The sequence below is a fragment of the Xenopus tropicalis genome, chromosome 6, assembly GCF_000004195.4.
Source record: "Xenopus tropicalis strain Nigerian chromosome 6, UCB_Xtro_10.0, whole genome shotgun sequence".
NCBI classification, from domain to species: domain Eukaryota; kingdom Metazoa; phylum Chordata; class Amphibia; order Anura; family Pipidae; genus Xenopus; species Xenopus tropicalis.
The window spans coordinates 142,034,966-142,323,323 of record NC_030682.2 but is presented as its reverse complement, the minus strand read 5'-3'; the positions used below and the strand labels follow the sequence as shown (position 1 = coordinate 142,323,323).

The 288,358-nt window shown below is 45.4% G+C and overlaps 2 protein-coding genes and 1 long non-coding RNA gene across 10 annotated transcripts; 1 reads left to right on the top strand and 2 right to left on the bottom strand.

Moving 5' to 3' along the window:
• The first annotated feature begins 81,939 nt into the window (after positions 1 to 81,939).
• asap1 (ArfGAP with SH3 domain, ankyrin repeat and PH domain 1) lies at positions 81,940 to 247,382 on the top strand. Of its 8 annotated transcripts, XM_031903142.1 has the most exons (31): positions 81,940 to 82,223; positions 105,145 to 105,231; positions 137,636 to 137,762; positions 185,559 to 185,631; positions 200,707 to 200,852; positions 202,577 to 202,651; positions 202,735 to 202,784; positions 203,218 to 203,347; positions 206,256 to 206,341; positions 210,673 to 210,748; positions 214,923 to 215,009; positions 219,838 to 219,846; positions 220,178 to 220,278; positions 221,626 to 221,695; positions 224,268 to 224,355; positions 225,384 to 225,432; positions 227,872 to 228,035; positions 229,733 to 229,866; positions 230,775 to 230,866; positions 231,984 to 232,170; positions 234,689 to 234,774; positions 235,344 to 235,459; positions 235,742 to 235,809; positions 236,594 to 236,701; positions 236,893 to 237,121; positions 238,579 to 238,749; positions 242,985 to 243,054; positions 243,223 to 243,281; positions 243,571 to 244,073; positions 244,223 to 244,345; positions 245,029 to 247,382. In XM_031903142.1, the coding sequence occupies exons 2-31, from the start codon at positions 105,173 to 105,175 to the stop codon at positions 245,101 to 245,103; spliced, it is 3,411 nt and encodes a 1,136-aa protein (XP_031759002.1). In that variant the 5' UTR covers positions 81,940 to 82,223; positions 105,145 to 105,172; the 3' UTR covers positions 245,104 to 247,382.
• On the bottom strand, positions 180,172 to 190,082 carry LOC116411703. Its single transcript, XR_004223300.1, has 2 exons — positions 189,928 to 190,082; positions 180,172 to 181,024 (listed from the first exon to the last, which is right to left on the bottom strand). It is a non-coding gene; the product is annotated as an uncharacterized LOC116411703 (long non-coding RNA).
• A 2,540-nt stretch (positions 247,383 to 249,922) lies between the features above and the next one.
• Positions 249,923 to 255,430, bottom strand: 42Sp50 (Elongation factor 1-alpha). The gene is made up of 7 exons (NM_001011438.1): positions 255,277 to 255,430; positions 252,735 to 252,914; positions 252,111 to 252,407; positions 251,853 to 252,003; positions 251,355 to 251,611; positions 250,417 to 250,651; positions 249,923 to 250,169 (listed from the first exon to the last, which is right to left on the bottom strand). Exons 1-7 carry the CDS (start codon positions 255,427 to 255,429, stop codon positions 250,051 to 250,053), a joined length of 1,392 nt encoding a protein of 463 aa, NP_001011438.1. The 5' UTR covers position 255,430; the 3' UTR covers positions 249,923 to 250,050.
• Between the last annotated feature and the right edge of the window lie 32,928 nt (positions 255,431 to 288,358).

The window sequence follows — 288,358 nt, the reverse complement described above, 5'->3', positions numbered from 1 at the left end:
AGAAAAACAAAGGCCAATAGTCGAAATATGGTTTGAAAACCATAATTGGGTCTGTTATGGTCTGGGGATCAGGTTCAGCAGTGATTTCATATACTGTAGGTATTGATGGGCATCAACGGACACCATGAATATCTTTATGGCCTTATGATCATGTTCGGCAGCGATTTCATATAGGTGCATATAGGCATCATTGGTTACAACTGATATCTGTTACACTCCGGCAATATCTGTTATAGTCTAATGATCCCATATAGGTGCTGATGGGTGTCATCATGGTCAGCATGAATATCTGTTATGGTCTAATGATCAGGTTTGGCAATGATCCCATATAGGTTCTCATGGGTGATAAGTCACCATGAATATGTTATTGTCTGGGAATCAGGTATGGCAATGATTCCATATAGGTGCCCATAGGTGTCATTGGTCACCAGGGATATTTGTTATTGTCTAATGATTCCATATAGGTGCTGATGGGTGTCAATGGCATCATGGGTATCTGTTATGGGCTAATTATGGGGTTCAGCAATGATCCCATATAGGTGCTGATGGCTGTGAATGGATAGTTGTTAGTGGTCTAATGATTAGGTCCAAAAATTACACCAAATAGGTGCTGATGGGCATCAATGGTCACCATGGATATTTATTATTATTTAATGATCTGGTTTGGCAATGACTCTAAATATGTTGTAGGTGCTGAAGGGCATCAATGACTGCCATGGATATCTGTTATGGCTTGGGAATCATAAACTTTGGTCAGCAATGAACAAACACCTTGATCGGATCAACCTCAGCCATAATATATCCAAGGCTCTGTGCCGTACTGTTAGCTTAGAGCTGGCAACAAGTGAGGACTAATTATGTTTGTTTTGCCCACAGTGCCCCAACACCCATGTGTGGTCCAGAATGAGTTGTTTAGTTTGTCTTTAGTAGCAATAATAATAAATAAATTTAACTAATTTTACCATCAGGTTTTTTAATTGATCTAGAATTTGGCAAGAACCATAGAATTGCTCCTGGCAAAGCAGAAAGATTGGGGCCCACAATCAATAACCGATACAGGAGGGGAAGAGAGCCCTGCCCAAAAGAGCTTACAATCTACAAGGAGAAAGGGTTGAGACACAAGGTGTGGGAATGGGCATGACCAGAGTTGTGAGAGGGGGGGCACAGGGTATTGCTAAACTAGATTAGGGTAAGCTTCTCTAAATAAATGTGTTTTTAGAGATCCCTTGAAGGCAGAGAGATTGGGAGAAAGTCTGACAGTTTGTGGGAGCGAATTCCAGAGAAGGGGGGCAGCCCTTGCAAAGTCTTGAATGCGAGCGTTTGAGGAGGGAATGAGAGAGGAGTTGAGGAGCAGGTCAGTAGGGGGGTAACAAGCGGATTGGATGGTACCTAGAGATGAGTTCAGAGATGTAGGGTGGGGCAGTTATGGGCTGCTTTGTATGTGAGGGTCATTAGTTTGAATTTTATCCTGGATGGTAGGGGGAGCCAGTGCAGGATTGGCAGAGTGGCACGGCAGGGGGATTGGCAGAGTGGCACGGCAGGGGGACTGGCAGAGTGGCACGGCAGGGGGACTGGCAGAGTGGCATGGCAGGGGGATTGGCACGGCAGGGGAGGAGCAGTTGGAGAGGTGTATGAGCCTGGCAGCAGTATTCATTATGGACTGGAGAGGGGACAGTCTTTGGAGTGGAAGGCCAATTAATAGGGAGTTACAGTAGTCCAGGCGAGATATTATAAGAGAGTGAATAAGAATTTTGGCAGCATCTTGGGTGATAAATGATCGTATTTTGGAGATATTTCTTAGGTGAAAGTGACATGATTTGATAAGTGATTGGATATGAGGGGTGAAGGACAGGGCAGAATCAAGGATAACCCCAAGGCACCGGGCCTGGGAAGATGGGGTGATGGTAGAATTGTTAACTGTTATAGATACCTCGGGAACAATGTGGGTGTTGGATGGGGGAAAGAGAACCAATTGAGTTTTAGAGAGGTTTAGTTTAAGGTAACGTTGGGACATCCAAGTGGAGATAGCGGACAGGCAGGAAGAGACGCGAGTTAGAAGCTCTGGGTTGAGATCAGGAGAGGAAAGATAGATCTGAGTATCGTCAGCATAGAGGTGGTACTGAAAACATATACTAAACATTTGCCTTCCATTCCCTACAAACTAATACTTCCTACTTCATTCCTACAAACCCAACCTACACCAAGATCTTCCATTTTCAGCTTCTGCCGCCAGGGGCCTTGGGATACCACTCGGTTACTCACATTTCAAGACCTTTGCTTCAGTATCAGTCTTTTAGGGAAATCGGATATTATGAATCTAATAACACAATGATGAAATGCTCTGGGAATCTGATCAAATTACCAAACTTATTGTTATGGCATCATATTTATTATTGCCACCTGTTCATATTCAGCAGCAATGTCATTTTATACCGAGATCAACTGTGTGTTTATTCGCCGGGGGGGATTAGAGATGTCTTCCCTACCGTGATTGATTGGGCTGCGTTGTTTCCTTGCCTGGCAATGTCATTGCCGCGGGCTGCGCACAGTAACTGCCGACATTCTCCCATACAAATCACTGCTCTCCCGGAATCATTAAGCATCTGCCTGTCCATGAATGAGCGGACACAAAATGTGTCATTAAAATGAATTTATATACTGTATACATATTATATACTGTATATTATATATAGAAATGTTGTGCTACTTGCTGCAGACCTAGAAAATGTATTGAAAATAATCCCGAAATTGGTGCCAAGAGTAAAACAAAGATGCAAGTCCTTATTGGTGGTTGCAAAACAATTTTAATGTTTAAGGGAGAAGGAAAGGCTAAATCACTGGGGGGGGGGGGCAAATGTTAGGCAACACCCCCCAGTGATTGTAATCGCTTACCTTATGCCCCGGGTTGGTGCTCCTGTTAGGAGAAAACTGCGCCGGCCGAGGGCATATGCGACCGAGCATATATATATATCCTCTTCCTTCCTTCACCTTTCTTCAGAAGTCCGGGGGCCGACACATGCCCAGTTGAGCACAAAAGCTGACTTTTTTTATTAAAGTGGACTTTTCACTCTACTACGTGCAGATCGGTGAAGGAACGGTTGCCCACATACACCCTGGCCAGTGCAGTTTTCTCCAAACAGGGGTTACAGGTAAGCAATTCAAGTCACCAGGGGGTGCCTAACATTTTGGTACCCCCCAGTGATGTAGCCTTTCCTTCTACTTTAAAGTATTGAGATCTAAAATACAAATGACCCCCCTATTCCAGGCCGCAAGCTTTCTGCATAATAGCTCTCATACCATAGACTGTGTTGCAATTAAAGTGGCTCTTCTGTTTACACGGTCTATATTCCAATTTGGATCCTGCCTGAAGGTCAGAATTAATATGAATTAAGAACACTCATGGGGGGACATGCAACTAAAGCACAGCAGGCTCTTTCTGAGTGCCATCAAGGCCCAGATATTTCCTTGCCTGCCCAGGACCAGAACACATATTTATATGGAGCACTTCCATCTCATGGTTGTCAAGGCATTCTTTTGGAAGTGAACATTTGAACCCATAGCAACCAATCAGCAGGCAGCATTTATTGGTCCCCTGTTTGTTTAAAAGAAAACATCTCTTTGGTTGCTATAGGTTACTGCCCCTTAAAACCTAGTGTCTTTTATTACATAAGTATTTTATGGCAGCCAATAAGTTGGCACGAGCCTTAGAAGTTGGATGCATGTAATACTCTAAATCAGGGCCCCCCAACCTTTCTTACTCGTGAGCCACAGTCAAATGTAAAAAGCCTTGGGGAGCAACACGAGCACCATAAAAGTTCATGGAGGTGCCAAATAAGGGCTGTGATTGGCTATTAGGGGCCTCTATGCACCCTATCAGCTTACAGGGGGCTTTATTTGGTAGGAAATTTTGTTTTTATTCAACCAAAACTTGCCCCCAAGTCAGGAATTCAAAAATAACTCCCTGGTTTGGGGGCACTGAGAGCAACACCCAAGGGGTTGGGGAGCAACGTGTTGCCCCTGAGCCACTGGTTGGGGATCCCTGGTATAAATGTTATTACATGTCTAGGAGTAACAGAGAACGAGTTTATGGACAAAAATATTCTACACTTGGGTGTATTCTACAATTAGGTCCAGGCCTGGACTGGGATTCAAATCAGGTCCTGGCATTTCAGCTACAAAGAGGCCCAAACAGCCCACTTCCAGCCTAATAACTATGGCACCTTACAGCAGCCCCTCTGGCATTTGCCAGAACCCACAGATTGACAGGTGAGTAGCAATAGAGATGGCAGATCCAGTGGCTGCTGGATAGACATAAGCAAAGGCCCAGCGAATGTATTGACTTGTACAGCTTCAATACATGCGTCCATTAATATCATTTTCCCCTGATTTTGGGGATGGGCAGAGTTGTCTAGAGCAGTGATCCCCAACCAGTGGCTCAGGGGCAACATGTTGCTCCCCAACCCCTTGGATGTTGCTCTCAGTGCCCCCAAACCAGGGAGTTATTTTTGAATTCCTGACTTGGGGGCAAGTTTTGGTTGAATAAAAACCAGATTTCCTACCAAATAAAGCCCCTGTAAGCTGATAGGGTGCATAGAGGCCCCTAATAGCCAATCACAGCCCTTATTTGGCTCCTCCATGAACGTTTATGGTGCTTGTGTTGCTCCCCAAGTCTTTTTATATTTGACTGTGGCTCACAAATAAGAAAGATTGGGGATCCCTGGTCAAGAGGAAGAAACAATGAGAGGGTAATTGCTTTGGGTCCCAGATACTGTGGGTAACTACAAAGCAAATACTATAGGTAGGAACAGTGAGAAATATCATGTATTGCAGGAATAATGCCAACAGTCCAACCCTTTCCCTTGAGCTGCTGTTGGAAATGTAACCCAACCACAATCTCCAGTTCCATTTTACATTTGTGCCCCTGTGTTTGTGTGCTACGGGTTAATATGTAAATGTATGTACGTGTGTTGGATCAATGGAGGTATTTAAAGATAACAAGCCCCGGGGATCATATTGTGTAGGTGGGTGTGTGTGGGATGGTGTCTTTGCATTAATCAAAGCAAGCGAGCGGCACACAAACACTTCAATCACATGCTACTAAGGAAGCCCAGGAAGAAAGTCAGAGGAATAAAGCAAGCAATTGGGAAATATCCAAGCAGATAGATGCCCTTGGGCCAGCTTGGTATCAGCGGGGGGCTTCTAAATACAATGCGGCCCCTGTATATATTACTGGGTGCAAATCTGCCAGCCCTGTTATTTCTGCTCATTATATTACCAGGTAAACTCAGCGGCAGCTTAATCCTACAGCAGCTATTGCTTTCCTTCTGCCCTTATAATAACAATGGCAACACAGTCTGAAATGAAACCAGCTCGCTAACACACTAAAATATTAATACATTGCTCATAGGGAAGGCTTAGCTTGCTCTTACAGAGAAACGAAAAGACTGAGCACAGGGAATTACTGAGGTATTCTACATACACGGAACTCATGGAAGAGCTTTACATGTTGTATTGGCCTATGTGGGGGAAGGTGTGTTTGCTATAGTTCCAGGGGTACCCAGGGCACAAATAAGCACTCACCCCAAATCCCCCCTAACTGGCCTTCAGGCTGGGCCCCCTTAGCCCATAACAAGGTTACAGATATATAGAAACATTGGGGTAACAGTCACCCCACTATAGTTCCAGGGGTACCCAGGGCACAAATAAGCACTCACCCAAAATCCCCCCCTAACCGGCCTTCAGGCTGGGCCCCCTTAGCCCATAACAAGGTTACAGATATATAGAAACATTGGGGTAACAGTCACCCCACTATAGTTCCAGGGGTACCCAGGGCACAAATAAGCACTCACCCCAAATCCCCCCCTAACTGGCCTTCAGGCTGGGCCCCCTTAGCCCATAACAAGGTTACAGATATATAGAAACATTGGGGTAACAGTCACCCCGCTATAGTTCCAGGGGTACCCAGGGCACAAATAAGCACTCACCCCAAATCCCCCCCTAACTGGCCCATATGCCCATTGAGTTGGTGCCACCTTAGTCGTTACAGTCCAACAGACTGTAAAGCTACAAGCTATGTAGTTTTAAAACCACCGCAGCCCTGTATTGGGCATTTATAATAAACCCCATTAATTTAAATCAAGTATTTGGAAACAAATATGACGGCACATAAACAACTACATTAAATGTATAAATACCTGTACAATTATTCTGCAACCAATTAATGTGGAATAAGCGCGCTCTCTTCTCCGGCTGCCCCCTGCTCTTCTGTATCATTGAACTAATTACTTAAAAACATTCCGAAATGTTTTGGTGCACAACTGCATAATTATCCTCCAGAACTGATGCAAAAGAGATAATTGACTATAAAGACGACTCATCTAGGCACTTCATAGCACGGAGGAAAGTAATTGGTTCTATAATAACTACCTAGGGGAAAAGAATACCTCTTCTCGCAACTTACCTAATGAAGTAGTGAATATCATTAACAAACATTAACTGGGAGATATTCTACAGAAGCATCAGAAGCGCCGGTGGCTTCTCCCCCAGTCTGTCTGAGTGCTAATGTGGCATGTTCTTTGCTTTGGAACTAGAGATTCTCCTAAGGCTCAATGGGCCCAAACCTATTTGAAGAGGAGGTTTCAATTTGAAATTCCATTTGCTGACAAGATTACGGGCAAGTGAGAGTTAATTTCTCAACATTTTTGAGATGTTTTGAAAGGGGCATAGATTTACAGAGCGCTGGTAAGGCCCCATCTAGAATACGCCTTGCAGTTTGGGTCTCCAGTGCTCAAATGGGATCTTATTGAGAGAGAGGGTCCAGAGAAGGGCAACTAAGCTGGAAAAGGGTATGGAAAGTCTCAGTTATCAGAGACTAGTCAAGATAGGTCTATAACTATCTAGGAACTTTTTGTCCCTTTGCAGCAAATTGTTGAGGCTTCATATGGGTTTTTGCAGGAATAAATGGCAGTTAGGCAGGTTTCATATAGACATAAAAGGTTGAACTTGATGGATGTGTGACTTTTTTGCAACCCAATTACTATATTACTATTATACATGGGCAGTTAAGTACAATTATTGCAACAGGACTGGCACACTAGTGAAAAACATTCCAATGTAAAGTCCATTATTCTCAGCACTTTTCTCCTATCTCACCCCATCTCATCATGTTGTGTTGGTGGTTCCGGCTAAAGGTGGTATTAAAAAGGCCTCTGGTTCAGTAGCTGTAGCTATTCTAGCTATTTCTCTCCAGTCTTGTGGCTTGTAATCTATAGTCCCTGAATGTAGATGACCTCTACTCGCTGTTCCTTCATCTCTCATGTAGGGTCATAGATAAACTTACAGCACTCCAAGATTGGCTTGTTAAGTGCTCTTCTTTTGACTGCCAGGCTCTCCCATATAAAGGATATTAGGGGGCATTTACAATTACCCTGGGCAGAAGTGCAAGAACACTAAAAACACAAAAATTCTCCTCATTGATACTCATGCAGAGGTCTCTGTGTCTGGGGTTTGGCTTTGACGTGCACCTTGTGCCTTCGTCAGGAGAGCAAACCATTCAAATAGTCAGTACAGACCAGCCTTGTCCTTATTTGCCACAGGGCAAGTACAACGCCCCATCAGGGTCTGTGCCTATCATCACTCCATCACTTGCCTCCCCCCTTTTGCCCCTCATTTCCAAATCAGGTTTTGATAAGTAGGCAATGACATACTGCTGCTTCCCATTGCTTGCCAGTTTAGATTATTCCAAGCCAAGCACCATCCAAGGTATGTAATTCAGTTGATATGGATGGGGATGTGTCTGACACCTCCTGGGGCACGGCCCCTAAGTCCAGAGAATTGTCTACAGCTTTTTAAATTTCATGTTCTTGTTGTCTAACTGTAAATTATAACAAACTAGTAATACGAGTTATATAAGATGAACATATGCATGACACAGACAGTTAGGACAATGGCCCACTTCACATTTGCCTCACCATGTTGCACCCAGGAAGGAGCTCATTCAAGTTACTGCAGGTCAATAAACCAACATTTGAAAAACCACTGGTGCCTATTTCTTTCTACATACGGTTTATATGTCTATACAGTCCGGTAGCATCAAACCTTTCCTACACTTCCAAGACCTTGCATGAGAGGGGGTCACAAAGTCTTCTACTGGCCATCAGCTGTGGTATAATGAAGAAGGTCATCCAAACAGGGATCAAGTCCAAGCTGTTAGGAGAACCATAAGAGTTGGTTTATTATGGCACGTGGGTATAGGAATAAAGCATGCTTCTTTGGGATTTGGAAGGCATTTATTTAAATATCTGCCCATCTGGTTAGATGACAGTTTCCATATGCTGTATGACTAGGGGGTATCGGATTATGGCATACAGAACATTTCATGGGGACACAATGACCGAACATGTCCATCTCTACGTTGTTACAAAATTGCCCTCATGTCAGTTATTCAGAGTCGTTGTACAGTTCATGAGAGGTGAACGGATCTTCTGCGCTGTGTCAGAATGTGAAATGACAGAGTACAGTTTGTCAACTTCTAATCGATTCGTTGCCGAGGTCCCACAGTGCCGCTGATTAGCTGAAGTGTGTTTTTTATTATGAGTTCTGCATCGGCATATTCCAGGCAAGAATCAATCTAGTCTTTTTTATATTCTAAATGGTTTTCTGCATTTTCAGCACAGGAGATACATCACATACTGTATGCTCAGAAGTCGCGGGTTTGGTACTGTGAATTGAACTGATAAAAGGAATCAGGCAAGAAAAAAGGAAAGTGTTTTCTCCTTTATAGAGTCCCAGATGATTTTATGTCAGTTGTCCATTACCTTTATTTCTAGAAAGAACACTTTTCCTTGCAATTATTTGGTAGGAATAATAGCCTCTGGGAAGGGACTGGGGCTGTGGGATAGCAGGTATAGTAGGGAGAGATGGTGCCTATAGTAGCAGTGGGGGGATAATAGCCTCTGGGAAGGGACTGGGGCTGTGGGATAGCAGGTATAGTAGGGAGAGATGGTGCCTATAGTAGCAGTGGGGGGATAATAGCCTCTGGGAAGGGACTGGGGCTGTGGGATAGCAGGTATAGTAGGGAGAGATGGTGCCTATAGTAGCAGTGGGGGATAATAGCCTCTGGGAAGGGACTGGGGCTGTGGGATAGCAGGTATAGTAGGGAGAGATGGTGCCTATAGTAGCAGTGGGGGGATAATAGCCTCTGGGAAGGGACTGGGGCTGTGGGATAGCAGGTATAGTAGGGAGAGATGGTGCCTATAGTAACAGTGGGGGGATAATAGCCACTGGGAAGGGACTGGGGCTGTGGGATAGCAGGTATAGTAGGGAGAGATGGTGCCTATAGTAGCAGTGGGGGGATAATAGCCTCTGGGAAGGGACTGGGGCTGTGGGATAGCAGGTATAGTAGGGAGAGATGGTGCCGATAGTAGCAGTGGGGTGATAATAGCCTCTGGGAAGGGACTGTGGCTGTGGGATAGCAGGTATAGTAGGGAGAGATGGTGCCTATAGTAGCAGTGGGATAATAGCCTCTGGGAAGGGACTGGGGCTGTGGGATAGCAGGTATAGTAGGGCGATATGGTGCCTATAGTAGCAGTGGGGGGATAATAGCCTCTGGGAAGGGACTGGGGCTGTGGGATAGCAGGTATAGTAGGGAGAGATGGTGCCTATAGTAGCAGTGGGGGGATAATAGCCTCTGGGAAGGGACTGGGGCTGTGGGATAGCAGGTATAGTAGGGAGAGATGGTGCCTATAGTAGCAGTGGGGGGATAATAGCCTCTGGAAAGGGACTGGGGCTGTGGGATAGCAGGTATAGTAGGGAGAGATGGTGCCTATAGTAGCAGTGGGGGGATAATAGCCTCTGGGAAGGGACTGGGGCTGTGGGATAGCAGGTATAGTAGGGAGAGATGGTGCCTATAGTAGCAGTGGGGGGATAATAGCCTCTGGGAAGGGACTGGGGCTGTGGGATAGCAGGTATAGTAGAGAGAGATGGTGCCTATAGTAGCAGTGGGGGGATAATAGCCTCTGGGAAGGGACTGGGGCTGTGGGATAGCAGGTATAGTAGGGAGAGATGGTGCCTATAGTAGCAGTGGGGGGATAATAGCCTCTGGGAAGGGACTGGGGCTGTGGGATAGCAGGTATAGTAGGGAGAGATGGTGCCTATAGTAGCAGTGGGGGGATAATAGCCTCTGGGAAGGGACTGGGGCTGTGGGATAGCAGGTATAGTAGGGAGAGATGGTGCCTATAGTAGCAGTGGGGGATAATAGCCTCTGGGAAGGGACTGGGGCTGTGGGATAGCAGGTATAGTAGGGAGAGATGGTGTCTATAGTAGCAGTGGGGGGGGATAATAGCCTCTGGGAAGGGACTGGGGCTGTGGGATAGCAGGTATAGTAGGGAGAGATGGTGCCTATAGTAGCAGTGGGGGGATAATAGCCTCTGGGAAGGGACTGGGGCTGTGGGATAGCAGGTATAGTAGGGAGAGATGGTGCCTATAGTAGCAGTGGGGGGATAATAGCCTCTGGGAAGGGACTGGGGCTGTGGGATAGCAGGTATAGTAGGGAGAGATGGTGCCTATAGTAGCAGTGGGGGATAATAGCCTCTGGGAAGGGACTGGGGCTGTGGGATAGCAGGTATAGTAGGGAGAGATGGTGTCTATAGTAGCAGTGGGGGGGGATAATAGCCTCTGGGAAGGGACTGGGGCTGTGGGATAGCAGGTATAGTAGGGAGAGATGGTGCCTATAGTAGCAGTGGGGGGATAATAGCCTCTGGGAAGGGACTGGGGCTGTGGGATAGCAGGTATAGTAGGGAGAGATGGTGCCTATAGTAGCAGTGGGGGGATAATAGCCTCTGGGAAGGGACTGGGGCTGTGGGATAGCAGGTATAGTAGCACTGGGAGAATACCTCCGGATAGGGACAGACCACAAACAAATAATCTGTTATTTCAGTCTAAATGTCCAAGACAAGAGCCAAACTCAATCCATCTATGGCCTCTGAGCCATGGAAAAGGTAGCCCCAGTGCAGTAACCCACAATAACCAATTGCTGATGGGGTTTCTGCACTGGAGCAAAGGGGTATGACATTGCCAAGATCTTTCCGTTGGCATGAAACTGTCAGCAAATGTAATAGCTGCTCCTATGAAGACAGTTCCATGACTCCAGTCAATATCCAGGTAATTTATACCCCCCCAAGAGACACTGTGGTTGTGTCACAACACCGAGACACCGCATTTCAGATGCTTAACATACAGAATTACCCATATCCCTTTTTATTTACACACAAGAAACCTGCCCAGTTTTGGCTTTATGTTTTAGCAACACAAAGGGCATCATATTGCTCACGCGGCTCCATGATTGTATTTCAATGAGACACAGAGGGCAGACTACACCCAATAGGAACACAGCATGGAGAGTTCCCTTCCAATAGGAAGGCAAATTATTCATACAATGCACAGATCATATTTTACAACCATTATTTTTAGACATGTCCAATTACATCTGACTTGTAGGATGGGATATGGCAATGGGAGGACCTCCAACCAAATCTCAAGTAGTTCCAGTGCGGCCCTAATGCTGTTACCAGTTAGTACGATGTTTGTATATGCCAATCCTACAGCCTCGGGCACTTCTGGTCCTCCTTGTAACCTGGACTAATCCCTTTCACTCCATTTCCCTCTATTCCTTGGTATTTAACTTCAGATTAAACTCCATTGGAGGTTACAGAGTTAGAAGAACATTGATGTACAAGTTACTCGGCTTCATCCAAGAATATCCAGGACACTAAATACTTTGATGAGCATAGATAAATAACGATGATGATGATTTTTACCCCAAATCTTTCACCCCAAGTCTTACCCTGACTCACCTTCAAGCTTGGCTTTCAGATGTATTTAGGAAACCAAGTAGACCTTCCCTCCAAATCAGAACCCAAGTGCCCTTTACGCTGAGCCCCCCACAATTTGGGAACTGCTCTTATCTATTGTCTATTGAGCCCACATGTGTGTAACTGGCAAGGACCTTTGCACTGTGTAACCTTAAGAAAACAACATAAAGGATCAAGTGGGAACAGACTTTTGGACCCTCACCAAGTAAACTCAATGACCCAGCAATTGCCAGGAGGAGAAGTTGGCAGGATTAGGGTTCACCTACAACTGAAACTAAACCACCTGCAGGAGTTGGCAATGGAAAGCAGAGACATAGAGGAAAGAAGTCGTTATCATTGGTTACAAGCTTACACCTACACAGACTCTTGAGGCTCAGCCAGGAGGCAGTAGCCAGCAAATACAGATTCTAGGTTCTAGACCAGGCAGGTCCAAACACCAGTCTGAATTTTTCGCTACTCCATGCTTAGTAACATAGTAAGTTAGGTTGAAAAAAGACATACGTCCATCACGTTCAACCATATTGCCTATATATAACCTGCCTAACTGCTAGTTGATCCAGAGGAAGGCAAAAAAAAGCCATCTGAAGCCTCTCTAATTTGCCGCACAGGGGTAGATATGAACCCTGAGAGGACCCTGTCTTTAGCTTTTTCACCTACATTTCTGAAATAATTGGTGAGAACTTTTCCCAGCACGAAGGCCATTAAGGCCAATGTTATAGCAAATGCAATTGTAGGGAACTGGTAAATTATACCTTTTCTAACTCTGTGGTCCCCTAGTATTTGGACAGCTATGAAGGGTCCTTAATTTAATGGGAAGTAAGTCCCTTGTTCCTGGGTCATGACATGAACGTTTGTGCAGTTCCACAGTTTGGCCATAAGGTGGCACTGTGGTATAAAAGGCTGAGCAGCCATGAGGCTGGAGGCCATTTTCTGAAGTCTCTGCCGGAGCAAGCAGGCAGAGAGACTATGAAATCTGGGAATAGGTAAGTCCAGCTACAATAGGCAGCTCTTGTTATAGGTCACACTAGGTGTAACAGACCGGCAGGGCTATTTAGTGAGCAGCATTTTGGCTCCGACAAGGAATTGTAGAGGGATTATAATCCCAGGTATAATACTGCCCAGAGTAGGGTTAACAGTGTTCAAACATAGGGTTAGATAGTGATCACTCAGGTTCCACTGAAAGCTGGGAGTTAACCCATTGTGCCCTGCAGCTAAAGAGTTACTGTGACCATTCTGTGAGATGCTACTACCTACCTATTCTGTGCTGTAATTACTCCCAATTGACTGTGTAAATAATCAGTTCATGGTTTCAAGGTTAAGAACCACTGGCGCCCATTTATTGAGAAATACAACACATATCAGCCTGGCCTCCATATCAAGTGAGGGCTCACCCCTGAAGGATACAGTCTCACCCTGGGTAAAATAAGGTGTGGTTAGAAGGGGTAATTTACCATAAGCTTACACAATTAAGACATCAAACTGTTGAAGCAGAAAATTCAGTCAATGCCAATGTGACCACCAAACCTATAAAATCATCAGCAGAGCATTATACACCCCTGGGAATCTCTCACCTGGATATACAGAGCTATCCTGCTCCTAAAAATATCTCCACCATGATGAACATGAAGGTGGCCGTTGGCAGCAACTCAAGCTATTAGGAGGTTCTGAGGTCCCCCGATACCTATTTGTGTTATTAAGTTTTCCATATTTGTTTTTCCTGGAGAAGGGATGCCCACAAGGTGGTTTCATTATCTTGTGCAAATACGTACGGGGTCATTGCAATAACTTCCCGGCAGATCTTTTCATCAACGGAGCTTTGCAAAGGACACGGGGGCATCAGCTGGGATTACAGGAAAGACGCCTTTGCCTTCAGCTCCATAGGAAAGAGTGGCTGGTATCAATGGACTCAGCAGGGGTAAAACCCTGTATGAAAGCAAATAATAAAAATGTCTTGAGTTTTTACAGCAAAAATAGGTCCAAAGATAGGGGGCCCAACGTCTCGGACACAAACAGATCCAAGTTTAGGAACTAGTTACCCAAACAGGTTACAGTAAAACGTTACAGTATCAGTCAGCATTTATCCATCCTCGTTGCCGCAAGGTTTTAATTACCAGAATGCAATTGTGCAGCTAATTATGGCACAGGGACTCGTTGGCTCAGGGGCTGAGCTTGCTTAGTTATATAAAAATGATGTTTTTGCACAAATGAATGCATGTTCAGTTTTTAATTGTTCGTTAATGGAATAATATGTGCAATGGGGGGGTTCCGCTGTGTGAACATTTTTTCCTTTGTGGCCATTTGAGGGAAAATCAAAGCCAAGAAGTGCTGTAATTTATATACTGAACTGACTGTACCAGCCTGGAGGCTCGGCAGCCCTGTAACAGTAATGATCTAGGCCTTCAAAGTTGGCCTCAGTAGCTCCCCATATTGTATCTTCCCAGGCCATCTTGTGTGTGTCAGTGGCACTGCACATGCTCAGCGGGCTCTGGGCATTTTTAAAGTCAAACTCAGGGGGTCATCAGAAGTTATCAACATTAGCTGAAGGCAAGGTTATAGGGCTCATTTAGGTTCACAAGCTCAGTGGGCAACTTTTCCCTAAAGTTAGTTGCACATAAAACCACTTTCATTTGCATCAAAATCCACTCCTTGCACTTTGTATAACTGCCCTTGGAACCGCTCAGTCCTTTCTGCCTTCTGTTCCAAATCAGATGCTACAGACCTGATTATAAACTCTGAAGCAGAATACACTGGTTTTTGAGCTGCCATGTAATGGGAATCTTAATGACTTATCAGCTTTTATATATTGTATTTATATGGCATTTTTTGCATATTGATAACTAGTATTTATGTCTAAACACAATCCTTTTACTATTATAACTTGCACCAATAGGCACTGTGCCAAGGCTGCTCTGATCAATTGCACCTAATGATGCATGGGAACTGCGGAGCTAACCTCACTAAGAACTGCATCACTAACCTCGCCAAGATCTACAGAGCTAACCTCACCAAGAACTGCAGAGCCAACCTCACCAAGAGCTACAGAGCTAACCTCACCAAGAACCGAGGAGCTGACCTCACCAAGAACTGCAGAGCCAACCTCACCAAGAACCGAGGAGCTGACCTCACCAAGAACTGCAGAGCCAACCTCACCAAGATCTACAGAGCTAACCTCACCAAGAACTGCAGAGCCAACCTCACCAAGATCTACAGAGCTAACCTCACCAAGATCTACAGAGCTAACCTCACCAAGAACTGCAGAGCTAACCTCACCAAGATCTACAGAGCTAACCTCACCAAGATCTACAGAGCTAACCTCACCAAGAACTGCAGAGCTAACCTCACCAAGAACTGCAGAGCTAACCTCACCAAGATCTACAGAGCTAACCTCACCAAGAACCGAGGAGCTGACCTCACCAAGAACTGCATCGCTAACCTCGCCAAGAACCATGGAGCTAACCTTGCCAAGAACTAAAGAGCTAACCTCACCAAGAACCATGGAGCTAACCTTGCCAAGAACCATAGAGCTAACCTCGCCAAGAACCATGGAGCTAACCTTGTCAAGAACCACAGAGCTAACCTCACCAAGAACCACAGAGCTAACCTCACCAAGAACCACAGAGCTAACCTCATGAAAAACCACAGAGCTAGCCTCACCAAGATCCGTAGAGCTAACCTCGCCAAGAACTATGGAGCTAATCTCGCCAAGAACTAGGGAGCTAATCTCGCCAAGAACTAGGGAGCTAATCTCGCCAACAATCTCAAAGCTAACCAAGAACTGTTGGACATGGGAACAGCAGACTCCTGCCTATAGATGTATAATAAGTTTCCAAGGCTATTGTGATACTAATATCTACAGTTAGTATTAGTGGTTGTATTTATAGTTTATGCATGTGAGTGTATAGATTGGTAGTTGTGGGTTAGGTGTGCTGGGTTTACTTGGAAGGGTTGAACTTGATGGACACTGGTCTTTTTTCAACCCTATGTAACTAACTAACTATGTAACTGGGCATTCCCTTGGTTTATCTGTGATCTCAGAGCATTTGTTTTTTTACCCCAGGTCAGTGCATTTGTTCCCATGGAGGAGAACAAGGCCAGAAAAAAACGAAACATATTGCCCCCCCCCCTTCCCCAGTAACAGCGGGAGTTCCTTGTGAATCTTTAGCAACTAGAAAAAGAGTTACAGTTTCAACCTGGAGAGTTACAGGGCCTAAAGTTGTTCAAAAAACACACAAATCAAGGAATGTTAATGTTATTTCAAGGGAGAGCTGTCCCTTTAATAATTCACTTCAGTCCCTGCCCCAGTGGAGCTTACAATCTAATTTCCCTACCATGGACACAAACACACCCCCAACTTTGCCAGTTAACAAGTGCATCCCCTGTGCCTCTTCCCTGCCCATTTCTGGTCGGGCCCCTTCCTTTTCTATCACTACTATGCTCTATTCTGACTACCTGCCACAGCTGGGCATCCCCCCTCCCCTTTATTTAGACCCCCTATAGAGAGTTCCGGAGTCAGGATTCTTCATTTTAATAACCCACAGCAAGATGAGTTTCACGTTACATTGTCTGAATAATCTGTCAGCAGGAAAAGGTCCCTTTGCTATTCTACACCGAGATACCGCAGGCCTCCAGAACAGATGTGGGCTATTTATACTCACTTATTCTAATTAAATGTAGGCGTTTGGGATTTAGAAAGCTAAAATATTTCTCTGATCAAGTGAATAATACGATGCACCTGAGAAGGAACGTGGCTGGCAGGAATGAGACTAACGCTGGGCTGGTTTAAGGGTAGAGCTAAGAGTATTTGCATTGGGTGCCCACAATCATAGGGTCCTCTTGCTGGAGAGATGTACACGCTACTACCAAAAGGATCCACACACCCCCTTTTTAAAATTAAGGGTCCTTAGCTGGAACATTCCAACATTGTCAGCACCAGAACTATTAACTGGGAGCGTGGTTATTTGACCATCACCGTTGGCAGTGCCAGGCGCCAGCTGGAATGGTGTACAGGTTATCGCCATTGGAGCAGTGGAAGCCTGTTCTCTGGAGTAAAAAATGGCATTTCAGGCAGTCTGATGGTCTGATGGCTGCCGCTATAATGCTACCTGCCTCAATGTGTAATGCCAACTGTAACATTTGGTATGGGGGAATAATGGTTTGGGGCTGTACTTCAAGGTTGGGGCCACTGGTTCCATTGAAAGCATTGCAGTTGACAATGACATTCTGGACATTTCTACTTAATAAAGTCCCTTCTTTTGATTTAGCACTTTTATGCCCCCATGCATAAAGCCAAGTCTGAGGTCTGAACAGATATGTGTTTGGACTTGATTGGACTGCACAGAGCCCTGATATTAACCCAACTGAAACCCTATTGGATGAATTGGACTGCCCACAGCAAACCAGTCCTGATTGTTCAACATCAGTGCCCAACCTCACTAATGTTCTTGTTGCACAATGGAAATAAGTCCCACCAACAATGGTCCAACATCTAGTGGAGTGCTCTCCAGAAGAGTAGATTTTCTTGTAGCAGAAAAGGAAGGACCAGCTGCCTTGGTTTAGATGTTGGGCAGGCAGGTGTTTGAATATTTTTGGCAATGAATTATAGACAAAGAAAGGTTTGTATTTCAGTACATGCATTAGCAGCTCCAGCTTTTGTTGATCTGTTTAATGGGAACTTTCATCTTCTAGGGGGATCCAGTAAGTGCAGATGAGACAAAGTGAGGGGGGAGTGCATGTTCTAAAGCTCAGTATCACCAGTAAAGATAGTGGGTGACTCAAAGATTATTGTCAGTTGGCAACGAATGTCCCAAGGAAATGACTGTAAAGCAGTAAGCTGCACCCTAGGCTTTGATGAGACCTAGACATGTAGTAATAGTGAGGTGGAACAGTGATATGTACAAATAACTGTAGGTATCTGACAAGAGACTATCTCAAAGGATAACCCAAAAGTGTCCTTGTTGGTGGTAGCTATTCCAAACTAAAGATGATTTTAATGGCTTCTTAATGGGCAGCCATGACACCAATGTCTTGCCAATGTACCAATGTTCTTCATGAACATATTTAAGAGGAGGCTGCACTTTCACAAAGTCATGCATTAAACAAGAGACCTTAGAGAGTACACGGATAAATGGACAAACAGAACATTCCTTTCCAACAGTCCACAAATAACTCTCCATTACTTGATCTTCACAATCTTCTCACCGGGGATTCAGCTCAAAACCCCCGAAGTGCTAAACAGAAAGCATTCGTCAGTGGCAGTGCTATAACTTCACAATATCTAGGCTATGCCCTACTGAGACAGCCATTAATAGAAGCTCTCTGGGCTGCTTCAAAATCAATTCCAGGTAGAATAGAATCCAAACGTACTTTCTGTTTTCTTATAATTCATCTAGTAACCTTTGCCAGTGTCTATAGCAGCCGCGTGCATTCTCGCTATTAATATAAACCCCTGGGGGGGGGGGGTAACAATGGATTAAGGTACAGACTCTTGTGTTAAAATTGTATATTTGATGCATAGGAAGAGCAAGAGATGGAGAACGAGGGAACAGATCATTGGTTTATTTATCCCACAACATAACATTATATTTATATTATAATGATGCGTTGATGTTGGTCAACTTGAGACTCTTGATTAAGTTCAACATCCAAAAATAATTATAGTCACCAAGTAAAAGAGAACTAAGAACGTATTTTTTTCTTCTCTTGACTATGCCTCCCAACCCAACTACACAACCCAAGGATGTAATATGATGAATCCAAAAGGAAAGCTTTAGGTTCATAAGCTTGAAAAGAGCCAAGATGAGTGTAGAAAGGGAATGTTCTTTAGTCTACATCTATGTCCTCTGTGATTGCAGATGATGAATACATTTTGGGGTGAATGTGTGTCTTTCCCACCAACGCTTTCTCCATGAAAATGTCCATCAGTTGATTAGCCAAAAGGGCTAACATTGACCAAACACTTCTGATACATAGATGTCAATTGTAAGTGTAACCATTGATTATCAGATATCATGGTATGCATTTGTTACTATGTCTTTAGCTGTGCTCTTTGAACCCCAAGATTGATACTAGTCTTTGTCTCCTGGGAAGGAGGGCAAATAGGGGAAATTGTTATTATATAGGTATTTGTTAGTCCCCTGCCTCTTTGATGCTGCCCCTGTCGTAGCCAATTCCTACCTGAATCAGAGTCAGTGTCTCGCACTCCATTGTTCCTTTATATAATAACCTGAAGTACGAAAGTTTATTGCCCAAGGAAAGTGGGGAGTAGATAAGAAAACAGTCAGAAACAAGAGCACCAACAAGGCCCACAGCAGGGGTCAAATGAAGTTTCTATGAAAACACAAGAGCAATCTACCCATGGCTATATGATATAAACTCACATGAATACAATAGGGAAATTATTTCATAGGATAATATTCCGGTATCCAATCAACTTTCCCTATCTCCTAGGCTACATGGTAGTAAAGCAATAATTTAGAGATAAGGGACACTTGGAATGTCTAATAATCTGTAATGCAGACAGCTACAATCCTATGACTGTTAGGGTGAAGACACACAGGGCTACTTAGTAGCAGCTACTTGTCACGGCTACTAAATGGCAGAAAATCCCCTGCCATAGACAATACTAAGAATTGCCTCTGCTAAAACACATGCAGAGACAATTATCAGTAAATGATCAGCATTGTCTATTTTAGTAGCCACGACAAGTAGCTCCATGTGTCTTTACCATTAAGGTGGCCATACACCAGCACATTTAAGGGCTCTGACACACGGGGAGATTAGTCGCCCGCGGCAAAACTCCCTGTTCGCGGGCGACTAATCTCCCCGAGTTGCCTACCCCTGCCATCCCACCGGCGAACATGTAAGTCGCCGGCGGGATGGCAGACGCGGCGGGGCGATTTCAGGAAATCCCTGAAAAAGACTCGCAAGTCTTTTTCGGCGATTTGCGCAAAATCGCGCCACCGTCTGCCATCCCGCCGGCGACTTACATGTTCGCCGGTGGGATGGCAGGGGTAGGCAACTCGGGGAGATTAGTCGCCCGCGAACAGGGAGTTTTGCCGCGGGCGACTAATCTCCCCGTGTGCCAGAGCCCTAAGCTGTAGATTCGGGTCCTTCATGCCGATTCAACAGCTTATCTGCTGTGTTTGGGACCCTCAGCCAGATATCAATTGGGCAGGCTTGGTTTTCCCATCAGATTGAGGAGTGCAGTTGCTCATCGATACAGTCCTGAGCAGCGATAACTTCTTATATACCCTTCATTGATATCACCCACCCAAGGTGGACATAGTTCAGTGAGGTTGGCAAAAGAGTGAATAAATAAAAGAGGAAAAAAGTCACAGTAGCTTCACAAAAGTTGCGGTCGCTTAAATTTTTTCACCATTTGGTAAATTTTTAAGCAGTTTTGAGAATTTTTTGCCGATGAGAAATTTGCTCATCACTAGTTATCTGCCTGTGTATGGCATCCCCTACAGATATCTGGCCAAAACCATCCAGATGTCGATCGGGCAGGCTGGATTTTCCCATCAGATAGAGGACTCCATTGGTTCATTCGCGCGGTAATCGCTCCGACAGCTCCTATTCCTGTTACTGTAGGGCAAAACCCACGAATTAACCAGATATCACCTACCTTAAGCTGGCCATATGTGCAACCTTGTTTGTACGATATATGGTGCATGTATGGTGAATCGACGAGACGGTTGATTTCGGTTGCCTTATTGATCAGACAGGCGCCATTGAAGGTGCCTGAACAAAAGCTGTGTTTAGGGCTGAATCGTCAGACAGGGGTAGAATTCCTATTGTTTCTACCTCCATATCTGACAATTCAGCCCTGAACGTCAATGAAGGGCACAAACAATCTTTCCTGCGACCAATGATTCCAGGAAAGATCATAATTGTACCGTGTATGGCCAACTTTAGGAAGAAGAAGGATATCAAAAACCTCTACTACAGTAGAAAACTAGAAAATGTGGCAATAGCTTTATAACAATAACATGCATCAGTGTTTCAGCACTTATCTAAGCCATTTAATATAATATATTGAGTTTTAAAGGGTAATTTCTTAACAGGGAAGGACCTTGGAGTGTTTGCTGTAGTCCTGGCCTGCATCCTAGCCTAAAGGTGGCCATACACTTTAAGATCTGCTCCCTTGGAGAGGTCGCCAAGCGAGTGGATCTTCTCCTGATATCCCCACCTATGGGTGGGCGATAGGAGAATTTAGGCTAATTCGGTTATTAGGGAATTATACCAACGGTAATGGGTGCAGTCGGTTCAGGGACCACATCCGACTACATTTTTTAAACTGCCCGATCGATATCTGGGCGATTTCAGGCCAGATATCGGTCGAACAGGCCTGTTGTTTGTGCCCCTACACGGGCCGATTAGCTGCCGAGTTGGTTTAAGGGGCCGATATCAGCAGCTACAATCGGCCCGTGTAAGGGGACCTTAAGGCTTGGCCATACATGGGCTGGCAGAAGCTGCCAACAGTCTGCCGGTTGGGCATCTTTGATATAAAATGTTAGTCTTGCCCTTTTGCCCTTGTATTTCCATCTTGCCCCACTATCCACTCACTTAAACTGCTCATATTTAGAGCCCTGCTAAGCCCAGAACCTCAGACAATGTCCCCTATTTGTGCCCCCCCCCAGCAATATCAGCAATTTCCAATTTAGTTGTGGGAGAATGGCAGATTGCTACTGTGATAGCAAATTATAGCCGGAGAGGGAGGGCGAGAGGGAACCACTAATATCTGCTGAAAGGAGCGAGGGGGGACAGAAGCAAAGATGGCCTACAGTGCCAGGAGCCGGATTGAATGGAAATCAGTGAGTGTGTGCATAACCATAAATAACCCGAAGGCTTGTGTGGATGATGAGAGGCGGCGGTGTTTTCTTTCTGAGTAATCAGACAATTGGAAGCCACGGAGCGCAGTTACCTGACTGTGAGCAGAAGGAACAATGAGCTCCACGCTGGGAAATGACAATGGCTTGGCCTTCAGGAGAAACACAGCGCAGAAAGTCTCCGGCAAGAAGCAAAAAGGCACTTGCTCAATTGCTCTCGCCCCTTATTATGTTCAGGGCTGTGAAGTGGCTCCGACGCTGCCTTTTGTAAATGGGCATGTGAAGAACTTAGCGAGGTGCCGGATCCGCAGCAGAATATCCCAGGCCAGAAGCACAAAATGTCATGCTCCATTGGGAGACGGCCATTGTGCGGCAAGAACCCCCTTCATTGGGACCTTTGAGACGGAGCAGTCAATAGACGTCACACAATGTGCCATGCCAAGCCGCCATAATGAACTCTGTGTGTGCATTGGCCTTTCAATTCACCGGACTGTTGGGATTTTTCTACTTGGATAGAAGTTGCTTCTATATATATATATATATACCTGGAATACTATTCTGAGCAGCACAGGACACTCCGGAAGTGTTCAGGTCACACAGGGCTTCTCAGATGGTCCGGAGTTGTGACTTCTTACATGTAGTCGGCTACAGAAAGGCCCTGTGTCTTCCAAGTACCGGATTGTTCAACAATGGTGATGTTGTTTAAAGATAAGTCTTCGGGGCTCTTAAATGGAAACATCCTTTAGGGGCCACGTCCGGCTGTGGGCCTCCATTTGTATGAAATGTATGAACCTTTCAAGGTGGAACTGCAAGAGTTGGGTTGGCCAGCTTGGGCCCACACTGGCTCATCATGCCCAGTACGGTGCTCAGTAGGGAGACTACACAACCCACCACTTGCTACTCCTCCTCATTACCCTCTTACCCAACTTCTACTAAGATGTATTGTTATACTTTTGCTTCCTTCTCTCTTGCCTCAGGCTCCCAGAACCATTCACCAAGTTCCATAAGTGAAGGTCAAAGGTTCTGATGTGATTATCTGGTCTCATCTACAACCTAAATGCCTTTAAATTGGATTCTGACCAATCTGGGGAGCATCTTTGGGTGGAGTGGGTTGGGGTGCATTCCTCTGTAGGGAGGGTCAGGGAGTATCCATGGGAGGGAAAGTTGGGGTGCATTCCTCTGTAGGGAGGGTCTGGGAGTATCCATGGGAGGGAGAGTTGGGGTGCATTCCTCTGTAGGGAGGGTCTGGGAGTATCCATGGTGGGGAGACTTGGGGTGCATTCCTCTGTAGGGAGGGTCTGGGAGTATCCATGGTGGGGAGAGTTGGGGTGCATTTCTTTGTAGGGAGGGTCTGGGAGTATCCATGGTGGGGAGAGTTGGGCTGCATTCCTCTGTAGGGAGGGTCTGGGAGTATCCATGGGAGGGAGAGTTGGGGTGCATTCCTCTGTAGGGAGGGTCTGGGAGTATCAATGGTGGGGAGAGTTGGGGTGCATTTCTCTGTAGGGAGGGTCTGGGAGTATCCATGGTGGGGAGAGTTGGGGTGCATTCCTCTGTAGGGAGGGTCTGGGAGTATCCATGGGAGGGAGAGTTGGGGTGCATTCCTCTGTAGGGAGGGTCTGGGAGTATCAATGGTGGGGAGAGTTGGGGTGCATTTCTCTGTAGGGAGGGTCTGGGAGTATCCATGGGAGGGAGAGTTGGGGTGCACTCCTCTGTAGGGAGGGTCTGGGAGTATCCATGGGAGGGAGAGTTGGGGTGCATTTCTCTGTAGGGAGGGTCTGGGAGTATCCATGGGAGGGAGAGTTGGGGTGCACTCCTCTGTAGGGAGGGTCTGGGAGTATCCATGGGAGGGAGAGTTGGGGTGCATTCCTCTGTAGGGAGGGTCTGGGAGTATCCATGGGAGGGAGAGTTGGGGTGCATTTCTCGGTGGGGAGGGTCTGGGAGTATCCATGGGAGGGAGAGTTGGGGTGCATTCCTCTGTAGGGAGGGTCTGGGAGTATCCATGGGAGGGAGAGTTGGGGTGCATTTCTCGGTGGGGAGGGTCTGGGAGTATCCATGGGAGGGAGAGTTGGGGGGCATTTCTTGGTGGGGAGGGTCTGGGAGTATCCATGGGAGGTAGAGTTGGGGTGCATTTCTCGGTGGGGAGGGTCTGGGAGTATCCATGGGAGGGAGAGTTGGGGTGCATTCCTCTGTAGGGAGGGTCTGGGAGTATCCATGGGAGGTAGAGTTGGGGTGCATTTCACGGTGGGGAGGGTCTGGGAGTATCCATGGGAGGGAGAGTTGGGGTGCATTCCTCTGTAGGGAGGGTCTGGGAGTATCCATGGGAGGGAGAGTTGGGGTGCATTTTTCGGTGGGGAGGGTCTGGGAGTATCCATGGGAGGTAGAGTTGGGGTGCATTTCTCGGTGGGGAGGGTCTGGGAGTATCCATGGGAGGGAGAGTTGGGGTGCATTTCTTGGTGGGGAGGGTCTGGGAGTATCCATGGGAGGGAGAGTTGGGGTGCATTTCTTGGTGGGGAGGGTCTGGGAGTATCCATGGGAGGGAGAGTTGGGGTGCATTTCTCGGTGGGAGGGTCTGGGAGTATCCATGGGAGGGAGAGTTGGGGTGCATTCCTCTGTAGGGAGGGTCTGGGAGTATCCATGGGAGGGAGAGTTGGGGTGCATTTCTCGGTGGGGAGGGTCTGGGAGTATCCATGGGAGGTAGAGTTGGGGTTCATTTCTCGGTGGGGAGGGTCTGGGAGTATCCATGGAGGGAGAGTTGGGGGGCATTTCTCAGTGGGGAGGGTCTGGGAGTATCCCATGGGAGGGAGAGTTGGGGGGCATTTCTCAGTGGGGAGGGTCTGGGAGTATCCGTGGGAGGGAGAGTTGGGGTGCATTTCTCAGTGGGGAGGGTCTGGGAGTATCCATGGGAGGTAGAGTTGGGGTGCATTCCTCTGTAGGGAGGGTCTGGGAGTATCCATGGGAGGGAGAGTTGGGGTGCATTCCTCTGTAGGGAGGGTCTGGGAGTATCCATGGGAGGGAGAGTTGGGGTGCATTTCTTGGTGGGGAGGGTCTGGGAGTATCCATGGGAGGGAGAGTTGGGGTGCATTTCTCGGTGGGGAGGGTCTGGGAGTATCCATGGGAGGGAGAGTTAGGGGGCATTTCTTGGTGGGGAGGCTCTGGGAGTATCCATGGGAGGGAGAGTTGGGGTGCATTTCTCGGTGGGGAGGGTCTGGGAGTATCCATGGGAGGGAGAGTTGGGGGGCATTTCTCGGTGGGGAGGGTCTGGGAGTATCCCTGGGAGGGAGAGTTGGGGTGCATTTCTCGGTGGGGAGGGTCTGGGAGTATCCATGGGAGGGAGAGTTGGGGGGCATTTCTCGGTGGGGAGGGTCTGGGAGTATCCATGGGAGGGAGAGTTGGGGGGCATTTCTTGGTGGGGAGGGTCTGGGAGTATCCATGGAGGGAGAGTTGGGGGGCATTTCTTGGTGGGAGGGTCTGGGAGTATCCATGGGAGGGAGAGTTGGGGGGCATTTCTCGGTGGGGAGGGTCTGGGAGTATCCATGGGAGGGAGAGTTGGGGGGCATTTCTCGGTGGGGAGGGTCTGGGAGTATCCATGGGAGGGAGAGTTGGGGGGCATTTCTCGGTGGGGAGGGTCTGGGAGTATCCATGGGAGGGAGAGTTGGTGGCATTTCTCGGTGGGGAGGGTCTGGGAGTATCCATGGGAGGGAGAGTTGGGGGGCATTTCTTGGTGGGGAGGGTCTGGGAGTATCCATGGGAGGGAGAGTTGGGGGGCATTTCTCGGTGGGGAGGGTCTGGGAGTATCCATGGGAGGGAGAGTTGGGGGGCATTTCTCGGTGGGGAGGGTCTGGGAGTATCCATGGGAGGGAGAGTTGGGGGGCATTTCTCGGTGGGGAGGGTCTGGGAGTATCCATGGGAGGGAGAGTTGGGGGGCATTTCTTGGTGGGGAGGGTCTGGGAGTATCCATGGGAGGGAGAGTTGGGGGGCATTTCTCGGTGGGGAGGGTCTGGGAGTATCCATGGTGGGGAGAGTTGGGGTGCATTCCTCTGTAGGGGGGGTCTGGGAGTATCTATGGGAGGGAGAGTTGGGGTGCATTCCTCTGTAGGGGGGGTCTGGGAGTATCCATGGTGGGGAGAGTTGGGGTGCATTTCTTGGTGGGGAGGGTCTGGGAGTATCTATGGGAGGGTGAGTTGGGGTGCATTCCTCTGTAGGGGGGGTCTGGGAGTATCCATGGGAGGGAGAGTTGGGGTGCATTTCTCGGTGGGGAGGGTCTGGGAGTATCCATGGGAGGGAGAGTTGGGGTGCATTCCTCTGTAGGGATGGTCTGGGAGTATCCATGGGAGGGAGAGTTGGGGTGCATTTCTCGGTGGGGAGGGTCTGGGAGTATCCATGGGAGGGAGAGTTGGGGTGCATTTCTCGGTGGGGAGGGTCTGGGAGTATCCATGGGAGGGAGAGTTGGGGTGCATTTCTCGGTGGGGGAGGGTCTGGGAGTATCCATGGGAGGGAGAGTTGGGGTGCATTCCTCGGTGGGGAGGGTCTGGGAGTATCCATGGGAGGGAGAGTTGGGGTGCATTTCTCGGTGGGGAGGGTCTGGGAGTATCCATGGGAGGGAGAGTTGGGGTGCATTTCTCGTGGGGAGGGTCTGGGAGTATCCGTGGGAAGGAGAGTTGGGGTGCATTTCTCTGTAGGGAGGGTCTGGGAATATCCATGGGAGGGAGAGTTGGGGTGCATTCCTCTGTAGGGAGGGTCTGGGAGTATCCATGGGAGGGAGAGTTGGGGTGCATTTCTCGGTGGGGAGGGTCTGGGAGTATCCATGGGAGGGAGAGTTGGGGTGCATTCCTCTGTAGGGAGGGTCTGGGAGTATCCATGGGAGGGAGAGTCGGGGGTGCATTCCTCTGTAGGAAGGGTCTGGGACTATCCATGGGAGGGAGAGTTGGGGGGCATTTCTCGGTGGGGAGGGTCTGGGAGTATCCATGGGAGGTAGAGTTGGGGTGCATTTCTTGGTGGGGAGGGTCTGGGAGTATCCATGGGAGGTAGAGTTGGGGTGCATTTCTCGGTGGGGAGGGTCTGGGAGTATCCATGGGAGGGAGAGTTGGGGTGCATTCCTCTGTAGGGAGGGTCTGGGAGTATCCATGGGAGGTAGAGTTGGGGTGCATTTCTCGGTGGGGAGGGTCTGGGAGTATCCATGGGAGGGAGAGTTGGGGTGCATTCCTCTGTAGGGAGGGTCTGGGATTATCCATGGGAGGGAGAGTTGGGGTGCATTTCTCGGTGGGGAGGGTCTGGGAGTATCCATGAGAGGGAGAGTTGGGGTGTATTTCTCGGTGGGGAGGGTCTGGGAGTATCCATGGGAGGGAGAGTTGGGGTGTATTTCTCGGTGGGGAGGGTCTGGGAGTATCCGTGGGAGGGAGAGTTGGGGTGCATTCCTCTGTAGGGAGGGTCTGGGAGTATCCATGGGAGGGAGAGTTGGGGTGCATTCCTCTGTAGGGAGGGTCTGGGAGTATCCATGGGAGGGAGAGTTGGGGTGCATTCCTCTGTAGGGAGGGTCTGGGACTATCCATGGGAGGGAGAGTTGGGGTGCATTTCTCGGTGGGGAGGGTCTGGGAGTATCCATGGGAGGTAGAGTTGGGGTGCATTTCTTGGTGGGGAGGGTCTGGGAGTATCCATGGGAGGTAGAGTTGGGGTGCATTTCTCGGTGGGGAGGGTCTGGGAGTATCCATGGGAGGGAGAGTTGGGGTGCATTCCTCTGTAGGGAGGGTCTGGGAGTATCCATGGGAGGTAGAGTGGGGTGCATTTCTCGGTGGGGAGGGTCTGGGAGTATCCATGGGAGGGAGAGTTGGGGTGCATTCCTCTGTAGGGAGGGTCTGGGAGTATCCATGGGAGGGAGAGTTGGGGTGCATTTCTCGGTGGGGAGGGTCTGGGAGTATCCATGGGAGGTAGAGTTGGGGTGCATTTCTCGGTGGGGAGGGTCTGGGAGTATCCATGGGAGGGAGAGTTGGGGTGCACTCTTCTGTAGGGAGGGTCTGGGAGTATCCATGGAAGGGAGAGTTGGGGTGCATTCCTCTGTAGGGAGGGTCTGGGAGTATCCATGGGAGGTAGAGTAGGGGTGCATTCCTCTGTAGGTAGGGTCTGGGAGTATCCATGGGAGGGAGAGTTGGGGTGCATTTCTTGGTGGAGAGGGTCTGGGAGTATCCATGGGAGGGAGAGTTGGGGTGCATTTCTTGGTGGAGAGGGTCTGGGAGTATCCATGGTGGGGAGAGTTGGGGTGCATTTCTCAGTGGAGAGGGTCTGGGAGTATCCATGGGAGGGAGAGTTGGGGTGCATTTCTTGGTGGAGAGGGTCTGGGAGTATCCATGGTGGGGAGAGTTGGGGTGCATTTCTCTGTAGGGAGGGTCTGGGAATATCCATGGGAGGGAGAGTTGGGGTGCATTCCTCTGTAGGGAGGGTCTGGGAGTATCCATGGGAGGGAGAGTTGGGGTGCATTTCTCGGTGGGGAGGGTCTGGGAGTATCCATGGGAGGGAGAGTTGGGGTGCATTCCTCTGTAGGGAGGGTCTGGGAGTATCCATGGGAGGGAGAGTTGGGGTGCATTCCTCTGTAGGGAGGGTCTGGGACTATCCATGGGAGAGAGAGTTGGGGGGCATTTCTCGGTGGGGAGGGTCTGGGAGTATCCATGAGAGGGAGAGTTGGGGTGTATTTCTCGGTGGGGAGGGTCTGGGAGTATCCATGGGAGGGAGAGTTGGGGTGTATTTCTCGGTGGGGAGGGTCTGGGAGTATCCGTGGGAGGGAGAGTTGGGGTGCATTCCTCTGTAGGGAGGGTCTGGGAGTATCCATGGGAGGGAGAGTTGGGGGGCATTCCTCTGTAGGGAGGGTCTGGGAGTATCCATGGGAGGGAGAGTTGGGGTGCATTTCTCGGTGGGGAGGGTCTGGGAGTATCCATGGGAGGGAGAGTTGGGGTGCATTCCTCTGTAGGGAGGGTCTGGGAGTATCCATGGGAGGGAGAGTTGGGGTGCATTCCTCTGTAGGGAGGGTCTGGGACTATCCATGGGAGGGAGAGTTGGGGTGCATTTCTCGGTGGGGAGGGTCTGGGAGTATCCATGGGAGGTAGAGTTGGGGTGCATTTCTCGGTGGGGAGGGTCTGGGAGTATCCATGGGAGGGAGAGTTGGGGTGCATTCCTCTGTAGGGAGGGTCTGGGAGTATCCATGGGAGGTAGAGTTGGGGTGCATTTCTCGGTGGGGAGGGTCTGGGAGTATCCATGGGAGGGAGAGTTGGGGTGCATTCCTCTGTAGGGAGGGTCTGGGAGTATCCATGGGAGGGAGAGTTGGGGTGCATTTCTCAGTGGGGAGGGTCTGGGAGTATCCATGGGAGGGAGAGTTGGGGTGCACTCCTCTGTAGGGAGGGTCTGGGAGTATCCATGGAAGGGAGAGTTGGGGTGCATTCCTCTGTAGGGAGGGTCTGGGAGTATCCATGGGAGGTAGAGTAGGGGTGCATTCCTCTGTAGGTAGGGTCTGGGAGTATCCATGGGAGGGAGAGTTGGGGTGCATTTCTTGGTGGAGAGGGTCTGGGAGTATCCATGGGAGGGAGAGTTGGGGTGCATTTCTCGGTGGAGAGGGTCTGGGAGTATCCATGGTGGGGAGAGTTGGGGTGCATTTCTCAGTGGAGAGGGTCTGGGAGTATCCATGGGAGGGAGAGTTGGGGTGCATTTCTTGGTGGGGAGGGTCTGGGAGTATCCATGGTGGGGAGAGTTGGGGTGCATTTCTTGGTGGGGAGGGTCTGGGAGTATCTATGGGAGGGAGAGTTGGGGTGCATTCCTCTGTAGGGGGGGTCTGGGAGTATCCATGGTGGGGAGAGTTGGGGTGCATTTCTTGGTGGGGAGGGTCTGGGAGTATCTATGGGAGGGTGAGTTGGGGTGCATTCCTCTGTAGGGGGGGTCTGGGAGTATCCATGGTGGGGAGAGTTGGGGTGCATTTCTTGGTGGGGAGGGTCTGGGAGTATCTATGGGAGGGTGAGTTGGGGTGCATTCCTCTGTAGGGAGGGTCTGGGAGTATCCATGGGAGGGAGAGTTGGGGTGCATTTCTCGGTGGGGAGGGTCTGGGAGTATCCATGGGAGGGAGAGTTGGGGTGCATTCCTCTGTAGGGAGGGTCTGGGAGTATCCATGGGAGGGAGAGTTGGGGTGCATTCCTCTGTAGGGAGGGTCTGGGACTATCCATGGGAGAGAGAGTTGGGGGGCATTTCTCGGTGGGGAGGGTCTGGGAGTATCCATGAGAGGGAGAGTTGGGGTGTATTTCTCGGTGGGGAGGGTCTGGGAGTATCCATGGGAGGGAGAGTTGGGGTGTATTTCTCGGTGGGGAGGGTCTGGGAGTATCCGTGGGAGGGAGAGTTGGGGTGCATTCCTCTGTAGGGAGGGTCTGGGAGTATCCATGGGAGGGAGAGTTGGGGGGCATTCCTCTGTAGGGAGGGTCTGGGAGTATCCATGGGAGGGAGAGTTGGGGTGCATTTCTCGGTGGGGAGGGTCTGGGAGTATCCATGGGAGGGAGAGTTGGGGTGCATTCCTCTGTAGGGAGGGTCTGGGAGTATCCATGGGAGGGAGAGTTGGGGTGCATTCCTCTGTAGGGAGGGTCTGGGACTATCCATGGGAGGGAGAGTTGGGGTGCATTTCTCGGTGGGGAGGGTCTGGGAGTATCCATGGGAGGTAGAGTTGGGGTGCATTTCTCGGTGGGGAGGGTCTGGGAGTATCCATGGGAGGGAGAGTTGGGGTGCATTCCTCTGTAGGGAGGGTCTGGGAGTATCCATGGGAGGTAGAGTTGGGGTGCATTTCTCGGTGGGGAGGGTCTGGGAGTATCCATGGGAGGGAGAGTTGGGGTGCATTCCTCTGTAGGGAGGGTCTGGGAGTATCCATGGGAGGGAGAGTTGGGGTGCATTTCTCAGTGGGGAGGGTCTGGGAGTATCCATGGGAGGGAGAGTTGGGGTGCACTCCTCTGTAGGGAGGGTCTGGGAGTATCCATGGAAGGGAGAGTTGGGGTGCATTCCTCTGTAGGGAGGGTCTGGGAGTATCCATGGGAGGTAGAGTAGGGGTGCATTCCTCTGTAGGTAGGGTCTGGGAGTATCCATGGGAGGGAGAGTTGGGGTGCATTTCTTGGTGGAGAGGGTCTGGGAGTATCCATGGGAGGGAGAGTTGGGGTGCATTTCTTGGTGGAGAGGGTCTGGGAGTATCCATGGTGGGGAGAGTTGGGGTGCATTTCTCAGTGGAGAGGGTCTGGGAGTATCCATGGGAGGGAGAGTTGGGGTGCATTTCTTGGTGGGGAGGGTCTGGGAGTATCCATGGTGGGGAGAGTTGGGGTGCATTTCTTGGTGGGGAGGGTCTGGGAGTATCTATGGGAGGGAGAGTTGGGGTGCATTCCTCTGTAGGGGGGGTCTGGGAGTATCCATGGTGGGGAGAGTTGGGGTGCATTTCTTGGTGGGGAGGGTCTGGGAGTATCTATGGGAGGGTGAGTTGGGGTGCATTCCTCTGTAGGGGGGGTCTGGGAGTATCCATGGTGGGGAGAGTTGGGGTGCATTTCTTGGTGGGGAGGGTCTGGGAGTATCTATGGGAGGGTGAGTTGGGGTGCATTCCTCTGTAGGGGGGGTCTGGGAGTATCCATGGGAGGGAGAGTTGGGGTGCATTTCTTGGTGGGGAGGGTCTGGGAGTATCCATGGGAGGGAGAGTTGGGGTGCATTCCTCTGTAGGGATGGTCTGGGAGTATCCATGGGAGGGAGAGTTGGGGTGCATTTCTCGGTGGGGAGGGTCTGGGAGTATCCATGGGAGGGAGAGTTGGGGGGCATTTCTCGGTGGGGAGGGTCTGGGAGTATCCATGGGAGGGAGAGTTGGGGTGCATTTCTCGGTGGGGAGGGTCTGGGAGTATCCATGGGAGGTAGAGTTGGGGTGCATTCCTCGGTGGGGAGGGTCTGGGAGTATCCATGGGAGGGAGAGTTGGGGTGCATTTCTCGGTGGGGAGGGTCTGGGAGTATCAATGGGAGGGAGAGTTGGGGTGCATTTCTCGGTGGGAGGGTCTGGGAGTATCCGTGGGAGGGAGAGTTGGGGTGCATTTCTCTGTAGGGAGGGTCTGGGAATATCCATGGGAGGGAGAGTTGGGGTGCATTCCTCTGTAGGGAGGGTCTGGGAGTATCCATGGGAGGGAGAGTTGGGGTGCATTTCTCTGTAGGGAGGGTCTGGGAATATCCATGGGAGGGAGAGTTGGGGTGCATTCCTCTGTAGGGAGGGTCTGGGAGTATCCATGGGAGGGAGAGTTGGGGTGCATTCCTCTGTAGGGAGGGTCTGGGAGTATCCATGGGAGGGAGAGTTGGGGTGCAATTCCTCTGTAGGGAGGGTCTTGGACTATCCATGGGAGAGAGAGTTGGGGGGCATTTCTCGGTGGGGAGGGTCTGGGAGTATCCATGAGAGGGAGAGTTGGGGTGTATTTCTCGGTGGGGAGGGTCTGGGAGTATCCATGGGAGGGAGAGTTGGGGTGTATTTCTCGGTGGGGAGGGTCTGGGAGTATCCGTGGGAGGGAGAGTTGGGGTGCATTCCTCTGTAGGGAGGGTCTGGGAGTATCCATGGGAGGGAGAGTTGGGGTGCATTCCTCTGTAGGGAGGGTCTGGGAGTATCCATGGGAGGGAGAGTTGGGGTGCATTTCTCGGTGGGGAGGGTCTGGGAGTATCCATGGGAGGGAGAGTTGGGGTGCATTCCTCTGTAGGGAGGGTCTGGGAGTATCCATTGGAGGGAGAGTTGGGGTGCATTTCTCGGTGGGGAGGGTCTGGGAGTATCCATGGGAGGTAGAGTTGGGGTGCATTTCTTGGTGGGGAGGGTCTGGGAGTATCCATGGGAGGTAGAGTTGGGGTGCATTTCTCGGTGGGGAGGGTCTGGGAGTATCCATGGGAGGGAGAGTTGGGGTGCATTCCTCTGTAGGGAGGGTCCTGGGAGTATCCATGGGAGGTAGAGTTGGGGTGCATTTCTCGGTGGGGAGGGTCTGGGAGTATCCATGGGAGGGAGAGTTGGGGGTGCATTCCTCTGTAGGGAGGGTCTGGGAGTATCCATGGGAGGGAGAGTTGGGGTGCATTTCTCAGTGGAGAGGGTCTGGGAGTATCCATGGGAGGTAGAGTTGGGGTGCATTTCTTGGTGGGGAGGGTCTGGGAGTATCCCATGGGAGGGAGAGTTGGGGGTGCATTTCTTGGTGGAGAGGGTCTGGGAGTATCCATGGTGGGGAGAGTTGGGGTGCATTTCTTGGTGGGGAGGGTCTGGGAGTATCCATGGTGGGGAGAGTTGGGGTGCATTTCTTGGTGGGGAGGGTCTGGGAGTATCTATGGGAGGGAGAGTTGGGGTGCATTCCTCTGTAGGGGGGGTCTGGGAGTATCCATGGTGGGGAGAGTTGGGGTGCATTTCTTGGTGGGGAGGGTCTGGGATTATCTATGGGAGGGAGAGTTGGGGTGCATTCCTCTGTAGGGGGGGTCTCGGAGTATCCATGGGAGGGAGAGTTGGGGTGCATTCCTCTGTAAGGAGGGTCTGGGAGTATCCATGGGAGGGAGAGTTGGGGTGCATTCCTCTGTAGGGAGGGTCTGGGAGTATCCATGGGAGGGAGAGTTGGGGTGCATTCCTCTGTAGGGAGGGTCTGGGAGTATCCATGGGAGGGAGAGTTGGGGTGCATTCCTCTGTAGGGATGGTCTGGGAGTATCCATGGGAGGGAGAGTTGGGGTGCATTTCTCGGTGGGGAGGGTCTGGGAGTATCCATGGGAGGGAGAGTTGGGGTGCATTCCTCTGTAGGGATGGTCTGGGAGTATCCATGGTGGGGAGAGTTGGGGTGCATTTCTCTGTAGGGATGGTCTGGGAGTATCCATGGGAGGGAAAGTTGGGGTGCATTCCTCTGTAGGGAGGGTCTGGGAGTATCCATGGGAGGGAGAGTTGGGGTGCATTCCTCTGTAGGGAGGGTCTGGGAGTATCCATGGGAGGTAGAGTTGGGGTGCATTCCTCTGTAGGTAGGGTCTGGGAGTATCCATGGGAGGGAGAGTTGGGGTGCATTTCTTGGTGGAGAGGGTCTGGGAGTATCCATGGGAGGGAGAGTTGGGGTGCATTTCTTGGTGGAGAGGGTCTGGGAGTATCCATGGTGGGGAGAGTTGGGGTGCATTTCTCGGTGGAGAGGGTCTGGGAGTATCCATGGGAGGGAGAGTTGGGGTGCATTTCTTGGTGGGGAGGGTCTGGGAGTATCCATGGTGGGGAGAGTTGGGGTGCATTCCTCTGTAAGGAGGGTCTGGGAGTATCCATGGGAGGGAGAGTTGGGGTGCATTCCTCTGTAGGGAGGGTCTGGGAGTATCCATGGGAGGGAGAGTTGGGGTGCATTCCTCTGTAGGGAGGGTCTGGGAGTATCCATGGGAGGGAGAGTTGGGGTGCATTCCTCTGTAGGGATGGTCTGGGAGTATCCATGGGAGGGAGAGTTGGGGTGCATTTCTCGGTGGGGAGGGTCTGGGAGTATCCATGGGAGGGAGAGTTGGGGTGCATTCCTCTGTAGGGATGGTCTGGGAGTATCCATGGTGGGGAGAGTTGGGGTGCATTTCTCTGTAGGGATGGTCTGGGAGTATCCATGGGAGGGAAAGTTGGGGTGCATTCCTCTGTAGGGAGGGTCTGGGAGTATCCATGGGAGGGAGAGTTGGGGTGCATTCCTCTGTAGGGAGGGTCTGGGAGTATCTATGGGAGGTAGAGTTGGGGTGCATTCCTCTGTAGGTAGGGTCTGGGAGTATCCATGGGAGGGAGAGTTGGGGTGCATTTCTTGGTGGAGAGGGTCTGGGAGTATCCATGGGAGGGAGAGTTGGGGTGCATTTCTTGGTGGAGAGGGTCTGGGAGTATCCATGGTGGGGAGAGTTGGGGTGCATTTCTCGGTGGAGAGGGTCTGGGAGTATCCATGGGAGGGAGAGTTGGGGTGCATTTCTTGGTGGGGAGGGTCTGGGAGTATCCATGGTGGGGAGAGTTGGGGTGCATTTCTTGGTGGGGAGGGTCTGGGAGTATCTATGGGAGGGAGAGTTGGGGTGCATTCCTCTGTAGGGGGGGTCTGGGAGTATCCATGGTGGGGAGAGTTGGGGTGCATTTCTTGGTGGGGAGGGTCTGGGAGTATCTATGGGAGGGAGAGTTGGGGTGCATTCCTCTGTAGGGGGGGTCTGGGAGTATCCATGGGAGGGAGAGTTGGGGTGCATTTCTCGGTGGGGAGGGTCTGGGAGTATCCATGGGAGGGAGAGTTGGGGTGCATTTCTCGGTGGGGAGGGTCTGGGAGTATCCATGGGAGGGAGAGTTGGGGTGCATTTCTCGGTGGGGAGGGTCTGGGAGTATCCATGGGAGGTAGAGTTGGGGTGCATTCCTCGGTGGGGAGGGTCTGAGAGTATCCATGGGAGGGAGAGTTGGGGTGCATTTCTCGGTGGGGAGGGTCTGGGAGTATCCATGGGAGGGAGAGTTGGGGTGCATTCCTCTGTAGGGAGGGTCTGGGAATATCCATGGGAGGGAGAGTTGGGGTGCATTCCTCTGTAGGGAGGGTCTGGGAGTATCCATGGGAGGGAGAGTTGGGGTGCATTTCTCGGTGGGGAGGGTCTGGGAGTATCCATGGGAGGGAGAGTTGGGGTGCATTCCTCTGTAGGGAGGGTCTGGGAGTATCCATGGGAGGGAGAGTTGGGGTGCATTCCTCTGTAGGGAGGGTCTGGGACTATCCATGGGAGGGAGAGTTGGGGGGCATTTCTCGGTGGGGAGGGTCTGGGAGTATCCATGAGAGGGAGAGTTGGGGTGTATTTCTCGGTGGGGAGGGTCTGGGATTATCCATGGGAGGGAGAGTTGGGGTGTATTTCTCGGTGGGGAGGGTCTGGGAGTATCCGTGGGAGGGAGAGTTGGGGTGCATTCCTCTGTAGGGAGGGTCTGGGAGTATCCATGGGAGGGAGAGTTGGGGTGCATTCCTCTGTAGGGAGGGTCTGGGAGTATCCATGGGAGGGAGAGTTGGGGTGCATTTCTCGGTGGGGAGGGTCTGGGAGTATCCATGGGAGGGAGAGTTGGGGTGCATTCCTCTGTAGGGAGGGTCTGGGAGTATCCATGGGAGGGAGAGTTGGGGTGCATTTCTCGGTGGGGAGGGTCTGGGAGTATCCATGGGAGGGAGAGTTGGGGGGCATTTCTTGGTGGGGAGGGTCTGGGAGTATCCATGGGAGGTAGAGTTGGGGTGCATTTCTCGGTGGGGAGGGTCTGGGAGTATCCATGGGAGGGAGAGTTGGGGTGCATTCCTCTGTAGGGAGGGTCTGGGAGTATCCATGGGAGGTAGAGTTGGGGTGCATTTCACGGTGGGGAGGGTCTGGGAGTATCCATGGGAGGGAGAGTTGGGGTGCATTCCTCTGTAGGGAGGGTCTGGGAGTATCCATGGGAGGGAGAGTTGGGGTGCATTTCTCGGTGGGGAGGGTCTGGGAGTATCCATGGGAGGTAGAGTTGGGGTGCATTTCTCGGTGGGGAGGTCTGGGAGTATCCATGGGAGGGAGAGTTGGGGTGCATTTCTTGGTGGGGAGGGTCTGGGAGTATCCATGGGAGGGAGAGTTGGGGTGCATTTCTTGGTGGGGAGGGTCTGGGAGTATCCATGGGAGGGAGAGTTGGGGTGCATTTCTCGGTGGGGAGGGTCTGGGAGTATCCATGGGAGGGAGAGTTGGGGTGCATTCCTCTGTAGGGAGGGTCTGGGAGTATCCATGGGAGGGAGAGTTGGGGTGCATTTCTCGGTGGGGAGGGTCTGGGAGTATCCATGGGAGGTAGAGTTGGGGTGCATTTCTCGGTGGGGAGGGTCTGGGAGTATCCATGGGAGGGAGAGTTGGGGGGCATTTCTCAGTGGGGAGGGTCTGGGAGTATCCATGGGAGGGAGAGTTGGGGGGCATTTCTCAGTGGGGAGGGTCTGGGAGTATCCGTGGGAGGGAGAGTTGGGGTGCATTTCTCAGTGGGGAGGGTCTGGGAGTATCCATGGGAGGTAGAGTTGGGGTGCATTCCTCTGTAGGGAGGGTCTGGGAGTATCCATGGGAGGGAGAGTTGGGGTGCATTCCTCTGTAGGGAGGGTCTGGGAGTATCCATGGGAGGGAGAGTTGGGGTGCATTTCTTGGTGGGGAGGGTCTGGGAGTATCCATGGGAGGGAGAGTTGGGGTGCATTTCTCGGTGGGGAGGGTCTGGGAGTATCCATGGGAGGGAGAGTTAGGGGGCATTTCTTGGTGGGGAGGCTCTGGGAGTATCCATGGGAGGGAGAGTTGGGGTGCATTTCTCGGTGGGGAGGGTCTGGGAGTATCCATGGGAGGGAGAGTTGGGGGGCATTTCTCGGTGGGGAGGGTCTGGGAGTATCCCTGGGAGGGAGAGTTGGGGTGCATTTCTCGGTGGGGAGGGTCTGGGAGTATCCATGGGAGGGAGAGTTGGGGGGCATTTCTCGGTGGGGAGGGTCTGGGAGTATCCATGGGAGGGAGAGTTGGGGGGCATTTCTTGGTGGGGAGGGTCTGGGAGTATCCATGGGAGGGAGAGTTGGGGGGCATTTCTTGGTGGGGAGGGTCTGGGAGTATCCATGGGAGGGAGAGTTGGGGGGCATTTCTCGGTGGGGAGGGTCTGGGAGTATCCATGGGAGGGAGAGTTGGGGGGCATTTCTCGGTGGGGAGGGTCTGGGAGTATCCATGGGAGGGAGAGTTGGGGGGCATTTCTCGGTGGGGAGGGTCTGGGAGTATCCATGGGAGGGAGAGTTGGGGGGCATTTCTCGGTGGGGAGGGTCTGGGAGTATCCATGGGAGGGAGAGTTGGGGGGCATTTCTTGGTGGGAGGGTCTGGGAGTATCCATGGGAGGGAGAGTTGGGGGGCATTTCTCGGTGGGGAGGGTCTGGGAGTATCCATGGGAGGGAGAGTTGGGGGGCATTTCTCGGTGGGGAGGGTCTGGGAGTATCCATGGGAGGGAGAGTTGGGGGGCATTTCTCGGTGGGGAGGGTCTGGGAGTATCCATGGGAGGGAGAGTTGGGGGGCATTTCTTGGTGGGGAGGGTCTGGGAGTATCCATGGGAGGGAGAGTTGGGGGGCATTTCTCGGTGGGGAGGGTCTGGGAGTATCCATGGTGGGGAGAGTTGGGGTGCATTCCTCTGTAGGGGGGGTCTGGGAGTATCTATGGGAGGGAGAGTTGGGGTGCATTCCTCTGTAGGGGGGGTCTGGGAGTATCCATGGTGGGGAGAGTTGGGGTGCATTTCTTGGTGGGGAGGGTCTGGGAGTATCTATGGGAGGGTGAGTTGGGGTGCATTCCTCTGTAGGGGGGGTCTGGGAGTATCCATGGGAGGGAGAGTTGGGGTGCATTTCTCGGTGGGGAGGGTCTGGGAGTATCCATGGGAGGGAGAGTTGGGGTGCATTCCTCTGTAGGGATGGTCTGGGAGTATCCATGGGAGGGAGAGTTGGGGTGCATTTCTCGGTGGGGAGGGTCTGGGAGTATCCATGGGAGGGAGAGTTGGGGTGCATTTCTCGGTGGGGAGGGTCTGGGAGTATCCATGGGAGGGAGAGTTGGGGTGCATTTCTCGGTGGGGAGGGTCTGGGAGTATCCATGGGAGGGAGAGTTGGGGTGCATTCCTCGGTGGGGAGGGTCTGGGAGTATCCATGGGAGGGAGAGTTGGGGTGCATTTCTCGGTGGGGAGGGTCTGGGAGTATCCATGGGAGGGAGAGTTGGGGTGCATTTCTCGGTGGGGAGGGTCTGGGAGTATCCGTGGGAAGGAGAGTTGGGGTGCATTTCTCTGTAGGGAGGGTCTGGGAATATCCATGGGAGGGAGAGTTGGGGTGCATTCCTCTGTAGGGGGGTCTGGGAGTATCCATGGGAGGGAGAGTTGGGGTGCATTTCTCGGTGGGGAGGGTCTGGGAGTATCCATGGGAGGGAGAGTTGGGGTGCATTCCTCTGTAGGGAGGGTCTGGGAGTATCCATGGGAGGGAGAGTCGGGGTGCATTCCTCTGTAGGAAGGGTCTTGGACTATCCATGGGAGGGAGAGTTGGGGGGCATTTCTCGGTGGGGAGGGTCTGGGAGTATCCATGGGAGGTAGAGTTGGGGTGCATTTCTTGGTGGGGAGGGTCTGGGAGTATCCATGGGAGGTAGAGTTGGGGTGCATTTCTCGGTGGGGAGGGTCTGGGAGTATCCATGGGAGGGAGAGTTGGGGTGCATTCCTCTGTAGGGAGGGTCTGGGAGTATCCATGGGAGGTAGAGTTGGGGTGCATTTCTCGGTGGGGAGGGTCTGGGAGTATCCATGGGAGGGAGAGTTGGGGTGCATTCCTCTGTAGGGAGGGTCTGGGAGTATCCATGGGAGGGAGAGTTGGGGTGCATTTCTCGGTGGGGAGGGTCTGGGAGTATCCATGAGAGGGAGAGTTGGGGTGTATTTCTCGGTGGGGAGGGTCTGGGAGTATCCATGGGAGGGAGAGTTGGGGTGTATTTCTCGGTGGGGAGGGTCTGGGAGTATCCGTGGGAGGGAGAGTTGGGGTGCATTCCTCTGTAGGGAGGGTCTGGGAGTATCCATGGGAGGGAGAGTTGGGGTGCATTCCTCTGTAGGGAGGGTCTGGGAGTATCCATGGGAGGGAGAGTTGGGGTGCATTCCTCTGTAGGGAGGGTCTGGGACTATCCATGGGAGGGAGAGTTGGGGTGCATTTCTCGGTGGGGAGGGTCTGGGAGTATCCATGGGAGGTAGAGTTGGGGTGCATTTCTTGGTGGGGAGGGTCTGGGAGTATCCATGGGAGGTAGAGTTGGGGTGCATTTCTCGGTGGGGAGGGTCTGGGAGTATCCATGGGAGGGAGAGTTGGGGTGCATTCCTCTGTAGGGAGGGTCTGGGAGTATCCATGGGAGGTAGAGTTGGGGTGCATTTCTCGGTGGGGAGGGTCTGGGAGTATCCATGGGAGGGAGAGTTGGGGTGCATTCCTCTGTAGGGAGGGTCTGGGAGTATCCATGGGAGGGAGAGTTGGGGTGCATTTCTCGGTGGGGAGGGTCTGGGATTATCCATGGGAGGTAGAGTTGGGGTGCATTTCTCGGTGGGGAGGGTCTGGGAGTATCCATGGGAGGGAGAGTTGGGGTGCACTCCTCTGTAGGGAGGGTCTGGGAGTATCCATGGAAGGGAGAGTTGGGGTGCATTCCTCTGTAGGGAGGGTCTGGGAGTATCCATGGGAGGTAGAGTAGGGGTGCATTCCTCTGTAGGTAGGGTCTGGGAGTATCCATGGGAGGGAGAGTTGGGGTGCATTTCTTGGTGGAGAGGGTCTGGGAGTATCCATGGGAGGGAGAGTTGGGGTGCATTTCTTGGTGGAGAGGGTCTGGGAGTATCCATGGTGGGGAGAGTTGGGGTGCATTTCTCAGTGGAGAGGGTCTGGGAGTATCCATGGGAGGTAGAGTTGGGGTGCATTTCTTGGTGGAGAGGGTCTGGGAGTATCCATGGTGGGGAGAGTTGGGGTGCATTTCTCTGTAGGGAGGGTCCGGGAATATCCATGGGAGGGAGAGTTGGGGTGCATTCCTCTGTAGGGAGGGTCTGGGAGTATCCATGGGAGGGAGAGTTGGGGTGCATTTCTCGGTGGGGAGGGTCTGGGAGTATCCATGGGAGGGAGAGTTGGGGTGCATTCCTCTGTAGGGAGGGTCTGGGAGTATCCATGGGAGGGAGAGTTGGGGTGCATTCCTCTGTAGGGAGGGTCTGGGACTATCCATGGGAGAGAGAGTTGGGGGGCATTTCTCGGTGGGGAGGGTCTGGGAGTATCCATGAGAGGGAGAGTTGGGGTGTATTTCTCGGTGGGGAGGGTCTGGGAGTATCCATGGGAGGGAGAGTTGGGGTGTATTTCTCGGTGGGGAGGGTCTGGGAGTATCCGTGGGAGGGAGAGTTGGGGTGCATTCCTCTGTAGGGAGGGTCTGGGAGTATCCATGGGAGGGAGAGTTGGGGGGCATTCCTCTGTAGGGAGGGTCTGGGAGTATCCATGGGAGGGAGAGTTGGGGTGCATTTCTCGGTGGGGAGGGTCTGGGAGTATCCATGGGAGGGAGAGTTGGGGTGCATTCCTCTGTAGGGAGGGTCTGGGAGTATCCATGGGAGGGAGAGTTGGGGTGCATTCCTCTGTAGGGAGGGTCTGGGACTATCCATGGGAGGGAGAGTTGGGGTGCATTTCTCGGTGGGGAGGGTCTGGGAGTATCCATGGGAGGTAGAGTTGGGGTGCATTTCTCGGTGGGGAGGGTCTGGGAGTATCCATGGGAGGGAGAGTTGGGGTGCATTCCTCTGTAGGGAGGGTCTGGGAGTATCCATGGGAGGTAGAGTTGGGGTGCATTTCTCGGTGGGGAGGGTCTGGGAGTATCCATGGGAGGGAGAGTTGGGGTGCATTCCTCTGTAGGGAGGGTCTGGGAGTATCCATGGGAGGGAGAGTTGGGGTGCATTTCTCAGTGGGGAGGGTCTGGGAGTATCCATGGGAGGGAGAGTTGGGGTGCACTCCTCTGTAGGGAGGGTCTGGGAGTATCCATGGAAGGGAGAGTTGGGGTGCATTCCTCTGTAGGGAGGGTCTGGGAGTATCCATGGGAGGTAGAGTAGGGGTGCATTCCTCTGTAGGTAGGGTCTGGGAGTATCCATGGGAGGGAGAGTTGGGGTGCATTTCTTGGTGGAGAGGGTCTGGGAGTATCCATGGGAGGGAGAGTTGGGGTGCATTTCTTTGTGGATAGGGTCTGGGAGTATCCATGGTGGGGAGAGTTGGGGTGCATTTCTCAGTGGAGAGGGTCTGGGAGTATCCATGGGAGGGAGAGTTGGGGTGCATTTCTTGGTGGGGAGGGTCTGGGAGTATCCATGGTGGGGAGAGTTGGGGTGCATTTCTTGGTGGGGAGGGTCTGGGAGTATCTATGGGAGGGAGAGTTGGGGTGCATTCCTCTGTAGGGGGGGTCTGGGAGTATCCATGGTGGGGAGAGTTGGGGTGCATTTCTTGGTGGGGAGGGTCTGGGAGTATCTATGGGAGGGTGAGTTGGGGTGCATTCCTCTGTAGGGGGGGTCTGGGGGTATCCATGGGAGGGAGAGTTGGGGTGCATTTCTTGGTGGGGAGGGTCTGGGAGTATCCATGAGAGGGAGAGTTGGGGTGCATTCCTCTGTAGGGATGGTCTGGGAGTATCCATGGGAGGGAGAGTTGGGGTGCATTTCTCGGTGGGGAGGGTCTTGGAGTATCCATGGGAGGGAGAGTTGGGGGGCATTTCTCGGTGGGGAGGGTCTGGGAGTATCCATGGGAGGGAGAGTTGGGGTGCATTTCTCGGTGGGGAGGGTCTGGGAGTATCCATGGGAGGTAGAGTTGGGGTGCATTCCTCGGTGGGGAGGGTCTGGGAGTATCCATGGGAGGGAGAGTTGGGGTGCATTTCTCGGTGGGGAGGGTCTGGGAGTATCCATGGGAGGGAGAGTTGGGGTGCATTTCTCGGTGGGGAGGGTCTGGGAGTATCCGTGGGAGGGAGAGTTGGGGTGCATTTCTCTGTAGGGAGGGTCTGGGAATATCCATGGGAGGGAGAGTTGGGGTGCATTCCTCTGTAGGGAGGGTCTGGGAGTATCCATGGGAGGGAGAGTTGGGGTGCATTTCTCTGTAGGGAGGGTCTGGGAATATCCATGGGAGGGAGAGTTGGGGTGCATTCCTCTGTAGGGAGGGTCTGGGAGTATCCATGGGAGGGAGAGTTGGGGTGCATTCCTCTGTAGGGAGGGTCTGGGAGTATCCATGGGAGGGAGAGTTGGGGTGCATTCCTCTGTAGGGAGGGTCTTGGACTATCCATGGGAGAGAGAGTTGGGGGGCATTTCTCGGTGGGGAGGGTCTGGGAGTATCCATGAGAGGGAGAGTTGGGGTGTATTTCTCGGTGGGGAGGGTCTGGGAGTATCCATGGGAGGGAGAGTTGGGGTGTATTTCTCGGTGGGGAGGGTCTGGGAGTATCCGTGGGAGGGAGAGTTGTGGTGCATTCCTCTGTAGGGAGGGTCTGGGAGTATCCATGGGAGGGAGAGTTGGGGTGCATTCCTCTGTAGGGAGGGTCTGGGAGTATCCATGGGAGGGAGAGTTGGGGTGCATTTCTCGGTGGGGAGGGTCTGGGAGTATCCATGGGAGGGAAAGTTGGGGTGCATTCCTCTGTAGGGAGGGTCTGGGAGTATCCATTGGAGGGAGAGTTGGGGTGCATTTCTCGGTGGGGAGGGTCTGGGAGTATCCATGGGAGGTAGAGTTGGGGTGCATTTCTTGGTGGGGAGGGTCTGGGAGTATCCATGGGAGGTAGAGTTGGGGTGCATTTCTCGGTGGGGAGGGTCTGGGAGTATCCATGGGAGGGAGAGTTGGGGTGCATTCCTCTGTAGGGAGGGTCTGGGAGTATCCATGGGAGGTAGAGTTGGGGTGCATTTCTCGGTGGGGAGGGTCTGGGAGTATCCATGGGAGGGAGAGTTGGGGTGCATTCCTCTGTAGGGAGGGTCTGGGAGTATCCATGGGAGGGAGAGTTGGGGTGCATTTCTCAGTGGAGAGGGTCTGGGAGTATCCATGGGAGGTAGAGTTGGGGTGCATTTCTCGGTGGGGAGGGTCTGGGAGTATCCATGGGAGGGAGAGTTGGGGTGCATTTCTTGGTGGGGAGGGTCTGGGAGTATCCATGGGAGGGAGAGTTGGGGTGCATTTCTCGGTGGGGAGGGTCTGGGAGTATCCATGGGAGGGAGAGTTGGGGTGCATTTCTTGGTGGAGAGGGTCTGGGAGTATCCATGGTGGGGAGAGTTGGGGTGCATTTCTTGGTGGGGAGGGTCTGGGAGTATCCATGGTGGGGAGAGTTGGGGTGCATTTCTTGGTGGGGAGGGTCTGGGAGTATCTATGGGAGGGAGTGTTGGGGTGCATTCCTCTGTAGGGGGGGTCTGGGAGTATCCATGGTGGGGAGAGTTGGGGTGCATTTCTTGGTGGGGAGGGTCTGGGAGTATCTATGGGAGGGAGAGTTGGGGTGCATTCCTCTGTAGGGGGGGTCTCGGAGTATCCATGGGAGGGAGAGTTGGGGTGCATTCCTCTGTAAGGAGGGTCTGGGAGTATCCATGGGAGGGAGAGTTGGGGTGCATTCCTCTGTAGGGAGGGTCTGGGAGTATCCATGGGAGGGAGAGTTGGGGTGCATTCCTCTGTAGGGAGGGTCTGGGAGTATCCATGGGAGGGAGAGTTGGGGTGCATTCCTCTGTAGGGATGGTCTGGGAGTATCCATGGGAGGGAGAGTTGGGGTGCATTTCTCGGTGGGGAGGGTCTGGGAGTATCCATGGGAGGGAGAGTTGGGGTGCATTCCTCTGTAGGGATGGTCTGGGAGTATCCATGGTGGGGAGAGTTGGGGTGCATTTCTCTGTAGGGATGGTCTGGGAGTATCCATGGGAGGGAAAGTTGGGGTGCATTCCTCTGTAGGGAGGGTCTGGGAGTATCCATGGGAGGGAGAGTTGGGGTGCATTCCTCTGTAGGGAGGGTCTGGGAGTATCCATGGGAGGTAGAGTTGGGGTGCATTCCTCTGTAGGTAGGGTCTGGGAGTATCCATGGGAGGGAGAGTTGGGGTGCATTTCTTGGTGGAGAGGGTCTGGGAGTATCCATGGGAGGGAGAGTTGGGGTGCATTTCTTGGTGGAGAGGGTCTGGGAGTATCCATGGTGGGGAGAGTTGGGGTGCATTTCTCGGTGGAGAGGGTCTGGGAGTATCCATGGGAGGGAGAGTTGGGGTGCATTTCTTGGTGGGGAGGGTCTGGGAGTATCCATGGTGGGGAGAGTTGGGGTGCATTCCTCTGTAAGGAGGGTCTGGGAGTATCCATGGGAGGGAGAGTTGGGGTGCATTCCTCTGTAGGGAGGGTCTGGGAGTATCCATGGGAGGGAGAGTTGGGGTGCATTCCTCTGTAGGGAGGGTCTGGGAGTATCCATGGGAGGGAGAGTTGGGGTGCATTCCTCTGTAGGGAGGGTCTGGGAGTATCCATGGGAGGGAGAGTTGGGGTGCATTTCTCGGTGGGGAGGGTCTGGGAGTATCCATGGGAGGGAGAGTTGGGGTGCATTTCTTGGTGGAGAGGGTCTGGGAGTATCCATGGTGGGGAGAGTTGGGGTGCATTTCTTGGTGGAGAGGGTCTGGGAGTATCCATGGTGGGGAGAGTTGGGGTGCATTTCTCGGTGGAGAGGGTCTGGGAGTATCCATGGGAGGGAGAGTTGGGGTGCATTTCTTGGTGGGGAGGGTCTGGGAGTATCCATGGTGGGGAGAGTTGGGGGGCATTTCTTGGTGGGGAGGGTCTGGGAGTATCTATGGGAGGGAGAGTTGGGGTGCATTCCTCTGTAGGGGGGGTCTGGGAGTATCCATGGTGGGGAGAGTTGGGGTGCATTTCTTGGTGGGGAGGGTCTGGGAGTATCTATGGGAGGGAGAGTTGGGGTGCATTCCTCTGTAGGGGGGGTCTGGGAGTATCCATGGGAGGGAGAGTTGGGGTGCATTTCTCGGTGGGGAGGGTCTGGGAGTATCCATGGGAGGGAGAGTTGGGGTGCATTTCTCGGTGGGGAGGGTCTGGGAGTATCCATGGGAGGGAGAGTTGGGGTGCATTTCTCGGTGGGGAGGGTCTGGGAGTATCCATGGGAGGGAGAGTTGGGGTGCATTCCTCGGTGGGGAGGGTCTGGGAGTATCCATGGGAGGGAGAGTTGGGGTGCATTTCTCGGTGGGGAGGGTCTGGGAGTATCCATGGGAGGGAGAGTTGGGGTGCATTCCTCTGTAGGGAGGGTCTGGGAATATCCATGGGAGGGAGAGTTGGGGTGCATTCCTCTGTAGGGAGGGTCTGGGAGTATCCATGGGAGGGAGAGTTGGGGTGCATTTCTCGGTGGGGAGGGTCTGGGAGTATCCATGGGAGGGAGAGTTGGGGTGCATTCCTCTGTAGGGAGGGTCTGGGAGTATCCATGGGAGGGAGAGTTGGGGTGCATTCCTCTGTAGGGAGGGTCTGGGACTATCCATGGGAGGGAGAGTTGGGGGGCATTTCTCGGTGGGGAGGGTCTGGGAGTATCCATGAGAGGGAGAGTTGGGGTGTATTTCTCGGTGGGGAGGGTCTGGGAGTATCCATGGGAGGGAGAGTTGGGGTGTATTTCTCGGTGGGGAGGGTCTGGGAGTATCCGTGGGAGGGAGAGTTGGGGTGCATTCCTCTGTAGGGAGGGTCTGGGAGTATCCATGGGAGGGAGAGTTGGGGTGCATTCCTCTGTAGGGAGGGTCTGGGAGTATCCATGGGAGGGAGAGTTGGGGTGCATTTCTCGGTGGGGAGGGTCTGGGAGTATCCATGGGAGGGAGAGTTGGGGTGCATTCCTCTGTAGGGAGGGTCTGGGAGTATCCATGGGAGGGAGAGTTGGGGTGCATTTCTCGGTGGGGAGGGTCTGGGAGTATCCATGGGAGGGAGAGTTGGGGGGCATTTCTTGGTGGGGAGGGTCTGGGAGTATCCATGGGAGGGAGAGTTGGGGTGCATTTCTTGGTGGGGAGGGTCTGGGAGTATCCATGGGAGGGAGAGTTGGGGTGCATTTCTCGGTGGGGAGGGTCTGGGAGTATCCATGGGAGGGAGAGTTGGGGTGCATTCCTCTGTAGGGAGGGTCTGGGAGTATCCATGGGAGGGAGAGTTGGGGTGCATTTCTCGGTGGGGAGGGTCTGGGAGTATCCATGGGAGGTAGAGTTGGGGTGCATTTCTCGGTGGGGAGGGTCTGGGAGTATCCATGGGAGGGAGAGTTGGGGGGCATTTCTCAGTGGGGAGGGTCTGGGAGTATCCATGGGAGGGAGAGTTGGGGGGCATTTCTCAGTGGGGAGGGTCTGGGAGTATCCGTGGGAGGGAGAGTTGGGGTGCATTTCTCAGTGGGGAGGGTCTGGGAGTATCCATGGGAGGTAGAGTTGGGGTGCATTCCTCTGTAGGGAGGGTCTGGGAGTATCCATGGGAGGGAGAGTTGGGGTGCATTCCTCTGTAGGGAGGGTCTGGGAGTATCCATGGGAGGGAGAGTTGGGGTGCATTTCTTGGTGGGGAGGGTCTGGGAGTATCCATGGGAGGGAGAGTTGGGGTGCATTTCTCGGTGGGGAGGGTCTGGGAGTGTCCATGGGAGGGAGAGTTAGGGGGCATTTCTTGGTGGGGAGGCTCTGGGAGTATCCATGGGAGGGAGAGTTGGGGTGCATTTCTCGGTGGGGAGGGTCTGGGAGTATCCATGGGAGGGAGAGTTGGGGGGCATTTCTCGGTGGGGAGGGTCTGGGAGTATCCATGGGAGGGAGAGTTGGGGTGCATTTCTCGGTGGGGAGGGTCTGGGAGTATCCATGGGAGGGAGAGTTGGGGGGCATTTCTCGGTGGGGAGGGTCTGGGAGTATCCATGGGAGGGAGAGTTGGGGGGCATTTCTTGGTGGGGAGGGTCTGGGAGTATCCATGGGAGGGAGAGTTGGGGGGCATTTCTTGGTGGGGAGGGTCTGGGAGTATCCATGGGAGGGAGAGTTGGGGGGCATTTCTCGGTGGGGAGGGTCTGGGAGTATCCATGGGAGGGAGAGTTGGGGGGCATTTCTCGGTGGGGAGGGTCTGGGAGTATCCATGGGAGGGAGAGTTGGGGGGCATTTCTCGGTGGGGAGGGTCTGGGAGTATCCATGGGAGGGAGAGTTGGGGGGCATTTCTCGGTGGGGAGGGTCTGGGAGTATCCATGGGAGGGAGAGTTGGGGGGCATTTCTTGGTGGGGAGGGTCTGGGAGTATCCATGGGAGGGAGAGTTGGGGGGCATTTCTTGGTGGGGAGGGTCTGGGAGTATCCATGGGAGGGAGAGTTGGGGGGCATTTCTCGGTGGGGAGGGTCTGGGAGTATCCATGGGAGGGAGAGTTGGGGGGCATTTCTCGGTGGGGAGGGTCTGGGAGTATCCATGGGAGGGAGAGTTGGGGGGCATTTCTCGGTGGGGAGGGTCTGTGAGTATCCATGGGAGGGAGAGTTGGGGGGCATTTCTTGGTGGGGAGGGTCTGGGAGTATCCATGGGAGGGAGAGTTGGGGGGCATTTCTCGGTGGGGAGGGTCTGGGAGTATCCATGGGAGGGAGAGTTGGGGGGCATTTCTTGGTGGGGAGGGTCTGGGAGTATCCATGAGAGGGAGAGTTGGGGGGCATTTCTTGGTGGGGAGGGTCTCTGTTGTTTAATAATCCATTTAATTGAATTGAGCAGAATGGGATTGAGCAGAACGTATATTTATAATATATATTTATAACTAGAGGGAGTTTCCCAATGAACTGGCAGACAATTCATGTGCAGTTACGTTCCGCCATATGTTACCCACCAGCCAATAGCAACCCTTGGCACTTACACAGGGCAAATGGGCTTTATTCTACCCCCCGAATAGCTGTGCCGACACCCATGGGCAGATATCACACAGGGGGGCAGCACTTAATACTAAAAGGAGAATATAAATCTGGTAAGTCTTTAATCGACCCATGCTGGGGGGGGGTAATAATAATAATAATGCCCTCATACATACAGCACTACAGGGGCAGGTTAGAGACAGCAGCACTACAGGGGCAGGTTAGAGACAGCAGCACTACAGGGGCAGGTTAGAGACAGCAGCACTACAGGGGCAGGTTAGAGACAGCAGCACTACAGGGGCAGGTTAGAGACAGCAGCACTACAGGGGCAGGTTAGAGACAGCAGCACTACAGGGGCAGGTTAGAGACAGCAGCACTACAGGGGCAGGTTAGAGACAGCAGCACTACAGGGGCAGGTTAGAGACAGCAGCACTACACAGGCAGGTTAGAGACAGCAGCACTACAGGGGCAGGTTAGAGACAGCAGCACTACAGGGGCAGGTTAGAGACAGCATTACACGGGCAGGTTAGAGACAGCAGCACTACAGGGGCAGGTAGAGACAGCAGCACAGGGCAGGTTAGAGACAGCAGCACTACAGGGGCAGGTTAGAGACAGCAGCACTACAGGCGCAGGTTAGAGACAGCAGCACTACAGGGGCAGGTTAGAGACAGCAGCACTACAGGGGCAGGTTAGAGACAGCAGCACTACACGGGCAGGTTAGAGACAGCAGCACTACAGGGGCAGGTTAGAGACAGCAGCACTACAGGGGCAGGTTAGAGACAGCATTACACGGGCAGGTTAGAGACAGCAGCACTACAGGGGCAGGTTAGAGACAGCAGCACTACAGGGGCAGGTTAGAGACAGCAGCACTACAGGGGCAGGTTAGAGACAGCAGCACTACAGGCGCAGGTTAGAGACAGCAGCACTACAGGGGCAGGTTAGAGACAGCAGCACTACAGGGGCAGGTTAGAGACAGCAGCACTACACGGGCAGGTTAGAGACAGCAGCACTACAGGGGCAGGTTAGAGACAGCAGCACTACAGGGGCAGGTTAGAGACAGCATTACACGGGCAGGTTAGAGACAGCAGCACTACAAGGGCAGGTTAGAGACAGCAGCACTACAGGCGCAGGTTAGAGACAGCAGCACTACAGGCGCAGGTTAGAGACAGCAGCACTACAGGGGCAGGTTAGAGACAGCAGCACTACAGGGGCAGGTTAGAGACAGCAGCACTACAGGGGCAGGTTAGAGACAGCAGCACTACAGGGGCAGGTTAGAGACAGCAGCACTACAGGGGCAGGTTAGAGACAGCAGCACTACAGGGGCAGGTTAGAGACAGCAGCACTACAGGGGCAGGTTAGAGACAGCAGCACTACAGGGGCAGGTTAGAGACAGCAGCACTACAGGGGCAGGTTAGAGACAGCACTACAGGGGCAGGTTAGAGACAGCACTACACGGGCAGGTTAGAGACAGCAGCACTACAGGGGCAGGTTAGAGACAGCAGCACTACAGGGGCAGGTTAGAGACAGCAGCACTACAGGGGCAGGTTAGAGACAGCAGCACTACAGGGGCAGGTTAGAGACAGCAGCACTACACAGGCAGGTAAGAGACAGCAGCACTACAGGGGCAGGTTGGAGACAGCAGCACTACACAGGCAGGTAAGAGACAGCAGCACTACAGGGGCAGGTTAGAGACAGCAGCACTACACAGGCAGGTAAGAGACAGCAGCACTACAGGGGCAGGTTAGAGACAGCACTACACGGGCAGGTTAGAGACAGCACTACAGGGGCAGGTTAGAGACAGCACTACAGGGGCAGGTTGGAGACAGCAGCAGGATAAGAAATCTTTAGTGACTGTACGACCTAATTGGATTAAAATAATGTTTCAGGTTGGGAACCTTTCTTCAAGTTATTGGGTCACATAACAGAGGAGTTTAAATACCTTTTCCAACACTGCCCTCTAGTGGCCGCTCAGAAATTCATTCCATAAACCCTTTCTTTATATGAATTCCTTTACATCTCCGCTGCACAAAAGGCAACATTTTGTTAAAATGAAATACAAACCAACCAAGGGCTGGAATCTTTCTGACCTGTGTGGTGAAGGGAGTGTTGCCCAACATGCCCAACATATTCCTCGGCGCTGTACAATAAATAGATATATACATTGAACATAAAGCTTTACATACAAATCAGCTGATAACCAATACAAGAGGTAAAGAGGGCCCTGCCCAACAGAGCTTGCAGTCTAATAGAATATGACGTACAATGCCAAATGTAGCGTTTTTTGTTTTATTGGTGTGAAGGAATTTACGTTTAAACAAATGTTTTTAAGGTTCTCCACCAGAGGGCGCTGTCTGAACAGTTATGAAGAGATACGATTTCTTTTTAAGGCAGGGATCCACAACCTTTTATACCTGTGAGCCACATTCAAGTGGAAAAAGTGTTGGGGAGCAACACAAGCATGAAAAATGTTCCTGGGGGTGCCAATAAGAGCTATAATTGGCTATTTAATAGCCCCTATGTGGACTGGAAGCCTATAGAAGGCTCTGTTTGGCATTATACTTGCTTTTTATGCAACCAAAACTTGCCCCCAAGTCAGGAATTCAAAAATAACTCCCTGGTTTGGGGGCACTGAGAGCAACACCCAAGGGGTTGGGGAGCACTGTTTTAAGGGGATAAAAACCCTCCAGACATTTGTCACGCTGCACCCCCTAACTGAGCAGAAACAGGATCAATATGCAAAGTTTGCACCAATCAGGATGCTGCTGAGCAGAAACTTAATCACACATGCAAGAGAAGTGACCAATGAGAATGTTGCTGACTATGTCAGTTATATTGTAGTTAACTCATATAATAGAGATTATTGTGCCATTTTAGCTTTATGAGATTTCACTGAAACGAAATGTCACAAGGGGGTGGGGTTTAAGTGTAAGAGGGAGTGGTTTATGGTTCGAGCATGTTTGCACCAATGCAGGGGCAGGGAACATGGAGCTTTAAATCAGCTGCGATTCCCATTGGAAGATTCTTCTGGATATTAATTAGATCACTGACCCTGGAGAGCTGGGGAATCATTTTATTGAGCAAAATTAACCCTTGGTGCTATGAAAAAAGTGTAGTGGGACTTGTTGATGCCAATGATTATGCTATCTTGATCATTTTTAGAGTACTACAGGAGATACTACAGGGCCAGGATAGAGACAGCAGCAGTGCAGGAGAATGCTAGAGACAGCACAGGAGATTGCGAGAGACAGCAGCAGTGCAGGAGATTGCTAGAGACAGCACAGGAGATTGCGAGAGACAGCAGCAGTGCAGGAGATTGCTAGAGACAGCACAGGAGATTGCGAGAGACAGCAGCGGTGCAGGAGATTGCTAGAGACAGCACAGGAGATTGCGAGAGACAGCAGCAGTGCAGGAGATTGCTAGAGACAGCACAGGAGATTGCGAGAGACAGCAGCAGTGCAGGAGATTGCTAGAGACAGCACAGGAGATTGCGAGAGACAGCAGCGGTGCAGGAGATTGCGAGAGACAGCACAGGAGATTGTGAGAGACAGCAGCGGTGCAGGAGATTGTGAGAGACAGCACAGGAGATTGTGAGAGACAGCAGCGGTGCAGGAGAATGCGAGAGACAGCGCAGGAGAATGTAAGAGGGTTAATGACACGGCTGCATCTAAGGTCAGCAATAAGCACATTGCTGTGTTTGAATTGTGGGGTTTGAGGGTAAGAGGGGATGGTTTATTGTTAATTTAATGACTTATAGCCGCCACTAGCTGGCAGTGTGGGAAAGAGAATCTCCCATAGTGAAGGGTGGGTAGGAGGCGGCTCCATGGTATCAGATACAGGGGATTGCCCTTGAAGGTTTAGAGTTGGGAAGTTGCCCCAGATCTAATGGGCTGATGCCATATTTATGTTTATAATAAATCCAGAGGCCTGATGGTACCACATAACACATGCCCAGGTAAGAGCCAGTTACAACTCCATCTCCAATGTTCCGGCCAGCCAGTGAGAGGGCAGATTCTGTGGGGCTCACTTTATTGGTAAGTGTTAGGCACAGGGCAGCTTGCTGAGCGGTTTGGGCTGCAGCGAGGAGTGTGACTGGGCACAACGGTTAGACTAGCCATCTTTCTTCATTGCATTGATAGGGTAAGGAAACAGCACCATGAGGGATGGGGTGAAGCCATAAGAGCAGTGGGATGTGATGCAAAAGGGGCTGATCGGTGATGTAAATGGGTGGATTGTGGCCAATTGTAGGGAGACAGAGGAGCAGGAAAGAAGAGACCAACAAAAATGAGAATTTGTGGTGATCTGGGTGAATAATGGCCTGGAGGGAACCCTAAGTCTCTGTTAGCCAAACCCCTAGTGTGTGCCAGCTTGGGCCAGCAGCCAGTAGGCCAGGAGGGCCCTTCTATAAGGAACATGCCAGGAGGGCAAGCGTCACAGAGCCTCTGAGCTGATTGTGTGTTAAATGGGTGGATTAAATTTTTGTCAATTAGAAAGATTCTTAGTTTGACATCCTCCCTGTCTCCAGGTACCTTCACACACTGTCTCCTTGGTGGGGCACAGAACTGCTCTCATTAGCGCCCACTGTCCATCTCACACCCCCACACTGTGTATAATAGGAGCTGCCTGGCCAGTAACAAGAAGCCCTCATCATGGGGTCCCTTCCCTCGGCTTCTATTCCCTTCTGACCCACCTACTGGCTTCTCCTTTACTGAGGACTCCTGCCTTGGGCTCTTCAGCACCATTGGCCCTTTCCATAGGATGGATATTCCCCATAACACCCCTGGACCAATAGGAATACCCTCCCATAGGACAGGTTACATGTTACAGGGTGGGGGAAGGTTAACCCCTTCACATTCCCTACATGTGGATTTCCATAAAGACATGAGAAAGTTCTTCCGAGGCTTCTGATCTCTTCTGATCATCCCCTTAGCGCTGCATTCAGAACATTTGTGCCCCTCCTCACTATCCTGGCACGAAACATAAACAAGAAATAATAATTAAACCAAAATGCCCTTAAATTGTAGATTTTTATAAGGCTTGTGTGTCTGTCAAGCCCCCCTCCCCATCACTTCCTGGTTATTTTACAGCAAATAGGGCTTAGATGTAACTGACCTGGAGGCCTGGGGTCCCCCCACCCACCACAGACAGACCCCCAGACTGGCGATGCTGTAGGGGGAGTAGTAGTAACGTGGGAACATATTACATTCCTTGGAAGTTATAAAGGACTGAAACCCAATACTGAGATCTCACCAGGAGGGGGCGACATTGCCTAATGCAAAATAAAATCTGATGAAATACTGGGAGGATAAATGTGCGGTGATGTCATTGCTAAAAAGCTCAGGTCCATTCATTCCTTTCATTTTATTCATGTTTCCCCCAATAGAGGATTTGCGTCGGGGAGCTGCTAATTAACCACCCTGATTTCTATGTGCAAAGATTATTTTAGGAATTTGGAGGTAATTATGCCCCAGGTATCACTTTGGATACTTTCCCTGGAACATTCCTCTGATGTGTATAATAAGCCCCCTTCATTAAGTAAGATTGTAAGCTCTTGTGCCTGCTTTTTTTACAAGGAATAAAAGGGCAAGGAATCATTCTATGTGAATTTCCAATGAACATTGAATTCCCACTGTCGCTGGCTGTAATATTATTTGTCAATGCAATTGTTATTGAAAGCAGTGTCCGGCTGCCATTTATATTCTTTGCACTGCTGGTTCTGACTCATGAGAATGGGAGAAGCAAATACTGCTGTCAGTAGTAGGAGTAGCCATTTTATAATATATATACAAATGTGGCGACAGGCCAACAGTTGCCATAACCCACTTACAGGAACACGGCGCGTTGGAATGGGTTTCCCCCAATCCCAGGCAGGTATCTCACAGTGGGTGGTGGAGCCCGTTATTCACTTTGGCCCCATGGAAGGGAAAGTATTGCCTTTTTCCCAAGGGTTTCATATCAGTTAATGGTTTCCTAGTGTTTATAAGGGAACATATTGTCAGTCTCTTCTGGACTCCATTGTAGCAGGAGATAAATCTGGAGGTAGGGGTAAGTAGCTGGGGTGCAGCTGGGGTGCGGGGACCCCGTGAATGAGGCTTAGCCAGTAGCAGACTAGCTCCTGTGCAAGTGCACCATGGGGGTGTTAGGGATAGGGAACAAGAGCAGTCGTGGGCTCCACCAAGGATAATAGTGTTGGGTTGTTCTTGCCCCCAGCTGACACCCACAGCTGGAAATGTACCCAGGGTATTACTTATCCCTGAGAAACTTTCACTTGAGCGGATCCCAAAGCACCATGGTGTCCACTCTGCTTATAGGAAACACCTTTTCTGTTCAATAACCAAAGTTACAGTTCTGCAACAACACCTTTCCTCCAGACCCTGCCGGCGAGGGTTCAGCTGAGAGAAAGAGCCAAATGAAATGATACGAAAATGATTTTATATTTGTACTTAATGAAGGAATGTTTAGTGATATTCTTGCTGCAGGGCTTTCCTGTGGTTTTATAAAGGAATTCCAGCCTTGCTTGCAGATTCTTGTTCCTTTCTTGCCCCGTAATGATTCTTAAAGAGACACTGACACCAAAAATGAAACCTTTTTTTACATCCATCATAACATTGTCTCTGCATGAACTTTATAACTTTGCCTGATGCTTTTACATTACCCATCTGATCCCCCATGTTCCTCTATATGGGGGTGGCCATATTTGTGCAGCAGTTGTCCATTACTTTAGACTTTCAGTTCAAGCCCCTTCTTGGAGCTCCAACTATTTTGATGCAACTTTTTGGCCCATCACATGACTTTTTCCTCACTTTCCATTTTTGTCATGGCACATTTTTGTGCCAAAAATATTTTCCAATGACGAAATGTGGAATTTCGAAGGAAATCCATGCCTGGTGAAAAATGTCACTCATCGCTAGCTCCGTCCTTTAGCTTATAGAACATTACAGATATAGGAAACATTGGGGGTCATTCAGCCACAGTTCGCATGTAGGAGAGCGAATACATACTCACCCCAAATCTCTAACTGACCCACAAACAGGGCTTTCAGAAGATCAAATAGACTCCCCATATCTCAGTTGAACTGGTCTTCAGGCTGAGCCCACCCTGCCAATGCTCCATATACCCCCTGGGGGGTGGGGGGCAGCCTCTTAGCTTGGGAACCATTTCCCTAGAATTTCCTGCCATCTTTTGGGACATGACCAGTTAAAAAAACTGGAAATAGCAGGAATCAGTGGTGGGAAAGACCTGATGAAACTAGAGAGTGCCGAATCCGGGATGCAGCTCGGGATTTGGCCTTTTTCAGCAGCCTCCAGATCTGGCCAAATCCAAAAAACGATCTTTGAAAATTGACGTTGAAAATCTCTTTAACCCCTCCATGGCCTAATGTGCACATGTAGCATTCAGAATTGGATCGGTACAGGGATTTGGGGTTCAACCAGATTCCAAAATGGATTCAGTGCTTCCTAGATAAAGTCATAGCCTATATTGTATACAGGCCAATTACACGAATAATAGTGTTAACAGAACATATAGTAAAAAAAAAGCCCTGATATCTGTCTGAATGGAACTTTCCTTCTCCGCTTATTTGCATTTGGATATTTAGGAATGGGATCCTTGTTTGCTATAAGGTTAGTGGACCACCCATTAGATGACAGTTACATTAGATAATAGCTACTCATTCATTCCCCCAGATCAGTGCTTTCCAACTTCTGCAGTGCCGAGGGCCGGAATTTCTCGCGCATACATGGTGGAGGGCCGCTAATGGAAGCCAGTTTTGGCCTAGGGTTCTGGCACACGGGGAGATTAGTCGCCCGCGACAAAACTCCCTGTTCGCGGGCGACTAATCTCCCTGGATTGCCATCCCACCGGCGTTTTAAACCACACCCACTTCAAACCACACCCATTTAATGGTTGCTGCAGGGATATCAACCATCATAAATATGTTAAAGAATTATATTATGTCATATTAAGACACACCCTTAAATCCATATGCCTCCTCCTCCCCTGTGGATAGCACAGCAAACTTAGGGAACATTTAATGGCTATTTCCAACTGCTAACAAACTCCCAGAACAAACCCCTGCCAGGTTCACCTCCCACAGGCAGCATAGGGTAGGCAGAGAATGGCACACACAGACAGCACTCTGCCTGCCCTATGCTGCCTGTGTGTGCCATACTCTGCCTGCCCTACCCTGTCTGTGTGTGCCATACTCTGCCTGTCCTATGCTGCCTGTGTGTGCCATACTCTGCCTGCCCTACCCTGTCTGTGTGTGCCATACTCTGCCTGTCCTATGCTGCCTGTGGGTGCCATACCCTCCCTGCCCTATGCTGCCTATGTGCCATACTCTGCCTACCCTATGCTGCCTATACACAGGCAGAATAGGCCAGGCAATGCATACAATGTCTGAGGTGTGAAGATGTGAACAATGTGGGTGGTTACAGCCTGAGCCTGAGGTGTGAACACTGCAGGGGGTGAACAATGCAGAAACAAAAAGGTGTGAAAAACACAGGGGATTACATGTTTAAACAATACAGGGGGATTACAGCCTGAATCTGAGGTGAGAACCATGCAGGGGGCCAGTTAATCTTAGTACTGATACTATTTAAAGCTTACACAAAGGTAAGCCATCAAAGCAGCCAGACAGGTGGGGGGCCACACAGAGGGGGGTCGAGGGCCGCATGCGGCCCGCGGGCCGCCAGTTGGACAGCCCTGCCCCAGATCATCAACAGCTTATTGGCACATATATGGGGTCTTTCCAGCGGCCTGTCCAACCAAATATCTAGGTCAAAATCAGCCAGGTATCTATAAGGCTGGTTAGAACATCTCATTGGACAAGGACAAGGCTCACTGATTGGGGCTTCTCCTGATGGTTCCCCATAGACCTGCAGTAGGATCCAATCACTGCATGATTTGGCCCTGCTCATGGGTGATCCATCCGGATAAAGAGCCACTTGTTTGTTGACCTCAACAAATGAGTGGATCTTCTCATGCAAGGCCAGCTTGAAGCCTTTGGTGACCTGCTTGAGCAGACCTGAATCAATCTTAGATTCTATGACATTCGCCATCAATTTGTTGTCCAAATAAATAAAAAAATCAGTGATTATTACCATTGTAGGTTAGTTATTCAGTCAACTGCTTGCTCAAACATTAAGGTCTCCCAGTTATAATGGTGAGGAACCCCCCTTGGCACCAGATTAAATATATAGGTGGGCTTCAGGCCTGTTGAATTATTTCATCTAAAGCCAGAGTGCACATATTGGACCGCTAGGGTACAGTAAGGGCCATGGGAGATGACATGGAAGGACATGGCCAGACAGCCTGAGACAATGGCAGTTTAGCCAAGGCCAAACCTAAAATCTGAGCCCATTCTGCTTTATCAGAAACAAAACAAAGGGGTAACAACTCTACATTTACTCCTTAGTGTTTCCCTTACAGCGCTCCCTGCAGTCCTAGAGCCTGACTTTCACTTGATTGATCTGTTTTATTAAAACCAGGCCCCAACAGCTTTCCCCTAAATACCAGATCCATTAAATAGCAGGGAAGTAACAGGGACCCGCCGTAGCCTCATTAGTCAGAGCAGAGCCTAGAACGTCTCGCTACTCCTGAGTGAAATAAAAGTGTAAATTGGAAGAAAGAGCAAATCCAGCATTTTGATTCTCCCACAGTCCTACATGTCCCTCGCTAGCACCGCTGCCTTCTACTCACCTCATTCACTCATTTCTATTGCTTTTATATTTTAATGCACCTCAGAGACAAACAGAGCATTTGCCTACACCAAAAATGTTATTGAGTGAAAATCAATCGGTAGTTATAGAGAGCACTGCAAAAACCTTAAAGGGACCATAGTTATGTGTTATTAAAAATACATCTGTCACAGTGGCACAGATCCTATCTGATCCCCCATTGTAAGCAGCAGTCCTGCCCTGCTTTATGGCTGAGATTCTAGCTATCTGTATAACAGAGCATTCTGTCACAGTGGCACAGATCCTATCTGATCCCCCCCATTGTAAGCAGCAGTCGTGCCCTGCTTTATGGCTGAGATTCTAGCTATCTGTATAACAGAGCATTCTGTCACAGTGGCACAGATCCTATCTGATCCCCCCCATTGTAAGCAGCAGTCCTGCCCTGCTTTATGGCTGAGATTCTAGCTATCTGTATAACAGAGCATTCTGTCACAGTGGCACAGATCCTATCTGATCCCCCCATTGTAAGCAGCAGTCCTGCCCTGCTTTATGGCTGAGATTCTAGCTATCTGTATAACAGAGCATTCTGTCACAGTGGCACAGATCCTATCCCCCCCATTGTAAGCAGCAGTCCTGCCCTGCTTTATGGCTGAGATTCTAGCTATCTGTATAACAGAGCATTCTGTCACAGTGGCACAGATCCTATCTGATCCCCCCATTGTAAGCAGCAGTCCTGCCCTGCTTTATGGCTGAGATTCTAGCTATCTGTATAACAGAGCATTCTGTCACAGTGGCACAGATCCTATCTGATCCCCCCCATTGTAAGCAGCAGTCCTGCCCTGCTTTATGGCTGAGATTCTAGCTATCTGTATAACAGAGCATTCTGTCACAGTGGCACAGATCCTATCTGATCCCCCCATTGTAAGCAGCAGTCCTGCCCTGCTTTATGGCTGAGATTCTAGCTATCTGTATAACAGAGCATTCTGTCACAGTGGCACAGATCCTATCTGATCCCCCCCATTGTAAGCAGCAGTCCTGCCCTGCTTTATGGCTGAGATTCTAGCTATCTGTATAACAGAGCATTCTGTCACAGTGGCACAGATCCTATCTGATCCCCCCCATTGTAAGCAGCAGTCCTGCCCTGCTTTATGGCTGAGATTCTAGCTATCTGTATAACAGAGCATTCTGTCACAGTGGCACAGACCCTATCTGATCCCCATTGTAAGCAGCAGTCCTGCCCTGCTTTATGGCTGAGATTCTAGCTATCTGTATAACAGAGCATTCTGTCACAGTGGCACAGATCCTATCTGATCCCCCCATTGTAAGCAGCAGTCCTGCCCTGCTTTATGGCTGAGATTCTAGCTATCTGTATAACAGAGCATTCTGTCACAGTGACACAGATCCTATCTGATCCCCCCATTGTAAGCAGCAGTCCTGCCCTGCTTTATGGCTGAGATTCTAGCTATCTGTATAACAGAGCATTCTGTCACAGTGGCACAGATCCTATCTGATCCCCCCATTGTAAGCAGCAGTCCTGCCCTGCTTTATGGCTGAGATTGGAACCTGGTTGCCCCCCTGTACCCTGCCAAGGGTGGGACCCAAATAATGTTTTTGGTGTGCCGTTCTGTGAATTTATATATGTATATTCTGAAAGAACTTTCATATTTCATTTAATCACATTATGTATTCAGCATAGGAAAGTGTTAACTGCAATAAGGATGTGCTACAGATTTTCTGTTGCTTTTTAAATAAACCTTTTTTCAAACCTTTTCACATTTGCAGCCTTCCAAACAGAAGTATGTATGTGCATATAGATATATATATATTTGTATATGAGTATTTTTATCTGTGTATGAGGATGTCTCACTGTGTTAGAAAAAAAACTGATGGAAAAAGTTAAAAAAAATCTATAAATATTGTCTGACACCTTCCTGCTCTGGTAGGTTCCTTATTAGCTTTGCATTTCTTATACGTTTGTATACAAACATGGGGAGAAACTACATAGAGGTGATTCCTTGGCTGCAGGTTTGGTATCTGGGCATCTACCCGTCCAACATCTCATTCCCAAACTAAGGGGATTAATAGAAAGTTGCCGCTTTATACCCGTCTGGGAAGGTTCCCACGAGCTGTTGAACCATTGTTGGTGGGATTTGCTTGGGGGGAACATAGAAACTCCTTGCAGATAGGGCCCCGTTCAAAAGAAAATGGAAGACTCCTGCCCTGAGTGCTCCCCACTGAGCTACTGACCATACTGTAGGTCCTGCAAAGCTTGTTGTACTCTGGGGGGGCAATAAAGGCAGCCCTGCACCATGCATTGATTTTTCCCCTTTTCAGAGCAGAGGGCTAAAGGAATACATAAATATTTATAGCAGAGGCTCGAATATTGAATTCAAATAACATAAATGTAGATATAGCCATGCCAGTGGGACCAGCCATTGGGAAAGCATTGCTACAATGATATTTAGAATGCATGCTTGGTTTTATTTAGTAATAATGTATGAACCCAGAATCTCTTGGGCAGAAGGCCCTGCCAGCAAGTGAAATGGGGCCCCAGTTTACTCAAAGCCACACCCCTGATCCATCCTGGCCACTCCCCATTATGACTCAACCCCACTCCACAATACAGCTAAACCCCACCCACTCCCAACAATCTCCCTTTCCATCCCAAGACCCTTTCTTGCTTCTTGGGGCCCCCCTTTGCAACAGGGCCCTTGACTGCAGTGCCCTCTATACCCCCTTTTTATCTATTTATTCTCTGCATGAACAGTGTTGGACAGAACCACCAGGGTACCAGGAAAGAACTACAGACGGTCAAGCTGTCAGTTGGCCTTCCGGCTCACCATTACCCTTGTATGCCTATACTATATCCATTCCAAAGAAGAGTAATGGAGAGAAGGATAAATAAGAATATATACAGAGGAGAGACTTAAGAGAATAAAGAAGGACTGGTTTGGGCTGATTATATTACAGGAACCCCGCCGGCTCTCTACAGTTCTGCAGGGACACAATGGGCTCTTTAATGGACTCTATTTGGTCTCACAGGAACCCTTTGGGCTGGGCACTGTTCTACAGAAATGCTATAGTACTAACAGAACCATGGGGGTGATATGATAGGATAGAATACTCCGGTCCAGGATATTAACTGGGACAGACTGTGGTTTCACAATGGGAAGGTTTTGCTTGCTGCGCAGCCTGTGCTTATAGTTACTCCTATATACTAATTAGCTCTGACATGTGCCACAAATGCACTTACATAAATGCTGATGGGATTTCTCCAGACGATGCCGGGAAAGCGAAACAAAAGCACAAAAAAAAAACCAAGAAGAGAAGCCATTTTCCTGCACAAATATAGGGTATTTATTAATGAGTATGTATGAAAAGAGCCTTCTTGCCGCCATTAGTTTCTGCAACTGATGACACGACAGTTTTAAAGCAATAACTCATATTTAGCAAAATCTCAATTTCATGTAATATATTTGGTGGAAACAGATGGGATTTTATGTTATTTAGCCCCACAATAGGTTTTGGAATTTATGTCTTGATAAAGGGTAGTGTTGGGCTGGGTGCGCCAGGGAACCTAATGTATTGGGCCCACTAACTATGTACTAAATGATATTTGTATTACAGAGCTCTATGGTAGAAATAAGAGAACGGATGGGATTTGCCCCACTGGGAGATTCCTTGCTATCCAGGCAGGAAGGTCTGTCCCTGATAAAGGGCCATGAAGCCACTAGGTAATTGAGTGGTGCAAGAACAAGGTGCCCGGGAAAAGGCTTGGCCACTCTTTTACAAGTAGCCAGGTCCCTATTTCTTTCAGCCTGGCATTCTGTCCTCCGCCCGGTTGCTAGGAACAGTTCTATAGCAATAACACTGGTATTCATGTTCCATTTCTTTCCCCCCATGTGCTGTATATAAATCAGTACCCCGTATAACAGGCTGTGTCAGCCCATTGTGCCCGCAGGTGCCTTCCATACACCAGGTTTATATTTTAAGTAATAGAAGTACAATGAGAGAATAGGCCTAGGTGGATACTGGATGCAAAGAAACACAAAAAGAGACGTTGCGAGTAATATTCTAAGACAGTGCTGTCCAACTGGCGGCCCGCGGGCCGCATGCGGCCCGCGACCCCCCTCTGTGTGGCCCCCCACCTGTCTGGCTGCTTTGATGGCTTACCTTTGAGTAAGCATTAAATGGTATCAGTACTGAGATTAACTGGCCCCCCTGCATGGTTCTCACCTCAGATTCAGGCTGTAATCCCTCTGTATTGTTTAAAAATGTAATCCCCTGTGTTTTTCACACCTTTTAATACCTGCATGGTTCACCCCCTGCAGTGTTCACACCTCAGGCTCAGACTGTAATCACTCCCATTGTTCACTTCTTCACACCTCAGACATAGGTACTGTAGGCAGAGTATGGCACATACAGCCAGCATAGGGCAGGTAGAGTATGGCACACACAGGCAGCATAGGTCAGGGAGGGTATGGCACACACAGTCAGGGTAGGGCAGGCAGAGTATGGCACACACAGGCAGGGTAGGGCAGGCAGAGTATGGCACACACAGGCAGGGTAGGGCAGGCAGAGTATGGCACACACAGGCAGGGTAGGGCAGGCAGAGTATGGTACACAGAGGCAGCATAGAGAAGGCAGATTATGGCACACACAGGGAGGGTAGGACAGGCAGAGTGCTGCCTGTGTGTGCCATACTCTGCTTGCCCTATGCTGCTTGTGGGAGGTGAACCTGGCAGGGGTTTGTTGTGGGAGTTTGTTAGCAGTTGGAAATAGCCATTAAATGGTCCCTAAGGTGTGTAATTATGTACTGGGGGTTGCTCTGCTATCCACAGGGGAGGAGGAGGCATATGGAATTTAAGGGTATATCTTAATATGACATAATTCTTTCACATATGAATGATGGTTGATATCCCCACAGTAAGGACCAAGCATTTGGGATTTTGCTGTGTTCCCACCATTGTGATAAAATAGGTGTGGTTTGAAGTGGGTGTGGTTTCAAAAAGGGGAGTGGTCAAAACTGGCTTCCATTAGCGGCCCTCCACCTTGTATGCTAGAGAAATTCCGGCCCTCGGCACAGTAGAAGTTGGACAGCACTGTTCTAAGACAATATGCAACTGGTCTTCATTATTTGTGGGGTTTTTTTTTTTAATTATTTAACTTTTTGTTCAGTAACTCTCCAGTTTGGTGTTTCAGCAGTTATCTGGTTGCTAGGGTTGAAATTGGTATTTAAACAGGAGAGCGCCTGAATAGAAAAATAAATAATAAAAAGTAACAATGACAATAAAATTGAAGCCTCGCGGAGCAATAGCTTTATGGCTGCTGGGGTCAGCGACCCCCGTTTGAAAGCTGGAAAGAGTCAGAAGACTAAAGCAAAAATTAAAAGACTATAAAAAATAAACAATGAAGACCAATTGAAAAGTTGCCATGTGGTATGAGACACAGTAGGAAGGAGGTCTCTGCCCCATAGAGCTTACAATCTAAGTATATTTATCATGCTGTAAAAAGTGGAGTACAACATTACCGGTGATGTTGCTCATACAGCCAATCAGATGCTTTGCTTTGGTTTTCTGACAGTTGAAATCTAATTGCTGATTGGTTGCCCTGGGCAATATTACCAGTAATGCTTCACTCCACTTTTTACACTGCATGATAAATATACCCCGAGAAGTAAACCTAAAGGTGAACCACACCTTTAATGAATAATAATTTTACAGTTGTTAGGTTAGGACCTCCCTAGTTGACCACTAATGGGCATCCCTGTGTTGGGCCTACCTCCGCCAATGCCTGGCGTATAGTACCTTTCTAATTCACACTCCAATACAGCCAATACAGCCTCAGTCTCAAACCCTGGCAGCTTTGCCATCTATCACGCTTAAAGTATATAAACAGGAGTCTGAGTAACTATTGCCATGAAAAAAGAAAGAAACACTCTAGCAAGGTCCCATCATGCCATGGTGATGACAGTCAGTAATATTTATGATGCCACCTAGACTGGTATTTCTAAACAGAGGATAATGATTTATTTTAAAGGCTCTGCTCTGGGTGCTCCCTGTTCAGCAAATGTTGGCAATCCCTGCTGCTCCCTCTCAGGATAAATAAAACAAGATTTTGCCCAACACAGAACGGCACCACAAGTCTAAACATTTAACTCTTCGCTGCTGGAATATTCAAATGCACCCAGTTTTTACCCCTTCAATCTAGAGCATAGGAAGTTGGGCAGCAGATGTGGTCAAGGTGGTCACGCATGCCCAGATTTGGTCAGTCAGTTGGGTTGATCCTGACCTTACTACTGTGGGGGTTGGTTGGGACAGACCCTGGCAGATTGAGGAGGTATCAACAGATGCGGAAGAACTTTCCTTCACGCATATCCACTCCTTGGTGCCATCAGTATATGTGGCCAAATTCTACAGTACTGTATGTGACTATTTGACCCCAGGACAGTGATTAGATATCCTTTATCTAATTATAATATGTCTTTGGATTTTGCCAATGGTAACTAATGTTACTAATGGTTTGTGTATGGAGTATTTATTAAAGAGGCACCTTGTAATTGAACAGAGGATTTAAGTGATGTACCGTAGAGCTCTGTGTACACGGGCAGCAAATTTACCAGCGGTTTGTGCACCAAGAGTAAAGGTACTGTGTATGGGCAGTAACGACGGGCCTCCCTAACCAAAATCTCGATCCGGTAGTTTTGATTTTTCCGTCAGATCAGGGACCACATCGGCTCCTATACCCGCCTAGGGCCAAACGATCGAATTTGCTCAATATTGCCCACCCGTAGGTGGGAATTTCAGGAAAAGTTCCACTCATAAGGCCACCTTAACTCTCAGTATTATTATTTATTATTAACATTTATTTATAAAGCGCCAACATATCCCGCAGCGCTGTACAATAAGTGGGTTTCATACATTGGACATACAGAGTAACATATAAAGCAATCAATAACCGATACAGGAGGTGAAGAGAACCCTGCCCAAAAGAGCTTACAATCTTCAGTAGTACTAAATTGGAGTTTTAAGTCATGTACAGACTGGGCTTTCTGTACAAGGGTAGCAAATTATGGTTGGAACTTATTATTGGAACTGGAAATAAGATTTTGAAAGAATGTGTGTCTATTTGCCTTATATCCCTTATATTACATCAACATATTCCTACGTTCTTTAGGTATATAAAAATACTATTCATCAGTCCCTGCCCAATTGAAACTGCATAATGACTTAGGGGTTTCTGCAAAAAAACAAGCACAAACTGCCATGTTTACTGCACATTTGTGCCTTGCACTTCTCTACGTTAGTGGATCAAGTTAGGGAGCGCCAAAGGGAGCTCTGTACTTACTGCCTGCCCTAAGCAAAAGGATGCCGGACAATAGTCCGCAGCTGGACCCCAAACCCTTCTGCTCTCGAACTTGCTGCATGAAATCATTAAATATTATAAATGTTAAAACTGGGAATTTGCAAGCAAATTGTTAAAAATGTAGATATCAGAAAAAAAATTAAAGACTTTCATAAACAGATTTATTACACGTCCACCTTAAATTCTTTGTAAAAGGAAATATGTGATGACAGTTTATTTTAAAATGATTTAAGGGTGATTAAACACACAGAGCATTTTGGGGTACAAGGCAGACATGTGAGAGTCCCGCACATCTGCTCAGTCCCTTTGCACACAAGTTGCCACCAGCGATGGAGCTGAGTAACATGGTCTTTCCCTACCGTCGGATACGACAGGGCCAAGGCTTGCCCGATCTCATTGGCTACAATGGCTTTGGGGACTCGGTGCCCTCTGTGGAATTCTGGGAGATGGATCAGCAGACTATGGTATTTTCGGCATTGCTGCTGTGGATCTCAGCCAGACGAGTGGTTAATCTGATCATTTGGTCCCTTGGCCAACCAATAGATCATACTGTGGGCCTATGCAGACCAACTGGGAGAGAACCAAATCAAGGCACCTCTGCAGCCCAATAGGATATCTGTCAGGATTCCCCACAGGCCAAAAATCTCAGACTGGAGGGACCACACACAACCCCCTTATAGGTACTTACAGGCTAAGTCAGCTATCCTGCTGAAGGTACAGATGACCCTTACAGCTTGCCTGGTTTTAGAACATTTTCAGTGCCTCCAAGAACTTGCTATGTATCCTTATGTTAGTCCAACTATATTGTAAAATACACATCAGGGTGGCACCAAAGTCTGGTGGAAAGACAAGAGGTCAAGAGCAGGCAGCAGGAGTCTGATAAAGAGACCATAGAATCCATAGAAGCTCAGGAACACCTCAGAAAACTGCCCAAATAACTTATAAAACAAGGCTAGAGGATAGGAAAGTTCTAACAAATGGGTTGCCTTCTGCTGGTCTTAACAAGGTTGCAGTGAATCTAATGGATGAGGTAGAGAAGCTTATGATGAGTCTAGAGATTCTCCTGAGGATGAGCAAGGTCCAGAGCTCAAGTTCCAAGGCCCAAGGCAAGCTAGGTCTCAGAACACCTGTCATCCTTCCTATATTCTGTGTACAAATCATGTACAGGATTTCAGCGCCAGAGGCTTGTTGGAACACTGACTTTATGGCAGGGCCGGGGGGGACTCTCTCAGGTAGGTGGCAGGGTGCCAAGCCCATAAATCCCAATACACGTGAGTGCTTTACATCCAACATTTATCTACTGCTCAATTGATTTTGCTTCATGAGACACAACATGGATCAGACAACCAGACACTTAGAAGCAATAAGTGAGACTAGTCTTACATATATACTGTATAAATATATGTACTGAACCTACAAGATAAGTGCAGTACAAGCATTCTGTTCTGTGATGGGTCAGGACATTAGACACTATGGAAGAAATAAACTATGTGTCTGAGACTGAGGCCAAACGAGAGAATTAGACTGAAGTGCCCTATGGGTTCCACTGATACTGTGACAGATGGGTAAAATCCAGAGAATGCTGTGGACACGGTGTGCTCAATGGCACTCACTAGTCACTCAGGCAACCTTGTTCCTAAGCTATGAGCTCAGGCACACAAGTTATAGGAACATCTGATAAAGCGAGCCATCGATAAACCTCACCCTTAAGAAGGCCTTGCACCTTCTCCTGATCTATTGCCCAGTCTGCTAAGGCCCGATTTGCTTAAGGAGAGTCATAGAACTGCTTGGGAGCCGATGGACCCTATTCCACCACTTTAAAAGGGAAATATTTCTAAATCTAAATCTAAATATATAAGGAATGTGCTTTAAAAAGTAGTGTTTCAGGCTGATTTATTAAATTTCTGCAAAAACCCCACTAGTCCCACCCATCTGTTCCACTTCTTGCTGCCTACTTTCCCAAGCTGTGCAGGGGGGCGGCGGGACTCAGCACACTGCACTGTAGGATAGGAACCAATCAGCAGCTAGGCTGACCTGATAGGGAACTGAAGCCTGTCTGTGCTTGTGTGAGTGCAGGGCTGTGATTGGCTATCCCCCTCCTACTGTGCTTCTGGCAGGGACACGCCCACCCCTCATTTGAAACACAGACAGGGACCTGAGAGGATCTATAGGCAGCTCCAATAAAGGGGCCATTTTTACAGATAGTATTAATTTTTAGAGCAAAGTGAAACCAGTGCCATATATTATTCATAATTGCCTACAAGTTCAGAGGTTTTTTAGTTTAACCAAAATGATGCTCTGGAGGACTGACCCAAAAGAGCCACAGGTTTAAATTAGCAAATTTTAGAATATTCTGCCTTGAATTCACATATACTCTTCCCCCTGCCTACCATAGACATGCATTAACTGAGGCTCATTGCATATCGTATTCCTCCGAGGATTGCAATTGAATTGTAAACACTTTCGGTCAGACTCACTTTTGCTAATGTTTCCTCTTAAAATGCTGAGGCTGTTATCTGTGCGCTGTATAATGCCTTGGGCTTTTATGTGCGGGGAAAGACGGTGCTCGTGTCGTGGGCCTAGAACTCCGCTATCTCTGCTGACAAGTGCAAAACAGCCTGCAAAGGCAACAGCAAGATCATTTTATGATAGAGAAAATACATTTTGCTTTGGTATCTTCAAATATAAAAAGGAAAATGTAAAAGCCTACAACATAGTACGGCAAGAAATGCTGTGTTTTATATACCGTTCCAGCCCAGCGGGTCAGCAGCCATTGCATGTAATGCACCAGGTTGGAGGCAAAAGTAGCAACTGTTTGGTAAATCATGCAATAGTTGCAATAAACTCAATTTCTATGTTATTTAGATACAATTATGAAATTACATAAACTTAAATGACACTGTTTACATAGCAAAATAATTCCCTCTGCTATTTAACATTTTATTCTTGAACCAACAAATGTATTTGTAGCTGTAATATTGGTGTGTAGGCGCCATCTCAGTGCATTGTGCCTGAGTCTGAGCTTTCAGCCAGCGCTACACATTAGAACTGCTTTCAGCTAACCTATTGTTTCTCCTACTCCCATGTAACTGGAGGAGTCCCAAGCCGGACTTGGATTTCTTACTATTGAGTGCTATTCTGATACCTACTGGGAGCTGCTATCTTGCTCCCTTCCCATTGTTCTGCTGATCGGCTGCTGGGGGTGAGGGGGGGCGGGATATCACTCCAACTTGCAGCGCAGCAGTAAAGTGTGCCTGAGTCTGAGCTTTCAGAAGGAGCCAGCGCTACACATTAGAACTGCTCTCAGCTAATCTATTGTTTCTCCTACTCCCATGTAACTGGAGGAGTCCCAAGCCGGACTTGGATTTCTTACTATTGAGTGCTATTCTGATACCTACTGGGAGCTGCTATCTTGCTCCCTTCCCATTGTTCTGCTGATTGGCTGCTGGGGGTGAGGGGGGGGCGGATATCACTCCAACTTGCAGCGCAGCAGTAAAGTGTGAGTGAAGTTTATCAGAGCACAGGTCACATGGCTGTGGCACCCTGGGAAATGAAGAATATGGCTAGCTCCATGGGAAAAACAGATTACAATGCAGGATTCTGCTGGAGAAGCTCTATTAACTGGCAATTATTTGAGCAATTATTATTTCAGGCCACTCACAGGAATTGACAACATACTCACCAGTAGCAGCAATCACATCACCCAGTGCCCACGTGCCAGTTATGGGCGAGTAAAGGCCCCACCATGTTGGTTAATAATAACATTTTCACACTTTTGGTTTGGTACCTTTTTGCCCAACATACACAATAGACCGGTTTAACACAACAACACATGGATATCTATAATAAGTATTATATGTGCATACCTGTGAAAGTAGGGTTCCAAGATGGTGGATATATAAAATCTGTAAAAATGATTTGGAAACAGGCTGTGCATTGGCATTGTGGCCGGCACCCTATAAGATAATTAGTATAGTCGACCCCCTAATGGCTGCCTTGGGCAACATCCATTTTATTGCTCTTTGTAAATCAGTGGTATTGGATCAGCCATTGATCCTAACATGACAGGTCATTCATATTAAAGAAGCACGTGACCATTTGCATCACATGACCCACCATCAATAAAACATGTATATCATATAGTATCAGATGCTGGAGATTTCTAATATCCATATATGTTTTAAAGAAGGGGGAATATATTCCCTATATACCTTTCGAGTAGCGAGATGTCTGAATAAGACTCATAGAACAAGAGTAGCAGAAAATACACTGCCCCCATACATAAGGGCAAATAAATATTATATAGGACTGTGCCATTAGCAAACATGGGGGAGTACTGTAAGACACAAAGCTCTCTTGAGCTAAAAATAGGTAAAAAAAAAAAACATTCTATCGATTTCTGTTATTCTGGGAAATTGATCATTTTTAATTGATTATTCGCTGTGTACTTGCTTGAGATGTTTCCTAGAGACCTATAAGAAAATCATTATTATCTATCTATGAAATGAGTGGTTAGTGCAGCGCTGGGCTCCTGAGTTTGATTCTGACCAGCGCACTATATGAAATAATCTGGTATGTTCTCTCTGTGGCAGCTTCATATGTGTTTGGGTTGGAAATAACTCCATAAATTCCTACAGTTATATAATGAAACCTCATCTAAACAGAAGGCAACACAGTGGGTGGGAAGAATTAAAAGGTGCCAGTAACAGCAAAAAGGATGAGAATGTTGTATGTGTTTAAATGTTCTGTATTGTGGCTGTAAGAACTATGGGGCTCGTTGGAAATGGTGCAAAGCTGTGGCCTGTTGTACTTAGTAGTCCTTCTTTGTAGATGGACTTTGTTGATATCATTCATATAAATAGGCTACTATGTAGCTATGGGGGCTACGATTCTGGTTGGACACACATTTTCAGCAGAGCAGGGGACATATATTATTCTTATAATGTTCTTGTAGATCTCCAGGGGATAAAACCTTTTCCCCCAAATCTCATACTAACCGGCCTTCTGGCTAAACCCCCGGCTGCAACTGCCCCAGAGCAACTGGACCTAGGAGAGGCATGAAAGGGATACCAATCTAGTAAAACTATTTACAGGTACCGGACCCCTTATCCGGAAACCCATTATCCAGAAAGTTCTGAATTATGAAAAGGTCAACTCCCATAGACTCCATTTTAAGCAAATAATTCACATTTTTAAAAATGATTTCCTTTTTCTCTGTAATAATAAAACAGTACCTGTACTTGATCCCAACTAAGATATAATTACCCCTTATTGGGGCAGAACAGCCCTATTGGGTTTATTTCATGGTTAAATGATTCCCTTTTCTCTGTAATAATAAAACAGTACCTGTACTTGATCCCAACTAAGATATAATTACCCCTTATTGGGGCAGAACAGCCCTATTGGGTTTATTTAATGGTTAAATGATTCCCTTTTCTCTATAATAATAAAACAGTACCTGTACTTGATCCCAACTAAGATATAATTACCCCTTATTGGGGGCAGAACAGCCCTATTGGGTTTATTTAATGGTTAAATGATTCCCTTTTCTCTGTAATAATAAAGCAGTACCTGTACTTGATCCCAACTAAGATATAATTACCCCTTATTGGGGGCAGAACAGCCCTATTGGGTTTATTTAATGGTTAAATGATTCCCTTTTCTCTGTAATAATAAAACAGTACCTGTACTTGATCCCAACTAAGATATAATTACCCCTTATTGGGGGCAGAACAGCCCTATTGGGTTTATTTAATGGTTAAATAATTCCCTTTTCTCTGTAATAATAAAACAGTACCTGTACTTGATCCCAACTAAGATATAGTTAATCCTTAGTGAAGCCAAAACAATCCTATTGGGTTTAATTACTGTTTAAATTATTTTTTTAGCAGATTTAAGGTAGGAGATCTGAATTATGGAAAGACCCCTTATCTTGAAAACCCCAGGTCCCGAGCATTCTGGATAACTGGTCCCGTACCTGTACCTCCACAAAAACAAGACAGTTTAGGACACATTGGGAACAGGGTTCCCCTATAGTAGGCCATAATGTAGCATGGCGTACATGGCCCTCTTCCCCTCCTGTATCGGTTACTGGTTGCTTTATATGTTACTCTGTATGTCCAATGTATGTAACCCACTTATTGTACAGCGCTGCGGGATATGTTGGCGCTTTATAAATAAATGTTAATAATAATAATAATAATAAATGGTGTAGCTCTGAGTTGGCAGCTGATCATGACTGCTGAATATAATCTGGCAGCGATTAGCTTTTCCTGCAGTTTCTTTTTTTTTCTTTTTTACCCAGGAGACATACATCATATGCCAAGCTGGTTAAATAGAAAAACACCCTTTTGGCTCATCTTCAGTGGGCCAAACTGGAGACACATGGGCCCCAATGCGATATGTTTACCAATAGCTTTTTGCTTTTCAGCCAGTGACCAGTAAATGCTACCTGCTGATTGGTTGCTATAGGCAACTAGACCTACAGCAAGCTTTGCACCTTTTTATTACATTTCCGCTGATGAGAAGGAAGACGCGGCGTTGGAAGCTGAATACGCCGCATCCATAATGAGTGGATGAGTGATTTAGTGGCGCGCAGTCGGCTGCCCAAAGCCCGTCCAGTACAGACACATCCTCAGGAACCGTGTCCGGCTAATGACTGATGCTCAGTTAATGAGGCCTGACAGGGGGAGCCAAGAGTCTGCCATTATTTATAGCTGCACAAAATGCCTTTCCCTCTGATGCGAGTTTAATTCTCGCAGTGTCACCGCGGGAGGAGAAGCCACTTGCCGGTTTTACTGCGCACAGGGCCATCAATCATATTAACCCTTGCCTGCCCTCGCCCTCTGTAATCTATCACCGTCGCCAACAGCCTCTAATATATTATATTATTCCTTTATTCCCCCATATGGGGCTGCTCCCAGCGGGGACCCTCTGTCGGTTGCTGGGTTATTTATTAAAGAGACACTGACACCAGAAATTAAATCTTTCTTTACATCCTACATTGGCTTTGCAGGCTGTTTGTAATTTTGCCATAAAAGTATTTGCCCGATGCTTTTACTTTACCTTTCTGATCCCCCATGTTCCTCTATGTTCCATAATTGTGCAGCAGGAGCATCAACGTGACCTATAGGGAACTTTTAATGTACAGGTATGGGACCTGTTATCCAGAATGCTCGCGACCTGGGGTTTTCCAGATAAGGGATCTTTCCATAATTTGGATCTCCATAATTTAAATCTGCTAAACATCATTTAACCATTAAATAAACCCAATAGGGCTGTTCTGCCCCAATAAGGGGTAATTATATCTTAGTTGGGATCAAGTACAGGTACTGTTTTATTATTACAGAGAAAAGGGAATCATTTAACCATTAAATAAACCCAATAGGGCTGTTCTGCCCCAATAAGGGGTAATTATATCTTAGTTGGGATCAAGTACAGGTACTGTTTTATTATTACAGAGAAAAGGGAATCGTTTAACCATTAAATAAACCCAATAGGACTGTTCTGCCCCAATAAGGGGTAATTATATCTTAGTTGGGATCAAGTACAGGTACTGTTATATTATTACAGAGAAAAGGGAATCATTTAACCATGAAATAAACCCAATAGGGCTGTTCTGCCCCAATAAGGGGTAATTATATCTTAGTTGGGATCAAGTACAGGTACTGTTTTATTATTACAGAGAAAAGGGAATCATTTAACCATTAAATAAACCCAATAGGGCTGTTCTGCCCCCAATAAGGGGTAATTATATCTTAGTTGGGATCTTAGTTTTTAGATTGCAAGCTTATTTGTGCAGGGCCTTTTTACCTATTGCGTCATTTATTTGTTGTTTTTGTATAAATGCGTAGGTTTAATGTATATACCTATTTATTATACAGCGCTGCACAATATGTTGTATAATAAATACACAAGAACTATACCAAAATCAGAATAACTGCCAGGCTTCAGTGCATATCTATATATTTCTATAGCCTTATCTGCTGGCCATTAGGGCAGATGCCTTGCCCATTTCCTATCCCAATGACGTCTCTCTCCATAGTTCAGAGTTTATAATGGGCACCTGGCATGGGCACAGAACTTCAACCAAGTCACAAGCGGCCAACGCTTCCAGTAATACAAACCCAGACAATATGAACTGCCAGACAGACGGTGCTTTCAGTAGCATTTACATTTACCCATTACCATAAGGCAGTGAAAACTGTATTAAGGCGGATATGACAGATGCTTTTAACGGTATCTTTGTCATTATAAAAATAAATAGTTTTTCGGCAGATTTCCCTTTCATGATATTGGGTAACCAGCACTAGTAGTACGAATGCAAAAGCCATAATCTCAGGCCTGAACATTCATACGGTTTCTCTGATCAAATACGAAATGACATTCTCTGAGCTCATTAATTAACTCTTAGAATGTGGTTAATTAATTTATTTCCACTTCTTGGGTAAAGGAATTTGTCTTGAAACCCCAACCAGCTCTTACTAATGAGAAGAAACCCCTTACTGTGGGTCAGAATAAACCTGATTTGCTTTCTTCCATCTATCTGTATCTCTGTATCTGCATCTCTCTCTGTATCTATGCCTCCCTATCTATCTGTATCTGTGTCTGTAGCTCTATATCTGTATCTATGGTGTATAAATCTGTATTTATATTTTTTGTATTTCTGAATCTGTATCTGTCTGTATATCTGTATATACGTCTCTGTATCTCTGTATCTGTATCTATGCCTCCCTATCTGTCTGTATCTGTGTCTATATCTATATATCTGCATCTATGGTGTATACATCTGTATTTATATTTTTTGTATTTCTGTATCTGTATCTGTCTGTATCTCTGTATATACATCTCTGTATCTATGTATCTGTATCTATGCCTCCCTATCTATCTATATCTGTGTCTGTATCTATATATCTGTATCTATGGTGTATAAATCTGTATTTATATTTTTTGTATTTCTGAATCTGTATCTGTCTGTATATCTGTATATACGTCTCTGTATCTATGTATCTGTATCTATGGTGTATAAATCTGTATTTATATTTTTTGTATCTCTATATCTGCATCTCTGTAGCAAAAGAGCCATGTTTATTAGGGAGAGAGGGGCTAAATGGAGCCCAAATGCAATGCAAATATAAAATGTATATATCTGTGTCTTTATATTTGTATCTATCTGTATTTTTGTATTTTACTATCTCTGTACCATTATATCTCTATTAGTAATGTCAGGGTCGGACAAGGTGCCCCCACCGGCCACGTGCCCCATCTGCATCTATCAATATGTTTCTTTTTATCTGAATCTATATATCTGCATATTTGTATTTGTATCTTTGTATTTGGATTTCTGTATCTCTATCTCTGTCTGTATCTATGTTTCTGTATCTCTGTATCAATGTATCTCTATCTGCATTTCTGTATCTCTCTATCTCTACCTATGTATCTCCATATCCTTAGCTCTGTCTCTTTCTCTATGTATCTGTATCCGAATTTCTGTAATTGTATCATTGTACCTGTGTATTTATCTGTATATCTGTATTGCTATATATTTTTATCAATACATGTTTTAGATTTTACAACGTTGCAGAATATGTTGACATTTCATACATCCATGTTAGTATTTGTATCTCTGTATTTGCCAGGGGAAAACATCCCTAGAGAATTATTTAATTGATTTTGCACATAAGACTGATATTACATACTGTATGCTGTGTCTTAGGGGAAAGGATGTCCTTATGGAACTAATTGTTGATGCACTCATCACTTCCTGCCTAGCGTGCAACTCCCAGCTGTGATTTCCTGCTAAAGGCTATTTTAAAGATGTGTAATAGGTTTCGTTTTTTTTTTCCTGCAAGTGTCCAATTACGGTATTTTTATCTTGCTTTGAGTATTTGTGTGAGTCTGCTCACAGAGAGATACCATAAAACTATGGCACATAGGGATTTCCCTGTACTAAGCACAATTCAGCAGGAACAGCCCCCTAAGTTTGCTCATAGCCTGTACAGAGAGATACCATAAAACTATGGCACATAGGGATTCCCCTGTACTAAGCACAATTCAGCAGGAACAGCCCCCTAAGTTTGCTCATAGCCTGTACAGAGAGATACCATAAAACTATGGCACATAGGGATTCCTCTGTACTAAGCACAATTCAGCAGGAACAGCCCCCTAAGTTTGCTCATAGCCTGTACAGAGAGATACCATAAAACTATGGCACATAGGGATTCCTCTGTACTAAGCACAATTCAGCAGGAACAGCCCCCTAAGTTTGTTCATAGCCTGTACAGAGAGATACCATAAAACTATGGCAGCATAGGGTTTTCCCTGTACTAAGCACAATTCAGCAGGAACAGCCCCCTAAGTTTGCTCATAGCCTGTACAGAGAGATACCATAAAATTATGGCAGCATAGGGATTCCCCTGTACTAAGCACAATTCAGCAGGAACAGCCCCCTAAGTTTGCTCATAGCCTGTACAGAGAGATACCATAAAACTATGGCAGCATAGGGATTCCCCTGTACTAAGCACAATTCAGCAGGAACAGCCCCCTAAGTTTGCTCATTGCCTGTACAGAGAGATACCATAAAACTATGGCACATAGGGATTCCCCGGTACTAAGCACAATTCAGCAGGAACAGCCCCCTAAGTTTGCTCATAGCCTTTATAGCTATATGCACTATGGACTTTATAGACTTTTTTTAGTGCCAAGCCAAATTTTCTCTTCATTATGACTTTAGTTTATGGGCCTCAATTATGGGCAGCTGGCATTGGCCCAAAACTTAAACCACATGAAAACTGGCCAACTATTCTAGTTATTCTGCATTTCCTTACCCCTTTTTATTTAGATGGACTTTTCTATATTGTAACATTCATGTGGCCATTACAAAGGGAACTCCACTCACAAATTGTGTTTGCATAGAGAAACAAAAATGTAATTCTAACCAATTTCCCAGAATGCACTCAACAAAGGGATACTGGCATGATTTTTATAGCAAATAATTCACTCTAAAATTTAACATTTTATTCTTGAAGCAACAAATGTATTTGTAGCTGTAATATTGGTGTGTAGGCGCCATCTTAGTGCCTTGTGCCTGAGTCTGAGCTTTCAGCCAGCGCTACTCATTAGAACTGCTTTCAGCTAACCTATTGTTTCTCCTACTCCCATGTAACTGGAGGAGTCCCAAGCCGGACTTGGATTTCTTACTATTGAGTGCTATTCTGATACCTACTGGGAGCTGCTATCTTGCTCCCTTCCCATTGTTCTGCTGATCGGCTGCTGGGGGTGAGGGGGGATATCACTCCAACTTGCAGCGCAGCAGTAAAGTGTGACTGAAGTTTATCAGAGCACAGGTCACATACTGGTTTTACAGTTATATTTAGTAATTGCTGTTGTAAGCTCTATCTGTCCCTTTCTGCTCCCTGGTTCCGACTCATGAAACAGTACAGCAGAAGTCATGTCTGCTCCAGGTCACAGATTCTCAGCTGGTATTTGCTATATTGTTTAAGGTTACAGAGAATATATAACCCGGTGGCAACTCTGCGTGTGTAAGTACTGATACCGACTTCCTGTGGTTCCACCGCTTTTCGTAGCAGTCTGACTGGCACTTCCTTTCTACCCAGAGCACTTCCTGCTTCTCGTCTAAAAACAACTTTATTGACAGCGTGTGGGCATTCCAGATATTTTTATCCCCTTAAAATTTCCACTTACAAAGGAAAAGATGTGAATGGTGAGACAGGAAATCCATAACATCAACAAATATGGCAACACAATGAGACACAGATGAACTGACCTCGAATGGAAATGAATATCTATCTCCTTTACATTGCCCTAAACAGGAACGGCCATCAGCCCTCGGCACCATTTCTATTTATGTTCTGTATGAGCTAATGTCTCTGTTACAGGTTGTGTAATGTGTGTTTGTGCTGTAAATCCAAAAATATCTAATCGGCAGGGTCATTTTTGTGGTAGAGGGTCTTGGGCCAAATTCGATTATATATAGGGCCTCATTAATTAAACCAGACAACCTATGGCCTTGAGATGCTAATTGATGCTTGTTAAGAACTTCCAATATCCAGATTATTCTGGAAGTTGTACTTCAGCAACAACTGATGGGCCACACATGCAGCTGATCCGGTGACAAGGCTCCCAAATGTATAGAGGGACCAGAGGTGGGTCCTGACTGAGATTTTTATTTAAATATGTGAAACTAGAGAAACATCAGCAAGCAGTGAGGGATGGAAAGCCCTATTAACACTGGGACTTTGGCTGTGGGATAGCAGGTATAGTAGGGAGAGATGGTGCCTATAGTAGCATTGGGATAATAGCCTCTGGGAAGGGACTGGGGCTGTGGGATAGCAGGTATAGTAGGGAGAGATGGTGCCTATAGTAGCAGTGGGGGGATAATAGCCTCTGGGAAGGGACTGGGGCTGTGGGATAGCAGGTATAGTAGGGAGAGATGGTGCCTATAGTAGCAGTGGGGGGATAATAGCCTCTGGGAAGGGACTGGGGCTGTGGGATAGCAGGTATAGTAGGGAGAGATGGTGCCTATAGTAGCAGTGGGGGGATAATAGCCTCTGGGAAGGGACTGGGACTGTGGGATAGCAGGTATAGTAGGGAGAGATGGTGCCTATAGTAGCAGTGGGATAATAGCCTCTGGGAAGGGACTGGGGCTGTGGGATAGCAGGTATAGTAGGGAGAGATGGTGCCTATAGTAGCAGTGGGGGGATAATAGCCTCTGGGAAGGGACTGGGGCTGTGGGATAGCAGGTATAGTAGGGAGAGATGGTGCCTATAGTAGCAGTGGGATAATAGCCTCTGGGAAGGGACTGGGGCTGTGGGATAGCAGGTATAGTAGGGAGAGATGGTGCCTATAGTAGCAGTGGGGGGATAATAGTCTCTGGGAAGGGACTGGGGCTGTGGGATAGCAGGTATAGTAGGGAGAGATGGTGCCTATAGTAGCAGTGGGAGGATAATAGCCTCTGGGAAGGGACTGGGGCTGTGGGATAGCAGGTATAGTAGGGAGAGATGGTGCCTATAGTAGCAGTGGGGGGATAATAGCCTCTGGGAAGGGACTGGGGCTGTGGTATAGAAGGTATAGTAGGGAGAGATGGTGCCTATAGTAGCAGTGGGGGGATAATAGCCTCTGGGAAGGGACTGGGGCTGTGGGATAGCAGGTATAGTAGGGAGAGATGGTGCCTATAGTAGCAGTGGGATAATAGCCTCTGGAAGGGACTGGGACTGTGGGATAGAAGGTATAGTAGGGAGAGATGGTGCCTATAGTAGCAGTGGGGGGATAATAGCCTCTGGGAAGGGACTGGGGCTGTGGGATACCAGGTATAGTAGGGAGAGATGGTGCCTATAGTAGCAGTGGGGGGATAATAGCCTCTGGGAAGGGACTGGGGCTGTGGGATAGCAGGTATAGTAGGGAGAGATGGTGCCTATAGTAGCAGTGGGAGGATAATAGCCTCTGGGAAGGGACTGGGGCTGTGGGATAGCAGGTATTGTAGGGAGAGATGGTGCCTATAGTAGCAGTGGGAGGATAATAGCCTCTGGGAAGGGACTGGGGCTGTGGGATAGCAGGTATTGTAGGGAGAGATGGTGCCTATAGTAGAAGTGGGGGGATAATAGCCTCTGGGAAGGGACTGGGGCTGTGGGATAGCAGGTATTGTAGGGAGAGATGGTGCCTATAGTAGCAGTGGGGGGATAATAGCCTCTGGGAAGGGACTGGGGCTGTGGGATAGCAGGTATAGTAGGGAGAGATGGTGCCTATAGTAGCAGTGGGATAATAGCCTCTGGGAAGGGACTGGGGCTGTGGGATAGCAGGTATTGTAGGGAGAGATGGTGCCTATAGTAGCAGTGGGGGGATAATAGCCTCTGGGAAGGGACTGGGGCTGTGGGATAGCAGGTATAGTAGGGAGAGATGGTGCCTATAGTAGCAGTGGGATAATAGCCTCTGGGAAGGGACTGGGGCTGTGGGATAGCAGGTATAGTAGGGAGAGATGGTGCCTATAGTAGCAGTGGGGGGATAATAGCCTCTGGGAAGGGACTGGGGCTGTGGGATAGCAGGTATAGTAGGGAGAGATGGTGCCTATAGTAGCAGTGGGGGGATAATAGCCTCTGGGAAGGGACTGGGGCTGTGGGATAGCAGGTATAGTAGGGAGAGATGGTGCCTATAGTAGCAGTGGGGGGGATAATAGCCTCTGGGAAGGGACTGGGGCTGTGGGATAGCAGGTATAGTAGGGAGAGATGGTGCCTATAGTAGCAGTGGGGGGATAATAGCCTCTGGGAAGGGACTGGGGCTGTGGGATAGCAGGTATAGTAGGGAGAGATGGTGCCTATAGTAGCAGTGGGGGATAATAGCCTCTGGGAAGGGACTGGGGCTGTGGGATAGCAGGTATAGTAGGGAGAGATGGTGCCTATAGTAGCAGTGGGATAATAGCCTCTGGGAAGGGACTGGGGCTGTGGGATAGCAGGTATAGTAGGGAGAGATGGTGCCTATAGTAGCAGTGGGGGGATAATAGCCTCTGGGAAGGGACTGGGGCTGTGGGATAGCAGGTATAGTAGGGAGAGATGGTGCCTATAGTAGCAGTGGGGGATAATAGCCTCTGGGAAGGGACTGGGGCTGTGGGATAGCAGGTATAGTAGGGAGAGATGGTGCCTATAGTAGCAGTGGGGGGATAATAGCCTCTGGGAAGGGACTGGGGCTGTGGGATAGCAGGTATAGTAGGGAGAGATGGTGCCTATAGTAGCAGTGGGGGGGATAATAGCCTCTGGGAAGGGACTGGGGCTGTGGGATAGCAGGTATAGTAGGGAGAGATGGTGCCTATAGTAGCAGTGGGGGGATAATAGCCTCTGGGAAGGGACTGGGGCTGTGGGATAGCAGGTATAGTAGGGAGAGATGGTGCCTATAGTAGCAGTGGGGGGATAATAGCCTCTGGGAAGGGACTGGGGCTGTGGGATAGCAGGTATAGTAGGGAGAGATGGTGCCTATAGTAGCAGTGGGGGGATAATAGCCTCTGGGAAGGGACTGGGGCTGTGGGATAGCAGGTATAGTAGGGAGAGATGGTGCCTATAGTAGCAGTGGGGGGGATAATAGCCTCTGGGAAGGGACTGGGGCTGTGGGATAGCAGGTATAGTAGGGAGAGATGGTGCCTATAGTAGCAGTAGGGGGATAATAGCCTCTGGGAAGGGACTGGGGCTGTGGGATAGCAGGTATAGTAGGGAGAGATGGTGCCTATAGTAGCAGTGGGGGGATAATAGCTTCTGGGAATGGACTTGGGCTATAGTAGCAGTTGGATAATAATGCACTGAATTACTATTTCATTTAATGGCCAAACGCCAGAGTAATGACAAATGAGCATTCTCAGCGTTTTTCAGAACTCTCAAATATCCTGATCCATTACCCTCTATTTTTATAACAAGACTAATAATTTGATGGATAAAATGCTTGAGTTTGCTCTCCCTGTTTCACGTTTCAGTGCAAACATTTGTGAATATTTGGCAGGCTAATCACTAAAATATAGAGAAACAAAACACGAGCAATGTAATACTGAGTCACCCCCAAATAACAATGCATTTCTTGTTTTTTTATCAGTTGAGGAGTTTTCCTTTGCGCTGTGCCTTCCAGTAATCCTGCTGCGCGACATACATGCAGCTTCCTGTTGCGCACAACCTGCTTCCTTGGGAGCGCTGCTCTCTGTTACTGAATACCTACACAATTTCAATGCGTAATTAATTATAAAAATGTTACTTTAATATAAGTTTTCTCTCTAAACAGTTAAATAAAATGGAACTATATCATTTCTCAGACATCTCGAATATCATCTATCTATCTGTCTGTCAATTTGTCTGTCTATCTATCATCTATCTATCTGTCTGTCAATTTGTCTGTCTATCTATCATCTATCTATCTGTCTGTCAATTTGTCTATATATCACCTATCTATCTATCTATCTATCACCTATCTATCTATCTATCTATCTATCTATCTATCTATCTATCTGCCATCTATCGATGTAGTTCATCTATCTGTCTCATCTCTGTCTATCTATCCATTTAAATATATAAATAGATATATATTGTAACCATAATATATACCTACTTCATCTGTGTATCTATCTATCTATCTATCTGTCTACCTATTTGTCTGTCTATCTATCACCTATTTATCTATCTGCTATATATCTATCTATCTAACATGTTACGGAACGACCCCTTATCCGGAAAACCCTTCATCCCAAGCATTCTGGATAATGGGTCCTGAACCAGCCTCTCATTCAAACCACTCCCTGGTTACTAAGGTAACTTGGACCCTAGCAACCAGATAGCTTCTGAAATTCCAAGCTGTAAACACTATTAGTAAACCCTCATTGCAAATTGTCTCAGGATATTACTTTCTACATTATACTAAAAGTTAACTCAAAGGTGAATAACCCCTTCACAGCCTCATGTGCCCTGCTGGGGGGCCCTATTATAACACCCTCCTGTAGGTATATTATTGCTAGCCCAATAAAGTTTAGAGCTAAAGCAGTCCCGTGGCAGACCCATTTTTAGCAACCCTCCCTGAACATTTCCCTTGTGATGAATTATGTATATGTAAAGCATCTGAGGCTGAGCCGTGTCCATAGCAAATAGCCTGGGGGGGGGGGGGCAGAAGAGTTGTGGTCCCTCTGTAAATCAATATATTGCTTTAACAAGCAGTGATGTGAATATCTGCCGAGAGATAATGTACATTTGGGCTCCCAGGGCCGGGCCGGGCAGGATGTAACGCTGTGCCCTTAACTCTCCAGATGGTGGAATGCCTGTAGTGTAGTGTTCAGATTTCCTGTTGGAGTCTTTGAATTTCCTGAAATCCCTCTGCTTTCAACCCAAGCGCTTTCCAAAAAAAAAAAAAAAAAGTCATTTTTTTTTTCTCTTATTCCTGCTCACATGCCTGATTCCCCTTCCTGCCCCTCGCTCTTTCCAGTGTTTTACATTAACCAGGAGGCTGCATGGATCTCTCCCAAGCACTTCCCAGGAATGATCTGACTTAGAGCTTTAGATTCTACAAAAGAAACATTTGTTCAGGCACTTTTTTTTCTTTTTGGGTTACACTTTTTCTTTTTGGAATATGTTTCCCCCCTTCTTTGTGTGGAAGTCTGTTTCCTCTCGGATCATGGAATAATGGATTTAATCGTGAGAGGACAAGAGCCTGGAATGGGAATTGGAACTGGATGGTTTCTGGTGAGTGCGGGAAAGAAAGAAAAAGAGAGAAACGCGAATGAATGAAAGCGAATGAGACTGAAAGAGTTTGGTGCGTTCCACAACTGGTATAAATGTTTTATTTGCATCCTTCCGACATAACAAAGGGTTAATTCATTCTGGGAATCATAGTCCGGCAACTCTTAGAGACGTAAGGTTAAAAGGGAAGGGGATAAGGATATCATATAAAATAATGCAGCCAACCTGGGACTAAAATCTGCATTTATTTGTAAGTTTATAAAGTTAGGGCTAAAGTACTTGGGGGTATAAATGTATACAGATATGGGACCTGTTATCCAGAATGCTCTGGACCTGAGGTTTTCCAGATACGGGTTCTTTCTGCAATTTGGATCTCTATCTAACATGAAATAAACCCAATAGGACTGTTCTGCCCCCAATAAGGGGTAATTATATCTTAGTTGGTATCAAGTACAGGTACTGTTTTATTATTACAGAGAAAAGGGAATCATTTAACCATTAAATAAACCCAATAGGGCTGTTCTGCCCCCAATAAGGGGTAATTATATCTTAGTTGGGATCAAGTACAGGTACTGTTTTATTATTACAGAGAAAAGGGAATCATTTAACCATGAAATAAACCCAATAGGGCTGTTCTGCCCCAATAAGGGGTAATTATATCTTAGTTGGGATCAAGTACAGGTACTGTTTTATTATTACAGAGAAAAGGGAATCATTTAACCATGAAATAAACCCAATAGGGCTGTTCTGTCCCAATAAGGGGTAATTATATCTTAGTTGGGATCAAGTACAGGTACTGTTTTATTATTACAGAGAAAAGGGAATCATTTAACCATTAAATAAACCCAATAGGGCTGTTCTGCCCCCAATAAGGGGTAATTATATCTTAGTTGGGATCAAGTACAGGTACTGTTTTATTATTACAGAGAAAAGGGAATCATTTAACCATGAAATAAACCCAATAGGGCTGTTCTGCCCCCAATAAGGGGTAATTATATCTTAGTTGGGATCAAGTACAGGTACTGTTTTATTATTACAGAGAAAAGGGAATCATTTAACCATGAAATAAACCCAATAGGGCTGTTCTGCCCCCAATAAGGGGTAATTATATCTTAGTTGGGATCAAGTACAGGTACTGTTTTATTATTACAGAGAAAAGGGAATCATTTAACCATGAAATAAACCCAATAGGGCTGTTCTGTCCCAATAAGGGGTAATTATATCTTAGTTGGGATCAAGTACAGGTACTGTTTTATTATTACAGAGAAAAGGGAATCATTTAACCATTAAATAAACCCAATAGGGCTGTTCTGCCCCAATAAGGGGTAATTATATCTTAGTTGGGATCAAGTACAGGTACTGTTTTATTATTACAGAGAAAAGGGAATCATTTAACCATTAAATAAACCCAATAGGGCTGTTCTGCCCCCAATAAGGGGTAATTATATCTTAGTTGGGATCAAGTACAGGTACTGTTTTATTATTACAGAGAAAAGGGAATCATTTAACCATTAAATAAACCCAATAGGGCTGTTCTGCCCCCAATAAGGGGTAATTATATCTTAGTTGGGATCAAGTACAGGTACTGTTTTATTATTACAGAGAAAAGGGAATCATTTAACCATTAAATAAACCCAATAGGGCTGTTCTGCCCCCAATAAGGGGTAATTATATCTTACAGGAGAACATTAAACAGGGGATCAAAGGAAACTATTCCCAGAAGAGCTTACAGTCTGTTTTCAGTTTCTGTAGGGGGCAGCTTGGTTTGAAACAACTGCTGTGAATCAGTGGGGGCACGGCCATGCTATGGGGTGATGTGTGGGGTCCTGTTGAATTAATTACAGGCTTGAAGCTACCAGGGCTTTCAGAGAGGCGCTGTATAAACAGAGTTAGTGTTGAGCAGTCTTAGGGGCCCCAGCTTAAGGGATAAGGTAAATCTGATAAACAAACTGACTTTGGCCGGGAGGTGTAGTTCAGCAATAGCTCATTGGCTGCGCTGGTGTATATAATAAAATAAAGTGCAGTCATTTTGCAATGTTACCTGTAATTTGTGCACACACAGGCTTGAATATCAATGCACACAAGCACTAACGCCGTGCACAGAAAGTTCCGACTGCCTACATTCCATTCATTGCCGCCATGCAGCGCACACAGGGTTAAAGAGATACACACTAACATGAGAAGGAACATAGCAGAGAGCATTTCCTAGCTAAAACCACCTAATTCTCTAAGCGGAATAGTAGAGATGAGCAAAATGATCGGATTTCTGCGCAAAATGTAACGGTTCGACAACTGAGATCTAAAATTGTGTATATGAAGCAGGAACAATATTTGTGTTATTTTATTGCATTTTCCAAAACCCAGAGATTTATCACATGTCCTTAGAATAAAATAGACACTTCTTTGTGCAAGTTGTCATTATGTGCTGCTGAGTGATGGGGAGGGGGCTGCCTGGGGGCAAAATGGTAAGTGAGGACAGGGGAAACATAGGGACAGAGTGAGGGTAGGAACAAGGGGCAAAGGCAATGGGCCAGAAATAGGGGTAGGCAGGTGGGCGCAAGGGTGGGCAGCAAGCATGTACCTCTTCTGTCTGTCTACCCCTAGTCCGTGCCTTCGGTCAACCCTGCTCTGCTCTCATTTCCCTACAGAAATAGGGGTTGGTAGCACTAGGTAGGTACCTAATATATAGGGGCAGAGACAGGGGAAAGTGTTGGAAGGGTTACTGCCTGCCCTGCTCTCATTTCCCTACAGAAATAGGGGTTGGTAGCACTAGGTAGGTACCTAATATATAGGGACAGAGACAGGGGAAAGTGTTGGAAGGGTTACTGCCTGCTCTGCTCTCATTTCCCTACAGAAATAGGGGTTGGTAGCACTAGGTAGGTACCTAATATATAGGGGCAGAGACAGGGGAAAGTGTTGGAAGGGTTACTGCCTGCCCTGCTCTCATTTCCCTACAGAAATAGGGGTTGGTAGCACTAGATAGGTACCTAATATATAGGGACAGAGACAGGGGAAAGTGTTGGAAGGGTTACTGCCTGCCCTGCTCTCATTTCCCTACAGAAATAGGGGTTGGTAGCACTAGGTAGGTACCTAATATATAGGGGCAGAGACAGGGGAAAGTGTTGGAAGGGTTACTGCCTGCTCTGCTCTCAGTTCACTACAGAAATAGGGGTTGGTAGCACTAGGTAGGTACCTAATATATAGGGGCAGATACAGGGGAAAGTGTTGGAAGGGTTACTGCCTGCTCTGCTCTCAGTTCACTATAGAAATAGGGGTTGGTAGCACTAGGTAGGTACCTAATATATAGGGGCAGAGACAGGGGAAAGTGTTGGAAGGGTTACTGCCTGCCCTGCTCTCATTTCCCTACAGAAATAGTTATTATTAGTAGGAATGTTGTTTTTTTCATGTTCTGCCATTATTGTATAATATATGTGAGGCCTAGTTATCTATAATACTATAAAATCTCATAATGATCATTTATTTATTCTGCACCAAATCCCATACAGCACCCTGCTACTAGATAGGAGAATTCAATTAGAAATGAATTCCATCATCCAATGTCAGAATGTAACTTGATATGAATATTGTTGTTAGTATAATGTTACAGGTAGATTTCATCTTCTCCTCCTAATATAATATGTTTTCCCTTCCCAAGATGTGAAACAAGATCCGCGATTGGCTCAAACTTTAATAATGTTTTTTTATAATCAGGCTTCCTGACTCAACCATTCAGCCTGCAGATCATATGAAGCCATTATCTAGTCAGATCTATTAACGTTAATTGACCAGAATACTCAGTGCTTCTTCCTCCTGGCACATCAGTTAGATGTCTATGGATAGTATGTATTGTGTTTGGTAGGGAAAATATGCACAATTTGTGCACATTTATAACTTCATAAATCTCCTTTAACAAATAAAAATGACCACTGGGTGAAATAAATATATATATTAGGCACCATCTTTTCCTACTATACCTACTATTCCCAGGGTCGGACCGGGTTTTGAAGGGCCCACCGGCGCTTGCGCCTCAGGGGCCCCTGCACCCCCCAATGGCCCCTGCCGCCTTCACACCCCCACTGCTAATATAGGCACCATCTCTCCCTACTATACCTGCTATCCCACAGCCCCAGTCCCTTCCCAGAGGCTATTATCCCCCCACTGCTACTATAGGCACCATCTCTCCCTACTATACCTGCTATCCCACAGCCCCAGTCCCTTCCCAGAGGCTATTATCCCCCCACTGCTACTATAGGCACCATCTCTCCCTACTATACCTGCTATCCCACAGCCCCAATCCCTTCCCAGAGGCTATTATCCCCCCACTGCTACTATAGGCACCATCTCTCCCTACTATACCTGCTATCCCACAGCCCCAGTCCCTTCCCAGAGGCTATTATCCCCCCACTGTTACTATAGGCACCATCTCTCCCTACTATACCTGCTATCCCACAGCCCCAGTCCCTTCCCAGAGGCTATTATCCCCCCCCCCCCCCCCACTGCTACTATAGACACCATCTCTCCCTACTATACCTGCTATCCCACAGCCCCAGTCCCTTCCCAGAGGCTATTATCCCCCACTGCTACTATAGGCACCATCTCTCCCTACTATACCTGCTATCCCACAGCCCCAGTCCCTTCCCAGAGGCTATTATCCCCCCACTGTTACTATAGGCACCATCTCTCCCTGCTATACCTGCTATCCCACAGCCCCAGTCCCTTCCCAGAGGCTATTATCCCCCACTGCTACTATAGGCACCATCTCTCCCTACTATACCTGCTATCCCACAGCCCCAGTCCCTTCCCAGAGGCTATTATCCCCCCACTGTTACTATAGGCACCATCTCTCCCTACTATACCTGCTATCCCACAGCCCCAGTCCCTTCCCAGAGGCTATTATCCCCCACTGCTACTATAGGCACCATCTCTCCCTACTATACCTGCTATCCCACAGCCCCAGTCCCTTCCCAGAGGCTATTATCCCCCCACTGTTACTATAGGCACCATCTCTCCCTGCTATACCTGCTATCCCACAGCTCCAGTCCCTTCCCAGAGGCTATTATCCCCCCACTGCTACTATAGGCACCATCTCTCCCTACTATACCTGCTATCCCACAGCCCCAGTCCCTTCCCAGAGGCTATTATCCCCCCCCCACTGCTACTATAGGCACAATCTCTCCCTACTATACCTGCTATCCCACAGCCCCAGTCCCTTCCCAGAGGCTATTATCCCCCCCCACTGCTACTATAGGCACAATCTCTCCCTACTATACCTGCTATCCCACAGCCCCAATCCCTTCCCAGAGGCTATTATCCCCCCCCCCCCACTGCTACTATAGGCACCATCTCTCCCTACTATACCTGCTATCCCACAGCCCCAGTCCCTTCCCAGAGGCTATTATCCCCCCACTGCTACTATAGGTACCATCTCTCCCTACTATACCTGCTATCCCACAGCCCCAGTCCCTTCCCAGAGGCTATTATCCCCCCACTGCTACTATAGGCACCATCTCTCCCTGCTATACCTGCTATCCCACAGCTCCAGTCCCTTCCCAGAGGCTATTATCCCCCCACTGCTACTATAGGCACCATCTCTCCCTACTATACCTGCTATCCCACAGCCCCAGTCCCTTCCCAGAGGCTATTATCCCCCCCCCACTGCTACTATAGGCACAATCTCTCCCTACTATACCTGCTATCCCACAGCCCCAGTCCCTTCCCAGAGGCTATTATCCCCCCCCCACTGCTACTATAGGCACAATCTCTCCCTACTATACCTGCTATCCCACAGCCCCAATCCCTTCCCAGAGGCTATTATCCCCCCCCCACTGCTACTATAGGCACCATCTCTCCCTACTATACCTGCTATCCCACAGCCCCAGTCCCTTCCCAGAGGCTATTATCCCCCCACTGCTACTATAGGTACCATCTCTCCCTACTATACCTGCTATCCCACAGCCCCAGTCCCTTCCCAGAGGCTATTATCCCCCCACTGCTACTATAGGCACCATCTCTCCCTACTATACCTGCTATCCCACAGCCCCAGTCCCTTCCCAGAGGCTATTATCCCCCCACTGCTACTATAGGCACAATCTCTCCCTACTATACCTGCTATCCCACAGCCCCAATCCCTTCCCAGAGGCTATTATCCCCCCACTGCTACTATAGGCACCATCTCTCCCTACTATACCTGCTATCCCACAGCCCCAGTCCCTTCCCAGAGGCTATTATCCCCCCACTGTTACTATAGGCACCATCTCTCCCTACTATACCTGCTATCCCACAGCCCCAGTCCCTTCCCAGAGGCTATTATTCCCCCCCCCCCCCCACTGCTACTATAGACACCATCTCTCCCTACTATACCTGCTATCCCACAGCCCCAGTCCCTTCCCAGAGGCTATTATCCCCCACTGCTACTATAGGCACCATCTCTCCCTACTATACCTGCTATCCCACAGCCCCAGTCCCTTCCCAGAGGCTATTATCCCCCCACTGTTACTATAGGCACCATCTCTCCCTGCTATACCTGCTATCCCACAGCCCCAGTCCCTTCCCAGAGGCTATTATCCCCCACTGCTACTATAGGCACCATCTCTCCCTACTATACCTGCTATCCCACAGCCCCAGTCCCTTCCCAGAGGCTATTATCCCCCCACTGTTACTATAGGCACCATCTCTCCCTGCTATACCTGCTATCCCACAGCCCCAGTCCCTTCCCAGAGGCTATTATCCCCCCACTGTTACTATAGGCACCATCTCTCCCTACTATACCTGCTATCCCACAGCCCCAGTCCCTTCCCAGAGGCTATTATCCCCCACTGCTACTATAGGCACCATCTCTCCCTACTATACCTGCTATCCCACAGCCCCAGTCCCTTCCCAGAGGCTATTATCCCCCCACTGTTACTATAGGCACCATCTCTCCCTGCTATACCTGCTATCCCACAGCTCCAGTCCCTTCCCAGAGGCTATTATCCCCCCACTGCTACTATAGGCACCATCTCTCCCTACTATACCTGCTATCCCACAGCCCCAGTCCCTTCCCAGAGGCTATTATCCCCCCACTGTTACTATAGGCACCATCTCTCCCTACTATACCTGCTATCCCACAGCCCCAGTCCCTTCCCAGAGGCTATTATCCCCCCACTGCTACTATAGGCGCCATCTCTCCCTACTATACCTGCTATCCCACAGCCCCAGTCCCTTCCCAGAGGCTATTATCCCCCCACTGCTACTATAGGCACCATCTCTCCCTACTATACCTGCTATCCCACAGCCCCAGTCCCTTCCCAGAGGCTATTATCCCCCCACTGCTACTATAGGCACCATCTCTCCCTACTATACCTGCTATCCCACAGCCACAGTCCCTTCCCAGAGGCTATTATCCCCCCCACTGTTACTATAGGCACCATCTCTCCCTACCATACTTGCTATCCCACAGCCCCAGTCCCTTCCCAGAGGCTATTATCCCCCCACTGCTACTATAGGCACCATCTCTCCCTACTATACCTGCTATCCCACAGCCACAGTCCCTTCCCAGAGGCTATTATCCCCACTGCTACTATAGGCACCATCTCTCCCTACTATACCTGCTATCCCACAGCCCCAGTCCCTTCCCAGAGGCTATTAAACCCACTGCTACTATAGGCACCATCTCTCCCTACTATACCTGCTATCCCACAGCCCCAGTCCCTTCCCAGAGGCTATTATCCCCCCACTGCTACTATAGGCACCATCTCTCCCTACTATACCTGCTATCCCACAGCCCCAGTCCCTTCCCAGAGGCTATTAAACCCACTGCTACTATAGGCACCATCTCTCCCTACTATACCTGCTATCCCACAGCCCCAGTCCCTTCCCAGAGGCTATTATCCCCACTGCTACTATAGGCACCATCTCTCCCTACTATACCTGCTATCCCACAGCCCCAGTCCCTTCCCAGAGGCTATTAAACCCACTGCTACTATAGGCACCATCTCTCCCTACTATACCTGGTATCCCACAGCCCCAGTCCCTTCCCAGAGGCTATTATCCCCCCACTGCTACTATAGGCACCATCTCTCCCTACTATACCTTCTATCCCACAGCCCCAGTCCCTTCCCAGAGGCTATTATCCCCCCACTGCTACTATAGGCACCATCTCTCCCTACTATACCTGCTATCCCACAGCCCCAGTACCTTCCCAGAGGCTATTATCCCCCCACTGGTACTATAGGCACCATCTCTCCCTACTATACCTGCTATCCCACAGCCCCAGTCCCTTCCCAGAGGCTATTATCCCCCCACTGGTACTATAGGCACCATCTCTCCCTACTATACCTGCTATCCCACAGCCCCAGTCCCTTCCCAGAGGCTATTATCCCACTGCTACTATAGGCACCATCTCTCCCTACTATACCTGCTATCCCACAGCCCCAGTCCCTTCCCAGAGGCTATTATCCAACTGCTACTATAGGCACCATCTCTCCCTACTATACCTGCTATCCCACAGCCCCAGTCCCTTCCCAGAGGCTATTATCCCACTGCTACTATAGGCACCATCTCTCCCTACTATACCTGCTATCCCACAGCCCCAGTCCCTTCCCAGAGGCTATTACCCCCCCACTGCTACTATAGGCACCATATCTCCCTACTATACCTGCTATCCCACAGCCCCAGTCCCTTCCCAGAGGCTATTATCCCACTGCTACTATAGGCACCATCTCTCCCTACTATACCTGCTATCCCACAGCCACAGTCCCTTCCCAGAGGCTATTATCCTCCTCATCTCCAACAAATGGCATCATGCAGCATTGTTTGTTAATTTTGACTATTAGAGAGACCCCCCCAGGAGCCCCTTTCCTTGTGCCTCACTGACAGTCTGATGGGAAACAATGAATCAGGGAGAGGATCCTTACAGCAGGCTATTTATATTAAGTCCATACACTTTCTGCCAGCTCAGGAAACACTCCCTTAGAAGAAGACAAGTGTTTAGGAAGTATTTTTTACAATCTTAGACTTAAAACCCCTCCTCAGCTTTTACTCCAAGCATAAACCATTTCCTGTTCTCTCTTTAATTAAGAAAGTATTTAAGACAAAGGGGCAGCCGGAGACTGGGAATCTGGAGAGCAGTGACCAACGTGAGGGGGGCAGCCCAGAGGCAGGGGCCAGCCGGCTCAGAAATGTAGATGGACGCAGGAAGGGCTTGGGACTAAAGATTTCACAACAGGCCCTTTCTTTTCTCCATTTCATGTATAGAATGGTGGTGAGCTGAAAATGTTTGAATTATGAATTATAATCATGAGGTGCATAAATTAGGGCTCCCTTGTTTCCTTGTGATTTGTGCATATTATCAATATTGCGTGAAGGCCAAGCTGCGCCAGATTCATGACTGCCCCTGGTTGGTAAATATGCTGCTAGTTGCATCAATGTGGGGGTACCAGAGCATGTACCCTTAATAACAACTTTTCCTAAAAAACAATGATTTTCATAAGTCCCCATTAAGTTGTGCTCTTAAACATCAGGGATGTCCCACTTGCAGCCCTCTAGTTGTTGTGAAACATATTTCAGCAGGGGTTTGGAAATTCTTGATCTCTAAATAAGATTATTCTACCCATCCACCCCCATGGAGGCCTCAACTTACCTGCATTGTCAGATATGCAATTCATTGCCATTGGAGGCACAAGTGGTCAGATATGCCAGAACTTGGTCCATGTGTGGCTTGGTAGAGAAAACATAGACCAGGGAAATGACTACTTGAGATATTCTGCATTATGTATGTATGTATGTATGTCTTTATTTATAAAGCGCTACTTATGTACGCAGCGCTGTACAGTAGAATACATTTAGTACATCCCATTCAGATGATCAGAAGCCTCATAGGAAAAAAAAAACACTGAGCTCTGTAAAGAAAGTTCCCATAATGCCACACTCCTGCACCAAGACCAAGACCAGCGTATATGCTCAGTTTGTAAGACTTTGAGTCAGCTTCCTGCCGATTGGATCAGATCCACATTCCTAAGAGGGGGGAGGGAGTTGAGGGATTGAGGGAGGGGGGAGCAGGAGAGAGGAGAGAGCTGCGTGTCTCTGGCACAGGAAAACAAAGAGACAAGAAATCCTGTGCTTCTTTTGATAGAGGACTCAGTGCAGCGTTCCTGTGAGTGCTTATGGCTGTATTTACCTTTCTGATAAAGCTTACTTAAGGTCCCCATACACGGGACGATTCTAGCTGCCGATATGGGTTCCTTAGACCGATTCGGCAGCTAATCGGCCCGTGTATAGGGACTACCGATGGGACTGCGTGACCGATATCTGGCCGGAAATTGTCCAGATTTCGATCAGGCAGGTTAGAAAATCTAGTCGGATCGGGGACCGCATCAGGACCGACTTTGCCTATGCCTGTCATTATAATTCGATCGTTTGGCCCCAGGGCAAAACAATCGAATTAGCCTGGATTTTCCCGATATCGCAGACCCGTAGGTGGGGATATCGGGAGAAGATCCGATAGCTTGACGACATCACCAAGCGAGCGGATCGGCCCGTGTATGGGGAGCTTTAGTTTTTACCTTTCCTTCGCCTTTAATACAAACAGGGGGATTAAGATAATAATAATAGATAAATTATAACAACAAATAAATACAAGATACAGTTGCAATAAGTTGAGTCAAAGACACAAGAGGATGGAGGTCCCTGCCCCGTAGAGCTTACAATCTATATATTATGTGATTTATATGTCCCATTTTGTTGAGTAGATGGCTTTAAAAGCTGCAGAAGGTGGGATAACAGTCTAGTAAAACACAGTCTAGTAAAATATAACAAATTGACTCAAGAGCCCCATTCATCACAGATGCTAGAAGGTTATCAGGTATTTTAGGGCATCCAATCTTGGCCCACATCAAGACACCAGGAATGTAACTCAATGCAAATCTAACACACCAGTTATCAGTGTCTCTTACCAAGTTTGCTACTTTCAGTGATCATGTAGCCTATAGGGGCAATAATAAGAGAAAATATTGACAGCTCAAGCACCAAAGTTACTGAAGATACCAAATCATTTATCTGTCTACCCTATGTACTAAATTAATGTGAGGCATTTCCGAAGAAGTCAGGGTTGTATGTACTAGTAAGGGTAAGTTGGAATTTATAGACCTACTTAGAAGTAAACATATAGCATCTCAGATTTATTCTGCCCTGTGTCAACACAACTGCTTGACGTCCTTGAACTCCATAGAGAGCCCTTCTCACTAGGCCAAATTGCCTCCATCACGATGATAGTTTGACCAAAGTCGCTCTTAGGTGTTCAGGTTCCGCTAATAAATAACTAGTTTGTCAGTTACCACATTTGGACTTTTATTATATTGTCAAATTCTAATTTCTGCTTCTAACAATAAGTTGCATGGGGCACATTTTTGATAAAATCTGAAATTCTTTCATCCACGTTAGTTCTCATAGACCCCCACAGGCTACATGCCACTAGTACTGTTAGGTTACTGTTTAACTAGGGAAAAGCCTGCAACCTCTTCTATCTATGGCATCCCAAGCAAGCCCCCCGGGTACAACCAATGGCCACATCAATACAAATGGTGAATTTAAATTTGTTCACCTATAAGATCAAAATGCTGATTTTGTAGTTGATCTTGAAACCCCATTAAGGTCCATCACAACAGTTACTATATTCCTGGAGTTCTACATACATTATACCTTGCATCCAGTACCTCCATCCACAACTGTTGGCTATAGCCAATAGATCATCAGAAATAAAGATGGTGCAGGCCTTATTGGTACAACTGACACACAGCACTCTGTATTTAAATTGGGAACGTGGTGGCACCATAGACAATAGAAACTTCACAGTTACGCCCAGACTTGGGAACTACATTGCACACACCAGACTTGGGAACTACATTGCACACACCAGACTTGGGAACTACATTGTACACACCAGACTTGGGAACTACATTGCACACACCAGACTTGGGAACTACATTGCACACACCAGACTTGGGAACTACATTGCACACACCAGACTTGGGAACTACAACTTCATCAGAAATAAAGATGGTGCAGGCCTTATTGGTACATCTGACACACAGCACTCTGTATTTAAATTGGGAACGTGGTGGCACCATAGACAATAGAAACTTCACAGTTACGCCCAGACTTGGGAACTACATTGCACACACCAGACTTGGGAAATACATTGTACACACCAGACTTGGGAACTACATTGCACACACCAGACTTGGGAACTACATTGCACACACCAGACTTGGGAACTACATTGCACACACCAGACTTGGGAACTACATTGCACACACCAGACTTGGGAACTACATTGCACACACCAGACTTGGGAACTACATTGCACACACCAGACTTGGGAACTACATTGTACACACCAGACTTGGGAACTACATTGCACACACCAGATTTGTGAACTACATTGTAAACACCAGACTTGGAAACTACATTGAACACACCAGACTTGGGAACTACATTGCACACACCAGACTTGGGAACTACATTCTAAACACCAGACTTGGGAACTACATTGCACACACCAGACTTGGGAACTACATTGCACACACCAGACTTGGGAACTACATTGCACACACCAGACTTGGGAACTACATTGCACACACCATACTTGGGAACTACATTGCACACACCAGACTTGGGAACTACATTGAACACACCAGACTTGGGAACTACATTGCATACACCAGACTTGGGAACTGCATTGCACACACCAGACTTGGGAACTACATTGTACACACCAGACTTGGGAACTACATTGTACACACCAGACTTGAGAACTACATTGCACACACCAGACTTGGGAACTACATTGTAAACACCTTCAAAGGAAGGGAACTGATGTTACAGTACCTTGTTCTAGCTGATTAATCCAATCTAGAGGAAAAAAAGAATCATCAATAAAACCCACCTATCACCTATATCAATTAGAAGTTCTGAAACAGCATCCATGCTATAGATCTTTGAATATAAAAGATTTTTCCCAAAGTGGCCCCACATCCACTGCTTATGTAGCCTTCAGGGATGTCGCTCACTGTTGATTGGGACCTTTCCCCAGAGAAGTGGTTTCAGGCATCAATTACAGTCTACTTTTAACCAAGGAGAGACTACGCTTGTTCTCATTATCTTCCTTCATTCCTTTCTAGTCTTATCAGCTTACATACCCGCCACACCATCCTTCCTCTGCGTATTCATTATCTTCTTCCCCCCTCGGATGGAATGAATTCGGAATGGATTCCTCGTTATGCAATGGCCCTACCTGTTTAGTAATAGTATGCATTAGTTATAATACATTTGTCTTGCTTACCAATGAAAAGAAATACAGATTTAAAATATACAGAGTGGTACATATGGAATATATGATAAACATGAGTAGAATCTGCCATATTGTGTGGTCATATTTAGACCAAAATTGTGTATTTCACAGCATTAAGTGTGCCTGAACAATCTCCAAATACTATTACTGTATATACTCGAGTATAAACCTAGTTTTTCAGCACACAAAATATGCTGAAAAAAGTCACCCTCGGCTTATACTCAAGTCGGGTGCCATGGGTCCCTCTAGACTAGCACCCTGTGTCCTTTGTGTGCAAATTAGGCCACCTGCAACCAGACCCTTCAGTGCCCTGACCTAGGCTCCCACTAGCAATACTTATTTCCCCTTACGTGTCCTCCGGGACTGGGTCTGCTGCCAGTTTGCCAATGTGCAATGAGCGTGGGCTAGTACTCATATTGTTTTTGTTGACCCTCTTCTCCGCTTACAGAGCTAGTTTACTGTTTTTCTTTGAAATAAATATTGAAAACCATATACCCTACTGATGCATCACTTAATGTAATTTTATTGGTATTTATTTTGATGAAACTTAGCACTAGCTGCTGCATTTCCCACCCTAGGCTTATACTCGAGTCAATAAGTTTTTAAAGGTGTCTTAGGTAAAATTAGGTACCTCGGCTTATATTCGGATCGGCTTATACTCGAGTATATATACGGTATGTAAAACTGGTGTGATTTTGTCCAGAAATCCAACTCAAGGCCATGTTTATTACGGCAGCCACACCCACAATTACTAAGCCACTCCCTTCTTTTGTAGGCCCTCCTATAGGGGAGAAGGATCTAAACCAGGATCAGAAGTCAGGAATGTATATATTTATTCCTTTTATTAAGGAGACATAGGGTGAAAGTGATAGGCACAATACTAGGCCTTCAATAGGGTCTAAAGAAGCAGCAGAGGGTGTATTGGCAATTTGAAAAATTCCTTGGTTTAACCTATTTTATATTTTTTGTACTTTTTAAATGGTTGAAACAGTCTGTTGTTAACCTAAAGTATGCCGGTTCTGTTCAGGGTGACACAAAGAACGCCCCAAATCTTACACGTATAGGGGTAACAGTTGGTTTCTGCTTGTGTGGGAATTTTAAAACAAATGTGGGTAAGGTTATAGAAGAGTCTGTAACCTGCCAACCCAAGGTAGCAACATCCTTGGAAATGCAATTAAATGTTTAAAAGTAAACCGTACATGGTTAAATCAGCATACCAAAACATATATCATTGTGTTAAGTTCCCCTTTAAAGGTCATGATGCTCATGTCTGCCTAGTACCCTGCAGGCATGGTTTGGCTGTGGAAGCCTTGCATTTATATATATATTTATCTTAGATATATATACTGGGCTGTGGCTTTGACCACAGGAACAGCAACCTTTGAAGGAAAATGTTTCTAGAGAGAGAGAAGCAGAGGCAGCAAATAGAGAGTGGGGTTATTTTCACACTGAGACCATAAGAAAAGCAAGCGAGGGCCACAGGCACGAACCATCTGTGTGATCTCACTGAAACCAGATCCCCTATGAATTATTTAGACAGCCCTACTGGAGAGCAGGAATAACAGAGACAGCTGATTTCTCTTCTTTATATTGGACCAGTCCTTTTCTCTAAAGCCAAGGAGAAGCATCCAGGACATTTAAATATGTATAAGTATAAGTATGCTCACTGTGACAGAATGCCCTGTTATAAAGATAAGGCTAGAATCTTAGCCATAAAGCAGGGCAGGACTGCTGCTTACAATGGGGGGATCAGATAGGATCTGTGCCACTGTGACAGAATGCTCTGTTATACAGATAGCTAGAATCTCAGCCATAAAGCAGGGCAGGACTGCTGCTTACAATGGGGGGATCAGATAGGATCTGTGCCACTGTGACAGAATGCTCTGTTATACAGATAGCTAGAATCTCAGCCATAAAGCAGGGCAGGACTGCTGCTTACAATGGGGGGATCAGATAGGATCTGTGCCACTGTGACAGAATGCTCTGTTATACAGATAGCTAGAATCTCAGCCATAAAGCAGGGCAGGACTGCTGCTTACAATGGGGGGATCAGATAGGATCTGTGCCACTGTGACAGAATGCTCTGTTATACAGATAGCTAGAATCTCAGCCATAAAGCAGGGCAGGACTGCTGCTTACAATGGGGGGATCAGATAGGATCTGTGCCACTGTGACAGAATGCTCTGTTATACAGATAGCTAGAATCTCAGCCATAAAGCAGGGCAGGACTGCTGCTTACAATGGGGGGGATCAGATAGGATCTGTGCCACTGTGACAGAATGCTCTGTTATACAGATAGCTAGAATCTCAGCCATAAAGCAGGGCAGGACTGCTGCTTACAATGGGGGGATCAGATAGGATCTGTGCCACTGTGACAGAATGCTCTGTTATACAGATAGCTAGAATCTCAGCCATAAAGCAGGGCAGGACTGCTGCTTACAATGGGGGGGATCAGATAGGATCTGTGCCACTGTGACAGAATGCTCTGTTATACAGATAGCTAGAATCTCAGCCATAAAGCAGGGCAGGACTGCTGCTTACAATGGGGGGGATCAGATAGGATCAGTGCCACTGTGACAGAATGCTCTGTTATACAGATAGCTAGAATCTCAGCCATAAAGCAGGGCAGGACTGCTGCTTACAATGGGGGGATCAGAATGCTCTGTTTTACAGATAGCTAAAATCTCAGCCATGGTTTAAGTTTTGCATTTGTCCCCAGATACATCAGGCCTGACCCACAAGTCTAAAGCAAGATTAGCATTGCCAATAAGATGCAGAGTAAGAGCACTAAGACAGTAAGTTAGGATCTTGCCGTCCTGCAAATCGTGCACATTTCCCATGGTTGGAGTCATCGCCGCAGTGCTGCTTGCCATATTGATATCTTTATTGATCTCTAGCTTGGCCTTTGTTACCTTGGGTTGTACTGGAAGTGACTATTCTCAAACACTGTACCGTTAGCTTTAATGTAAATAAATTATTTATAACCACGTGATCCAAACAATGAAACGATGGAGACTTGTGGGCTTTTTTCAAATGTGCCCACGTGGACAATCTTTCTCTCTCCTTAAAGACTATTTCCAGTCCTAGGGAACGTTTGGTGGGATTCCAAACCATTTCATTTTTCCAATGTCTTGAAAATCCCAGCTACCAGCCAAATGAAGCTTCCATTGCTCTTAACAAGGAGTCCTTCATGCTCAGCCTTAAAACAATTACTTGGCACTCAACCATACTTCAGTGCACCGCTGACCTCTCCTTTCATTTACATTTCTATCATCTGCAAAGTGCTCGCTAGACTGCAGACCTCTGAGGCAGGAAAGCTGTCTTGGGGGAAGAGCGGTTTTATTGATCTATGTAAACTGTGGAAAAACACATTACAAAAAAGGCATTTAAAACACATTGTGTTTTGTAATTTCCACAAGATTATAATGCTTCCTTCACCTAAAGAAAACCAGCCCAACTATCTCCATTATCTTCCTCTCTTATTGACAATAATGTGGCCATCAAGTATTTTGTAAGAGGGGTTAAATGTTCCAGTTGGATGTTGTTTTTTTCCTTGTTGGTGGGGAAGGTCACTTGGATATGGGTGGAATGAGACAGTTTCCCATCAACGTAGAGTTTGTGAAGGCTCCTGTAGAGCAGATGGGACTTTACTTTAGTATACAAGGAGGAGAAGGGAAGCCCTGTTTGACCTGTTTGGTTCTACTCAATGGAGTGTGCAAATGTAAGCCTGAGACAGGAGGCCTCAGTAAGGAGGAGAGTCAGAACCATTCCATCATCTCAGAGTAAGCTGGAGGGAAGAGGCCCTCCAAATGATTGTATTGTTTGATTGCCTTAGGCCTAGTAATAGGTTGTTCTAGAGTAACTAGTGATCAGTGGTGCCAATGAGTTGGTAATGGACTTAGCACGCTAATGGGTCCATGCCAGAGTTAAGATGAGAATGAGGAGGCTTAGGTATAGAGTGGATCAAGTGATGGCTGGCGAATGTGTACTGGACACCTACTAGAAGGAACTCAGCAAGGAGTAACCACACAAGGAGGTGGAGGTGGGGATTGGCACCTAGTAGTGTTACTTTTTGGGAAGGATCTTACTGGGCAGGGACAGGTTGACAGCCAGCTTCAATACCAGGCAGAAGACATTGATAAGAGAGTCTATATGACTGCATTGGAGGGTCCTGTGTAAAGAGCTCCTCTGAAGAAGCACCCTATGGTGTGAAACGTGTTAGAGCAGAGGAGTTAAGGGGCCATAAAGCCTGAGGGCACCTCTGTTATCCAGAATGTGATGCTTTATATTTAGTCCTACTCGCACCTAATAAACATATGCACAGAACGGCTGCATCTTTGTTTCATTTATTGTTTATACTTTTCAGGACCTGTAGCATTTTTCCAACAGCTACTTAGATGCTGTGTGTTTATTCTGAGTTAGTAAGGCCCTGCAGGGCTACATTTTGGCTTTGGTACAAAAGCCCTGTTCTGCTCTAATTGTTTGTGTGATGTGCAAGGAAGCTGTGGGAAATGTTGGGGTATGAACACAGGAAAGAAGGAAACCCAACCATGAAGCTGTCTGACAGATGTTATAACAAATGTTAGCTTGTACTAACTAGATCACGTCGGGTGACATTCACATCAGATCTGCAAATACGAACAGGAAGTCATGCCATCCCTGTGTAATTTGTTGTAGCACCTAGGGGAATATGAGGAGCATAATCATCCAAGCTCATATAACAAAGAAAGCCGTCTCCTCCTTACAAGCCACTGTAGAGATACAGTTTAGGTAGGCTTTGCGTGGGTTCTTGGGAAATGTAGTTCAGATACAAACCAATGACTTGTCTTGAGTGCTGAGTCGCTGTGATCACAAGGACATGATTGACTTGACCACTGATGCCACCTTCATACTGCAAAAAAGCACATTGTCTTAAATGTAAGCAAAGACCCAACAATTTTTGTGCCAGCTTCTGGCTTTTTCAGTTGTTTCGAAACTGTGAGGCTGCCCTCATTTGTAGAACCCAGAGCAGGGGTTGGGGTCTGAAGGCCAGCTAGGGTGAGGTGAAGGACCTGGGAGCAATGCCAGGCAGCAGCTGCAAGGGCAAACAGGGTTTTGAGCTGTATTAAAAGGGTATAGATTCACGGGAGGAGGGGGTTATTCTTCCACTTTACAGAGCGCTGGTAAGGCCCCATCTAGAAGATGCTGTTCAGTTTTGGTCTCCAGTGCTCAAACGGGACATGATTGAGTTAGAGAGGGTCCAGAGAAGGGTAACTAAGCTGGTTAAGGGGATGGAAAGTCTCAGTTATGGGGAAAGACTGGCCAAGTTGAGTGTTTACATTGGAGAAGAGGCGCTTAAGGGGGGATATGATAACTATGTATAAATATATAAGGGGATCATATAACCTCTCTAATGCTTTATTTACCAGTAGGTCCTTCCAACGGACACGAGGGCACCCACTCCGTTTAGAAGAAGGGAGGTTCCATTTAAATATTCGTAAAGGATTTGTTACTGTGAGAGCTGTGAGGTTGTGGGATTCCCTCCCCGAATCAGTTGTGCTGGCTGATACATTATATAACTTTAAGAAGGGGCTGGGTGGCTTCTTAGCAAGTGAGGGAATACAGGGTTATGGCAGATAGCTCTTAGTACAAGTGAGGGAATACAGGGTTATGGGAGATAGCTCTTAGTACAAGTGAGGGAATACAGGGGTAGGGGAGATAGCTCTCAGTACAAGTGAGGGAATACAGGGGTATGGGAGATAGCTCCCAGTACAAGTGAGGGAATACAGGGGTAGGGGGGATAGCTCTCAGTACAAGTGAGGGAATACAGGGGTAGGGGAGATAGCTCTCAGTACAAGTGAGGGAATACAGGGGTATGGGAGATAGCTCCCAGTACAAGTGAGGGAATACAGGGGTAGGGGGGATAGCTCTCAGTACAAGTGAGGGAATACAGGGGTAGGGGAGATAGCTCTCAGTACAAGTGAGGGAATACAGGGGTATGGGAGATAGCTCCCAGTACAAGTGAGGGAATACAGGGGTAGGGGGGATAGCTCTCAGTACAAGTGAGGGAATACAGGGGTAGGGGAGATAGCTCTCAGTACAAGTGAGGGAATACAGGGTTATGGGAGATAGCTCTCAGTACAAGTGAGGGAATACAGGGGTAGGGGAGATAGCTCTCAGTACAAGTGAGGGAATACAGGGGTAGGGGGGGATAGCTCTCAGTACAAGTGAGGGAATACAGGGGTATGGGGGATAGCTCTCAGTACAAGTGAGGGAATACAGGGGTATGGGAGATAGCTCTTAGTACAAGTGAGGGAATTCAGGGTTATGGGAGATAGCTCTTAGTACAAGTTGCCCCAGGGACTGGTCCGATTGCCATCTTGGAGTCAGTAAGGAATTTTTTCCCCTCTGTGGCAAATTAGAGAGGCTTCAGATGGGGTTTTTTGCCTTCCTCTGGATCATCTAGCAGTTAGGCAGGTTATATATAGGCATTATGGTTGAACGTGATGGACGTACGTCTTTTTTCAACCTAACTAACTTACTATGAGGTTTGGAAAAGTGTTATTTGCTCTAGTACAGTAATCGCCAACCAGTGGCTTGTAAGCAACATGTTGCCCCCCCCCTCCCCCACATCTTTTGATGTTGCTCCCAGTGGCCTCCAAGTAGGTCCCCATTTTTGGAAGCAAAGAGACACAATTTTACTCCAAGAAGAGCCTTGTGCAGGCTAGCAGTCACATGGGACTACCAATAGCCAATCACAGCCCTTATTTTGCATCCTCAAGGAACTTTTTTCACACTTGTGTGGCTCACCAACACTTTTTACACCGAATTAAAAAAGGTTGGGTATCCCCACCCTAGTAGATACTCATGGATTCAGTGGATACTCATGGAAAGAAGGTCTAATTCTAGAGATTTTTTAGAACTATGGTTTAATGGCAAAAATGTTCAAATTGTGGATCATAATAATCACATAATAATCACAACCATAGCCTACTGCTCTCCACCTTGGTTTTAAGATAAAGCAAAAGACTACATGGGTGGTTAGAAAATCTAGGACAACTATGTATGAACCAGTGGGTACTGGTTCATACATTCGAATAGAAACGTTTATTCCATTGCTATGCAACTACTGGGCCAACTTAGAAATAATAAAAACTGCCCCCTGTAACAGAGAATATGTAAAAGCTCATAACCAAAAGCAACACAGGCTTTAAGCATGGGAAACTATAAAATTCCCAAAGTGAGTTTAGTTGCCCTTTTAGGTCGTTGACTTGGGTCCCTGCTGAGTGCATTTGTTTGGACCCACCAATCAAAACAAGGCCATTTTTTGGCTCCAATTAATAAACACATACTCGGCAACTCTGGTCTCATAACCCTTCTCATATAAATATCCGTAAAGGTTACAATCTAGATTGATATCTTTGCTCTGTTTTACTGCTCCATGTTCTCTGGATCGCTCCAAAGAATTTTTTCCATCAGCTTCTGGGCGACAAAACAAGGACATTTAAGCCATCTGCAGGCGCTGTTCAGGATTACAAAACTTTCTTCCCCCCCTTTATAAATATCACTGTTCTGTTTTTGGACTTTATTAGGTTTCTGTAGTGCCGACTGTCTCCCAGATCATTCCCTCTTTATAATACAATTCCCAACAGAACCGTGTTCAGCTGCTAAACCTCTCTGTAAATATCAGGATCAATGTTAGCAGTAGGCATAGCTCACATTCCTTGAGATAGCGTGCCAGTGGCACAAGTCATTTTTGTACTAAATCCTGCAATATATTAAAGAACTGCACTGAATAACCAATCATCTGCCCATCAGAAAAGACTAAGACTTATTTTACATTAAAGTGGTGGTTCACCTTTATGTTCACTTTAAGTATGGAATGTCTAGTTCTAAGCATCTTTTCAATTGCTCTTAATTTTTAATTATTTGCCTTCTCCATCTAAATCTTTGAAGCTTTCAAATGGGGGTCACTGACTCCTGCAGCCAGAAATCTATTGCTCTATAAGGCTATTGTTACTATTTATAACAGGGAAGCACTAGGGATGGGTCCCCGGAGCCCAGTCTGAGCCTGTAGGTATTATAAATGAAACTGGCAGATTATATATTGACTTATTGTACATGAAACTGGCCCTGCATTATCCTGTTAGGTGTTCTGGGATATTATACATGAAATTGAACCTGGGATACTATGAGGGTAATATATTAATTAGCCTATCAGTGTACAAATTTCACTCTTTACCTGTGATTCTAATGAGCCATCACCACTTCAGAATATAGCCCATGTTCTCCTAACGTAGGTACAAGGGGCATTTGGTGGCCACAAAATCCATTACCTATAATAATAAATGGAAATGCAATGCTGTTTCTGCAGCACAATTGTTGGGATGGTATTTAGTCCTATATGGAGTCAGGGCCGGAACTAGGGGTAGGCAGAAGAGGCAGCTGCCTAGGGCGCAAACACTGGGGGGGCGCCAAGCAGGAGCCTCTCCTGCCTACCCCTAGCTCCTTTTTCATTGCCACCGCCGCTTGTCAATACGCGGTGAGGGCAATGAATTTTCGCGTAGCCGCTGCCCCCCCTTCCCCCGGAACTGCGCATGCGCGCTGAAACGCGAGGGGGGGGGAGGTGGCCGACCGGGTTGCCTAGGGCGCCCGGTCGGCTTGGCCCGCCCCTGTATGGAGTTAAACGACTTACTAATAATAAATGTAGAGGTGTCTGGGACAAGACCTGCAATGGTCAGCTGCAGGTTGCACAAATTATTTATCTAATCAATGAGAAGATAGCGTTGAAGTGAAACAAGAACAGAACTGAAATATAAAATTGTCTGGTGAAGAAGAGGGAAATAAAAGGCAGATACCATTCAGCACTGGCTTAAACATAACCTGGGCCCTTAGTAAAAGGAGAAGGGCCCCCTGGGAATACATGAAGATCTGGGCCTCTAAGTGGGGTGAGAGTACATAACTTCAGTTGTATCCAACCTGCTATTCCCTGATATAACAATAAACTACAATGAACCAACACTAGCTAGAACAGAGCAAGGACTGGACAATCTACCAACATTCTACATTACCCAGAATAGGAACCAATATTGTCTCTTAATGTTAAGTTATTGAGATTTCAGTCAACTAAAATCAGTGGCGTAACTTGAGCAGAGATGTTTAATGTAGAACAGGGGCTGGGGAGGGGGGCTACTATACAGCAGACCCAATGGTCCGGACACTCCGGGGTTCTCCTCTGACTGAAAAGCTAATATTTTTAGGGGATGCTTCATTCAAAAGTTATTGCAAATAAAATGGCTAAGGACTGGAACCCCTATTCTGATGGGTCTTGTGTAAATGGACCTTTTGCCCATTCAATAAAGTGGCCCTGGAACCAATATACACTACTAGAACTGTAGTGTGACAAAAAAAAGAATATCCTAGTCTGAATTCTGAAGTAAACATATGGTTTGAAAAGTAATGTCTTAGGAGCCCCCCCTTTAAAAATGATGTAGTAGAACCCATACACCCTAATAATTTCTAAATGTGAATGGACTTAAACAATCTTCACATTTCACAATAGGACTTAAAGTATGAAAGACGTGTAAATTGCAAATTATTTTTTATCATTTTTTCTAGGTCATTTTCTTATGGTGACGACGGCGACATGCGATCTTCGGCCTCTAGACTTTCGAGTTTTTCCTCTAGAGACTCACTATGGAACCGGTAGGTACTTCTCTCTGTCCTTATGTTCGGGTTTCAGAGACTGTTGCATTATATTATACCATTCCCTGATCTTGAACTGCCACCTCCCATACATGACCACCACTTATAGATCCTTTATTTGCAGTGTGGAAGATACATGTGCTATGCGCCTAGAAGTTTGTTTGAAAAACATTATACAAATAACATTGCCCGTCCCATCTGTTCATTCAAGGTTCTGTGATAATGATCACATCAGTAATGGCTTTTAGAAAGCCAGTCTAATGCATAGTCTCAAGAGCGAAGATGGAAATCACTTTGCTAAATGCCCCTGATCTCCTATTGCCTTGGTTTGTCTCAGCTGATGTGCTTTTATCTACTGTACTTCATGGGAATACCTGGCTCAACCTGAAATCAGAAGAGATACACATCCTCTCTGTATATATTCCATGTTTAATTCAGCAGATTCTTCAGACTTTCTGGACCTCATATTGAAGTCTACATGTGTGCTCACACCCAAAGTGGTGACCTATCATTGTCATGGTCCCACTACAGATGGTTTTTCATGAGTACATGTGGGCATGACTGGTTGATCAGTTTGGTTAATCAACAGATTGGGTGTGTTTAACACATTACTTAGAGCAGGGGTCCCCAACCTTTCTTGCTCATGAGCCACAGTCAAATGTTAAAAGGCTTGGAGAGCAACACAAGCATCATACAAGTTCATATAGGTGCCAAATAAGGCAGCAACACCCAAGGGGTTGGTGAGCAACATGTTGCCCCCGAGCCATTGGTTGGGGATCACTAAAGTAGAGTAATTGGTTGTCTGTCATTGGACAGGGACAACGTCCATGAAATATTTATTCTTAAAAAAGCGCCCTTTCAGCTTTGTTTTGAAGATTCTGCTAATCAATACAACCATTTGCAATCCCGATGGCAACCACTGCATAAAGTGCATGCACTAAAACTGGGTCTTTTGTGGTAATGTAAGTCATTAAAGATACTTAACCAGAAGGTCCCAGAAGAAGTAGGTATGATGCTTGTATTGGCCTCAGTAAGTAGGGCTTGTTTAGCATACGATACCCATCCAATCTGCTGTACAAACGCAAGGCACCTACAATACCTGTGGGATTTCTATATGAAGGGAGAGTAGGCCATTCCCTAATTAAGCAGGCCTTCTATTTATTCACTTAGTAATAATTCATTGCCTCATTTCACTGAGTGGCTTTTTGAATCTCTTATAGTTTAAAAGCTCCAGATAGGGTACAAGAACTGTAACTGCTTGCCTTGCAATGCTGATCTCCATAGTAAGACCTCAGAATTATTTGCTTACACCCAAAAACCATGTGGGTCCCAGCTGACAAAAAGCTCTAAACTTTGCCCCCTGTGATTGGTCTTCATGGGTTTAGGGGTAACCAGCTGATTTCAAAGGATTATACCCTTGAATTATTTGCCCCCTTGTGGCTAACTAATGCTTTAATGGACTCTCGGTGCAGGGTTTTGAACTTGGTTCGGCTACAGCTACCAGGCCCGGACTGGCAATCTGTGAATTCCTGTAAGATGCCATAGACAGTCACTATTTATTATGCTGGTGGGGGGCTATTTGGGTCTCTGTGTACTATACCCTGACAGCTAAAGTATATTATATACACTGTATACCCCAGGCAGATATTTTTGTTTCCTGCTTGGCCTTCCTAGTAACGTGCCTTCACAGCCAGTTATGCAAAGAAAAACAGCAATAAGAACTGTAAATAATCTGAAAGAATTTCCCAGAAAGGCATTTATCTCATGCCTGATTCATTGCAAGACCTCACATTACCCTTTACATCATGTTACAGTAGGCCGAGCTCTGCAATAACGAGGGGAAAAAATTAGAATTAAACATCTCATGTGCTGATTGTGGGTAAATATTTTTACCCCGTCAAGGTTTATATCTAATTACATTTATTTTAAATGAAAAACAAATACTCAGTTTAGTGTTTATTTGCGTTATGAGAAGGGGTGCCTCCGTGACAATGTGGGCAGGTTTATAGCTCAGGAATGCACAGAACTGTGTTATTGGTTGGTGCCAGTTCCAAAGCCACACAGTTTTATTTGCCCCAGAATTTTAGCATCATTGCAGGAACCCGCTAAATAGTGAGTGACCTAAATGGATGCAAATTGCCCCTTTCTCTTTTGGAAAATTGCACTCAAGTTGCAGATGATAATTTTCTTACTGCATTTGTGCATGATTGGCGCACCTTCCGTTTGGCGGCGTCAGTAACGCATTAGCATGCAGTTCACTGTATGGAAGTCAGTTGCATGCATAGACACTTCCTGCAATGGGAACCCTGGTGTACTTTCCCGGTTGGGTCGGGCCTCTTTCGGGTACCAGTGGGCCAAGGGCAAAGATCGCATTGGTGCCCCCCTTCCCCCCAACAACCGCTCCAATAAACTCTAATAGGACTAGTGAAATAGACATGATGTCCAGGTTCACCAGCCTCTGCCAACAGTGTTGAAAAAAGATTAACTGTGATCACTAATAACAGCTTTTTATTAAAAACATGTCCATTAGAAACATTGGTTCTGATAGAAAGTAAAAATGATGGTTATGTTGAGCTTTTCCAGCTAATAAAATAAGGAGTCTTCTATTCCTGGGGGATGTTTCAGCCAGAAGTTATAGCAGTTGAAAGTTTGGTGGTGGGCCTTGGCCAATTGCCCCATTTGCCTATTTATTAAAAGGGCCCTGGGTCCATACCCACAATTGCATTCGCTCTATGAGATCCAGCTGAATGCATCCACTGCCACTTGGTGCCACATGCTAGGGGAAATGTATGGGCACGTACCATGGGTCTATAACGCCCGGGTCGCTGGGCAGTAGTTCCTTTCTGTATTGTGCTTTTCTTTGGCTCTTGGTGAGTCACAGTATGAGACTAATCTTTATTTTTCATACTTTCCTTCTATAACATGGCACTTTCCTTGGCTGTCTACATTTCCTTCCTGCCTTCCAATCCCGAGGCAAATTCACAACTTTCCTTAACAACGGATTAGGTTTTCCTACAAATGCTCTGCCTGCCCCAGTCCCCACCTGGAATCCCTTTACTCTTTCCAGGCATTAGGTCTAACAGTCGAGTACACCTACCCCACCTACCCTGTGCAACATTTAGAAAGAGAGTTCACCCCTCAACTTTCTTTCTTACATCTCCCTTTGCTTACCTCCCTAAAGCTGGCAATCCACAAACAATAAAGAGGGGCAATCATTCCTTCCTGACTGCATTTGCCAACTATCTTGCCATGTGTTGGCCCCTTGGATAGACCATAGTGTGACCAGATAGCAGTTTTTCCAGAAAGAATAATTCTGGTGATCCCCCAAAGGTACATGATGCCTTGCCACCAATTTGCCAGACTAGCAAAACAGCATAACTTGGCCATTCAAATAATAGAAAGTCTGACAGATCCAGGCTAATTAGATGTGCCCAAAACTGGCCTCCCCATGGCATCCACTCCTGGCCTGCATGCACTCAGCATTCCCTAAACTATGTCCTGTAGATGATGATATTTAATATAGTGTTTTTGTTTGAAAGAAAAAGATAACAAATGAATGCTATAAAGCCTACCTAACAAACTTTCCAGGCTCCCTTTGTCAGTCTGTGAAATCAGTAGGAGTGCAGTTAGGGGTAATGATCCCCAATTACTTTTACATGGAAACTAAAATATTACCCCAGCAAGAATATGGCAAATGAATGCAGCCTGATATTGGGATCATAGCAGGCTATTGCACTTTGCTAGAATTCTGGGGAAAGAATGGCAGCATTGTGGCTAAGAAAATGGTGTTTGGCACTTGTGGCTCTTGAGACTCACTTTCAAATAAGGCATCTGTAAGGAGCTATATTTGACAGAATTGACTTTTTTAAAGAATTAGAAATAAAAACATGATTTTTCTACATGATGGGGTTAAAAGGTATGGCAATAAATGGCGATAGTATCCCTTTAATAGTCATCCATCAGGTGATCAGCCTAAAGTGATTGGGGTTGGAGAAGCGCCCATCAGTTCTCAAGGTGAGAATTACTGTGGGTCCTCCCAATTCTCATGTCAGGGCCTCCAGGCATTGAGAAAGGTGCTATCTCGTGTACGGATCAGGCTCGCTTTGGGTCTCTCTGGACATTCAGGTCATTCTAGGTGTTTATAAAGGAAGCAGCTGGCCTGCGGGAAGATTAGGTTTCAACTGCTCGCCACTCAACACATGAGCGCACATGATAAACACAGGAACTGATGAGTCAGGGAATTGAACATGTGACATTGCAGTCAATCTGTTTCCATTCGAGGATCATTTAGGCTATCCTGATTGTGCTCAGATGCAGGAGCAACGCCCCATACCCCTATCTGGCGCCGTTCCCTATGGGCGCACTGCGAGGATCCACCCTATACTTCCAAGCTGGATTCCCAGCACATGTAACGCACGGCAGAACCTGGTTTCAATTAGAACTGTAGCCGCTGCATTTATCATATGATGAGTGGCCAAAATAGCTTTAGCAGGAATCAGCGAAGGAGACAAAGAGAGAGAGAAAAAACTTGGAAGGATATACTGGGTTTCATTGAACTCATCTGGCCTTGCTTATTGGTGGGTAAAACATACAAGCCGGACAACATATGTGTGCCATTAGCCAATTTAACCAATTAGGTGACAGTGTTCAGCATCATTTCAAAGGGGAACTAAACCCCCCCACACACACAGGCAAGAGCCCCCATAGATTGCCCTCCATTGGCCACCCCTCACTGCTCCTCCCACAGAGTCTATTAGATAAAAAAGTGAAAGCTGCCCTATAAATGCAGAGTGGCGCAGCGGAGTTCATAGGCGCCATCTTCTGGTTGCTCCGTGTCAGTGAACTTGCTGAACAAATTCAGAATACCTAGGGGCCGATTCATTAAAACACGAGTTCGAATCCCAAATGGGAAAAATTCGGATTGGATACGATCATTTCTGAAGATCACAAATATCACGAAAATGCTTATGAAAAAGTCGTATTAGTCACGATAATATCGTATTGGCGATCTGAAAGTCCCTAAATTTTCGTACCGAACGATTGTAAACAGCGGGAAAACCTTTCCGATTTTTTCGTGCAAGCGTACGAGAAAGTTGAGCGGGCGTCGGAAAAGTTGCGTAAGCCTCAAAAAATTTGCAGAAAATACGCCCCCTAGACTGGTCAGCTTTCTAGATGGGGACACATTTGCATCGGAAGCACGGATGGGGGCCAATGAAGGGCTGTCTATGGCTTTTGCCTATTGGAGGTTTAGTTCTCCTTTAAGTTAACTTTTAGTATTAAACTTTGCATTTGGTCTTCATTATTCATTTTTTTTTATAGTTTTTGAATTATTTGCCGTCCTCTTCTGCATCTTTACAGCTTTCAAATCGGGGTCACTGACCCCGGCAGCAAAGAAACTATTGCTGCAATTTTAATATTATTCTTACTTTTATTCCATATGTTTCTATTTAGTCACTCTCCTATTCATATTCCAGTCTTATTCAAACCACTGCCTGGCTGCTAGAAATTCCAAACTGGAGAGTAACTAAAAAAACCACAAAAATAGAAAATGAAAATCAATTGCGAATTGTCGCAGCGTATCAATGTCTGTATGCTACTAAAAGTGAATTTAAAGGTGAACTACCCCTTTAATGGTTTGAAATGCGTCAGCAAGTGTAATTGCTATTGAAACCAGCATTTGTTTGCTGCTTTCTGGTTTTGACTCTTGAAACAGCATAACAGAAGTCAGTTTTCCTCCAGGTCTTCCGCCTTGTTTCAAGGAGTCAGAACCAGGAATGCTGAGAATATAAACTGCTGTCAATGGCAATTACATTTCCAAATAGTTTTAACACCAGTGAAATGTGTAATGAATGGATGTTGGATAGTTGAATAGAATGACATCTTCTTTCATTATGCAAAAAGAAGCTTTTGGGTGGAGTTCCCCCAGCCAACGGCATTCCAAGCAGCAGCTCAGTATATTTTCAGTTGCTTTATCCTGTGGGACAGCTGCTCTAACACTGCTATAGACTTTGCCATAAAGCAAGGCAGTACTACTGTTCTTTGCCAGAAAGGAAATAGGAATTGTCCCATAAATACCAGTAACTGGATTCTATCATGTAAGCATAAAAAGTGCCAATAACATAAACTACAGTAAAACATTATTTTTCAAAATACATTACTTTACATAATATAATGAACTAGTTTGCAACCAAATTTACTCCCCCAAAGAGCCATGTGATGGTGGGCCCAAGGGCTAATGCCGGCTCTGTCTTATGCTGGTAACACACTCCAACAAGGTGTGTCTATAACACAGGAATAATCCCTAAAGCCGAGTAAAATAAAGGTGTGGCAGCATAACATCCTATTAAAGGTAACAAGCTAGTAGCAAACTGTCTATCTAGAAACTGTAACAAGATGTAATTGTTGTGCGGTTCGTTAAGGGAAACAAATCCTGAGCTGAGATCACACCATGCAGGCAGAAGGGCTAAAAACATTTCACTATTTTCCCATTGGGCATAGGGGATCTTTTGCTCTACACGTAGCCATCGGCAAGTCTGTGTAAATGCTTTTTAGAGACCAGCAAGGGCAATATATATATATATATATATAAAATAATAATCATCCGTGGCCAGCACACGGGCTCAATATTCTGCACCCCGCAGAATATTGAGCCTTGGAGTGCGGACACCATTTGGATTGATATATATATATATATATAGCAAGATTGGAACACCTGAATCGGTCTATGGGACTGATATCGGCAGCCAGAATCGGCCTGTGTATGGGCACCTTAAGTCTATTAAAAAATCAATAAAACATTAATCAAACCCAATAGGATTGCTCTGCGCCCAATAAGGATTAATTAAATCTTAGTTGGGATCAAATACAGGTACTGTTTTATTATTACAGAGAAAAGGGAATCATTTAACCATTAAATAAACCCAATAGGGCTGTTCTGCCCCAATAAGGGGTAATTATATCTTAGTTGGGATCAAGTACAGGTACTGTTTTATTATTACAGAGAAAAGGGAATCATTTAACCATGAAACAAACCCAACAGGGCTGTTCTGCCCCAATAAGGGGTAATTATATCTTAGTTGGGATCAAGTACAGGTACTGTTTTATTATTACAGAGAAAAGGGAATCATTTAACCATTAAATAAACCCAATAGGGCTGTTCTGCCCCAATAAGGGGTAATTATATCTTAGTTGGGATCAAGTACAGGTACTGCTTTATTATTACAGAGAAATATAAAATCAGTTTTAAAGATCTAAAATATTTGATTAAACCGGAGTCTATGGGAGACAGGCTTTCCAATATTTGGACCTTTCTGGATAACGGGTTTCCAAATAATGGATCCCATACCTGTATATAAATACTGCTGTACAGCAACATTTGTAGGATTAGGGAGTTGCCCAAACCTGCTCTAATGGGAGATGGCTTTCAGCACTAAATGGCAATGTTCATTGGATAGCTCGGCAATAATAACGTGACTCATGTACCTGTGAGAGTCAAAGCGCTAAGTAAGCGCGGGAGGATTTCATTCTTACCTCGCTTGCCTTCCGCCCACTTTGGTGTAATTAGAGAACACTTAAAAAATAATTTGTATGTAAATGAGATGATTTTTTTAAAATGATCATTCTTCAAGTTGCCAAGTTTAATTTCAGATGCTATTATTAACACCCCTGTATTATGGGGGAACAACCAAACAACACTTGGCTCTCATCATTCTAGGGCAGAATAATGGAAGAAAATGCCTGAGTGGCTATTAATATGGCTATAATATGATAGTGTGGCTTTGGCAAGGGGACGTTAGAACAGCTGCAGGGAGTTTGAATCCACCCCTAGTGCCTGGATAGAAGTATAAATGCCCCAATAAAGATCCAATGATTTGTGTTATGCAAAGCAGTTATTACTGGGATTTATTGTCCCTTCTCATAAAATAAAATGCAGCCATATATAACCATAAATAAAAAGGATTTGTAACTTTGCAAACAAGCCTGACCTGTTTATTTATGAGATGGAAATCGAAGCACTGCCGTGCTATAATATACTGTATCCCATAAATTCATGTTGTTACTGGAAAATACATTCATGACCAAACACATCAGTGAAAGGGCCACACAACTTCAAATTTGTCTTAGAACTGTGCTTAGTACAGGGGAATCCCTATGCCGCCATAGTTTTATGATATCTCTCTGTACAGGCTATGAGCAAACTTAGGGGGCTGTTCCTGCTGAATTGTGCTTAGTACAGGGGAATCCCTATGTGCCATAGTTTTATGGTATCTCTCTGTACAGGCTATGAGCAAACTTAGGGGGCTGTTCCTGCTGAATTGTGCTTAGTACAGGGGAATCCCTATGCTGCCATAGTTTTATGGTATCTCTCTGTACAGGCTATGAGCAAACTTAGGGGGCTGTTCCTGCTGAATTGTGCTTAGTACAGGGGAATCCCTATGCTGCCATAGTTTTATGGTATCTCTCTGTACAGGCTATTAGCAAACTTAGGGGGCTGTTCCTGCTGAATTGTGCTTAGTACAGGGGAATCCCTATGCTGCCATAGTTTTATGGTATCTCTCTGTACAGGCTATGAGCAAACTTAGGGGGCTGTTCCTGCTGAATTGTGCTTAGTACAGGGGAATCCCTATGCTGCCATAGTTTTATGGTATCTCTTTGTACAGGCTATGAGCAAACTTAGGGGGCTGTTCCTGCTGAATTGTGCTTAGTACAGGGGAATCCCTATGCTGCCATAGTTTTATGGTATCTCTTTGTACAGGCTATGAGCAAACTTAGGGGGCTGTTCCTGCTGAATTGTGCTTAGTACAGGGGAATCCCTGTGCCGCCATAGTTTTATGGTATCTCTCTGTACAGGCTATTAGCAAACTTAGGGGGCTGTTCCTGCTGAATTGTGCTTAGTACAGGGGAATCCCTATGCTGCCATAGTTTTATGGTATCTCTCTGTACAGGCTATGAGCAAACTTAGGGGGCTGTTCCTGCTGAATTGCGCTTAGTACAGGGGAATCCCTATGCTGCCATAGTTATATGGTATCTCTCTGTACAGGCTATGAGCAAACTTAGGGGGCTGTTCCTGCTGAATTGTGCTAAGTACAGGGGAATCCCTATGCTGCCATAGTTTTATGGTATCTCTCTGTACAGTGAAGTAATGATCTGTGTTTCCAATAAGTTGTACCTTTATGGCAAGTGACACCCGTTGAATGCAGAACAGCTGGGGATGCTGGGATTTGTAGCTTTGCAGCAAATCAGTGTCTGAGGTTGCCCATATATACCTGCAGCTATCCCCCTATTCCCTGCCCAGATTGGGCATATAAAAATCTAGGATTTAAGGACCATTACGCCACTGCTGAACAGAGTCTGGGTGGTTTGCAAAGGATCAGCAGGGCTTGCTTGCATAGGTGCAATGTATAGATATATGGTATATATAATGGTGGATACAGTGGCCAGATCTGTTTATACATTTAACAGGAGGGCAGAGAGAAAGAAGTTTAACAATTGTCACATATTTCCAACATATACCGTTGCCCTGTGGCTCCCAGCATTCCTTTAGCAGCTATAGGCGGGCGCCCCACATTTCCTGCAATGCCCTTGGGAGGAATGTCTATTATCACCTGCTGTATTTGCAAAAGTCATTCTGTATCATAAAGCGCTTCCTTCTCTACGTAACCGGCAATCAGAAAAGCCAGAGATTAGCAGAAGTTTGTGTTTGAGGCCTCGCGTGGGAGTCACGTCTTCCCCTGACCTGAAAACTCTGCTACTGCTGCTTATGTACAGTAAATGGAACTCAGGTATCGCCGGGGTCATATTCTGTAAAACAAAAAAAACCCCCAAAAACATTATTCTTAGCAGAATGGAAGAAGATGCCATTTGATAAACATTCACTGCACAATTTCTATGGCTTTAAAGTTATTTGTAAATTGCTACTGAAAGCAGTATTTGTTTGTTCCTTTGTGTTCTCTGACTCCCTCTCTGAAACCCTCCAGGTTTGTTATTCAGCTGGCTTCTGCTACATTGTTTTAGCAGTCAGAACCAGAAGTGCAGAGAATGTAAACATAGTTACATAGGGTGGAAAAAAGACAAGGGTCCATCAAGTTCAACCCTTCCAAGTGAACTCAACACACACACACACACACAAGAATACTGACCTATCTATCCACTCACATACAGACACATACTGACCTATCTATCCACTCACATACAGACCCACACTGACCTATCTATCCACTCACATACAGACCCACACTGACCTATCTATCCACTCACATACAGACCCATACTGACCTATCTATCCACTCACATACAGACCCATACTGACCTATCTATCCACTCACATACAGACCCACACTGACCTATCTATCCACTCACATACAGACCCACACTGACCTATCTATCCACTCACATACAGACCCACACTGACCTATCTATCCACTCACATACAGACCCACACTGACCTATCTATCCACTCACATACAGACCCACACTGACCTATCTATCCACTCACATACAGACCCACACTGACCTATCTATCCAATCACATACAGACCCATACTGACCTATCCACTCACATACAGACCCATACTGACCTATCCACTCACATACAGACCCACACTGACCTATCCACTCACATACAGACCCATACTGACCTATCCACTCACATACAGACCCACACTGACCTATCCACTCACATACAGACCCATACTGACCTATCTATCCACTCACATACAGACCCACACTGACCTATCTATCCACTCACATACAGACCCATACTGACCTATCTATCCACTCACATACAGACCCATACTGACCTATCCACTCACATACAGACCCACACTGACCTATCTATCCACTCACATACAGACCCATACTGACCTATCTATCCACTCACATACAGACCCATACTGACCTATCCACTCACATACAGACCCACACTGACCTATCTATCCACTCACATACAGACCCATACTGACCTATCCACTCACATACAGACCCACACTGACCTATCTATACACTCACATACAGACCCATACTGACCTATCTATCCACTCACATACAGACCCATACTGACCTATCCACTCACATACAGACCCACACTGACCTATCTATCCACTCACATACAGACCCACACTGACCTATCTATCCACTCACATACAGACCCACACTGACCTATCTATACACTCACATACAGACCCATACTGACCTATCTATCCACTCACATACAGACCCACACTGACCTATCTATCCACTCACATACAGACCCATACTGACCTATCCATCCACTCACATACAGACCCATACTGACCTATCTATCCACTCACATACAGACCCACACTGACCTATCTATCCACTCACATACAGACCCACACTGACCTATCTATCCACTCACATACAGACCCACACTGACCTATCTATCCACTCACATACAGACCCACACTGACCTATCTATCCACTCACATACAGACCCATACTGACCTATCTATCCACTCACATACAGACCCATACTGACCTATCTATCCACTCACATACAGACCCACACTGACCTATCTATCCACTCACATACAGACCCACACTGACCTATCTATCCACTCACATACAGACCCATACTGACCTATCTATCCACTCACATACAGACCCATACTGACCTATCCACTCACATACAGACCCACACTGACCTATCTATCCACTCACATACAGACCCATACTGACCTATCTATCCACTCACATACAGACCCATACTGACCTATCCACTCACATACAGACCCACACTGACCTATCTATCCACTCACATACAGACCCATACTGACCTATCCACTCACATACAGACCCATACTGACCTATCTATCCACTCACATACAGACCCATACTGACCTATCTATCCACTCACATACAGACCCACACTGACCTATCTATACACTCACATACAGACCCATACTGACCTATCTATCCACTCACATACAGACCCACACTGACCTATCTATCCACTCACATACAGACCCACACTGACCTATCTATCCACTCACATACAGACCCACACTGACCTATCTATACACTCACATACAGACCCATACTGACCTATCTATCCACTCACATACAGACCCACACTGACCTATCTATCCACTCACATACAGACCCATACTGACCTATCCATCCACTCACATACAGACCCATACTGACCTATCTATCCACTCACATACAGACCCACACTGACCTATCTATCCACTCACATACAGACCCACACTGACCTATCTATCCACTCACATACAGACCCACACTGACCTATCTATCCACTCACATACAGACCCACACTGACCTATCTATCCACTCACATACAGACCCATACTGACCTATCTATCCACTCACATACAGACCCACACTGACCTATCTATCCACTCACATACAGACCCACACTGACCTATCTATCCACTCACATACAGACCCACACTGACCTATCTATCCACTCACATACAGACCCATACTGACCTATCTATCCACTCACATACAGACCCACACTGACCTATCTATCCACTCACATACAGACCCACACTGACCTATCTATCCACTCACATACAGACCCACACTGACCTATCTATCCACTCACATACAGACCCACACTGACCTATCTATCCACTCACATACAGACCCACACTGACCTATCTATCCACTCACATACAGACCCATACTGACCTATCTATCCACTCACATACAGACCCATACTGACCTATCTATCCACTCACATACAGACCCATATTGACCTATCTATCCACTCACATACAGACCCATACTGACCTATCTATCCACTCACATACAGACCCATACTGACCTATCTATCCACTCACATACAGACCCATACTGACCTATCTATCCACTCACATACAGACCCACACTGACCTATTTATACACTCACATACAGACCCATACTGACCTATCTATTCACTCACATACAGACCCATACTGACCTATCTATACACTCACATACAGACCCACACTGACCTATCTATCCACTCACATACAGACCCATACTGACATATCTATACACTCACATACAGACCCACACTGACCTATCTATCCACTCACATACAGACCCACACTGACCTATCTATCCACTCACATACAGACCCACACTGACCTATCTATCCACTCACATACAGACCCATACTGACCTATCTATCCACTCACATACAGACCCACACTGACCTATCTATCCACTCACATACAGACCTCACATGCATAAACTATATATACAACCACTAATACTAACTGTAGATATTAGTATCACAATAGCCTTGGATATTCTGTTTGTTCAAAACTCATCCAGGCCCCTCTTATAGGCATTAACAGAATCTGCCATCACTAGGAAGGGCATTCCCCAACCTCACTGCCCTCACTGTGAAAAACCCCCTACGCTAACCACCTAGAGAGACAGACACTGCTTTTAGTAGCAGTTACATTTAAAAATAACTAAAACTATTTCTAATGCTTAATCAGTGTGTACTGGAAAGTTACTTAGAATTATATTTTCTTTTGTGGAAAAAATCCTATTTTTGGTTGGAGTTCCTGTTCATGTTTTTTTTGTATTATAATACATTGTGTAGATGCAGCTTATCAATGAATGAGGATTTTTTTTCCCATTTTTGAAACTTTCATTTATATAAGAGCTCTCTTAAACAGTGAATTTTACTCAAAACTCATAAATAACCTGTAACATGAATCCTTATAAATTCTCAGTGACTTCTTGACATCTATTATCCTTATCATTTACAGTAGGGGGTACATTATCCCTTATAATACATGAGTGATACTCAGAGTTCCCTCTATAACTCAGCCTGCAGCCTTGTGCCTTTATATGGTCACAGTAACCCCTCAGTGACTTCTAATATCCTTATCATTTACAGTAGGGGGTCCATTATCCCTTATAATACATGAGTGATACTCAGAGTTCCCTGTATAACTTGCCTGCAGCCTTGTGCCTTTATATGGTCACTGAACCCCTCAGTGACTGCTAATATCCTTATCATTTACAGTAGGGGGTACATTATCCCTTATAATACATGAGTGATACTCAGAGTTCCCTGTATAACTCAGCCTGCAGCCTTGTGCCTTTATATGGGCACAGAACCCCTCAGTGACTGCTAATATCCTTATCATTTACAGTAGGGGGTACATTATCCCTTATAATACATGAGTGATACTCAGAGTTCCCTGTATAACTCAGCCTGCAGCCTTGTGCCTTTATATGGTCACAGAACCCCTCTGTGACTTCTAATATCCTTATCATTTACAGCAGGGGGTAAATTAACCCTTATAATGCACAAGAACCATGAATAAGCTGTACAGTATTACTTTATAAATAGTGGTTAGTAATACCATTACTTTTTAATAGTGATTTGTGAGGTCACATGTATCACATGCTTCATGCTTATACAAAGTTGTGTATTACAAGAAATAATATATGTTATACTGTAAAATACAATGATATTAGTCCAGCCAATGACTGGCGTGTATGCACACTGATTTACATTTGCTACTGAGTGGCCTTTGTAGTTAATTTAAAGGTGAGGCAAATTTTCAGTTTGTTTTTCAGTCTGTTTTCTTAACAAAGACTGTCCTTAACATAATAACAGCTGATCTCCACGTGGCTAAATTGAAAATATTTTCGCCCACCAAACTCTACGTTGGGATGAAATATATATGTATTTTAGCAGGGAATAATAATGTCTTATATCAACATCTGAAAATCAAATTCTGCAGTCTTCCCACAGACAGTAATTACTATTCCAGGCATGGGAAAGCTGAAAGGCTTGGAATAGAGCTGGGCTCCACAGGAGAACTTTGGCACCTATAAGTGTCACATTTACGCGCAACCTACACACTGCACATATGCAGTATATATAGTGAATACCACCTAATGTACCACCTATTGTAAAATATAGGGATATTATAAGTCACAGAGAAGTTCCATGACCATGCTTTTATACAGGTGACTTCTAATTTCCTTATATGTACAACAGGGGGTACTTTATTTATTATAATATACAAGTTTCGTGGCAGAAATTACATCACTAAGCTCCGATAATAACTGATGACATCACTAAGCACCATTTATAGGATATAATTTACAGTTTGGTTACATAGGGAAATGACCATATATATATATAGAGAGAGAGTTCCAATGTAGGAAGCACACCACATACAAAGTTACAGCTGCCCGGGTGCTTATACAAAAATATACAAATAAAGGAAACGTTGGATAAATAAAAACCATGCAGTGATACTTTTTTTGTATATCATTTATTTTTGTTATTATTTCACAAAGTCCCGTGAGTGCTGGCCTCTATTGCTCCTTTATATATATATATATATATATATACAAGCACACAGAAATGCTTCTTAAGTATGCTCAATAATAGACAATGGACTTTCCACAAACCTGTCCATTATTACAGACCACTTACTTTCGACAAACCTATCCCATAGCAAATTAGCAATGGCTACTTTCTTTCAAGAGGTCAAGCACAGACCACTGCCTCGCCACAGACCGGTCCCTCGCTACAGACCACCATGTTTCCCACCTTATGAGCACAGACCGTTTTTTCGCCACACTTCACTTCCTGTCAGGTTGCTATTTTAGTACTGGTCGCAAAGACAGAGTAGGTTACAACCTGTATACTAATATTAACATCTAGTAGATCACTTTGGTACTTAGCCATTTTCCTTTATTCTTCCCCAATAGTAGAATCTGAGCAAGGAGTGATCTTTTCCTAGGACATAGTGAAGTCGAGATACTTGAAAACATTCAACAAGCAATCAAATTACTAAAGGGAATGAGTGGTTTAAACTATAAATGATGAGATGGATATGGTTATGGATATGGTTGCCAAGAGGCAAGCACATGTAAAGCACAGGATTTTTTCTTTATTTAAAGGAGAACTAAAGCTGAACTAAAGAAGAAGGCTAGGAATGTTGTACATTATGTTTTGGACCTTTGTACTAGCCCAAGGCAGCCACAGCCCATTAGCAAGGAGGATCTGTGCCTCTAAAGATGCCCCAGTAGCTCCCCATCTAGACTAATTTGTAATCAGTAGTGATGAGCGAATCTGTTCCATTTCCCTTGCCGAAAAATTCGCGAATCTTTCAAAAGATCCGCGAAACGGCGAAAAATGTGCGAAACGGCGAAAAATTTGCGAAACGCCGAAAATGTCGTGCGACAAAAAACATTTGTCGCCCGCGGCTATTATTTTGTCGCCCGCGGCTATTATTTTGTCGCGCGGCTATTGTTTCGTCGCCCGCGGCTATTGTTTTGTCGCACGGCTATTCTTTTGTCGCCCGCGGCTATTATTTTGTCGCGCGGCTATTCTTTTGACGCCTGCGACTATTCTTTTTTGACGCCCGCGACAATTTTTGGACGTGCGCCGAATTTTTTCATCCGTTTCGCGAAACAATCCACCAATGGCGAAACGCGGAAATTCGCCGCGAATCCATGCCTGCCGAAATATTTTGCCCATCACTAGTAATCAGAGCTCTAGAACATTCACGGATATAGAACAACCTGTAATCAGAGCATTAGAACATTTACAGAGCTAGACCAACCTGTAGTCAGAGCTCTAGAACATTCACGGATATAGAACAACCTGTAATCAGAGCATTAGAACATTCCAGTAGAGATCTAGAACATTCACAGAGCTAGACCAACCTGTAGTCAGAACATTAGAACATTCACAAAGCTAGACCAACCTGTAGTCAGAGCATTAGAACATTCAATGAGCTAGACCAACCTGTAGTCAGAGCTCTACAACATTTACAGAGCTAGACTAACTTGTAGTCAGAGCATAAGAACATTCACGGAGCTAGACCAACGTGTAGTCAGAGAATTAGAACATTCACAGAGCTAGACTAACCCATAATCAGATCATTAGAACATTCACAGATCTAGAACAACGTGTAGTCAGAGAATTAGAACATTCACAGAGCTAGACTAACCCATAATCAGATCATTAGAACTTTAGGCAAAGATTTTATTATATACAATTCATTGCCAATGGCAATAGGATTAGCAACCGATTAAGTTCATAACTCATAACAGCTTGTCTTATGTTAAAATGTATCTCCCTATATTGAGTGTGATTGGCAAAGCATGCTGGGAGTTGTGGTTCCATAACAGCTGTGGATGCCAGCCCTAGAGAATGAAAAACAGAAGGAAAAATATCTGTGGGATGGAAAGAATGTAACATCTCTGAGTCAAGAGCTGCTTGTTTTTCACTAGCGTCGCTTGCAGTTTTGCCTTACTCTCACAGAAATGCTAGAAAATGAGAAAAACAAACGAACAACAACATCCATTAGAATTTCCATTGAGTCCTCATAATATCGCTTCCTGGCTGGGAAAAGAAATCCGATGGGCTCAGCACATTTGTTGCCTTGTGACACACGGAGCAGCAACATCTGCTGATCCAGTAGCGAGTGAATTTATCTCTGGCATCGCCGGGCAGCCAACCTTACACTGAGGGTTCACTTTCTAAGAGAGATGTTCTGCATGGGCACACTCCAATGCAAGTTCCCCTGGCCTGTAACAGGATATTATGTGCCAAGCACCAAGCCCTTTCTCAAGCTTTAATGGCATTCCTAAAGTCAGATAGTCAGTTGCTCTTCCTTCTATATGCCACAATAACCCTTGTACCATCACGACTCATGTTAGCGGTACCAGAACCAGGAACAGTTTTATTAAAGGGGTTCCATAGAGCAACATTTATAGGATGGAACAATATTAGAAAGATCAATGTGTATCATAAATCTACTTATTCCCTGTATAAGCAAAACAGCAGCTTCCATAGTAAAATTGGGGATAATAGTAGGTATAGTAGGAAAAGATGGTGCCTATAGTAGCAGTGGGGGGGATAATAGCCTCTGGGAATGGGACTGGGGCTGTGGGATAGCAGGTATAGTAGGGAGAGATGGTGCCTATAGTAGCAGTGGGGGGATAATAGCCTCTGGGAAGGGACTGGGGCTGTGGGATAGCAGGTATAGTAGGGAGAGATGGTGCCTATAGTAGCAGTGGGGGGATAATAGCCTCTGGGAAGGGACTGGGGCTGTGGGATAGCAGGTATAGTAGGGAGAGATGGTGCCTATAGTAGCAGTGGGGGGATAATAGCCTCTGGGAAGGGACTGGGGCTGTGGGATAGCAGGTATAGTAGGGAGAGATGGTGCCTATAGTAGCAGTGGGATAATAGCCTCTGGGAAGGGACTGGGGCTGTGGGATAGCAGGTATAGTAGGGAGAGATGGTGCCTATAGTAGCAGTGGGGGGATAATAGCCTCTGGGAAGGGACTGGGGCTGTGGGATAGCAGGTATAGTAGGGAGAGATGGTGCCTATAGTAGCAGTGGGATAATAGCCTCTGGGAAGGGACTGGGGCTGTGGGATAGCAGGTATAGTAGGGAGAGATGGTGCCTATAGTAGCAGTGGGGGGATAATAGCCTCTGGGAAGGGACTGGGGCTGTGGGATAGCAGGTATAGTAGGGAGAGATGGTGCCTATAGTAGCAGTGGGGGGATAATAGCCTCTGCGAATGGACTGTGGCTGTGGGATAGCAGGTATAGTAGGGAGAGATGGTGCCTATAGTAGCAGTGGGGGGATAATAGCCTCTGGGAAAGGACTGGGGCTATGGGATAGCAGGTATAGTAGGGAGAGATGGTGCCTATAGTAGCAGTGGGGGGATAATAGCCTCTGGGAAGGGACTGGGGCTGTGGGATAGCAGGTATAGTAGGGAGAGATGGTGCCTATAGTAGCAGTGGGGGGATAATAGCCTCTGGGAAGGGACTGGGGCTGTGGGATAGCAGGTATAGTAGGGAGAGATGGTGCCTATAGTAGCAGTGGGGGGATAATAGCCTCTGGGAATGGACTGTGGCTGTGGGATAGCAGGTATAGTAGGGAGAGATGGTGCCTATAGTAGCAGTAGGGGGATAATAGCCTCTGGGAATGGACTGTGGCTGTGGGATAGCAGGTATAGTAGGGAGAGATGGTGCCTATAGTAGCAGTAGGGGGATAATAGCCTCTGGGAAGGGACTGGGGCTGTGGGATAGCAGGTATAGTAGGGAGAGATGGTGCCTATAGTAGCAGTGGGATAATAGCCTCTGGGAATGGACTGTGGCTGTGGGATAGCAGGTATAGTAGGGAGAGATGGTGCCTATAGTAGCAGTAGGGGGATAATAGCCTCTGGGAAGGGACTGGGGCTGTGGGATAGCAGGTATAGTAGGGAGAGATGGTGCCTATAGTAGCAGAGGGGGATAATAGCCTCTGGGAAGGGACTGTGGCTGTGGAATAGCAGGTATAGTAGGGAGAGATGGTGCCTATAGTAGCAGTGGGGGGATAATAGCCTCTGGGAAGGGACTGTGGCTGTGGGATAGCAGGTATAGTAGGGAGAGATGGTGTCTATAGTAGCAGTGGGGGGATAATAGCCTCTGGGAAGGGACTGGGGCTGTGGGATAGCAGGTATAGTAGGGAGATATGGTGCCTATAGTAGCAGTGGGGGGATAATAGCCTCTGGGAAGGGACTGGGGCTGTGGGATAGCAGGTATAGTAGGGAGAGATGGTGCCTATAGTAGCAGTGGGGGGATAATAGCCTCTGGGAAGGGACTGGGGCTGTGGGATAGCAGGTATAGTAGGGAGAGATGGTGCCTATAGTAGCAGTGGGGGGATAATAGCCTCTGGGAAGGGACTGTGGCTGTGGGAATACCTATACTGACACCAGTTTCCTGCATCTCTCTGTGCAGGATCTTAGAAATCTTTGTAGTGTTCAGAGATAATGAGCTCTGTTTAAACAAACCCTATAGTGACGTGGGAAAACCGGGAAGTAAGATGAAGTGAGACTGGTAGTTGCTGGAAGTGAAAGTTTTCTCAGTTTGTCCTATAACGTAAGAAATAAGAAAAAGCATGGATATTGGCTAATTAAAAAAATTCAACACAAACCCTATTTATTGAGCTCAGATTTAAAAAGTGGAATTCCATATAGTTTGTTTGTATTTCCCAGTTAATAATAGTCTAGTTTTGTAGCAATTCTTAGAGTGTAACCAACTGTATTTGCTGCGTTACTGAGGACGGGGGAACAGCTGCCTGTCTGAGTCGTCTGTGGCTTTGATAATAGGTATGACTGATTTCTCCGAGGGCTCGGTAATTACCGTGTCCCAGATTTCTCTGTGGGTTCCACAATAGACGCGTCTTCTTTGGATTCAGCAATACGTCAATGACTTTCCTTTAAGTCTGGCACAAGTGGAGCGTGAGCTGGTACCATTTATAGTTATGTAGGATTTAAAGGCAAACTGACATAGAAGTATCTCTAACATGACAAGCATGCTGTGCATTTACTGTTATCAAAGTTAAAAAGGTTTATTTGTGTTTAAAAATGATATATAATGTAGTCTCTGAACAAATATACAATTTATATCACACATAGTTAATTAGCAGTTAGTTTATATGCATGCTGCTGACTGCACTGCTTTCTGAGAAGCCAGTCAGTGTTCATCTTTACTGTCATGATTGTTATGATATACTTTTTATTTGTAAATGACACTGTTACATAGCAAATAATTCACTCATTTAACATTTTATTCTTGAACCAACAAATGTATTTGTAGCTGTAATCTTGGTGTGTAGCCGCCATCTCAGTGCCTTGTGCCTGAGTCTGAGCTTTCAGCCAGCGCTACACATTAGAACTGCTTTCAGCTAACCTATTGTTTCTTCTACTCCCATGTAACTGGAGGAGTCCCAAGCCAGACTTGGATTTCTTACTATTGAGTGCTATTCTGATACCTACTCGGAGCTGCTATCTTGCTCCCTTCCCATTGTTCTGCCGATTGGCTGCTGGGGGTGAGGGGGGGGGGCGGGATATCACTCCAACTTGCAGCGCAGCAGTAAAGTGAGACTGAAGTTTATCAGAGCACAGGTCACATGGCTGTGGCACCCTGGGAAATGAAGAATATGGCTAGCCCCATGGGAAAAACAGATTACAATACAGGATTCTGCTGGAGAAGCTCTATTAACTAATGGGTTTTGAAAAAAACATGTTTTCCCATGACAGTATTCCTTTAATTACCAACTAACCTTTCAGCATGTGGATTTATGCATCTGATTTTTTTGTATGGGGTTATGAAATGCTTCTTTGGTGGGATTCTTTTACTAGTCGCCCCTTGCTGCCAGCCATCAGATGAGTGATAGCTGAAGCCAATAAACTTTTACAAATAAATAGACGTAAATGAAAACCTCAATCTTTAATGGGACAGAAATGAATATAACCAGTGTAAAAATCAGCTGTGTTTTTAGATAATAAGGTAATAAAATGATAAGGCAATAGCAGTCTTTTAAAGGCAAAGTTAAAACATAAAATCGTAATCATTTTCTGTTCTGCTTTTAGCCAGCTTGTGAATGATAATAATATCTGACATTCTGTAAAGTAGGCTTCTCAAGTTAGTAATCATTTATGTTCTCGCACACACAAGTAACTGATTAACCTTCCATTGATATCTGAGAAATGGAGGAAGTGTCCCATTATTTGTAGGGCTATTAAAGTATCAATTTAACAAATGTAGATGGCACTTGAACACTCAGAGCCAGCTATTATTGTGGCAAAGATTATGTTTGTTGTTTTTTGTATTCCCTTACTTTGTAAAACAAAACTCAGTTATGACTAAATGTGGGATCCTAAGGAACACTTACTTTTACTAATAGTAAAAGTGGGGCCAGGGAGTCCTGGGGTACTGCTTCATGCACACTATTGATTCAATTGAAGATTGTGTAAATGAAAGCAAAAGGGGGCAACTGCGAAACTGACAGAAGAAAAAAAAGATGAGATGGGAGAGGAGAGTGAAGAAAAAGCAGAAGGAGACACAAACAGAAAAGGAGAGATGATGATAAAAATCTACCAAAGAAGGAAGAGTACAATAAAGATAAATATGTGATAAAATTACAGGTGGGAAAATGACGCAATGGTTGCCCAAATGTCAACCCTAACCCAAGAGTAAAACTGCAGGTTCCGTGGGTTGCAGGCCAACCCGTACATCACTACAGGGCCTATTTGGAACCCCAGTCCGTAACTGTAATATGGTTATGGCATTCATTCCCCTTACAACCTTGTACTCAAAGATGCCCCTTAATAATGCCTTGTGAATGCAGTGCAGGTAATGGGTACCCATAGAGATGTCCACGTGACACCTCAGTGATTGCACAAAGAAGAAAGAGCAGGGTGGATTGTGGGAAACAAACAAGCACTTTCCACCATTTTTGCACACCCCCTTGTTAATAAGCCCTTTCACTTGTTAACATAAAAAGCAACCCCATGAGACCCATGCATTGATGTAGGAATAGTGAAATTCCCCTTATGAGATGGTGCTTTTACATGTACTTAAGAAGACGAAGCTGGTGCCTTTGGGTCAACTGGTGGCACTCACAGTTTGGAAACAGTCCTGTGATATTCCAAATGTGCCTTTCAGTCAATGAAGGCTCCCTTAACTGCCAAGCTGTTTATTGACTAGTTAATTGATCTCTAACCTTTTAGTAGCAATGAGGTCCCAAAAGGCCCCCATTACATAAGTGCCCGGAAAAAAAAAATCTTATCTTCTGTCTTAATCAGAGTTATGCATCAAAAAGCTTCCGGATCACTTGGTGCTGAGTGTGGCCAGTACAGCCTGCTAGCGGCTAGCACATATTATGTCTTTCTAGTTCTAGACTTCAATGGACTTGACAAGTCACCTGCTATCAAGAAAGCTCCAAATTACATGAAGGCAATCTCCCATATTTCCCATTATATGGAAGTTATTCTAATTTTTTTAAATGATTTCCTTTCTGTCTTTGCAATAATAATACAGCAGCTTGGACATGACCCCTACTAAGCTGCATGAATCTATATTTGTGGCAAAACAATCCTACTGTGTTTACTCAAGATTTACATGATTTTTTAGCAGAATCAAGGTATGGTGATTCAGAAAGATCCCTTATCCAGAGAACCACAGGACCCATATATTCTGGATAAAGAATATATAAAGAATATATACCTGTATAACTATGGCATCTGTTGGGACTGACACAATTTCAGTGAGTCCAGCTGGCAAGGACCAATCTACCTGGCTTGTATTGCTTACTTAGCAGCGGATATGGCTTGCACTACTTACATCCATCAATCCTTACAGAACCCTGCCTTAAGTGCCTGCCAAAAATGACCTATGCCCTAGGGCAGTGATCCCCAACCAGTGGCTCATGAGTAACATGTTGCTCCCCAACTATTTGGATGTTGCTCCCAGTGGCCTCAAAGCAGGTGTTTATTTTTGAATTTCTGGTTAGGAGGCAAGCTTTGATTGCATTAAAACCCAGTGTAACTGCCAAACAGAGCCTTCTATATGCTGCCAGTCAACATAGAGGCTATCAAATAGCCAATTATAGCTCTTATTGGTACCTCCAGCAACTTTTTTCATGCTTGTGTTGCTGCCCAATACTTTTTTCCATTTGAATGCCGCTCATGGGTATAAGGCTAATACCAGACATGGCGTTTTTACGCCGCGTATTTTCTAATTCTCTCGTCGGCTGAAAAACGCACGATATCATCATCCATTGAAATAACTTAAACAGTCTCAATGGAAAACACACTATGCGTAAATACGCTAGAAAGCGCATTACCACAGACTTTTCATGCGTTTGCCAAAATATGCCGTTATTTGCACAGCAACCTATTCCTATGTATACACAAAGGCAGCTGCCAGACCTAGCGGAAATGTGCGGCGTTTTTTACTATTTCGCACTATTAGCACCATGGGAAACGGGATTTGCTACGTCACCAGTTCTAGGCTGAAAAATTCCAAAGTCAGGGGCTGTGTGGCTTGTGCGGCGTTTTTAGGCTGAGAAAATACGCAGCGTAAAAACGCCATGTGTGGCATCAGCCTATAAGGTTGGAGATCCCTGCCCTAGGGTATATTTATCATGCTGTGTAAAAAGTGGAATAAAACATTACCAGTGATATTGCTCATACAGCCAATCAGATGCTTTGCTTTTGAAATCTAATTGCTGATTGGTTGCCCCTCTCAGGTAATGCTTCACTTCACTTTTTACCCAGCATGACAAATATTCCCCTAGTTGTAGAATGCTTATTTCTTGGGGTGCTTAAGATCACTCAGCTTCACACACAAGCCTTATCATTCTGTATTTATAAAACTTTCACTGCCTGAGCTGTAATGCCTGTAGGCCAGGCCTCTCCCCCCTCTCCATATAAAAGTATTAGGTCACCTGACACTATTAGCCCTGCTGTTGCCCAAAACTTTCCCGCCTTCTGTACCTCATAGAAACCCACATATTGCATGGTGGACTCTTTCAGCCCAATGAGTGCAAGCTCCACTACCCAAATGTTTTACCGCAGCCAGAAATTTCCACTTTAGACTTGGGTGAAACAAAAGAAGCGAAATAGTGGAGGGGCTTGTGTGTACGTGGGAACAAAAGAGCTCCCACTTCAGATTGAGGGGGGAAAGAAGTAGAACGGTGCAGGGAAAACCCAAATGATTTCGGAGGGGGAGGAAGAATCCAAATGATTTGGAAGCGGGGGGGGGGGGGAAGAATTGAGGTGGTGCAGGACGGGCCCACTGTAGACGGCGGCGAAGGGGTTAAAAGAAATGACTCCACACAGAGCCACTGTACCACAGAGGGTGCCAGCGCTCACAAACCGAGCCGCTTCCTTGTTCCGAAGCCGCGTTATCGTGTGCGCGCCCGGCTAGGGTTAAGGAGTGTGTGTGCCCGCGGTGCGCGTCCCCGGCTAGGGTCAGGGAGTGAGTGTGCCCGCGGTGCGCGTCCCCGGCTAGGGTCAGGGAGTGAGTGTGCCCGCGGTGCGCGTCCCCGGCTAGGCGTGCTGCCGCTGCTGCTGCTGCTACTGGTGTCGGAAGAGGAGAGAGTGAGGGCGCCATAGAGAGAGGTGTGAGCCCGGCTGTGCGGCTGGGAGAGTCCGTGGGGATGAGCCAGGCAGCGGGCGGCAGAGCTGAGGGAGAGCTGGGCACAGAGTGAGACGAGGCGGGCAGCCCCCAGGGCACAGGAGAGGCCAGTGTAACAGCGGGACTCACGGACTGGCTCACTCACTGCGGGGAACTACTCGCACTATTGCAGCCTGACATGTATGTGATCAGCAGCACCATCAGCAGCAGCACCATGGGCTGTCTCTCTGTCTGTCTCTCTTATATCTGTCTGTCTCTTATATATCTGTCTGTGTGTGGGGGGCACCCATGCCGACTGTGGGTTTGTGGCACTCAGACACTTTGTGGGGGCACTGAGAGATACTCTGTTTGTGTATCTGTGTGTGTGTGTCAGGCAAGCTTACCCTGTATCTGTGTGATACTCTGTGTGTGTGTCAGGCAAGCTTACCCTGTATCTGTGTGATACTCTGTGTGTGTGTCAGGCAAGCTTACCCTGTATCTGTGTGATACTCTGTGTGTGTCAGGCAAGCTTACCCTGTATCTGTGTGTAACTGTGTGATACTGTGTGTGTGTGTGTGTCAGGCAAGCTTACCCTGTATCTGTGTGTAACTGTGTGTAACTGTGTGATACTGTGTGTGTGTGTCAGGCAAGCTTACCCTGTAACTGTGTGATACTCTGTGTGTGTCAGGCAAGCTTACCCTGTATCTATGTGTAACTGTGTGTAACTGTGTGATACTGTGTGTGTGTGTCAGGCAAGCTTACCCTGTAACTGTGTGATACTCTGTGTGTGTCAGGCAAGCTTACCCTGTATCTGTGTGTAACTGTGTGATACTGTGTGTGTGTGTCAGGCAAGCTTACCCTGTAACTGTGTGTAACTGTGTGTGTGTGTCAGGCAAGCTTACCCTGTATCTGTGTGATACTCTGTGTGTGTCAGGCAAGCTTACCCTGTATCTGTGTGTAACTGTGTGTAACTGTGTGTAACTGTGTGATACTGTGTGTGTGTGTCAGGCAAGCTTACCCTGTATCTGTGTGTAACTGTGTGTAACTGTGTGATACTGTGTGTGTGTGTCAGGCAAGCTTACCCTGTATCTGTGTGTAACTGTGTGTAACTGTGTGTGTGTGTCAGGCAAGCTTACCCTGTATCTGTGTGTAACTGTGTGTAACTGTGTGTGTGTGTCAGGCAAGCTTACCCTGTATCTGTGTGATACTGTGTTTGTGTCAGGCAAGCTTACCCTGTATCTGTGTTTGTAACTGTGTGATACTGTGTGTGTGTCAGGCAAGCTTACCCTGTGTCTGTGTGATACTGTGTGTGTGTCAGGCAAGCTTACCCTGTATCTGTGTGTATCTGTGTGATACTGTGTGTGTGTCAGGCAAGCTTACCCTGTATCTGTGTGTAACTGTGTGTGTGTCAGGCAAGCTTACCCTGTATCTGTGTGTATCTGTGTGATACTGTGTGTGTGTCAGGCAAGCTTACCCTGTATCTGTGTGATACTCTGTGTGTGTATGGCAAGCTTACCCTGTATCTGTGTGATACTCTGTGTGTGTATGGCAAGCTTACCCTGTATCTGTGTGATACTCTGTGTGTGTGTATGGCAAGCTTACCCTGTATCTGTGTGATACTCTGTGTGTGTCAGGTAAGCTTACCCTGTATCTGTGTGATACTGTGTTTGTGTCAGGCAAGCTTACCCTGTATCTGTGTGTGTAACTGTGTGATACTGTGTGTGTGTCAGGCAAGCTTACCCTGTATCTGTGTGATACTGTGTGTGTGTCAGGCAAGCTTACCCTGTATCTGTGTGATACTGTGTGTGTGTCAGGCAAGCTTACCCTGTATCTGTGTGTAACTGTGTGTGTGTCAGGCAAGCTTACCCTGTATCTGTGTGTATCTGTGTGATACTGTGTGTGTGTCAGGCAAGCTTACCCTGTATCTGTGTGATACTCTGTGTGTGTATGGCAAGCTTACCCTGTATCTGTGTGATACTCTGTGTGTGTATGGCAAGCTTACCCTGTATCTGTGTGATACTCTGTGTGTGTGTATGGCAAGCTTACCCTGTATCTGTGTGATACTCTGTGTGTGTCAGGCAAGCTTACCCTGTATCTGTGTGTAACTGTGTGATACTGTGTGTGTGTGTGTCAGGCAAGCTTACCCTGTATCTGTGTGTAACTGTGTGATACTGTGTGTGTGTGTGTCAGGCAAGCTTACCCTGTAACTGTGTGATACTCTGTGTGTGTCAGGCAAGCTTACCCTGTATCTGTGTGTAACTGTGTGATACTGTGTGTGTGTGTCAGGCAAGCTTACCCTGTAACTGTGTGTAACTGTGTGTGTGTGTCAGGCAAGCTTACCCTGTATCTGTGTGTAACTGTGTGATACTGTGTGTGTGTGTCAGGCAAGCTTACCCTGTATCTGTGTGTAACTGTGTGTAACTGTGTGATACTGTGTGTGTGTGTCAGGCAAGCTTACCCTGTATCTGTGTGTAACTGTGTGTAACTGTGTGTGTGTGTCAGGCAAGCTTACCCTGTATCTGTGTGTAACTGTGTGTAACTGTGTGTGTGTGTCAGGCAAGCTTACCCTGTATCTGTGTGATACTGTGTTTGTGTCAGGCAAGCTTACCCTGTATCTGTGTGTGTAACTGTGTGATACTGTGTGTGTGTCAGGCAAGCTTACCCTGTATCTGTGTGATACTGTGTGTGTGTCAGGCAAGCTTACCCTGTATCTGTGTGTATCTGTGTGATACTGTGTGTGTGTCAGGCAAGCTTACCCTGTATCTGTGTGTAACTGTGTGTGTGTCAGGCAAGCTTACCCTGTATCTGTGTGTATCTGTGTGATACTGTGTGTGTGTCAGGCAAGCTTACCCTGTATCTGTGTGATACTCTGTGTGTGTATGGCAAGCTTACCCTGTATCTGTGTGATACTCTGTGTGTGTATGGCAAGCTTACCCTGTATCTGTGTGATACTCTGTGTGTGTGTATGGCAAGCTTACCCTGTATCTGTGTGATACTCTGTGTGTGTCAGGCAAGCTTACCCTGTATCTGTGTGATACTCTGTGTGTGTATGGCAAGCTTACCCTGTATCTGTGTGATACTCTGTGTGTGTATGGCAAGCTTACCCTGTATCTGTGTGATACTCTGTGTGTGTCAGGCAAGCTTACCCTGTATCTGTGTGATACTCTGTGTGTGTCAGGCAAGCTTACCCTGTATCTGTGTGATACTCTGTGTGTGTCAGGCAAGCTTACCCTGTATCTGTGTGATACTCTGTGTGTGTATGGCAAGCTTACCCTGTATCTGTGTGATACTCTGTGTGTGTATGGCAAGCTTACCCTGTATCTGTGTGATACTCTGTGTGTGTATGGCAAGCTTACCCTGTATCTGTGTGATACTCTGTGTGTGTGTATGGCAAGCTTACCCTGTATCTGTGTGATACTCTGTGTGTGTGTCAGGCAAGCTTACCCTGTATCTATGTGATACTCTGTGTGTGTGTATGGCAAGCTTACCCTGTATCTGTGTGATACTCTGTGTGTAAGAGAGAAGGTTACTCTGTATCTGTGAGTGATTGTGTGATACTTGTGTGTGTGTGTGTGTGAGAGAGGATACTCTGACACTGTGACCATTTATACTTGTGACAGTGTGTGAGTCTGTGTCTCAGCAGCACCCTTTGTGTGTGTGTGTATGTTTTTGTGAGAGAGACATTGAATGATAATTTGTGACACTGGCCATTTATATGTTTGTGATAAACTGTGTGTTGGTGGCACGTGGTGTGATACTGTGTGTGAGAGAGAGAACGGTACTCTGTGAGATGATTTGCGACTCTGCCAATTTATACGTGTGATGCCCTGCGTGTGTGAGAGACATTTTCTGTGTATGTCTGATTCTGTGGGTTACTCTGTGTGTGTAAGATACTCTGTATTTCTGACATTCTGTGAGATACTCTGACTCTGTGTGTGACATTCTGTGAGACATAGTGTGTGTGACATTCTGTGAGATACTCTGACTCTGTGTGTGACATTCTGTGAGACATAGTGTGTGTGACATTCTGTGAGATACTCTGTGTGTGACATTGTGTATGATGCTCTGTGTTTCTGACATGTGAGATACTCTCTTGTGTGTGTGAGACATTCTGTGAGATAATCTGTATGTGTATCATTTTGTGAGACACTGCATGTGTGACATTGTGTAGAATACTCTGTGTGCGAGAATAATAACTTACATGTGAGAATCTGTCTGATCATACATGTCCTAGATCTTGTGTGGAAACTCGGCACGGCTGTGTGTTAGTGCTGTATTTTGTGTGTGTGATTGTATTTGGAACTCTGATTGTTGTGTGTGGTGCGGTAAGTGATTAAAGGCTTTTGATACATATCTGTGATCCTTGCGTGTAATATCTGTGATCCCTACGTGTTATCACCAGGGTGATATGCTTGTGAGACATGCTTTGTGCTTCTGTGTGTGAAATCACGTGATTGATAATTTCTTTGTAATCACTTGTGATAATGTGCCGCCTTATGTATGTTGTGTGGATATTGTGTGGCTTTGCTGTGTTTTGTAGTTGCGTGTCCTACTTTTGTGAACCTCCTTGGATATTATTCAGTTATTAACCCTTTCTGGACTGTCAGGAGAGGGCTGATACATGTGTCAATGACTTGAGTACTATATTCATTCCTGAGTGTTAGAATTCGGTTCTTAGCCTTCCGATTCTGAAAGTGCCTGATAAAGAACAAACATGGGGTTCACTTTAATGGCATTTTTATGTGTTGATACCATTAAAAAAATAAATGGGGGTTGATCAATAAATCCCTGAGTGATGTCAATGGGGTTTGTGTGGTGTATGCAAAGTTCACTATAATGATAAAAGGCTTTGTATAATAATGGAAGTGTCATTTTGTATGGTGATTATATATGTGGTTCCCTGTGTAACGATGAGGGAAGTGGGGCACCATAGATGTGGGCATATTATGGGTGATGATGTAAGAGGGGGCTCTTTATGATGATGATGATGATGTATGTGATGCTCTGAATAGTGATGAAGTAAATCAGCTCCAAATGACGATGTTTGCAAAGCTCAGTGAGGTGATGTCAGTGAGATTTTGTTTGCTGATGTCTGTATTAGAATGAAGTCATTTATGCAGAGCCCTATGGGAGTATGCGGGACTCTGTTTGATGATGTAAGTGATTCTCTGTATGATGATGTATGTGAAGCTTAGTGTGCAGGGGAGAGGTATGATGAATGTATGTAATAATGTACACAGTGCTCTGTATGGTGGTGTGAGGCTTTGTATCCTCCATGCAATTATTTATATGATCCTTGTACCCCGTGTTCAATTCTTTATATGATGATGTGCGTAAGACTAAATGATGCAAGTGGTGCTCTGTAGGATGATGTAAGTGTGGGGTCCTACGGTCATGTATGTGATGCTTTGTATGATCATGTATGCGAGACTAAAGAGTGCAAGAGAGGCTTTCTGTAGTCATGCATGTATTGCCCTACATAAGTGTGTCCATAGCTTTGTATAAGGATTTTTCCAAGGCTCAATGTGGTTATAGTTAAGGTTCTCTGAAATCAAAGAGGCCCTGTAGGGAGATACCTGTATATTATTTTATATTTACTCACACACCAGCTATATGAGCTGGAAAATATCCATGTTCCTATGTGCATTCTTCCTTGTGTTGATATGTATGATAGATTTAAGCTTATATACCTTCTGTTTGTTCTTTTACTGACCAGCATATCACTCTATGTGCTTCCTGTATGGCATGCATATAATTATTATTTTCCTCTTCTTTATATAAATAATTATCTGACGAGCTGTCACGTTGTTGCGTAAATACCCCAGGAAGCCAAGTGCTGTGTGTGTGTACGCTTATCCAGAACAAATCAATATGTCATATTTTGGATGGTTTCACTGCTTCTGTAGGAATGACTGATAAACTGACTGATAAACTACTACCTCTGTAGGGGAATCTGCTTTGATAGTAATCATATATATATATGAATGTGCAGCATGTTTGTCACTTTGTTGTCATTTGTGGCTTTGCTGCCCAACACTCGTCATCACTGGTATTTCAAAATGAGTCACGAGTGACTTGCCCTGGCATCCGCTGTATTGTGTGCTGCTGTTCTGTGTAGTTGCCTTTGCCCAGCTGTCTTCACACATATGCTAAGGACACTTATATATATTATGCTTGTAGCACTGGGGTTCTAAGTTCAATTCCAGCCACCAGGGCACTATCTGCAAGGGGTTTGTACATTTTCCCCCTTGTCCGTGTCATTTCCCTCTGTCTCCTCCCACACTCCAAATACAGGAATGGTCTCTGTTATCTGAAAACCTGATATCCAAAAAGCTCTGAATTACGTGAATGATGTAATTAATCCTTATTGGAGGCAAAACAATCCTATTGGGTTTATTTAATGTTTAAGTTATTCCCTTTTCTCTGTAATAATAAAACAGTACCTGTACTTGATCCCAACTAAGATATAATTACCCCTTATTGGGGGCAGAACAGTCCTATTGGGTTTATTTAATGGTTAAATGATTCCCTTTTCTCTGTAATAATAAAACAGTACCTGTACTTGATCCCAACTAAGATATAATTAATCCTTATTGGAGGCAAAACAATCCTGGGTTTATTTATTGTTTAAATGATTTCTAGTAGACTAAAGGTATGGAGATCCAAATTACAGAAAGATCCCTTATACGGAGAACCCCAGGTCCCAAGCATTCTGGATAACAGGTCCCATACCTGTACATACAGGCATGTTAATTGGCTCCTGATAAAACTGTCCATAGTGTGTGCTAATGATAGGGACCTTAGATTGTAAGCTCCACTGGTTCAGGGACTGATGTGAATGATGTATAACCTGTGTACAGCGCTGCAGTATGCTGGCACTTATAAAGTAAATAAGAATAATAATAGACATTCGCTTTATATAATATAAACTGATAATTACACTAATCCCAAATGTAATTTTCTTAGATATTCTACATGACTCCCTGTAGACGGCAAATTATTTAACATTTTTTCCCATCTCAACGCTTTCTATTTAACCCCCCTTAGCGATGCCTGTTTATTAACCCCTTGGGCAGTGGCAGGCACTGCAGCACCTAAACAAAGGGTTTCAGTGACCTTGTTTCACACTGCAATGCACAGCCGTTTGAGCTAACGTTCTGTCATCCCGAGGGATGTGTAATGTAATTAACAGCCCCATTCTCACTGCAGTTTAAGCCAAATTCATATTTATTTGTTTATTTTCTGCTTTTTAAATGTATTCTACAAAAAAGGGGGAAGCTACATTTGTAAAGCATAATATGTATAATGTATAATAGCAATACATTTACTATGTGTATGTAACTCTCCTCCCATATTATATGTGTGTATACGATGTGGTTCAGGGCTGGCTGTCATCACTCCTGTTACTCTCTGCCAGCCCACCCACTCCCCCCCTTCGCTGGACCTTCTCTCCTCATCTGCTTTTGTTTTTTGTCTCCTCATCGCTAGGATGCCCGATCAGATCTCAGTATCGGAGTTTATATCGGAGACCACAGAGGATTACAATTCGCCAACCACGTCCAGTTTCACGACCCGTCTTCAGAGCTGCAGGAATTCGATCAATGTGCTGGAAGAGGTAGGGTTTGAATCCCGTACCATAATATATTCACTGGGTGGTGTATTGTCTAGACCTCGTTAAGATGCAAAGATGGCATGTTCCTTGTCTGCTAACCTGGTGTTTGAAAGTCCCATTTTGCCACAAAGAAAATAGAGCTCTGAATTGATTTATGCTTTGTGGGGGGTAGACATTATTTATTTTTTTCCTTTATCTGACCTCTCCAGGGGACCACACTCAAAATGGAGAATAGAAGCTGTAGGAAGGAATTGGCTCAGAGTAGAACATATATCTTAAAGGAAATGCTGAAACATCGAGTTCATTTATAAATGAAACTATGATGTTCCATTCTCAGATCTATATTTCAGATCTTACAAAATTTCACATGTAATAATTCATTTACACGGGGAAAGAAATTTTACTTGCAACATTTGCTTCCTGCTCTCTAATACACTGAATGGTTTCCATGTGATTCAGAGTGTGCCAGATTATTGCTTCCCCAGTCTGACATAAAATATTAAGTTTTTTTTTTATATCCTAATTTCATATACTTTGCATTGTGATGTTTGTTTAAAAGAGAAACATGCCAGTATTTTACCTTTAATTAGTGCTTGAAAGGGGAAGATACATTTTGGTATGTTATGGAATGTTATTTGGTCTATTTATTGTGTCCTTTTTCCCCCCATTCTGTAAAAGTCATTTAATTAGTGAAATTTTGTGTCTCTGTCTTTGTATTCTTGATTAAAGGGGCTTTATTAATGCTTGTTATAATTTAGAAGGCTAGTTTGGAAGTTTAAATGTTATGTCGTTAGAAGGGTCCATCATCTGGCATCCGGGTAATGATTGGAATGACATGCAAGGCCACGCCACCTTGCTACCTCCTTGTTAACTTGAATGGAAAATGCTTTACTGCACCATTTGTGGCACTTTTGGTGGCTATTCACGGGCCGAATTTAGCTGCCGATATTGGTCCTTTAGGCTGATTCGGCAGCTTATCTGACTATGTAAGGGCACCAATGATGGGCTTGCCCGACCGACATCTGGCCTGAAATTGGGCAGATCTCGAATTGGGCAGGTATGATATTTACGTTGAACCAGGGGCCACATCGGCTCGTTGATGACTATGTCTGCCATTTTAATTCGATCGTTTGGCCCGTAGGTGGGCATACTGAGAGATCTTGCCAAACGAGCGGATCTTACAATGTATGGCCACCTTAAGTGAAAGTTTGTAGTATGAAAACTGCCAGTTCTGCACAGTTGGAAAGAATGTTTTTAGCCCTTGGTCCCTAATTCTGACACTGCCGTTGAAGTTTGGTTAATCTTCTAATCCAAGTGATTACTGACATGGGGCATATGGACTTGAAGCCGATTCTGACCTGGCTTGGATTGTGCATGCTCAGATGCTCAGTGTCAACAATCTCTTTGAATTTAGGAATAAGGCAATGAGGCAGCATTGGGGAGGGGGGTTTGTGGGTTTGGGAGGCCTCTACAAGGCAGCTAATTTACAAACATAACATTTGTATCAGATCCTCATTGGTGTTGATAGAGAATTATAGTAGTATTGCATTAGTAGTAGTTTGTCAGAGACTGCTACGTTGGCCTGTACTAAAACACTGTTGGGGGAGTGGTGCTATGTTTTTAACCCGGGCAGTGGGCATACAGGGACAATGTAAGTCCAACATATTAATGGAAGCTAACCACGAAATTAAAAATCTGAAATTAAAGTAGTAGACAGCTTATGTTATTAGTGACATTAAAGTAGACTGTTGGAGACAGTGGAGAGCGCCATTTTTTAAAGGCCATATGGTAAGGGTGACTACTGCTTTGCTGTTGGTGCTGTCTAGTCTACCCCATCTCTTTTTTTATTTATGTCTATTTGTCGCATGGTGATCCATGTTCCTGTCCCAAGGCCCTGGGCATGCAGTAGCCTTCTCACCATGGGTGCCAAAGCTCTAGTAGTTTACAGCTCTCAGCTCCTAACTGTCTGAGGATCCAAACTATTGTCAGCCTTAGGGAAAACCACAGAAAGGATGTTCCTGGACTTTATAGAACCCTTGTATTTTCTTATAATTCTGGTGTGCATTAGGCAGCAAAAGCCAGGAAGGGAATCGTAAAATGTGCTTTAATCTCCTGTGATAATCTTCTTTCCTAGCTGCTGACTTGAAAACGCTAACAGCTTTTTCTTAGGTGGCTAGATATATTTAGAGGGTAAAGGGACATAGGGTGTGTGGGCTACACTCAGAGGCCAAGGAGTAAAAAAAATATTTGGCAAGTAATATGTTGTAGATTTCCCCTGTGCACCAATTATCATGTTGCTTTTATTTATTTAGTACACTTGGATTAATGAATGAATTAATTGATAATTTCCTGGGGTCATTTCCTTACAGCAGATGCAGTGAGAAACATTCACTTTTTGATGCAATGTCCATGTTTTTTCCCTACAATGTAGTATTTTTTTCCCAGAATGCCAGTGTTATTGCAGATGCCAGTTAGGGTTTCTCCTGACAAAGTTGTGGCTGATGAGTCAAAATGAATGCCCACACTGCTTATGCTTGCCACTGTTTTTGGCATTTGGCTGAGCGTTATTGGCACAGGGTGCTTTGGGAACCCTGGAACTTCTGCCAGGATTGGTAGCTTCAGGGTTCAATAGGATCAAAGGCACTACATTTGGAAGGAAGGATTGAGGAGAGTTCATGTTGATGCAAGCACCTTTAATGAATGGGATTTTTCACGTAAGGGATTGTGTGAGTAAATCTGAGTGTCCGCAACTGCAGTGAGGAAATGAAGTTAACACTACAGTGTCTATCAAGAAACATTCAAAAAAATGTATAGGATGCACCAAATCCAATATTTAGGGAACCAGCCAAACTCCGAATCCTTCTAGAAAGATTCGGATGCATATTGAACTGAATCTAAATCCTAATTTGCACATTTAAACTAAGGTATAGAAGGCGTAAAAAGAAACGCACTTTTTTCAACGTCCACATTTATGTGGCGAAAAGTCACATGATTTTAAGGGTTCAGCCAGGACCGTGGATTCGGCCAAATCAAAATCCTGCCGTAAAAGGCCGAATCCCGAACCTAATCCTGGATTTGGTGCATCCCTAGAATTTATTCTGAAATGCATTGCTTACTTTTGTTAAGTTTAGAAAGAGAGAATCAAAGGAGGTCATGCCTATACGAATGGCCGTTGCTGGCTGGGCCGTACTCCTTGCCTCCATTGATAACTTGATTCTGTACGTTGTCCCTACAAGGTGACTCCTTGCGCATATGCTGTTTATAGCACAGACATAAGCAGGATAATACTCAGCAGGTAACAAGAATGAAGCGGAAGAGATCTAATGCAGCTCAACCAGCTCTCAGTCCCTCCCAAACTGTCCATTTGCCGACAAACCTTACAGTCTGTGGGGAAAAGGGGGGGATCTGATTATTTATATGCTTCTAATTCTCTTATTTCCTTTTCACCAACCTGTTTCTCTAATTCTGCCCTTGCCAAGTATTTAAACTAGCAGCCTGGACCAAGGGGGTAAGATCCTTCAGTGACGATAAAGCAGGTTTAGCTGCAAAATTCAGAATTTCCGGCGTTTTACTATATGTGCAGGGGCATGAACTCACTGAGGAAGTCAGAGACCACAGATGGTTTGGGTGCAAGGTTGGCACTTTCAGCTCGCTCTACATAAAGAAGCTTCAGACCTTTTGCGTGCAGTTATAAGCAGCTTTCTCAATACTCATTAGCTAAAATGATTTGAAAAGTATTAAATGTAATTTTAATTGCTGTTGAAAGCAGTTTCTTTGTTCATTATTCCCTCCTGAATTCCCTGCCTACTTGCATTCCCTGCCTTTGGTAAGACTCTAAATCCCACTAAGGCTCGCATGTTCTTTTATTAACGCACCTAAGAAGGAGAATGACTGCAAGGCATTGTGGGAACTGCAGTCTTGGCTGGAGGAGAGCTGATAGACAGACCTTTTGAAATTGCAGTTTCATTTTAATATTTGGTTAAACATCCCTTGTAATCAGTTTGATAATGGTTTGGGGGAAAAGTTGTACATTTCGCAATGACACTTTGTACACTTTGTTGTCATTTAAAGCAGCTTTATTATATGTAGAGAGTTTTATTTCAGCCACAGCCCTGCAGAAATTGGCTGCTCTGGACCTCGGCTATAGAGTTGCCGACTTGGGCTAAGGTGTTGCAGAGACAAGTTAGTCTTGGGTTGCAGAGCGCTAAAGACAAGCTAGGGTTCCTGACTTGGGCTGTGGGTTGCAGATTGCTAAAGGCAAGCTAGGGTTTCCGGCTAGGGCTGTGGGTTGCAGAGCGCTAAAGGCAAGCTAGGGTTCCTGACTTGGGCTATGGGTTGCAGAGTGCTAAAGACAAGCTAGGGTTCCCAACTTGGGCTGTGGGTGGCAGAGCGCTTAAGGCAAGCTAGGGTTCTTGACTTGGGCCATGGGTTGCAGAGCGCTAAAGGCAAGCTAGGGTTTCTGACTTGGGCTGTGGGTTGCAGAGTGCTAAAGACAAGCTAGGGTTCCCGACTTGGGCTATGGGTTGCAGATCGCTAAAGGCAAGCTAGGGTTCCTGACTTGGGCTGTGGGTGGCAGAGCGCTTAAAGCAAGCTAGGGTTCCTGACTTGGGCCATGGGTTGCAGAGCGCTAAAGGCAAGCTAGGGTTCCTGACTTGGGCTATGGGTTGCAGAGAGCTAAAGACAAGATACTGAAAAGCCACAGTAAAGCTGAGTTATTCCTCTCTTTTTTGCACTTGGTGCCTGTAATGGATATGTCAGTATATATCTGATGATCTCAGCTGCAAAATACAGAGAGATGACTCTGCTCATTCTTCTGCTGACTTACAGTGTGCTTTCTTTCATGTGTAACCTTTTATTCTCCCACACACTTATTCCAAAACATGTTCTAGCTGCAGCTACTTTATTCCCCAGTTCTTGAAGTTATAAATCCCTGCCATACTCAAATCGTGTCAGGGGATGCTGGGAGTTACAGTTAGTAGGTGCAGAATTCCTTTTTCCAAAATGTATATATTGCATCAAAGCGGCATTTCATCTTCGTGAAGAGAAAATTCTGTGTATTGGCTTTTGTTTCTCCAGATGTATATCAGCTGCATTTCCCACAAAACCTTTGTGGGCAGAGATGGCAAAAGGATGAGGGGATTTGTAATTTTGTAACAGTAGTATTAAATGTAGTCTGTGTAGGTCAGACCTATAGTTCAGACCACTCTTTCATATTTTATTGTACAGGTATGGGATCCGTTATCTGGAAACCCATTATCCAGAAAGTTCTGAATTATGGAAATGCTATCCCCATAGACTCCATTATAAGAAAAAAATTCTTATTTTTTTTCCTTTCTCTCTGAAATAATAAAACAGTACCTGTACTTGATCCCAACTAAGATATAATTGCCCCTTATTGGGGCAGAACAGCCCTATTGGGTTTATTTAATGGTTAAATGATTCCCTTTTCTCTGTAATAATAAAACAGTACCTGTACTTGATCCCAACTAAGATATAATTACCCCTTATAGGGGGCAGAACAGCCCTATTGGGTTTATTTAATGGTTAAATGATTCTCTTTTCTCTGTAATAATAAAACAGTATCTGTACTTGATCCCAACCAAGATATAATGATTGTGGTTTTAATGATGTATAAATGATTTTTTAGTAGACTTAAGGTATGGATATCCAAATTACAGAAAGATCCCTTATTCAGAATGCCCTGGGTCCTGAGCATTCTGGATACCAGGTCCTATACCTGTACTGTTGAAAGTGATTGTGCTGTTGCCCGCCCCCGTTTCTGAACGTCTCACTGTCCTGATGGACTAAAGTATTCAGCAAAGTGGACAGTTTATGGCTTAGAACGTGTTCCCCTCCTTCTGGGAAGGTTACAACATAGTCTTTAAAAAATAAAAATATATATATTTTGAGGGTTAGTATGTCCTTTATGCTCGGTTAGTTTTATGATAACAGAAACATCCGTTCCGACTCAGCAGGAAATTGCAAGAGTCTATCAAGGAGAGAAACGTTTTTTTGTGCAAATGACAGAAGCCTTTTCTTCAATGCCATCCTGGCACACGGGCTAATAACTTGCTGCATTTATTATTATTGTTATTAAACTTTATATATGCGCTGACACATACTGCAGTGCATTATACAGAGTATACATCATTTACCTCTCTCCCTGACTGTACCAGGAGCCAGTTTACTTTCCTGTATATTTTTGGCGTGTGTGAGAAAACCGGAAATAATGACATAAAATTTTTATATTTTTATGGAACCTCTTAAACTGTGTTATGGTAACCATTTCATGGCAGCAGTCTAATGACTAAGAGGAAATGCTTTCCTCCACACATTTTCCAGCAAGTTACTAAACTTTAGTTATATTTGTGTACAAATAGGTTTTTTTTTTTAAAAAATGTATATACCTTGTTAACAAACAAAATCTTAACATGTAAACGGTCATTCTTAACTCTGGAAGAGGCAAAGGTTATTCTAATCGGCAGTGGTTTGAAGTGTGTTGTAGTTTACCAAGGGCTATATCCCTGCTGCATTGACAGCCTGAAAGAAATGCTGGAAATGTTAGCGCCCTGAAGCATCCTGGGAGTTGTAGTACAGAACCATCTGGAGCTGTATGGAGTTCTGATCTGAAAATCCTAGAGTAAAATCTTGAACTTTGTGTTCAGTTCCACACTTATTTCATGTGGCATCCAAGGAACGCACTGTATTGGTATCTTGTACTCTAGCCTGGAGCTTCCCCAGCTGATGAACTACGATTCCCAGAACCTAAAGAGAAGTAACTTCCTGTACAACTGGGTCAAATGGGTAACATTCCATTGTAATAGCTGTGGAAAAAAACACCAGTACCCGGAGGAAATTCACCCAAGCACAGGGGATTTTCCCTTTTTCTTGTCTGAATATATGTCACCATTACAGACGGTCTCTAAGCAAAGTGATCCCTGGTCAGTGAATACAGTCACAGTCTTCTCATTGCGTTTTTTTTATATAAAAAAGGGATTTCTGTTTTTTATAATTGTAGAATATAGTCATGTCTAGTGTTTGTATGTGCGTAGTGATTGGCGCAGTTATTATACTCGCAGAGTAGGGATATGTGGGTTGACCCACAACCAGTGGGACCCACGTGTTTACCCTTATGTCAGACAGGTTAGGGTTGAAAATCGGGCAACCATTGCATTGGGTGCGGGTCAGACTGGGGTTGTACACTCTTCATCTGCTCCCAAGGTTCCCTGTTCTGGAACCTAAGGTGTGTGCAGACGTAGCATGCAGAGCAGACAGGCGGGTGTGGGTGCTACAGTGGCAACATTTTGTGGGTTAAGCTGGCCATACACTTTAGAATTGCGATCTTTCCTGCTACCATTGTTCACAGGAAAGATCGTTAGTACCCTCCATTGACGTTCAGGGCTGAATCGTCAGATAGGGAGGTGAAACAATAGGAATTCAACCCCTATCTGACGATTCAGCCCTAAACGCAGCTTTTGTTCAAGTTTCTTCAATGGCGCCCGATCAAAATCTTTTGACCCGTCCGATCGATGAGACAACCGTTATCCAAGGCTTTTGCCAATATCGGTCGTCTCCTCGATCCACCATACACGTATCAAATATCGTACAAAACCTCGTTTCAAGAGCTGAAGCTCTCCTTGCCCAATGGCCTGCGTCCTGTTAATGTGATGCAACTGGCCCCTGGGCCAAACGATCGGATCAGTCTGATATCGCCCACCTCAAGGTGGCCATATTGGGGAAAGATCTTGCCAAATGAGCAGATCTGTCAGTGTATGGCCAGTTTCAATGTCCTATTCCTTCAGAGCATAGTGTTCTCGTGGTATTACAATATATACATTTATTTGCATGTTTTCTTTACTATTTATTTCACAAGGTTTTTTTTTTGTTTTTTTATTTCATCACTCCAGTTGCACTAGCGCTTGTTTTGTGTAACATAAGGACAACGCTACACAGTATATTTTTGGTGCTTTTAGTCATGCTTTTACTGTTTGGTTTTGTTTGTATTTTCACTGTCTAAACACAGCAGATTTCATCAAACATGTTCTCTAATGTATCACATTGAAACAATTGCGACACAACCTTAAGAAACCATTAAAGGCTAAACGTAGCCAGACCAACTATCCCCGAAATGTCCCGTGACATAAAAGGACCTTATGATTTTTACTGCATATTGTCTGAATCACATCTGAGTAGTTACAGATTGGGATCTCTGTGTATTCAGGGGAAGGGATTTATTGGTGCATAAAGTTTTTAAAGCTTTAGAGATCAGTTTGTATACAGTAATCTCAATAGAAGTTGTTATTTTAGTTTGACAGGACAAAAACCGTCTTTTCTGTGTGTTTGCTAACGTGGGGCCTTGAGGGGCACAGTTACTTAATGCAAGTCAATGGCATATGGTGCAAGTGGATCGCCTTTTGGGGTGCTCACTGCCTGGTTCTGAAGCAGTTGCTCAGGAAAAGGCAGCTTGACCACTACTATTTTCTGTGAGGGGCAGTCAAAATGTCATGTGTCATTAGCCTAAAGCTGTGATTCCCAAGCCGTGGGACTAGCCCCCCTAGGAGGGCTCAGTTTTAAGGTCAGTTACAGCGACTCTAAGGGGGCTATTTATTATGCTGTGTAAAATAAAAGTTCGCTATCTGAATGCCAGATTTTACTCTATTTTATGTAAGTTTTGGCTCAAAGAGGGGCAAATCCTAGACTCCAGTTCCCACAGTGCCTTCTTGACAGGTTTCCTTATCAGCTGGCTTCTTTTATTAGTCAGAACCAGCAGTGCAGAGAATAAAAAGTGACAGTGCTTTCAAAAGCATTTACATTTACAAATATACAGGGTTGGACTGGGGGGTGCAGGGCCCACTGAGGCTTCTGCCTCAGGGGCCCCTGCACCCCCCAATGGCCCCTGCTGCCTTCACCCCCGCCCTGCAGAGGCCCCCAATACTCTCCGCCCCCCTCCCCTGAGCACTCCTAAAAGAAACTTACCTGCGGCGCGTTGGGGGAGGGAGACGGCGAATTGCGGGAGTGCCCTTGGGGCATCGGATTTGGGTTGCCGGGGCCCACCGCGTTTTTTCCCGGTACCCTGGCGGCCCAGTCTGACAATGCAAATATATGTGTTGACAGTTCTTATTCTATATTGAAAGTTTGCTTAGTTTGATTTTTTCTTTCTTTAGATAAAATTGTATTTTTAACTTTACAACCCATTAATTACAGTGCCTTATAATTCTGCGGGGCTAATGGTTTGCATCCGTTGACAGTACTTACTTTGTAAAATTGCGTAGAATTATATTTTCTTTCATTAGGCGAAATAGTATTTTTAACTTTACAGCCTATTAATTACCATGCCTTATAACATTGCGGGGCTACAGGTTTGCACCAGTTCAGTAATCAAGAGCTTGTATAATTGCTCATTACAGCACAGTTTGATTTGGAAACCTGATGTGCCTAATGTACAGAGTACTTTTGTAAATCATTGTCAGTTTTATTATAATGAAAATGAGACATGTAGAATGTTGTATAAACATGCCTTTACACTGTGAATATCAGTGAGCACTGACATTCTGCATTAAAGGAGAAGGAAAGGTGAAAACTATGTCTAGAGTCCTCTATCAAAAGAAACACAGGATTTCTTGTCTTATTTCGTGTATACATGACTTTGGTATCTGACTTCCTCTCTCAGAAAAATCCTTCATTCCCTGCTCCCCCTCCCATAAGAATTCATAAGAATTCACTCCCGCTCCCATTGCAATGTGTGATCTATGCTACAGACGCTACTGAGACTGAGCTAAAATGGCAGCTGCTATCTTAAGCCAATGGAGGGCAGTTCTAGGACTGTTTACTCCGGTATGGTAAAGCTTTCTGCAGAATAGGTGGCACTATTGTGGCGAATCTATTGGCCAAAATGACTTTCCTTCTCCTGTAATAGGTCACATTTAGAGATCCAGATGCTGCATTGCCCTGCAACTTAATGCAGATGTCAATACAGGGAAGTGTTTGCCTCTGTATCTATCGATAGTATAACATGTATTTTGTGTATTTGCGTTGCTGCCTCTTTAATAATCGTCCTGCTGCCATTGGTACCAACAGCTAATGGAAAACAGACGCCGTCCCTGCGCTGGGCTCTTACCAAATATCCTCACATGATTTGGGATTAGAGAGGTCTGATGAGAACACTGCTTGCACACTGAAATTACCGAGTGGAAGGAATTATTCCATAGGAAAGCGATGCACAGTTTGTGAATATGTGAATTAATTAGTAATGAATCATCGTCAGTTGAAACTTGGTGCCGTATTAACTCCACTTGCGTTTGTTTAGCACTCTTTTATCATTTTTACTATTCATTTGCAAGTTGGGATTTAAACTCAAAGCTAAATACTGCTTGAAAGAAGCAGCCCACCTTAAAATAAACGTTTAGTAATTTTCTATTGATCTAATTTTTTAGTGTTTTTTTAATTACTTCGCTTTTTGTTCAGCTTTCTGTTTTGGTATTTCAGTAGCTATCTGGTTTCCAGGGTCTGATAAGTCATAAAAAGTAACCGTAAAATTGTACCCTACGTTTTTTTTTTTGGCTGCCGGGGTCAGTGACCCTGGCCTAAAATCTGGAAAGAGGCAGATCAAAAACTATTATCATTTCAAAAACTATAAAGAAAATGGAGACCAGTTGAAAAGCAACAACAGCTAATTTCCAGACACTGTCAGATAACACATTTGCAATTCCCCGGTTGTGTTAAGGTCAGGAAATTTAGAAGACACATCTGTAATTTTTAAAGGAAAACTATACCCCCAGAATGAATACTTAACCAACAGATAGTTTATATTATGTTAAATGACCTATTAAAGAATCTCCCCAAACTGGAAAATATATATCAGTAAATATTGCCCTTTACCATCCTTTCCCTTGAGCCGCCATTTAGTGATGGGCTGTGTGCTCCGTCAGAGATCAGCTGACAGGAAGTGATGCAGCTCTAACTGTAACAGGAAGTAGTGTGGGAGCAAAAGGCTGAACTCTGCCCATTCATTGGCTGATGGGGCCTAGCATGTATGTGTGCCTTGGCTATTTAGGATTACCCAATGGCACATACTACTAAAAAAGCATATTTATATGAAAATTATTTATTTAGATGAAGCAGGGTTTTACATGTGAGCTGGTTAATGCAATATATTTTTATAGAGACCTACATTGTTTGGGGGTATAGTTTTCCTTAATGGAGTAAAAAAATTTGTTACTATTTCTTATTGCAATTGTTAACGATCTATAAAAAATACTTTAAAGTAGTGCTTGCAAATAGAAAGTGTAATTAGGTTGAGTGTGTTAGTCGCCCACAAATCTGCTATTGCAGTCGCCAGTGGAAAGGCCTTCGCATTGCTTCGGTTTTCTGAACTGAAGCAACGCAAAGACATTTATTGTTGGCGGTTTTGCCGATATTGCAAAAGCCTTGGATATCGGTCGTCTCATTGATCGATCGGGTGGGATAGAAGATTTTGATTGGACGCCGTTGAAGGTGCCCAAGCAAAGGCATGCATTTAGGGCTGAATAGTCAGATAGGGGAAGAATTTCTATTGTTGCTACCTCCATATCTGACGATTCAGCCCAGAAGGGTAAGAACGATCATAGTTGTAACGCTTATGGCCACCTTTACAGGAAAAGCCCAATCTGTTAGGCACCCCCAGTGATTATTATTACTTACCTTAGGCCCTGGACCGGTGCGTGTTGTACACACAACTTAAGAAACTTAGACAAAAAAAACAAACTTTTGCTGTACTTGCTATGTGCACAGCCACAGGCGGATGATTTTCTGATGATTAAGGATAACTCTTCCTACTTTCTTGCATCAGCAAAGTACAAAATGTCTCAAAGTACCTATCAACAAGGCTATAAACAACATTAATATGGAATACAGGCCTTTAGGGGAATGCCTCTATCTAGGATTCCCAGTCCATGGTTCTCCAGCTGTTATTGAATGTCTGCCTGTGATTGGTCACTCCCAGATAGACTCACACCGAAAATCTTATGATCAGAAAAACAGGTATGTAAAACTTGTGGCAGCCCATTTGCTTCATACTGAAACAGCTGGTGGGCCGCAACATGGACTGCCGTAGCCTCGGACCACCACAGATAACTGCTGTCAGCTGTTGACTTTTAAAGGGATGTAACCCAGAAATAACATTTTACCTAATGAAAGAAAGTATAATTCATTAAAATGTTAAGTGATTTTAAACTTATTTGTAAATATAATTAAGTGTCTGTCTCTTTCTGCACTGCTGGTTCTGTTTCTTGAAATAATGTATGTAGGAGAAGTCAGCAATGCATGCTTCTTCTAAAGGTGGCCATACACTGTAAGATCTTCTCCCAATATGCTCACCTATATCAAGATATCAGGCTTATTTGATCGTTTGCTCTTAATTACCTGAATTAATACGGCGGGCATAGGTGCAATCAGCTTTGGCTCGTTGATATGGTCCCCGATCTGACGGAAAAATTAAACCTATCTGATCAAGATCTGGACAATTTCAGGCCAGATGTTGGTTGGGGAGGCCCATCTGTGGTGCCCATACACGGACAGATAAGTTGCCAAATCGGTCTAAAGGTGGCCATACACACTAAGATCCGCTTCTTTGCGAGGTCGCCAAGTGAGTGAATCTTCTCCTAATATCCCCTACGGGTGGGCGATATCGGGCGAATTCAGGCTAATTTGGTCATTAGAGCGTCGGGTATAGGCGCATTTGGTTCGGGGGCCGCATCAACGAGCCGATACGGTCCCCGATCCGACTACATTTTTTAACCTGCCCAATCAATATCTGGCCAATTTCAGGCCAGATTTTGGTCGGGCAGGCCTGTTGTTAGTGCCCATACATGGGCCGATAAGCTGCTGAATCGGTCTAAGGGACCGATATCGACAGCTGAAATCAGCCCATGTATGGCCACCTTAAGGTCTGTAAATCAGCTTAAGGTAGCCATACACAGATTTCAGCTGCCAATTTGGGTCCTTAAGACTGACTCTGCAGCTTATCGGCCCGTGTATGGGGTCCTCCTACAGGCCTCCCCGACCGAAAATTGCCCAGATGTCGATTGGCCAGGCTTGATTTTTCGGAGACTACATTGGCTCAAAATCTTAGTGTATGGCCATGTTTACTTTCAGAAAATAGGCAGGGGCTGACAGATACTGGTTTCAGTGGCAGTTGCAGTTGCCAGGACCTTTAGAAACTCTGACAGTTTTACATGGCTGATATTGGAATGTTGCTTAGTACAGGTATAGGACCCATTATCCAGAATGCTCGGGACCAAGGGTATTCCGGATAAGGGGTCTTTCCATAATTTGGATCTCCATACCTTAAGCCTACTAAAAAATTAATAAAACATTAATTAAACCCAATAGGATTGTTTTGCATCTAATAAGGATTATTTATATCTTAGTTGGGATCAATTACAAGGTACTGTTTTATTTCTACATAAAAAAAGGAAATCAGTTTTAAAATTCTGAATTATTTTCTTATAATGGAGTCTATGGGAGACGGGCTTTCCGTAATTCGGAGCTTTTTGGATAACAGGTTTCCGGATAAGGGGTCCGATACCTGTACTATCATTTCTTTCACTGGGTAAAATAAGGCTTTTCAGTTTCCAGTAGTATGTCCGTAGGAATGAAGATTAGCTGTTCCGCATGTAGCAGATCTCTGCTCTTATCCTTGTCGTGCCTGAGTGTTCGTGCTCATTAAATAAAAGGAGCACTTGGGTCACATCGAACAATCATAGGCAAATATTTGCAGAGTGCTCCGAAGGCCATTGGCTTTATGGAACAACAGGGGAGGCTGCAGGCTTTTCTAATTAGCCGCTTCCTGTTTCACCACTGATGTTCCTCATTATTGACTTGATTGCTCCAGCCACAATTTATACTTTTTACCGACACTACAGGGCTGCTTGAGTGTAATAAAAAGCCCCTAATATAACAGAATTGTTTTATGTGATGTCATAATAATAATTCTAGTAATGTCATGTGTCGTATATAATAATAATACTACTACTACTACAGGTATAGAATCCTTTATCCGGAAACCCGCTATCCAGAAAGCTCCGAATTATGGAAAGCCTTTGATCCCAACTAAGATATAATTACCCCTTATTGGGGGCAGAACAGCCCTATTGGGTTTATTTCATGGTTAAATGATTCCCTTTTCTCTGTAATAATAAAACAGTACCTGTACTTGATCCCAACTAAGATATAATTACCCCTTATTGGGGCAGAACAGCCCTATTGGGTTTATTTCATGGTTAAATGATTCCCTTTTCTCTGTAATAATAAAACATTACCTTGTACTTGATCCCAACTAAGATATAATTACCCCTTATTGGGGGCAGAACAGCCCTATTGGGTTTATTTAATGGTTAAATGATTCCCTTTTCTCTGTAATAATAAAACAGTACCTGTACTTGATCCCAACTAAGATATAATTACCCCTTATTGGGGGCAGAACAGCCCTATTGGGTTTATTTCATGGTTAAATGATTCCCTTTTCTCTGTAATAATAAAACAGTACCTGTACTTGATCCCAACTAAGATATAATTACCCCTTATTGGGGCAGAACAGCCCTATTGGGTTTATTTCATGGTTAAATGATTCCCTTTTCTCTAATAATAAAACATTACCTTGTACTTGATCCCAACTAAGATATAATTACCCCTTATTGGGGGCAGAACAGCCCTATTGGGTTTATTTAATGGTTAAATGATTCCCTTTTCTCTGTAATAATAAAACAGTACCTGTACTTGATCCCAACTAAGATATAATTACCCCTTATTGGGGGCAGAACAGCCCTATTGGGTTTATTTCATGGTTAAATGATTCCCTTTTCTCTGTAATAATAAAACAGTACCTGTACTTGATCCCAACTAAGATATAATTACCCCTTATTGGGGGAAAAATAATCCTATCGGGTTTAATTCATTTTTTATTGATATTTTTTTAGTAGATTTAAGGTATAAACATCCAAATTACGGAAAGACCCCTTATCCGGAATACCCTAGCTCCCGAGCATTCTGGATAACTGGTCCTATACCTGTACTAATAATGTTGCATTATAACAGGGCTCTTGTACAAACCACTGCCTGGTTGCTAGTTTAATTTGGTTGCTAGCAACTAGATAACTGCCAAAATTCCAAACTGCAAAGATTCTGAACAAAAAGCTATATAATTAAAAAACTGCAAATAATAAAAAAATGAAGACCAATTGCAAACTGTCTCAGAATAGCACCCTCTATATCATACTAAATGCAGTATCTGACAGTTTTACTGATATAAATTGTGGGCATTGGAACGTGTACAGGTAGAGTTGACGGTATAGGTTGGAGCATGGCTTGGTCATATGGTGGATATAGGCTGTTGCAGTTATGGTTAGACTTATTGAGGGGTCAGATATAGCAGATTCTCTGCCAGCTAAAAAATGAGATCCCTAACAGCCTTCCAAGGATCCCATTAACTTCATTGTGATCTCGTGGAAGCCAGATACATGTATTTGGTCTTCAGCTCTCCATATGGCCCTGTCCCTTGGACTACAAATCCCAGCCTTCTTCAACATTTAATCCTATTGGTTGTTATGGAGTTGTTATAAAGCATTTGGTTGTTATAGTTCAACATTTGTGGTTCCAAGTATAGGAAACAGGGCTCTAAATGAAAGGACTTTGTGTACCAATCATTGCACCCCTGTATCTATACATCTAGTATTCAGCGCTAAAGGGCATACGGGTCATTATTCTATTGGCTGGGTTGGCAATTAGAATCATACAGTTTCGGTTAAGGTTACGTTGCTATTGTTATAAACAATGTTGCCAAACCACAGTGGATGTTTAATAAATCTGTTGTACAAATTAATTTTTTTCTTCTATTTAAATGAAATGAGTTGTTTTCTTGGTGTTTCTCTCTTATTCCAAGGTTTTTTTTTCTTGCTGCAAACAACTAATACGCTTTGTGGTCTAGACTGATAGTAGGAAGCATGGAACCCAGCAATTGCAACAGGGGAAATGATCAGTTGAGTCACATACTGATAATTAAATATCTCAAACTATAAGACCCAAAATGTTTAAACAGGATGAAGAAACTGATTTAACATCTGTTACACCTTCAGCATCTCCAGTTGGCCATCCTGATAATGACTAAATGTGCTAACCTTCCATCTTCTCTTTACCTTTTTGTGATACAAAAAATCTTAAAATTTCAAAAGTTGGATGGAAAGTTAAGTTTCCTCTGCTTGGAAGCTTAAACTTAGGTCCAACATGGAATTTCTTTTTCCACTGGTCTTCCCTATGTGCTTTTGTTCTGACTGGGGCTACGCAATAACATTGGCTGCCAATCAGCCGGCTATTTAAGGGGAACCTAAAGCCAAGATAAATGAAAGAAATTGCAATTCTTAGCAACCTTTCAATATAAATTAATGATACATTGTCAATGATGTTAAAGTCATTGGTGAACATACCTGCTAGGGAAATAACTATCTGCTACATTGTTCTGAGAGACAGAACCAGAGAACAGGAATGGATACTGCTTTCAATAACAGTTATGTTAGCAAACAGCTTATTAGTGGCTCCTATAGGGCAAAATTACCTCTGCAACTGTTTTATGAGTGGCTCCTTAGCTGTCAACCATAATGGGCCCCAAGGTGGGGCCTCAAAATCCATTGACCTTTTTTCCTCCTTTTATTGAAGCAAATGACTGGCCAAAGGGCTACAGATAGCTTGTCCTAAATCAAATCCAACTTACCCCCATGTAAAATATTGTGTTGCAGATCAAATTCTTCATGAACCATTTCCTGACTGGTAATCTCCAGAAAATGCCAGAGTGGCTGCTGTTAGATGCTATAGACAGTCACTATTTAGTGGGCTGGTGGGGTCTGTTTGGGCCTTTGTGTACAGGTATGGGACCCGTTATCCAGAATGCTGGGGACCTGGGGTTTTCCAGATAAGGGGTATTTCCGTAATTCAGATCTCCTACCTTAAGTCTGCTAATAAAATTATTTAAACAGTAATTAAACCAAATAGGATTGTTTTGGTTCCAATAAGGATTAATTATATCTTAGTTGGGATCAAGTACAGGTACTGTTTTATTATTACAGAGAAAAAGGAAATCAATTTTAAAAATGCAAATTATTTGCTTATAATTGAGTCTATGGGAGATGGCCTTTCCGTAATTTGGAACTTTCTGGGTAATGCGTTTCCGGATAAGGGGTCCGATACCTTGTTTTGGAAACGCCAGGGCCTACTTTAATCCCAATCCAGGCCTGTCATGAACACCCCAGAGGCAAATTGGTTGCTAGGAAATAAACTGAACTGTTACTTTCCCAAATACTGTACATTGCAGCTTCTGGGGCCTTTCAACTGTTGATGAAACTACAACTACAACCAGCATCTCCCGACATGAGAAGTCTGATTTGCAGTTTCACAAAGTCTAGAGGGTCATAGTCTGGGACAAACAGTTCGGTTAGGACAGATATTCTATCTCTGTGTTTATCCATCTGTAGCAGCTGTTATTTATTATGACAAAAATGTACAGTACTTTATTTTGTTTTGTAAACACATTTCACTGATCAGTATAAAACAGGCATATTACAATATACAGTTAATTGTGCAGTGTGTGTACTTTCCTAGTTATATTTTGTATTCAGAGGTGAATTATTTGCTCAAGGGCAGAGAGTTACATTAAAGGGACACTGTCATGATATTTATGGGGTACATTTTATTTCTAAATGACACTGTTACACAGCAAATAATTCCCTCTGCCATTTAACATTTTATTCTTGAACCAACAAATGTATTTGTAGCTGTAATATTGGTGTGTAGGCGCCATCTCAGTGCCTTGTGCCTGAGTCTGAGCTTTCAGCCAGCGCTACACATTAGAACTGCTTTCAACTAACCTATTGTTTCTCCTACTCCCATGTAACTGGAGGAGTCCCAAGCCGGACTTGGATTTCATACTATTGAGTGCTATTCTGATACCTACTGGGGGCTGCTATCTTGCTCCCTTCCCATTGTTCTGCTGATTGGCTGCTGGGGGGGGAGGGGGGATATCACTCCAACTTGCAGCGCAGCAGTAAAGTGTGCCTGAGTCTGAGCTTTCAGAAGGAGCCAGCGCTACACATTAGAACTGCTTTCAGCTAACCTATTGTTTCTCCTACTCCCATGTAACTGGAGGAGTCCCAAGCCAGACTTGGATTTCTTACTATTGAGTGCTATTCTGATACCTACTGGGAGCTGCTATCTTGCTCCCTTCCCATTGTTCTTCTGATCGGCTGCTGGGGGGGGGGAATATCACTCCAACTTGCAGCGCAGCAATAAAGTGTGACTGAAGTTTATCAGAGCACAGGTCACATGGCTGTGGCACCCTGGGAAATGAAGAATATGGCTAGCCCCATGGGAAAAACAAATTACAATGCCGGATTCTGATGGAGAAGCTCTATTAACTGATGGGTTTTGGGAAAAAAACATGTTTTCCCATGTCAGTATTCCTTTAGGTTGAAATTGTGGGTAAAGTTTTATAGTAAGTTAAAGGGGCAATATATCGCATTTTACCATAAGTGCAATGGATATGGATATTATAAAATATTTACGCGTCTTTTGATTTCTTGCATTAAACAGCAAAATCTGAAAATTAAAACTAAGGTCACATTTTACTTCCTGTCCCCACAGGCATGATCAAAACAAAGTAGTAGTCCAATGAGAAGCCTTTGTATTATGAGCTGCTCCTTATCTTACAGCCTAAGACTGCAAATGGGGGAAAGGAGGGGTCTGTTTATAAAGATGCCTTCTTAGTGGACTGCTGATTTGTTTTGATCGTCCTGTTTCTAAATGAAGTGGAAGGTGACTTGAAATTAATTTGCAGATTTTCCCCTTTTTAGTGCACAAAACCTTCCTTCTCTGTGTATATTTATACAGTGAGAGTGAGATGCTATATTGTGGCTAGGGCGTATTCCTAAGACAGTACTAAATTATAATATCCTGTGCTACTCTATAGAGAATGACTGACAAGGCAAGTAGTATGGCAGCATTATTAATAAGTATAAAGGCCAAAATGAAATGAAGGAGCTTTTTCTGTGTTTTTTCTCCATTTGTTGTGTTTTGTCTGGTTTCTCTGTCTTGTTTTTCTCTGGGAAGTGAACCTATGTTACCACTGCGGTATAGACTTAAGACTGGACTGATTCAGACCTATATGTTACAATGCCTGGCTGCCTGTTATACTATAGCAGTGATCCTCAACCAGTGGCTCGCAAGCTGCTTGTGGCTCACCAACCCCTTGGCTATTGCGCCCACTCCCAGTGGCCCCAAAGCGGGTGCTTATTTTTTAATTGATGGCTTGGAGGCAAGTTTTGGTTGCATAAAAATCATGAACATGCCAAACAGAACCTTCTGTAGGCTGCCAGTCCACTTAAGGTGGCCATACACATAGCAATATTCGATCATTCCCACCCTCAACTGACGTTCAGGGTGAATCATCAGATATGGAGGTAGAAACAATAGGAATTCTACCTCCTTCTGCCAATTCAGCCCTGAACGTAGATTTCGCTTGGGCGTCTTCAATGGTGCCCGATTAAAATCTTTTAACCTGGCCGATCAGGGAGTCGACTGATATCCGCAGCTTTTTGCGGTATTGGTTGCCTTGTTGAGCCATCATACATGTGTATGACCAGCTTTAGAGGCTACCAGATAGCAAATCACATACCTTATTGGCAGGGATACACTGAATCCACTATTTTCGGATTCGGCCGAACCTCGAATCCTTCATAACGGATTTGGCGGAATACTGAACCGAATCCTACTTTACATAAGTAAATTAGGATACGGAAAGGTCGATTTCGATTTTTCAACTTCCGTATTTATGTGACAAAAAAAATCACATGATTTTAAGGGTTTGATTCGGCCAGAAGCATGGATTTGTCCCGATCCGAATCCTGTTGAAAAAGGCAGAATCTTGCCCGAATCCTGGATTATTGGGCACCCCAGGAACTTTTTTTTTCGTGTTTGTGTTGCTTTCTAACTCTTTTTTCCATTTAAACATGGCTCATGGGTAAAAAAGCTTGGGGACCCCTGTAATATAGCAATCTCACATGTGCAGGCTGAGGATACAGCTCCCTGTTACTGGAATCATTCCTCGGAATATCTGCCAGGAAAAATCAAGACTGGGAACCCAACGCTCGGATTTAATGTGCGTTCGAAAATTGGAAATGTCTCTCAGTATTTGGTGAAACCTTCTGTTTCTTTAATCTGCCTGTCTCCTTGTTTGATAATATTTTATATTTAAACGCGAGTTTAGATTCTGCTCTTTGCTGGATGCTATTAAATGCCAGATGGGCCTGTACGGCAAACACGGATTTAACCAGTCGTAAGCTATGCCGAACAAAGTGAGACACGAGACTCTTTAAACCTATGGCTTTAATAGAGTGTATATTTCTTTTGATACATAGAGGGCAGCTGCCATGTTGTATTTTTAGACAGTATAGTAGGGTAAAGCTTTAAGTGCCCAGAGCATTGCCTCTCTGTATATTTGTACTTGTACGTATGGGTAGGAGCAGACAGGGTTTCTCTAAGTAGGATGAAAGTATAACTTATCGTGCCCAGAACATTCCTTTTTACAGGTTGGAGATGCCATATTGTTTCTTTAGACAGTACATCATGAGGGTATAGCTTATTGTGTGCCCAGAACATTCCTTCTCTGTATATTTGTTGATATATATATATAGATATATATATGGGTAGGAGGTGCCATAGTGTTTCCCTTAGACAGTACAGTATGAGGGTACAGCTTATTGTGCGCCCAGAACATTCCTTCTCTGTATATTTGTATTTATACGTATGGGAGGGAGGTGCCATAGTGTTTCCCTTAGACAGTACAGTATGGGGGTACAGCTTATTGTGTGCCCAGAACATTCCTTCTCTGTATATTTGTATTTATACATATGGGTAGGAGGTGCTATAGTGTTTCCCTTCGACAGTACAGTATGGTGGTACAGCTTATTGTGTGCCCAGAACATTCCTTCTCTGTATATTTGTATTTATACATATGGGTAGGAGGTGCCATAGTGTTTCCCTTAGATAATATGGGTACAGCTTATTGTGTGCCCAGAACATTCCTTCTCTGTATATTTGTATTTATACATATGGGTAGGAGGTGCCATAGTGTTTCCCTTCGACAGTACAGTATGGTGGTTCAGCTTATTGTGTGCCCAGAACATTCCTTCTCTGTATATTCTTATGTTTTGGCATTGGCATAGCTATAGGAGTATCAGACCGAATGATCACAGGGGGGTTCTGCAGAGAGAGAGTGGTCCATTAAAAACCCTTGACCCTGCCTCCACCTAAGCACATTCAGGTACTAGGTTATAATGGGGGGGTAATGATGGCCTGTGTATAAGGATGGGTGGATCATCACAAGTGTGTGTCTGTGCAGCCCAGTTCCCCATCTCAGGGAAATGGAACAATCCGGGAGAATGTGTGCAGCGCAGAATAAAGTTGCTCCCGGCGAGGCTAAACTAATGACGGGTGGAAGGCTGCCAAGGTTTTTGGTTTGTTCAGGCACGCTCCTCTGCATAAACTCCAATGGCATCTTTTTGTCTGCGCTAAGCAATAAAATATTCCTCTCACTACACCAAAAGGCACATATTTTACCCGCTCAAGAGACAGAAGTGGAAGATTTAAAGGGGAAGTGTGCTCTAAAATTAACCTAATATTTCTGACGAATCTTTCATTTGCATTTATTTTTACTTAGATATTGTATTTAGCTTTTTTTTTTTTTTTTTACTATTTACTTTTTTAACTATCAAAGGGGTTGTTCACCTTTGAGTTAACTTTTAGTATGATGTAGCGAATAATATGCTGAGAAAATTTGAAAACGGTCTTCATTTCTTATTGTTTGTAGTTTTTTTAATTATTTTATTTTTTGTTCAGCAGCTCCGCAGCTTGGAGTTTCAACAACAATTTGTTTGCTAGGGTCCAAATTACCTTAGCAACCAGGGTAGGGTTTGAATAGAAGACTGATAGAAAAGGACTTGAATAGAAAAATAAGTACTAAAAAGTTACAATACCAATTAAACTGTAGTTTCACAATAGTTTTCTGGCTGCCGGATCAGTGACCCCCTGTTTGAAAGCTGCAAGAAGTTAGAAGGCAAATAATTCAAAAACTATAAAAAATAAATAATGAAGACCAAGTGCTTAGAACTGGCCATTCTATAACATACTAAAAGTTAACCTAAAGGTGAACCTACCCTGTAACTATATTTTAATATAGTGATACCCTTAGTTTCAAGTCTATGGTTTTGCAGACTCGGACTTGCGTAGGAGAGGGCAGGAAAGGAATGAAGGTGCAGTGTCGGACTGGCCCACAGGGATACCAGGACAACTCCCGGTGGGTGCAGATGTCAGTGGGACCTACTGCTTCTAGCCATTTGGCCTAATTTATAGTCATCCCCTATTTCTCTATGGGGACAAAAAAACTAAATATACAGAAGAATGGATTATAGTATATAAAGATAAAAAACTAGGAAAATATAGAGACTGAGTAAGAGGAGGATGAAAAATGGTTTGGAGAGTGGGCCCATATTCTAGGTTTTCTGGTGGGCCCCTGGGGTCCCAGTCCGACCCTGTGAAGGTGGTCAAATATATCTTGTTTGAATTGGGTAGTTTGATTAATATTCAATGATTAAGTGCACGAAACGCGTAAGGCCACAATGTGGTCTGTCTACGGTAAAGCTTTATAGCAACATCTGTGCCTGCCATATGCATTGAAGTGTATCTTCTCCTCAAGCTGTCGTTTTGGGGCATATGTACCCGGACCCCATGTATATATTGGGGAGCTTTTCTACTTATAATTGTGAACATCAAAAATCCCCCCCTCCCTTCCCCAGTTTTTGCTATAGTTTGAATAATATGACCATACTGCCTGAAAACCTGGTGATGGCAAGGTCCCCAAAACGAGTGGATCTTCTCCCGATGTGCCCACCTGAAGGTGGGCGATATTGGACTAACGGTCAATTACAATGGAGGACATAGACAAAGGACCACGTCAACGAGCTGATGTAACCCACAATGCAATGGAAAATCAAACCTGCGCAATTGAGATCTGGACAATTTTAGGCCAGGTCAGATAGGCCCGCTGGGGTGCCCATACATGGCAGATAAGCTGCCGAATCTGAAGGACCCCAATCAATCTGCCCATGTATGGTCCCCCAAACATAGAATTGAATAGCAGTTGACTGTGGCACAAAGTAGAACATTTACTACCAATTGCCCGACAAGCCCCAGTGCTGGCGCTTTAAACTAAAATATGCCTTTGTCAACTCGTTTAGGATAGTATTTTATGACCGTATAACGTGAGGTTGGTATCCATCTGCCTGTCACGCCGCACAGAGGCCGCTGAATGTGTGGAATGTGGCAGTTTGGCAGCGAGGAGGGCTGCAAGTAAGGAGCTGTTATTATTGATAGGGAGAATGCTTTTCCATGCATTGGCTCAGGAAGCTGTTTGGAAATGTTATCTAAAATAAACATTTGCACTGGAGAGCGCCCGAGGATTACTGAGATAATTGGGTAATTGGCTTCTGAAGCTCATGTGATAAGAGGGTGCTGTGCGGGCACACTGCCAGTGGGTACTGGTGGCCACTTCTTCCAGGAAATTCCTGAGTGAATCATCCCCATATCCCTTAGGAACTGTAGGTCAGTGTCCTCTGCTCTTCCTGGGGGGGAATGTTTCTTTCCCAGGAACAGATAGCAGTTTCTGCCCTGAGGTCTAAAGAGACCGCGCTCACAAAAAGTATGTTGTGTCTAATCATACTGTGGTATGGAGGGGTTATGGAATGATTGGCCATATACCATGGAGCATCAGAGCATTAATGGCTGCCTTGCACGTAGCCTGTAAAGAGAGATAGTAGAAACCATAAAACTATGGCAGCATAGGGATTCCCTTGTACTAAGCACAATTCAGCAGGAACAGCCCCCTAAGTTTGCTCATAGCCTGTACAGAGAGATACCATAAAACTATGGCAGCATAGGGATTCCCTTGTACTAAGCACAATTCAGCAGGAACAGCCCCCTAAGTTTGCTCATAGCCTGTACAGAGAGATACCATAAAACTATGGCAGCATAGGGATTCCCCTGTACTAAAGGTCCCCATACACGGGCCGACTATAGCTGCCGATATGGGTCCCTTGGACCGATTCGGCAGCTAATCGGCCCGTGTATGGGCAGAACAGAGCTGCCTGACCGAGCGATATCTGGCCTGAAATTGGCCAGATCTCGAACGGCCAGGTTAGAAAATCCGGTTGGATCGGGGACCGCATCGGCTCGTTGATGCGGTCCCCGAATCGACTGCCCCATAACCACAAATGTAATCCAATCATTTGGCCCCAGGGCCAAACGATCGGATTATTTTTTTTTCAAGTTACTTGCTACCCGCTATTGCCCACCCGTAGGTGGGGATATCGGGTGAAGATCCGCTCGCTTGGCGACATCGCCAAGCGAGCGGATCTTATAGTGTATGGGCACCTTAAGCACAATTCAGCAGAAACAGCCCCCTAAGTTTACTCATAGGCTGTACAGCAGGGGGCTCAAACTCAATTTACCTGGGGGCCGCAGGAGGCAAAGTCAGGATGAGGCTGGGCCGCATAAGGGATTTCACAAAAAATTGGCTTTCAAGGGATAATGCAAGGCACGGCGGGCGGGAGCTGTTGATTGCGGAAATGACGTTATGCCATCATAACAGTTATTATGGGAAGACGTTCTGTGTGCACAATTAGCTCCTTAGCAGCTAATTGTGCAAACAGAACGTCTTCCCATAATAACTGTTATGATGGCATAACGTCATTTCCGCAATCAGCAGCTCCCGCCCGCCGTGCCTTGCATTATCCCTTGAATCGCAATAAAAATCGCGATCCATTCATTGCTTTTGAGAAGACGTTGGTGCGGGCCACAAAATATTGTACCGAGGGCCGCAAATGGCCCGCGGGCCGCGAGTTTGAGACCCCTGCTGTACAGAGAGCTACCATAAAACTATGTTTTCATGCTAGGTACAATTAGTTATTTATTTTTAATGAGTGTCTCTTTAAATCTGTCTAGGCTCAGCCTTACTACTTGATACACAAAATAGAATTCCTTGAGGGTTTTGCCTATGAATGTCCCTTGATGTTGGGGGCTGTGTAAGACGAGCCCTGCTATTGGTCAGTGGTCACACAATGAGGAGAGAAGCAGCCGGATGAGCCCATGGGATGTCACTGGTGACTTCACGTTGGGATTATTGAGAAGCAGCTCTGCGCTTATGTGACCGCTTGCGTCTGTGAGCCAATAGCCGGCAAGGCTGGCTGAGCTGCCACCATCCTCCTGGCAACAGGCAGGGGCTCTGGGAAGCGTCTGGATGCAGTAGCAGAGGGTTACGCTTCCAATCTCCATTCTGTCTGGCTGTATCGGGCTCACTTAGCACAGCTAAAGGGGCTTTACATCCTAATGGCAAACCTACATTCATGTAGTTTAATAAGTATGTGTAGCAACTGTAAAATATTAAACATTTCATGAGTTCTGGTACTGGTTTTGTGGGATGACTATTCATCGCATCTTAATATAATGTTCTGCAGAGCCTTTCAGTAGGACCCCAGGAGCAGAATTATTTTCTTCGGTGCTGGATGATTATCAGTTTATATATACGATGTAAAGAATTCTGGGACCTAAAGAAGAATTGTTACTTCTCTCGGAATTCTGTATATCTGTATAAGAGAACATTCTGTCACGGTGACAGATCCTCTCTGATCCTCCCCCCCCCCCATTGTAAGCAGCAGTCCTGCCCTGCTTTATGGCTGAGATTCTAGCTATCTGTATAACAGAGCATTCTGTCACAGTGGCACAGATCCTATCCCCCCCCCCCATTGTAAGCAGCAGTCCTGCCCTGTTTTATGGCTGAGATTCTAGCTATCTGTATAACAGAGCATTCTGTCACAGTGGCACAGATCCTATCTGATCCCCCCATTGTAAGCAGCAGTCCTGCCCTGCTTTATGGCTGAGATTCTAGCTATCTGTATAACAGAGCATTCTGTCACAGTGGCACAGATCCTATCTGATCCCCCCATTGTAAGCAGCAGTCCTGCCCTGCTTTATGGCTGAGATTCTAGCTATCTGTATAACAGAGCATTCTGTCACAGTGGCACAGATCCTATCTGATCCCCCCATTGTAAGCAGCAGTCCTGCCCTGCTTTATGGCTGAAATTCTAGCTATTTTTATAACAGAGCATTCTGTCACAGTGGCGGATCAGATTTACATTACTTGGCTGCATAGAAATCAATGCATTCTTTATAAGAATTATCAGCCCTGTAACATTATATAGCATGACCGTTGTCACCTCACTGTTTGATTTTTATAATTTTTGACGACCCCTCAACTTCAGTGGTAGCTCAGAGCACACTGAGCATGTGCAGTGCCACTGACATACAAAAGATGGCCTAACAAGATCAGAAGATTACATTACTGTTGTTACTGTTATTGGGCTGCTTAGCCTCTGGGCTGGTACAACTAGTTTAGTATTTAATATACAGCATTTCTTGCCACATTTTTTCCCTTTCAATAGAATTACAGCGGAATGCTTTTAGCTGCAGTTTTCTATCATCAGTCACTGCCTGTATGTATACTGAGAATTGTTAGTCCGGCTTCATTTCCCTGCAGCAGTTCAGTATATTCACTTCCTTCATTGCCTTCCCCATTATCTGGCCTGACCCTGGGTTTGCACAGAGCTATTTATGTATGTATGTATGTATAACTGTATAGCCAGACACTGCAACCTCACCTACACATGGCTGCATATACAGTACATGGGGCAACAAGGCACTTTGTGGTCCTGCAGGCGACTGACATTGTGCAGAGCTGTGTGAATATCATTTCTCCAACCTGTGAGGGCATAAAGCTGACACTTAGTCTCCATACACCTGCTCCCTTCCAGTCTCCCTAAGGGGTTCCCAGAGGCACAGAAAAAGCTCTGCATTTCAGTTGACCTACTTCTGCTGTTCCTACTGAAGTCTAGCGTTTGCCAAGACCTACTGAATAACTGTGTATCTTTGCACTTTCTAGTCTTTGGATACATACACTGATACAATATTTATATTTTATCTAATAACCCAATAGCAGGGGGTAAATATAAAACAATATAGGACTGGCATCAGCAAGAATAACCTCCCAAAATGTCCTCATAGTCTGTACAGGGAGGCAGTACATAGCCATAGGTTTTATTTATTATTGCAAAAGTGGGACCATTTATGTCAGATTTAAAGGAACAGTAACACCAACAAAAATGAAAGTGTATAAAAGTAATTACAATATAATGTACTGGTACAACCGGTGTGTTTCAGAAACATTACTATCATTTATATAAACAAAGCTGCTGTGTAGCCCCGGGGGCTGCCATTTAAACAAGAAAAGGCACAGGTTACATAGCAGATAACAGATAAAACACCATTTTTTTCTGTAGAACTTATCTGTCACCTACTATATACCCTGTGCCTTTTTTTCCAGCTTGAATGGCTGCCCCAATGGCTACACAGCATCTTCTGAAGCAAACACACAACTTTTACCAGAGCACGGCAACACTACATTATATATTTATTACTTTAAAACACCTTTATTTCTTGGTGTTACTTCTCCTTTAAACAAGCTCTTTCTCATGCAGGAATAACTCCTTCTGGTTTGAATACATATTTCCCCAATTCCTAATCCCCTGTGAACTTGGATTGTACTAGTTGTTGGTCAGCGCTTGTTACACAGCATCAGCTCAGAATGCTGTTTGGTTGTTCAAATACATTTTGGCCCGTTTTGATAAATTCTGACAGCGGAAAATGTGTTAATAACTATAATAAAATTACATTTGCTGCAAATCCTTTAGGATTCCTTAATGTGAATATTAATAATTAGACCTCTAGGATGTACAATGACGAGCCCTGCATTGCTGAGCCTTGCTCTGTTCCTTATAAACAGATTGGGTTATTATCCTTATATATCTTGTGATTTCAGGTATGTTTGCATTTCTTTTGCATTCTCATTGCCTCGGGGACTTTCAGATAAAAATGTGGCAATGCAGGGTGAGAATGCAAAGTCCCTGTGTGTGCGGCTATATATATATATATATATATTTGTTATATATTATATTTGGAAAAGGGCCTGTTTTTAGAAAGAGTCCAGTTTTATCTCTGAACCTTGGATGCAGCATAAATGGTGCTTAGTGATGTCATCAGTTATAATCTGTGCTTAGTGATGTCATCAGTTATAATCTGTGTGTAATTTGTGTGATATGACTTACTGAAACGTGTGTATTGTAATAAATAAATAAGGTACCCCTGTTGTACCCCACTGTCATAAAGGCTGTTGGTGCTTTTATATGGTCATGAAACTTATCTGTGACTTATAATATCCCTACCTTTTACAATAGGTGAGTACATTATTCACTATTTTTATATATATATATATATATATATATATATATATATATATATATATATATATATATATATATATATATATATATATATATATATATATATATATATACCGATTCGGCAGCTTATCTGCCCATGTATGGCCCCATGGGCACGAACGACGGGCCTCCCTGACTGACATCTGGCAGGTTTGATTTTTCCAATGGATCGGGGACCGCATCGGCTCATTGATGTGGTCACCGAACCGGCGGCGCCTATACCCCCTATTTTAATTTTAAATTAGGCTAACATTGTCCAAGGGCAGGTGGGCATATCGGGAGAAGATCCACTCGCTTGGCGACCTTGCCAAGCCAGCGGATCTTACTGTGTATGGCCAGCTTTAGGTATAAGGACGAGAGTGAGGGTAAAGGTGGGTATTTTAATTGCCACCCACCTCAGTTTGCTTTCTGTTGCTCTCACAGGCAGTGATGGCTAGAAGACCTGTGCCAGTGTGTTGTAAATACTGATTTCAAGTTGGTGTTATCTTATGGCAGACATTGGGCACTGCAGTGTTATTAGCTCCTAGCATACAGGCACAGCGACTAGAACAAAACAAACACAACCCCTGACTGAGTGTTGGAAGCCATAAATTACTGTACTTTCTTTATTCTCTACAGAATCACGGCAAGAAATGGATTATAATTATAGGGGGGAATTGTGTTTCAGTCGTCTGCTGTATTATAAGAAAGAAATAGCGCAATTAAACAGCAGTGCATATATAAATAAAACTGTTAAAGGGGAGATTACGCTTAATACAAAAGTCTTATCCGTAAATATTTCTGGAATATAATACAAGGCTTCACGTGTATATGTTACCCCCCCCCCCCCCCCAATATTCATCCACAGTCCATTTAGTCAACCTTACAGCCACTTTACTGTGGTAGTAAAAATTTACTATTTCAAAATTAGACTTTACCAGTGTGTCAGAGGATAAAACAGAACATGTTAAATCAATCAAAGGGGAGTACAACCATTGTCCCCTGCGGTCAGATTGGCAAGTGATTTGCTTGGATTTATCAAGCAATACAGGTACTACAGGGACTCTAATACAGGGAGGTACCCTAATACTCAGCATTCCAGCATATACAATCCCTGATTGGCCAGTCTTTAATTTTCTAATTGCTCTTTAGGACACTGTATTATTAGGAAGCCACGTGACTCTCCTGGTGTTATTGTACCTGCTAGCTGGTTAGGTAGCCACTGGGGCAATAATATTATTTTTATTACAGAATGTGAATGGCTCTGTGCATCCTCTCAGTTTGGTTTATTATTGTAATAATTATAAGTTAATTAGTTAATACCTTGGCGAATAACTGCAATCACTTCAAGCACTTCTAAAGCAATGTAACCCATCAACTTAGCAATGGCCATTGGCTTTCCATAGTCCTTGCCCTTCTGGGAGCCAATATCACCATCCTGGAAAGTGAGACTGGACTGTTCTCTGCATCCAGGTATTGCTTTGGCCCAGTGAAACCGAAGGCAACTGCTGTACGCGACAAACTGCACAGCAGCTCTCCTAGTAGCAAATAACTGTGCTGTACAGTAAGTAAACCAGTGCTGCATGTTCACACTCGGTTCTTTTATAAATATATGCTGTGTTCTAGAGAGAAACTCTCCCTAAATGAGAATCTCTTTGAGGGTTTTGGTTTCCACCGCTGGATATTTGGATGACAAGCTGCCGCCCAGGGCTGCCCTCCAATCTGGTAGCATTTGCAGAAGTACAAAGTTGTTTTCTATCTTAAATTGCGGCCTTTGGTAATTGGAGTCAATCTATTTTAGCATTACACAACAGGAAATGAAAAAAAAACACGGAGAAGGCAGGTTATAAAGGATGTGTTTGGCGATGTGCTGGCTAAGTGCGGCCCTGTTCGGAGATGGTGCATTAGCGGTTCCAGCAGAAGGCATTTACATTTGTTCTTTGACTCTGAAAATAGTGATTTTGTGGTAAACAGGGAATGTGCTGCTCGCAGAGACAAAATGCTCTAAACAAAAGGCAATTCTAAACTGCTGATTAAAACATCTTTTTGTTATGTTAAGCATAGACACAGTGATGCACTGAAGGGCTGAATAGAAAAGGAATTCTTAAGGTGGCCATACACGGGCCGATTCTAGCTGCCGATATCAGTCCCTTAGACTGATTCGGCAGCTTATCGACCTGTGTGGGGGCACTAACAACGGCCTGCCCGACTGATATCTGGCCTGAAATCGGGCAGGTTAAAAAATTTAGTCGGATTGGGGACGTTGATGCGGTCCCTGAACCAACTGCGCCTAATACTGTCGTTCTAATTCGATCTTTGGCCCCTGGGCCAAACGACCTAATTAGCCAGAATTCGCCTGATATCGCCTACCCGTAGGTGGGCATACTTGTTGAGTTCCGCTTCTTTGGTGAGGTTGCCAAACGAGTGGATCTTCTCCCGATGTGCCCACCCAGGGGCCAATGGCGGACATAGGCGTGGCCAGACTGAGTGCCCCATACAACTTTAGTAATACAAATCCAGCTGCACAATCGGTTCTTTGCCTGGTTGCAGTGGTCTCTATCCCCCAAAACCAGACAGAAGTTCTATATCCAAAAACCTGTTCCCCAAAAAAGCTCTTAAGTAGGGGAATGCCATTAAAGGTCCAATATAAATCCATATTGAGGGTTATTAAAAAAATTATAATAGCTATATAGTTTTTAAACACTAAAAAGATGGCTAGCCCCATTAACAGTAATGATCCAGGCCTTCAAAGATGTTCCCAGCAGCTTCCCAGGGAATATCTCCCCTGGAATCTTGTTAGGCCTTCTTCTGTGTGTCAGTGACACGGAGCATGCTCAGTGTGCTCCGGCTGCATTATAAAAAGTAACCCCCTACCAATCAAGCAGCCGCATTACAGCAGCTTCCGCATTGCCAACCCCAAGACAGAAAGCTTATAGCAATTCTAGAGTAAGAATAACTATGGCATCATCAGGGTTTAGTATAAGTTGGTCTTGTAGTAGCTCCTCATTTTAGGGTAACCAACCCTCTGGGAAGCTACGACGAGGGCCCCGGACAGCAGTTTCTCGCTGTTATACAAAGGCAAGATTTAACACAGAATTACGGCCACGTCAGCATTAGGAATAGTCTCTGAAAATAGCTCTGTTCTCATAATATTTTGAGATCCGCTGCTCAGACATTCCCCTGTCAGCAGTAAATGACTTTCTGGAAACAGTTCTAATATGTCATTATTGTCATTAAATATGTTAGAAATATCAGCGCATTCCCCTGCCTTAAAAAAATCTGGGGTTTAAAGGGGTAGTTAACTTTTATAGGGGAAATTGGCATTTTTTTTTATTGAAAATTTCTTCAAAATCTGTGGAATACAACCAATCAGCAGTTAGACTGACCCAGTAGGGAACTGAAGCTTGTCTATCTTTTGTGACTGCAGGGCTGTCATTGGCTCCTCCTACTGTACTTCTGAACACGCCCACCCCTCATTTGAAACACAGACAGGGACCATAGCAGATCTATAGTGAGTTCCAATAAAGGGGCCATTTTTAAACATAATGATACATTTTAGGCCAGAGTGAAACCAGCACCATATATTATCCAATATTGCTTGCGACTGGACCCAAGCAACCATTTAACTGCTGAAATTCCAAACTAAAAAAAGTCAGAAACCATTAAATTACAAAATGAAGACCAGTTTGTAAATGTTCTCAAAATATTACTGTCTAGATCTTGCTAAAACTTCATTTAAAGGGAAACTATCCCTTTATCAGAATATAGTGACAGGGGTGTGACCCATTACATAACCCTATTTCTAACTTTCTGAAGTAAAGGGAATTGTCTCTGCTAGATACATAATGTATGTTTCATTTTTTGTTCTTTAGAATTACATTTTCAGGAAACAAAACAAATGCTCATGTAGAAGTGAAAATTATGTGTTTCTTCACATTTCACAATTGATGGTTATGTTAGAAATGCCGAGGTGCCAGCAGGGTGTGAAAGCGCGTGGGGAAAGCGATTGTGCCCGCTGTAGCGCCCCGGTCGTAAGCCCACTTACTAATTAGTGTGAGTCATTGACAGGAATCCCCTTTCTTTCACCGTTATTTATGATAATATATAAACCACCAACATATTCCGGAGCGCTGTACTCCGTAATTTACTACGAGCTGATTCTGCTGAGTGCTGCTGAGCATCCAGTCTGGCACAAGAGATATGGCTGCCTCCTTGGCTTCTAATGAATATCTAGAAATACAGTATGTGTGCATAACCTCAGTAGTGTTTTTTTGAGAAAAAGTCAGCTGTTTGGTGGCTTCCATGAAAAAATATTGTGGATCTTACAGATTTTTTACATTAATTCTATTATTCTATGAGATTCAATAGGTTCTATAAGGCTTAATAGTTACTTTGACATTTGCTGTAATGTTGAAATGTTTATATACATAGGGGTGTGTTTACTGCAGGGGCCAATAGGATTAGGTTTATGTACTGCAGGGACCAATAGGGTTAGGTTTATGTACTGCAGGGGCAAATAGGGTTAGGTATATGTACTGCAGGGGCCATTAGGGTTAGGTTTATGTACTGCAGGGGCAAATAGGGTTAGGTATATGTACTGCAGGGGCCAATAGGGTTAGGTTTATGTGCTGTAGGGGCCAATAGGGTTAGGTTTATGTGCTGTAGGGGCCAATAGGGTTAGGTTTATGTGCTGTAGGGGCCAATAGGGTTAGGTTTATGTGCTGTAGGGGCCAATAGGGTTGCGTTTATGTACTGTAGGGGCCAATAGGGTTAGGTTTATGTGCTGTAGGGGCCAATAGGGTTAGGTTTATGTGCTGTAGGGGCCAATAGGGTTAGGTGTATGTACTGCAGGGGCCATTAGGGTAAGGTTTATGTACTGCAGGGGCTAATAGGGTTAGGTTTATGTACTGCAGGGGCCAATAGGGTTGGGTTTATGTGCTGCAGGGGCCAATGGGGTTAGGTTTATGTGCTGCAGGGGCCAATGGGGTTAGGTTTATGTACTGCAAGGGCCAAAAGGGTTGGGTTTATATACTGTAGGGGCCAATAGGGTTAGGTTTATGTGCTGTAGGGGCCAATAGGCTTAGGTTATGTGCTGTAGGGGCCAATAGGCTTAGGTTATGTGCTGTAGGGGCCAATAGGCTTAGGTTATGTGCTGTAGGGGCCAATAGGGTTAGGTTATGTGCTGTAGGGGCCAATAGGCTTAGGTTATGTGCTGTAGGGGCCAATAGGGTTAGGATTATTTGCTGCAGGGGCCAATAGGGTTAGGTTTATGTACTGCAAGGGCCAATAGGGTTAGGTTTATGTGATGTAGGGGCTAATAGGGTTAGGTTTATTTACTGCAGGGGCCAATAGGGTTAGGTTTATGTGCTGAAGGGGCCAACAGGGTTAGGTATATGTGCTGCAGGGACAGGGTTCTTTATACAGTAGGGCTGAAACTAGGGACACATTTTCATAAGCAAGGGTTGAATTAGGAATTGGTTCATTATCTGCAGGAGCTGATTTGCAATTATTTAACATGTTACAGGTCCTTCTCATAGGCTTCAGAGTTAATTAGATATTCCCTAGGTTTTGAGGATTGATATTGTGCTAACTGGTTGATCAGTGCAGAGTAAATTAATTAGCCTGGCAGTCTCTGGTGATTTATTCCTTTGTGTTTTACTTGTTCTAATTACTGAAGTTGTATTAAGCATGATGATTCATGATCTGCTGGAAGGAAGCGCCTTGTGTAGTACTTGATATATACATATATGCAACTGAACCATTGCCAGGCAGGTTTTTTCTATAGTGTGATCTGTGCTAGTCATCTGTGTGTAATTACTGTGCTTCTGACTGCAACAACATCGCCATCAAGACTGAATTCTCTGCTGTCTAAAATACCATTCGTCATTGTCATTAATTTTATTTTTTTTTTTTATTACGGAACACTCATTCAATTATATGCACAGGTATTGGATGTTTTATAGGGAATGCTTGGTATAAGGGGTTTTCCTTAATGTGGGTTACCAAATGTCTACTGAAAAACATTTACAGATTCAATTAAAGCAATAAAGATTGTTATCCCAACAACATGGATTTATGCATCTTTGTTATAATCATGTATATGGTACTGTTTTATTATTACAGAGAAAAAAAATAGTGGAAAAATTTGTAGAATGATTTGTTTAAAATGAACTCTGGCATCCCACATCTGTATTAGGTTCATAGGTCTGCTTTGCTGTTTGCCATGTATAGCACCTCTGCCCAGTAAATTGTATAGGCCTTTTATTACATAGTAACATAGTAAGTTGGGTTGAAAAAAGACATACGTCCATCACGTTCAACCATAATGCCTATATATAACCTGCCTAACTACAAGTTGTCCTTTAATAGCACTGTTGGCTGATAACCGGCCAGTGATTTCTCCTCCACTCAGTGTAGTAAAGGTACTGATCATTTGGATTCTTCCAACACGTAGCCCTAATCTACTTGGGTTTATCTTTTCATTACATATCATAAAGGAGCTGCTAGCTGAAGGTTATTAAACAGCGACAGTGGTTTGTTTCATGAAGAGAGACTATCACAAAGATAAGCAGCATATGACCCTTTTCCTAACTAGGATGTCAGGCATAAAGGAGGAAAGTACTGCTGCATAAAATGGGTATCGGGATCTGTGCCACTGACAGAATGCTCTGTTATACAGATAGCAAGAATCTCAGCCATAAAGCAGGGCAGGACTGCTGCTTACAATGGGGGGATCAGATAGGATCTGTGCCACTGTGACAGAATGCTCTGTTATACAGATAGCTAGAATCTCAGCCATAAAGCAGGGCAGGACTGCTGCTTACAATGGGGGGGATCAGATAGGATCTGTGCCACTGTGACAGAATGCTCTGTTATACAGATAGCTAGAATCTCAGCCATAAAGCAGGGCAGGACTGCTGCTTACAATGGGGGGGATCAGATAGGATCTGATTGTAAGCTCTTTTGGGCAGGGCCCTCTTCACCTCTTGTATCGGTTATTGATTGCTTTATATGTTACTCTGTATGTCCAATGTATGTAACCCACTTATTGTACAGCGCTGCGGAATATGTTGGCGCTTTATAAATAAATGTTAATGTTATGTAATGTAATGTAATGTGCCACTGACAGAATGCTCTGTTATACAGATAGCAAGAATCTCAGCCATAAAGCAGGGCAGGACTGCTGCTTACAATGGGAGGGATCAGATAGGATCTGTGCCACTGTGACAGAATGCTCTGTTATACAGATAGCTAGAATCTCAGCCATAAAGCAGGGCAGGACTGCTGCTTACAATGGGGGGGATCAGATAGGATCTGTGCCACTGTGACAGAATGCTCTGTTATACAGATAGCTAGAATCTCAGCCATAAAGCAGGGCAGGACTGTTGTAGCTAAGAAACACTACAACCACCCCAGGTAAATGGTAAATACATATTTCATTTATTACACTGTACGTTATGTTCTTTTTAGCAAGGGCATTTTATGGGCAGGGATGCTACACAAAGGATGGGCAGCCATCATCTTCTCCTTCTCCTGGCACATCTGTCTTAGATTTCCACGCTGAGCCACAACGCACGGCCATGGAGCTGAATTTAATTAAACCGAGTTCTGCTGTCGGAGCCTGCAGTGTGTTCTGCCCAGTAACAACCAGCATCTCTCCCTGCTGCTTCCCCACAATCCACTGCAGAGGTCTCTCCGGGGCTGCACCGCGTGCACATCTATTGGAGGGTTGTGCCGCTCTGCTGCAACAATGAACTCGCGCCACTGAGTGTAATAAAGGCACTGAATGCAATAAAGGCACTGAATGTAATAAAGGCACGTACCAGGGAGGCGCAAAGCTTATCTTTAGGCTCCACGAGCCTCTGCCATCTAAAGGTACATAGAGCAAATGGGTCCTGTACAGACCAGTAGCAATGACCTTGCCTTGCTATAAAGAACTGCGGTGCTTGAGTCGCCTCAACCCAGGGGCATTGCCCTCTCCCTAATGTGCAGGGCAACTGCGGAAATCAGAGACTCAAGGGCACAGAGAGAGAGAGGGGGGTCAGAGGCAAAAGAAAGGAAATCAATGGAGGAAATGCGATCTGGATTTAGGGGAGGGCACAGGGGTTGTTACTCTGGGCTCCTATCTCACGGGCCCCTTTGGGTAAAATATAGATGGCATTTCCAGTGAAACATGGCAGGGAGCATAGTGTGGCATATTCAGTACTGCCCGCCTTGCTGTGTCCTTTGCAAGCAATTGGGGGGGCTTTTCCGTGCTGGGGGAGGGGGAAACTGGGTCAATTGAGCAATAAATTATTCTAAGGTATTGGCACTGTTGGATTACATACAGACTACCATGCACTAATAATGCGGAGCAAAGGGTGCTGCCCATGGGAGCCTGCATTCTGTATGCCTTGCAAAGTGCAGTCCTTGCCTTCCTGCTAGTATGATTAGCTCTGCAGCTCAGATTAACCCTTGCTTTGGTTTAGGAGGTGATTTGAAGACCTCTAGATATTGTTATACTGCAACTCCCAGCATCAACAAGTCAGCTTACAAAGGATTGCATGGGTGCTGGGAGTTACAGACCCCCTCGTCTAGAGGGCAACATGCTCCAAATACCTAAAGGTAATATAGAGCAGGGCTGCTGACTAACAGATTGGTACAGAGTCAGTGTGAACAGGAACTGCTTTCATCCCCACACTTTAGTGGCCCAGGAGATGGAGGTGTAACTGTGGGATAGGGTGTATAGTAGTGCAAGATAGTGTCAGGAGATGGAGGTGTAACTGTGGGATAGGGTGTATAGTAGTGCAAGATAGTGTCAGGAGATGGAGGTGTAACTGTGGGATAGGGTGTATAGTAGTGCAAGATAGTGTCAGGAGATGGAGGTGTAACTGTGGGATAGGGTGTATAGTAGTGCAAGATAGTGTCAGGAGATGGAGGTGTAACTGTGGGATAGGGTGTATAGTAGTGCAAGATAGTGTCAGGAGATGGAGGTGTAACTGTGGGATAGGGTGTATAGTAGTGCAAGATAGTGTCAGGAGATGGGGGTGTAACTGTGGGATTGGGTGTATAGTAGTGCAAGATAGTGTCAGGAGATGGAGGTGTAACTGTGGGATAGGGTGTATAGTAGTGCAAGATAGTGTCAGGAGATGGAGGTGTAACTGTGGGATAGGGTGTATAGTAGTGCAAGATAGTGTCAGGAGATGGAGGTGTAACTGTGGGATAGGGTGTATAGTAGTGCAAGATAGTGTCAGGAGATGGAGGTGTAACTGTGGGATAGGGTGTATAGTAGTGCAAGATAGTGTCAGGAGATGGGGGTGTAACTGTGGGATTGGGTGTATAGTAGTGCAAGATAGTGTCAGGAGATGGAGGTGTAACTGTGGGATAGGGTGTATAGTAGTGCAAGATAGTGTCAGGAGATGGAGGTGTAACTGTGGGATAGGGTGTATAGTAGTGCAAGATAGTGTCAGGAGATGGGGGTGTAACTGTGGGATTGGGTGTATAGTAGTGCAAGATAGTGTCAGGAGATGGAGGTGTAACTGTGGGATAGGGTGTATAGTAGTGCAAGATAGTGTCAGGAGATGGGGGTGTAACTGTGGGATAGGGTGTATAGTAGTGCAAGATAGTGTCAGGAGTTGGGGGTACCCATGAACAGTCAGATAAGATGCCAAATTGGCAGCTGTAATCTGCCCTTGTATAGCCACCTTTACTGGGTAAATCTTTCCTCTGATATACTCACCTTGGGTGGGCAATATTGTGCTAATACTGGCAAGTTTCAAAATACCATCAGATGAGGGGCACAGTGACACCATGTTTTAGGTGGGCCAAAAGATCTTATCTGCCTGAGTTGGGTGGCCTAATTGGGCATAATTGGGCATGAAACGTCACTGTGTATGGGCAGCTTTACAGAGGGCTGCTGATTATGTATGGTCACCTTCCCATCGCTGCTGCCCCCAGTTGTCCCTCTCAGATTAGGCTAACATATTAGCAGTAAAAATAAACAGCATTTGTATACACACTATTGGTAAATCAGCTTCCCACTGACTGGCGTTTTATCACCACCCTGTATTTATGTTGCAGTGTTGAGCCGGCAGTTTGTATCCTGCAGATGTGCATATTATAGCGCGCTGAACTCACTCCGATCATGGTTCCTAGTAGTGCAGTTGTATGAGAGAGCTGCATCTTAAATAAGAATTTTAATTACCTTTTAAAAAAAAATAAAAAAATTGCAGCATATAATTTTCACCTAATGGCAGCCTCATGTAGCATTTTTATGCACCGACATCATCTCCGGCAAAGTGCTGATGAGAATCCCTCGGCTGCAGTGTAAGAGATCTGGGGCGGCCCCCCGCATCCCCCACAAGCTGCAGTCAGAAGCACTTTGGAAAGTCTGGGGGAAGCTGAATCCTCACTTCTGGGCCAACGAGACTTTTGGCTGAGCTGATGCTTTATGGCAGCCTGTCCTCTCTTGCATTTTGGCCAGTCACACACACTGCGCAGCGCTTCTGACAGGGCCCTCGGAGGAACATTCTGCTTTGCTTATGGTTTCTTTGTGTCTAGGAGAAGCCCGAATACAGAGAGATTGCATGTAATTGGGGTAATGGCCGGAATATCAGCCTTTCCTTCTTAAGGTGGCCATACACGGGCTAATTCTAGCTGCCGATATTGGTCCCTTAGATCGATTCGGCAGCTTATCAGCCCATGTATGGACACTAATGATGGGCCTGCCTGACCGACATCTCGTCGGAACGGGGACAGCATCTGCTCGTTGATGCAGTCCCTGAACCAATGGAATATCCGCTCACTTGACGACCTTAGTGAGCAGGTATGGCCACCTTTATAGACCACCCCAATCTAATCAGCACTGCAATTTTATTATATTTTCAGGTTTCAGAATGACTTTGCCTTTCTGTTGTTTCATATTTCCACCAGGAAATGTAAAGGGCTACTGTCACATAACTCATAACCCATGGAGAGATTAGTCGCCTGCAATAGATCTTTGCTACCACGGCCAAGGTCAGACTGGGCTGCCAGGACACCGGGAAAAAACCCGGTGGCCCAGATCCAACCCTTGCCAGCGCTCCCCCGGCCTATGGGGTTCCTCCCCTGATTTGTTAAACTTAAGTGCATTTAGGGGAGGATGTTCAGCAGGGGCCCCTGTAGGGGGGTTAGGGGGTGCAGCGGAGGCCCCAAGGGGGTGCAGGGGACGCGACTGGTGGGGCACCTCCAGGGCCCCCGGGTTGGCAGCCTGGTGGGCCCTGCACCCTCCCAGTTTGACCCTGACAGTGGGCAACTAATCTCTCTGAAATGCCTTTCCACTGGCTACTAAGGGAATCGCCAGCGGAAAGGCCTACGCATTGGTTCGGTTTTCCGAAGTCATGCAAAGTTGCCTGTAGAAGGAAACCGCACGACTTCGGGAAAAAAACAAAGCGGTGTGTATGCCTTGCCACCGACTTCACTTTGTTGCCAGTGGAAAGGCATTTCAGAGCGATTAGTCGCCTTCACCTAAATAAATATAATGCTTTCCAGTTTAGTTTAATTTAAAATGTTCAGTGGTTTTACAGTTGTTTGTGAATGGAAATGCTATTTTGGCAACACCAGTCAGGATGTTTATATTTTCTGCACTGCTGGTCCTGACTCCTGAAACAATGTTGAAGCCATCTGCTTAGAAGGTCATTGGGCAAGGTATAGACATAAGCGATATACACACTCGCAGAGACAGAAAGCCTGTTCTTTAATGCAGCCGGCCTGGCAGAGAACTCACAGCAGAGAGTGCACTTGTGATACAGAGAGACAGATGTCGGAGATGTAGAGATGGGGTATTTATGTACATTCCAGCCGTATCTGTCGCACAGTGCATTTGCTGCTTACAGACTGCATAGTAAAATGTGGCATTCAGTAACAACCTTTCATCTTGGATTTACTTTCGCCGCCCGGATCAGCACAATAAAAGTGTCTTTTTGTAGCAACTGTTTGGCGCTGCCGGCTTTGAAGATCGTGTGATAGAAACGAGTACATATGTTACATACAGCTTCGTACAGCCATCACATACAGACCAGCCCCTTGGCCTCATACAGAGCGACTTTGTAGCTGAATATATCTGCACCTCCATAGCATGCCTGTGTCCCCTTCCTTAGCCAAGATTTGTGCTTATGTACCCACACTCACCTCCTGTCATGTAGGGGGCCTCCGTCACTAGGAGGGGGCAGTCTGACCTGAGTGTGGAAAGGTAGTTGGGGGGATAGTAGCTCCAGAATTTTTAGTTGCAAACAGCTACTGCTAATGGGAAATTGTACTGTGCAGCAAGGCAGGCAGTTATAAGCAACCTCTCTCTCTCTCTCTCCGGCCGAACCACCATAGGGGGCAACAGTCCTGTCATCTCTAATGGCAACTCTCTGATGAGGGAAGGGACGCACACACATGACCTTTATTGATGCAGGTCCTTATTAGGACCGATATGTTGGACATTGGGAATATGTTAATTGTGCACCTCAAATTAAAGATATATTATTATAATATTACAAACAGTATATAGTAGCCCAAAGGTGTACACAGTATGCAGCAACCAAAAAACACACACATGATACATTCATATTTTATATATATATATATATATATATATATATATATATATAATTAATAAATGCCAGAGTCAGGAAACAGTAGAACATCATAAAGCAGTGCAATAAGAAACCAAAAAGTCATTTTTATCGAACCAATGTTTTGGTCTCAGCAGGGACATTCTCAAGGTTACAGAATGGTGCTAGAATCAGACATAAATACCCCTACAACCACAGGTTCTGGGTTTCCATGGTAACAACACGGTTCTCATTGGTGGCACTTTAATCCAGTAACCATGGGGTATCCATGTCCCCGCCACCTTCACCAACACCTGTATATTGCAAGGTTTACAAGAAGAAATAGGTCAGACCTCTCTGCATGGAAGCATACAGGCTGAGCTGTACTTACTGCTTATCTGTAGTAGTAAATTAGCTAGGAGATGTTACGTAAATGCCACAGTTATTCATTACCGAAACCCTATTATTTGTCAGAGAATCGGCTGGTGATTTCTGCTGGATAGGAGGTTTCTCCAGGTCAGGCTGTGTGCTCGGAAATCCTTATTCTATGTATCCTTGTGCCGTATGGAGACGAGTAGATGGAGCATAATTACATACCTACACATGCAGGTCACTAGGAACATTTACACACAATTATATATTGCGTATGTTTGTATGAGGGATAATGCCACTGTCGCTGAGTGGTTTAAAGGCTAATGACAGATTGTGGGGTGCAATATCAACAGGGGTTGACTTTGTGTGGGTTGAAATCAAAATGTACAGTTTTGCAAATTCAGTTTTAAAGAGACTTTCAAGTATATAATAATTACAAATCACCCGTGATGAGCGAAAGTAACGCCTATTGAAAGCAGAAGTTATTCTCCGCACTGTTAGTTCTGACTATGTGTGGTGTTGAAACTGCTCTGTGTATATTAGCTGTCACTAACAACTTTGATAACTTTTAACAACTTCCCTTTTGCACCTCTGTTTGCCCCAGTGTAAAGGTGGCCATACACGGGCCGATTATCGCCATGTGTAGGGGCAGAAACAACGGCCATACCCGACCGATATCTGGCCCGAAATTGGCCAGATATCGATCAGGCAGGTTAAAAGATTGTCGGATCGGCTCGTTGATGTGGTCCCCTAACCGACTGTGCCATTGCCGCCGTTAGAATTTGATCATTTGGCCCCGGGGGTAGGTGGGGGATATTGGGAGAAGGTCCGCTTGCTTGGCAACCTCACCAAGCGAGCGGATCTTAACGTGTATGGGCACCTTACCGCCTGCACCTTTTCTGGTCTAGCTTATGTAGAAGGTGCCAGAAATGCTGGCAACTGCCTGGGGGCAACCTGGAAATATAAAATAGGGCCGTCTGTTAATCAGTTTTCGAGTTTGTGAATTCGAGTTTGCTTTTCTAAATCAAATAAACTCACATATCGAATGCTCGCTTATTTATTAATGAGGAAAACTTGTCTGAATAAAAATTTCTCGCATTTTTCTCGAAAAATTGACTTTGCCTATGACAACTCCCATTGACTTCTATAGAAACTCGCAAGCATTTAGATGCCGATTTTTTTTGCATTCAAGTTTTTGGGTTGTATGCACTTAATTAATACCAGACATTTGAGTTTTCGAGCCATAACAATCTGTTCACACACAGGCCAGGTACATTGATTAGATGTGATTGGTCAAGCATTCAGTGGTTCTTACATGCTCACAGCAATGGGTTGTTCCAGACTGACCCAACCCCTCTCCATACGTACAGATCTGATGGGATAATTGGACAGTAGTGGGGAAATCTGTAGCCACGCGCTACTGTTATTGTAGGCCAGTCCCGTGTCTGGCATCCTTCAGATTCCATAAACTCAGAGGCATCGCCTACAGGGTAAGAGCATGTTGCTAAATACTTGCTGTGTAAATCATTCATCGCTTGCTTCTCTATAGAAAAGGAATATGAATACAGTCGGGCCCAAAAATAGCAGTCTGTGTTGTAACACGCTGGCCCAAAGAATGCGGTTATTCTTCATTCATACCAGAACTTCATTCTCCCTGTGCAGAATTTCTCCGGTTAAGCAACGTATATTGTCATTTTCTCAGCGGAACATTTACAAACCCAGACTTATTTGTGTCACCAAAATGGGATACCCATGGTTTTGTCCACAGTTGCTCTTCTCTGTGTTCTTTATGGTCTCGGTGCAGAACTTTTTTTTTTGTGCCTCGATTGGAACTGCCGTTGTCAATAAGCTGAGAACATTACATGTGCAAAGGAAAGTCCCAGTCCCCGATGACCTGGAGAACACAGAGAAGACTGAAATTCGGTATTAAAGGACCAGTAGCAACAAAATAAATAGTACTTTTGCCATGTACTAGTGTAGCTTTGTATTTGTTTCAGAAGCTCTGCTACAGATAGTGTTCTGTTCTGGGGGCAGCCATTCAAGTACAAATATGCAGAAAACAATATTTTTGCAGAATATAAAGCCTGAATACAGAGGGAATATTGCAGTGGGGTGAGACTAGCACTACTCCTCCTATTTACAGACCCTTAGCAACCGCCACCCACACCAAACATCAATTGTTATTCATAGGCTTGCGCCGGAGGCACACAGGAATATGCCAAATGTCAAAAATAAGAATATATTGACAGGAATGTCTCTGTTATTTATACTGCTGACACTGGTAGTGTTGAAGAGCAGGGAGAATGGTCCCCCCCCAGTGCTACTTGCAAAGACCAGGAATATGTTCAAAGCATTTATCCATCAAATAAAAATTGCCGCTAAGGATAAGTAAAAAAAAAAAGTAGAGTATAAACCACACCTCCATATTGAATACAGTTTCCCAGTTAGCCCTCTGGGAAGGAGTCTAGTGGGGGCCATGGATACTTGGGTAGCTGGATCCAACTTGGCAGATTATGTTTCACAAGTAAGTACTCTGGGCCGGTGCTATTTTTTGATGTTCACTGGTCCTAGCCAAAAGGTTTGGGGGGGTGGGGTTGGGGTAGCCTAACATATTGTCATCCCCCAGAACTTTTACTTCTCCTTTAACCTTCCCATAGATTGCTAAGAGATTCCCATGCTGCAGTGCTGACCCCATGGGGGGGTCCAGAGCAATTAACTGGGGGTGCAGCACAGTGTCAGACTGGCCCCCAAGGATACTAGGAAAATTCCCGGTGGACTCAGGTGTCGGTGGGCCCCCCTGCTCCTAACCGTTTGTCCTGCTTCATGCTTATTCCCTATTTCTGAATGGGAACAAAGAAGAGAAATGGATGGAAGAATAGATACTAGCATGAACTAAAATGTAACTAAAGAAGTAGGCTGTAAATGTTGCACATTATGTTCTGGGGTTCTGTACCAGCCCAAGGCCCCCACAGCCAATTAGCAAGGAAGATCTGTGCCCCCAGAGATGCTCCCAGTAGCCCCCCATCTTCTTTTCTGCTGATTCCCAGTACATGCTCTGGGCTGCTGGCACTTACTGAGCTTAGGGACCCACTCGCTATATACTGTATATATAAGAGTATAAATGTCTGGTTAGTAAATAATACAGATTAATTAAACAAATTAATAATTATCAGCCCTGTAGCATCACCCTCTATGACAGACGAACCCTGCTTTCTGCTTGATAATTTGATATGACCCCTAAGCGTTGCTTCTCAGCAGCTGCCCACTGAGCACGATGTCTTTGCTGCACTCAGTAGGACCAGTAGGGCCCACAGTGGTAGATGAAACACAGCTTAATGGTAGCAGGTCAAAATCTCTTTTTAAAGCATTTATAGTTACCTGGGGCCCTCTCCCTGTTATTACCGGCCCATTTTGGTAGTGCCAGTTAAGCAGTGCACAAATAATGTTGTTTTCCCTACTACAGAGTGTTTGGTAAAAGTGATTTGAGAGCCATAGAATGAGCATCAGTGGGGAGCTGTGTGTACTCTCGCTCGTTACTATGCTCGCTGCTATAATTCCTTGTTTGGGCGCACTACAAAAGCCACGCGAATGAATAGAGCGGCTGATTGCTGTTATTAGCCAGCTCGTTATGTTAAGTGGCGGAGCTTTGGGGGAGACAGAATAGCGCTGCTACATCTCACCTAAGCGCAGAGACACAATGTGCTGCTTTACACCAGCCGCACATTCATGAAATATATGTTTTGCTGTAACGCCACTGTTTTACCGTTCCATTAAATGCCGCAGCGTTTGCCCAGCGTGGGAATACTCACTTAAATGCCACACAGCCATATAAAATACAGCGTTGCATTTGTACTTAGAAGCATTTTGTGAAATTCAAGGCATTATTTGTTTGCGGTGGCTAATAAGAAAAGAAAGTCCATTGTATGGTTGCCCTAGACTTAAGGTGGCCATACACGTAGCAATTTCAACCATTGGTCGCACGAAAGATCGTTCCCACCCTCCACTGACGCTCAGGGCTGAATCACCAGATATGGAGGTAGAAACAATAGGAATTCTATCTCCTTCTGCCAATTCAGGCGGGAACGTAGATTTTTTTCGGGCACCTTTATCAAAATCTTTTAACCTGGCCGGTCGACGAGTCGACCAATATACGCAGTCTTTTGCGATATCCGTCGCCTCGTCAAGCCGCCATACATGCACCGAATATCGTATGAAACAAGATTTTGCACGATATCAATGGTGCGTGTATGGCTGGCTTTTAACTAGCCGTACACGTACCAATAAAATCGTACAAAACAGAGTTTCATACAATTTTCAGACCCGATTTCTGTACTGTGGTGATTGGTCGTTAAGTCAATCGGACAGTTTAGAAAATTTCGGTCAGATAAGGATTAAATCTGCCCATGTATTGTGTATCTGAAGATATCCTTGGGGGACCTACAGTGCAAGTCACTTCCGTACGTATGAGCCTATGTCACATTTCTGCTTATTTAAGTGATTGGCAATAATTTCCTTATTGTGCATCCAGTTCCTGCTGGATTTGCTTATGATAACAAGGGGATGCATTTTGCTTTTCTCTTGGCCTGTTCTCTATTTATCTATAAGCAATTTAGTTCCTGATATTACATGGTGCCAGACGTTACAGGTGGCACTGGGCCCAATCTAGCTATTCTTGGCTTTGGGCCTGGGTTCTACTTATTACCTGGGTATATTCTTTCCTTGCACATTGCGAATATAAAGGGTAAAGTGCCTATCATTGCAGTATCGGGTACAAAGCTGGGCCTTATTTATGGGCAAATATGCACCTGGGCAGTAACCCATAGCAACCAGTCAGTGCTTAGCTTTTTCCAGACAGCTGCAAGTTGAAAACTGTAAATAAACACCTGATTGGTTGCCCAGATGCAAATTTAGCCAGTCTTTATAAATGACCCCCACTGTGTCTTCATATAAAGCTTCTTCCATGCTGTGCCTGTGAGCCGCTCTCTTCTTGCTGGCCTGATGATGCTGAGGAGGAGAGCTGACCCTTCATGCAGTTAATTCCAAGCAAAGCAAGGCGGCAGGGGCCATCTTTGACATCATGATTTTTAGGTCCTTAAAAAAAGGCAGTGCATTTACAGGGCTAATCCATTATATGGGCACGGGACTTAGAGCCCCCACGGGCACGGGACTTAGAGCCCCCACGGGCACGGGACTTAGAGCCCCCACGGGCACGGGACTTAGAGCCCCCACGGGCACGGGACTTAGAGCCCCCACGGGCACGGGACTTAGAGCCCCCACGGGCACGGGACTTAGAGCCCCCACGGGCACGGGACTTAGAGCCCCCACGGGCACGGGACTTAGAGCCCCCACGGGCACGGGACTTAGAGCCCCCACGGGCACGGGACTTAGAGCCCCCACGGGCACGGGACTTAGAGCCCCCACTCTAAACCAGCCGAACATTAGAAGTTACAAGGGGCAGGAACCATATGGGTAGACCAGACTGTACCAAGTCATCTCCCCAGATTTCACACTAATGGTTTCTCCATTTTATATATTTCCTACTTAATTTGATTACTAAGGTTGTAAGCTAATAGGTAATTAATATGGAGTTCAGTTTATCCAGCACAGGAGGGTCCGACCAAATCCAGTCCCTGGCTCATTACTGAGATTGTAGCAAAGCACTGTCAGATAAATAGCAGTGAGCTTAAATATTCTGCCTGGAATCCCAGAGTGCAGACAATAGCAGTCCGTTCTTAGTAGAACGCTAACAAAGGCTTGCACTTACTCTGCAGAATACTACAGAGCCCTGTTGGAAACAAAAACAGTGGGTACAGTGTCTACGAGGTACTATAAATATTCATCACTCCTGCCCGGCTTGGGAGCATACGCTCTCATTTTATGGGGGGGTCTGAAATCAGCACCTGGGTTACAGTCTGTAACAGAAACTCGCCTTCAGGGCTGCTAATACCTCCACAGAAAGAAAATAGTTTATCAAAACTAATAATTCAATTGTATATCATACACGTAAAAATCTTTTCTGTAACCTGCAAGTCCTAGTTATGGTTTGTCTGCCCTTATTTTCTAAGGGTGAAGACACACGGAGCTACTAGTAGGAGCTACTTGTTGTGGCTACTAAAATAGACAATGCTGATCATTTACTGATAATTGTCTCTACGTGTGTTTTAGCAGAGACAGTTCTCAGTATTGTCTATGGCAGGGGATTTTCTGGCATTTAGTAGCTGTGAAAAAGTAGCTGCTACTAATAGCTCTGTGTGTCTTTTCTCTATTAGGTGCATGAAGTAAAGCTGTGCGAAAGGCAACATTAAACACACTTTTTTTTTACAGATGTATAATTCAAAGGCAAATGTTCTTCTCCTTGTTCTTGCCATATATCCCATGTAAATTGGCTGTTGTAAGTTTCTAAAACGGTTTTTTCCCCTTTTTTTCAGGCCTTAGATCAAGATAGGACAGCGTTGCAGAAAGTGAAAAAATCGGTGAAAGCAATTTATAATTCAGGCCAAGGTAAGAGTAATTGCTGCTGCATATCTCATTTACTGTATCTCAGTTATGGCAGACTCAGTGCCCTCTGGCTGTTCTGTACTGCAACTCCCAGAATCCTTAGCTTGCAGTTGTAATTAACAGCTTGCGGCCTGCAGGTCAGACATACCTGTTTTATACCTAACGCTTTAAAATGTAAAATTCCTCAACCACCATCCCTTCCCAGAGGCTATTATCCCCACTGCTACTATAGGCACAATCTCTCCCTACTGTACCTGCTATCCCACAGCCCCAGTCCCTTCCCAGAGGCTATTATCCCCCCACTGCTACTATAGGCACCATCTCTCCCTACTATACCTGCTATCCCACAGCCCCAGTCCCTTCCCAGAGGCTATTATCCCCCCACTGCTACTATAGGCACCATCTCTCCCTACTATACCTGCTATCCCACAGCCCCAGTCCCTTCCCAGAGGCTATTATCCCCCCACTGCTACTATAGGCACCATCTCTCCCTACTATACCTGCTATCCCACAGCCCCAGTCCCTTCCCAGAGGCTATTATCCCCCCCACTGCTACTATAGGCACCATCTCTCCCTACTATACCTGCTATCCCACAGCCCCAGTCCCTTCCCAGAGGCTATTATCCCCCCACTGCTACTATAGGCACCATTTCTCCCTATTATACCTGCTATCCCACAGCCCCAGTCCCATCCCAGAGGCTATTATCCCCCCACTGCTACTATAGGCACCATCTCTCCCTACTATACCTGCTATCCCACAGCCCCAGTCACTTCCCAGAGGCTATTATCCCACTGCTACTATAGGCACCATCTTTCCCTACTATACCTGCTATCCCACAGCCCCAGTCCCTTCCCAGAGGCTATTATCCCACTGCTACTATAGGCACCATCTCTCCCTACTATACCTGCTATCCCACAGCCCCAGTCCCTTCCCAGAGGCTATTATCCCCCCACTGCTACTATAGGCACCATCTCTCCCTACTATACCTGCTATCCCACAGCCCCAGTCCCTTCCCAGAGGCTATTATCCCCCCACTGCTACTATAGGCACCATCTCTCCCTACTATACCTGCTATCCCACAGCCCCAGTCCCTTCCCAGAGGCTATTATCCCCCCACTGCTACTATAGGCACCATCTCTCCCTACTAGACCCTCATTCCTTTATGTCTCTTTAAAGAATAAATAAATGTAAGTGTGTTTTACCTTTAATTCACTGCCGACCAAACTTCTTTATAGTGTTCATTTTGTACAGTCCTTGTTTATTTAGTCATTTTCATGCAGGTTGCCTTTCTAAATTATAGCCACAGAACAATATAGTAATGATATGAAAGGGATATTTGCACAGTGCCTTTTATATATAAAACATTTCAAAAATAAATAATATGGTTATTATTTCAACTTGGCTTGATTTTGCCTACGTTTGTCGTCCCTAATGCTATTGTTACCTTTGGATTTTCTCACGGCAGCCAAATGGCAAGGGAACAATATATGGCTTGCACATGGGTTGCTGTGTGCTGGGAAGATTTCGGGAGAACGCTGCGGCTTGCAGTTACTGGCTGGGTGGGGTTGTTTTCGTGCCCTCTTTTGTGAACACATCCTCAAAAAATGTTGTTTTTGTGGCAATAAGAAGTTGTTGGCAAAGGCATATGGGGCTACTGAAACTTCTGTTGCTTATTGCAGTATAGTGGGTAGGGATGCAACAAATCCACTATTTTGGGATTCGGCCAAATCCTTTTCGAAAGATTCGGCCAAACCAAATCCTAATTTGCATATGCTAATCAAGCCACGGAAGGCTTACAAAGAAATATTCAACTTCCGTGTTTATGTGATGAAAAGTCACATGATTTTAAAGGGGACCTGTCACCAACACATAAAAAGCTGCCTAATAAAAGTCCTTTTTAAATTAAACGTGGAACTCAAAATCTTTTTTTAATTAAATCATCTATACCTGTTATAAATATATTTAAAAATCTGAGCTGTCAGTCGTATATTGCCTGCCCCGCCCCTATGCCTGTGGCATAGAGACGGGGCAGGTAATATATGATTGACAGCTCAGATTTTTAAATACAATTACTTTAACTTTCCATTCAGCATTTCCTAGATATCGCCTAGATCAGGGGGGGGGGGGCAAACTACGGCCCGTGGGCCACGTCCGGCCCGTTGTTTTTTTTTATCCAGCCCGCCGATTCCGCTTGTCTCATCACATGTGACTTGGCGCCTAGGGACTGACGAGCGGAAACGGCGTAACGCTGGCCTGGCACGTCTGTCAAATTTTAAAAGTCAATGTGGCCCTGAGCCAAAAAGTTTGCCCACCCCTGACCTAGATGGCAAATGCATAGGATTTTGGGATGATAAAACACTTGCCTAAATAACAGTGCCCACAAAATGGCGCCTCCCTGCTTGCTGTGATTGTAAATTCTAAGACTGAAGGAAAAAGAAATTTAGTCATTTATATAGTGGGAGTAAAGTTTATTTTACTCTACTAACATGATACTAAAGGATTTGGAATTATTTCTTAGGTCGACAGGTTCCTTTTAAGGTTCGGCCGAATCCTGCTGAAAATGGGCGGATCTTGGGCAAATCCCTAATTGTGGATACTCGAATGAGCGGAAGATGATTCGTGCCATAAGGCAGTTTAGCTAGTCGGAAGCAGGCACGCAAAGTCCCATGATAAACCCATTATCCTCTCCTAAATGCACAGATAATAAGTCAGGGGCTACATATTCTTTCAAATATAATCAACTTTATTACTTGTCAAAGCAGGTTAATTTATAACCAAGCATTATGAATTATTCACCCAATTTGTACTTCCTCCTCTGCCAAAATCATGTCTCCCTGTTAGAAAGTATGGCCGTCATGGCGTGGGAGTGTGCCTTTTAAAGAAATTACTTGTCAGAAGTCCTTGAGGTTAATGGATGTAAAAAGGGCCACTTGGCTGCGTTTGGAAAGCACAAAACTATCGATCTGCAAAGCATCACCGGGTGCTTGCGAGCAATATAGTTTAACCTTGAGGAAGCAGCTTGGGGCTTAGCCATTTCACTTGACCATTTTGAATTATTTTGAGTTATGTGATAAATGGAGCAACTGGCACAGTGAGAAATGGGTTCAGCCATATTACAGAGAGCAGCTAAAGGTAGGAAATTTACCCAGAATGCTCTAGGGCATGCTGAATGCTGCGCTGTTAAAGGCATTTACCTACCGGTGTCCGCTCTAGGTATAGGGTTATATAGTATTATTAAAAATGCTGTAAAAGGACAATATTTACTGATATATATATTCCAGTTTGGGGAGATTCTTTAATAGGCCACTTAACATAATATAAACTGTTGGTTAAGTATTTTTTCTGGGGGTATAGTTTTCTTTTAAACATTAAGTAATCCCAATGGGATTGCTTTACCACTAATATGTTACCACCAGTTTAGTTACTATCAAGTACAAGGTACTGTTTTATTTCTACAGAGAAACATGAAATCACTTTTAAAAATTAGACTCCATCCTAAGCAAATAATTCTATGGGAAATGGCCTTTTGCTCACGCCTAGAGCTGCTGATCTATGAATGCCTATATCCCAGAGCTACTGATCTATGAATGCCTATATCCCAGAGCTACTGATCTATGAATGCCTATATCCCAGAGCTACTGATCTATGAATGCCTATATCCCAGAGCTACTGATCTATGAATGCCTATATCCCAGAGCTACTGATCTATGAATGCCTATATCCCAGAGCCTACTGATCTATGAATGCCTATATCCCAGAGCCTACTGATCTATGAATGCCTATATCCCAGAGCTACTGATCTATGAATGCCTATATCTCAGAGCTACTGATCTATGAATGCCTATATCCCAGAGCTACTGATCTATGAATGCCTATATCCCAGAGCTACTGATCTATGAATGCCTATATCCCAGAGCTACTGATCTATGAATGCCTATATCCCAGAGCTACTGATCTATGAATGCCTATATCCCAGAGCTACTGATCTATGAATGCCTATATCTCAGAGCTACTGATCTATGAATGCCTATATCCCAGAGCCTACTGATCTATGAATGCCTATATCCCAGAGCTACTGATCTATGAATGCCTATATCCCAGAGCTGCTGATCTATGAATGCCTATATCCCAGAGCTACTGAACTATGAATGCCTATATCCCAGAGCTACTGATCTATGAATGCCTATATCTCAGAGCTACTGATCTATGAATGCCTATATCCCAGAGCCTACTGATCTATGAATGCCTATATCCCAGAGCTACTGAACTATGAATGCCTATATCCCAGAGCCGGGTACCTGATTCCAGTAGCTTTTAATCATTGCCGTCTCCCATGATTGTATGAGCGCCCTTTTCTCTCCTCCATGCCGGATTGCAGTTGGCAGAGATTTCTACATTCCTAAATGGTCTTTGTCAATGGCGTATTCCAGGAATCTGGTCAGTGCTGTGGGGGTTTTCCTGGAATCCCTGCAGTTACAGCTTCACATTGCTTCTGTTTGTTCTTTTTATAAGACAAAAGGCGAACCTCTCTAAAAACTAATTGGCGCGGGGGATTTGAGGGATGTAAACCAACTTACAAACAAAAGATTCTCATGGAGAGGCAGATGGGGCTTAATGGGCTCTAATATTTCTTACATGGAATACCGCTACAAGATAGAATCAATAAGGCCAAAAATTTCACATTCTTTATACTCCTATATACAGGTCCTTTTCAAAAAATTAGCATATTGTGATAAAGTTCATTATTTTCTGTAATGTACTGATAAACATTAGACTTTCATATATTTTAGATTCATTACACACAACTGAAGTAGTTCAAGCCTTTTCTTGTTTTAATATTGATGATTGTGGCATACAGCTCATGAAAACCCAAAATTCCTATCTCAAAAAATTAGCATATTTCATCCGCCCAATAAAAGAAAAGTGTTTTTAATACAAAAAAAGTCAACCTTCAAATAATTATGTTCAGTTATGCACTCAATACTTGGTCGGGAATCCTTTTGCAGAAATGACTGCTTCAATGCGGCGTGGCATGGAGGCAATCAGCCTGTGGCACTGCTCAGGTGTTATGGAGGCCCAGGATGCTTCAATAGCGGCCTTAAGCTCATCCAGAGTGTTGGGTCTTGTGTCTCTCAACTTTCTCTTCACAATATCCCACAGATTCTCTATGGGGTTCAGGTCAGGAGAGTTGGCAGGCCAATTGAGCACAGTAATACCATGGTCCGTAAACCATTTACCAGTGGTTTTGGCACTGTGAGCAGGTGCCAGGTCATGCTGAAAAATGAAATCTTCATCTCCATAAAGCTTTTCAGCAGATGGAAGCATGAAGTGCTCCAAAATCTCCTGATAGCTAGCTGCATTGACCCTGCCCTTGATAAAACACAGTGGACCAACACCAGCAGCTGACATGGCACCCCAGACCATCACTGACTGTGGGTACTTGACACTGGACTTCAGGCATTTTGGCATTTCCCTCTCCCCAGTCTTCCTCCAGACTCTGGCACCTTGATTTCCGAATGACATACTTTGGACCACTGAGCAACAGTCCAGTGCTGCTTCTCTGTAGCCCAGGTCAGGCGCTTCTGCCGCTGTTTCTGGTTCAAAAGTGGCTTGACCTGGGGAATGCAGCACCTGTAGCCCATTTCCTGCACGCGCCTGTACACGGTGGCTCTGGATGTTTCTACTCCAGACTCAGTCCACTGCTTCCGCAGGTCCCCCAAGGTCAGGAATCGGTCCTTCTCCACAATCTTCCTCAGGGCCCAGTCACCTCTTCTCGTTGTGCAGCGTTTTCTGCCACACTTTTTCCTTCCCACAGACTTCCCACTGAGGTGCCTTGATACAGCACTCTGGGAACAGACTATTTGTTCAGAAATTTCTTTTTGTGTCTTACCCTCTTGCTTGAGGGTGTCAATGATGGCCTTCTGGACAGCAGTCAGGTCGGCAGTCTTACCCATGATTGCGGTTTTGAGTAATGAACCAGGCTGGGAGTTTTTAAAAACCTCAGGAATCTTTTGCAGGTTTTTAGAGTTAATTTGTTGATTCAGATGATTAGGTTAATAGCTCGTTTAGAGAACCTTTTCATGATATGCTAATTTTTTGAGATAGGAATTTTGGGTTTTCATGAGCTGTATGCCACAATCATCAATATTAAAACAAGAAAAGGCTTGAACTACTTCAGTTGTGTGTAATGAATCTAAAATATATGAAAGTCTAATGTTTATCAGTACATTACAGAAAATAATGAACTTTATCACAATATGCTAATTTTTTGAAAAGGACCTGTACTTTCAATCTGTCTGTCCAGCAAATCTAAATACATATTTATAAAGTTAATTTCCTACAAGAGATGTTTCCTATCCATTTTCTAAATAGCCATTATTCTGTCTGCTATGCAGGGTGGTTCCTACAGCCCCTCGGCAAGGGTTTCTGAAGCCAACAACAAGAGGGGTAATGAATAGCACAGTGTATAAAAATGTCTGCACTGCCCTATAGAAGAAAGCTTGGGGGGTTATGGTAGGTACAAGGGTGTATTTTTGTTCCGTGTTTGACACCTTATAGCAGGGATCCCCAACCTTTTATACCTGTGAGCCACATTCAAATGGAAAAAGTGTTGGGGAGCAACACAAGCATGAAAAAAGTTAATGGGGGTGCAAAAAAGAGCTATAATTGGCTATTTGGTAGTCCCTATGTGGAATGGCAGCCTATAGAAGGCTCTGTTTGGCTTTACATTGGGTTTTATGCAACCAAAACTTGCCTTCAAACCAGAAATTCAAAAATAATCACCAACTTTGAGGCCCCTGGGAGTAACATCCAAGGGGTTGGTGAGCAACATGTTGCTCAAAAACCACTGGTTGGGGATCACTGCCTTATAGGCTTTGCTATATATGCCATTTAGATATTTTCACCCACCCATTCAGGTTCCAAGAGATACAGTGGCTTGCAAAAGTATTCAGAACTTTTCCACATTTTGTCACATTACAGCCACAAACATGAATCAATTTTATTGGAATTCCATGTGAAAGACCAATACAAAGTGGTGTACATGTGAGAAGGGGAAGGAAAATCATACATGATTCCAAACATTTTTTACAAACTGCAAAGTGGGGTGTGCGTAATTATTCAGCCCCCTGAGTCAATACTTTGTAGGACCACCTTTTGCTGCAATTACAGCTGCCAGTCTTTTAGGGTATGTCTCTACCAGCTTTGCCCATCTACAGACTGAAATCCTTGCCCATTCTTCTTTGCAAAACAGCTCCAGCTCAGTCAGATTAGATGGACAGCGGTTTTTTTTTTCAGATCTTGCTAAAGATTCTCAATTGGATTTAGATCTGGACTTTGACTGGGCTATTCTAACACATGGATATGTTTTGTTTTAAACCATTCCATTGTTGCCCTGGCTTTATGTTTAGGGTCGTTGTCCTGCTGGAAGGTGAACCTCCGCCCCAGTCTCAAGTCTTTTGCAGACTCCAAGAGGTTTTCTTGCAAGATTGCCCTGTATTTGGCTCCATCCATCTTCCCATCAACTCTGACCAGCTTCCCTGTCCCTGCTGAAGAGAAGCCCCCCCCAGAGCATGATGCTGCCACCACCATATGTGACAGTGGGGATGGTGTGTTCAGAGTGATGTGCAGTGTTAGTTTTCCGCCACACATAGCGTTTTGCATTTTGGCCAAAAATGACCAGAGCACCTTCTTCCACATGTTTGCTGTGTCCCCCACATGGCTTGTGGCAAACTGCAAACGGGACTTCTTATGGTTTTCTGTTAACAATGGCTTTCTTCTTGCCACTCTTCCATAAAGGCCAACTTTGTGCAGTGCACGACTAATAGTTAATAGATTCCCCCACCTGAGCTGTAAATCTCTGCAGCTCCCCCAGAGTCACCATGGGCCTCTTGGCTGCATTTCTGATCAGCGCTCTCCTTGTTCGGCCTGTGAGTTTAGGGGGACGGCCTTGTCTTGGTAGGTTTACAGTTGTGCCATACTCCTTCCATTTCTGAATGATCGCTTGAACAGTGCTCCGTGGGATGTTCAAGGCTTTGGAAATCTTTTTGTAGCATAAGCCTGCTTTAAATTTCTCAATAACTTTATCCCTGACTTGTCTGGTGTGTTCTTTGGACTTCATGGTGTTGTTGCTCCCAATATTCTCTTAGACAACCTCTGAGGCCGTCACAGAGCAGCTGTATTTGTACTGACATTAGATTACACACAGGTGCACTCTATTTAGTCATTAGCACTCATCAGGCAATGTCTATGGGCAACTGACTGCACTCAGACCAAAGGGGGCTGAATAATTACGCACACCCCACTTTGCAGTTATTTATTTGTAAAAAATGTTTGGAATCATGTATGATTTTCCTTCCACTTCTCACATGTACACCACTTTGTATTAGTCTTTCACGTGGAATTCCAATAAAATTTTGTATTAGTCTTTCACGTGGAATTCCAATAAAATTGATTCATGTTTGTGGCTGTAATGTGACAAAATGTGGAAAAGTTCAAGGGGGCCGAATACTTTTGCAAGCCACTGTATCTCCCAAGAGCGACTAACTGCTCCAAAACGCCTTTCCACCGGCAACAACAGAAGTCGGTAGAATGGCCTACGTTTCACTTCGGCTTTTGAAGTTGCACAAAGTTGCCTGCAGGAAGAAGCTATGCGCAACTTCAGAAAAGAAGCGATGCATAGGCCTTTCCACTGGTGACTCCTATTGTTGCTGGTGGAAAGGCGTTTCGGCGCAGTGGAACAGTGTTATGATACAACCAACCCCTTTAATGCTGATCCTGAACTAGAGCTGCTATGAATTGTACTGTAGTCTATGCACTGGGATGAGTACACTAGTGTAGGCTGTGCAACTGGTGGAATTAACTGAAATGATTAGATCATTTTCATTCAAGGATTGATCAGCAGCCCGAGCATGTCACATTTCCTTTTATTCCTATACGGCGGTGCCTGTGTAACCTGGGGATGGCACATAGTTACAGTCTTAATACTCACTCTACACTCCGCGAAAATGACAAGTGCCTCATTATATGTGTCAGCGCTTGGTTGATCTGTAATGGGAATGTACCATGTACCCCGAGGGGAAGCGAGTGAGTCGGCGGAGATACGGAGCTCTCAAGCAAGGGGGGGCATTTGATTTCTCCTGTTCGGCAGGGACGTTATACTGATCGGCAAAGGATTCTGGAAACAATAAAGATGCTGCACGGCTTTTCTGTCTGACTAACAAGGGAGATGCAAGTAGTGCCACTAACTCTACCCAAGCATTCTCACATTTTCCATGGCATTTTAGTCAGAGGCCATCATATCAACCAGAGTTTAGAGGTTTCATTTTTTTCACTGGGGCCAAACGATCGAATTCTACACGCGGCAATGGGGCAGTCGGTTCGCATCAACGAGCCGATCCTGGATTTTCTAACCTGGCCGATCGATATCTGGCCAATTTCAGGCCAGATATCGGTCGGCCAGGCCCCTCGGTTCTGCCCCTACACGGGCCGATAAGCTGCCGAATCGGTCCAAGGGACCCATATCGGAAGCTATAATCGGCCCAAGGGACCCATATCGGAAGCTATAATCGGCCCAAGGGACCCATATCGGAAGCTATAATCGGGCCCGTGTATGGGGACCTTAAGGGCTGTAGGTGACAGTGGGTGACACTACAATATAAGTGCCAGTTCCCAGATAAGGTGCTGGGCGAGTGCTCCAAAGGGATGTGATATATTTTTATAGAGACCTGCATTGTTTGGGGGTATAGTTTACCTTTAAATATAAGCAAAATGCACAATTAAGATTTGCAAAGCGTTGGGAGATACATTCAAGGGTGCCTTTCCCCCAGAATGGTCCGGAAAGACAATGCAAGGTTGATTACAAATTCTGTACTGTATAAATAGCTCTGAGTCCTGCGCATTGTAATTATTCATCAAAATAAAAAATGCATTTTCTCTCTCTCCGGCACTCTGGCAGGCCTTGCGCGGGTGCCAAGACGTTGGTTAAATAATAGATTAAGGCCATATGCTGCAAGAGCACATTTTAAACTTCACAACACGTATACTACAAGCAAATCAGTGTAATCAGAAGATGGAATGTTTGGATTGAGGCCTTGGGAAGCGTAACTTGCGGCATTCGGATGATGATATTATAATAAATATGAGCACGTACCTCGTTCAATTAATGAATGTGATATATAGCCAGATGTAATTGCTTATTGCAGGGGCACTTAAGGCTTCTCTTGAGTATTAATGTAAATGGTTTCTTTCATTTGGGTGGGGCATTGGGAAGTGCTATAATCACTGTGAATATAAAGGAAGAGGCACGGGTACACCCGCTGTGTGCAATCAAATCCTGCCACTATTACAGGTACAGCATCCCTTATCCGGAAACCCATTATCCAGAAAGTTCTGAATTACGTAAAGGCCATCTCCCATAGACTCCATTATTAGCAAATAAATCAAATTTAATAAAAATGATTTCCCTTTTCCTCTGTAATAATAAAACAGTACCTGTACTTGATCCCAACTAAGATATAATTACCCCTTATTGGGGGCAGAACAGCCCTATTGGGTTTATTTCATGGTTAAATGATTCCCTTTTCTCTGTAATAATAAAACAGTACCTGTACTTGATCCCAACTAAGATATAATTACCCCTTATTGGGGGCAGAACAGCCCTATTGGGTTTATTTAATGGTTAAATGATTCCCTTTTCTCTGTAATAATAAAACAGTACCTGTACTTGATCCCAACTAAGATATAATTAGAACTGGCCTATTGAGTTTATTTAATGTTTAAATGATTTTTAGCAGCCTTAAGTTATATAGATCCAAATTACGGAAAGATCCCTTATCCGGAAAACCCCAGGTCCCGAGCATTCTGGATAACCGGATCCATTCCTGTACAAGACTTAAAGGGGTGGTTCATCTTTAAGTTAATATGTTATATGGCTAATTTCAAGCAGCTTTTCAATTAGTCTTCATTATTTATCTTTTATAGTTCTTGAATGATTTACCTTCTGAATTATTTCCCTTCACCTTCTGCATCTTTCCAGCTTTCAAGTTGGGGGTTACTGTTACAAATGTATTGTTAATTTGTATTGCTTATCTCTCTATTCATACACTCCCTGGTTACTAAAGTAAATTGGACCCTAGCAACCAGTTAACTGCTACAATTCCAAACTGGAGAGCTGCGGAACAAAAAAGAAAAGTAATTAAAAAACGGGCAATAATAAAAAATGGGACTCTATGTTTTGCTCTGATTACTGTTGGACAGTTATACTGTTTTTTATCCTTGCCTCTACTCTTCATAAAGCCATAACAGCATTTGCACCGGGGTATAAGTTTCCTTGAATGCATATTCATGTTCTTACCGGTTTATGAATTTTTTTCATGTCCATAAATCTTTCCTTGTTTGAGTTGTCAGTGCTGGATTTTATAGCTGAGGTGTGCGCAAAGCAAAGGTCTCTTAGCCACCCACCCACCCATCCATCAGAGCTTTACCTTCATGCTCCATCATGCCTAAAGGGAATGTAAATCCACAAATAAAACTTCAGTCACACTTTACTGCTGCGCTGCAAGTTGGAGTGATATCCCCCCCCCTCACCCCCAGCAGCCGATCAGCAGAACAATGGGAAGGGAGCAAGATAGCAGCTCCCAGTAGGTATCAGAATAGCACTCAATAGAAAGAAATCCAAGTCCGGCTTGGGACTCCTCCAGTTACATGGGAGTAGGAGAAACAATAGGTTAGCTGAAAGCAGTTCTAATGTGTAGCGCTGGCTGAAAGCTCAGACTCAGGCACAAGGCACTGAGATGGCGCCTACACACCAATATTACAGCTACAAATACATTTGTTGGTTCAAGAATAAAATGTTAAATGACAGAGGGAATTATTTGCTGTGTAACAGTGTCATTTAGAAATAAAAAGTGCCCCATAAAAATCATGGCAGTATCCCTTTAAAGGAACAGTAACACCAAAAAATGAAACAGCTTTTAAGTAATAAAAATATAATGCACTGTTGCCCTGCCCTGGTAAAACTGGTGTGTTTGCTACAGTAACACTACTATAACTTATATAATAAGCTGCAGTGTAGCCACGGGGGCAGCCATTCAAGCTGGGAAAAAGGAGAAAAGGCACAGGTTACATAGCAGATAACAGATACGTTCTGTAGAATACAATAGTGTTTTATCTGTTATCTGCTATGTGCCTGTGCCTTTTCTCCTTTGAATGGCTGCCTCCATGGCTACATAGCAGCTTATTTATATAAATTATAGTAGACTTTCTGAAGTAAACACACAACTTTTACCAGTGCAGGGCAGCAGCACATTATATTTTAGTTACTTTTATACACTTTCATTTTTTGGTGTTACTGTTCCTTTAAGGTCTGGAATGTTTGATGTTTTAGTAATTTACATGTGAATACAGATACAAAGACATATTTCAAATGTTTGAATGTGCCCAGCAGTTACCTTACTGTCCCAGGTCTTGGCCTTCAGGGTATAAATGTAGATGTGTGTTGTGTATTATTATTCTGATAAATGCATTCAAGAAGTAACCTGGGAAAGCCCTTTTTATTGTGAGGAGCCAATATTTTATATGGACCCCCCCCCCCCCCCCCAGTGAATTGTAATTGCTAAGCGTCTTCCCAAGGCCGGTGCTCCTTTTTAGGGACAAATTCAGTTCAGATTTTGTGTATATAAACACTGTAACGTCAGTACACACAATAAACTGCGGAGCACAAAGAATGTTTTGTATGCGCTCAAACCATAACATTTTTCACATTTCCACAAGTTGATACAGCAAGCAGATTGAACTTTTCAGAACAAGTGAGATGCGTAAGTTACTACTAACCTACCTACTCACTCCAGATCACACATGTTGCACATTGTAGTTACAAAGTTGAACAAAACAAAAAATGTTTGTGCCCCCAATTTTCCAAAACTTAGAGTGAACTATAACCAGAGTCATATATTCATTTTTAAAGTCGGCTCTGTTGCTCTGGCTCCTCTGCTGTGTACATCAAACAACAGAACCAATTAGACTAAAGGTGGCCATACACGAGCAGATCCGCTCGCTTGGCGATGTCGCCAAGCGAGCGGATCTTCCCCCGATATCCCCACCTACGGGTGGGCGATATCGGGGACCATTTAGGTAAAAAAAATAATAATCCGATCGTTTGGCCCTGGGGCCAGACGATCGGATTATGTGAGCGGCAATGGGGCAGTCGGATCGGGGACCGCATCAACGAGCCGATGCGGTCCCCGATCCGACCAGATTTTCTAACCTGGCCGATCGAGATCTGGCCAATTTCAGGTCAGATATCGGTCGGCCAGGCCGCTCTGCTCTCACCATACACGGGCCGATTAGCTGCCGAATCGGTCCAAGGGACCGATATCGGCAGCTATAGTCGGCCCGTGTATGGCCACCTTTAGACATAGACTTTTTTGAAGTTCCCTGTAACCAAAATAAAAAAATAAATAAATATATATATATATATATATATATATATATATATATATATATATATATATATATATATATATATATATATATATATATATATATATATATATATAAGACTGAACGGAGCACACCCTATTGTAGTTAAAATGCCCTGGGTTCTAACAAAAACAAGGAAATATAAAGGCAGAGAGCCGTACACACAGGGACTTTGCAATAAGTGAAAAATTTATTGAAAAAAATCCAACGTTTCAAGCACTAACAGTGCTCTTCCTCAGGGTCAAACAGTCCCTGAATTCCCTGCTGTAACCAAAATGAAAAAAAAAATAAATAAATAAATAAATAAAAAAAAAAAAAATATATATATATATATATATATATATATATAATTTATTTTTTTAATGGGATTTGTCTTTGCAAGAGAAGCAATCAGTTCCTCACTTTCTATTATTTCCTTCTTGATAACTGCTTTGCAGTAGAATACACTGGAGTCCCCATTTGTGATTTCATGAGAGTGGGTCTGTGAACCCCAAAGATGTAAGGTTTCAAGGGCAATTTAGTCAGCAGTGTCAAACACATGGTGACCTTTCCCAGTAAATACCATTACATCATGCACTGGTCTAAATCAATGGGTTAGCTGGAGTTTCTTGGTATAATCAACTAGGGATGCACCAAATCCACAATTTTCGGCATTCAGCTGAACCCAGAATCCTTTGTGAAAGATTCGGCCGAATACTGAACCAATTCTGAATCCTAATTTACATATGCAAATTAGGATAAGGATCAGGGTAACTGCGCACACAGCGCACTGCAATAAATTTTAAACCTCCCGCTGATTTTAACGATTTGGATTCAATTCGGCCAGGACCATGGATTTGCTGAAGCCAAATCCTGCTTAAAAAGGCCAAATCCTGGATTCAGTGCATCTCTACAATCAACCATGTACAATTAGTCCCATCTCCATAGGGGGTAACCCTGGTTCATGGGCCTGTCTACTTACCTTGACCTGTCAAGTAATGGTTGCCCATGAAGCCATCTTCATTTTTCATTTGCTAACTTTGCTTTATTATAAAATGACATACTGTATATACTCGAGTATAAGCCTAGTTTTTTCAGCACCCAAAATGTGCTGAAAAAGTCACCCTCGGCTTATACTTGAGTCGGGTGCCATGGGTCCCTCTAGACTAGCACCCTTTGTCCTTTGTGTGCAAATTAGGCCACCTGCAACCAGACCCTCCAGTGCCCTGGCCTAGGCTCCCACTAGCAATACTTATTTCCCCTTACGTGTCCTCCGGGACTGGGTCTGCTGCCAGTTTGCCAATGTGCAATGAGCGTGGGCTAGTACTCATATTGTTTTTGTTGACCCTTTTCTCCGCTTACAAAGCTAGTTTACTGTTTTTCTTTGAAATAAATATTGAAAAACATATACCCTACTGATGCCTCAATTAATGTCATTTTATTGGTATTTATTTTGATTATTAAAACTTAGCAGTAGCTGCTGCATTTCCCACCCTAGGCTTATACTCAAGTCAATAAGTTTTTCCAGTTTTCTTAGGTAAAATTAGGTACCTCGGCTTATACTCGAGTATATACGGTATCTGTATCAGAAGAATAACATCTATGTTTTTGTTTTCCAGATCATGTCCAAAATGAAGAAAACTATGCACAAGCCTTAGATAAATTTGGAAGTAATTTTCTAAGTCGGGATAACGCAGATTTGGGCACCGCCTTCGTGAAATTCTCCACTCTAACAAAAGAACTATCAACGCTTCTTAAAAACCTGGTGAGTGCACAGTAGTACCGTGTATCCTGTATCCTGTATCCTCTATCCCTGTTGGGGGTTCTTATAACTTTGACATATTTTGTGACATATGGATTTTGTCTGTGGTTGGCTGGGACATGTACAGTAGATTATACTATAAAAGGAAAGTTCTGGATAATTTACAAGCATGCCTTCATTTCTTCTGCTCTTTTCTCTCTCTTGTTTAGTTCTCTTCATTCCCCTTTATATCATATACTTTTGTCTCTACTTTCTCTAACTCATTTTCTAATTCATCCCCTAACTGTTTGTAGCCATGGTCGTCTTTCTCTCTGCTCCATCTGCATTTTGTGCTACTGTCATTCTCTCCATAAACTCAACAACCCCCGGCAACAGCACCATCATCCAATTAGTAATCTTCCCTTTAAACAAATGGCTTGTGAGTCTGTAGGGAATCACCCTCCGCCTTCGCTTCTAATATTAACTCAACAGTTAATTGTTTCTTCTTTTTATCCCTAAGAAGTAATTGATGCACGTGGAAGGGGGTGCTAGTTCCTCTGCTTTCCCTTCAGCGTCCTGGCTAAAATATTTGTTGCATTAGTTTTCTGTAGCTAAAATTCTCTCACCAGAGGCAGCAAAAGGTTGTGGCTCTAATAGCAATGTCCCCCTTTGTATAGTTGAGTCACTTTATGGCCACATGAATGTTGGCACTTGGGTAAGAGTAGGACCCCTTTTTGTTTATTTGACTTGAATATGTCCTATTGACTCTCAGTGATAATGGCAAATCTGGGGTAGTGCCAAATAATTGCTTAAAGGGGTTGTTCACCTTTACAACTTTTAGTATAACATAGAGCAGGGGTCCTCAACCTTTCTTACTTGTGAGCCACAGTCAAATGTAAAAAGACTTGGGGAGCAACACAAGCACCATAAAAGTTCATGGAGGAGCCAAATAAGGGCTGTGATTGGCTATTAGGCAGCCTCTATGCACCCTATCAGCTTACAGGGGGCTTTATTTGATAGGAAATCTTGTTTTTATTCAACCAAAACTTGCCCCGAATTAAAAAATAACTACCTGGTTTGGGGGCACTGAGAGCAACATCCAAGGGGTTAGTGAGAAACATGTTGCCCCCGAGCCACTGGTTGGGGATCACTGATGCAGACACTGCTATTCTGATACAATTTCTAATTGGTCATTTTTTATTATTTGTGTTTTTTGTATTATTTAGATTTGTGTTCAGCAGCTCTCCAGTTTGGAATTTTAGCAGCTATCTGGTTGCCAGGGTCCAATTTAACCTAGCAACCAGGCAGTGATTTGAAAGAGAAATATGAATAGAGGAGGGCCTAAATAAAAAGATAAGTAATAACAAGGAACAGTAGTTTCACAGAGCGAGAGCTTTTTGTCTTCTGGGGTCAGTGACCGCTGCAAAGATTTAGAAGATGAAGGCAAATAATTAAGACCAACTGAAAAGTTGCTAAGAATAGGTAATTCTATTGCATACTAAAAGTGAATACAATGGTGAACCAGCCCTTTAAATGACTGCCTAATGAGCAATGGGTAATTCCTAAGACTGCACTGTATGATGTCAATTAATGCATAGGAATAGTAATGGCATTTTATCAATACGCTGTATATGCACCTAGTTATGAGGTGTATGTTCTGGGGGTTGGGGGGATGAGAGTCTAGTTAGTAGAACTGCATTGTGATTAATATCCTAATAAAGATTGTTTGTTTGTTTTCCCCCCACCAGCTACAGGGATTAAGCCACAATGTCATCTTCACCTTGGATTCTCTCTTGAAAGGGGACTTAAAGGGCGTAAAAGGGGTAAGTGGCCACACAAACAGTGTATTTGCTTTGCTTTTTATAATTTTGTGCAGTTAACTGTTGCCTTATTTTACCTCTGTCAGGACCTTAAGAAGCCATTCGACAGAGCGTGGAAGGATTATGAAACCAAATTGTAAGTATGTTTGCTATCCTCCCATTTTATGGAAACAATTAAGGACCAAACCTAATTCAGTTCCCCTTGGAGAGTATCTGTATACTCGCTACAGCATTGCATATTGCCTGGGGACCCAGGTTTCCTAGAGAGTCAGATCTGCAACGTATTTGCCATCTGTTCAGTTACTGAAGCTGGGAATAAATCATAAAGATGTCTGACAGCAGCCAAGATGGCTGCCAGCTCCTGCTTGGTGCAGATCTAATTTAAAGCAGCAGTATATAGACTAATTATGAATTTTCCCAGTAACATTAAAGGACCATTATTGGCAAAAAAATCAAAGTGTACTCATACGGAATTATATACCAGTTATTCTAAACCTGTATGTGTAAAAATCTGAGAAAGAAAAGAGACAGAAAGGAGGTGTAAAATGAAAGTGTCTTCTCCTATCTAGCACGAAAATCGAAAAGGAGAAAAGGGAACACGCCAAGCAACATGGGATGATCCGTACGGAGATTACTGGGGCCGAGATTGCCGAAGAGATGGAGAAGGAGAGGAGATTATTCCAGCTACAGATGTGTGAGGTAAAGCATTAATATTACAGGAGAAAGAGGCAGACACTTAAGTAAGCTTTATCAGAAGGCTCTGTGTAAATACAGCCATAAGCACGTAAAGTAATCTATCAGAAACAGGATTTCTTGCCTCCTTTTTTGTAAACATGTTCTTAGGGTATCTGACCACCTCTCTCCCTTCTCCTGCTTCCCTCTCCCATAAGAATTTATAAAACTCACTCCCCCCTCCCTTAGGAATGTGTAATCTAAACTACCAGCCTCTAGAGCTGCAAGCAGAAGCTAGGAAGACCAAGCTAAAATGGCAGCTGCAATCTTAAACAAACAGAGAAAGCTTCTAGGGCTCTTAGTTATGGCAATGCTTTCTGCAGAATAAATATAATATTCTAGGTGGCACTAATGTGGTGCATCTATTGGCAGTAAAATGCCAAAATGACTTTCCTTCTCCTTTATGTGATCATTTGGTCTGTCACAGATAGAATGTTGGAAGCAATCATCTGATTGGAGGCTAATGGGTTCAGTTAGGGCACTCTTATATCATAAAGAGATACTGTCATGATTTTATGGGGTACTTTTTATTTCTAAATTACACTGTTTTTTTTTATTCTTAAACCAACAAATGTATTTGTAGCTGTAATATTGGTGTGTAGGCGCCATCTCAGTGCCTTGTGCCTGAGTCTGAGCTTTCAGAAGGAGCCAGTGCGCCACATTAGAACTGCTTTCAGCTAACCTATTGTTTCTCCTACTCCCATGTAACTGGAGGAGTCCCAAGCCGGACTTGGATTTCTTACTATTGAGTGCTATTCTGATACCTACTGGGAGCTGCTATCTTGCTCCCTTCCCATTGTTCTGCTGATCGGCTGCTGGGGGTGAGGGGGGGGGGGGATATCACTCCAACTTGCAGCGAAGCAGTAAAGTGTGCCTGAGTCTGAGCTTTCAGAAGGAGCCAGCGCTACACATTAGAACCGCTTTCAGATAACCTATTGTTTCTCCTACTCCCATGTAACTGGAGGAGTCCCAAGCCGGACTTGGATTTCTTACTATTGAGTGCTATTCTGATACCTACTGGGAGCTGCTATCTTGCTCTCTTCCTATTGTTCTGCTGATTGGCTGCTGGGGGTGAGGGGGGGGATATCACTCCAACTTGCAGCGCAGCAGTAAAGTGTGCCTGAGTCTGAGCTTTCAGCCAGCGCTACACATTAGAACTGCTTTCAGCTAACCTATTGTTTCTCCTGCTCCCATGTAACTGGAGGAGTCCCAAGCCGGACTTGGATTTCTTACTATTGAGTGCTATTCTGATACCTACTGGGAGCTGCTATCTTGCTCCCTTCCCATTGTTCTGCTGATCGGCTGCTTGCAGCGCAGCGGTAAAGTGTGAATGAAGTTTATCAGAGCACAGGTCACATGGCTGTGGCACCCTGGGAAATAAAGAATATGGCTAGCCCCATGGGAAAAACAGATTACAATGCAGGATTCTGCTGGAGAAGCTCTATTAACTGATAAGTTTTGAATAAAACATGTTTTCCCATGACAGTATTCCTTTAAATATACCTACTGATGCTTTCTGGCTTCAGGCCGATGCAGTGTAAAGGCAAAGTGTTACAGTTCCTGTTGTTTGTATGTCATGTTAGACCACTGTCAGGTTGCCACGCCCCCAATTACATTAGGCCATGCCCACTGCCCTGTCAGGTTACCACTCTTTTGTTTCTTGAAGGGTGTTTGACAAAAGAGCCCAGTGTCATAATATGTATGCAGGAAAACACAGAGAAGGTTTCACAGAGGCAGAATCTACAATGAAAATTAGCAAATGGCATTGTATTTGTCCTGCTTGTAGTTATCAAAACACTTCTACTCTGTCTGTCTGATGCTGCCAACTCATTCCTTTGGAGAAGAGCAGGGAAAGGAAAGAGAAGTGAGTGCCTGAGGCCCATACCCAGTTCTGCATTTTATTGGCTTTGCGGTTTCTCTTACTATGGAAAATGATCATGTCAACTGGCCCTGTACATGCTCAAGGAAGTATTTAAAGGGGCAGTACAGGTTAAATAAATAGGGTGTGTGCTGTACATGCTTTTTTGACTATTGTTGTAATCACAAAAAAATTGTGTCTGGTCCTTATGAAGTAGATCCAGGTCACAGATAATTCCTCTGCATAATGGACTTCTGTTTATCTGTTTCTTTAATAAGATCAATCAAAAGGGTTGAGGAGACTGCCTCATACGTATGCAAATAAACACAAAGATTTCTGGGAATTAATCCCACAAAGCTCCAAGAAAATCCCGTTTACATGGGTTTATTCTATAGGCTAAAGCTCACCCACTGGGGTTTTTAAAGCAGAAGCCAGGATAATATCTGCTCAGATTCCTAACTACAAACTGGTTTCACCTTTCTTGGGGCTCATCAGTGTAATACAGGATTTTCTATGGGATAAACCCATGTAAATGGGGTTAGTTCCTAGAATTCCTTGTGTTTAATTGTGTACGTATGAGGCGGTCTCCTCAACCCTTTTGATTTATCTGTGGTTCCACACCCCTGGCTCTACCTAACCTCATCAGAAAACCCTGCACTACTGTAGTTGGGAATCTGTTAAGATATTATCCTGGCTCCTGCTTTAAAAACCCAAGGGGTGAGCTTTAGCCTATATAAATAGCCTATATAAATAATGTAAATGGGGGTTTTTTTTGGAGCTTTTTGGAATTCGTTCCCAGAATTCCTTGTGTTATATATTTATTTGTAAAAATGTCCGACTTGGCCATTCCTATTGTTTTCCCTGGATCCTTGCCTACTATTAACATAATAACCAGGGGGAGGATTATTCGATTAGCTGTTCAGCTTGGAAATAAAGATTCCTAACGCTAAAGCGCAGCTTGAATACCCGGCCTGCAACGTGTAATTATCAACAATGCTCTCCGTTTTGTTTTGGCAGTATCTCATTAAAGTTAATGAAATCAAGACTAAGAAAGGCGTGGATCTGCTGCAGAACCTTATAAAGTACTATCACGCACAGTGCAAGTAAGTGTCTTCTTCTTCTGGGGTGGGCGTGGGAGAAATCCATCCAACAATAGAAGTTAATATACCCGTTGCTATCAAAAGCATTAGGTTAATTGGTGTTTTCACCACTGGCGGAGAAAAGGCCAATACCACCCACTGATGCCCCATGTCTTTACTAAGCAACAGCGATCTCATTCACCAGTAACTGTGCACATGTGGAATGATTTTGGCCTGAAATTGCATGCGTTGAGTGCTTTCTATTGAAATCTCACATTTGTGACATTCACCTATGGCAGCAGTCCCCAACCAGTGGCTCGGGGGCAACATGTTGCTTACCAGCCCCTTGGATATTGCTCTCAGTGCCCCCAAACCAGGTAGTTATTTTTGAATTCCTGACAAGGAATAAAAACAAAACTTACTACCAAATAAAGCCCCCTGTAAGCTGATAGTGTGCATAGAGGCCCCTAATAGCCAATCACAGCCCTTATTTGGCTCCTCCATGAACTTTTATGGTGCTTGTGTTGCTCTCCAAGTCTTTTTACATTTGGCTGTAGCTCACAAGTAAGAAAAGTTGGGGGCCTATGGGCTATGGTGGGTTGTTGCTCCGATTGGGCAGAAATTTTTTAGTGCTTTCCTACTATGGTAAAAGCACTGCCTAACTGCACACGTAACAGTGAGAGGTGAACCTCTGCTCAAAAATGACTGCTCTAGTATTATTTCTTTGTAGCCCAAAAACACACTGCAGAGCTGGTTTGAGGCGGAAAAGTGCCAGTACCAGCACTGTTGGACTTTTCCCATGGAAGTGAGTGGCGGGCAATTACACTTAAGTTCCAATAGTTTGGGCTGTTGGCCTGAATGAACCAGAGAGAGAATGTGGGCATCCACATGTATGTCGCCTGGTCATACGCCAGGGAGTATTGGTCAACGTATGGAATCCTTGGCTTGGTGAGACATTTATGTCATTGAGTTTAGTAGATTCAGCATTGGACTGGGCCGCCAGAGTACCGGGAAAAAACCCGCTCGGCCCAGATCCGATTCCCCCCCCAGGATGCTCCCTCGATTCGCCGTCTCCCTCCCCCAACGCGCCACAGGTGAGTTTCTTTTAGGAGCGCTCAGGGGAGAGGGGCGGAGTGTGTTGGGGACCTCTGCAGGGGGGTGGGTGAAGGCCAAAGGGGGTGCAGGGAAAGTCATAGGCACAAAAGTTAACCCCATGTCTGCTTAAAAAATTGTTACTGATTAGAAAGGAGGGGTAAATGTTAGCATTGAGTATGTTAGGATATGTCAGCTTAATATGTTACAAATGTAATGTATGTATCTAATAGAAATCATACCCATAGCTGTTCCTATAAGCTGTTATCCAATACCGAATGGCATCTTAGCAGCTCCCACTAATATGTATACAGATACAGAGTATTCCCATGTTGTACAGCAATATGGCAGCACCCATATGTATACAAATAGATGTGTTAGGCACACAGTAAGCCATACCCCCCTAAAAGAAGATCATTTCTATTTACAAGCATTCTCCATGAATAACATATTGCTAGAGAATGGGAAGTGCATGTAACCATATTTTCCTGGGTGTAGCCACTAGTCCTGTGCCCCAGCGCTGGGGAAGTGTTCTGCCATTTCTCAATTTCCCCTTTTCTGCTTTCACAGAAAGTGTTTTTTTTCGTGTTGGGCCAAAATGACTGCATGTTTTACTTTTCCCCCATTTAATTGCCCTTTTTATTTTAAATTTCAGAGGGTTTTGGCTCCAAAGGATTATTATTCTCATTATAGGGCAGTATTTTTGAGGGTATTCCTTCACTATATCTGTTATACACACAGTGCTGTCCAGCTTATTACATGTAGTACATTATTTCTCATATAACATGATGAAGAGCTAGATTAAATTAAAATAATGATCATACAACAAAGTCTATGGGGTCTTTAAGCACAATGTGGGGCCATAGAAATCCTTTGGAAGGCCACATCTGGCCTGCAGGCCTCCAGTCAGACAGCCCTGCCTTAGACAGTATGAGGGTACAGCTTATTATGTGCAAAGAACATTCGTTCTCTGTAAATTTGTATTTAGACATATGGGTGTGAGCTGCTATATTACAGTAAAGTATGAGCCATATTGTTTCCATTAGATGTATGGCGTATGGGGGCACAGTAAACTCCTTTATATCACACTTGTTTTGCATCTCCCTCTATATGTTCTAAACGTAAAGAAAACCAACTGTATATAGCGTGTAGAGTTGCATTTTTGGGAAAAAATAAATGTATGCTTCCCATTTGCTTTGGTATAGTTTACTTTTAAATTAACTTTATATCATTCTTGAAAATATTTCTAGCAACTTTAATATTTGTCTTCAACGGTTGTTTGGTTCTTAGTTCCATGCAAGCTTTGGGGGCTGTTCCTGCTGAATTGTGCTTAGTACAGGGGATTCCCTTTGCTGTCATAGTTTTATGGTATCTCTCTGCAGGCTACGAGCAAACTTAGGGGGCTGTTCCTGCTGAATTGTGCTTAGTACAGGGGAATCCCTATGTGCCATAGTTTTATGGTATCTCTCTGTACAGGCTATGAGCAAACTTAGGGGGCTGTTCCTGCTGAATTGTGCTTAGTACAGGGGAATCCCTATGCTGCCATAGTTTTATGGGATCTCTCTGTACAGGCTACGAGCAAACTTAGGGGGCTGTTCCTGCTGAATTGTGCTTAGTACAGGGGAATCCCTATGCTGCCATAGTTTTATGGTATCTCTCTGTACAGGCTATGAGCAAACTTAGTGGGATGTTCCTGCTGAATTGTGCTTAGTACAGGGGAATCCCTATGTGCCATAGTTTTATGGTATCTCTCTGTACAGGCTATGAGCAAACTTAGGGGGCTGTTCCTGCTGAATTGTGCTTAGTACAGGGGAATCCCTATGTGCCATAGTTCTATGGTATCTCTCTGTACAGGCTATGAGCAAACTTAGGGGGATGTTCCTGCTGAATTGTGCTTAGTACAGGGGAATCCCTATGTGCCATAGTTTTATGGTATCTCTCTGTACAGGCTATGAGCAAACTTAGGGGGCTGTTCCTGCTGAATTGTGCTTAGTACAGGGGAATCCCTATGCTGCCATAGTTTTATGGTATCTCTCTGTACAGGCTATTAGCAAACTTAGGGGGCTGTTCCTGCTGAATTGTGCTTAGTACAGGGGAATCCCTATGCTGCCATAGTTTTATGCTATCTCTCTGTACAGGCTATGAGCAAACTTATGGGGCTGTTCCTGCTGAATTGTGCTTAGTACAGGGGAATCCCTATGTGCCATAGTTTTATGGTATCTCTCTGTACAGGCTATGAGCAAACTTAGGGGGCTGTTCCTGCTGAATTGTGCTTAGTACAGGGGAATCCCTATGTGCCATAGTTTTATGGTATCTCTCTGTACAGGCTATGAGCAAACTTAGGGGGCTGTTCCTGCTGAATTGTGCTTAGTACAGGGGAATACCTATGTGCCATAGTTTTATGGTATCTCTCTGTACAGGCTATGAGCAAACTTAGGGGGCTGTTCCTGCTGAATTGTGCTTAGTACAGGGGAATCCCTATGTGCCATAGTTTTATGGTATCTCTCTGTACAGGCTATGAGCAAACTTAGGGGGCTGTTCCTGCTGAATTGTGCTTAGTACAGGGGAATCCCTATGTGCCATAGTTTTATGGTATCTCTCTGTACAGGCTATGGGCAAACTTAGGGGGCTGTTCCTGCTGAATTGTGCTTAGTACAGGGGAATCCCTATGTGCCATAGTTTTATGGTATCTCTCTGTACAGGCTATGAGCAAACTTAGGGGGCTGTTCCTGCTGAATTGTGCTTAGTACAGGGGAATACCTATGTGCCATAGTTTTATGGTATCTCTCTGTACAGGCTATGAGCAAACTTAGGGGGCTGTTCCTGCTGAATTGTGCTTAGTACAGGGGAATCCCTATGTGCCATAGTTTTATGGTATCTCTCTGTACAGGCTATGAGCAAACTTAGGGGGCTGTTCCTGCTGAATTGTGCTTAGTACAGGGGAATCCCTATGTGCCATAGTTTTATGGTATCTCTCTGTACAGGCTATGGGCAAACTTAGGGGGCTGTTCCTGCTGAATTGTGCTTAGTACAGGGGAATCCCTATGTGCCATAGTTTTATGGTATCTCTCTGTACAGGCTATGGGCAAACTTAGGGGGCTGTTCCTGCTGAATTGTGCTTAGTACAGGGGAATCCCTATGCTGCCATAGTTTTATGGTATCTCTCTGTACAGGCTATGAGCACGTATAACAAACAGATATCACTTTCCATATGGTTTCCCTCTCATATTTACGTTGATATCTAAGAACACTTTGCATTCTAGTTTCTTCCAGGATGGATTGAAAACAGCTGACAAGCTGAAGCAGTACATAGAGAAATTGGCTGCAGATTTGTACAATGTAAGTGATAAATAATTTTTCCATGACACTGGGAATCGGGGGGGGGGGGGTTATTGTGAATTTGTGAGTGTTGCAATTTTTTTTTTTTAATTTTTTTTTTTTTTGCCATGTTAGTTGTTCAGTTGTGAAAATGAACTGTCCCACTGTTTGCCTTTTTATTTTCATCTAACATGTGTTTCACAGATTTGTTCACTTTTCACATGATTTAAAGGGATATCATAACTTCATACAAAGTGTTTACTTGTACCTGAAAGCTGTAGTAGTAAAAAAAAGACTGGTAATTAAATAAGTAATAATAGGTCATAGTGATTTATCATTCCTGCATGGTTATGCCTAATTTATAGTTCTAATGATCACCCAGGCTGCTTTCCATTAAATAGGATTATGAGGGGTGCCAGGCAGACAGGGGAACCCCAAGGGTTGGGATATAGTGTGGGGGAATGTGGCTAATAACCCCATCACATATACACATTACATACACACTGACAAACATGTGCCTCACATGTTGCCCTTGACTGTTCAAAATGGCTGCAGCTGGTAGTAGTGGGTGGCTACTGATGTCCCAAAAGGGGCCATCTGTTGGGAATCAGGTAACTAGGCTAAGCTATTGGATAGGCAACTTTGCTGTTTCAACTGTGTTTTTACCTCCAACCAGTGGGTGTGTGCAGATATGACTAAACTACAGTTCCCAGCATGCACTATGAGCTGAAGCTGTCATGGAAATCCTGGGAACTGTAGTTCAAGACACAACGTAGAGAACTTCCATGGGCACAGAGCAATGATATTAGGACCTGCTTATATAATGGCATCCATACACATATGGGACTAGGGTTGCCCATACACAGGTGGGACTAGGGTTGCCCATACACAGATGGGACTAGGGTCGCCCATACACAGGTGGGACTAGGGTCGCCCATACACAGGTGGGACTAGGGTCGCCCATACACAGATGGGACTAGGGTCGCCCATACACAGGTGGGACTAGGGTCGCCCATACACAGGTGGGACTAGGGTCGCCCATACACAGGTGGGACTAGGGTCGCCCATACACAGGTGGGACTAGGGTCGCCCATACACAGGTGGGACTAGGGTCGCCCATACACAGTGGACTAGGGCCCAACAGGTCAGGTGGGACTAGGGTCGCCCATACACAGGTGGGACTAGGGTCGCCCATACACAGGTGGGACTAGGGTCGCCCATACACAGGTGGGACTAGGGTCGCCCATACACAGGTGGGACTAGGGTCGCCCATACACAGGTGGGACTAGGGTCGCCCATACACAGGTGGGACTAGGGTCGCCCATACACAGGTGGGACTAGGGTCGCCCATACACAGGTGGGACTAGGGTCGCCCATACACAGGTGGGACTAGGGTCGCCCATACACAGGTGGGACTAGGGTCGCCCATACACAGGTGGGACTAGGGTCGCCCATACACAGGTGGGACTAGGGTCGCCCATACACAGGTGGGACTAGGGTCGCCCATACACAGGTGGGACTAGGGTCGCCCATACACAGGTGGGACTAGGGTCGCCCATACACAGGTGGGACTAGGGTCGCCCATACACAGGTGGGACTAGGGTCGCCCATACACAGGTGGGACTAGGGTCGCCCATACACAGGTGGGACTAGGGTCGCCCATACACAGGTGGGACTAGGGTCGCCCATACACAGATGGGACTTAGGTTGCCGATTTTGTTACTTGGGGTAATGCCTGATCCCTTCATTGTAGGCATGTACTGAATCCGGGATTTGGTCGGGATTCGGCCAAGATTCTGCTTTTTTCAGCCGGATTCACGGCCAAATCCATGCTCCTGGCAGAACTGAATCCGAATCCGTAAAATCATGTGACTTTTTGTAACATAAATGTAATCCTTCTGTGTCCTAATTCACATATGTAAATTCAGATTCATTTCGGTATTCGGCCAAATCCTTTACAAAAGATTTGGGGTATGGCCGAATCCGACAGTTGAGAATCCGGTGCATCCCTCCTTCCTTGCATAGGTTGCTGCTTTACTGTAACCCAGGGGCCAATGGAAAATGTCCTCTCATGAATTTCTGTAAATCAGGGACATCTGTTAGAGTAGCAGTGAGCTTATTTAACCTCAGTCGCAGAACTGGCACTTGTTTGTTTTTGCCTATACGTCCTGCTGTATTTGTCATCATGCAATCAATATCTATTGATCCCACTCGGGAAAGGCCTGGGCCCTCGCCAAAAAACTAGTGTGGATCTCCAATCAGATCATTATACCGCTTGTGTATTCCCATAAATGTCTCTCTAATTAAGCACCAGAGTTTATTACAGACCTGCTGAGGGGGTGATATATCAGCTGCACAGATTTTTTTCCCTTCCTGCCCTTACGTAACCTCTTAAAAGAAAGAGATCTGCACCAAGAAGGGGTATCTGTGAGCGCCATAGGGCAGTACTACCCCATGCATTTCTACATTGTGTATAAATATATGCTTATGTCTGATTTCATGTATTATAATATATGTAAACTTTTCAGTTTAGGATACAGATGCCTCTATCATCAAACCAGCAGCTCTCCGGTTTGGAATTTCAGTAGCTATCTGGTTGCTAGGGTCTTGTTTACCTTAGCAACCAGGCAGTGGGTTAAATTAAAGACTGGAATATGAATCGGAGAGGAGTTGAAGAGTAAGATAAGTAATAAAACTAACAATATTAATGGATTTGTAAGCGCACAGAGCAATCGTTTTTGGCTGTCGGGGTCAGTGACCCCTAAGTCAATGTAAAGGGGAACCATCCCTTTAAGTGGCAGCAACAGTTAGGTCAGTTGTTGGGAGGTTGGCAAGCTGCAGTGAGTGAGAGCTATCATATGCGGGCTGCCCGGCCTGTTTCTCAGAATAGGGGCCCCTGTACATGCACCCCAGAGGTGACGGGGACTTCAAAAGTCGTATCTAATTGCAGCCATTTACTAAGGTTCCCTGATAGTATTGACTTAGTGACATGATATTCATTTGTATGTACTGTGTGTAGGCATATTTACCCTTTAATTATATTAGAGGCACAAATGTCTTAATGTCAGATAGATAGATAGATATAGGTGTAGGCCACTTTAGCGGATTCTTGTGGCACTACCCGTTGGAGCACGATACTTTGGCGCTACAGGAGTCCTGAGCCCCCGCTTACTATGGGGGGTTTACAGGGATTTCTCCCCTTAATGGCGTGCCTCCACCCAGGGATGGTGTTGTGTTATCCAACCCCTGGGAAACGATCAGGATGCTATGCCCCTTTGGGACCCACGTACTCCCGGTGTGATGTACTCACTCTTTGAGTTATTCCTTACCAGCGTAGTAGTGGTCCTCTGGGCTGGGTAGATACTCACAGCAGACACAGTTGTATATAGAATGAATGCTATGGTTTATTCAGGCAGAGACCTCTCCAGGAGCGGCATATCATTTATACACACGGCAGGGCATATCTCCTTACTTCTCATTGAGAACCTTTTCCTGTTGGTACTACCTCACGGGTTTCCCAAATGTGCTCCCATCTAGGTGCTATCCCCGGTACTATCGGTGAGACCCTCCCTTTGGAGTTCTCAGTACCCATGCTAGGAGTTTCACCACAAGGACCCACATCAGTACTAACGTATGGCACCCTCAGATCCGGACTCCTGGACTAGCGGGGAATTGTCCACCTACCTAGCCACTTAATGCCCTGCACTCCAGCAGATGTAATGCTGGGGGGGTCTTAACCCCCCTACCACTCCTGGAGGGGCAATTTCCGCCCATTCTAGCTTGGTGTCCTACATGACACTCCTAGAATGTCCTATCACAAGAAACTACTATCTAATAACTCTATCAGGGGAAGCTCCTGGTCCCAGGAGCTATCCCAGCCTAAGGTGGCTCAAGATGGCCCTCAGCACATGGCTGCAACCCTTTATATGGGCCTATGCACCACCCGGTGGCCATAACCCGAACTACAGGTATACTCCCTGTTAACTATGTAGAACCCAGTCATCCCAATGTCCCAGTTTAACTAGCACCAACCAGTGGCCTAGTCTAGGGGTGTCTGTCCTAAGGGCCCATTTTTGGTAAACCCCTACATAGGTATATAGGACATTAAGGAATGTGTTCCTCTAATATAATTAAAGGGTAAGTTAAAATTAGAGATCTGTCAGATATTAAATGTGTATGTATGCTTTCTTTCCAGATTAAGCAGACCCAAGATGAGGAGAAGAAACAGCTCACTGCCCTGCGAGACCTGATAAAATCCTCTTTACAGCTGGATCAGAAGGAGGTAGGTGGGATTTCAGGTCTCTGAGTAGGAAATATGCTTCATACTCATTCTCTACAATAGTGATCTTCAGCCTGGGTCTCTTGCTAAACTGGTACACATTGCTAATATACAGTAGGCCTTTTATCATGATTCATGCCAAGTGTATGTTTCTAGAAATGATTTTCCTGGGGAAACAGTTGAGTGGTACATTTCTCACTTCCTATTCACAACACTGCCCCCTGCCTGCTGATATAAGGTGTTACATTTACGATATAAAGTGACGGCCAGGAGTCAGTCTGCAAACACTAATTCTTGAGAGCTCAGCAGCCCTTGTTTTTTTTGGAGAGCAAGTGGTAACATCCCTTCAATAGAGTTCAGGCCGTTCTGAATGTAAGCAGCCACCGCTTGTAGCCAACACATTCTATAAGCTTGCTTTCCTTCCAGTGTAGGGGATTTCTGTCTTGGAGCTGTCAGTGCTGTACCATGCTGGTAGCCAGTGTAATGAAAGTTGCTCCTGGCAACCAGTGTTGTGCCACCCTGGCTGCTCAGTGTGTATGCCTCTTGGTCCGAGTCCAATGTGGGCATTGGGGCGGGCTAGGGATCCAATAGAACCCCAACCTTTTTTATCCATTGTATGCAAGTAGTGTCAGACTAGAATGCATGCCTAAGTACGACCTTTATTGTATATTTGTAGAAAAGATGGTTGAACTGAAGATATAGCCAAGGGATAGGCAACATACTCTGTGTGTCTCCCTACTGTACTGCTTGTGCTTTTTCTATGTGCCCTTTGGTGCCCCTGAATAATCTGTTGCAGGCACGTTCCTCTCCCTATGTGAGCCGCATTCTGTGCGCCAATCATGTGCTGCCCACTTTTCCTTGTTGAGTCTGTACCTGCCATATGCTGTGTGTGTCTCCCATCTGCTGCCGACTTCTCTCTGCCAGCCCTGTATGTGTCCAACTCTGCCAGCCGTCACGTGCAGTGCGCCCCACGGTGCCGTACATTATTCATATGTCACTGTGTTGGTGGGTCAGAACCCCGTCACTGGCCGCTTACACAATCAATGCAGCTCTTAAAGGAACAGTTAAGTGTAAAAATTAAACTGTGTAAAATGGCTAGAATTGCAAAATAAAAATTATTTCTTATATACTTAGGCAAAAAAATGTAATCTATAAAGGCTGGAGTGGGCAGATGTGTAACTTATGTTAGCCAGAACTCTGCTTCCTCCTTTACAGCTCTCTAACTTCTTAAGGTGGCCCTATACGGTAAGATCTAGGTTGCCAAATGAGCGAATCTTCTCCCGATATGGCCACCTAGGGGTGGGCGATACCAGGCTAATTCAATCATTTAGCCCTAGGGCCAGACGATCTAATTAAAATGGCGGGCATAGGCATCATTAGTTCAGGGACCGTATCAAAGAACCGATGCAGTCCCCGATCCAACGTAAAAATCAAACCTGTCCAATCAAGATCTGGCCTATTTCAGGCCAGATATCGGTCGGGGAGGCCCGTCGTTGGTGCCCATACACAGGCAGATAAGCTGCCGAACTGGCAGCTAAAATCAGCCACTTTTAGTTAGCCAGTGATTTTAGGGGGGGGGGGGGCACTTTGGACATAACTGTTCAGTGAGTTTGTAAGCACTCTGGTCAGATACAAATGCAAACTAACTGAACAGTTATGTTCCATATTGCCCCTCACCTCATCTCACTGATTGGCTACGGACTGCTAACAGCTGTAAAGGAGGAAATAGTGTTCTGACTATTATGTTAGACATCTGCCCACTCCAGCCTAACTAACTGTATTGAAAACATTTTTTATTGAGCACAGTCTGTCTATTTTGCCCAGTTTCATTTTTATACTGAACTGTTCCTTTAAGGAAAAGCTTGCTGTATGCGTGTAGTGCGCTGCTAAGTGTCTGTGCGGCGATGAAGCCTTTTATTCTATGCCAGCACCCCCTTATAATAATAATATAGCATGGGTGGCGTGCTTTCTTGGGGAAGGGAGTGGATGTGCTGGTCCCCAGGTTCCCTGCAGCAATTGAAGCATCATTGTGTGCCAGCTTGTGTGTGCAGGTCAGAATACAGCCATGCGATACTGTCAGTATAGGGTTACACTCTCCTTTATATAGTGTTCTGTCTCTAGCCAGCAAAGCACAATAACCTGGGTGGGAGATGCACACTGAATACAAAGATATTCCCTGTGTAACATATGGGCTTGCAGCATATTGCAACTGGGAGTTGCCCTTTGTTAACCATTACATTGCTACCTGGGTTGCAGAATAACTATTACCCTCAGTTCTAGAGAGGAGCCCCCGGGCCCCAAGCATTTTTATCCCAGTGTCAGGGTGTTAAAGAGTTAATGAGTCAGCATTTGTTTAACGGCCTATCACATGCCTTTTATTACATCAGAGGGACAGGAAATATCCCAGTGTGCGCCAGTAGGATAAGCACGCTCCCTCTAGTGGCCAGACGCTGCAATGAACTCATGCTGCAGAGGGGCTGTTCAGTCTGCAGTGTTTCTGTGACCTTCAGCATTTGGGGGAGAGGACACACTAATAATAAGAGGAGAAATGGGGTTTTTACAGGTCATTTCCATTTAGGCTGGGGAAATTGTAGGATCTATAACTAGTTTTTTATTTAATTATAAACAGGCATTGATTTGTTATTAACGGGTATGTCAGCATGCAAGTTTGTGAACCCTTAATGATGAATAAGTTCTACGTGTTGCATTCACTCATATACTTGTGCTGCACTCTCCCATGTACTCATACTGTACTCACTGATTTACTGAACAGCTGTTGGGACCCCATGGCCCTTTCTTCTTCCTTGTTTAGCTTATTAATAGCAGTGGTCTAACATTTTTGGAAAAATATATTTCATATGCAGCACTCGTAGAAAAAATGGATTCGGCCGAACCCTGAATCCTTCGTAAAGGATTCGGCCAAACCAAATCCAAAAACCAAAATGGAAGGGATAAAGAGCACCGCATGCTTGAAATTGTTTAACTTCTCTGTGTATGTGACAAAAAGTCACATGATTTTAAGGATTCCAATTCGGTTTGGCCAGGAGCATGGATTTGGTCAAATTAGAATCCTGGATTCGGTGCTTCCCGAATTCCCAGTATTTTTGTAAAAGTGATAGTTCCTCCTTTAAATGAAAGTTTGTGTGTGTGTGTCACAGTGTAATCTCATGGAATTATGCCCCTGGGTAAGCAGAATTTTCTAGGCTTTTAGGGCCCCCCTTAATAAGACAATTTCATAAACAAATATTAAAACTGATTATCCATCATTGGCCGCACTATGCCCCCAATACCTCCCGGGACCCTAGGAATCACTGGATCTGCTTCCACTATAACCAACAGCCCTGGCTCAACCTGTGAGCTTGGTTTGCGCCTTGCAGTGAGCTTTGCCTTCTCTTTTCCCTGGAGTCTAAGGGGCATAAAGCATAATTATAAAGTATTGCGGTGCAACATAACCAAACCTGTAGGTTTCTTGCTATTACATAACAAAAAAGGGTCAGTTGTGCTCACCAATGCATTTTAAGCTATTAGGCCGGGGTGCAATGAGGCTGTGACCACAAAACTCATAGACATCAACCAGAGCCCCTCTGCACTCCCCCATTATCAATATATATAGGGCATTAAGCTGCCAACAGTGCCCTCCCCTTTAAGCAAAACAGGGATTGTTTGTCCATATATTGCAATATATTCAAGCTGGCTAACTATGTCCCACTCACCCCCGGTCTGGCCTGTCCTACACTCACTCACCCCCGGTCTGGCCTGTCCTACACTCACTCACCCCCGGTCTGGCCTGTCCTACACTCGCTCACCCCCGGTCTGGCCTGTTCTACACTCACTCACCCCCGGTCTGGCCAGTCCTACACTTACTCACCCCCGGTCTGGCCTGTCCTACACTCACTCACCCCCGGTCTGGCCTGTCCTACACTCACTCACCCCCGGTCTGGCCTGTCCTACACTCACTCACCCCCGGTCTGGCCTGTCCTACACTCGCTCACCCCCGGTCTGGCCAGTCCTACACTCGCTCACCCCCGGTCTGGCCTGTCCTACACTCACTCACCCCCGGTCTGGCCTGTCCTACACTCACTCACCCCCGGTCTGGCCTGTCCTACACTCACTCACCCCCGGTCTGGCCTGTCCTACACTCGCTCACCCCCGGTCTGGCCTGTCCTACACTCGCTCACCCCCGGTCTGGCCTGTCCTACACTCGCTCACCCCCGGTCTGGCCTGTCCTACACTCACTCACCCCCGGTCTGGCCTGTCCTACACTCGCTCACCCCCGGTCTGGCCTGTCCTACACTCGCTCACCCCCGGTCTGGCCTGTCCTACACTCGCTCACCCCCGGTCTGGCCTGTCCTACACTCACTCACCCCCGGTCTGGCCTGTCCTACACTCACTCACCCCCGGTCTGGCCTGTCCTACACTCACTCACCCCCGGTCTGGCCTGTCCTACACTCACTCACCCCCGGTCTGGCCAGTCCTATATGCACGTTTATCTGATTCATTAAGAATTCTACTGCTTCATTATACATTTAACAAAGGAACTGAGTTTTACCTGCAACTTACTTGCTTTCAAGGTTAAAACCAAATGGTTGCCCTTTTTTTTGTGCTCACCACTAAATTTTAAACAGTTAGGCGGGGGTGTAATGAGGCTGTGACCACAAAATTCATCTTAGGTAGCTTAATGCACAGAATGTCTGAATGCCCTATATATATTGATAATGGATGAGTGTAGAGGGGGCTCTTGATGTCCATATGTTTGCCATAAAGACTTCTGTTTAATTGTCGCTTTGCTTTTCTTCCCCTGTTTTTTTCTTTTTGCTTTCCCTGATCGAAGTCTAGAAGAGTAAGTGACACCTACATTCAATATGAATTGCTCTACATGTGTCTCATTGTGATTTCCACCATAAATCCTCCCCGTTTTTTATTCATATTGTCTGATGCTCAAACAAATGCCTGGTTGCTAGGCCGGTGATCCCAGCAACTGCATTTCAAGTTTAAGCATCAAACTGGAAAGCCACAAAAACATAAAAAGTTAATTTCAGATTAAGAGCAATAACTGGCACATTCATCCTGTGGCAGGGGGTCCGCACCTTGCAAAAATTACGCACATATTGTGCTATACAGTTGTTATTTATACCCTTATAACACTACTTATCCATGTATCCCTTCCCCAGGATTCCCAGAGTAAGCAGGCAGGCTACAGCATGCACCAGCTCCAGGGGAACAAGGAGTATGGCAGCGAGAAGAAAGGCTACCTGCTGAAAAAAAGTGATGGGTAGGTTGGGAATGGGAAGGATGTGGCCCATCAGATAGAAAGTGACCATCTGTAATGTTGATTCCTTTATTATCTCTATGGGTGAAGACACACAGAGCTACTTAGTAGCAGCTACTGCCATAGACAATACTGAGAATTGCCTCTGCTAAAACACACGTAGAGACAGTTATCAGCAAATGATCAGCATTGTCTATTTTAGTAGCTGCTACTAGTAGCTCCGTGTGTCTTCACCCTATATGGTCTCCTTGGGTCTTTGTGTGCTAGGTGCTCCTGGGTATGGGTGGGGCCTGGACAAAGCAGGGTGGTTTATATAAAGCAGGACTGTCCAACCTGTGGTACTTTGTCTGGTGTTAGAGGCTGCTGGGAGTTGAATTAATTTTAATAAGGCTTTTTAAAGTATACAGCCCTATAAAGAACTCTTATACGTCTGAAAGAGAAATGCAGGGATGGGAAGGTTGGTTATGTCTCTTTAACAAGTTAAACTACATTTTGTCCCGGCCTGCGAGCAGTTTACCATCGCCTTGTGTGTTGCTTACGTGGCTTTTAAAGGTCTCCGGCACCCAAGGGATGAACTGCTTGTTTCTTCCAGATTGTTCCTTTGATGCTGAAACAGCAAAACAAGTATAAAATTGCAGTTACATGATACATCAAAGAGCCTTGTTCCTTTTGCACTGGGTCATGCTGGGAACCCATTCTCCTTCCCACTCCGTGCTAATCTCCTCTAAATGTTACTTTCTACTCACTGTAACATATTGTAATTAACCCAGATTAGTGCCAACCCATTCTGTGCCTGTGTAATGTACAATCATGAGATACAGTGCAAGGAATGATAACAGCTCAGCATAATAAGCAGCTCTTTTCTCATCATTATACAGAAGTTAACAGGGGGGGTGAGTCTTGTTATACATATTCTCTATTTGAACACTGAGCCACATTTACACATCCCATAGACTCAAGTGCTGAAATGCTATTGGACATGCAAGCTAGGGGGTATCCATATACTGGCCCTTGTGAATACAGAGCTGCCAAACCAAGGCATCACTGTATTCACGGGAGGGGTTCAGGAGTAGTTTTAACCAGCAATAGAACAGTGCCACTGGTAGAATCCACTGTGAATAACTTTTGTCCCTAGCAGCTAACTACTGTAGTGTAACTGCATCAGGCTTACACTGTATCTAGCCACTGAATGTGTATATGTCAGTACATAGGATTATGCTATGGTTATAACATCATTTAGATTCCTGAATCCTTTGAGATTAGGAACCTGCCTAGTGTACTCAATGTTGTACAGATAACAGCTTCTTGTATTAAGTAATATATATATATATATCTGTGTTTATATTGTAGCATCCGGAAAGTATGGCAGAGGAGGAAGTGCACTGTGAAAAATGGAATCCTGACCATTTCCCATGCAACGGTATGTCACTGACTGTCACCCCTTTGTACTGATGTGGGTGCCTGGCTGCAGATCTATCTGCACTGCACTGTATTCCTGCCCCAGCTGGGTATTAAGGGAAGTGTATCTGAAAAAGACTGCTATACTGGCAAGGTTATTCTGTTTCACTTACACAACAAGGTGATTGGCCATATTGTTTTTGGGGCAAGGCAGCCAAATGTGTGTGTGTCCTTTGTCTTACCAGCCCTGACATTCACTTGACAGTCACTTATTACCCCAGTAACAATCAGGTACCCATGGCTTTCTGAGCTCCTGTCTCTCACTTACAGTTCCCATAATTTTAAACCTCTACCTCCCAAGAAGCCGACATCGCTTTTGTAGCCACTGGCTTCAGTTTGTGCACTAAAACTTCCAGTAATGGTTTTCTTCTTCTCTCCTTCTCTGCAGAAACAGCCCCCTAAGTTTGCTCATAGCCTGTACAGAGAGATACCATAAAACTATGGCACATAGGGATTCCCCTGTACTAAGCACAATTCAGCAGGAACAGCCCCCTAAGTTTGCTCATAGCCTGTACAGAGAGATACCATAAAACTATGGCAGCATAGGGATTCCCCTGTACTAAGCACAATTCAGCAGGAACAGTCTTGCTAGGTTCGCTCAAAATGTGGTTCTGCAGAAGTGTACAGATTGTGTTGACACAAAGACACAAGTATAAGTAACAAATAAATCTGCTCATCCGCATGTATAACAGGCAATGAATGAAAATATATTTACCTTGCTTCACACACTATTATAGCAAGAGCAGATATCCGCTGACAGGACTTGGCAGCCGGTGTTCCAGTGAATGCAGGCAGCAATTAGCCGCTTGCTCATGGAGATCCAACTGCTCGGAACAGTCTGTGTGCCCAGCAGCTCCACTCTGCAATGTTTAGTACAGTTGGGCCTACAGGGAAATCAGCCTGTGTGTTCTGTCGGGTCATTTTCAGAACAGATGATAAAACAGTAAAATAAAATACCAGCCAGCGCGATTGAAGTCTGAGCAGTCAGATAACAGAGCCATGGTCTGGTTCCATGTGCAGAGCAGTCAGCTGCCAGTTTGGACAAGAGAGGTCATGTAGATAAAAAGAAAACTAAAGCTTATAAATGAATATGACTAAAAATGTTGCATTACATATGTTAAACATATTGTAACTACACAGACATTCACTAGCCCTATAATAGTAATGATCCAGCTCCCTATCTTGGACCTTATTAAGCCATCTTTGTGTGTCAGTGGCACTGCTCGTGCTCAGTGAGCTCTGAGCTGATGTTGAGAAGCTAAGCTTTAGGGGTCTTTGGAAATGATCAAAGTGAAGTGACATCTGTCATGAAACCTTTATATTGTTATATATAATTTATATATAAGCTATAGCAAAAAAAGGGAAAGTTGTGCTCAACCACTAAATTTTAAACCATTAGGCGGGGGTGCAATGAGGTTGTGACCACGAAATACATAGAAACAACAACAAGAGATCCTCTGCACTCACCCATTATCAATATATAGAACATTAAGACATTCGGTGCATTTAAGCTACTAAGAAATGCCCTTCCCTTTAAGCAAAACAGGGATTGTTTGTCCATATATTGCAATATACTTCAAGCTGGCCAACTGCGTCAAAGTCATCCCTTTTGACCAGTTCCTACACTGACTTATGCGATTCATTAAGAATTCTACTGCTTCAATATACATTTAGCCAAGGGACTAAGTTTTACCTGCAACTTACTTGCTTTCAAGGTTAAAACCCCCATATGGTTGCCCTTTTATTGGCTCCACTGGGATCACCTGACTGCAGCTGGGAGGGGTGGGAGCTACAACAAGGAGCTGGCCACTGCTCCTGTATAAGCTATAGCAAAAAAAGGGAAAGTTGTGCTCAACTAATTTATATATAATATACAGTTAATTTCCCTATGGGACCAAACTGTAAATGATATCCTTATAAATGGTGCTTAGTCATGTCATCAGTTATAATCGGAGCTTAGTGATGTAATTTCTGTCACATGACTGAAACTTGTATATTATAATAAATAAAGTACCCCCTGTTGTAAAATATAAGGATATTAGAAGTCACCTCGGAGTTCCATGACCTGTATGAAAGCAGGAGGCCTATGGTCATGGAACGCATCAGTGACTTATAATATTACAATAGGGGGTACTTTATTCACTATATATTATAAGGAACGCCTCGGGGGCTTATAATATCCCTATATGTTACAATAGGGGGCACTTTATTCACTATATATTATAAGGAACTCCTCGGGGGCTTATAATATCCCTATATGTTACAATAGGGGGGTACTTTATTCACTATATATTATAAGGAACTCCTCGGGGGCTTACAATATCCCTATATGTTACAATAGGGGGTACTTTATTCACTATATAGGTTGTCAAATACATCTGAGTAGCTATTGTTGGCATTGAAGGGATTTTCTCTCCCTCTATTAATACCAAGAATGTGATACTGTTGTAGAGAAGCAAAGAAACCACCCTGCCTATTGAAATGTGTCCGCTGACCCAAATTCCTCAAACTTTATTGACATTGTATCATTCCAGTCAAACAGGCCACCGACAAAGCTGAACCTGCTGACCTGCCAAGTCAAGCCGAACGCTGATGAGAAGAAATGCTTTGATCTCATCTCACGTATGTGCTCATTGTGTATTTACACATTTATTCATATTGCACAGAATGAATACAGTTGTGCAGACAACGGCCTATGGGATTGATTGCTGGTCTCTCAGCACATCCGTATGATTCTGTAGTGAGACTCATCGAGAGGATAGTATCCTCTTAATGATGGAAAGGCAGCATTTCAAAAATGAAAAGGGTTGGACTGGACTGCCGGAGCACCAGAGAATGCCCCAGTGGGCCCCCAGCCGAAGATGAGCTAAATAACCCCCTACATAGTTCAACCATAGATCTATGTAGAACATTTAGCTCTGTCTAATTGCTGTGACAGTGCAAAGCAGCAATCCTGTCTCTCTTTATGGCAGAAATTCCACCCACCTTTATTACAGAGCATTTAAGGTGACCATACATGGTAAGGTTTGCTCGTCTGGTGAGGTCACCAAACGAGCAAAGCTTTTCCCCAATATGCTCACCCTGGATAGGGAATATGGTGCTAATGCGATTGTCTGGCTCTTGGGTATGGCAATGAAGGGCATAGGAAAAGTCAGAGCAACGACCACATCAATGAGCCAATGCGGTCCCTGATCCGCATGAAAATCTCATCTGTCCAATAGACATCTGGCCAATCTTTTGGCAGATATTGGTCGATGAGGCCTGTTAGAGGGTCCCATACAGTGGCAGATAAGCTGCCGAGTCGGTTTAAATTGTAATTAAAAATCTGAGCTGTCAATCGTATATTGCAATATATGACTGACAGCTCAGATTTTTAAATACATTTATAACAGGTATGGATGATTTAATTAAAAAAAGGATTTGGGTTTTATGTTTAATTTTGACTTTGTGACAGGTTCCCTTTAATGAGGCAAAGGAACGTATCTTTGGTTATTTTAAAATACCTAATTATATCTTCATCTAATTTATCTCACAGTTTGTTTGTTTTTTAGTTTGCTTATATTTCATTCTTACAAATTTCATAATAAATGTCTCTGCTTTACCAATTGGTACTTATATATTATTTTTTTTTATCTTGTTTTCCTTTGCAGACAACAGAACATACCACTTCCAAGCAGAGGACGAACAAGAATACATTGCGTAAGTGAAAGACTTACATGTGCATCCCAGGCAGATAGGGGTGCAGGGAGTTTCAGTTCATAGTCACAGAGGTGCTGTAATGTCTCCTTGAGAATTGGAGTTTACACAGTATAAAGGGAGTTTCATTGAGTCATAAAGTACAATTTATTTAGTTTACACAGTATAAAGGGAGTTTCAGTGAGTCATAAAATACCATTTATTTTCATTGTGTTATCATGAAAGGAATGCAGCAATAGGCATTTATTTAATGCAGGAACGTGTTTTGCATTCCTCGGGGTATAGTCATTTCATGGTCAATACCTAAATCTCAGCCACCCCAAAGCTGAATGTGCCTGTTTATTGCTCGTAGGCTCAACCGAGGGGTCATTGTACCATCCCCACAGATTAGTGCCACCACTTTCCTCTCATGTTATACAGGTATCAGATCCCTTATCTGGAAACCCATTATCCAGAAAGTTCCGAATTACGGATAATAATAAAACAGTACCTGTACTTTATCCCAACTAAGATATAATTACCCCTTATTGGGGGCAGAACAGCCCTATTGGGTTTATTTAATGGTTAAATGATTCCCTTTTCTCTGTAATAATAAAACAGTACCTGTACTTGATCCCAACTAAGATATAATTACCCCTATAATTACCCAGTCTTATTGTATGTATGTATGTATAACTTTATTTATAAAGCGCCACAAGGGTACGCAGCGCTGTACAGTCTTACAGAATACAAAATTACACACAGGGAGGACAAGTGATATAATAAATAAATACAATAAATACATATATGTAAACATATATATATATATATATAAGTGCCATGTGGTATGAGACACAGTAGGAAGGAGGTCCCTGCCCCGTAGAGCTTACAATCTGAGTGGTTGGGTAACATACAGGCACAAACTGGAAGGTAAGAGTGCATCAGGTATGGGCATTTGCCCTTAAGCGCAGGACTGGGCAAAATAATGTTTTAGTGCTCCAGAAGGTAACAGCTGAGTTTTTTCTTAAAGAGAGTGGGTGAGTTTTCCCTACGGAGGGATTCAGGGATAGAGTTCCAGAGGTAAGGAGCAGCGAGATAGAAAGGTTTAAGCTGAGAGAGCGCAGTGGGTGTGGATGGTGTAAAAAGACGGAGGCTCTGACGAGCGGAGAGGAGGAGACGACCAGGAACATGTAGGGAGACCAGTGAAGTAATGTAGTGAGGAGCAGAGGAGTGAAGGGCTTTGAATGTCAGCAGAAGGATTTTGTAAGCTATCCTTTGCTTGACAGGCAGCCATGCTAATGAGCTTAATTGAGGCCGAGCAGGATCCCTCTTAGGAGAGAGCAGGAGGATCCTGGCAACAGAGTTTAAGATTGATTGCAGGGGAGAGAGGTGGGAGTCTGGGAGGCCGGTTAGTAGGAGATTGCAGTTATCTAAGCGGGAAAGGATAAGGGCATGTATTAGTGTTTTAGCTGTTGCTTGTGAAAGAAAGGGGCGTATCTTGGCAATATTGCGGAGGAAAAAGCGGCAGGTTTTGGCAGTGTTATTAATATGGTTAGAGAAGGAGAGGGACTGGTCAAAGATAACCCCAAGGCAGCGTGCAGAATTTACAGGGTTGATGGTCATGCCATCAATAGTAATGGTGAAAGGAGGAGGAGGGCCAGGTTTGGGTGGGAAGACCATGAGCTCTGTTTTAGCTAGGTTAAGTTTGAGCTGGCGTCGGTTCATCCAGGAGGAGATAGCCAGGAGGCAGTTACCAATCTGGGTTTGGACATCAGCAGTTAGTGCAGGGGGGTCTAAGTATATCTGGATGTCATCTGCATATAGGTGGTATTTAAGACCTAAAGAAGAAATAAGGTCTCCTAGAGAGAGAGTGTACAGGGAGAACAGCAGGGGACCAAGCACAGAGCCCTGAGGCACCCCCACACTAAGCGGAACCGGGGTAGAGGATTTGTTAGTAAGAGCGACAGAGAAGGAGCGGTTAGAGAGATAGGAAGAGAACCAGGATGCTGCCTGATCCCGGATACCCAGAGAATAGAGAGTTTGCATAAGAATAGAATGGTCGACAGTATCAAAAGCAGAGGAAAGGTCTAGGAGAATGAGGACCGAGTAGCATCCTTTGGCCTTGGCAGTCTGTACATGAGAGCTGCCATACTGGGTTATTATGGGAACGTTACCATTCTTGCTTGCTGTTACCAAGCAGTACTGTACCTTCCAGTACAACACAGTAGCCTGAAAACATGTAGTCCCTCTATTCATATTTCTGTCAAACAACTGCCTGGTTGCTAGGTTAAATCAGACCATAGCAACCAGACAGCATCCAAGATATTATAATAGTAATAATTCAATAGCTGGATTTAATAATTCAAAAAATGTAATTTAAAAAAGTTACTTAGAGTTTTTTTCATAAAGTTTCATCTGTACCCTGTTCTAATATTAACATAACAGTGTGTTCTTCTGTAACAGGTGGATATCAGTTCTGACAAATAGCAAAGAAGATGCACTCAATATGGCTTTCCGGGGAGACCAGAGCACTGGCGAGAGCAGCCTGGAGGATCTGACTAAGGCCATTATAGACGATGTACAGAAAACGCCTGGAAATGAAGTTTGCTGTGATTGTGGGTCACCGGGTATGTAGCTTTGTGGTATTACACATGCACTAAGTGGGTTGTTTATGCTCAGCTTACTTAGTATTATGTAGATGGGTACAACCGAAAGGGTCACACAGGGAAGCTTGATAACGTCACATAATACTGCGACCCCTTCATTTTTCATAGGGATGCACCAAATCCAGTATTTTTTGGATTCAGACGAATATCTGAAAAAGCCAGAATCTTGGCCAAATCAAGAACTGAATGCTAGATTCGGTGCAAATTTTTTATTTTTGATGGTTTTTTAATTATTTGCCTTCTTCTGACTCTTTCCACCTTTCAAATGGAGGTCACTGACCCCTGGCGTCCAAAAAACGTTTGCTCTGTGAGGCTACAATTTTTTTGTCATTGTTACTTTGTATTACTTCTCTTTCTATATAGGCCCTCCTCTATTCATATTCCAGCCTCTCTTTCAAACCACTGCCTGGTTGTTAGGTGAAATTGGACCATAGCAACCAGATAGCTGCTGAAATTCTAAACTAGAGAGCTGCCGAGCAAAAACCTACATAACTCAAAACCACAAATAATAAATAATGAAGACCAGTTGCAAATTGTCTCAGAATAAGACTGTCTACATTATACTAAACATTAATTTAAAGGTGAACTACTGCTTTAAGTAAATCCAGCAGCATTAAACACCAGTGCCTTAAGGTGGCCATACACAGTAAGGTCCGTTCATTTGGCAAGGTTGCCAAGCAAACAGATCTTGTCCTGATATGCCCACCTACGGGTGGGCAGTACTGGGCTAATTAGATTGTTTTGCCCTAGGGCCAAACGATTTAATTAAAACAGCGGGCATAGGGGCAGCATCAACGAGCCAATGCAGTACCCGATCCGAAGAAAAAAATCAAACCTGGTCGATCGAGATCTGGCTGATTTCAGGCCTGTCAGGGGTGCCCATACAGGGGCAGATAAGCTGCCAAACCGGTCTAAAGGACTGAAATCGGCCCATGCATGGCCCTCTTTAAGCATTAAGGTTTGTGACCAGAGACAAGCAAATTGGTTCAAGCAGACGAGCAAAATCAGTTCAAGCAGATGAGCAATGCAATTCAGACATATAAAGGAACACAGATATTTGCTAATTCCAGAACTGAAAGTTGATTCTTAATTGAAATTCAGTTTGTTTGAGTTTTGTGCATTTAGCCTAAATAAGCCTGGCAACTCTTCCAGAATACACCCACTTCTACTGAATGCCACTTACTCACTGCTTTGGGGTGTCATGGGGCTGCCCAATGATAATGAGCTTATTGAGAGATTAGGCACAGGGAGGACAGTATCCCTTTAATAATACTGCATGAAAAGCAGCATCAGGGAACACGCTAGGCATTCTGACACACATTACAGCAGTATTCCCACTGACAAGATCAATCATCATCTGCAGTGTCTGCGCTGTCAAAATTGTTATTGCCTGTCTGGAAATTCAGTAGGGCATGCAAGGGCTGCTCTGGGTAGGGATATGCTGCCATCTGCTGTTAGTAGCCATTGCGCTTAACAATTCATTGTCTAAGCGCAAGTAGAACTGAAGAAGCTGCTCAGATGAGTATTGAAATGTCTTCAATGATTACTCGGCAAGTCCAGTTGCTCTAGATTTACTTATACTAAATACCCCATGTCCTGGATGAATGAAAATCTCTTAAAACATTATTAATCACGTTGTTTTCCATTTATTTTCACAGACCCGACATGGCTTTCCACAAACCTTGGGATTTTAACCTGTATAGAATGTTCGGGCATACATAGGGAAATGGGGGTTCATATCTCTAGAATCCAATCTCTGGAATTAGACAAATTAGGGACTTCTGAACTCTTGGTAAGTACTGTAAATGATGCCCTGTTAATGTATATGTCCATCCCTAGGCTATTGCTCCTGCTCACCACCTAGCCCTGCACTCATTCTTTATTATTTGATGGCAGGTTATTGGTCTCACTGTGACAGGGCTGATATTAAAGAATACAGGCCCCCTGTCTCAGTCCCCTAGTAGGGTTGATCTATTTATATTAATTAGCCTTTGCACTTCCACCAGTAGTTTAACTACACTGGACCCTGCATTCTGACAGTCCTAGTGGCATTTCAGCATAAGTCACAAATAAATGGAGAGCAAACAGCTAAAGCAACTAAGCATGGAGATATTACTTTGGCTATGTCACAGTGGCAGTGAATACTGGGTATCAGTTTATCTTTTGCCATATAAATATGATGCCTTTGTGGCCTTCGGAGTCAGAAAATGACCCCTGCAGCTTGAAGTTCCCTTTATATTATTACTGTCCCATTTAGATTGTATGCTCTACGGGGCAGGGACCTCTATCCTTTTGTCTCTTTGATTCTTAACTTATTGCAACTGTACCTTGTATTTATTTGTATTTATTGTTATACTTTGGATTTATTATTATTTTAATGATCCCCTGTTGTAGTAATCTATTCTGCTGCACAGCGCTGCGTACATAAGTAACATAAATAAAGATATACATACATACAATATCTTTAACTGTAAAGTTATCTAATTTTTCAGTTTTGTATAAACTTGGTACTATACTGGCATCTGCTTGGAGGGTTTATGTGCTGCCAGACAGCTCTGCATCTAACAGGAGTCGTTTATCATTGATACAATATGTGGATGAAACAATGATGTTTGATGTGCTCAGTATCGGAAATGTGCTGTCTCCTTCTAAATACTCTTTTTCCAAGAACAATGACACGCTCTTTTCTTCCCTCCGCAGCTGGCCAAGAATGTAGGAAACAATAGCTTCAATGATATTATGGAAGGGAATTTGCTGTCTCCGTCAGCCAAGCCTTCTCCCTCCAGTGATATGTGAGTAACCTGAACACAGTGGCTTCTCAGGCCTACGTGTAAGTCATGGTCAGGCCTAGATTTATTATTGTTGTTGGTCTGTATCTAGAACTGACCGTGAGGGCAGAAAGTACCATTGCCCTGATATGGACAAAGCCTACTGTGTAAGCTCTGATAACGCCTCCACTTGGCTTCCCACAGCCACTTATTTTTACTTTAACATATTCATTTATTTTGCTTTACTTATAAGTCAACAAATCTGCATGGGGTGACATGTGTAAGGCTGATGGGCCATGGAGCGAGTTAGTCGCCCGTGATAGATCTCTGCTACCAGAGGCGACTAACTGCTCCAAAATGCCTTCTGCAACAATAGGAGTCTCTGGTGGAAAGGCCTACTTATCTCTTCAGCTTTTTCAAAGTCGCCTGCAGGAGTAAACTTTGCACGACTTCCAAAAAGCCAAAGTGATGCATAGACCTTTCCACCGGAGACTCCTATTGTTGTCGATGGAAATGCATTTCGGAGCAGTTAGTCGCCCGTGGTAGCAGAGATCTATTGTGGGCGACTTACTTGCTCCGTGGGGGCATCAGCCTTAGAAGGACCACTGTACCTGCATACTGTATGTAGCTTAAGTGCAAAAAATCTACAGTGGGACTTGGCCTGGTTCACAACAGTTTAAACTGCAGGGGAGGGGAAACTACCATACAACAATCCAGGTCCTTGAACATGAAATCCAGGCACATGATACAGGGGATTATTGTTTATCATTTGAATTGGATATTTGTTCTGAATCCTCCAAGCCCATTAATTAATTAAACTGGAATTATGCATGTGGAGGCGATGAGTGGGCTGTGGGCTGAAGGAGTAAGATTTATTTAATTTAATCTATCCAATAAACACTCCTGCGCTTATTTTATTGCAAGCAAAGTAATCAGTTGGGATTTTGTGGTTTATTTATTCCTTATTGTTTTCCACCTGTATAAATGACTACCGTAATATAGCGAGGATTGCAGTGTATATGTAAAGCAGGTGCTTTTCCACACATGGATTCCAGAATTGATTATGGTATTATCCTATAATATCTGCAACATAGAATTTCCCCTTATAAGATTGTTTCCTCTATCGCTGCATTGTACACAGGATTGCACGTAAAGAATATATCACTGCCAAGTACGTGGAGCGGAGGTTTTCCAGAAAGATCTGTTCTACTGGGGCAGAAAAACTGAATGAGCTACTTGAGGCTGTGAAATCCAGGGACTTACTTGCACTAATCCAAGTCTATGCAGAAGGTGTAGAGATCATGGAACCACTGCTAGAATCTGGACAGGTAACTTTACTCTAGCTTTACTTGTTCCCTTATTTAAATTTAAAAAAAAATACACTGATCCAAAATAAAGAATAATTAGGTTTTGTTACTGTTTGACCTTTGTATGTATGTATGTATAACTTTATTTATAAAGCGCCCCAAGGGTACGCAGCACTGTACAATCTTACAGAATACAAAATTACACACAGGGAGGACAAGTGATATAAGTGCCATGTGACACAGTAGGAAGGAGGTCCCTGCCCCGTAGAGCTTACAATCTAAGTGGTTTGGTAACATACAGGCACAAACTGGAAGGTAAGAGTGCACCAGGTATGGGCATTTGCCCTTAAGCGCAGGACTAGACAAAATAGTGTTTTAGTGCTCCAAAAGGTACAGTCTGAGCTTTTTCTTAAAGAGAGTGGGTGAGTTTTCCCTACGGAGGGATTCAGGGAGCAGCGAGATAGAAAGGGTTAAGACGAGAGAGCGCAGTGGGTGCGGATGGTGTAAAAAGACGGAGGCTCTGAGAGGAGCGGAGGAGACGACCAGGAACATGCAGAGAGACCAGTGAAGCAATGTAGTGAGGAGCAGAGGAGTGAAGGGCTTTGAATGTTAGCAGAAGGATTTTGTAAGCTCCTTTGCTTAACAGGCAGCCATGCAAGAGAGTTTAATTATGGCTGAACAGGTTCCCTCTTAGGAGAGAGCAGGAGGATCCTGGCAGCAGAGTTTAAAATTGATTGCAGGGGAGAGAGGTGGGAGTCCGGGAGGCCGGTTAGTAGGAGATTGCAGTAATCTAAGCGGGAAAGGATAAGGGCATGGATTAGTGTTTTAGCTGTTACTTGTGAAAGAAAGGGGCGTATCTTGGCAATATTGCGGAGAAAAAAGGCGGCAGGTTTTGGCAGTGTTATTAATATGGTTAGCGAAGGAGAGGGACTGGTCAAAGGTAACCCCAAGGCAGCGTGCAGAATTTACAGGGTTGATGGTCATGCCATCAATAGTAACAGTGAAAGGAGGAGGAGGGCCAGGTTTGGGGCGGGAAGACCTTGAGTTCGGTTTTAGCTAGGTTAAGTTTGAGGTGGCGCCTGTTCATCCAGGAGGAGATAGCCAGGAGGCAGTTACCAATCTGGGTTTGGACATCAGTGGTTAGTGCAGGGGGGTCTAAATATATCTGGATGTCATCTGCAAATAGGTGATAGTTAAGACCTAAAGAAGAAATAAGGTCTCCTAGAGAGAGAGTGTACAGGGAGAACAGCAAAGGGCCAAGCACAGAGCCCTGAGGCACCCCCACAATGAGGGGAACCGGGGTAGAGGAGTTGTTAGTAAGAGCGACAGAGAAGGAGCGGTTAGAGAGATAGGAAGAGAACCAGGATGCTGCTTGATCCCGGATCCCCAGAGAATAGAGAATTTGCATAAGGATAGAATGGTCGACAGTATCAAAAGCAGAGGAAAGGTCTAGGAGAATGAGAACCGAGTAGCGTCCTTTGGCCTTGGCAGTCTGGAGATCATTTGCCTCTCTACATAAGGCCGTCTCAGTGGAGTGCGCAGGCCGAAAACCAGACTGCATAGGGTCCAGCAGATTATGGGTGCAGAGGAAGTTAGTTACACGAGAAAAGACAAGACGTTCCAGGAGTTTAGAGGCTAGGGGCAGGAGAGAGACAGGACGGTAGTTAGAAAGGCAGGACGGGTCCAACGTAGCCTTTTTAAGAATGGGTTTGACACATGCTTGTTTGAAGAGAGAGGGAAAAGCAAATGCCATTAAAATGTGTTTTAATATGTTATAGCTGGGATCCCCCAACCTTTTTTACTTGTGAGTCACACTCAGATGTAAAAAGTGTTGGGGAGCCACACAAGCATGAAAAAAGGTCTTTGGGGGATGCCAAATAAGGGCTGTGATTGGCTATTTGGTAGCCCCATGTGACTGCTGGCCTGTAGGAGGCTCTGATTGGAGTAAAACTGTCTCTGTGCTCCAAAACTTGCCTCCAAGCCAGAAATGTAAAAATGGCACCTACACTGGGGTCACTGGGTAGAAGAATAGCAAACAGCACCTTCTTGTCTCCATTAAAAAGGCCTTTATTAAATACACATGGCTTTTGGATAAGGCACCTACACTGAGGCCACTGGGAGCAACATCCAAGGGACTGGTGAGCAACATATTGCTCGCGAGCGGTTGAGGATCACTGATCTAAGACAATAAATGGTTGTTGCCAGTACCCACCATAACTGGACTCAAAGCTGAGCCCCTGGCGCAGGCAGCCCCACAGTTTGGATATCACTTCTCTAAGCTCAGGTTAATGTTACCTGTTACTGACAATAATCCACCATAACACAAAGGGGATTCTGAGAGTTTGCAGCTTTCCAGGCACACACACATCTGTTTACCTGTTCAACTGTGCTGCTGTTTTTCTGTATTGGTGAACAGCAAAGGTTGGATTTAAGTGCATGAATATATTGTTCTGCAATGTCCAAACACAGACAGTACTAATAATGGCCTGGCCCATATCTCTTAGCAGGAGTAATGTGCAGAGCATATTTTATTTTCTAGGAGCCAGGTGAAACTGCACTTCATTATGCAGTCCGGACAGCTGACCACACGTCTCTTCCCTTGGTGGACTTCCTGGTACAAAACTGGTAGGATTTTTCCTTTTGTATTTTTGCCACTCTAAAATATTTGTGCATTATCCGGTGCATGCATTGACTCCCTAACTCTTGTTGCACTTAATGTACCTCTGACACTTGAGCAGGCACAGTTGCACCATCAGGAAGGCTGTATTTCCCAGGTTCAGTTTAGTGCCTACAACAAGAATGTATGGTCACTATCAACCAAAAGAGCACAGTATATATTCTCTCCGGCTTCACTATGTGTTCTGACATCACATAATCCTTTCTGACATCACTTGCGTCCCTTCTGACTTTTCTGCCTGCAAAAGCTGCATAACCTTTGTTTCACATTACTGGTCACTAATATAAGCTCCAGTATCACAATAGCCTTGGATACTGTGCTTGTTCAAGAACTCATCCAAGTACATTTTATTTTAATTATTTTTTTTAGTGTTACTGTTCCTTTAATAATAAGTTATTAGTAATATGTACCCTTTATCCAGTTATTGCTGGGAGATTACAATATGCATCGCTGTTATTCATTACTCTCACCTCAAATTAATGTTTATTGCCTTATTTTTCATTTATTTTTCCTGCAGTGGAAATTTAGATAAGCAGACTGGAAAGGGCAACACTGCTTTACACTACTGCTGCTTATATAACAAGCCGGAATGCTTAAAATTGCTTTTGAGGGGAAAGCCAACTATTGATGCTGGTAAGAACCACAATGCGGTGTCTTGTTTTTAAGCTGCCACTTTAAATCCAAACCCATGTGGCATGCTGTATGTGGCCTTACGGCTGATCCCGCTCCCTGAATCACTAGATCAGCAAGGCTATAAGGTATCTAGGTATTCCTTTGACTATGCTTTTGTTTGACATAGTAATACTCTGCCACATGATGGCGCTGATTCTCCCGCCTAGTAGGGCAGGAAACAGTTTTGCCAGATTCTGCCTACGTTTCAGACCTGATAATTAATAATTGTCATTTTTGTAACAGTTAACCATATTGGTGAGACGGCTTTTGATGTAGCAAAGAGACAGAAAGCAGCCCAGTGTGAGGAACTGGTAAGTAGCTTCCTAGTGTACCCCACTTTTATTAAGGTAATTGACAGACCTCAGATTCAATGCGATTTCAGCCGTATCAGCTGCTTGCATTTAAACCCAGATCCAACTGATTGCAATTGGCTGAAATAAAATGAATGTCAAGAGCCTGAACTGCTTTCTAGAGAGGAACAGTTCAGTGTAAACTCGGTAAAACAGACAGACTGTGCAAAAAAATAAATAAATAAATAAATATTTCTAATACAGCAAAAATGTAATCTATAAAGGCTGGAGTGGGCAGCTGTCTAACATAATAGCCAGAACACTACTTCCTGCTTTCAGCTCTCTTAACCTCTAAATGTTCAGTTAGTTTGTGAGCACGTAGGTCAGACTAACTACCTGCAAACTAACTGAACAGTTATGTCCCATATGGCCCTCCCTCAAGTCACTGATTGGTTACTGACTGCTTAGACAGCTTAGAACAGCTTAGAGAGCTGTAATGGAGAAAGTAGTGTTCTAGCTATTATGTTACACTCTAAAACATTTTTTATTTTGCACAGTCTGTCTTATTTTGCCCATATTCATTTTGACACTGAACTGTTCCTTTTAAGAACTCTTATTCAGTGTATTTATTTAACAGGTTTTTCAGATAAACAATCCAATGCCTGTACTTTCTTTTTGAACACCAGTAGCAGAAGCCCTATTTAAGGGCTAGTAGGGGGAATGTGTGTAAGTGTCCGTAGGGTACCTATCTCTCCCTCCTTCACAGATATTATACAAAACATTAAACAGAATGTCTCTGCTGCAGGTATCCCAAGCCCTGGCAGGGAAGCTGAATCCTCATGTTCACGTGGAGTACGACTGGAACCTGCGTCAGGAAGAAATGGATGAGAGCGACGATGATTTGGAGGATAAGGTTGACTAACATTCTCATTATATATATCTATTATCTATGAAACCATGCTGTGTCTGGGTGTATTTGCCTTCCTTAATTCAGTTCTTCCATGACAGATATTCTGACAGAGTCATGAGTAGGTGCTAAAGTGTATGAAGCAGCAACAAAGATATATATGTGACTAACAGGCTTTCATTTGTTTCTCCCAAAAGCCAAGCCCAATAAAGAAAGAGCGTTCCCCCAGACCCCAGAGCTTCTGCCATTCGTCCAGCATTTCCCCACAAGACAAGCTGTCGCTGCCAGGTTTCAGTACTCCTCGGGACAAGCAGAGACTCTCTTATGGCGCCTTTACCAACCAAATATTCATGTCTACAAGCACAGATTCCCCCACGTCTCCTACTGCAGATGCCCCTCCGCTGCCCCCTAGGAACGCAGGCAAAGGTACAGTGCAAGGCTGTCTTGCTTTCTATATCAATGCAAACACGCAGAGCCAGAGTCCCTTTTATAATGTAAATAGAATTGCCTGTTGAAGGGGATATAAGCAAGTAGTGCTCCTAGGTATCATTTTGCAACCGCCCCCTCACAGTCCTGTGAACACTGTAGTAGAACCGCAATGCTTATACTTTATTCTGCCAGTGATTTTTACAGGGACACTGTGCCTTTAATAAACTGCACAAAGAAAGGGCAACCAGTGCAGAGGCTGTCTGAGCAAAAGAGGCTTTAAGGGAGTAAAGACATATAGGCATAAAATGTAATACTATCTGTAAAAATGACCCATTTATTGGAGCTCCCTATAGATCCTCTCAGGTCCCTGTCCATGTTTCTAATGAGGGGTGGGCGTGTCCTAACGGTCCCTGCCATAAACACAGTAGGAGGGAGATAGTTAATCACAGCCCTGCAGTCACACAGGCAAACACAGGCTCCCTATCAGGCCTAGCTGCTGATTGGTTCCTATCCTATAGTGCAGTGTGCTGAGTTCCGCCACCCCCTGGGAAAGGAGGCAGCCGGAAGTGAAATAGATGGACAGGACTAGAAGGGTATTGGGGGAATTTTTCAATAAATAAGTCCAAATCACTACTTTTTAAAGTCCATTCTGTCTATATTTAAGATGAGTGCAATTCATTGGTACAATATTGTTTTTTTTTTTTACACAATATGTCCCCTTTAAATCTTTTTTCAAGAAATATTTGGATTAAAAAATATTACGAACCACTTGGATCACTATACTTATCAGCTTTAATATTGGAGAGGCTGTTTAGGTTTTTTTTTTTATACAATAAGATCTATATAGCTTATAATAAACATGCTGCAGTCGGCTGATTTTTACATTTATATTCTATTTTTATTAATTGACCTTTGAATGTAGATGCAGATTTGTGTTTGTCTGTGTCCCATTCTGTATATAAAGCCATTAAGGTTCTGGTCACTTGGCCCATAGCAATGTAGAGCTAAGAAGCAAACCTCTGTGCCAATGGGAATAATTCCACTGTGGCCCCTCGGTGCCAATGGGCATAGCTTTCCCTGTGGCCCCTCAGTGCCAGTGGGCATAGCTTCCCCTGTGGCCCCTCAGTGCCAATGGGCATAGCTCCCTCCTATGGCCCCCATAGGGACATGGGCAAAAATGAAACTGTATCAAAATTCAGAGGTAAGTTGAGTAAATTCTCATTTTCCTTAAAAGCTTTTTAGTGTCTGTAATTGTTTTCCATTCCCCCCAGTGTTGGATCATCGGCAGCCAAGTGTCCGTAATTAGAGTGCAACCCATAAGGGTGCCATGTCTCAGACAATGTGAGATGTTAGGTTTGCTTTGGCTCCTTTGCGGAGCAGAACTGAAAGATGTTAGTAGGGTTTCTGTGAATTCCACTCACCCTTATCAGTAAGATTTTTTTATGCTTTTCTAGTGGCGAGTGGCCCTACTTCAACCCTCCCTCTAAGCACCCAATCCCCTAGTGGCAGTTCCACTCTGTCCAAGAAGAGACCTCCTCCCCCACCCCCGGGACACAAACGAACCCTCTCCGACCCACCAAGTCCGCTACCTCATGGCCCCCCCAGTAAGGGCTCAGTTGTTTGTGGTGAGTTGTAAAGTGAAGGCTGCCTGGCCTAGTGTGTACCTTTCCTCGTCTTCCTCTTCGCTTCTAACAGCTCTGCGCTCTCATCTGCACTTCTCAGAGGTGTCCTCTGTATCCTTCCTCTGTATATATAACATTTCCACTTCATTCTGCAGACAGTTCTCTGGATCGGCCAAGATTGCACATTTCAAACACTTAGGGACTGTGCAAATGTTCAGTGTAGCCCCAAAATAATTACTAATTATTACCATTTCCGGCCAACTAGACCATATGGGCAATCTTGTAATAGCCTGTGAAAAGAGGACCACATCCATGGGACAGTAAGCTACTGACTCTGGAGGGGCTAATTAGCATTTAATGTTGGCCCATATATGTCAGGCTGTAGATATGTGTTATATCCTGTGGCTACCTACACTGGTGTTTATGGAGCACAGTTTGGCCTAGTCACTTCCTGTGGCTCGCTAGACTTCAGAAAACACTCGGCTTTCTTGGTCATTTGCACTGATGTTCTAGAGCATATTTGGTTTAGCTGTCTAAGCTACTTCCTGTGGCTATAGTGCGTATGTCCATTTGGTTCTCTGGCTGTCTAAGCTACTTCCTGTGGCTATAATGCATGAGTCCATTTTGTTCTCTGGCTGTTTAAGCTACTTCCTGTGGCTATTATGTGGGAGTCCATATGGTTCTCTAGCTATTTAGGTAATTTCCTGCCAGACTCTACCTTAGACTGTAAGCTCCACTGGGGCAGGGACTGATTTGAGGGATGTATAATGCCTGTAAAGCGCTGCAGAATATGTCAGTGCTATATAAATACAGGATGTGCAATGTGCAGAGCAGACTGAAAATTTGATTACCGGGCACACGTGTTCTTAGTGTTGGACTTACTTGGATCAGAGAGGCAGAGGAATGGTTCTGTTCCTTTTCCCCATGCACTAACCTTTCCTCCCCATCTCCCTCCATGTTCCTTTGCCTATCCCTAGCCTGATTCCAGCAGCACTTTCTTCAGCTTATCCCTAATTAGCCTCAATATATCTATTTAATGCTATTTATACGCCTACAAAATGGCAGGGATGTAATTCTGCGTTCAACTCTCCTCCCTCTGTGTGATTTACATTCCCAAGCAGAAGAGTGAAATCAACTCCACAGCTTTCCTAATATATATATATACTGTATATATACAATCCCATTATCACAGATACAATAGAAAAAGTAGTGGCACTCGGATAATTGCAAAAAAGTGTATTAAAAGAAGAATCACATCACATATGCGACGTTTCGGGCAAAGCACATGCCCTTTATCAAGCTTGATTGCATATGTGATGTGATTTAATACACTTTTTTGCAATTATCCGAGTGCCGCTTCTTTTTCTATTGTATCTGTGATAAAGGGATGATACGGCGTCCTGAGGTGGCTGAGCACCGTAATATGCACTGTAGGAGGAGTGCGGTAACGGCTTTGGATCAAGGTATATATATATATATATATATATATAAATATATACAAAAATACAGCTCTATCCCATGAATCAATCAAAACTAATTGGGTGCACGTAGGTGAGTGGCTTGTATTATATACTATACACATTACCCCAGCACTCCATTATAAAGCTTCAAGAGAAAATTAAAAACCAATTTTGCACACACTGAAGGAAAAATGTCTACATTTTAGTAAAAAGAGACACGTTTAGTTACACGGTTTGTACAAAGTATGCATACAAAGTGCTGGGGTAATGTGTATAGTATATATACAGTGGTGTGAAAAACTATTTGCCCCCTTCCTGATTTCTTATTCTTTTGCATGTTTGTCACACAAAATGTTTCTGCTCATCAAACACATTTAACTATTAGTCAAAGATAACACAAGTAAACACAAAATGCAGTTTTTAAATGAGGGTTTTTATTATTTAGGGAGAAAAAAAATCCAAACCTACATGGCCCTGTGTGAAAAAGTAATTGCCCCCTGAACCTAATAACTGGTTGGGCCACCCTTAGCAGCAATAACTGCAATCAAGCGTTTGCGATAACTTGCAACAAGTCTTTTACAGCGCTCTGGAGGAATTTTGGCCCACTCATCTTTGCAGAATTGTTGTAATTCAGCTTTATTTGAGGGTTTTCTAGCATGAACCGCCTTTTTAAGGTCATGCCACAACATCTCAATAGGATTCAGGTCAGGACTTTGACTAGGCCACTCCAAAGTCTTCATTTTGTTTTTCTTCAGCCATTCAGAGGTGGATTTGCTGGTGTGTTTTGGGTCATTGTCCTGCTGCAGCACCCAAGATCGATTCAGCTTGAGTTGACGAACAGATGGCCGGACATTCTCCTTCAGGATTTTTTGGTAGACAGTAGAATTCATGGTTCCATCTATCACAGCAAGCCTTCCAGGTCCTGAAGCAGCAAAACAACCCCAGACCATCACGCTACCACCACCATATTTTACTGTTGGTATGATGTTCTTTTTCTGAAATGCTGTGTTACTTTTACGCCAGATGTAACGGGACACGCACCTTCCAAAAAGTTCAACTTTTGTCTCGTCGGTCCACAAGGTATTTTCCCAAAAGTCTTGGCAATCATTGAGATGTTTTTTTAGCAAAATTGAGATGAGCCTTAATGTTCTTTTTGCTTAAAAGTGGTTTGCGCCTTGGAAATCTGCCATGCAGGCCGTTTTTGCCCAGTCTCTTTCTTATGGTGGAGTCGTGAACACTGACCTTAACTGAGGCAAGTGAGGCCTGCAGTTCTTTAGATGTTGTCCTGGGGTCTTTTGTGGCCTCTTGGATGAGTTGTCTCTGCGCTCTTGGGGTAATTTTGGTCGGCCGGCCACTCCTGGGAAGGTTCACCACTGTTCCATGTTTTTGCCATTTGTGGATAATGGCTCTCACTGTGGTTCGCTGAAGTCCCAAAGCTTTAGAAATGGCTTTATAACCTTTACCAGACTGATAGATCTCAATTACTTTTGTTCTCATTTGTTCCTGAATTTCTTTGGATCTTGGCATGATGTCTAGCTTTTGAGGTGCTTTTGGTCTACTTCTCTGTGTCAGGTAGCTCCTACTTAAGTGATTTCTTGATTGAAACAGGTGTGGCAGTAATCAGGCCTGGGGGTGACTACACAAAATGGAACTCAAGTGTGATAAACCACAGTTACGTTATTGTTTAACAAGGGGGGCAATCACTTTTTCACACAGGGCCATGTAGATTTGGAGTTTTTTTTCTCCCTTAATAACGTAAACCTTCATTTAAAAACTGCATTTTGTGTTCAATTATGTTATCTTTGACTAATAGTTAAATGTGTTTGATGAGCAGAAACATTTTGTGTGACAAACATGCAAAAGAATAAGAAATCAGGAAGGGGGCAAATAGTTTTTCACACCACTGTATATATATATATATATATATATATATATATATATACAGTCCCAAAATCGGCACTCACCAAAATAGCGAATTAGAACCGGGTGCTAACCATAAATTAACATATTCTCCTTCAGAAAGCACTCACGGTATTTGCGACAAAAAGCGAGTATTTATTTACACAAAAATGTCTACGCGTTTTGATCCATATAGGATCGTCATCAGGACGTCCTATATGGTCCTGATGACGATCCTATATGGATCGAAACGCGTAGACATTTTTGTGTAAATAAATACTCGCTTTTTTTCACAAATACCGTGAGTGCTTCCCGAAGGAGAATATATATATACACACACACACACACACACAAAGTATATATCTGTTAGTATCTATGTTGCTTTCATTCTAAATCAAAGAGAAACAGTTAAAGCCAGCGATCTGTATGTTGCAGCCCAATGGCTCCTGTGAGTTGCACGGTTCAGCTAAGGATTCTGGGAGCAGTAGTTATTTAAAATAATTGTCAGCAGCAGAAACACTGGGATATTCTTCTGTCTTTCTTTTCCAGCTTGCTGCTCTCTCTTCTCTAAGGCCTTTATTTTATTGCAAATTTGCTTTCAGGCAATCGCCGGCACAATATACATTATTTACCTGCAGGGGTGTCTTCCCATTCCTATGTCATTAAGTAGACAAATATACTAGCATGAAAGCTGCCATACTGCTGGAATAAAACTAGCACCTCTATTGGGGATAAGGTCATGTAGAAAACATTTCAGTAAGATACCCCTGCTTATAAATACTGTATATTCCCTCTCTAAAGGCCATTTTGGCTGATACTCTTTTTGTGGTCAGTTTTACATTTATAAAATATTTATTTATGTATATTTATCTCCGGCAGGTAATGACTTGGGCCCGAGTGCTGCAGACAGAACTCTAAATAAGTTTGAGAGATTGTCACAGTCATCAGGGTAAGTCATTAACATCTGGTTTTAAGTTGAGGGTCTCATTCACTTTAGTCAGAGAGTAAAAAGATGAAGAATAATTCAGTTTGTTTTGCAGGAAATGTTTTTCTTTGTGGAGAGGAACCTGGAAACATATATATAATTTGTACTTTTATGTTTAATTTGTTATTTTAGCACAGGAACAACAAAGACTGCATTAGGCCCAAGAGTCCTACCAAAACTACCTCAGAAAGGTTAGTCTTTCTACAGTTTGTCTTCTCCTCCTTTCCTTCCTGTGTCTTATATGTAAAATGTGTGTGGGCACATTATCCCTTATAATATAACTCAGCCGTCAGCCTTGTGCCTTTATATGGGCACAGAACCCCTCAGTGACTGCTAATATCCTTATCATTTACAGTAGGGGGTACATTATCCCTTATAATACATGAGTGATACTCATATGTAAAATAGGATAAAGGCTAATTGTCTATACAGTGATTGTTTCTGAGATGTCTCATTATCCTTCTTTGTTTGTCCCCAAAGTGGCACTTAGGAAAATAGACACCACTCATCATCTCTCAATGGATAAGTATAACCAGCAACCCGAAATCTTCCAGAAATCTCCCCAGCCTGGAGATCTGCCTCAGAAGCCACAAATTGCAGATCTTCCTCCGAAACCGCAGCCTTTGGATATCGCCCAGAAACCACACGTCGGAGATCTACCTCCCAAGCCCGGAGAATTGCCTCCTAAACCTCAGCTAGGAGATTTGCCCCCGAAACCGCAAGATTTACCTCCAAAGCCACAGCTGAAAGATCTTCCGCCCAAGCCCAACCTGGCAGAGGTGATGTGCAAAACTCCTGTTGCGGATATAGTCCCCAAACCTCATACCAATGAGGCCAATCAAAATTCCCAGCCGGTGGATGCGACCCATAATGCACAGCCCACGGACCAAACCCCTGTCCAGAAGCAAGTTCCAGAAACTTCCAATAATGGCCCACCGCCTCTTCCAGAAACACCCGTGCCACTTCCCCGAAAGATAAACACAGTAAGTTCTGTGCTTAGTCAGCATTTCGTAAAATGTGCAGATAAATCACAATCAATAATCATAGCAATGAGGTGCCCTACAACCCAGGTTGAAGATCTAGAACAGCATCATTGTCCGGAACAAACTGACTTTTTTTTTTTCTTTTAAAGGGGAAGAATAAGCTTAAACGAGTTAAAACAATATACGACTGCCAAGCGGACAATGATGATGAACTCACATTTGCGGAGGGGGAAGTGATTATCGTCACTGGAGAGGAGGACCAGGAGTGGTGGGTGAGTATCCTGTAACCATGAGATACACTATAGGGTGGGATAATTCTATGATACTGCTGTATATAAGCTGTGGCTAAAGGAATAGCTACGGGTTTGGCACTGTAACTACCACCAGTCACCACAGCCAATCAGCAAAACAATGGGAAGGGAGCTCAGACTAAGGCACACTTTACTGCTGCGCTGCAAGTTGGAGTGCTATCCCCCCTCCCCCCCAGCAGCCGATCAGCAGAACAATGGGAAGGGAGCAAGGTAGCAGCTCCCAGTAGGTATCAGAATAGCACTCAATAGTAAGAAATCCAAGTCCGGCTTGGGACTCCTCCAGTTACATGGGAGTAGGAGAAACAATAGGTTAGCTGAAAGCAGTTCTAATGTGTAGCACTGCCTCCTTCTGAAAGCTCAGACTCAGGCACACTATACTGCTGCACTGCAAGTTGGAGTGATATCCCCCCCCCCCCCCCTTCTCACCCCCAGCAGCCGATCAGCAGAACAATGGGAAGGGAGCAAGATAGCAGCTCCCAGTAGGTATCAGAATAGCACTCAATAAAAAGAAATCCAAGTCCGGCTTGGGACTCCACCAGTTACATGGGAGTAGGAGAAACAATTGTTTAGCTGAAAGCAGTTTGCTAATTATGTCCGTATTTGTGATTGTCTATTAATCATCTCATTTTGTGTATTTACTGCAGATTGGGCACATCGAAGGCTTCCCGGACAGGAAAGGAGTATTCCCTGTGTCCTTCGTCCACCTGTTGACTGAATAATAAGCAAAGCATATCTGCCCCCCCGCTGCAATCCGCTCTGTGCTCCACTCTGTGTATATAAGCTGCTGTTACACAGTCCATTTCATCCCAAACCTTCATCTTGTGCTGAACTCTATATGTGTATTGTCAGTGTACAACGTCCTTCTGCCTTTGCCAGTATTACAGTAGCCCAAGGGGGACACTTGGAAGCCGTCCGTGGCCTCTGGGCAAGCTGTGATCCATCCCTGCCAACATTCCCCATCTGGGCTGTCTCCGTTCAACACTATATATCTGCCGGGGAAACCGCTTCTCCATTGCCCGGACCTGCCAACAAGCCCCCCCCCTGTATGAACACAACCAGTGACTCTAGGTATTTATTGTATCAATGGCAGAATTCCACGTAGATTTTAATTATTGATGGTATTAATGTGCCCTGTGTCTGTTCCCTGTCATTGGCCGCCTCCATGCCGTTACTTTGCTACAAGTAGTACAGAAAACAAAAGCTATATTTCTATCTAAAGACTTCTTTTGTTAGAAGGATATACATATATAAATATATATATACACTCACACACACACATATATATATCTCTAAATGACATTTGCGGTTTGTTTGGTCGGACTCAGACGAATGAGAGCGATATTAGTCTGTTTACATTATGCATGCATTTCTTACCCGATTCCGGCATACTTGAACCTGCCTTTACGGAAACAGGAATTTCATTGTAGCCCTAAATGGGGCCAACGGGGGGAGTCACGGGCCATCGCAGAGATTCTATTTTTTCCCCCCCATGTGAATAGCCACATGGAACAGACAGTGTTAAATATGGCGTCGAGCCCTCTCTCAGTAATAAATATCATTAGTACCGCGGTTATGTACAATTAGCATTTCCTTTATTTTGTATATAATTTAATCTGTACCATAAATTATAAAAAGTAGGGTGACTTTTATGTATATGGCTAGTGATAGAGAAGCTTATTGGTAACAGAATGCGATTCAAGCTGGAGAAAGTCTCCGGTGGCCGCGGTAGGTAGGAGGCGGCACCCCGTCCTGCGCCGCCATACCCGGCCAATCGCGTGATTTCTAATCATCGTTAGTGGAGCGATCTGTGGTAGCTTTTTAGTTTGGGAAAGGGGTGAGGGAGAACTCAGTGGAGTCATGTGTTAAAGGGATCGGTTCCTCTTTAAATTAACTCTTAGTGTGATGCAGGCAGGGATGTTCTAAGGCAATTTGCAATTGGTCCTTATTTGCTTGTGGTTTTTGATTGATTTAGCTTTCCAGTTTGGTAGGGATGCAACGAATCCAGGATTCGGTTCGGTATTCGGACAAGGTTCTGCCTGTTTCGGCAGGATTCGAAAAATCATGTGACTTGAAAAGTTCAAAGTTTTTTTTAACATTTAACCCTTACAAAACCTCATTAGCAAATGCTAATTAGGATTCGGTTTGGTATTCTGACAAATCCTTTACGAAGGATTCAGGGGTTTGGTGCATCCCTACTACTTGGTTGCTAGTGTCCAGGTTACCCTGGCAACCAGGCGGTGGTTTGAATGACAGCCTGGAAGGCATAAGGAACATAAAGTAAGAATGCAATTGTAGCCTCACAGAATGATCATTATCCGGTTGCCAGGGTCAGTGACCCCCTTTTTAAAAGCTAAAAAAAATAGTCAGATAATTAAAAAAAAAAACTACAAAAAATCAGAGACCAATTGAAACATTTCAAGAGTAGGACATTAAAAGTTAGTTTAAAGGGGAACTCCACCTTTAGCAGAATATCAAAACCACTATGTATTCCTTTATCCACTACAGTTGCCCCAATGAACCCCGGACTGACGGAGCTAAAAGGCCCTTGAACCCTCTCCCTGATAATATGCACTTGGGTTACGGATTTCTCTTGGGAACCAATACCTGTCGTTGCTTTATGGCACATCATTTCTGCATGTAAAATTGACTTTATTTATAATTCCTAGGTTTTTTTTTTTGTTTTGTTTTTTTTAAATATACTACTTTCCGATTGGTTCCAATGCATTCGGCTTTTATTAATAAAGTTAGAAAATGAAAAAAAAAAACCAGAACCCAGCGAGACTTTGCATGGAAAAGCCCTATTTATTTGCAGTTATTCTGGCGACATCATATCACATGGAGTTAAAGGGAAAGCGCACCCACGTGAGAAAAGAGGGCGTAGAATTAGCAGCCGCAGCGAGGCCCTCGCTCAGTACTCCCAGCACATGGTACAGTAGCCTGTAAGCTCATTTTATTAACCATTCCATAATATAGGATAATAAAAACCTTTTAACGTCAACCCAATGAGAGCACTCGTGTGGTTATTTTTTGTGTGTGTGTGTGTGTGTGTGTGATGGGTAAGCCCCTGGTACATTGGGGGGGTGCTAGGTAAGCCCCCCCATACATAGGGGCAGGGGTGGTCCTGGGTAAGCCCCCCCCCATACATAGGGGGCAGGGGGGGGTCCTGGGTAAGCCCCCCCCATACATAGGGGGGTCCTGGGTAAGCCCCCCCATACATAGGGGCAGGGGGGGTGCTGGGTCAGCCCCCCCCATAGATAGTGGTGGGGGGTGTGTGCTGAAAGCTATTAGAATTATACAGCTGGCGCCCCCTGCCTGACACTCATGGAGAAGGTCTCTGAGTCCCTTGGTGGGATGTACCCATGGCTTTTTAGCACTCTTCTGAACTACCACTCCCAGCATTCCTAACTACATAGAGGCGGGTTGTGTGTTGGGTAAGCCCCTGATACATAGGGGCTGGGTGTGCTGAAAGCTATTAGCATTATACAGCTGGCACCCCCTGCCTGACAGTTATGGAAAAGGTCAGAGTCCCTCAGTGGGATGTACCTGTGGCTTTTTAGCACTCTTCTGAACTACAACTCCCAGAACTACTTGCTCAGTATTTAATGTTTGGCATTAGCAGCACACTGCACTGCTTTTAACCTGCTGCTGTGCAGGTAGGTAGAACTGACAGTGATTTCCCCCCTGCAATGTGCTGCACTGGGTGGCTCAGAAAGGGACAGCGCCCCCCCTGGGGTTGGCTGGAGCTCTGCGGGCATATCTTCATGTTCTCTGCCTAGTCCTGGACAGAGGGATAAGGACTGCAGGAAAGTGGATTCTGGGAAGGCCAGCCTGCAGCTAGATGCCCCCTGGGGCAGAGCAATCATTTGCCTAGAGTAAGAGGTGGTATTTCCTTCTGCCCCCCCCTTATAGCAGAATGCTAGTGTGTATGGATATTGCTGGGCTCCCCAACCCTTAGAATAGTAGAAATAAACAACACATTCCCCATGGCTAAAGCAGTAACTGATCCATGTACTATACATACCCAAATCATTCCTGCTTATTGCTAATCCCTGCCCCAGGGCTGCATAGGCTTCTGCACAATTCAACAGTATCCATCTAACTACTCTGGGGGGCTGCTTGCTGCAGCCGTTATACCCCGCAGTGCAATTGCCATTTGTGCATCCATAGGTACAGCCCCTCAGGGGCAGAACTACAGCAATCTGCACTGGGCACAGAGCAGCTTGGCACAGCTAAAAGCCCATGGCACAAAAGCCTTATGGCAGCCACTCTCCTACTCATCCCAAGTCAGAAGCTGCTCAAAACAAAGCTCTGCAGAAACAAATGAACTTGAACTTTATATTTCCTATGCCTGCAAGAGGTTAGATTATTCCCCTGTCTGGCTCTTTAAAATGGGGCAGATAATGGCACAGACTAGTTGGTTTGGGCACAGGTGGCCCCAGATACACATGCAGTTTCTACATGTAACCACCAGAGGGAGACAGTATAATCTGCTACAGTGGGTTTCACTGAGGCTGCGATTCCTAGAATTTGCACCTTGTCACAAAGCCCGGAGACTGGGCACAGGTCTGGGAATGGTCCTATGGCCCGATGATTCTGGTTTTATACACTGGTTCCTTTTGTTACTCAAGATATTGTATATCGGTGCTGCAATTAACCCCTATATTGCCATCAATCCGTGCTTCAGAAGAGCTTGCAATCCAATCCCTGCCATGCACGCACACTAGGGGCCAACATCCCCAGAGTTAGTGTCCTTGTCAGACCCAATAGGGATGTGCCAAATCCAAGTGCCTGACCAAACCAAATCCAAAATCATGTGGGGGGGGGGGCGGCTTCTATTTAACCCTTCAGTAGCCTAATTACATACGCAAGGATTCTGTTTTCAGTATTTAGCCAAATCTTTTACAAAGGATTCAGCTGAATCCAAACAGTGGATTTGGTGCATCCATAGACCCAAAGCAGCAATGCCATCCAAGCGCACCGCTGTTCTGCCCAATGGGAGGGCTGTTCTGCCCCACACAATGACACTGTACTGCTCATTAGCACAGGCTGCCCCGTTATACCCATTACACACAGCTCCACCCTACAGGGTAATGGGCAGCAGCCCTAACAGCAGTGGCACCTGCATTATACCCCTTTGCCAACACTAAAAATGTCACCCTGTTTGGTTATTCCAGACCTGAGCAGTTTGTCCCTCTCCCTCCACATACGGTAAAACCCATTGTCTTCCCCTCTTATGTATGATACAGTGGGAGGCAATAAAAACCAATGGGGGTGACCAAGTGCAGTGCATTACTAGTGATCCATCCAGCCCAAACCTATAGCAACCAATATAACAGTTATACCCATTTAGTCCATTTGAAAGATTCTAGTTAAACTCTACATTTGGGGTTCTAGATGTACAGACTGCAGATACCCCATTAAGGACCCCCACATTGTTCCTACCTCCCTCCTACTACCCCCCCCCCCCCAATTCTCTGCAGGGCCAGAGACCCTCACCCCTAGAATGATTCCCATTCCCACAGAGGAGGCAGCACCAAATGCTACTTTAACAGTTTATTTACACAACAGTTTGCCATTCACTGCCATGTACAACTGTAACAACCAACACAACATAGTGGCCTGCTCCGGCTCTAAGTGCTTGTGGGTTCCCCTCGGTCTCAGGAAAGTCATTTCACCAGCACCGGCTTTTGGGCTTGTCTCCTGGCCGCGGCTCCAGCTTTGTGCTCCACCGACTTCACAACCCCAACCGCAACCGTCTGTTTTAGGTCCCGCGCCGCAAACCTCCCTGTAACAGAACATTAAGCACAAGTTTAAGCAGCCCAGTATGACCCAATAGCACCACCATGAGTGTTATAGTTGCACCCTAGCTCTGAAATGGACCAGGTGTCCTTTGGCCTCCACAGGAAAACTACCCTGTTCTCTGCTGAGTCCGGCATGAGAGGGGTTGGGCAATGGAGCCAAGGATGCTGGACCATTACAGGAAGCAGTGGGGCAACATTATAGCTCATCATTAACAGATCCAAATAACTGACCCAGAGGCGGATAATCGAAGAACCTCTCCACGCAGAAGGGCTTGATTGGCTTCAGGGTTATGATGGCGGCATCTCCAGACTTCAGCACCCCTGGGTTGTCCTCCAGTTTCTTACCCGTCCGCCGGTCAATCTTTTCCTGAAGTTCCGTAAACTGGCACGTGATGTGCGCAGTGTGGCAGTCGATAACCGGCGAGTAGCCCGCCTTGATAAGGCCCGGGTGGTTCAGAATGATCACCTGCAAGATAGGTTTGGGTACAGCCAAGGGGGAGCTACCATTAGTTGCATGGATGTAGGGGAGGAAGAGGTGCTTGGAGAATGTTGGCGTCGATGGACTGAAAGTTATGGAAGCTTTTTGTATTACTCATTAAAAGTGGCCAATTTGGATTTGGAGACTACCCCACAGCATCCTAGAAATCCATGTAGCCCCACCAAGTATGGTCTTCCTCAAACAGCTGACTGCAGGGGTCTTCTACATAGAGGCTGAAGACCATATAAAAGCTAGAGGCTCCAAGTCAAGTGTGGCCTCAGGCAACTTTGATGGACCAGGGGGCAGTTGCAATTACTTGCCAGATGCAGAGGATGTCTTCAAACCATAAATCTGACCAACTATGGATTGAAGAGTTATAGGGGCAGGGACTTATCTATTCCCCAGATCTGACCAGGTCCCACCATCTGCCCATATTGTGCTGCAATAGCGCATGTATTGTACAAGGCCTTATATATAAGTCATGTGACTGAGCAGTCCCCAAAACTCAAGAGTTGTACTAGATAGGGATATCCCAACCATGGGATCACATGTAACTAGATATCCCCCCCCCCACTAGTGCTACCAGACTTGGGAATTCTACCAGTGCATGGAAACTGTGCACCCCATAGTGGGGAGATGTGGGGTAACAGGGGAACCTTCCTCTTGGGATTCCATGTACCAAACTCTGTACCTGGGCAGTGAAGCTGGAGGCCTCGGTCGGTGGGTCGCTCTTCGAGTTTCCCGCCACGTTGCCACGCTTTAGACTCTTCACCGCAATGTTCTTGACGTTGAATCCAACGTTGAACCCTGGGAAGGCCGTCTGGAGCGGCTCGTGGTGCATTTCTATGGATTTCACTTCGGCCGCAAAGCCGGACGGGGCAAAGGTGATGGTCATCCCGGGCTTGAGAATCCCAGTTTCTATCTTGCCCACAGGGACTGTTCCAATGCCTAAAAGGAGAAGAATTAGGGGCAAGTCTTGCCACAAAGTGTATAAGCAACCCAGCCCCCTATCTAGGGAATGCCCAACTGCACCACTAATTTAGCCATATTACCTTACCCCCATATTGGGGAATTCAGTGCAAGTTCATTGCTCAGTAGAGACCAACGCCTCCATATTGGCCACTGGCAAGATGCCCAACCACTCTGCAAGACACAGAGACTATTCCCGCTCCCCATCTGTCTGACTTACCCCCTATCTTGTATACATCCTGCAGGGGGAGCCGCAGAGGCTTATTTGCTGGACGCACTGGAGGAACTAGGGCATCCAGAACCTCCAGGAGGGACTGACCCTTAGTAAAGCCATCTTTTCGTTTCACCTTCCAACCTTTGAACCAACCCATCTAGAAACAGAAGACAAGTAACAACCTTAAAGGGGCAGTTTACCTTAAAACCATAATGCAGTTCAATCATTTCCCATTACACAGTTAAGGGACTGTAGTACTGGTACCTTTTGACTGGGCGAAGATATATTCTCTCCCGTCCAGCCGGACACGGGTACAAAGGGGATAGTCGTTGGGTTGTACCCAATCTTTTTCAGATAGACCGTCACATTCCGGACAACTTCATCAAACCTCTTGTGGCTGTAGGGAGGGTCCGTTAGATCCATTTTGTTGACGCAGACGATCATTTGCTTGACCCCCATGGTGTAGGCCAGAAGCGCGTGTTCCCTCGTTTGCCCATTTCTGGACACACCGGCCTCAAATTCTCCTGTGGCCGCAGAGACCACCAGCAGGGCAACATCTGCCTACAATAAACAGTGGCCAATCAATAGGATTTGTAAGATGGACAACTTAGTTTTACAGGTCAAATACATAGTCTCCTTCCCTAAGTCACTAGTGTGGCATAGCCCATAGGTTACAGTGACACCAAACTTTTAGGTGCAACTCTTGGCAGCAGGAGGGCTGCCAAGCCTTCAGGTCTTAAACAAATGATGGCATATATAGGTTTTATCATGCAAGCAAGCAGTAAACCCCCCCCCCCCCATCTATACTTCAGCATGCAATTGGTCAGAGCTTCCCCTAAGGAAGAAGAGTGCCAATGTGACCTGTGCCCAGCTGAGCTGTAGGGTTACCTGAGAGGTGCCCGTAATCATGTTCTTAATGAAGTCCCTGTGCCCCGGGGCATCGATTATGGTGATGGTGAACCGGTTGGTCTGAAACTTCCACAGGGAGATGTCAATGGTGATCCCTCGCTCCCGCTCTGCCTTCAGCTTGTCCAGGATCCACGCAAACTTGAAGGAGCCCTTGCCAAGCTAGAGAGCAAATCAGATCAGTTGGCACACATGCATATTCCCCTGTAACTCAATGAACCTATTGGCTACAAGCTGGCAGTAGCCCCACCCCCTCCAAAGCTGGGAATATATACTGCAGACTGGAGGCAATACAATAAATAATAAAGTCCGAAGTCTGACCCATTACAACCAATGGAGCAAACTTTACACCGCTATCACCCCATTCCCTAGGGGCTCACTCTCCAGCTGGCAGCATCCAAGCCAAGCACGGCCTCCCAATGAAGGACTGGCTATTTGGGATGGGCAGAGGACCTTTGCCCTGGACCCCCAGCAGCACCAAGGGGGTAAATGGGGCACAAAATACAGAAGACATGGTTTTATATTGTATGTTTTAGTATACATATGGCATGTCCCCAACCTGCAGCCTTTAACAGTTTAATATGTAACTCCCACCACCCCCCACACTGGATAACCTCAGAAGGTATGCTGGGAGCTGTAGTTTAGGCATCTGGTTTACTGCCTTCTCTCTTCTTCATTGCCGCCCATGAACAGGACATATACTAAAGGCTGGGGTTGTAATTAATACAGGGCTACAACTAGGGTTACCCCTAGAAATGCTGCTTGCTCCCAATGTTAATAGGGGGAAAAAAGAAAAATATAGGAAGGCAGGTTTTTTTTTCAGAAATGGTGGCAACTCAGGGGGGGCCTGAAAATATTCAATCAGTATATCACAAGGGGCTCCAAATATTTCCTCCATGTATAGAACAACAAGTAGGGGGGGGGTGCCAATGGCTAAGGATGCTGGGAGCTGCACCTCCCCCCTAGAAAAGGCCATAGCATTACACTGCACTGGAGGGGTCCGGACCAGAATGTTTAAGCACACCCATTTTATTATGGGAGGGTCTGGAACACAAAAGCAACTCCTCCCCCCCAAAAAACAGAAAAGTGGCCAAAAAAATACAGTTTATACCAACCGGCTGAGAGATCGGCCGCCCAGAGGCTACGGACGGTCTGGATACCAACCAGTCTTGTATCAATCTCCGCTACGTGCAGTTGCGCAAACTGACCAGCAGGTGGCACCATGTTACAAATCGCGATTATATTAGAATTTAAAGTGGAATTGCATGTAAACTGCTCTCAAAACAGTGTTTAGGGGCTTTATTCGATTTGGAAGCCGATTTCTACAATTTACCCAAACAGCCAGAGACTGGGAGATAGGAGAGGCCAGGATAAGATAAATAAGCGATTTTTCTCAGTGACCCCTATTTTAAAGCTAAATAAAATTCGAAAAAAAATTAAGACCAGAATAGGACACTCTACAACCTATGTATGTAGACTATAACCCATGATAACATTTATTTAATGACATATTTTTGCTTTAGGATTTGAAACTGGTCATGTGGTTGCTAGGGATTTCTCACCTTAGCAATGAAATCGGCCTAATAGATGTGGATAAGAGGAGCAGCAGTGCAAGTTGAAACACAGAAGGGATTCTATTTGCCCATCAGTGTATTTGTGCTGCGGGGGTAGGTCAGTTGGGAAGTTTAGTGCCATAAATTCGGTTTCAGGGCTCAAAGCCTTTAAAAGTGGTTGGGCAAAAGCTACAACTTGATCATGGCCAGCACTGAAAGGGTTAAAGTTACAGACCCTACAGAGGTTGTAATAAGAGCCCCCTATACATGCAGCACAGGTGTGGGCTAGTGTGAGCCAGTTACTTATCAGCCATGCAGCACAGGTGTGGGCCAGTTACTGATCAGCCATGCAGCACAGGTGTGGGCTAGTGTGACCCAGTTACTGATCAGCCATGCAGCACAGGTGTGGGCTAGTGTGACCCAGTTACTGATCAGCCATGCAGCACAGGTGTGGGCTAGTGTGACCCAGTTACTGATCAGCCATGCAGCACAGGTGTGGGCTAGTGTGAGCCAGTTACTTATCAGCCATGCAGCACATGGGTTTTATAGGGGTTCTACTTTCCCATGGGAGGGGCCTGTAGCCCAGGGAATTGGCAAGCCATGTATTTAAACATCTAATTAGCACTAATATACAGGGTGGGTGCCATGCACCCAGTTTTAGGGGCAAGGGTAACGGTCTCACTTGGTGAAAACCAGAAAACCAAGTTTAATAACTGCATGGCTTAATTGTAATGAATTCAGCTGAATAACGCACAGCTGCACAGAAATCACTACAGTCTGCAGCATGCACTGAAACGGATAGCAATGTGGGATGAATATGGGGTCTGGGTTATAAAGGGAGGGTTCACCTTTATGGTAGGCCCTCTCCTACTCATATTGCCATCTTTCACTCAACCCACTGCCTGGTTGCTAGAGTAAATAAGACCATAGCAACCAGCCTACAAACTGAAGAGCTGCTGAGGGGTACTTACCTGAGCGGCAGCTGCCTCCACCTTCTCCAGGGCCCGGGGATCAAACCCCCCACACTTGTAGATGAGGTGCCCCGTGGTGGTGGATTTGCCAGAGTCGACATGGCCAATAATCACAACATTTAAGTGAGTCTTCTGGGGAGTCTTGTCAGTCATGTTGCACCGCTTAACCTACTAACCAGCCAGCTACTAACCTACCCGCAACCCTAACCTAATGGGCAGCCACCTCCGGCCTGGGTGGGATTTATAGCACTCAGCACCCCCACCCAGCTGCACCCCCACCTGCCCATCATCATCATCACAACTACTGGGTTTCTCTTACATTTAACCCCTTAGTGCCCACACAGTTGCCCTTGCCTGGCCTCACCATTGCTAAACACGGCATCAGATTTAATTCAGCACTCAGCTGGTTAACAGGTACTTTCCAGGTTCAGCAATAAATCACTATTTTCGGGTTCCCCCTACTTCTTGCTGCTTTTGTACATTAATCTGTATTTTTATTGTGTTTTATTGATTGTACAGCGCTGCGCAATATGGCGGCACTTTATAAATATGTAATAATAATAATAATAATAATAAAGTCCCCCCCCCCACATACACGGTAATCCCCGGTAACCAATCGCCAATAAGCCCTGATGGTTCAGCTGCACTTGTCAATTCAAATTTTGATTGGTTGCTATGGGTTACGAGTCACGCTGACACCTGGGAATAACTCTCGTTACTTACTTTTTACAGCAAAAATTCAACCAAAGATTAAAAAAAAAAGAAAAATTCAGACCAACTGCAACTGAGCAAAATATCACTCCTTCGAAATAAATGTTGTTTTTAGGCAAATTAACATTTACAAACTTACCTTTTTCAGCAAGTAAAGCTGAGACTTTGTTGGGCCCTTGTGATCTTGAGGGAGTCACCATCCCTAATGTTCCAGGTACAAATCTTATTAGATTGTAAGCTCTTGGGTGTCCCTGGGATTAAAAATCCTTGCACAACTGGAGATCCCTTGGGGTAAAGGGGCAAATCTTGACCATGAAGGAACAGAACAGCGGCTGTCAACTCTTACATCAAGGGTTCTTGGGTGTTGCTGGACTACAACTCCCATCATGCTTTAACCGATGCCTGTGTGTAGAGAATGCTGGGAGCTGCAGCCCATACAACTTGTACAGGTTTCTCTATGGGATAAAAACCGTATCCCTGTACATTGTAAATGCTGATGTGCCACCACACCCCTTTAAATGGGGGGGCTATATATTGTGCAAGCTGAAAGCATTTTGCATGGCTGCTTAGAGTTCAGTGCAGTCTGCAGCATGGCCTTGGCCATGCCAATTAGCCATGCAGGATGGGATTTTATATGCAGCTGGGCTGTGCCCATATCAGCCCTAGGGCTACAAGGTGGCAATAGTAAGCCCAGCAGCGCACAGACACCTACAGGGACTACCCCTGAGCAACCAATCAAACATTTCCCTTCATGTGGGTGCTGCCATACAGGCACTATGGGTTACAGGCTTCTCAGCCTAAATAAAAGTCCATTATTATGTGGCTAATCTGCCCTCAGTCTATAGTGTGGCATGCACCATAGGAAATAAGGAGATCTATTTAACCTGCCATTGTGTTACTGCTGACCAAGGAAATAGCTTCTTAGTTCTTATGGGTTGTACCCCAGATATATATTTTCCTAATCCCCCCCAGATGCAGACATAGGGATATCAGCTGCCCCCCCAGTAGGACTGAATATGAGAGACAGATGCCCTTCCTGCAACTGGGCTTTTAATGGCTGAAACTGCCCATCAATGTATAATGTCTCCATCATGTGTTTGGCCTCAGTGCCCGCTCTTACAGATGCCCACCCACAGGGCAGAATGAAGGAGCACCCCCCCTTGGCATCCATTTATACAGAGCTAATGCCGCTCTCTGCCAGTCTGTGCCCATGGGCACCAATGCATTAATAGAAACCCTGCAGTTTTTCGATATTTCAACTTTTACCTGCATTTATAGCTGGTCCCAGGGGTACAGCCCAATGCCCAGGGGCACATGTAGGGGCAGAGCTTATGGGGACTCTTATAGCTGCCCCATTGCCAACCCCCCCTACAGCAGTCACTTTAATGTCATCTTCAAGGTCATCAATGTGGGGACTAACAAATCCCTCCAGGTTCAGTTGGGATGTGCCCGGTGTGGTTGGACTATTGCCCATTGGGGTACTGTTACTATTGCCCATGGGGGTACTGTTACTATTAACCATGGGGGTACTGTTACTATTGCCCATGGGGGTACTGTTACTATAGCCCATGGGGGTACTGTTACTATTGCCCAAGGGGGTACTGTTACTATAGCCCATGGGGGTACTGTTACTATTGCCCATGGGGGTACTGTTACTATTGCCCAAGGGGGTACTGTTACTATAGCCCATGGGGGTACTGTTACTATAGCCCATGGGGGTACTGTTACTATTGCCCATGGGGGTACTGTTACTATAGCCCATGGGGGTACTGTTACTATTCCCCATGGGGGTACTGTTACTATTGCCCAAGGGGGTACTGTTACTATAGCCCATGGGGGTACTGTTACTATTGCCCAAGGGGGTACTGTTACTATAGCCCATGGGGGTACTGTTACTATAGCCCATGGGGGTACTGTTACTATAGCCCATGGGGGTACTGTTACTATAGCCCATGGGGGTACTGTTACTATTCCCCATGGGGGTACTGTTACTATTGCCCAAGGGGGTACTGTTACTATAGCCCATGGGGGTACTGTTACTATTGCCCAAGGGGGTACTGTTACTATAGCCCATGGGGGTACTGTTACTATTGCCCAAGGGGGTACTGTTACTATAGCCCATGGGGGTACTGTTACTATTGCCCAAGGGGGTACTGTTACTATAGCCCATGGGGGTACTGTTACTGTTGCCCATGGGGCTACTGTTACTGTTGCCCAAGGGGGTACTGTTACTATAGCCAATGGGAGTACTGTTACTGTTGCCCATGGGGGTACTGTTACTATTGCCCATGGGGGTACTGTTACTGTTGCCCATGGGGGTACTGTTACTGTTGCCCATGGGGGTAACCCCTGGCAGAACCAGTGCTATGGGGGCCCCACTATACCCCCAATATAATCCATGGAAGTCTTATATGTTACCCTACTGCTGTCAGACTACAACTCCCAGAACCCTCAGTTCTAGAGGGGAGGGGCGTATGTAAGTCGCACATCGCAGGTGTATTTATTACCGATATACAGGTACGTAATAGTTAACCTTTCCACTGCCAGGCAGGGGCTCTGCCTCCCACAGGCACCCTCAGGGTAAGGGAATCGGGGCACAGGCTGTAGTTCAGCTGACCCCCTGTGGGTACAAGGGCAGTGCGACAGGCAGGAGAGGAAGATGCGACAGCAGCAACAGGAGGAGGCAGTGCAAGGTACCAGGGCTTCCCCCTCATCCCCCTCATCCCCCTCATCCCCCTCATCCCCCTCATCCTCCTCATCCTCCTCTTCCCCCTCATCCTCCTCTTCCCCCTCATCCTCCCCTGCCTGGGACCCTGCCTTTTATAGTCACTTACAGCCCCATTACTCTCAGGAGCCTGCAGCCGACGCTCCCCTGCCCGACCCGGAAGAACCTCCCGCAGCGAATCTAAGCGCTGCTGCAACTGCCTGCGACACCGGGCTGCTCTACTCGCCTCTCCCTGCAACTGCCTGCGACACCGGGCGGCTCTACTCGCCTCTCCCTGCAACTGCCTGCGACACCGGGCTGCTCTACTCGCCTCTCCCTGCAACTGCCTGCGACACCGGGCTGCTCTACTCGCCTCTCCCTGCAACTGCCTGCGACACCGGGCTGCTCTACTCGCCTCTCCCTGCAACTGCCTGCGACACCGGGCTGCTCTACTCGCCTCTCCCTGCAACTGCCTGCGACACCGGGCTGCTCTACTCGCCTCTCCCTGCAACTGCCTGCGACACCGGGCTGCTCTACTCGCCTCTCCCTGCAACTGCCTGCGACACCGGGCAGCTGTGTCACTGCTACACTGGATCTCCTGCCGGCGCGACTGCGCTTCTCTCCCTGAGCGACTCCTCTGTACCAGGTGCCCCTGCAAGGCAAGTTACTGTCAGTCCGACCCCCATATTAGGCTTTCAGGGGCCCCAAGTAAAGTCGGGGAATCAGTTCTGTAACCCAAACATGTGTCTGCCCCTTATTGTATTCTCTTGTGTAGGAGAAAACCTTACTGTATCCACAGGATTCTGGTGACCCAAAGAACCAGAGGTTTTATATATGTAATAATGTATTTAGCCTTATGTACCTGGTCCTGTACTGACTCACTGTGTACTGAGTACCCCCCCCCCATACATACACCCCTATTATCCCACAGCCCCAGTCCCTTCCCAGAGGCTATTATCCCCCCACTGCTACTATAGGCACCATCTCTCCCTACTATACCTGCTATCCCACAGCCCCAGTCCCTTCCCAGAGGCTATTATCCCACTGCTACTATAGGCACCATCTCTCCCTACTATACCTGCTATCCCACAGCCCCAGTCCCTTCCCAGAGGCTACTATCCCCCCACTGCTACTATAGGCACCATCTCTCCCTACTATACCTGCTATCCCACAGCCCCAGTCCCTTCCCAGAGGCTATTATCCCCCCACTGCTACTATAGGCACCATCTCTCCCTACTATACCTGCTATCCCACAGCCCCAGTCCCTTCCCAGAGGCTATTATCCCCCCCCCCCCACTGCTACTATAGGCACCATCTCTCCCTACTATACCTGCTATCCCACAGCCCCAGTCCCTTCCCAGAGGCTATTATCCCCCCACTGCTACTATAGGCACCATCTCCCCCTACTATACCTGCTATCCCACAGCCCCAATCCCTTCCCAGAGGCTATTATCCCCCCACTGCTACTATAGGCACCATCTCTCCCTACTATACCTGCTATCCCACAGCCCCAGTCCCTTCCCAGAGGCTATTATCCCCCCACTGCTACTATAGGCACCATCTCTCCCTACTATACCTGCTATCCCACAGCCCCAGTCCCTTCCCAGAGGCTATTATCCCCCCACTGCTACTATAGGCACCATCTCCCCCTACTATACCTGCTATCCCACAGCCCCAATCCCTTCCCAGAGGCTATTATCCCCCCACTGCTACTATAGGCACCATCTCCCCCTACTATACCTGCTATCCCACAGCCCCAGTCCCTTCCCAGAGGCTATTATCCCCCCACTGCTACTATAGGCACCATCTCTCCCTACTATACCTGCTATCCCACAGCCCCAGTCCCTTCCCAGAGGCTATTATCCCCCCACTGCTACTATAGGCTCCATCTCTCCCTACTATACCTGCTATCCCACAGCCCCAGTCCCTTCCCAGAGGCTATTATCCCCCCACTGCTACTATAGGCACCATCTCTCCCTACTATACCTGCTATCCCACAGCCCCAGTCCCTTCCCAGAGGCTATTATCCCCCCACTGCTACTATAGGCACCATCTCTCCCTACTATACCTGCTATCCCACAGCCCCAGTCCCTTCCCAGAGACTATTATCCCCCACTGCTACTATAGGCACCATCTCTCCCTACTATACCTGCTATCCCACAGCCCCAGTCCCTTCCCAGAGGCTATTATCCTCCCCACTGCTACTATAGGCACCATCTCTCCCTACTATACCTGCTATCCCACAGCCCCAGTCCCTTCCCAGAGGCTATTATCCCCCACTGCTACTATAGGCACCATCTCTCCCTACTATACCTGCTATCCCACAGCCCCAGTCCCTTCCCAGAGGCTATTATCCCCCACTGCTACTATAGGCACCATCTCTCCCTACTATACCTGCTATCCCACAGCCCCAGTCCCTTCCCAGAGGCTATTATCCCCCCACTGCTACTATAGGCACCATCTCTCCCTACTATACCTGCTATCCCACAGCCCCAGTCCCTTCCCAGAGGCTATTATCCTCCCCACTGCTACTATAGGCACCATCTCTCCCTACTATACCTGCCATCCCACAGCCCCAGTCCCTTCCCAGAGGCTATTATCCCCCCACTGCTACTATAGGCACCATCTCTCCCTACTATACCTGACAGCAGACAGCTGTCCCTGCAGCAGTGAATGGGTTAAACCGTTACTGCCCCCCAGTTCCCGTTTGCGTGTATATAAAATGGAACTTCCCCCTTGCAGCCCAATTTCACCATATTTACACAGTAATAATTCTTTTCTCTTGGCAAATAAAAATAAAACGGTTAGACTTCTCCTTTCGGGACGTTTGGGCGCAGGGCTCCGGGCATTGGTCTCGTTCCCATAGGGCGGCGCGTTACAGAGCAGCGAATGGCAGGGGAGGTGCAGTCGGTCACAATGAGTGGAAGTTTCCCTTTCAGCCCATTTCCCATAAGCAGACACTTTAATACGTGCAGTTTCAGTAAGAGTGCCTCAAACCCTATATTTGTTTATTGTATTATGTAACTACTAAAGGGGAAGTTGACCTTGTAACAAACATACAGCATGTCATAGATCCTCATGTTATAAGGGTTATATCATAGATAAAGTCTGAGCTCTTGAGCTGACTGGGGGGCCTAAAAAGTCTTTAAGGGCCTTCTTCAGCCTACAGTCTTCCAAGCAGACAGCCCTGTTATAGATGCAATATACATTTTATATTCCCAGTGGTTTCAAAGTTATTAGTAGCTGTAATTGCAGTTGAAAGCAGGGTTTGTTTCTCCATTTGTGCACCCTGTACAGCCCCCAGATATTTGGATTTTTCTGCCACTGATATGCAGATCCCTGTTGTTGCTGAAAGGGGATATATAGAGAGTGACACTTGAACTACAAATCCCAGAAGTCCTTGTAGCCAGAGGCTGGGGCGCTGTGAGTATGGCATGACTGATATAATGTCTGTCCCGCTGGACTGACGGTGAGGGCCGGGCATTACGTTTTCTAGCTGAACCAATGAGGGGGCTCAGTGCTGTTTGGATCCCATACGTGGGGTCAGACAGGGAATAGAGAAGTGCAGGGGCGGAAGGAGTAGGACGGGTGGGGGAAGAGGTGTTGGCTGATCCATGAGAACATATTTCAAGGGTTACCATCGGCATATTAAATATTTCCTCTTCACTTTTTTTATGCCAATTAGGGTGGCCAGGCACTTAATGTATTTAGTTTTCATAAAATATTAAATATGTTGGACTTGATTCCTTCTTAATCTCAGCCATAAAGCAGGGCAGGACTGCTGCTTACAATGGGGGGATCAGATAGGATCTGTGCCACTGTGACAGAATACTCTGTTATACAGATAGCTAGAATCTCAGCCATAAAGCAGGGCAGGACTGCTGCTTACAATGGGGGGGATCAGATAGGATCTGTGCCACTGTGACAGAATGCTCTGTTATACAGATAGCTAGAATCTCAGCCATAAAGCAGGGCAGGACTGCTGCTTACAATGGGGGGGATCAGATAGGATCTGTGCCACTGTGACAGAATGCTCTGTTATACAGATAGCTAGAATCTCAGCCATAAAGCAGGGCAGGACTGCTGCTTACAATGGGGGATCAGATAGGATCTGTGCCACTGTGACAGAATGCTCTGTTATACAGATAGCTAGAATCTCAGCCATAAAGCAGGGCAGGACTGCTGCTTACAATGGGGGGATCAGATAGGATCTGTGCCACTGTGACAGAATGATCTGTTATACAGATAGCTAGAATCTCAGCCATAAAGCAGGGCAGGACTGCTGCTTACAATGGGGGGGGGGGGATCAGATAGGGTCTGTGCCACTGTGACAGAATGCTCTGTTATACAGATAGCTAGAATCTCAGCCATAAAGCAGGGCAGGACTGCTGCTTACAATGGGGGGGGGGGATCAGATAGGGTCTGTGCCACTGTGACAGAATGCTCTGTTATACAGATAGCTAGAATCTCAGCCATAAAGCAGGGCAGGACTGCTGCTTACAATGGGGGGATCAGATAGGATCTGTGCCACTGTGACAGAATGCTCTGTTATACAGATAGCTAGAATCTCAGCCATAAAGCAGGGCAGGACTGCTGCTTACAATGGGGGGATCAGATAGGATCTGTGCCACTGTGACAGAATGCTCTGTTATACAGATAGCTAGAATCTCAGCCATAAAGCAGGGCAGGACTGCTGCTTACAATGGGGGGATCAGATAGGATCTGTGCCACTGTGACAGAATGCTCTGTTATACAGATAGCTAGAATCTCAGCCATAAAGCAGGGCAGGACTGCTGCTTACAATGGGGGGATCAGATAGGATCTGTGCCACTGTGACAGAATGCTCTGTTATACAGATAGCTAGAATCTCAGCCATAAAGCAGGGCAGGACTGCTGCTTACAATGGGGGGATCAGATAGGATCTGTGCCACTGTGACAGAATGCTCTGTTATACAGATAGCTAGAATCTCAGCCATAAAGCAGGGCAGGACTGCTGCTTACAATGGGGGGATCAGATAGGATCTGTGCCACTGTGACAGAATGCTCTGTTATACAGATAGCTAGAATCTCAGCCATAAAGCAGGGCAGGACTGCTGCTTACAATGGGGGGGATCAGATAGGATCTGTGCCACTGTGACAGAATGCTCTGTTATACAGATAGCTAGAATCTCAGCCATAAAGCAGGGCAGGACTGCTGCTTACAATGGGGGGATCAGATAGGATCTGTGCCACTGTGACAGAATGCTCTGTTATACAGATAGCTAGAATCTCAGCCATAAAGCAGGGCAGGACTGCTGCTTACAATGGGGGGATCAGATAGGATCTGTGCCACTGTGACAGAATGCTCTGTTATACAGATAGCTAGGCAGTGGGGTTGATGTGGTTGGGGAGGGGCTTTAGGGACCCCCTGGGATGGTCAGCTCCACAGCTTGGTAACCACCACCTTATCCTCCTCCAGTTCCAGTTAGTATACTTTGCTCAGCATTTAGCCAAATGTATTATTATTATTCTAAGGATGATCCCAAAAAATGACATGTAAAATTGGCAAAAAAAAAAAGAATAGTAGCCCCCCTGGCAGTAAGTAGTGCGGATAAGTCCTGTCGGAGCGGCTGATTTATGTCCCTGGGTTCTGCAGAACAGAAGCTTGTGTGGCGGCTCCGGCTTGTTCTCTCTGTGCGGTTCATAGAAGGACACACACGTAGCACTGGGTTCAATGTGCGTCGCTGGTACAGGCGGCTCGGCACAATCTGGGTCACATCTATGGCTGCTGCGCTGCTAAGCGCCTCCTTGTGATAGAGCCCAGGGTTTCAATGAGGGCAGATAATGAATCTCAAACACTTTTATTCCCTTTGTTGTACGTTACCCCCCCCCCACGCTGCAGCCCCCAACATGCTGCAAACCCCAAGTCTGGTCATTTGTCCAAGTTAAAGGGGATATAAACCACAAAATACAATTTTGCCTAATGAAAAAAATGTCATTCTAAGCGACTTCCCAAAATGCAGTGAATGAGAGTTATTTGTAGCTGAAATTGCTACGGAAAGCGTCTGTCTGCGGCGCAGTCTCCAGAAACAGAAATCCGCCCGCGTGTTCCCTCTCAGGTCTGCTCAGCTACTGCCTTCCGCTCCGGCCATCAGGCACAATTTGAATTTGGGTCTATATCCCCTTTAATATCCATGTTGAGGGTATCTGATAGGGATGAGTGGGTCAAAACTGCCTGCCCGGTTTTCCCAGTTTGGAAAACGGGGCAGGATTCTCCAAGATTGACATGATGATTGTCCAATCATGATCACTAGGTCATAGACCTGTGACATCACTGCCCGCCCAGTGATGTCATGCTCCGACTCTTTGCCTGTAGTTTCCGTGCAGGGGAGGCGGCAGCCCTAGTGCCGTATGATGCTTTTGGTTTCCTGCTCAATGCGATTGTCTCTCGCTGTTATTGTCACTTTAGGGCTCTTTTACATCCGCAGATGCAGTGGGAAAAGTGCAGTTTTGATAACACTGTTGCATGATGGGAATAACATACCTTTCTCCCTACATGCAGATTTATTTTGTTTCTCAATTACAGCCAGTTTAACTGCAGCTCTTTTGCTGACTTCCTTGTCTAGCAGGAAGCTCTGCCCCGTTTTGCTTTCTGAGGACTCTTTCCCTCTCTGACTATGATGAGCTCAAAAAGGTGCCTACTGGGCATGCTCACTGCCTCTGCTCCAATGGAAATCAATCATGCATGCCCAGTAGGCAGATCTTTGAGCTCATCATAGTCAAAGAGGGAGGGAGGGCTCAGAAAGCAAAAGAAAAACTATAAGAAATACAAGTGGCAAGGTGGGGCTGCTATGGATGTTCCTGTGCCACAGTGCGGCTTTTCAGGGACACATCTGCCCACCCCAATAATAACAACAAAGTCCCCAGATACTCCAGCTCCCATAGCGAACGGCTAATAATGGAATGCAAATATTTTACGTTAATTATGAACATATTGGAGCTAAGGGTGAAGACACACAGAGCTACTAGTAGCAGCAACTTGTCACGGCTACTAAAATAGACAATGCTGATCATTTACTGTCCCTACGTGTGTTTTAGCAGAGGCAATTCTCAGTGTTGTTTATGGCAGGGGATTTTCTGGAGTTTAGTAGCCTTTAAAAAGTAGCTGCTACTAAGTAGCCCTGTGTGTCTTCACCCTAAAGGTGGCCATACACGTTAAGATCCGCTAGCTTGGTGTGGTTGCAAAGTGAGTGGATCTTCTCCCGATATTCCCACGTATGGGTGGACGATATCGGGCGAATTTAGGCTAACTCAGTCACTTGGCCCTGGGGCCAGACGATCGAATTATAACAATTGTAATAAGAGCAGTCGCTTCAGGAACTGCATCAACGAGCCGATGCGGTCCCCGATCCGACTAAATTTTTTAACCTGCCCAATCGATATCTGCCCGATTTCAGGCCAGAACGGGCATGCCCGTTGTTGCTGCCCCTACACGGGTCGATAAGCTGCTGAATCACTCTAAGGGACCAATACTGGCAGCTAGTATTGGCCTGTGTATGGCCACCTTAAGGGTGAAGACACACAGAGCTACTAGTAGCAGCAACTTGTTGAGGCCACCTAAATAGACAATGCTGATCATTTACTGATAATTGTCTCTACGTGTGTTTTAGCAGAGGCAATCCTCAGTATTGTCTATGGCAGGGGATTTTCTGGAGTTAAGTAGCCGTGACGAGTAGCTGCTACTAAGTAGCTCCGTGTGTCTTCCCCCTAAATCTCATAAAGTTGGGTCTGGAAAAACTGGGGCATTAGGAACAGAAATGGAGCAGATGTTGTTTGTCTATTTCCCCTGTTGTTCACACCAGGTCTAGTAACTAATAGCAACCACTGAGTTCTTGGACTGTTGCGCCAGGAGCACCTGTTATTACGCCCCCCCGTCAGAGCGTGTAACAGTGATAGTGCTCAGCGTGCAACACTTCCTGTTATGACTGGGAAATGCACTTGTGCCAATGAGCAGTCGGCGTTTGGTTTAGAAGCTGCTGATAAAGATAACGAGCGAAACTGCGTCGACCCCGGCGTCTCTCCCAGTGCAGCCGGAGTGACAGGGATTTGGAGCCTCGGGATTGGCTCTGCCTGTGACAGGGAACTCTCAGGTAATGGCTGAGGTTTTGTGATGGGAAATATTTCATTGTTGAACCCCCAGTAGCATATAGAGGCTATTTGCGTATCTGCTCTGAAAATATTAATTTGGAATATTCACACAAGTTTAACTTCCCCTTTAACCGGAGGAGAGAGACAATCAGGTTTGCGGTTTCAGCGAACACCTTGGAAACTCCCTGGCTCTCCCAGTGCAACGGGTCCCCCCCCCCCCCGGGGGCTGCAGTCTCCCTGAACCCAGCGACCCGGAACTGAGAAGAGAAACCCATTTCTGAGGGTATGAACCCAATCATTATATGGTGCTGTTTATATAATTCCTACAATGCAATTTGTTAGGGATTTTGTACCTATTTGTCTCTGCTTGCACAGTTTAACTACAACTCCCTGTAAGAACTGCAAGATGCCCTGATGTGTATTGTCTCTGGGGGTCATTTGCTAGGATCGTGCTGTCTCCAAAAGACATAGCCAGCGCCGGATCTCAAACCGGGGCGCCCCTAGGCCGCACCCCATTCGCGCCCCGCCCCCCCACGCGCATGCGCAAACAAACCCACCTCCCACGTGCTGCGCCACGCATGCGCGGGCATTTAAATTCCCATACAGAGAAGTGGGGAGAAGTCCCCATTGAGGGCTGGCAACAATTTTGTTGCGGCGGGGCGGTTTTGCCACAAATCCGGGCCTGGACATAGCCACACCCTAATTTCAAAGTGCCAGCCCTCAGAACCCCTCAACCCCTTAGTGACTTCTAATATCCTTATCATTTACAGTAGGGGGTACATTATCCCTTATAATACATGAGTGATACTCAGAGTTCCCTGTATAACTCAGCCTGCAGCCTTGTGCCTTTATATGGGCACAGAACCCCTCAGTGACTGCTAATATCCTTATCATTTACAGTAGGGGGTACATTATCCCTTATAATACATGAGTGATACTCAGAGTTCCCTGTATAACTCAGCCTGCAGCCTTGTGCCTTTATATGGGCACAGAACCCCTCAGTGACTGCTAATATCCTTATCATTTACAGTAGGGGGTACATTATCCCTTATAATACATGAGTGATACTCAGAGTTCCCTGTATAACTCAGCCTGCAGCCTTAAGTATTTTCTCGTGGGCGCCCCCCGCAGGGTTACCATAGAATAAGAAAGTGTTCGACTTGCTGTGATGTTTCCATAGTGGGGTAATTATACTGCCCCCTGTTCCTCTTCCTTAAAGGGATGTTTAATACAGAAAAGCAAAAGGGATTTCATCACCTGTCATTTCCTTTCTAACTAAAGACAAGAGACCGTTGGGTCCCCAATAAGGAACTTCTCCCTTCTGATAGACGTCTCAGAGACTAAACAAGGTTTTCTGCCTTTGTAATCTCTTTGGTTTGCAGAATATCCAGAAGTTTCCCCCCCCTCCCCAGCGGCTGAGCATTGTGCTTACCCACACACACATGTCCAGCAACATCTGCTCCCGAGTGTCAGCCCATTAGGCAAGCGAATACTGTCTGCTAATGGAACTGAAAATAAATTCTATGGGTCCTGCTAATGGGATTGTAAACTCCTGCAGCGAAATCATTATTTGGGCTATACTGAATAGAGACTCGGCGAGGCACTGCTACTATAGGCACCATCTCTCCCTACTATACCTGCTATCCCACAGCCACAGTCCCTTCCCAGAGGCTATTATCCCCCCACTGCTACTATAGGCACCATCTCTCCCTACTATACCTGCTATCCCACAGCCCCAGTCCCTTCCCAGAGGCTATTATCCCCCCACTGCTACTATAGGCACCATCTCTCCCTACTATACCTGCTATCCCACAGCCCCAGTCCCTTCCCAGAGGCTATTATCCCCCCACTGCTACTATAGGCACCATCTCTCCCTACTATACCTGCTATCCCACAGCCCCAGTCCCTTCCCAGAGGCTATTATCCCCCCACTGCTACTATAGGCACCATCTCTCCCTACTATACCTGCTATCCCACAGCCCCAGTCCCTTCCCAGAGGCTATTATCCCTCCACTGCTACTATAGGCACCATCTCTCCCTACTATACCTGCTATCCACAGCCCCAGTCCCTTCCCAGAGGCTATTATCCCCCCCACTGCTACTATAGGCACCATCTCTCCCTACTATACCTGCTATCCCACAGCCCCAGTCCCTTCCCAGAGGCTATTATCCCTCCACTGCTACTATAGGCACCATCTCTCCCTACTATACCTGCTATCCCACAGCCCCAGTCCCTTCCCAGAGGCTATTATCCCCCCACTGCTACTATAGGCACCATCTCTCCCTACTATACCTGCTATCCCACAGCCCCAGTCCCTTCCCAGAGGCTATTATCCCTCCACTGCTACTATAGGCACCATCTCTCCCTACTATACCTGCTATCTCACAGCCCCAGTCCCTTCCCAGAGGCTATTATCCCCCCCACTGCTACTATAGGCACCATCTCTCCCTACTATACCTGCTATCCCACAGCCCCAGTCCCTTCCCAGAGGCTATTATCCCCCCACTGCTACTATAGGCACCATCTCTCCCTACTATACCTGCTATCCCACAGCCCCAGTCCCTTCCCAGAGGCTATTATCCCCCCACTGCTACTATAGGCACCATCTCTCCCTACTATACCTGCTATCCCACAGCCCCAGTCCCTTCCCAGAGGCTATTATCCCCCACTGCTACTATAGGCACCATCTCTCCCTACTATACCTGCTATCCAACAGCCCCAGTCCCTTCCCAGAGGCTATTATCCCCCCACTGCTACTATAGGCACCATCTCTCCCTACTATACCTGCTATCCCACAGCCCCAGTCCCTTCCCAGACAATTAATTTGTGGTTTGCTATTCTCCATCTATACATGGAGAATACTGAGAAATCTGGAGAGGAAATGCTGACAGTTTAATCATTCTTACATGGTTCTTATACAGTCAATATATGTGTTAATGTTTATACAGTTTATTACAAGCAGTATAAAGTATAAATGTGATTTGTCAGGGGATGGCAGTACAATTCAGATGTTTAGTGCATAATATATTGTGAGTTTTAGCTACAGCAGGACTAGGAATGCAGTAAAATGTTAATCTAAAAACTGTTTTTTTTTCTCATAATGAAAGAAAATATAGTTCTTAGCAACAGTGCAGTATATACTGCATGATTGAAATCAGTAAATGTTATGGGGTATATCCATGGCAAATATATGTTGGTACTACCATTACAGAGCTTAGACATTTGTATCTGTATGGCCCCAGGGTTCCCAGTGAAACTCCTTATATATTGTATAATGCAGAGGAAATATACATATTTGCAGTGATTGATGGAGGGAGGATATTCCTGTTATTGGTTCCTGACATTCCGAGTTGCATTTATGGGAAAGCTGCTCATTGCAGTTGCGACTCCATTATGTGCGGTCAGCAGCAAAATTGTATGTTCTTAATCGAGAAACCCTGTTAGTTGCACTGAAATAACAGCCTGGACTGGGATTCATTGGCCCTGGCATATTCTGTACAGAAAGGCCCAACCCACCCCCCAGCAGCCCAATAAATAGTGACTATTTATGGCACCTTACAGCAGCCCCTCTGGCATTGGCCAGAACCCACTGATTGCCCATACCGCCCAACTGTTTGTCTTTTCACTGGACAGTCCCTCTTTTAACAGTTCAGCCCGCATTCCCGGATTCTTACTGAAAATTCCCCTCATTTCTCCTCCTGCACTGAACACTAAAAAAAGATACAATATTTCTCAAACTTAATTAAAAAGTAGCTTTTGGCAGAGAACCCAGAAATCTTAACAAGCTACACCTGCACTTAGATACAATTGTAACTAATAAGCTAAACAGGTTTCTTGGGGGAACAGAGACTTTCATCTTAAAGGGCAGTTTTACCGTCATTGGCAAAACTGAAATAACACATATAACCACCGCCAAACCCCTAGAAATGTGTTCAAACTTTAGATAACCTGCCAAATTTAGTAAAATCTGAGTGGTATTTAGGGGGTGTGGTCACAAAATGGGTGTGGTCAAAACATTTGGGATGCTGGGAGGTATGGATTACCAGTCCGGGCCTGTCGGAAAGGCTCCGGATTGTACCATGTTCTTTACATTACCAGGGGTAGATTGGAAGTGGGACACTGGGAGTTGGGGCAGATGGGGAGGGAAAGCAAAGGGCAATTAATATTCCTGACTGAGCCGTAAGCTTGGGAAGCTGCAGAGTTTAAATTGATTTTCATGCTTAGAGCCTGTGGTACAGGGACTTTGGGAAATAAGTGTATAAGTGAAATAGTGCAAGTCAGCAGCTCCTTATAGGGATATTGGGCAAATACCACGTGGAATTGGGCTCATTGTGACTTTTATTGCTGGACACATAGCGGCCGAGTTCCAGGATGTCCCCCAATGTGGGATCTGCAGATTTCATTCATGCGCCTAGAACTGACATCTGCCTGGTACTTCTCTGGCACGGCTGGGAAATCATTTTTTAAAAATTGAAACTATTATATTAAAATGGAATCTATGGGAAAAGGCCTTCAGAGCTTTCTGGATAATTGGTTTCTGGATAAGAGATCCTATACCTGTACAAAATCTGCAGCCAGACTGCAGGCAGATGTGCTGTTAGTATGAGCAGTAAGGGGGCGCACTCGTTCCTCTAGTCTCTGGCACGTCTGCCCGGGGGGTTATAATAAAGGATATTTATGGAGAGTTCACAGATCGGCCGGCTATTGTCTGTCTGCAGTAATATTCCCTGATATTTTATGATGCTTTGGGAACACACTGCTGACCTTTAAGCCTGTTTATTGATAATAATTATACTCCTGGCATTTGGTACTGGGAATGTACCCAATAATCTCTCTGTGCCAGGATTATAGATTTATACATTAATAGCTTCCTCTAAACAGCCCATTTGCCATATTCAATACTAAAGTAACACAGCAAGTGAAAGTCGTATAGTCATATAGATTTACCGCTGTACTAAGCACAATTCTGCAGTCACAGCCCCTGCATCATCCCTACTGTAAATGATAAGGATATTAGCAGTCACTGAGGGGTTCTGTGCCCATATAAAGGCACAAGGCTGCAGGCTGAGTTATACAGGGAACTCTGAGTATCACTCATGTATTATAAGGGATAATGTACCCCCTACTGTAAATGATAAGGATATTAGCAGTCACTGAGGGGTTCTGTGCCCATATAAAGGCACAAGGCTGCAGGCTGAGTTATACAGGGAACTCTGAGTATCACTCATGTATTATAAGGGATAATGTACCCCCTACTGTAAATGATAAGGATATTAGCAGTCACTGAGGGGTTCTGTGCCCATATAAAGGCACAAGGCTGCAGGCTGAGTTATACAGGGAACTCTGAGTATCACTCATGTATTATAAGGGATAATGTACCCCCTACTGTAAATGATAAGGATATTAGCAGTCACTGAGGGGTTCTGTGCCCATATAAAGGCACAAGGCTGCAGGCTGAGTTATACAGGGAACTCTGAGTATCACTCATGTATTATAAGGGATAATGTACCCCCTACTGTAAATGATAAGGATATTAGAAGTCAAGGGCTTAAATTACTGTATTTATTTTTATTGCAGACTTCAGAAATACTGCTGCATTAATGTAGTCCATAGATGATCCATTCAGGGGAGGTGCCAGGGTAGTAGGGCAGAGAGGCAATCGTATATACATCAGGGATTCCCTGACTGATTAGGTTTTGGGGAGCGGCTCTCCCTTTACACAGTTATTACTTTCCAATAAGGTCAACGAGATACAAATATTCAGCAGTCGCATATTTGCTCCCAGTGTCATGGGGATCTGCGTATTGTTACACATCCAGGGGAATTCAGTACTGCACAGCAGGAATACAGGGAATTTAACCCTAAATCCTTTGCCCTTTTCCAGCTATGCACAGAATTCCTAGTGTCTCATAAAGTGAACAGTGGGCCCCAAGCTTCAAGGAAGCAAAGGGTTTGAATATATTATATATATTATAGTGTTTTAGTCTCATACTGCTGTCTACTTGTCCCACAGAGCAACTGGAACAAATGAACCCTGCATGTAACAATAGGGACCAATATATTCTAATATATCCTGCTGAATTGTGCTTAGTACAGGGGAATCCCTATGTGCCATAGTTTTATGGTATCTCTCTGTACAGGCTATGAGCAAACTTAGGGGGCTGTTCCTGCTGAATTTTGCTTAGTACAGGGGAATCCCTATGCTGCCATAGTTTTATGGTATCTCTCTGTACAGGCTATGAGCAAACTTAGGGGGCTGTTCCTGCTGAATTTTGCTTAGTACAGGGGAATCCCTATGCTGCCATAGTTTTATGGTATCTCTCTGTACAGGCTATGAACAAACTTAGGGGGCTGTTCCTGCTGAATTGTGCTTAGTACAGGGGAATCCCTATGCTGCCATAGTTTTATGGTATCTCTCTGTACAGGCTATGAACAAACTTAGGGGGCTGTTCCTGCTGAATTGTGCTTAGTACAGGGAATCCCTATGTGCCATAGTTTTATGGTATCTCTCTGTACAGGCTATGAACAAACTTAGGGGGCTGTTCCTGCTGAATTGTGCTTAGTACAGGGGAATCCCTATGCTGCCATAGTTTTATGGTATCTCTCTGTACAGGCTATGAGCAAACTTAGGGGGCTGTTCCTGCTGAATTGTGCTTAGTACAGGGGAATCCCTATGCTGCCATAGTTTTATGGTATCTCTCTGTACAGGCTATGAGCAAACTTAGGGGGCTGTTCCTGCTGAATTGTGCTTAGTACAGGGGAATCCCTATGTGCCATAGTTTTATGGTATCTCTCTGTACAGGCTATGAGCAAACTTAGGGGGCTGTTCCTGCTGAATTGTGCTTAGTACAGGGGAATCCCTATGTGCCATAGTTTTATGGTATCTCTCTGTACAGGCTATGAGCAAACTTAGGGGGCTGTTCCTGCTGAATTGTGCTTAGTACAGGGGAATCCCTATGTGCCATAGTTTTATGGTATCTCTCTGTACAGGCTATGAGCAAACTTAGGGGGCTGTTCCTGCTGAATTGTGCTTAGTACAGGGGAATCCCTATGCTGCCATAGTTTTATGGTATCTCTCTGTACAGGCTATGAGCAAACTTAGGGGGCTGTTCCTGCTGAATTGTGCTTAGTACAGGGGAATCCCTATGTGCCATAGTTTTATGGTATCTCTCTGTACAGGCTATGAGCAAACTTAGGGGGCTGTTCCTGCTGAATTGTGCTTAGTACAGGGGAATCCCTATGTGCCATAGTTTTATGGTATCTCTCTGTACAGGCTATGAGCAAACTTAGGGGGCTGTTCCTGCTGAATTGTGCTTAGTACAGGGTAATCTCTATGCTGCCATAGTTTTATGGTATCTCTCTGTACAGGCTATGAGCAAACTTAGGGGCTGTTCCTGCTGAATTGTGCTTAGTACAGGGGAATCCCTATGTGCCATAGTTTTATGGTATCTCTCTGTACAGGCTATGAGCAAACTTAGGGGGCTGTTCCTGCTGAATTGTGCTTAGTACAGGGGAATCCCTATGTGCCATAGTTTTATGGTATCTCTCTGTACAGGCTATGAGCAAACTTAGGGGGCTGTTCCTGCTGAATTGTGCTTAGTACAGGGGAATCCCTATGTGCCATAGTTTTATGGTATCTCTCTGTACAGGCTATGAGCAAACTTAGGGGGCTGTTCCTGCTGAATTGTGCTTAGTACAGGGTAATCTCTATGCTGCCATAGTTTTATGGTATCTCTCTGTACAGGCTATGAGCAAACTTAGGGGCTGTTCCTGCTGAATTGTGCTTAGTACAGGGGAATCCCTATGTGCCATAGTTTTATGGTATCTCTCTGTACAGGCTATGAGCAAACTTAGGGGGCTGTTCCTGCTGAATTGTGCTTAGTACAGGGGAATCCCTATGTGCCATAGTTTTATGGTATCTCTCTGTACAGGCTATGAGCAAACTTAGGGGGCTGTTCCTGCTGAATTGTGCAAAAAGAGAAAGTCCCTTTGTAAATGGAAATGGCTTCTTTAAATTTTGAGAGAGCGTTCCCTTCGCTGACTGCAGGCAGGGATTGCTGGAAATCATTAGAAAGCAATGGAAATCCTATGAGCCGTGTATGAATAATTAAAGGGAAAGCAGAGCCAGGGCTGTGCCAGGGCGAGATATTGCTGGGCCCACAGATTGATTGCAGGAGCCGAGTCGATCAATGGCTGAACTTTAACAAGCGCTTTATTCACTCAGGACTTTATAGTGCAGGGCGGAATTCCGACCCTCTATTTACTCCCGCGGCCACAATGGCAATTATCTCCCAACCTGTTTCATCCCGGTGAGAAATAAAGAACTGATATTTGTTTGCTGCTAAAGATTAAACCTGCGTTATTTCTAGTAATAATATTCCCAAACCTGGAAGAACCAATCAATACTGCGATTCAGCACCATGCTGGAACCTTAAAGGAACAGTGTCACGGGAAAACAGGTTTTATTCAAACCCATCAGTTAATAGAGCTTCCCCAGCAGAATCCTGCATTGTAATCTGTTTCTCCCATGGGGCTAGCCATATTCTTCATTTCCCAGGGTGCCACAGCCATGTGACCTGTGCTCTGATAAACTTCACTCACACTTTACTGCTGCGCTGCAAGTTGGAGTGATATCCCCCCCCCTCACCCCCAGCAGCCGATCAGCAGAACAATGGGAAGGGAGCAAGATAGCAGCTCCCAGTAGGTATCAGAATAGCACTCAATAGTAAGAAATCCAAGTCCGGCTTGGGACTCCTCCAGTTACATGGGAGTAGGAGAAACAGTAGGTTAGCTGAAAGCAGTTCTAATGTGTAGCGCTGGCTCCTTCTGAAAGCTCAGACTCAGGCACACTTTACTGCTGCGCTGCAAGTTGGAGTGATATCCCCCCCCCCCTCACCCCCAGCAGCCGATCAGCAGAACAATGGGAAGGGAGCAGGATAGCAGCTCCCAGTAGGTATCAGAATAGCACTCAATAGTAAGAAATCCAAGTCCGGCTTGGGACTCCTCCAGTTACATGGGAGTAGAAGAAACAATAGATGCTTGGACTGGGGCCCTGAGAGTATTCCTGCCTATCCTACTTTGATGGTGGCCCCTTATGGTGTATTTACTATTCTTGCACACATTGGGAAGGGGTGGAGTCCTGATAGTACCCTCATTAGGTCAGGGAGGATGTGGAATCTAGACGCTGTGCCGAGTAGCTCAATTAGTGACAGAGAAAAATAGGTCAGGCTCCCTTTCTTATTACACCACTAAACTAGGTATCTGGGCAGCCCTAGAGTGCACCACCTACTGGTTGGTGGGATTAGTGCCCCATGGCAGAGCCACCAATACAGCAATCCATTATGTAGGGTATGTATCGCCCCCAAAGTGTTCATTAAAAAATAATGTAGGGAAGGACTGTCCAGCTGGAGGCCTGTGGGCTGTATGTGGCCTTCCAAAAGATTTTTATAACCCCCCTTAGTCTACTTAGATGCCCCATAGACTTCACTGTATGACATTATTAGTTATTTCTGCCCCCAACATGCTGTATGAGATATAATTGGCTCAGTACATGTAATACGTTGGGCAGCACTGGTATTGAGCGCTGCCTTGAGACTTGAATTCACTGGGCCCTGTTTTTGACACTGAATTATATTAATTCATATTGCAGTGACTGTTATACCCAGACACAGCACTGTGGTGCCCAAAGCCGCCCTTTTACCTTCTGGTACCACCTGACTCTTTCATGGTTCAAGGTTATATTGCCTAAATAGGGGCAGCAGGGAGGAATGCCGACAGCACACCAATGTCAGGACTGCTCCACATCAACCTGCAAAACCACTGGCTCTCTGAATATTTCCCAATTTAAAGGGAAACTATACCCCCAGAATGAATACGTAACCAACAGTTTATATTATGTTAAGTGGCCTATTAAAGAATCTCCCCAAACTGGAAAATATATATCAGTAAATATTGCCCTTTTACATCCTTTCCCTTGAGCCGCCATTTAGTGATGGGCTGTGTGCTCCCTCAGAGATCAGCTGACAGGAAGTGATGCAGCTCTAACTGTAACAGGAAGTAGTGTGGGAGCAAAAGGCAGAACTCTGCCCATTCATTGGCTGATGGGGCCTAGCATGTATGTGTGCCTTGGCTTGTTTGTGGGCACTGTGACTCCTATGATCCCAGGGGGCGGCCCTTAGTACTTAAAATGGCAGTTTCCTATTTAGGATTACCCAATGGCACATACTACTAAAAAAGTATATTTATATGAAAATGGTTTATTTAGATGAAGCCGGGTTTTACATATGAGCTGTTTATGTAATATATTTTCATAGAGACCTACATTGTTTGGGGGTGTAGTTTCCCTTTAAGTAACTTCTAGGTCTCGCCATCGTAGCTCTGGAAACATGAGTTTAGGTGAAGGGGGGGGGGGGCTGCGTGTCTGACACCCTGAGGCACCTACAACTGTTTAATATCATGGATCCCCTTCTTGTTTAAACTGGAGCTTTGGAACCATGCAATAGGCCTGAATCATGTCAGGGATTATCTCCGCTGAGGTCATTATGGAAGAATGAAATTGATTTAAAGCATCTGCCTTTAGACCGTTGCCATAAATCAGCCGACCAATCACTATGCTTAATGGCGCGGCGCTCGCTTCCTTCATCTTTCTCTTTGGGTCTGACTTGATTTGGAATCTGTTTTTCATTTAGTACCTTATCTGCGCTGATCAGGGCTGTGTAATAATGCCCTTTGGCTAGTGAATGATACCCTTGCTCCATGCCCATTGGTCACTTTGGGTCACATTGGCATTGCACGGTCTCTATGTATTTCCAGTGGGAATATGATGATATGAACCTGACTGTCCACCTATACATAAATAGATATATATATGGCTTATTTCCCAAACACTGGGGCAGCGCAAGCTGTAAAGCGAATCTGATCTAGACTAAGTCTAATGAAACCCCTAGCTCCACCCACACTGTACCTGGATGCTAGGTCCTCATGTACCATAGCAACAAGGCAGTGCTAAGAATGACAAACTTAAGGGCCTAAAGAGACAGATATACTGGGCAGTAGTGATGAGCGAATCTGTTCCGTTTCGCTTCACCGAAAAATTCGCGAATCCTTGAAAAAACCAGCGAAACGGCGAAAATGTCGTGCGACAAAAAAAATTGTCGCCCGCGGCTATTATTTTGTCGCGCAGCTATTGTTTCGTCTCCCGCGGCTATTGTTTTTTTGCGCGGCTCTTGTTTCGTCGCCCTTGGCTCTTGTTTCGTCGCGCGGCTCTTGTTTCGTCGCCCGCGGCTATTGTTTTGTCGCGCGGCTATTGTTTCGTCGCCCGCAGCTATTATTTTGTCGCACGGCTATTGTTTCGTCGCGCGCGGCTCTTGTTTCGTCGCGCGGCTCTTGTTTCGTCGCGCGGCTCTTGTTTCGACGCGCGGCTTTTGTTTCGTCGCCCGCGGCTATTATTTTGTCGCGCGCTATTGTTTCGTCGCCCGCGGCTATTATTTTGTCGCCCGCGACTATTCTTTTTTGACGCCGGCGACAATTTTTGGACGTGCGGCGAATTTTTCCGCGGCGAAATTTTTCATCCGTTTCGCAAAACACTCCGCCAATGGCGAAACGCGGAAATTCGCCGCGAATCCATGCCTGGCGAAACTTTTCGCCCATCACTACTGGGCAGTGCTATTCTTATCACTGCGTCCTGGGGTGCTAGGTTCGATTCCAGCCAGGAAACAATCTGTACAACATACAGGCAGGTTAATTGGTTCCTGATAAAACTGACCCCAGTGAGTGTGGGACTTTAGATTGTAAGCTCCACTGGGGCAAGGACTGATGGGAATGATGCATAATCTTGTGGAAGCGCTAAGGAATATGTTGGTGCTATACAACTAAATTATAATAATAATAAAAATCAAAGTGTCGCAGAGCCTGGGTCAGCGACCCCTGACTACAAGTTAGCATTTTACTAGAAAGATGCAGAAGGTGGCAACATTTTTCCAAAACTATTACATATGAAGACCATTTCTAAAGAGACTAATCTATGCCATGCTAAAAGTTATAGGTGAACTGCCTCTTTAAGCAACTTTTTGTAGTATGTAGTATTGTAACAACTAAACAACTAAGTGTTTCTGTACTGGTAAACCTGCCACTTCCTCCCTGCCTGGAACAAAATGAGCAGTCACAGAGCTGAAAGCGGAACCGCCAATGATATATAAATATATTTACAGCTTGAGGGATCTCATAACAGTCACTTTGTTAATAAGTGTCATTTTATTGGCCGGGTGGCTTCTCTTACAGGAAAATATAGGGCAGACCAAAAAGTGGCGATCGCATGGTTGGCTCATGTTTTACACTTACTAGCCAGGTTATGTTCCTGGTACTACTGGTTTATTCCACATCGCTACTAAGCCTTGGGTAGCATGGAAATAACCAAATGTGGCTTCTTTTTTCCTTGAATCACTTGTGGACGTGTCAGTGAAGTCTCAGGGCGGCATTTTGGGAAGCAGTAGCCTCTGGGCAATGTTACGGAGCAGCAGTAGCCTCTGGGCAATGTTACGGAGCAGCAGTACCGATGGTTATATGTAGTATGGTCACTGCTTTAGCAGCATTTATTGGAACATGTTTCTAATTCCTAAGGCTGAGCTCCATGCAAGACCTTTAAGTCTTTATTTCCTCATCAGCTTTACTCCCAATCCTTATGGACTGTACAGAATATACTTGATCCAGGACAAGCCTCTTTCCACTTGCAAAGGTCTAATTATTTCTGCCGATGGCATATGTAAAGTCAAAACTGTCCGAAAGATGTCCAATGATTCTCTGTGGTGCCTGTCATTCTGATGAATGGAAACTGCCAGTCAGTGCTCCTTATAGGAGGTTTTTGACGGATGATTTCCATTGTCCTGAATGGCAGCCATCTTGGAAAAGTAATGGAATTAACGGTATTGAGTGTGCTAGAAGAACAGGACAATAGAAACTTGTATTTTTGGTATATTGACAGGGCAGGAGTTGAAGGTCTAAACCAGGGGTGGGCAAACTATGGCCCGCGGGCCCATTGGTCTTTTTAATCCGGCCCACCGAGGATTGGTGTGTCTCGCTTTTCCTAACAGAGACTGCAGTCCGCAATCGTCTGTCTTTCAGAAAATCCCAACTCCCCAAGTCTCATCACGCGAGACTTGGCGTCAAGACTGCTTGTAAGTGCAGTGACACAAAACCTAGAGAACTGATGACCGGAGACGGCGCTGGCCCGGCCCGTCTGTCAAATTTTAAAAGTCAATATGGCCCCTGAGCCTAAAAGTTTGCCCACCCCTGGTCTAAACACTGGGGAAGGGTTGTGTCGTGTTCTTGTACTTTACTACTTTGGGAGTGCCCGGCCCGTGGTCCTCGGGAGTGCCCGGCCCGTGGTCCTCTAGCAGTTGAGAAATGACAGGCCTGGATCAAATACTGTCTGATCCCTTACCTACAGCCGGCCCTGTATGTGGGACATATTGAGGAACTGCAGTGGGTAATTTTAGAGACTATAGAGAAGCGACAGTGTCGAGGGACAATAAGATTTCCATTTACTTTTCTTATTTACAGTAAAAAATGGGAAGAAAAAACTGGTGACAAGTTGCAATAAATCCTGCTCTTCATAAAGCAGTAAGTAATACTAAATATAGTCTTCTGCCCTGATGCTGATGCTGAGAGAAGGCCAAGAGATAAGGCTGCTGTTCCAATGAGCACTAGTACTATTCTACTACCAAAAAAAGCCACGTGCAGCTCCTTCCTAATGACTCATGGGAACTTTTCCAAACTGCAGTCGCTAATTCCAGGGGATTCCTTTTGCTCTTGCATCATTGCCGATCCACGGTCACTTTAGCCTCAAAGGCTCCATTGAGTCATCTGATGAGCTACCAAGCCATTCATAGGAAGAGTGCTAAGCACATCCGGACCCCTTGGTTCTTCAATCGCTCAGATCAATTCCCCCCACATTAAAGATCACTCTGAGCATAATTAATATAATCTGGTTTCATATTTCTAGTTGAAAGCTGGCATGATATGCCTATAATATAACACTGCTACAGTTGTACTTCTGTTATTATCTGGGGTATATTTTCTTTTTTACCTTTTCTACTCTGGATCATGTGCAATATGGCCTCCAAATGTGACAGCAATATTGCATAGATCACTATAGCAGGTATGTTCTAGCTATAAGTTGGCCTAGAGGCATCACAAGAACTGACAGTGGTGGAATTGTTGAGAGGTGTAGTTTTACAGCAGTTGGTGGCTTGCAGGTTGGGCATCCCTGATTGCTGCCTTTTTTAGCTTGGCTCCCCCTAAGCCACATTCTTCTATGGATTATGTTCATATTGGCCTCCAAGTGTGACAGCCATATTGCATAGATCAGGTAAGGTAGGTATTTTTAAGCTTTGAGTTGACATAGAGTCAAGTGTTGAAGTTTCTGAATGTTGCCGTTTGACAACAGCTGTTGGTTGCAGATTGGGCATCACAGGTCGCCCAACCCAATTGTCCAATTTTTACCTCTCAGATAGGGCTCAAGCCTTTCTGCACCAGGGTGGGATACAGGTACATTACAAGACACCCATGAGGATGGACCCTAAAGCTGCCCATACACTGAAAGATCCGCCGTTTGGCAGATTGGCTAAATGAGCAGATCTTTCCCCAATATACCCAGCTTGAGATGAGCTATGAGATCGGCCCTCGGGCCAAAAAAGTGATATTGCATAGACAGCCAATGTGCTCCTCATCTCAATGGGATCTTTAAACCTGTCCAATGAACATCTGGCTGATTTTCAGCTAGATATCGGTTGGGCAGACCCGACTGAGGGCCCCATACTCAGACCGTTGGTGGCTTTTATCGACCCTGGAATGGACACTTTTGTTAAAAATGCGAAAGTGCTCGTTTGGACAGACATAGGTTGTACATTAAAGGGGACCATAAAAACAAGACCACCCCTTTAGATTAGAGGAACAGACTTTCATTTGAAGCAGCGTAGGGGCTGTAAAGTTGGGCAATGTCCCTTTAAGAGGGACTTGGATGAGCTCTTGAATCAGCAGAATATCCAAGGCTATTGTGATACTATAATCTGCATATATATAGTTGATATATGTGAGTGTATAGATAGGTCAGTAAGAGTGTATGTATATGAGAGTGTATATGTGCCCTGGGTTTCGCCTGGAGGGGTTGAGCCTTTTTCAGCCCAGTTTAACTAAGTAAATATGAATGGCACGGCACAGTTTTGCAATGCTAAATACATTAAAATGCCCAAAAGCGACCCCAGTAAAATACTCATGTTGGCATTTCATGCAATATCTGTAGGCATTGCTCCCTGACTGATTGTCCCTAGGGGATGAAGATGTGGTCCTATCATGTTTCATAATGCTCCTCCATGAAGTGTGAAGAAATTCTCAGTCTAAACCATTTACAATCCATGGGGAATGCAGGACTCCGAGGTTCCAATATGTGCCCAGTAGGCAAACATTAGGCAAACTGTCCATGTAATGTACTGAGCCCCTTGATGTGATTAAGTTTCTATTTCCCCCTTGTATTCTGTCCTACAGGGGATACATATGAAGTTGTATGAGCCCAGCTCACTTTATTCTAAGGGCTCCATACTAGTGTAACCCTTCTATCAACTGCCTCTGATTTGTTAATGTCATTCTGTAGACATGTTCATTAAAGGGATTATATCATGATTTTTATGGTGCACTTGTGACACTGTTACACAGCAAATAATTCCCTCTGCCGTTTAAAATTTTATTCTTGAACCAACAAATGTATTTGTAGCTGTAATATTGGTGTGTAGGCGCCATCTCAGTGCCTTGTGCCTGAGTCTGAGCTTTCAGCCAGCGCTACACATTAGAACTGCTTTCAGCTAACCTATTGTTTCTCCTACTCCCATGTAACTGGAGGAGTCCCAAGCCGGACTTGGATTTCTTACTATTGAGTGCTATTCTGATACCTACTGGGAGCTGCTATCTTGCTCCCTTCCCATTGTTCTGCTGATCAGCTGCTGGGGGGGAGGGGGGGGATATCACTCCAACTTGCAGCGCAGCAGTAAAGTGTGCCTGAGTCTGAGCTTTCAGAAGGAGCCAGCGCTACACATTAGAACTGTTTCAGCTAACCTATTGTTTCTCCTACTCCCATGTAACTGGAGGAGTCCCAAGCCGGACTTGGATTTCTTACTATTGAGTGCTATTCTGATACCTACTGGGAGCTGCTATCTTGCTCCCTTCCCATTGTTCTGCTGATCGGCTGCTGGGGGGGAGGGGGGGATATCACTCCAACTTGCAGCGCAGCAGTAAAGTGTGACTGAAGTTTATCAGAGCACAGGTCACATGGCTGTGGCACCCTGGGAAATGAAGAATATGGCTAGCCCCATGGGAAAAACAGATTACAATGCAGGATTCTGCTGGAGAAGCTCTATTAACTGATGGGTTTTCCCATGACAATATTCCACTATTAACATAATCTTTCTCTAGTGCCGCTAATTATATGCAGTGTTCTACAAAGATTCTCACATGTAGTCAGCCCGTGCCCCTTAGGGCTTTCGCTCTGTTTGAATGATGGGATTAAACGGGGGCAAAGTATAATTCTCTGTGAAAATAAAAGGAAAATGATGATTAGTCTATAGACAGAAGCCAATGTATTATTGTAACCACTGATACAACATTGCACTGGGACAGTCTGTAAATGATGAGAATATTCAAATATCCCGTATAGTGAGCTGTATTCATTAGAAAAACACGACTGAGCTGCCATATTGGTTCCCTTCCTCTGTGAGTGCTTATCCCGTTATCCCCTGCAAATGGCGCCAGATTCACTTCTCACTACAGCACTCCATTGTTTTCATTCAGCGTTTCCCTTGCAATTAGAAATACCTTACACCTCTGTGGGTGTATCACAGTTACTAACACTAATCCCATGATTACTCAGCTGTTGTTACATTAGTAAAGGGTCGCAGTCACAGTCACAATATCGGTGACCTCCCTAAATTACGTGGCAAAATATCACAGCGTTTCCATTCAGCTCAGGATTACGTTCATTCAACTGTCTAATGGTTTAACACTTTATGCTCAGCAATTGATCTACCATTGTGATAGATGGAGAGATAGATAGATGGAGAGATAGATAGATAGATGGAGAGATAGATAGATAAATGGAGAGATAGATAGATAGATAGATAGATAGATGGAGAGATAGATAGATGGAGAGATAGATAGATGGAGAGATAGATAGATAGATGGAGAGATAGATAGATAGATGGAGAGATAGATAGATGGAGAGATAGATAGATGGAGAGATAGATAGATGGAGAGATTGATAGATAGATAGATAGATGGAGAGATAGATAGATAGATGGAGAGATAGATAGATAGATGGAGAGATAGATAGATGGAGAGATAGATAGATGGAGAGATAGATGGAGAGATAGATGGAGAGATAGATGGAAAGATGGAGAGATAGATGGAGAGATAGATGGAGAGATAGATGGAGAGATGGAGAGATAGATAGATAATGATAGATAGATAATGATAGATAGATAATGATAGATGGAGAGATAGACAGATGGACAGATATATATTTTCCATGCTTTTTATGCTAGAATCCTCTTACAGAAATGATAGAGAGAGAGATAGATGATAGAAAGATAATGATCGATAATGATAGAGTGAGATAAATAAATAGATGGATAGATAGATGGAGAGATAGATAGATATGATATGATAGAGATACAGAGTGATCTGTTGACTGCATAGGGATATTCCCCATGCTTTTTATGCTAGAATCCTCTTACAGTATCTTGAAAATGTCAAGTTTGTGCCCCACCAGCCCCCCGTATACCCATTGGCCCCCCAGGGTCTGCCCCTTCTCTTCCTCCCCTGCCAATGAAATCGGAGCTGCCAGCATTTTTCTTACTCCCCCACTAGATAAGCTCCAGTACCTTGGGACTGATTCCATCCATAGATTTCTCAAGGTCAGAATCTGACCTGATGGAGTCTATGGCTAGAGAACGCCGGTAAGTGAGACCTAGCTGCTGTGTTTACAAACAGACTGCAAACCGTCCCACCTCAAATAAGCCAAGTACAGATCCTTATAGGAGATAAGCCGGCCATACACAGGCTGAATAAAGATGCTGACTTAGCCCCTCCAGACTGAACTGTTGGCTTATCAGCCAGATATCTAGTGGGCAGGTTTGGAGATCCTGCATTGGAATCGTTGGCCTGTGCCTGGGTTGCCCCAAGATATAGGTGGCCCAATCGGCTAGAGATCTGCGTGTTTGGTAAATGAGTGCAAGCTCTTCCACTTTCACTCCAGTTGACTCCAAGGATGCTAATTGGGCATCCTTGATATAATATGGTATTGCTGCCATCTTGCCCTCCTGTCTCCATCTCCCCACCTCGCTCTACCTACTACTGCTGCTGTGTGGGCCATTGGACCCCCGAAACCAGCTCAGTGTGAGCATTAACTATAAATAGAGTTTCTTTTCCTTTTCAGACTGTACAGTTTGAGCTGCCTTTCCTGTAGGTTTGTGCAAGACTTTGCTCTTACGGTGAGTCAGAATGACTTAGTGCGGGAAAGGAAGTGTCACCATTACCCGCAGGGGGTAGATCAAACACAGTTGGGTTCCATTGCTTGTGACACATCTACTTATTGATCAAAGTGTCCCATTTAGTTTTTGGTAGCTATCTAAGTAGCGGAGGATTAGGAGGTTAAGGTAGTAACCCTGGAAAAGCAATGGTTGCCCAGATTTATCCATGCCAGCCAAAAAGTTTGCACCAAAATAGGGCAACTTATTTACCCTCTGCATGAATCATGTGTTTAATTTGTATTTTTGATGTATTTATACTCCTATCGTACAGCAGGATAGAGTATGTCGGCACTTTACAAACAGCACCTAGGCCCAAACCATTGTCAGCATGGGCGGGAGTTGCTTAGGGGCCTCAGATGAATGTTCTATAATGCACTCTTGTGGCAGGTACTTTAGAAAGTCCAGAACCTCCTTTGGGCTGATGTGGGCTGCATGATGGACATCAGTGGGACAGTGATTCTCTTAAATGCCTCTGCCATTTTTAGATGTTTGGGTTGAAGCCTCAGTGGTTCCAGTTGATGGTGGGCACAGACTAAATAATGAATGTGAATACAGGGCCAGTACAGATGCTCATATGGACAGCAGTACTGTGGCAGCCCACCATGTAATTCCAACACATTGGGTCAACCCAACACAGCTGCTGTATGGCCAAATCAGACAGCCATTAGCCCAATATGATGAGTATAAGCCACTATGGCTGCCTTAATGACTCCTCCTCTCCTCCTTTGCCTCATTCCCAACCTTTGCTGCGCACAAACTCTTTCATCTGTTGCATTTTCCTTCTACAGGTAATATTATTGTTGCGCATCTCTGTACTTCTGCAACTGCTAGGATGCTTAAGGATGAAATTTGAACTGAAGAAGCTGCTCGGATGAGTAGTGAAACGTCTTCAATGATTACTTAACAAGTCCAGTTGCTTTAGATTTATTTATACTAGATATACCACTTAGATTGTAAGCTCTATGGGGCAGGGACCTCCTTCCTACTGTGTCTCATACCACATCGCACTTACTTATACTTATTTATTGTATTTATTAGAACAGTTGTCCTCCCTGTGTTTAATTTTGTATATTGTAAGATTGTACAGCGCTGCGTACCCTTGTGGCTCTTTATAAATAAAGTTATACATACATACATTATACATACATATACGATTAAATTGTTACTGTAAAGATTTCCATAAAAGTAATATAAAGGGAATGGAATAACGAGCAGGGGCTGCCATTACATTCTGCGCAATATCTCTTGCTTTACGTAGTATCCAAGTGAGGAAATTAATTTCATGGTACATTTACCTTGGCCTTTTACTGTAGCTGAGGAGATAGTTATTTTCAGCCGCGATGCAGAGTCTGGTGCTCAGGTTGTTGGCCAAATGTTGACTATTGGCTGTGGGTAAAAGGGAGTTATACAATATGGGCGAGAGGTAGTGCAACTGTAACATAAAGTGTTATTATCATCATCATCTCTCCCTACTGTACCTACTATCCCACAGCCCCAGTCCCTTCCCAGAGGCTATTATCCCACTGCTACTATAGGCACCATCTCTCCCTACTATACCTGCTATCCCACAGCCCCAGTCCCTTCCCAGAGGCTATTATCCCCCCACTGCTACTATAGGCACCATCTCTCCCTACTATACCTGCTATCCCACAGCCCCAGTCCCTTCCCAGAGGCTATTATCCCCCCACTGCTACTATAGGCACCATCTCTCCCTACTATACCTGCTATCCCACAGCCCCAGTCCCTTCCCAGAGGCTATTATCCCCCCACTGCTACTATAGGCACCATCTCTCCCTACTATACCTGCTATCCCACAGCCCCAGTCCCTTCCCAGAGGCTATTATCCCCCACTGCTACTATAGGCACCATCTCTCCCTACTATACCTGCTATCCCACAGCCCCAGTCCCTTCCCCGAGGCTATAATGCCCCCACTGCTACTATAGGCACCATCTCTCCCTACTATACCTGCTATCCCACAGCCCCAGTCCCTTCCAGAGGCTATTATCCCCCCACTGCTACTATAGGCACCATCTCTCCCTACTATACCTGTTATCCCACAGCCCCAGTCCCTTCCCAGAGGCTATTATCCCCCACTGCTACTATAGGCACCATCTCTCCCTACTATACCTGCTATCCCACAGCCCCAGTCCCTTCCCAGAGGCTATTATCCCCCCACTGCTACTATAGGCACCATCTCTCCCTACTATACCTGCTATCCCACAGCCCCAGTCCCTTCCCAGAGGCTATTATCCCCCCACTGCTACTATAGGCACCATCTCTCCCTACTATACCTGCTATCCCGCAGCCCCAGTCCCTTCCCAGAGTCTATTATCCCCCCACTGCTAATATAGGCACCATCTCTCCCTACTATACCTGCTATCCCACAGCCCCAGTCCCTTCCCAGAGGCCATTATCCCCCCACTGCTACTATAGGCACCATCTCTCCATACTATACCTGCTATCCCACAGCCCCAGTCCCTTCCCAGAGGCTATTATCCCCCCACTGCTACTATAGGCACCATCTCTCCCTACTATACCTGCTATCCCACAGCCCCAGTCCCTTCCCAGAGGCTATTATCCCCCCACTGCTACTATAGGCACCATCTCTCCCTACTATACCTGCTATCCCACAGCCACAGTCCCTTCCCAAAGGCTATTATCCCCCCACTGCTACTATAGGCACCATTTCTCCCTACTATACCTGCTATCCCACAGCCCCAGTCCCTTCCCAGAGGCTATTATCCCCCCCACTGCTACTATAGGCACCATCTCTCCCTACTATACCTGCTATCCCACAGCCCCAGTCCCTTCCCAGAGGCTATTATCCCCCCACTGCTACTATAGGCACCATCTCTCCCTACTATACCTGCTATCCCACAGCCCCAGTCCCTTCCCAGAGGCTATTATCCCCCCACTGCTACTATAGGCACCATCTCTCCCTACTATACCTGCTATCCCACAGCCCC

What these genes read in the sequence shown, in the direction of transcription:
- asap1 (XM_031903142.1), top strand. Translation starts at nt 105,173, where the DNA reads ATGCGATCTTCGGCCTCTAGACTTTCGAGTTTTTCCTCTAGAGACTCA. An exon ending in AAGGATTATGAAACCAAATT is followed by an intron (nt 202,785 to 203,217) that starts GTAAGTATGTTT and finishes TCTCCTATCTAG; the next exon opens with CACGAAAATCGAAAAGGAGA. An exon ending in TCCAGCTACAGATGTGTGAG is followed by an intron (nt 203,348 to 206,255) that starts GTAAAGCATTAA and finishes TTGTTTTGGCAG; the next exon opens with TATCTCATTAAAGTTAATGA.
- 42Sp50 (NM_001011438.1), bottom strand. Translation starts at nt 255,429, where the DNA reads ATGACTGACAAGACTCCCCAGAAGACTCACTTAAATGTTGTGATTATT. An exon ending in TGATTACGGGCACCTCTCAG is followed by an intron (nt 252,408 to 252,734) that starts GTAACCCTACAG and finishes TGTTTATTGTAG; the next exon opens with GCAGATGTTGCCCTGCTGGT. An exon ending in GGATGTATACAAGATAGGGG is followed by an intron (nt 251,612 to 251,852) that starts GTAAGTCAGACA and finishes TTCTCCTTTTAG; the next exon opens with GCATTGGAACAGTCCCTGTG.